Source organism: Salminus brasiliensis, chromosome 5, assembly GCF_030463535.1.
Source record: "Salminus brasiliensis chromosome 5, fSalBra1.hap2, whole genome shotgun sequence".
Taxonomy (NCBI): domain Eukaryota; kingdom Metazoa; phylum Chordata; class Actinopteri; order Characiformes; family Bryconidae; genus Salminus; species Salminus brasiliensis.
This window is the reverse complement of record NC_132882.1, coordinates 19,246,674-19,535,031: the sequence shown is the minus strand read 5'-3', so window position 1 is coordinate 19,535,031 and position 288,358 is coordinate 19,246,674. Positions and strand designations below refer to the sequence as shown.

General features: G+C 38.4%; 1 protein-coding gene across 1 annotated transcript; it reads right to left on the bottom strand.

The window, feature by feature from the left end:
* Positions 1 to 78,791: 78,791 nt before the first annotated feature.
* On the bottom strand, positions 78,792 to 200,308 carry grik3 (glutamate ionotropic receptor kainate type subunit 3). Its single transcript, XM_072679740.1, has 16 exons — positions 199,854 to 200,308; positions 135,960 to 136,133; positions 134,937 to 135,194; positions 134,486 to 134,667; positions 132,699 to 132,752; positions 125,715 to 125,885; positions 123,250 to 123,393; positions 121,139 to 121,246; positions 115,846 to 115,959; positions 110,421 to 110,624; positions 100,338 to 100,561; positions 95,105 to 95,223; positions 90,291 to 90,508; positions 87,413 to 87,638; positions 86,576 to 86,826; positions 78,792 to 84,204 (listed from the first exon to the last, which is right to left on the bottom strand). The coding sequence occupies exons 1-16, from the start codon at positions 199,966 to 199,968 to the stop codon at positions 83,776 to 83,778; spliced, it is 2,991 nt and encodes a 996-aa protein (XP_072535841.1). The 5' UTR covers positions 199,969 to 200,308; the 3' UTR covers positions 78,792 to 83,775.
* Between the last annotated feature and the right edge of the window lie 88,050 nt (positions 200,309 to 288,358).

Below are 288,358 nucleotides of genomic sequence, written 5' to 3'. Positions count from 1 at the left end.
TTATTTTCTTCATCACAGTTTGCTGAGACTTTATCTGCCTTCTTTTTCCTCAACACCCGATCCCAGGATGGTATTTTTCTGCTAGGCTATAGGATTAGAGTGAAAGCCAAGCAGCGTGCAGTCCCCATTCTTTCACATAGAAAAGGCATAGGGTTGGCTTTTATAGAACAAATCAGAATCTCATGTAATTTGAAATTTGTCATAAATCCATTCTACGCTACACAAAAGCTGGGATCTGTAATTTATGTACTGAATGGCATTACACCGAATACCATCACATTGATTAATGATGCTACGCACATTTGTTTACACTAACAAATCAAATGTCAGCAAAACAACATTTCAGTGCAGTGTGGCTAAATGAATGGTAAGCCAAATCCCTTGTAATGGTTTCACATATTTGCATTGCTGAGATATTATGGTATGTGTGGCAGTGAACACGAGAAGCTCAAGTGAGTCAAAATGTACTACACCTTTTCATCACTTGTATTTCCGAATTACCTTCTGGCTTATTTAATAGAGTCCATAGCTCTGCACTCAGGGACTGAATGTTGTGTCCTTGAAGGAAGATCCTTTCCTCCTCTGTGTACCTTTCCCCTGTTTTGTCACCCAATCCCCCCGATCGCAGTGGGCAGATTTTCTAATATCCATTACTTCCACTGAGGTCAGTGCAATCCCACTGGGTCTGCCAAAGACTTGGCAGGTGCCGATAAGGGCCTCGCTGCAGACACAGTAATAAGTTAACAAATCCCTTCATGACCCAGAATCCTCTGCTTTGCTGCTCTCCACCCATTTCCATAAAGCCATTAAAATACACCTGGTGTCCTATTGGGAGAGAGGAATGAGAGGTCGCAGTGCATGCTAAGCCATACCCGCCTCTGATCACTCATGGTGAAATTTAAACTAAAGATAGGGTGAACCATGGACAGAACAGTGGAGAACTGTGTGTAATTTTAACCGGCTTTTAGCATGAGATTTACCTCCACCTTTGCTCTTGCCATCATGTGTCGCTGATGATTTGTTGCAAATAAGTCTCTCAGGTTTTTTGCTTTCTGAATCACAGTAATCTTCTGTCCTTTTCTCTGACCCCCAAAGAAAAGTATCAGCAGCCCTGATTCACTGATTCCTGGGGATAATGTCACAGCTTCTCCCTTTTCCCAGGCTTAGCCTGTCAATCACGCTTTAGCTGCATTCAAGTGGCAATAGTGTTAATGATTCATCTCCCTTGTAATCCCTGCTCAGCCTGATAGCATATGATGGCTGCCGTTATTTGTGGATGTTTGCCATTGTTTGCAGTGCTAATGTAAGCCCAGACGTTCCAGCCACTGAGTCTCCCCGTGCATAGAAAAACCCACAGGCCGGGGGAAAACATGTGAGCGGCAGTATAATGCACGGACAGGCACTCTGATTACTGCAGGTGAGGAGGCCCACCATTTTTCTGAATTTACAGCGTGTACACACATGTGCCAGTCATTCCAACTTTAGTAGTGAAAGGTCCAGTTAAATGGAGTTATGCTATTACTGATAATTACTTTAATGCATCCATTAGCATGTATCAATGAATACATTCAAAGCCTTTTAATAACTGTGTTAAAATAGTCCACCGAGTATTTCTGAAATTCATAGTCTGAAAATATTTTGCAGCGCTATTTCATTTTGTATACCTGTGCCTAGTTGGGTATCTTACTTTGAAGTTTTTTCACTTTGACTCAGTCAGATTTATTGGGGTTTTAAGGAAGTTGTCATTGAGATTGTAACTCTTGCAGTTGCAGACTAGGAAAGAAAAACTGCACAGGAGTCTCTGGAGGAGTGGCACCGTTTTTGGTTCAACATATTTTCAAGGCGTCTATTTTAAAATTGAACTGATTAAGGTTTATTTAAGCTCATTCCACTCAGTGGCCTTTAGTTCTATGACATCAATAATATCAAGGCTTACCAAACTAACGGTTGAGATTTTAAGTACATGGTTATATAATGTCTAAAACTGGAGCTGAGGCAAAAGCAGTGTACTGTGAATGGACAGTCACAGATGGAACACTAATGGGACAAACTTGTGTTGCAGCTGGAAGAGGGTCAACTAGACGTCTGTTCTATTAACGTTTCATCAGTGATCATCAGAACACTGCTTCTGTCTCTTCTATTGCTAACTGAAAGAGATGAACTTTTTTGGGAAGTAAGTAATTACTTAGACTATTATATATTATCTATGTAATCTAATATGTAATATATCACATATTATATAGTTTATAAATTGTTGCACAGCCTTGAATTAGACGATTTTGCGTAAAATAATTTACACAAATCACCTACAAAATAAGGAGCAGCAACTGTTTCTGAACAATTATTCTGCCCAAAAGGCCAGCAAATTGATGCAACACAATTCAGTTTAGTTTTTTGCTGTTTGAACCTGATGATCTTTCCAACCAATATGCATCCACAATAAATATGACTCATGAAAAAGAGGTGACAGAAGTGCTAACTTCATTTTCGCCTACAAAAAAGGAAGAGATTATATCAGAACAGTAATGTTTAAATACATTTTTCATTTGCATGACATTGGCATTCAATTTTTATTTAATATGTGAATACAAATGTTTTCTTTTTATATAGGAGGAAGTCTCTCATATCTGAAGACAATTTGTCATTACCCACAGAAGATTTTGAGACTGAGAATTGTGCAGGGACACTATTTGCAACTAGACTCCTTTTAAGATTATTTCCCATCATGCTCCTGGTAGAAATTTGCCAGAAAACAAACTATAGAACAATGCAGCAGAAACAAATGCAGCTTTTGGCCACATCTGCTAAAATAGACACTTCAAAATGGGCTTTGCTGTTTTCTATTTGGTGCAGGAGAGAGCTGACCTACTCATTATTTACAGTCCACATCACAATTTGCATGAGCCTAGACCTAAGACTCAAGTAAATACAGCTATCCTGACCACCTCGCTCTCATTTACTGCATTTCTATTACAGGCATCCAGAGGGTGAGTAAAATCACAAGAATGAATTCTGTAATCAGTAATCAAACCACTTTAAAAAAAAAATTCTTTAGGGTGAATCTGAATTGAAAATATATGTCTAATTACAATAACAAAAATTCAAAAACAGTGTTGCTATGGGAATACAAAAAAACTGGCATGTTCATATTTTGCATATTTTACCTGAAACGGTGAGTTTCCACATTATACCTCATTTTTAGAAATCAGCCAGCCTGGTATATGATGGTGTTTTGATGAAGCGCTGCACATATATGATGCAATAGAATCTTCTGATGCAAAGCCTTGGCGTCCTCATAAAGACATCAGACAAAGTGGCACTGGAGGGTGATAGAGGTAATAACTTTCATGATGCTGTAAATCTGTCTAATCTAATGATTTGGTTCACTAGCAGTTGCAGTTTGATATGTCATGGTCCCTGCTCTGTCATTTCAAGGAGATGTAGCTAGAGCTCACATATCTTCTGGCCAGGAGGTCTGATTTACAATGCCTCTTACTTTCGCATGGCCGAAGGTTGAGATTTCATATAGAGGGGATTCATTGACGTCACATTCCCACTGGAACACACCCTCCTTTAGTCGGACCGAGTGGCAAAACATTCTGTAACATGGCTGCGTTTATTAGGGAAAACTGCCAATCCAGAAATGAAACACCACATTGTCTGCTCAAGTTAAAGGCAGTTAGAGTCAATAGCAATCCAACCTAATTACCACAGAACCAATGGTGCATGTAGATCAACATGTAGCCAGGAACATCCAGCTAACTGAGGCTCAAATCACACATGTTTAGAGGATAAAACCTTAGAAGTGTTGGCCTGTTTTCAGGTACATTTAGTAGACTGGTTCATTTGGGTTTTGCTTGCTTTTTAATCAAACTTTGCATGTTGCAAAATTCGTAACCAGTCTCAAAACAGCTCTTTCCCATTTTCTGTTTTAGCAGCATTCAGACTGTCAGACAGAGTCTTTTTGCCACTCAGTGGGCGTGGCTGCAGTGACTCCCGTCACCAGTGATGTCAAAAGCATGCCCTCTATTAGCATTGTACACTTTGGTTTGATTTCAGAACCAGTGGAGGAGCTTGGAAAGGCTGTAGTAGAGGGACTCTTTGTCTCACTTGACTGAATAAGTCGGTCGTAGAGTGTGGCTCTTCCAATTCTTCATTGGTCAGGAGCTTAATTCAAGAAGTTCTTGAAGGAATTTTTTGTTCAGCTGAGGTTCAAGGCACTCCGGCATCTAGTGACATTACAGAAATGCCACCCACTGGGAGAACTGCTTTCACCAGCAGTTTGTGGACTTCGACAGACAATGACTTGCTGAAACTGCATCAAAATTACACTCCAGGACATTACTTCAATTTGAAATGAGGGCAATAGAACATATGAAATATCTAATGTGCTCTTTTGATTCACTTAATTTAATGGCACTGCTTCATTAGTTTGAGTGAACAGAAGCATCGGTAACTGATAACAAATGACCACCTTACACACTGAACAATGGAGTTACTGATGGAGTGCGACAAACGCTTACTATCCACCACTGAAGGACACACCTCTCATTCAATGTTCTGCCATAAATGACTTCTTCATGCCACAGCACTGCACCACCATAAAAGACTGTAATTATGAGTGTGTGCCAAATTCCTGAAAGTCACCTCAGCTCCTTGCTGTTTGCAAGGTACAGAGTTATTAATAAACTCCCTCATAACTTTAATATGAAGCTGTGTACTGCAAGTCATATTCCTTGTTTGCTGTCTTTGACCTCCAGATCAAGCCACATAAACACAATGACACTCTGTAAACTCTAACTGAACCCATTGGGCATTTTACCACACATTGCACTCAAGCACTCATTCTAGTTACATTTAAATGATAAGCTTTTCAGGGTTGCACTGCAACTATGACTGATGCCACAGAGAACAGTATAACAGAAGAAAAGGCATAATTCTAAATTCATTTTTTTCTACTAGTATGTTCTTTTAGCTGGATGCTCACAAGATGTGATCTCAAAGCTGTTAATACTGCTTGCCCATTATCTTTTTTTCTTCACAAATTTCTTATCAGTTTTTTTGAGGGGGGTGGGGAATGGGGGCTCATTTCAATGGTCAAAGAAAGAGAAATAATTACTTTGCCTCTGTTCTTCTGACTTTAAAAGGAAAGCTGATGAATTGCGTTCAGTTCTTTTGACCAGAAACCATGTGAAATTTGTAATTAAAGACAGGCTTAAATAGTGTAATGCTTACAGTCTGGTTCTCTATGTTTTACCAATTAAAATGAACTGACAAAAGATTAGCCAGCTATGTTGACTAAATTATCAAATAAATCAAATGAACTAAATAGGGTAAATAATGGAGAAAATGTATTACAGAGAAAAAGAGGACATTTGCTATTTTTAAATGTCAGATGGTACCATATCATGCCACAACTTAACAAACTGAGTAGATAAATATTTTAGAGCGATCACTTAAAGAGTTGAGTAAAATAAAGCTTTGGGTGAACCTCTTTCAAAGGAATAGACTATGCAGTACTGGTCAACAGCAGCTAATGATGCTAACTATCTAACACAGGCAGTGACTAATAAACCCATTCAAGCTCAAGTGTTTATGAGTTTCACAGAAAAAAAGCCAAATGTCATAGTGGCCAAATGCCACTGATATACCAAGACGTTTGCAGAGTATGTGTTTAGCATGATTAGATCATTCTTAAAAAAGAGATTCGTGGAATGCTTTGTGTTCATGACCGGGAATAAAAAGTGGATCTAATATAGTAAAATGGCCCCAGTGTTGTTGTGTTCACCTACTTAACTGCTAAAGGTTGTGCTTCTTGAATCTTGACTAATAATTATTTAAAGGGGTAAAAAATGAATCAAGACTTTTTTTTATGTTTTTTTTTTTTTGCCATGTCACTAATTTAAGTTACATTAATAGAATGGTTTAATATATCCAAATCATCAATTCTGCTGTAAAACAATTCAACAGAGACCATTTATCCGAAACTGTGATCAGGATCCAAAAGAAAGTAAATAATATACCTACTTTACACAAATATCATATATAATGTAACAGGAAAATTGAGACGTTCATGAATAATTACGAGACAGGTACCACCAATACAGTATTTTGAGACCAACTATCTACAACATGGGCATACAAAATGTCTAATACTCTGCCATGACCTTAAAAAATAGCTTATTTCCTGCTGAGGTTCAGTGTCTACATACTACATGCTGTGTACTCTAAAAGTCAGGCAAAACAAGAGTCTATTTTGGTTGTATCTTTAATGTGAGCCTAGGGACATTTTCTGCAATTGGTCACGGTTAACATGACCTGAGATACCATGGCTGAGCCCTAGGCGAATTCTCATCAAGACCTACAAACTGCCCTCGCTATGGAAGTTCACCTCATAGTTGCATGCCTAGCCTCCCTGTCCTCTCCTCACAGTATGTGAGTCATGTTAAAACAAGATGAGATCTTGCTAATGTGGTATAGGTATCCTGCTTTACCTAATAGCAAAAAAAAAAAATAAAAAAAATCTAAAGATTTGGGTTCCACAGCAATGTGTAGTTGGAAAACAAAGGCTTTGTGCTTGCTTAATATCAGACTCACAAAAACACAAAGGGTATTTTTGCCTTATATTTACTTATGGGCCTACTGAGGTCTCTTATTGTCAAACTAGACCAACAAGAGGTCAGAGTTAAGGGCAAGCCTGCGGAAGGGAAGTCCACAATGCTTATCACGTCCTCTTTGTTCCTCGGCCTAGCCGCTGCTCTCTCTGGGCTGCCTGCATTCCCCTGCTTCTGCTCTCCTCTCTGAAGACGGTGCACGAATGTGCTGAACCCAGACCTGGCCACCGCTGATAAGAGCTTTCCTCTCAGCTCTAGGTCCTCAGGCTTAGCATGTAATGGGAACAAGCACAGTTAAAACCTTAGTCTGAGGAGAGACAGGAAACTTGCTTCTCAATGATTTGTGCCCTTCTCTGGAAGTGGCCTGTACTCACAGGGTCATGAGCAGGCCAGAACCCCATGCTATTGGTGGAGTGCACTGTCACTAGATTGCACTGTCAATTAAACTAATTTCTCCTGTCACTAAGAGCAAGAGGGGAATTGGGAGAGATTCTGAAATGTTAGTGTTACATTTACAATATGTTTGCAAATCTGGAAATCTGTTCTACTAAACAGAAGCATATAATATTTACTTATTGTGTTGACCAAAGATAATCATGAGTATTTTACCTTGTAAATTTGAAACTCTGTCATTTTGCAGAGCCAAACAGGGAATAAACATGGTGAAGTATCAGGGGGAGAAAAAAAGAGAGAGTGCACACATACTCACAGCCCTCACTCAGGTAATTTATTTTATCAGTTCCATCTTTGCAGGGTTACTTGTGTAAGCCATAAGCCCTCCGTAACGACACCTGCCAGTGTTGTAAGCTATGACGTCAGGTATCATGCTCAGATATCATCTGCCAGCTCCAGCTTCTGTTTAGCTCTTGAGGCTAAAACTTCACTCACTCTCTGTTAGCATTTATAATTGCACAAGTAGATAAGTCTCTCAGGGGGGAAATGGTGGATCTACACTTAGCACCTTTTTTGCATTTTTAATTAAACTGGGTGTTTTTGGGATTGGATCTTGCAAAGTATGTTATTTACATTAACCTTCTGTATATATATAAAAAAATGCCTCCACACATAGTAATCACTTTAAAACAACACTAAAAAAAAACACTGCTGGGTCCAAAGCTTAAAATACACTATATGACCAAATGTTTCAGAACCCCCCTTTATGTTGCACCCTTTGCTGCTTCCCAGCATTGAGCTGGAATGATGACGCTCCATCTAATATGTTTGGTATGAGTTGGAGAGGTTGGAATAAGGTGGGGTGGTAATCATCTAACATCCTGACCTCACTAACACTGAATGTCACTGAATGCAATCTGATCCTCACAGCAATGCTCCAAAATCTAGTAGAAAGCCTTTCCTGAATAATAAAGACTCCAACAAAAGCAGGATACACTGATGATCGCCAAGGAAACAATGAATTAGCCAGTGTCCCAATACTCTTGTCCATATGGTATATACTCATTAGATTCCATGTTATTAGATTCCAGAGTTATAATGATAATGGCAATTTCCCTATATGTTCTACATGATTTGCGTTGGTACAGTTACAGCTGATAGTATGTAGAATAATCTCATTTTTTGAACTCACTATAGCTGTCCCTTGCTTCCATTTTTTTTTTTAAAATGATACTTAAAATGCAGTGCTGAGAAATGACAAAAACTAAATAAATGCTTATTAACAGTGATTAGCATCAGGGATTTTGCATTTCGGACACATCATTAGCATTGAAAAAAAATCCCCTAAACAAAAATTAGACACATTTTCCAGGAGAGACTTACAACTGATCCCATTTGTCAGAGCAGAAAATAAACTCTTGATTGATGAACGTACATGAATTCATGTTTCTTCATAATAGTTTAGGCGTTTACAGTGAAGTTTCAGTTATTTAATCACTGTATAAAATTAAGAAACATGCAACATTAAATCAGTACATACAGTACATCCACCACATCCATATAAAGGCATTGCTTTTACTGTTGCTCAGCAGTCAAATCAAAATGCTTTTGACAAAGATGGTTTTTTCCTGCATGTTAAGTCTCTAAAGGCTGACAAAAATAGGACAGTTTTGACACTTAGAACCTTCGTCTTTGCAGTTGTACAACTGCGGAATTATGCATTATTTATGATTGAAAGAAAGTCTCATGAAAAATGCTTTATGATAAGCCTGAATCTTAAATATGTGCTATCTTGACTCTCCCAACAGAACCCGGCTGACATTGAGAAAGCTGTAAACAAAATCTTAAAGAGGGGAATTGCGTCAGGTTTATTGGAACGTTTCCAGGGAATATCTGGTTGACATTCTCTATATTATATAAGATAAGTCCTAAATCGCCTCCTCAGTGTCATACTAGATTAAACAACATACCTAACTATGTTTACATGCACACTTAGAAATCAACCTTATTTTGACCCGAGCCGATAGATTAACTAAGCTATGATCTTGTAAACAGCATGGATCTGTTCAAATCTGTCAGGCTTATCTTGGTTAAAATGTTATACTGGTTAGACTATTCAGGATAGATTTGGAAATGTAAACGCATAGATCACTTTACTGACTAGAGGTTTTGCAACATTTTGCAGCTTTTTCAAAGAACCACAAATCATGACTGCATCAAACACAAGGTGATCAAAATGGACACACTTGTGGATAGAAAGACACCAGTTACAAAAGATATGCTCATAACAATTTGTTTTTTGAAATGATAGAAAGTGCACATCTCTCAATTTGATCCAGTTTCTCAGACTGAAGCTATTAAATGCATGTAAAGCAAATTGTGGTGTTTTATAAGTATGAGATTTAATTTAAAGGACTGCTAATAAACATGATCCTGGCATGTCTTCTGAGGTATCTTCTGAGACCCCAGAAATAAAACATGATTTTAAATATTTTTTTCATACTTTAGGCATCTGGGACCCCAAACAATGAAGAACTGAAGGCAGACTCAATAAAACATGAGACTTAAATTGAACCCTGAACAGGGCATTCTTTTATTACATTCCCAATGTGATTGTCTCCTCAATGGTGGGGAAAAATTGCCATAGCATTGATATATTTAATTATTCTCATTCATACAATTTTGCAACACATTTTCCTCAATTACAAAATCTCTAATGACCCTAACTGAAAAAAACAACAACAAAGAAACACAATAACCACACCAATAAGGATGAGTTTGGAGGACAGATAACTGTGTATTCTGTTATGTATAACATCTCCAGACATCATAGTCATTGTTCAAAACATTGCTGAGAGAAGAGCCAGTAAGGGTCAATGCAGACATAATCCAGAAATAAGAGAAAAACTAGCTATGTCAAAATTACAGAAAACACAAGAATCAATATATATATATATTTTTTCAAGTAGGTTTGAAACAACACACAAATGTGAGTTGAATTCAGTTCCATGTGACTCTTTAACCATACACATTTTTTCTGCTCATATTAAATATATCAATACATTATTGCATCTACCAGTAATCAGCTACCTCAGAAATCTAGGAAACATGACTCTATTACAGTGACGAACATGCTAAAAGGGGCCTGTCTCATGCAGCACGATTTCTTAACATTTAACTTTACTCATTTAAACCCAGGATCATTTTTTTGGGGCAACATTATCATGGTAACTTGGGCTGTATACCTAAGTTCAGAAGTTCTGTTCAATTGGACCAATAAAGGCAAGTTCTAACCAATCAAAAAGTAATGTGTGTTAATCCTTTGGTAGAGACATTTGTGGTGTCAAACATTTAAAATATACTGCTTTTCAGTGAAGGAACCAAACTATGCTATTAGGATATCAAACAGCCACCCGTGTGACAGTGGCGATGTTGTGTACATGTTTTTTTGGCATGATTTTTTTCACCCTTATTGCAACAATAAGCTGATTTCTCCTCCTCATGTTTAGTGCTACTGACTGTTGCTCCCAAACATCAAAATATCATGCGCATCAGGATGAATCGTATCTATACTGGGGTTAATATATTAGATTAAAGAATATTGTTAGCTGTTGCCTCAAAATCAAGGGCTGATGGACTAACAAGACACAGGTGAACTCAACGAGTACAGGGTGTGGACAGAAACATAAAAATTAAATAAAAAAATTGTGTGTGTTAATTGTGATAGTTATATAGAATACATGCAACTAATATGAAGCCATTTTAATTCTATTTATATACGAAAATAGTTATATGTAGATTTAAAGGAACACTTTCTGCTTACAGTCGTGTGAGAAACTGAGTGAGGCCCAAAAAGAGAGCATAAACCAGAAAACAATCAATATAAAAAAGAATTATTTAACAGGATCAATCAATAGGGCATTAGTCCCTAACGATTTAAGACCAATGTATCCGGGAACTAAACAACTAGAGGTAAAGCAAATACTCTGACTCAGGAGAATTCCAGTTGCTCATTTCAGCTGGAACTGGTATTTTAGAGGTGCTACCCTCTGAAAGTGAAACAGTATCTTCTATTTAAGTGTAACAGATGAAGAACTCAGCAATTGAGACATGGTATCATGGGCCAAGAGACAAATATTATTTCATTAAAGATGAAACTTACAGCTCTCAGAATATACAATACTTTGCTGTATATTTTATACAGTATACTATATACTTTTTACAAGCTGTAAAAATGGAAGACAAAAATCAGTTGCAATGTTTTTAAGGTGTCCTTGATAAAATAATGTGAACCTAAGTTACTTTTTGTTTATCTTTTCTTTATATTTTTCTTTTCTGCAGACCATAGGCACAATAGATATGTGTGCCTCTATAGTTCAATGCTGCTCGATTGCAGGGTCACAGCTATCATAGCACTGAATAGCCCATTTAATTAATTTGCACCATTTGATGTTGACACATCAGTTATGGGGGTTTTGGGCCATTAGATAACGAGGAGATCACTCTCCTGCCTTCAAAAGATGTTCTATACTAACCGCTGACTCATCTGAAAGAGTAATCACATCATTCTCAGTTTGGCTCATCAGCAACGCTATGGCTTTCTCCAGCACCCTGACACAGTAGCCCTCTGGGACACATGTACAGCATTCTTCAGCGTCTACCTGATGTACTTGGATGCAGTCTCAGCAATGCCTTTTGTCAACTAGCTCCTTGCCTCTTGTTTAACTTCTTTATTTCTTACATTAGGTTGCATTAAGCATTATCTAACAACATCACCTTACAACATCTTCCCTTAAATATATTACTTTTTAATCAAGGTCGATAGTTATGTCTGTTACCAAGCAACCGATGATATATTTACCAACCATGGTCAAAAATGAATATTGCAGCAGTGTGCCCTCCAGTTTTAGATGAGGTCTTTGACCCAATTTCAGTTTCAGTTCAGACCAATGGTTCAAACTCAAATAGTCTACATGCGTTTAGATTTTTCCTAATAAACAGCCACATCAGTTCAATTCAGGCTTCTCATTATTCACTTCCATTGCAGCAGTATTTAATTTGCCTAATTTTCATCCACATTAACACATGCAGGTGAGGCACTACCATAGCATTTTGAAAAATGGCATATAAGGGTAGTTAGGACTAGTGAAGTGCTGCCTGTCACTGTTAGCTATTAATAATGATTTTATATTTACAGTGATTTAATCTGTGTCCACTATGAATTATTCAGTATCACCTAAGACAAATTCATTATTCAGTAATATGAATTATTACATGTCCATTACTAAGTATTTAGTAATTGTTATGAAACCACTGCTATGGTTATGGTATGGGCCTGCAAACAGACATTTAAAGTTTAAAGGGTTAATACTGTGGCTAACAGCAAACAGGGCACTGCTAAGAGTATTAAATGTATTAAATGAGTTCAAATGCTTTTGTATCTGATCACTTTTGTAGCTGAGTATTCAGGTGAAAACATATCTTATGCTCTTAAGATGAGTGGTTGCCCAGCTTAGCTCTGTTTTTTCATTTCGCTCAGCAGGGGACAGACTCAGAAAACTTGCTATATCTAATGCAAGACTTTTAAAGCAAGACTAAAAAAGCCAACAGTAGGAGTATGTATAGCAGTCGTAAAGAGTGGGTGCAAGGACAGATGTAGATGCACTGTAACAGAGCCAGAGCCAAAGTGAGATAAATAGTCCAGAAGCATAAGCAGATAAATAGTTCTAATATGCAGCCAGTCTGGAGGATCGATCCACCTCATGGAGGATGTCGACTTGTAGTTGACACTGGCTTTGGTGTAGCTCTGGGTAGGTTCTGATGTAACCTCTAAACAGTGTCTGCAAACTCCATGTTACACTGTGCTAGCATGTATAATTGCTGCTGAGTCATAGACTGACAACAGGAGCACATAGAACCATGCCAACCAAGCCAATAATCCTGAACAGGAGTGATTAGGGCCAGAATGGAGTCATTTAGATATTATTATCATGAAGATATTATTTCAAATATTACTTTATTGTTTTAGCTGCAGGCAAAATGTGTGGCTTAATTTTTTGTGAACAGGACACAGTTTAGCTGTGTGATATCTGATTTAAGCCTACTCCATTGATAGTTCTTTGAGCAATGTCACAAAAGACTTAGAACCATAAAATGGTTCTTTATTAGTTCCATAAAGAACCCGTTTTGAAATAGAGATAGTGAGTGTCAAGAATTTATAAGATATACTTATACTTGATGTACAATTCTTTACCATGACACATACTATTATAAACCTTTTTGGAAAGGGTAAGGCTAAGGTTAGGATTATGGTGAGGTGTAGGGTTACATTCCACAGACAGGCGAGCATCTACAAGGCATCTATACTGGACTATCCAAGTAAAGTTTTACCTCTTTTTCTACTAAAATAAAGGAGAAATCGGGATCTATTTTGAGATGTCTACAAGAAGACAGATAAAATACATAACGATTAACCTGCCATTTGCATCACTCCTACACTGCTGTATAGAAAAGAGGCAGGACCACGAAGAGGTTTGAGGCGACGAGTTCTTGATTTTCTTTCACATTATTGGTGTTGGAAATATTATTATTGATACCACATTTTCCATATTGATTACAATACAGGCCTTTGGCAAGGTATTTAGGGTATCACACACAAGTTTATTAAAACCCAGTGTCGAGTTAAATGGGGACATTTTGGGATGTTTTACAACTGAGGCTCTTTTCAATTTCTGTATTGCTAGTAGATTACTAGCAACCAAGAGAAGCATATTCTGTCATCAATGACAGATTTTCTTTAAGAAGTTAATCCTTGCTGAAAAAATTACAACACTCTAATTCTCGCCTGAACCTTTCTTCACATATGTGGGAGTGTTTCCCATCTCTCACTTTCTCCTCAAGACGCAGTGTTTACTTCTCCATCTCGCTTTCTGTTGCTCTCAAAATACCCAAAGTGATCTGTTATTGATGGTGTGATAATATCAGAATTATTTATATCCTGCCCAAGCCGTCTGTTTGAGAAGACTGCTCATTTCCACAGTCTTTTCAAACATGTAATGAATAGACTACTTTACCATATTAGTGGAATTAGCCTAGCTGTTCATCCAGTGTGGAGTCACTCAATTTTGTGGAAAAGTGTGTTCACCATGCTTGTTTTGACTGCACTTTATTTGTTTGCTGTGAGATATTTCTGTAAACATATGTTCTCAACACCAGCTTTTGGCAGTGCAGAAGGTACTGAAATGCATGAGCAATGACTGTAGAATAATCATTACAAACCCATTCAACAAGCCCCTCAGTGTTTTGCAAGATCAAAAAGTAGAAGTGCGTTTAGCAATTCATCAGAACTCCAGGGTCAATGCAATCCATGACAAGTACATCACTTCAGAGAAAACCTTGTTTTGAATAAGAACCTCAGCCAAACCTGTCAGAATAAACTAATTACTGTTATTAAGTCCTTTACCTCAAGTATGATGACCATGGATGAACGGAATAGATTTTGTTCCTCTATCAATTTCTAGAGAACTTATTGATTTTCACCCTTGGCAGTGTTTGAGTGTTTTATAAGGTTTGTATGGAGATGGAGAAAAGCAGAAGTTCCGAATTAAAAATAAAATATGCAGCTTTCTCTCTGTTTTGCTTTTAAGGACCACTGTTGGTAGGTACTGAACACTGTTGCTCTATCATTTGGTAGATGCTTAGAACCCAGTTTTCTGGAATTAATCATTTGGATCGGATCACATTTGGATGTCTTGTCATGACTTGTTCGCATGTAAAGCCAGGTGTAAACACTCTCAAGACGCACTGTTTTTGGACAGATCTCATACACCTTCAATACAAGCATAAACCTGATGCTTTTTCTGTGCTCAGATTCCATCAGGAAAGTGGAAATATGTCTCTGGAAAAATCTGTTACTATGAGTAATAATTACTGTGGATCTTGGCTTGTGGATGCTTGTGCTTATTTACCGGTAAATGAGAGCAGTATTATAGTCTGCTCCCTTGCTGTTTAATTTGTTCAGAGCATTTTCTGATAGAACCGTTATCGGAATGTGAGAAACATCTGTTGTTCCACTACACTGTAAAACCACCACTCTAAACTGTTCACAGTTTCTTAAAACAGAACCATTTTGTAAATACGAAAATTTTGTATGCCTACATCGTAAAAGCAGATCTCATCTGGTCACGTGGGGATGCATTGTAATTTTAGAGTAAACACAATCTGTATAAATCCATTACTCCATTAATCCAGTACTATTCAGATACTATTTATATGATTTGCCAGGTGTAAACAGGCCAGAAGTGACTCAGATCTTCATGCCAGACTATTTCTCCTGTCTGGATATATTGGATCAATTTTTGTATATGCTGATCATTATGGACTATTATCAGCAATACTATTCCTGCCACCTTATTTTTGAAACTATATAAAGTATAATGGCCACTCTTGATTATACTAATGGTCTTTTAATGGACATTCATTTTTGCATGGAACAATAATGAATGTTTATTTCCCTTATTTTTACCTCAGTGTGTGATCTCCCCATAGATACCTCAACACATCCACACACTAAAACAGAGGACCACTCTAGATGAAATACTGGCAAACCTTTATGCTACAATGAACATTATGTCTACTTAAAGGGTACTGTAAAACAGCTATTACATGCATCCTTTAGAGACGTTTTATTCAAGGCCAGTAATTTTTCTCACTAATGAATAATAAAGTACTTCTTATGCACACAAATCTGTCAGTGGTACCACAAAGAAGATTAATGCCCCCAATCACGGTTTGTGCCATTCATGCTTTTGCCATATTTTACTGAATGTATGATGTGGTGTAAAGTTATTTCTTTACAGGAACACTGAGTATACACAACTCACATGTGTATGTCCTTCCATATTGCTCCACAGCCTTATTCTATCATCACCAAATCCAACAGTATTATCTTCAAGTAATCAATCTGATTCTGAACCAATCTACTGAACCTTTCTTGTCTTGAAGCTAATTAAAGTCTTTTTCATGAAAGATGTTTCTGTTTATTAAATATTTACTGCTTTACTTTCTTATTTTTTCATCAAAGCTATATTTGTTAACTTAGTTAACTCTTCTCTGAAAGCCCTGATTACAGTACACTCACTGGTCCTCATTCACTAATTTCTTGCATAAACATAATCAGATAAAAAGACATATCACACACTCAGCACATCTGCATATGCAAATATGACCCCCAAACAAGGAAAAAAATAAAAGTACATGAAAGTATTGATACAGTAGGTATGTCCTTTTCTATACCTATCTAAAAGGTGCAGAAGCATATTTTATATGGCTAGTACTGGATGGTAATGGTGAACTGGCAATTAGCCAATCATGCCGGGTCATGGGTTGTTTGATGTACTCTATCAGGAAGATTCACAGTAAGTATATTTGCTCTCACTTATGTGCAAGCAGAGGTGTTTCCCACCATGATGTTTAATCTAATGCCTCTGTTTTGTTTGCTTTTTCCCTGACACAGTAAGAAGTTATTGAGGAATCCAACATTTTTTGGAAACAAAATATTTATTTAAAAATATTCTATGTATTTTGCATCAGAACACCTTTTAAAATGATTTTACATTAGTTTTTAAATACATAGGACTAAATCTCATAATTCCTGTGTCAGAGATGATACACCTCTAAACAACAGCATTTGGGTACTGTAGTGCATTGTACCTTGGCTGTTTTCTGTGCACAGTTACTAAATGATAAATGATAATATGCACAAAATGCACATTTTGGAGTTGAATGGGAACACTGCTCTCCATAAATCTGTGAACTCTGTCTTGGGAAATCATTTATTCCTAGAAGTGGAAGTAAATAATAAGGTATTGTGGCTAAAGAGGAAAAAAATGTTGATGCAGCATTTTTATAATGAACTCCTTGCAACATCTATACCGACCACAGTGTTTCTATAATGTATTGCATGCAGTTGGTATAGCACCTATAGAAAACATAATTTGGTTCATTCAAAGCAATGTTGAAATAGAAGCAAAGCCAAATGTTGTACAATAGAGTCATTAAGTGTCATGGCCTTGGATTGGAACGAGAATAATAATCATATAACTATGAATATATGTACGGAATTATGTCTTATTTTGGGGCACCATAATGCATGTTATATTCTGTGTTGTATGAGATTTATTTTGTACATCTTTTATAGGGGGTGGGGGGTGGTTTAAATGCTGGAACAGAAAAGCGAGGTGGCAAACAGATTGTTGTTATCTTTGCACAGACAGCATGGGGCAGTAAGGATGTGAACTGATGATTATAGTGGCTCCGCACTAATTGAAGGCTGGTAAATGAATGCAATTTCTTCTTCCGTCTCAGTGGGCAGCAACATCAGGTAGCGCTGTTATAAGTCTATTTACATAACCGGCTCTGGCAGAATGTTATAAGCTGATCATATGTGATTCCCAGGTAGACTGCACTTTAACCATGTGCACTAATCACACGCAGATTGAATTAAAAGCCTGTTAAGCCACGTGACCAGGGTACATAAACCCAGACATCAGATCATGTATTTTATTACACAGAGTAAGTATTTATTAACTTTTAAAGTTGACAACAGTATTTATAATGTGGAACGATCGCTGTTCTTCTTCATCTAAAAAGTGGAAGTATCATCACACACACACCAGAAACTTAAATTTGAGCCGCAGCTTTAAAGTCACCTCTCATTCTCTTGAAATACAAATTCTGTCTGCGGTTAGTGGCCTCATGGGAGGCATGCTCAGGAACCTTTTTTCTGCCAAGCATTTGAACATTTTTCAGGGTTTGCAGTCCCCTCCAGGATAGCAGGAGCAAGAAGCAGTAAATCAATAGGATCGCCACAAGGGCAAGTGACAACCCGTTTAGTTTGGCGGCCTACTTCGTTTCACAACATGTGGCCTGGCCTTCTAAACCAAAAGCTGGTTCTGGGAGAGAAAATATTTCCCTGCTCTAAATCAGATTTGGCAGCATGTGGTCTGGAGGCTTTAGAGAGAGGTGTTTGTACTCCTGCCATAAGTTGATGGAGGTTAGAAAGGGAAAGCATTATGATTATGGAAAAACAGTGCACAGGTAAAACTATTGAAAGCCATAGTTCATATTTATGTGCTTACAACTACTGAACCACTGTTGTAGCCTTCATGTGGCCAAATGCCATCTGTAATAAAATAAATAGTCTGGTAAATACCCTAATTCTGGCCTGTACAACTGTACAATAAATTATCATATATAATGTACCAAAGAACTTAATATGTTGGCTAATAAAGGGTAATATATACTGCCGGGCCAAAAAAGGTCACACACAAATATTTTGCTGGACCGCCTTTATCTTTGATAATGGTACGCATCACTGTGTCAGCTGCATCATTGTCCTTTCAGCTGCATCACTGTCTTTTCAGCTGCATGACTGTGTGGTACGGTGCTTGCACCGCATCCTGCTGCAAGATCCTCCAGTGCATCATGAGAGCAGCTGAAAAGATCATTAGCACCTCTTTCCCCTCTTGGATCTTCCCCTTCATGACTTACACAGCACTCGGAAAGCCCTCTGCATGACGGGGGATTCTACCCACCCACTACACAGCTTCTTCAGCCTGCTGCTATCAGGGAGGAGTCTCCAAGCAAGAACCAGCAGACTGAGGTACAGCTCCATCCACCAGGCAGTCATGATGCTCAACTCTCTTCATGTCCCACCTCCCCTTTCCCTTTCACCCCCTTCAAAATACAAACTTTGGATTCTGCACACAAAACACAGACCACTGGGGAAGTGGTGGCTCAGCGGTTAGAGCTCTGGGCTATTGATCACTGGGTTGTGGGTTTGAGACCCAGGCTTTGCAAACTGCCACCTTGAGCAAGACCCTTTACCCTCTCTGCTCCTCGGGAGCTGGAGTTGGCTGGCCACCGCTCAGGGTGTGTGTGCGCTCACTGCCCCTAGTTCACTAGTGTTTGTGTGTGTTCACTACCACAGTTGATGCAGAGGACACATTTCGGTGTACAGTGACAGATACTTGCACCTTTATCTTTTTTACAAACTCAATAATGAACTATACATTATCAAGACCTGGTCATGTCCATGTCACCAGTCTATAAGCTTAAAATTTGCACTACTGTTTGTATTTGCATTGATCATATCCACATTTTTAAATCTGCTGCATATACTTTAGATGTCAATGTCAGGTACCTCTATCTATTTATTTATACGAACACTTAAACTTACCATTTCTATGCTTCGTGTTATTTAATGTTTAATGTATATTTAAATGCTTAATGTTTATTGTTGCACTTGATCTGAGAGTAATGCAATTTCAATCCTGTGTATGTCCTGTACATATTACAGTTTTGACAATAAAGCTGACTTTTACTTGACATTCACTGTGGCTATATTTCCACAAATGTCACAACATTTATTTCTGTCCAGAGTTGCATGAATTGAAAAGAACATGAATTAGGGGAATACAAGTGATACCAAATTGAAGCAGTTTTTGCAGGTTAGCGTCACGGACAAGTGGTTGTCTTAAGGCTACACAGCTGTTTAGTCCCAATTCCTTGAGTTTCCTTCGCATTGTGCATGTAGAAATGCTTTATTTTCACTATTAAATGTATCCCTGAGTTATTCTGTTGTTTCTCTATGATTTGATTTCACCAAAAATTTAAGTGATCGCCAATCATCATTCAGGATTTTTTACAATCACACTCTTTCCTCAAAGATGACATTTCCCCACTGTTCTTCCACTTTTTAATAATGTGTTGGCCAGTTCTTAACTTGATTTTATATGTAGATGATGCATGCCAATAATTTGACCTTTCTGAAACAGATTAACGTCTTTTTCATGACCACAGAATGTGTCTTTTGACATGGTTGTTAAATGAGAAGCTACTCATTGCATCAGTTAGGGTTAAATAACTTGTTGCCAGCTGAAACACAGCTGAATACACAAACCATGCAGTAATTATCCAATGGGAGGCTCTTACCTTTTTGCTTAGTTAAATCTAGGTGGTGACCTTTTTGGCCAGACAGTGTATCTACTACATGTAGGGATAATGTACAGAAACAGAATTTTCATGTCCATTTCCCTTAGAAGGGGACCAGATTTACTGTCTTTTCAAATCAGGATTGGGCTAGATACTGCATTGTATGTGGTTGAAATGATCCGATTACAGAAAGTAAAGATTTTTTTTGTCACCCTAAATCACATTTTGATATTTTGACTGTACAACAAATGATGTGTACATTGTATATTGTAAATCTTAACTTTCTGTAATCATATCATTTCAGCCACATAAAATGTAGTATTTAGCCCAATCCTGATTGCACACATTGGACACATAATGGATCAACAGACCTCAATATGTTGGCTGAGAAAGGCTAACATATCTACTACATGGAGGTAAAATGGACAAGAAGCTAATAAAATGACCTTCAAACTATTCCAAACATGTTTTTAATCCACAACAGTTTGTCCAGAGCTGGAAAGTCACCCTAAAGACACCTTACCTCCTCCTTCCCAAAAAAGGCTAACTGGGAGATGAATAATGCATATGCAGTGAAACTCGATTATATAAATGTTATTTATCTGATTGACTGGAGCTGTGGCAGCGAGGTTCAATTTCCGTTCTCTCGCACATACTTCATAGCTTCTCACTCTGTGATCTATAATCTTTACATTTCAAAAAGTGCCTTTTCCCCTCTCACTCTGTATTCCTGTCTTCTCATTGCTTCAGGGCATGACTGGTAGTCTCCGGCAGCTGTCTCCAACACCCCAGTTTAATTTATCACATTAGAATGGTTTTCTTTGTAAAGCCTCTTTCTCAGCATTTTGTTACTGTCTTCTATTTCCTGCCCCTGAACGTGGTTCAAGCAATCTTCTTGTTACATTACCAAATAGTGTAAGGCCCAATTACCTATCCACATTCCTCTGAATTTTTATGTAAAAACCAACTTCTTTGAAAATATGGAATATCCAGTTTTCATGCCCTGGTGTTTTAGTCATTCTATGTATTTTGCTCTTATTCTAATCCAAGACCATTACATTTCACAGCTATACTCTATAACATATGTTAGGCCATCTGAACACGATTGTGATTTGGACATGGCTAAACATTTTTAAGAAAGCAAGTTAAATGACTAGACACAATTCTATACCTGGATGTAAATCCACAATAGTTTGTCTTAAGTTGTAAAGTGTCTGCAAAAACAACCCTAGTGAAACTTAGAAATTACAGTATCTGCAGGATTAATATTGCACATATTTTTGATAATTTACCACTAATCCTTCATGTTCAAGTAACATTGTCTTTTCACCTTCACAGCCCACGCTCTGACCTACTTAATAAATTGCACCAGATGCTCAGTGGCACTTTGAAGGGCTAAATGAAAAAGCAGAGCAAAGTAGGAGCTTAAAATAAAGGCTTACTAATTTGCTAACTTCAGATTTTTGCAAAGGCTTTTAACATTCTACCATCTAGGATTTTAATTTGTATTTTCCTATAAAATATGCCTTAAATATTTCTGTGTCCATTTCTGTTTTGTGTGGTGAAGACCAGTCTTATGAATTGAGGATTTGGCTACATACTGTATTTATGTGGTTACAATTATTTGATTAAGCAAATCCTTGTAAAAAAAAAAAAAAAAAGAAAATCTAGTTTTGATATTTTGACTATGTTTGCAAAGTCATTCCTCTGCAAGAACTGCCCATACACCTCTGCAGCTAATTTAAACAAAACCTATGTTACTTTTAATACCAGTGGACTTCTCAAAATATTTCACTTGACCATTTAGCTCTCCAACACAGGACATATTAATCTGGTGATGAAAGTGCTCTGCTATTTGACTAGACCAGTTGTCTCCAGCTTCTGGAGAACACTTTTCCTGCAGACTTGGGATCCAACCAAAGTCCACCCACAATTGATGGCAGCCTTTAGAAATTGATTGGCAGAATGTGGTGTGTTAGGTTTGGGTTGGAGTTGAAACCTGCAGGAAAGTAGTTCTCCAAGATGAACATTGTAGATGACTGGACAAAACTCTAATATTGGGGATGATGGATGTTGTCCATGATCAGTGGCAGTTTACCCAGCATACTCTCCCGAGCAACTAGTTTCAGGGATTCCAGTTTGGCTGCTCCAGGCGGTGAGAAGGAAACTTACTCCATAAACTTTCTCGCTTAGAACACCAAATACTTTTAGAAAAAGAAGGGGGGAAGCCTACAGTAAGGAAGCTAAACTTTTGTTTGTTTGTAAACAGACAACAAGCTTCACAAACTATGCATAGTAAGTTCAGAAGCACAGACAGATAAAGCAGATGGAACAAGTGTCATACATTTATAAATTACAGTCATTGCTGAGAATATATTGCATATTAAGCAAGTGAAGAACAGATCTGTTTATCTTTGAACCTTTCGCAAACTCTGCTGACCCTGATCACTCATTACATGCAGTCAGATACTGGAGGGCATACAGACAGAGCAGTATTATGGGATTTGAACTGGGATTTAATTTCTGAAACGAGCTGGAATACCCGCTGTTAGCTGATTCTCAGATTGGTGCATATCTAGTTTCATTGGGCCTCCTGTGCTGGTTCTATAGGTCCCATTGGGCCTATAGTGCTTGGACACGCAATTGCTGCTTGCAGGCATGTCATTAGTTTTTTCTTATAAGTAGCATCTCTAATTTTACACTCAAATGTATTTATTCAACCACGTTTTCACTTAGAAGTTTTCGATTGATGAATGTGTTCTCAATCTAATTTGGTTTCCTTCAGTAGAAACTGCCATATTGTTGCTGTGGCCATGGCTCTCATCTGTGAAGAGAGCACCACATTGTCAAATTACTTTTAAGAGCCCGCTGATGCCTGAACTATTGCTCACAAACATCCCAAGATTATTCAGTCTCACAGTCCTATTGCTGGCCTGCGATAAGATGGAGAATCCATGCAGCAGCGGCTTATCTTAAGTTACCATGCGCTCTCTGGAGTATGGGATTTCATTGCAGCCTCCTTCACAGTGCATCAGGTATGACCCAATTAGGCTGCCTTTTTTCTAAATGTGAAATCACATCAATAACTGATAAGAAGTTTCAGTCATTTTATATTGGACGGCAAGTTAAAAGTTTCTGAGGAGGTACATGCCTTCACTGGCCCACACATTTTCCACTGTGTGGAAAAACATTTGGCCTTTGAACAAATCGGTTGGCCTTTGAAGGATTCATTTCTAAGTGAATGCTTAAAACCTTGACTTGCCATGTAATTAGGTCATTTTAGAAAATGGGATTTGACACATGATAATTAAAAAAATAAGCCACAGTATTTTTTATGTAAAACTTATTACTTATTACTGCGTTATTACTGATTATAGTTTTGGGCTTATAACTTTACTGAATAAGCACTGTCTGAAATGGACTGCAACATTTTGTCATATCATGTCTAAACCACACAGGACCGATTAGGAAATGATGATGGGAAAAAAAAGTGTTTCTGAATCACAGTTATACTTGCCTCATGGATAGTGTAGTAGATAATGGATTTATGTGTAGTTTACATACATTCAATTACCCTTTATGAAAATTTACATAAACATTTATAACCATTTATAAAGGCTTATTTAAAAGTTAAGTGTTGGTTGTCCTACTTTTGTAAACATAGTCATAGTCATGTCAAGTTGAAATAACAACTGTGATAAGCGAAATGTATTGTTTTTGTCCTTTAAGTAAAATGAGTATTCTATTTTGGACATTAGCTAGGTTATCTTTAGCAAATATATGTGATACAACAGTGAGAGCAAATGTGTGATGTTATTTGTGAAGTAAATGTTATATTGTGTGAACGTCATTTTGTGGCGTACTGCGGTAATTTTTTATAGTGATGTGGTGCTGTTTTTAAGCCAAGTTGGAGTAATGAGACAATATTGCGGGTATACTGTATACTGCGGGTAAACTATGCTGGTGTCTTTTAAGTTTAAAGCAGTGGTCTTAAACCCTTCTCTCAGAGAGTTACCTTCCTGCAGGTTTTAATTCAACCCAAATCAAGCACACCCCATTCTGCCAATCAAGGACTTCTGAAGGCTGTAATTAGTTAGATCAGGTGGGTTGGATTAGGGCTGGATCCAAAGTCTGCGGGATGGTAGCTCTCTAGGAGTTGGGTTGGAGAACAGTGGTTTGAAGAAAAGCAGCTGTGGCAAGATTTTTTTTTAAACTGTAAAATGTGGTATAAAAAAACTTTGTAGAGTGACCAACATTTAAACTGGCTTAATTCACAAAATATTGCAATGAATAAGCTAGCATAGGAAGTATAATTTATACTATTTTTGTGGGGGGTTCTCTTTATCTCTGTTTTGTCTCTTTTAGCACACCAAAAACACTGTCAGCTATGCAGGACTAGATGGCTAGTCCAATAATGTACCTGATGTAATTAAAAGAGCAATATACACTGTATTCAAGTCAATATATCCTGGTAATCAATAAGAATTGCTCACTGATGTGCACTGATGTCCGTCAAATGTTCTGCATGCATTAAAAGGAATCGATTTATTTTGTAGTGGTGAAGCACCACAATGGCTTGATATGCCGACAAGACATTTTTAAATGGAGTACTGCTTATGAAGTAATGCAGTGGGTTGAGGATCAAAGACGTTAGTGATGTTCTGGTAAAACAATTACCAGATTTAAACTTAAAATTTGTGGGACTGCGTTGGAAAATGTTTGGAGAAAAATAATCCAACCACCCATGGACAGAAGTCAAGCACATGTGGGAAGTAGTTTGTAGTTTAAACACTGTTAAAATGGCAATGCTTTAAAAGAACCACTTTTGGTTCCTTAAGAACCATGTTTGAGATGTGTGAGTGTAAAGAACCTTAGAATTAGTAACAAACCTTTATATCAAGTTATTTGTGACTGACTATATCTTAATATGTGTCTTAATATGATCTGAAACACAGTCTGTCTGTTGTTTTCCTTTCTGAAATGTTAGGTTGTTGTTGTGACACCAGTGTCTTAATTCCCTTATTTTGTAGGAACAGTTGTTCTTGCTGTGTTTTAATGGAAGAACATGAGTGGATTCAAAAGAGCTCCTAACCTCAGAGAAAAGGTGCATGGATGGATGAACAGAAGGTATTATGTGATGGATACAAAAGAGGTGCACCAACAGACACTGCTAAAATAAATGAAGACTATAATGAAAGAAAATGACTGTATTTGAAATGTACCATTCTCATAATCACTCATCATTAATTTTCTCTTAATAATGATATTCTACCATTTTTCAAAATTATCACTATTGTACTGTTAGTGTTTTTAATTCAATAATTCAACGTTCAGCTACTACAACACAGATGGACGCTACATATGTGTTTATTAAAGATAATTAAAACAGGACATATGTGCTAATTACAAAATCAGCAGATACTTTATGAGGTTCAATGATGCTCGCTTAGTGTAGCTCATGTTACATATTAGAGTGGCAAAACATAAGCTGGCAAAAATACAGAGTGACAAAAACACAGTAGCTGCTGTTTAACTGATCTTGCAAATATCATATTGTCTCTTTTAGACAATAACCTTCCTCCATAGTCGTAACTTTACAGGAGAAGGAAACATTTGTAACTTTTAATGGATGTCAATGTAAATAGATGTGATTCCAAGTCATGTTGGCATATTTCAGTTAATGTATCATGAAGTTCTGACACAATGTAATGAACACTGCCAGATTCAAATGGTCAAAAAGTATATAAATTAACATTGGGCTCTCTGAGTGGTACAGCAGTCCATTGCACTGCCACTATGGCAAGAGGTTGTGAGTTCAAATCTCATGCCGCTTGTCTGAGAGAGCACAATTGGCCATGCTCTCTTCAGGTAGGTAAATGGCACTCTCTCCCCTCTCCTCTCCCTTCATCACTCTTAAGCGATGTTAGCCACTGCAGGTTTCTGTTAGCTGGTGTGGCTGAGCTGGGGACCCGCATGGTGGCTGGCTTTGCATGTATCGGAGGAGACATGCTGAGTCCTTTTCCTTCCTAGTGTCTGGAGCATTGCAAGTGCAAGGAGGAGCTATAAACGGATGGTTAGTTGGCAGTAACAAATGGGAAGAAAAAGGGAAAAAGTCAAACAAAAATGTGAAACGCATAGTGAAACGCAGGTAAAATGCAGATACAAGGTTTCTGCATGACAATAAACCTTTTATGACAAAAAAACACAATGTATAGAGGAAGAGAGTTTTAATAGAGCACAACTGGCAGTCAAAAATGAGTCTGGTTGCCAAGGGAAACTGTGCAAAAATCACTTGATTACGGAACCGCCCCCAGTTCCTCTCTCTCTCTCTCTCTCTCTCTCTCTCTCTCTCTCTCTCTCTTTCTCTCTCTCTCTGTAATTAAGAAGGTTAAAATATTGGCACTTCTACTGTTGCACCCTTATAGACCAATTTTTTAAAGTATCACAAATAGAGCTACTGCTTCTCTGCCTTTATTCTTCCTTACATTAGAAAGGCTAATGGGGTCAGAAGTGAGCACCTCTTTGCACCACTAGTGCTTCAGTGCACCATCTGCATGCCTTAATCATTATGTGACTCTTCTCAGTTTAAAGAATGCATGTCATACCAATGCTGAGGTCAGTGCAACTCCACATACTCTTTCAGAGCTACACTGAATCTCACAGACATATGTACAGTCTCAATCAATTGATTTATTAATTATTCAATGTGTTTGCATTATTAATAGATCATGACTGTAAATCTGGAGCAATAAAATAATAAAGTGAACGGACATCTGAGACTTTCCTTTTCTTTAGGAATATTTGATAGATTCCTCAGTGCAGTGCAATAAATAAGTAATTAAGTGATGAGTGTTGAAGGGTAAATCAGAATTCACATAAAAAAAAATCTTAGCACCTAAACCAAATCAGTCAGCAGAATCCAGGGAAAGCATGTTTTTTCTCACTGTAATATTTATTAAATTATTGTTGTTGATTGTTTATACAATAAATAAAAGTCAGTTAGTAGTGTACAGTAATTTCTGAATGATGTAGGCCTTTAATGACGAGGTTAATTGTATCAGTATATGTATACATGCAGTGTAACAGGTACCACAACTCAACACAAAAAGAGCAACTGAGACTAAAGACCAAGTGTATTTTTTACACTTTTTATTACATTGTGCAAAAAATATATATAAAAAAAGAAAATACAGCATGGAGAAAGAGAGAGCTCAAAGGATGAGGAATGAACAAAATCGAAGAGTGCGAACACCAAGTTCAAGCCAGAGGTAAGTTAAATGAAATGGTTGTGTTGCGACTGTGAGCAAAAGTATTTTGTTTGTTTGGTTGGTTGGTGGTAGGTGCTTGTAGGTGTACTAAAGTACATAAAAGTCATGGTTCAGATCACCCCACATATGTATCTCATGATTCGATATGAAATCAGTGCAACAGGAAAAACTACACAAACTCACAAAAGCATATGTTTAGGTGGGGGGCAATAGGGGGTGGGGAGATACAATACTCGTACATCTGCAACTATTCCCACATTACAATGCCAATCCAAACTTCACTTGCTAATGGCTTACAGCTTCTTAAAGTTTCCAGGTGGAACTTGCACTTGTAAAAAGCAAACTGCATTCATTATGTGTAGTCATTAAAATATATTTTTATGATTGATTATCATAAATGAGACTAACATGAGTGATTTGAAGCAATTGGCTGCTAAAACCATGGTTTAATTTTGCTATGGTGTTCTTAAAACTGCAGTACTCAATATTATCTTCTCCTATTCTGAAAAGTTCCAGATTTCCTTTCCAGAAGTCCCAGTATGTTTTGGAAGGTCAGAATGACATTGGAAATTACTCCTTGAACATGTCACCAACTCTTTGACCACTAGCAAATTAGAAAGCTCCAAACAGCATTCTTCATAAACACTCTTTGAAATAAAGGTGCCAAGAAGGGTTTATTTTAAGTAAAAGAAGAACTTTTTGCTTCTCTAACAAACCTTTCATCATTCATTAAATAACCATTTATGTAAATAAAATGTGTGGGAGTGAGGAACCTTTAAAGTTTAAAGAACCAACAGATACTGCAAAGCGTCTATATTCCCTCAGGGTTCTTCTGAGCCCAGAACCTTTTTAGGAGCCTTAATTTAAAAAAGTGCAAGTAACCAGTCAAACTCCCTTCAAAAGAGAGGGACTTATATAAATATTAGTCAGGACAGAAGCGATTTATGAGGAGCTAATTAAGTGTGCCACCCTTGGGCGGGATGGGTCAGCACGCCAACCTCTTCCTGTGTGAAAGACTTCACTGCTTTGCTAATGTGATGTGGCGCACTGTAAGAGCTTCCTCAGGGGGCGATGGGTGCCTGAGGCCCTCCCCAGGGATGCATGATCCTGCATCCACAGCCATAGCTTTCCAACCCAGGCACGACTGGAGCTTCTCCCCAGCAGTGAAGGCACTGAAGTGAACAAATGGAAGAGAAAGTCCCAGCTTTAAGTGAGTGGTCTGCCAGGCAGCAGGGTCAGCACCCTGCTCAAGGCACTTGTTCACAGGAAGAGTGCGGACCGATTCAGCAATGCTCAACAGACTTGACAGCACCCATTGGTTATGAGTCAGGGCTATGAAGGGAAGCAGCCTGGCAACTGCTTGTCAGATTGTCCTCTTTTGTTTTTCTACTGCAGTTCATGTGTCGTGTGTATGTGGGAGTGTGTGACCAATCTAGACACTACCCAAAATGTACAGGGTGGAAAAATGAGGTTAACATTTTATTTGGATAGCAAATGTTAAGGGCCCATATATAGGGTTAAGCCTCAGATCCTATTGGGAATATACAGAAGACAAGATAATACAAAAGTAGCGCTATTGTGACTAGGTGGAATCTTTTTAGGACAGCATTCCAGTTGTGACTCTCATGGAGGCTTTTTCTTAAGTTACTAACATCAACAATGCTGAAAATGTTGTTACAATATTGCTAGAATGTGATTATCACCATTCCATTTGTTTATGTAGGCCAATTATAATTTCTAATTAATAAGATATCCAGATGGGTGGTCAATTGGTTGGGTTGGCGATAAAACCTGCAGGAAGGTAGCTCTCCAAGAGAAGGGTTGGAGACCAGTAATGTAAGCTTACAGGTAATATACTGACTGTCTGAGAAGAGTAAAATACATAACTAAAAAGATCTGAGGTTATATATGATGAATCTATGAATGTAGGCTCACTTTTTGGCATGTAACATGGCCAGACTGCCTTTTCTATTTATATAACTGTTTGTTAATGTTATTACACACTAGGGCGTACTATTAAAAACAGGCACTTCTGTACAAACTAATTTCTTTGGTAATAAAAGTTTGTAATAACACTTTAGACCCGCTGATAGTCCATAGCCTTTTACATTGACATTAACAACACATTTAGAAAGCTTAGGAGCAAAGGAGATCAGTACCGTGGTGCCAAATGTTCTATAGGCCTCAGTCGGACATCGCTTAAAAATCCTTACTGTTAAGAGTGTTCATGAGAGATCATGCTTAACAAGGAAATGCAATGTGTGATACAAAGTGCTTAGAAAAATGAATAAGGTTACATGTTGGTCACATTGTGTTTATTCAGTAATTCTGCAATTTGAATGGACAAACAGGCAACTTTGTGATGATTCAGACTCATGTTCTATTCCTGGAAAACTGAATGTCTAAAAGACAAAGATAGATAATAAGCATAATTATGTTAATGCTGTGTTAGCTGTACTGTTATTCATATGAGACATATTGTCAACACTTTGTGACCACCTGGAGAGTAGTGAATCTACATGACATGCCTAACTAGCAGCAGGTTGCAATTAATTGAGACTGTAGCCTTATTATTTTGCTCGTTTGCCGAAACTGGTTGTCAGCTCATTGCTAATGAGCTGCCAAGGTCGTTGGCTGATGTTCCCTTACACCACTTAAATTCAAATACATGGGGAAAAGCCAAACTGTATTTTACAGCTTGTATATAAAATGTAATTATATGATTAGCCATTATCCATTATTATGTGTCATCGTCATCAGTATACACTATGTATACAAGTTAATGAGAGTCCTATAGAAGCATTTTTAAAATGTTAGAAAACAGCTGGAGTGCAGACCTTCAGTAGATTTCAGCCAAAGAACCCAGTTGGGAGGCAAACTCATTCTTGATTAGGATTAAGTGTATCATGCAAACAGCCTTGGGTTAAATGATCAGACTCAAGCTTGTACTTGACAGTGTGTGCAAAACAGTGATGATGATGATGATATCATGATGTGTGTAAGATGCTCATTTGTGAAATTTTTGGTAACCATCTGAGGAGCATTCCTCATGATGAGCAATGAAGAACCAGTGATTACATTCAATAACTAAACTAACAGGTTTAATCTTCACCTAGAGTGAACCTCAGCATCAAAGCTATTGCTTCCCAGTGATCCAACAATGCAATCCAGTAGATGTGGTCGTTTTAGATAATGGCCATCACACTAGAGTTTGAGATGAGAGCTGTGTAATGTTTGTACTCCTGCATGTTGTTTGGAAAAGTGTTTTCCTCTCTAGCCCATCAACAAGTACTGGTCTCATTATGATCAACCTGCCTGCCAGAGCCTAAGCTTCACTGATGCTTGAGAGTAAAGCAGCAGTCAGGACCAGAGCAGTAAGTGGGCTAATTTTCCCCGCTCTCATTGCCCTGTGCAGTCTAGATCTCTGTTTCAGCTGTCCTTTGTTTTGCTGCTTTTGATACGTTGCTGCAAGAAGAATTGGCCAAATGTCTTTATTATTGAAATCATGAGTTAGTACTAATAATGTGATGGAAGGGTTCACTTCTTACTGTACCAGAGTAGGCTACCTATTGAAATGCTCTGAGCTGCTGTCCACAAATCCTAATAAAAGCACTTTAAGTTGATGGATGTTAATGATCTGCACAGGACAATTAAGACAGATGCCTCACTCAGGTCATCCACTTAATGCCACTACTCTTAGCATCTATAGATCACTGTGGAACTCTTAGCTAAGAGATGTACAATCTGCTATTGTGTCTGAAACAAGAGCCTTTAGAAAACCCCAGTCCTTAAAAATGTCTTTAAACCAAGGTTATTTTTTCCACTGATTACCCCTCCACTTTTAGTTTCACATCTTCATTTAATCAGTTTTCAATGCATTATGCCTCTCTACAGCATGCCTGTTTTCATGATCATGTTAACTAAAAGTAATTATCTGAATGAAAAGCAGAAACAAGTCAGAGTGAGAAAGTTTAAAAACGAAGAGCAAAGACATGAACTGTAAAAAAACATTTATTTTTAAGTCTGCCTCTCATTTAGGTGAGTAATTCATTTCAAGTTGAGCCAACTCCAAAGCATTAGACGTAGGCTCATGAAAGGCTATAGTGTTAATGGAATGAAAATTTTGATCTCTTGCCAAGCAAGCAGTTAGACAGTTGCATCACTCTAGAGCTGTGAAGTATCTGTATTAATTTAACGTTATGCTGACTGACAATTCTTTTTCAATACTAAAATAAATATTTAGTTGAGCTAACATGAGAACATTTGTTGTAATAAGAACTAGTCTTGAACAAAGCTCTCTAAGTTTGACAGAAAATGTAGTTTATGTAACCATTACATTATTGCTTACTAAACAATGCTTTCTGAAGTTAAAAAATATATATTTATTGGAAATAAGAATACAATGAAAATTAATTTCATAATTAAACATAAAGAACATGGTTGGTGTGAAGTGTGAAAAACAGAAGATGCATATTTCTAAAAGAAAAGCTTGTTATATTAATCTCATGAGCACACTGCCAGGCAATTTCCCTTGCTCTGACACTGGCCAACAGTTAACTCAACAAAAGATGTTAATATGTGAGCTGCATTTTGAATGAATTCATTAGGTATTATTCATCAAACTTATCATCTTGATTTCATGAAATAAAAACATATATTGGTTCAAAAAACTGAATCTTTTATCAACCAACTTCATATAAAAAAGATTTTTTTAAGTAACTTTAACTGCCTGCTTATCAAGTGTAAGTAGATCATATGCTCAGCACTCAGCCCCCCACTCTGGCAACATCATGCAAAACCCATACAAAATATTTCCACAGCATCTCACAGCATTGCTAATGTTTTTGACTTGACCAAAGAGGCCCAGAACTAAAAAAGAAATGTGAGCTAGGAGTTGCCTTAACTCAAAAAATGCTGTAATTAGTTACTTTTGCGTTTTAAGTTGGGGTGCTTTAAATGTTTTTACAGTATGCTTTTTTTCCAGGGATAAAAAAAAAAACACAAATTGCCGGTCATTGACCAGAACACTTACTCAAAATAGATAAATTTTAAAAAATCACTCTAACCTCTTGGAACCAACATTAAAGAACTCCTGTTGGAATCCAATGAGTCCCTTCAGGAGTCAGATTTGGTGCCAAAGAAACCTAGGATGAGCTTTACACAGACAAAGGGAACTTTAAAATGACAGCAAGCCCACCACACACCCTCCTTGCAGCTCATACCTACCACTGAGAATGACAGCTGGTACTCTTCTAAGATTTGGTACTGAGAAAAAATGTGCAAAGACGTACACACATACAAACAACACATACACACACATGTTTATTTCTCTAAACATCGTGAGATGACAGGAAATAGCACTCCCATTGCAAACACCTTGTTGATAAAACAAGAAAATCTGCATTTTGGTCATCTAAAATCCTGCATGGCTTAAAAAGCACCTCATGCTGCGATTCAAGACTGTCAAACTACAAACAGCTAGGCACTTCAACAAAAACTCAGATCATAAAAGCCATGCTCTTGAAAGCTAATGGAGGGAAGTTCTCTTTGTTAAAAACTCCTGTCTGTCCTAATTCAGTGATTTTCAAAAGGGGAATTAAAAACAAAAAAAAAGAGTTATTTCAATAGCAATGCATGCCAAAAGGTTAATGGTTGCCATTTCTCTACAGTGTTTGTTCATTATCCAAATGCCAAACAGGCGAGGTTTAATCAACGCTCTCCGCCATGCATTGGAGTTACATTGCAAGATCCTGAATACGTTCATTAGATTCCTCATGTTTTATTTAAGCAATCAGCCCGCAATCTACTCCCATTCAAGTCGGTGAGTGGCCGCTTTGATCCAAAAACAAGAGCACAGAATGAAGTTTATGATGATGATGCCCTGGCGGTGTGAAGCCTCTCCCAGACGATGATGACTTATACAAGTGAAGATGGGTTATTTGCCATGGGTGAATTATTCAGATGAGATGAATTACAGTTTTGTCAGACTTCATTGGCTCTAAAACTGTGAGTTCTTTGTATTCAGAATCTTGCAGTGAAATAGAATGTGCCTTGATCATTTTTGTTTGTTTGGTGGAAGTTACTCAGACTGTTGATATGCTTGGAGCTATCTGCACTGTGGACTTGCACTCAATGGAGCAAAACAGCCTATATTAGTAGCCTTTCCAAACCATTTGAACTCTGTAGTCTCAAGTGTTCATTGGTGCTGCTGTCTTTTAATCTGCTGGATGTTTTTGACAAAGTCAAATAGCATCCTTTAGCTGTAAACATTGAACCTGATCTCGCATAGAGTCACAGGTTGTTACAAGTACCTTAATTTTATGCAAGACATGTTAGATTCTCCAAATGAGAATTTGAATTATGTTTAGCTTTACTAGTTTGATCATGCTTTAAGTCCAAAAATACGACCTATAGAAATTTTTTCATTCATCCACTGGTAGCACTGCTGAGCAAAATACTCAGAAATACTCACATAACCTGTCTGTCATGTACTTGAAAAAGAATTGGGGAACTGGGAATTGGAAAAAAAAAACACTGGGAGATAATGTTGGAGACAATCCTGCTGTTTTGAAGGAAATTAATGGAGAAACTTTAAGTTCATCATTTCACTATGGTTAAGGTAAAGAATAAGGGTTAAGATTGAGTTTAAATGTAAATATTAAGCTGTAGGTTTAGGTTAGGTTAAGATTAGGTGATCAGCACAGATCAGCACAGTGATTTATCAGTCTACTCATGCTTTAACAGCACCCAGTTACACTGAGATAAATAACTGATCAGCACAGTGATTTATCAGTCTACTCATGCTTAATTAGAGCTCAGTAACACTGAGATAAATAACTGATCAGCACAGTGATTTATCAGTCTACTCAGGCTTTAGTAGAGTTCAGTAACACTGAGATAAATAACTGATCAGCACAGTGATTTATGAGTCTACTCAGGCCTTAACAGAGCTCAGTAACACTGAGATAAATAACTGATCAGCACAGTGATTTATCAGTCTACTCAGGCCTTAACAGAGCTCAGTAACACTGAGATAAATAACTGATCAGCACAGTGATTTATCAGTCTACTCAGGCCTTAACAGAGCTCAGTAACACTGAGATAAATAACTGATCAGCACAGTGATTAATCAGTCTACTCAGGCCTTAGCAGAGCTCAGTAACACTGAGATAAATAACTGATCAGCACAGTGATTTATCAGTCTATGCATTCTTTAACAGAGCTCAGTAACACTGAGATAAATAACTGATCAGCACAGTGATTTATCAGTCTACTCAGTCCTTAGCAGAGCTCAGAAACACTGAGATAAATAATTGATTAGCACAGTGATTTATCAGTCTACTCAGTCCTTAGCAGAGCTCAGAAACACTGAGATAAATAATTGATTAGCACAGTGATTTGTCAGTCTACTCAGGCCTTAGCAGAGCTCAGAAACACTGAGATAAATAATTGATTAGCACAGTGATTTATCAGTCTACTCAGGCCTTAGCAGAGCTCAGTAACACTGAGATAAATAATTGATTAGCACAGTGACACTAATGCTTACTAATGCTACTAATGCACTAATGCTACTAATGCTTTAGCAAGAATTTCAGGGCTTTCTTTAAACAAATAATGCACTGAATTTGAAATAGGTAATTTCTTAATTACTTTGTTGTGAATGTTTTCCACAATATTTGTTTTCTATTACTTCCCAAACCAAAAAATGTATTGTAAAAGACAAATGTATTGTATTGTATTGTATTGTAAATGTATATATTGTATTGTAGTAATAATTATATACAAAATAATTTGTATATAAACAAATTATTTACAAATTGAAACATCAATATTTTTATAGCAAGATTATTTATTTTGTAAACAGAAACAAATGGGTTGTGTGGGATTTTGGAGAAATCAGTAAGTCAGCAAATTATGTCTGTAGAATATCAGACAATTTGAAAAGAGTGAAAACCTTTAAAATAATGTAATGAAAAGCAACATATTGAAAACAACAAAAAAGCTTGTAAAGTATGGTTAATCTTACAGCACAGTGTGCAAAAATGCGCCTGAGAGATAGACATTAAACTTTGCAAGGAAATACATTTTAAAAAGAATGTGGAAACAGAAAATGCCCCCTCCTACTAATGAATACCAGAGTGTGTGCGTCTGGCTCTGGAATAATAACTTCACCCTGCCGCATTATGTTAGCACACTTCTGATAAGATCGTCGGAAAATGGCAGCTGTTGGAAATAATGCAATTCATTCTGTATTGCTTCGGGACACTACCGGAGCCCAAATGAAGCATGTCTTCTATTAGACCCCTAAAGAAACAAACTAATAGCCTGCAAAGACTTGCCATTTGTAATGTGGCTATAATTCGTATGATTCATTAACCAGAAATGGAAAATGATAGTATATTCTGATTAAAAAATGTCCTTGGGGAAATTCGCACTGAATCTATTTCAAAATCTTTCACTGGCTAAGCACTTGCTCTTCCACAGCATGAATGGGATTTGCTGATCGGACTTTGTCATTTGCTTGGCCAGTCCATGTGAATAAATGTAAACAGATTCATTTGCTTGGTCTTTTTCAATCATGCTTGTCTATAACAGGTTATCTTTCATTTTCTGTAGTGCAGGCATTTTTGTCATATTGCTGAAAGTAAAGGCACTGTCAAAGTCAAAATCAAAGTATATATTCAGCTCAACTGTCACAGCCTTTAGTCTAAAGTCATATGCTTCGGAGTACATGATAGTAGAAGGATAAACAAGAGAAATAAAAAACCATCAGTCATAGGTATTCTCCAGTGACAGGGCACTAGACCTCGGTGGGACTAATTGTCAGACCTCCTGCTTCTTCTACCATTTGTCTGGAGGATAATTGCCCTCCTCTTTGCCATCTTTCACCTTGCAGCTGTACAACTCCCCATGCAGGCTGAGGTGCTGCGGCTGCAGTGTGTACGTGTGTATGTGTGTGCGTGTATGTGTCCATCTGTGTGGTGTAGGTTGTGGTCCATTCATCACAGCACATTAAGCAGGCTCCTCTGGTGGGCTTAGCTGTTGGGCCCTCTACAAGCTATACATCTACATCATGAAGCACTCTTTGTTAGCTGAAAGATCATTTGTTAATTACACAGCAAGGCTCATCTATGTAAACCATATATCACCAGTTTCTGTGGTAAACACCATAAGGTGGGATGCAGTAAAAGCTAACCTTTTGCCCATCTCCTCTTCAAGGACAAAGCCACTCAAGTCAATTACTCTTACCTTAAAATAGTACCTTGAAAGAAATGTTGAGATATTTTTATTTAGTTGTTTGTTTTAATTATAGCACTGTAATTATGTGTTATACCTGTACTGCTAATGACCTTAGTTTGCCCTGAGTTTGACCTTGACACATAAATTTGTCTAGCTGCTCTCCTCTTCTATAGATGTCTAAATCATTACATATTACAGTGGAGGGGCTTTTTATTTCTTTTTTTATCCATTTTTTATCTTTTTATTTATTGTTTTATTCAGGCTGTTTCATAGCAAATCTATTCTCAGCTTTTCTCAGTCAGAATTTAGATTTCGTGTTTCTGACTAATCCACTTCATGGCCCTTATTAGGTCTATAAATTCCTGAAACCAGGCTATGGTAGCTCATTCTACTGTACATATCAGGTGTGATAGTTCTAGCATCTCAGAGTCCGCTGACCTCTTGGGATTTTTATGCCCTGTAGTGTCATAAAAAAATACAAAAAACTCTATTATTTAAAAACTATTAAATACCAGTTATGTGAGCAAATACATCTGGTCAATGAAAAAGGTCAGAAAAGAGTGACCAGAGTCTTTCAACTGAACAGAAAGGCTGGATTATGAATCCACTGATCTATTCTGCAGCAGAGTGTGTAAAGATGTGACCAATGAAAAGCAAGGAGGCAGCAACTGGGACTCAAAAGGGCCAATTTAATGACTCAGGATAATGAAACAACATAGATATTATTTCTGTCCTTCAGAAATCTTCCATCAGGACTGAACAGAAAAGAACAAAATCTACCATCCATTTTACTCCTAAACATTTGACCCTTTTGGGCTACATGGGAACATATTTAGCACATTATTTTTGTTTTCCTTTTACAATAATTGTAATTTATTTCATTACTAACTCAGTAACGTTTCCAAAACACAATGTGAACACAAAATATATTTCTTGTTGAAATTATAGTTCCTATCTATTACAACGACATTATGTCAAGTTCCTACATTACCTAGAATTCTTAGTAAGACTAGAGAATTTTTGTCCTGTCCCAGAGTTTACAACTGTAGTGCTTTCTGGTAAGTAATCAAATGTGTCCTATTCCCCAAGCATGCAAAATTACAGTGTGCATGAGTACACGAAATGAACACCAAGCCCACACTTAGCCAAATGGCATTTAAAATGGCATGTAGTTTCGAAAATATCTGGGAGGATTGTTACCATCATGAGAACACCGGAAACTGCCAATCCCACAAAAATATGACCTGTCCACACACTTGCAGTCTCACTGAGCACTTGCACACTTGGACCCCACAATACATCAGCAACAGTCTCTTATCATAAGGTATTTTCTGTGTTATGTCACAAAGCATATCTCAAGATGATTTTACAAGCAAGACTATGACTTTAGATTACTCCACCTTCCTGTATTGTCACTAGGTCTTCATATGATCTTCGCGAGGAGGTGCTAACTATTGCTAAAATTTAAGACTGATCACCACTGTACCCACATTCCCACAGTGATATTGTGTAATATTATTTTGTTTATCAATATTGTTCTATTTTATGGATTTAATCTTTCGCTTTGTGATAGATGGTGAAAAATGGTCAAATGGTGAAAATGTGTGTATCCAAACCATTTAACCTCCTCAGACTCAGGCTTTACCAAGTAAAAGTAAAAAAATAACAACAAACCCCTTTGACAAATTTAGAGTGCCATCACCTTGGCCTATTACTACACAAGTGTGATAAAGTTTTATGGCACTGACAACTGACAGCTAAAATGGCTCACTTTCTCCCTCCCATGAGCATTTAAAGTCCTGTGAGATACCAGGTCTTTGTTGGATCTGTTTTTAGGGCTCTTCGATGAGCACTTCATACCCGCTGTGTGGCTTAGCATCTTTAGTTGACAATGCTGTCAAAGAAACCTGCCCCCTCACCCTCTTTTTTCCACCTCGGAAAAATACCCCAGGCTCCAATTTTAACAGCAGCCTTTGAGTGCCACTGCCTGGCTGCAGATCACAACTAGAGAAAAGAAGACACTGCCTGAAGACCCACCCCTGAAAGGCAAATTCTGTCACTTAAAACCCGACACATAGCCTAAGCACTAATTTCTTCTTTTATTTCATAATTAATGCTAATCTTTGCTTAAACGGTGCTTCTTGTTCATTACTATCATCACAACCACATATATTCTCTACAAATATAGATTCCAGCAATGTAGGATATGAAGAACAGTATTTGAGTGGAGATTCTGAGAAATCTTATAAAGTGTATTCTGTGTGTTAGGGCATAACTGCTGAAGTGAAGTGAAGTGTTGAGTGTGCCTTCTCCCTTTGTTAAGATCAAGGCAAATCTGGCCAAAGGCAAAGATGACTGGAGAGGACAACATGTTCCACAACATTAATTATCTGTGATCACTGGATAGATTCTGGAGGTCTGAGGCCATGAATGACAGGTGCCTCTCTGGACAATTACTCTTTTGTCCAGACCGATCATATCAAAGATGGCTCCTAACTAACAATTAGACTTTAGAAGCTTGAACATTGGTCCTGTAAGGATGAAGTTAAATTTAAAGCATTTAAAAAAACAAAGCTTGCTGTCACTGTTTCTTACTTGCTGTGCCTGATGGATATTTTTCTCCTTACCTCCAAATCAAGTTGATGTAGGTTAATTGAATGTGATTATTTGACATGCAGACCAAAGTTTGATGGAATTATAGATGTGAAAGTGCTACTACTAATTAACATCAGATACATATCTAGTGGTTATTTTAAATTCTTGATCAGAAATGGTCAGGCAATGCATACATTGTAAAGAATACACTGATCCCCAAGCATGGAGAACTTAATAATGTAGTTGAGGGATACCCAGGGCAACTATGACTAGGATTCATATTTTAATGTAAAGTCCTAGATAATGATATCACTGGAAGGACAGGGGAGCAAGATTTCTCCCTCTGCTATTGTTTTCCAATACAGAACACAGCTGCATGTCTGCTTGTAGTTAAACGCCTTCTTTTCTCCCTCAAGCCCATCAAGGTGCTTAAGCATACTGTAACAGGCAGTAGGGAGGCATTGACTGGCAGACTAGGTACATATCAGCAGAGATATGCATGTTCTGTCCTCCCTTTTGGTGGCCCTGATATGATGTATGAAAAGATCATATTACACCCGAGACTGCCTTCGATTAAATTGTAAGGAAATGTCTTATATCTGATCAGATGTTCCTAAAGGGTGCTAGGCAGGAGAACAAGGGGTGGCAACATTGATCATTTTCTCCAGAGGCCTTAAGGACGGAGCTGCCACATGCCAGTGTGACTGATCTGCATGAGGACTGAATGAGATCATTTTAGAAGCCTTCCTGTTCCATTTCCTCTGGCAGGTAGAGATGTGCTGTGACATTGTCTCTGCCCTTCAAAAGAGATGGGGTCCATGCACTGAGGCTATAGTAATACTACATGACACCTGACAGAGAAAATGAACCACTGGTCAGAGACTGAGTGCTCTCACAGAGAGAGTTCCAGTCTGGCAAACGTGGCGTGAGGTATCGAGGTTAGTCAGGTGGGCAAAATATCGAAAGGCATTCAATTATGATCCAAGGTTGGATGTGCCCTTGAGAAAAGCACTTAATTCTCATGACTTTGGCAATTAATCTTTGACAAATGTTTCAACTAATCAGGAAGGTAATCTATGTGGAAAGGGGGAGAAAAAAAGGAGTGGGGATGTGATTTATATAGCTATTTATTTCATAGGTCTATTCCCATATGGATTCTAAAGTTTTATATGCAAATTACATTTCAAATATAGCCTGTTAAAGACATTTCACACCCAAGGTCAGAAGCCTGCTGTTTTACATTATTTTGTCTAATCACCATATGCAATATATATATATATATATATATATATATATATATATATATATATATATATATATATATATATATATAACTCCCTGAACAGAACATTAGTCCACCATAAGGTGGTAGTAACTTGTGCAGTAAGAATAATAAGACTATAAATACCTGCAGGCTGTGCAACAAGATTCATAGGATGAGAAGAGGACAGTAGTACAGTGCACTAAATGTTTTGTTCAATATGTGGGTCGCAAATCAGATATTAATAATTTGGAATTGCATTTGGGCATGCCAAAGGCTATAGTGTTAAATAAGTAGCCAAATCTGCAGGTGTTTCGAAGCATACTGTCAAACGGGTCTACCAGCAGTGGCAAAAATCCCAGTCAACAGGAAATTCTGGTCTGAACTCCAAAAGACGAAACTGACAGACAGGAGTGGCCTGCGTCAAACAGGTAAGGTGACTAATGTTTTGTCTGAGGAGTTCATTTAGGAATATATATATATATATATATACACAAAATAATTAATATGTGGTTATTTGTTGTTTTTTACCATAGTACGTTAACTTTAGCTACATTCTGAAAATAAACAACAAAGGTGAAATGAATTTCATCCATATTCAAAGAATTACACAGGTTCATACAATCAACAAAATTGCAGCTAAAATTGCACAACGGGTGCATGTATTGTGCAGTCAAGTTAGAACTAGAGAAAAAGGCATAATTGTGACAAACACTGCGCCTTTTCAGGAACTGTAATTACACAAATTAGAAGGCAGTTTAAAAAGGCATCTTCAGCCCAGCTGCCTTCCGTTTTGATTGAATCTAACACTTCCTCCCCTCTCAAGTACCTTTAGTCTAATTAGCCAATTGTAACCGAGCTCCAAGATTTCTCACTAAAGCGAATGATCTGCAGTAGCCATGGAAACTATACGTTTTTAAAACCAAAGGATTCCCCTCCTTTTTCTGCGAGTAAATGAAGCATGATTCTTAAAGAGCCGCCCCCCAGGCCTTTACATCAGACATCACACTCTTCCATCATATCTGTGGGGGCTCTGAATCCTTCCTGTACTTTGAATCTGCTGCTTCATGCAGACGCCCAGTCTGAGCACAGTTTAACTAAATCTGAGTGGAGTGAACTCTGCGTGGACTGTGTGCGCTCTACAGAAAGGCTGTGACAGCCCAATGGCCGGAGTGTATGATGAGAAGACTACGTTCTCATCTGACCCCTATCCTCGAGCTTCTGCCTCACCTCCAGATATGGCCGCCACATTAAATGTTTGCCAGACCTTGAAACCTCGAGCGCTGCATTTCCATCCTAACTTAACCTAATATGACATGTATCCCTGAAGCAAAACAGATTTAAGCCTCACTAATCTTCCTCCACTGACTGTGGGATTTCAATATCCAGCCTGAAATTTGGTATATTTTCTTCTCTGAAAGAATGCCTGTATTTTTATTTTTTATAACTGACAATGCTAAAATTGAATTCCACGACTTCTTGTAGGCACGACAGCAGAGGTAAATGAAAACGAGTGAAAACTGCAAGAGGTGCATTTCTTATTCCATGTTCTGAATTAAATAGTTGTTCTATTTCTGTTCACCAAGCAAAAAAAAAAGAGGCACACTAGGCAACAAGGAACAGAATGTCAGTCTCCAAAGTTCAATGGAATAGTTCACAGTTGCAGGCAACCAGTTAATCTCTGGCATGAAATGTCTATTCCATTTACCATCTATGCTTTACATAATGCACATTTAGAGTCATACTGACACAATATCAGCACAATCACTGCATCCACTGCAAAATCTAATACTTCTTGTGCAGTCACTCAGTTTGTGAGGATGGTCTGCTCTAGGCAGATTTACACATGTGCAATATTCTTTCCATTTCTTAATGATGGATTCAACTGAACTCCAAGGGATGTTAAGAGATATGAAAAATCTTTTGTATTCTCTGACATATATGCTTAAATAACCTTAAATAGCTACATGGAGTGTTCTTTTGTCCTAGTGGCGAGTTTGTAGCCAGGAATACTATCTAACCAGTGACTGGACTTTCCAGACAGGTGTCTTTATACTACATTCACTTGAGACACATTTACTGCACTCCTGTGATCTCCATTTCACTATAAGTGAGACTACTACCACCATTTTCCTAAAACCTCTATTGAAGTCATATTAAAGAGGGTGATTATGCATACACTTATTTTACATTATATATATATATATATATATATATATATATATATATATATATATATATATTTGATTTAATTAACATGACTTTGTAGAAATCTCCTTTCACTTTGACATTAAAATAGTTTTTTTCAGACATTGTTTTAAAAAAAAATACCATGATTCCATTCATAAAAGCATTTGATGAGATTAGATAACTTGACTGAGATTAGATAACTATCAATATAATGTGACATGACAAGCCAAAAAGTATTGTTTGCCTAACAACATTTAACTAATATAAATCAGACAAATGAGGTAATGGAAGATGGTGATTACAAGGAAACAAAAAGTCTAGTTAATTTTCATGGATATAAACTGCTGGTGCATGTTTTCCTCTCTTTCATAAAGGTATCCACAATTATCCAAAATGATTACAATAACAAGATATTTACAAGACAAGGTACTTCAGCTTTATTAGTCAAGTCAAGTCAAGTCAGATTTATTTGTCTGCCAAGTCAGATAGCGCTTTTTACAACTGTTGTCGTCACAAAGCAGCTTTACATAAATAGTGATTAATAAAAGACAGAGACAAAGAAGAAAGAAGAAAATAACGTAAGACATGATGGATCAAAGACCCCCAGTGAGCAGCCAACGGTGACAGTGGCAAGGAAAAACTCCCTCAGAGCTGAAGGAAGAAACCTTGGGAGGAACCAAGACTCACAAGGGGGACCCATCCTTCTCTGGTCAGAACTATTTAAACATTAATGATATTTTTTTATTATTATTCTTTATTATTATTCTATCACAATAAACATCATTATAAAATAAGATAAATAAATAAATTTTATTTATTTTTAAAAGAAAAAAATACATTTTGGTACAGTAAACACTGGAACTGAAACATTGTTATAGGCTAATTAGAAAGACCTAATAAAAAAAACAGAAGGGATAGACTTGCACAGGCATACAAAGTGTGTGACTTGTTAGGAATTGATAGGCTTAGGCTTTATAAAGTGAGGTATTAAACTGGTCTAATAATGTGATTTTAAATACACAGTAATTAGATTCCATTACATTTCAGGTCACGGCTACTCAGTGTCTCCAAATCTATTTTCTATTTTAGAAATAAGAATTTATATTATATTTATATTCGACACAGAGCCCAATCAAGTGTTTAGAGTAAAGGGACTAATTAACTCTCATGTAATGTGTGTGGTTCTGTAGACCCCAGACGTCCTTAAAAGATCAAAATACATGTTTCATTATTCATTAGCAGTTTGATGCTTCAAAACATGTCCTCATTTTTGAGGACAGCTAATAAACATGATTTTGACTCAGTGACATGTTGCAGAACTCCTCTACAGAAAATTATACAGATCTTCTGAGGTATAAGAGACTATTCAGTGTAATAGAGTTTCGATATGCATACATTCTCTGGCTGGTGCTGAAGGCATTTTTTATGTTTAAGTAGTGATAAGCAAGTCAGAAATGTTTATGTAGAAACTTGTTGCTTTGAACGTTAAATTGTCTTTTTGAACTGTTACTTTAAAATACCTTTATTTACACACCTATTTTGGTCTGCTTTCAGATGCTGACATACTGTATTTAAATTGTATTTCCCTTCATCCTCCCTGCTGCCCCCAGTTTGGTTGGCTCTGTCCTTGCCTTCTCTTATGGCCGGGTCCAGATATTACAAGGCCTGGGTTGACAATGGGGGATACTTTAACTTACAAATTTTTTTTTTATCAATTTGTTTGTACTTTGTCATATTAAAGGTTTTCCTCTCATACGCTTGCCTCTGGAGTCTTCTAGTAAAATGGGAAACGTACTATTGGAACCGTATCCAAAAAAGAACATGTGTACACACTTCTTTACTTCTTCATCTTTTATTTCTGATTCATAAGTCATTGTGAATAATGACACAAATTCTATTCTTCCTTGTGAACCATGATATCAGGGAGGGTTTTCATTGTCTCGATGACAGATGGGGGTGGTAGGGGATGGAGATGAAGCATGCTATTAGTTGTTAACACTATCTTTTCTGGCCACTGGTGCTAGAAGACATCTAGAAGACATTTTGGAAAGGTGGATTAAAGGTGGAAAACAAGAATTCGACCTTTTGAATGGCATAATATGATAGATTGTTCATAATAAAAACGTTGAAATTGGCCATTTAAATTTTGTACTCTTATTTATTTAGAAATGCTCACAATAAAATAACTTCACAATAAAAATGACTAATCTATTTCATTGGTTGTGTAACTTTCAAGCATGTAATTTATTCATTTATTTAAAACCTGACTATTGTAATATATTGCCACATTTTTGTTTTCATATATGATGGGACTGATAGTATATATGATAGTGTATATCCAGTCAGTCCCATCTGATGTTTGTGTGTTTGTTTTTTTCACCCATACCAGTCCTATCTGTCTTTAGACTGCCTCGGTTAACTGTCTCGACTCCAACCCCCCATTATACACTTAATACTTCACCAACCACACCACCAATCACAACAAGTTTTAGAGACCATCATCATTTTAATTCTAACCAGTGTATAAAAGGTGCTTCTGTCTCAAACTGTACTCGTTACAGTTTTTATATATGATGGGACTGATTTGACATCCTTACTGTTACTACTGTTAGCATAGCTATGCATGACAATAGACTTATGTTAGACTTAGTTTTAAGGTGACCAGAGGAGGGTTCCTCCCAAGGTTTCTTCTTCCACCTTCAGTTTTTCCTTGCCGTTTTGTTGCTTGTCACTTGGGGTTACATGTTGTTTTGCTTAATTTCTTTTCTGCTTATTGACGGATTTCTTTAAAGCTGCTTTGCGAAAACATCAGGCTGTACAAATAAATTAGGCTTGACTTAAAAATTAATGTTAAGATTATCTGTAAGCGCACAAGTTCTTTCCATCAAATTATGTTAGTCCTTATGCTAAGCCTTATGTCTATTTGTTTGTTTAATGCCCTGATTCATTATTTAAAGCTGTTTTACAGGATAGAATGCTTGGATTGGACACAAATACAATGAGCCATAAAGATTGTGACTTTGCACTAGTGCCTTTTTTGCAACTTGTGAAGTCACTGTCCCACTTGAACTTACTTGGCATCAGCCTTTATTTATGCTGAGCAGTGAGTTATAGGAGTGGCTCATTCTTACCCATAAAAAAAGAAAACAAAAATGCATAGCTCATTAGCTCTGCTGAATGCATGGAGGAGAAGGCTTTTCTTGTGTGTGAGAGCCAAGAAGCCAAAATGGTTACTAGGGTGTTTTTTTTTTTTTGTAGTCAGTGCATATGGACCAAAGAAGAGAGGAACAGTTTGGTCTTTCATGTTGTTTTTTTGATATTTTAATTGGCCATTTTATGGACACTGAGCATGTGCGACAATTTACTTCCACTAATTTGTTCCATGCACAATTCTGAGGGCATTTGCTTACTTTCTCCAGATATCGTGATGATCATAGATAACAGTGTAAATCTGCTAAATACAAATAAAACAATACAGATTCATAAATAAACTCCTGCCAACAGCTTCATCCAGCATAATTTTTCTTATGCACTCACCCATTGCGTTAACGTAGGCTTGTTTTCCTTTGTCTGCTGTTCCTTTGTTCAAGCATGTTAGGTGAAAGGGCTTTAAAATGGAGCAGATGGTTGGGCAATTTAAAGCATTAAAACATAAGCAAATCTGAACTGGCAAATATTGTGAAAATGCTTCCTGTTCACGGTCACTTTTTATACCATCTGTTATGTTTGTCCTCAAGTTTGCCATTGCCCTCATCTGCTGTTCTCTTTCCATTAGACTGCTCTCACCAACGTACCTTTTATTTTAAATGCAAGCGTTTTTCTCAGTTCAAGCAACTGATCTTAATTTTCACTACATACACTCAACAAACGGACATCAATTGCTAATTTGAGTAAATGTTTGGTTTCAAGAACCATAATAAAGAATATAATAAAGAATCTGTAATAAAGAATATGTGAGTGTGAAGAACCTTTAATTGAGAACCTTTACATCTCGATCACAAACAGATAGGTAGAGTAGCCAAAAACTGAACTCAGTGTACTGTTACTTTAAAAGAATAATTACTCCAGCAGAAGTAGTCCTTTAACCTCTTCGCAGAAAGGCCTATTACACACTAATATGTATTACTCAGTAACTACCGGGACTTCTGTAATCTATGGCAATAAAAGTTAGTAATCCCACCTTCGGCCCCCCGATGGGCAACAGGTTTTTTAAAGGGTTAAACAACATAAGTAAAAGTATCCAGTAAAAAGACTGCTCAGATAGCGAGTTACTTCATTAGATGTCACCAAATTTGCTGCTTAATATTGAGCTAGCAGTGCCACAGCACATACAAAACCCAAATGAAATATACAAAAACTTCAACATTTCTTTTCAAATGAAATGTAATACTATCATTTCAATAGCCAGTCATAACTTTATAAGCCATTTACAAACTCAAATAAGGAATAGTTCCTGTGTTCTTCTAATGATGGCAAGCAACTATTGCTCAAAAAGTAAACATCACAAATCGCTAAATTATAAAATTTATAATCAGTGGTCACAGAAAAACAAACCTTTTTACTCTGTAGATACTCTCTAGTTAGACACAGTCCTGCCACTGTTAGCTGCTCACTCCATCACACCCCATTAGCCAAATCTACTTACTGCAACATGTTTTCTTAAGTTGAATGTTGAATTATTGAATGTAAAAGTGGTTTCTTTCATGGCACTGCTCAGATAACCATTTAAAGCACCTTTCTTTTCTTAACAGTTTGTTTGTTTTGTGAAATTTAGATGTTTAATACAAGCAGTATATTACAATCCTACTGATCTAGCTTTACAACTCCAACAAGATGTAGATTATAAATGCCAGACACAGAGGACTAGATTTCAGTCAATATAGACATATTTGTGAGACTGTATTCATATGTGTCATTTTAAAGCTCAAAATGCAGTTAGTCTGAATGGCATATTAAGCATATAATAGTATGAAAGCAAACCATTTCTTTCTCTCTGTCTACATGGCTAAAACACATTTTCCACCCTGCATACCTCGTTCTTTAATGGCTTAAACATAGGCCTATACCACTTACTGTAACATTAATACATGAGTGAATAATAAAGGGGCTTGAGTGACTGACACAAATAGCCAGCAGAGCTTAATCATTTAACACACTAATGACTAGTGGATTAAAATCAGAGCCTGTTTTACAAAAAGGTCTATGAATACATTTACCCCCTACCTTGTTCCACAGAGCTCTGTCAATAAGCCATCTCCCCAGTGCTGGCCTGGCTGCAGAGTGTGGATTAGCTCAGGCTCGTTGTAGGCATTAGCCAATGTTTGACGAATAAAGCACTAACGAGATAGTGATCAGAGGGGCACCAACACCAAAGACAGCCTGGCAGCGCTTGATAATCTGCTTCGCTCGTTTCACTCAGCTTCCTTTAATCTGACTTCACATAATCCCTCTGTGAGTGTTTTTTTTCTCCCTCCCAAAACTCCTGATCAAGTAAATGCCTAATTATGGCTAATGAATTCTGTCCAGAGCCTGACTAAACATGACTATCAAATGTGATTTGATCTCAGGAGTGAGACATAGAGTGGCTATACAGCTAAAACAGAAATGGTAATACATAAATAAAATAAATATTAAGGTAAATCTGGGGCAACCTTTGAGGAGAACTGTCCTTTTCACTCCCAGAAAGCTGCTAAAATCTATGAGCAGACTCTGGCATTTTCCTTCCTAATGCTGTTTCTGTTTGAAGGATGGTCCTCTGTAGAAATCTGCTCAAGTGTGCTATCAACTCAATGGGCTAAAAGCTAACAACAGCTGACTGGATGATGCACTGCTTGAAAAAGGGTAGTGTGGAGGGAGGACTAACCAGAAAAACTGCCAGGGGAGCTCTGCATTGCGCTTGAAGGCAGATGAAGCAAGCAGCTTTTAGACTAAAAGCTAACCCAACAGATGGGCCACAATCTCTTCAGCTAGCTAACTGCACGGTGTGCAAAACTTGGAAATAATTACATTTTACAGGTTTTTTTCTGAATTGTTACGATTATTACTGAATGAATAATTCTGTGGGAGCATACGAGTGACCACTGGCACCCAGCCAGCACAAAGTCACATTCAATAACACAAAAATGGTAACTTGCTCCTACAGCCTACAACACTGAGGCCAGGAAGTCAGCAATTACATAAAATGCAACTGAAAACCTAAGAGATGGTAGCCCCGGGGGATATGACAACACATTGGCAGTGAGTCTCGGTGACTGAAGAATTTGCATACAATTAAAAAAGTGCAGGAATGTCAATGTGTTTCATTCTGAGGTAAAATAACAGGGTTGTAAACATGTTTGTAAAGCTGCATCTTTGACTTTTCTGCCCTAACCATAGTCACTAACTTACTATTTATACATCAAAGAACTTAAAATACCCAATAAATGTATTTCTTTTGATCTTTAAATAAATATGACCTATCAAACATTGAAACCATATCGAACCTGTGAGAAATAAATGAACTCTATTGGCAGATTTCAGTCTTCAAAATGATCTAATGTTGTAATTGTAGATGATATTTAAGGTTTGGGGAGGAATTGTGTGGTCATAGCGCAGTCTTAGCCCATGTAGTCTTTAGTGAATATTACCTTATTGTTACAATTATATGCAGCATGTTGGTTTTTAGATTAGGCAAGTATGTCTTCTGGGCAATATGCTAAGTGCTGCATACAGGGCATAAATAGCTTTTAATTGTTTCAGTCATCATCACTCCTTTTCCATCAAATTATAAATGTTTTAAATTGACTCTACATTATAGAAACAAATGTAATCTATTAGCATGGAAAATTGGGAATTTCAAAACAAAGAAAGCTGTGACAAACTGATAATGCATATCAGTAAAATGGCCACATTACAGAAGTTACACAATGATTATTGTACAGTATGTATTCAGCATAAAATGCTGGGGGCACTAAAGGCTGCTGTAGGTTTTATCGCTGTTTATATACAACAAATTAGGAAACACATGGTCTTGTTTCTGGATTAAGAAATATTGCAACACAAAATTATGTTTTTGTACTTTTGTTATGTTTTCGTTAGGATGCTCTTATAAAAGTTAATATTTTTGAAATGGTTAAATCTGCTAGAGAAGCATTTACACAATCAACCGATATTACAGGAATCGAGGAGGGGGAATAAAGAGGGTACACTTGTTACCTTAGGCAGTTTTGAATAATAAGCAAGCCTTGCTTTTTACACTCAAGTGAGGGGGCTGAATCCTTTAAACAGGCTTTGGCATTAATAATCCTCTCGCTTCACTCTACACTCTTCTCCTAGCAGTCGTGCTACAGTAACACATACAAGGCGACCTAGGAATGTATCACTGCAAAATCTCTATTACAGTTTCACCCTGGAACGGAGTAGCATGAAGTGGTTCCAGGCAGAACTCATGGATAAAAAATGCTTCAGTAGCAGCGCTGTACTCCAGTACTCATCTATTCTGAGTGTTCTGACTCACACTTGGACAGTTTTGTTTGTCAGAAGCAACCAAACATCTTCTTGAAATTGACCTGTGTCCTTCCTGCGTGGTTCCTGGGTCAGCCACAATCGCTAACAGAAGATAAATGTTTTGCATGTGATGGTTTGAACTGGCTTCATTGTCCTTCATACTTTGGTCAGTTCCGCCACTGTGTTTCATGAAAATATAAAAATGTTCCTTATTTAAAAAAGGAAGATTTGAACCCACTGATAACGGATTCATGGTCAACTTTTAAAAAGAAGAATAATGCTAGTGCTAGTTTATAATGCTAGTACTGAAGTGAAGCTAAAGTGGTAAATATGTTTAGGTAAATTATACAATAATATCTTACAAAACCTGACATATTGGTCAAACACTTTATGAGTTTCAGTGTATCCTAGTTTTAATATATCACTCTTTCTGTGCCTGGACATAGAAATGACTACATGTAGTATTTTTAGTGGACAGCTTTGGTGTGCTGTACAAAGAAATCTAGCCAGTGATGTCCACTGTTGTTTTGCTGCAGGGAGTGGCTGCTGATCAGGAGAGAAGGCCCCATTCCTACTCTCTCCATCATTGTGTCAGCCTCGACTGTGAGCTCAGCCAACCAAACAGAAAGACACTGAATTTATATATCTTTCTCCTCATTCTCAGTGGTTTGGTTCAGCAAACCCTGGTTCAATGGGAAGTTTGATTTAATTTTAGCTCTATTTAATAAGCCACGTTTCTTGGCTGTCATTCATTCTTGTAAGGCCCACGTGTAGGCAAATTCTTTTTTGTAAGACAGATAAAAGCATTCTGACACAGTAGAATAAGTAGAATTAGCAGCATCAGTAGTACACATGATAAAACTAGTAGTGTTTGAATAGAGGAGGCATCTTGGTACCAGCAATGAATCCCAAAATGATCAACTTTAGTCAATTTCATAAAAAAATACTGACATTGGTATGTTCTGTCACTTCCAGAGTGCCATTATTTTGACATGCTCATTCATCTTCACGCATTTACTATGACCACAGGTCTAGGCCAGTGGCTGCTGTTTTTTAAGTGCAGATTCTGTTGAGAAGGTGGATAAAAAGGACAGATAACACATTTCTCCAGATCAACAATTTCTGTTTTCCTCAGACAAATAAAGCTGGTCTTAGCTGGTCTTGTTTGTGGACAATAGCTGCTTTCCAGGTCATGGCTGTGGATTAAGTCCCTATTGAACGACAAGGCAATCTATATTTATATAGCGCTTTATCTGCTGGAGGTCCGACCAATTCAATAGTGGCCACCTCACGGTTCACTGAAGTCAAGGTACTCCATCAGTTTACACACAACAACCTCATACAAATCCTCAGGATTATAGCAGTACTAGCAGCACCCAGTCACAGCAGTAAATATCTTAGTGATTCTAATGTCTAGGGGCAGCCAACCTCTCCTGTGATGGCTGATGAATTGCAGCAAACGCAACGTTTCAAACTGCTTGTTTCAAAAGAGCTCGGGTAGTAGTTGACCAAAGAGCAAGCTTAGGTTTAAAAAAGATCAAGAAACAGAACCCGAGAGCACATTTAAAAAGATAAACATGCCATAGTGAAGATGTCTGCTCTTACTGGATGGGAAATTTCTTGTCAGGCATTGAATCATTAAAACGAAAATGCAAGTAAATGAAATGTGTGTTGATGTAAAAAAAATCATGGGGGGAAATAGATGCAGAGACACGCTTTACAGTCAAGAATAGTTTCAGGAGTTATACCTCCAAAGCCTTGTGCAAAAACAATGCATGTGTTAGTTTTGCATACACACTCAATTCTAGCTAAAAGGGAACATCGTCATTAAAATTATATTATATATAAATTTATAAATAAAATGTATATATACATTTTACCAATGTAACATTTTACAGATTTGTAGAGGCTGTTCAAAAGTAGAAAATGCAATGAATTAATAATAAAAAAAACATGAATTACATTTTACACATAAACTATTTGTATACATAAAGTAAGGTGCAAATTCAGAACATATGGAACATATGGAATAGATCTTCAACATTTTGGAAATGTTGAATGCTTGGTTTTATTTGTAAGGGTCCCTAAGCAGTGCATTTATATTGCCTACATTATCATCAAAATGGTTCTACATATCACTACAAATAGTTATTCTTGTATAACATCATGTAGTGCTTTTATATTCTATGTACTCTTAAAAAGAATTAAACCATGCATTTCTTTGTCCCAGTCGTGCAATCAATCAATCAATCAATAAAAATACCATGCAATACCAAGAAACTACCAAACTCGTAAAATATTGTGATACACATTTTTATCATATCACTCAGGCAAATGTGTTTTGAGCTGTTATAGTTCTATATGGAACCACTGCCTTTACTAAACTCTTTTTAATGGTGTACCTCTATAGGCTGTGATAGAATCAAGCAATGTACTGCATGGACTCACACACTCAGACGACATGGTGTTGCAGTGCCCCGGAGGGGTGACTTATTTACACAATGGCAGCAAATGCAAGGGAGCAGTGCCCTTATATTCCCTACACACTGATCACAGGATGTTTGTTAAGGGAACAGCAGTTGATTAAATCTCTCTATTTAAAATGGTCTAGAAAATGTCATCAAATACCAGAGATATGCAGTGACTGAAAGAAAGAAGTCATTTCTCACCTTGATGGTTGCACCCATAAAATGTACTCTCACACTGATGGCAAATAAGGGTGTTGTTTGTTTTTGTTGTTGTGATTAAATTTGGAGAATTTCTGAAGGATTCTGAATTTACATCAAGTTTATGAATGTATAGCACATGCAGTAGTCACATTCTGCCTTGCCCCAACTTTATCTAGGTTTTAGCATTTGCATGTGCTTCATTTTTTGCTTTGTCTTGGCTCCGCCCTTGCCACAGCTGTTCATCAGTTGTTCTACAGGTGTGTCATTTGTAACCTTGTCCTCCTCAGGTGTTCCTTAGCTCAATCTGTGTATACCCCTTTGTTTCTCATGTCGCTTTGCCATGGCTTTGTTCTTCTGTCATGTGTTCTCGCTGGTTAGAAGGTACTTGTTTCTAGTTGTTGATTCTAACTTTTTTATATAATGATGCTACATAGGGTTTCTTGTGTAATGCCATAGACAAACCACTATTGCTTGCATAAAGAACAATATTTTGTAAAAGAGATGTGAGTGTAAAGAACTTTTTTAAAGATTACAATAACCTTCACTCGATAAAACAGTGCCCTGAAAGAGTTTCTGATATGGAATCAAATTGGAACCTTTTGTTAGCCTTTTATTTTTAAGAATGTAACACATCTTCCAGTGTCACGGTTGTTTTCTTTAGTATCATGTGGTACCTATTAATTTACAGTGTGTATGTTGTGGATATGTGGTCATATATTAAGGATTTTGTAGCAATTATTTCCAGTTCACAATGATTTGAGTTCTATTGGCCATTGGATTTCAGATGTTGCTGTGATAACATGGATAAAATGAAATTGCGATTGAGACTCATTCAAAACGTCATCTAAAAGGTTATAGCTAGAAAGATATTAGTGGGATTTCCTAACAAACAAAATCAAAGATCATGTATGGGTTCTAGCTGGATCTAAGGTCTTCCTGTGTTGAGTATTTCCCCTACAGCATCAGAGACACTTTGTTAGAACTCCATGTGGGAGGAGAATGTGAGATCTGAACATCTGTTGCTGACAGTGATAAAACATGTACTTAATGGGAGTCGACAAGCACCACATGTACAATCATTGTAATCTGAAGGTGTGAAACTGACTAATCATGGCAGTAATTTTGAGTGTCGATGGAAGAAGGGCAAATGCCATGATATGTCACAACTAATATGATGTGTTTATAAAACTGTCTTTGCTTTGAAACAGCTTAGATTGTTTGTCAATTTTTAATGGAGCTTTACTGACAAAGAAAACAAAGCCATCAGGATTTTAATTGGGAGTTTGCTTTCCAGCCTCTGGGAGAGTAACCTTTCATGTTTTTCTAGACACTCTGTTCAATCGATATAAAATATTTGCTTAAAATGAGAAGAGGGTAAGGAGAATTACCTGGCCTTTGCTCTGAACAGAAATAGACTTAGGAAATCTGTAGATATTAATCTGAAGTGAATCCAGGCCATGGCTGGAGCTGTTGTATTTGCTCTGGTCTGCATTGCTAGTGGCAGTGTTATTGAACTGTATTTGTACATGCCTGTGTCAGGTGGTGCTCTAAAATCTAATTCCCGAGTTGGAAAAATGTTGATTTGTCCTTCCCAAATTCATTTATTCTTTTGTGCTTTTTCCTGGTCAGGGTCACAGTGTGAAGACAGAAATACACTTGGTCATGGCACCAGTCCCTCAGAGTACCACACACACCCTTTTAACTCACATCCAGGAGGCAATTCAGCATGGCCAATTCCCTACCATGTTTTTTGGGGAGGTGGGATCAAACCAGAGACTTGAGAGGAAACCCACATGGACACCGGGTGCACACACCAAACTCCTCACAGGCTCAGAAGCTCAATCCCGGAACCTCTGCAGCACTACCTGCTGGCCCACCATCTCTATACAACTAAATGTTATCAAAGAAAAGTTGCCACAAAATCTTCAATAGCACAATACATGTGATTTTTTTTTTCTTTTTGGATGGTTGAAAAATCTTTTGTATAAAAAGGAAACAGCACCAAAATGTGCTCCTCTGCTCTCACTGACATTTATTGGATCTGACATTTATTGGATCAAGTGCTACAGCATAGCATGAATTAATTGACCGAATGGTGTTGCAAGGCCTTGGAGTTATGACTTATTTGCAAAATAGCAGGGATACAATGAATGCAATTAAGTGCATTTCTTGTGCCATTGGTTGGTGAGGTCAGAAGGGTGAAGCAGGTCTGTTGTCAAGGCTCTACAGTATTGTCTGGAGTATCTCTGAGGTAAAGCGAGGATGCAGGTTAGAGAGGTTCATTTGTTATAAAGTGTCTCTAGTAGCTTGCCTCCTGTTACTCTTGGTAAGGAGGCTTTTAAGCTCTCTTAAGTCAGCCAGAAATGGCTGCAGCTGAAGGTAATTAGTGGCAAGCAGCCCGGCATCATTCCAGAACTCTGCCCTTTAGTCATGTGCTCTGTGATGGGCCACAGCACTAATGCTGGACATGCTTATGGTACTGGCGAGATGGCTAGCTGGTCTTGAGTGGCATGTGAAGAATTGGTAATAATACACCCACTGTCAGTCCTGCAACATCATAGAGACCTGGGGCAAAATTTATTCAGCATTTCAAAATACGAACCATGGGTCTTATTCATTAAAGACTTCTCTGAAATTTGTTCTTAAGAACAGTACTAACAAAAAGTCTACATTAGGTTTGTGATGTGTTTTATAGCTCTTAATGATTTTACATTTGCAAGCATATGTTCAGTCATGCAAACGTAAAATATACAGCGTCTGTTCCAAAAGAAACAAAGTAAAAGGAAGCAAAACACAAATCTATGGAGGAGTATTCCTGCCAGGTAGAAATTTAACAATTTAATGACATATGGCAGAATTTTGATAGTCTAAATCTCAAGAAAATGGGCCATTATTTTTGACAAATTCAATCAAAAACATGGGAAAATACACCATTATTATGGCATATTCAGTGAGAATGTCAGGAACAGATGTCAAAAGGGATTGTTTCTTCTCTGTCTGGCGGGAACAGTCTTCCAGATGAACCTGCTCTGCCTTGTGTTTAGACTTGTGTGTTAATGTTTTAGATTAAAAAGCAGCCCAAAGTCATATGTTTTTAATGTTTAGTTGATGGATGAACAAAAATAAGAATTACAGTTACACTTGACTTGACTTGAAGTACCCATTTTACTCCACATAAAAAGTGGGCAGAGCAAAACCTCCCCCCTCTAATAAAAGTGGTGGTGCACATGCCCACACTTGCTCCTTATTGCTCAGGCGCCTCTGCTTTGAGTTTATACTGTGCTATCTAAAGATCTGGTTCCTACTTGTCTCCTTCCCAGGGCTGCATCCAGAAACTTTTGCTACTCCTCCTCTCCTCCTCCTTTCTTACTGCTCCTCTCCTACACCGGAAGAAGATATTCTCCTTGAGGAGAGTAGAGGACGCAGTATCTGGACGCAGCCCAGCTCTCCCACTTAAACCTGTGGCTAAAAACTTCCTCTTTAGCATCAGCTTTCTTGTCAGCTGCCAGATTCGTTAACAAAATATGGGCTGAACACAGGGGGTCACAAGTCCTCTCTCCTAATCATCAGTAAGCCTGAGGCTCTTCAGGCTGAGGACTAGCTCCTTTCCAGCAGGTGCTGCACCACCTGGTCCATTCATTTTCTTTATAGCAAAATTAAACAAAGAGAGTTAGAGTATTTCCTGTTCTATTCACTCCCACTCCAACACTGGGTTCATGCCTGCATTCTCCACTAGTGTGCTGTGATCAAGCATTGTATCTTGCTACAAGGACCTTGAGCGGGTCTTTATTTACACAATGCAGAGAACGTCTTCACCCTGTTTGTGTGCATTGCATGCAGAATAGCTATTCGCGGCTGTGCCCTGGTGAGCTGGTTGAACAGGTCCATCTTATGAATCTATGAGGAAAAGAGACATGTGGGTTAAAGGGGTTCATGTGCTGTAGAATGTCTCCAGTAGCCTCCCTCTCGTTACTTGGGGCAAGGCAGCTTCTATTCTGTCTTTAGTGAGCCTGAGTGGCTGCAGCTGGAGGCAATTAGGCAATGTTCCAGAACTTCTTCATCCAGTCATGTGCTCTGTGACGATGATGCAGATGTGGGCGTGCCAGCACCAGTCCACGGTTCTGGGTATAGCCGGCTGGTTGGTGTGTGACTATTGACGAGCAATAGTACTGGGTGTGTCTCAGCCTCACATGGCCTAAGGGGAAAAACAGCTGTGTACATTGACAATATCCCAACAAACACACACATGCCATCACGCCATCATTTATATTAACACGCAAAGCCCTACATTTTAGTTTTGTTGCATATTAACTATCTTTTCAGATTTTGTAGTGGCCTCTGAATGCTAATAACTAAATAGTTATTTTTTATGTAAGAGTGGTGATATACTAAATGGGGTGACTGCACAAAATGAAGCAATTTCAGCCATCACCATTCATTAAAACAGCATATGATTTATGCCTGGCCTTAAAAATGACATTAATTTATACCTGAGGGGAAATCTACTAATTATAAAATTGCAGTCACATATTTTCCTCATATTGAGCAAATGAAAGTGTATAGTTTATTTTAGTAGTATGTTTATGTAATTTTGCACTGAAATAACAGTGTATGAAGGCAGTATTAGTCATATAAGATTTACTCACATGTTCATTCTAACTAACCAGAACATAAAATATGGTTTACTTTGTAAAGCTCCAATTTAAGGCACGCATTCAGCAATGACCTTCAACTGCATGAGTGTCAGTGCAGCATACTGGGTTTCTGCTAACTTAATTAGAGCCATTACTGGGATTAATTGGACAGCTTTGCCTTTTATGAAATAAATTCAGTGCTCATTATACAGCCAAAAGAGGCTTAATGTGGTTCTTCACTATGTGGGCACAATTTCTTGTAGATTACGATCTACATAAACTGCACTGGGGGAGTTTTCATAGTGCATATACATCATATGGAATAAAAAATGTACATAAATCCAAATTGCGGTACTATTGCACGATTACCTATATTATCTTAAATGTTCATACTGTTTTCTTTTTATATATGGATTGTCATTAATGATTCTTTCCAGATATAGAGGCACCAATTACAAAAAAAGAACTGTGGACATAGTGTATTCTTAGTGAGAAAACAAAACAAAAAGGAAATGGAGGAAATAATCTTGTGTGATAAGCAAAAACTCTCTCTGTTATAAAGCAATGCAACCATTTGGTGTGGCCATTCAGTATAATTGTTCTGAGAAAATGGTAGTCATTTGGTTGGTCACATACAAATTACAACTCTTTTTAGATGAGCACCATGACTGACATTTTAATTCTATTTAAGTAAAACAAAAATCTACACTTTATATATATAAAGGTTCTACACAATTATATAGGCTTGTTTTAAGAATATGTTTAAAATGTTTTTCATCAATAATGTTGCATGAATCAATTGAATCAGCAATTACATAATAATGAAAATAACATAACCAATGACAACTGCACTGTCTGGGAGCAGACTATAACACAGTATGTTTTTTATCCTTTCAGACTAGGTGGTTGACTCTCAAATTATCTCTGTTCCCTGTGGGTTGTAATATTCTATTCAATCTGTGAAGAAAATAATATCATCCTCTATTTATTGAAAGAATTCAAAATAAGTGAAGAAATAAATAAAAAAAAACAACGTTGTTGAGGGGTATAAATCCAATTTGTCATTTTCACAGCCAAGATCTTATTTTCTTTCCAGGTGTTGAGAATTGGAGAAATTCCTGACAAACAACTGACATGTGAGTGAAGGACTGCAGGATATGAGGACTTACCAAAACCCATTTTGGGATCTGTCTGTCAAAATAGAGTACAGCATTGGCCTGTGCAGCGCATGGTCAATAAGTAAAAGCAATATTGCTAGATATGTCTTCAAAACTATAGAGGAGGCCTGCTGAAAAAATACTTCTAAACTTAGTACAATTAAATGGACAATTACATTATTTAAGTCCTATTTAGAGTGATGTTTAATTAACTGACTCGTTAAAAAAAAGGATAAATACATCTCTGGATAATGTTTCACTAAATAGTGTAATAAAGGAATTTTGGATCGATGGCAATGCAAGGTGTTTTTTTAGGATAGGTCAGATTACATTCAGATTGGTTGCTTAAGTTGCATTCCATGACTACTAGAAATGCACATATGGCAATGATAATGGCATGATGCTGAGATGATATGATACAATGTTTATTGTCATTGTCACACAAAAGTATTTCATCTCCAACAAAGAAAAAAGCTTTTGTAGTTAGCTTTTAATGGAAGTGTAAAAATAATAATCCAGTAAAAATATTTTAATCAGCATTTCTATTGGTCTCGTCATCATGAAATTTTGACACAATGTAAAGAACAACTGCCAGATTCACATTATGTCAAAAAGTGAAAAACGAGAGAACACTGAGTAGTGAAACTTTCAAGGCAAACATGTACGGTGGTAGAGGTAGAGTTTGCTCTTCATGCTACGGCTCACCTTGGGGACTGGCAGGAGTGCTGCTTTATGGAGCCGTAATTTTCCTCATGTACAACAACCAACTTAATAGAAGTCTTCATCCCTGACCAACCTCATCAGGATCTTACTGCCAAGGAAATTATGGGGCTAAAAATGGCTACATGGCAGGAGAGAAGCTAGACAGCGTTCACACAGGACAGAGGAATATCATTACAAGGTTAGATGAGATGAGGATATTACAAAAGCAACATGGAATTGAGAGATAAAAGAATTGGAAAAGACTGGGGAGAACATTTTCTTGTGCTTGTCATGATGTACCAATGAATTCATGATTGGTCATGTCATAAAGTCCTAGAGCAATGAGGTCTCCACAAATGATTAATATGAACCATTATCATATTAGGTCCTGGTATTGAATCAGTGTAATTTTGCAAGGATGTATTCAGCAGTAATCTGCTATGTTTTGGGGGAGAAAATCTAAAAAGTTTATTATGGTCAAGTGTACGCAATGGTGTTTTGTCTATAAAGCAGGCATAAATATATATTTAGATTTATATTTAGATATAAAGTTTAAAAATGTTTGTAGCTAAAAACATCACAAATCCTAACCTTAAAGCAACAGTTTGTAGCATTTTACCTTAAAATTGCTTGAGAATCATGTTGATGCTCCACTCATCTGTTGCTACTCTGGGTTTAGCAAGCCTGAAACTATACTATGTAACTTGGTAAAGCAGGTAACTATTGTGTTGTATATGCTGCGTTGTAATGCTGAGTCGTATTTATGTAAAATCCTGCAATGCCTTAGTCCACATGCTTCTTTCATTTTCATTGACAGTTCTGTTTCTCTCAGTGAATTACACTTCCCAGCTGTAGGGGGAGCCCAGAAGCAAGAAACATAAATTCTTGCATATTGCTGCTTTAACCTCAAAAACCTTCACCTAACCCTAATCTTTGTTCACAGAATCTCTGTAGATAATGTATAATGGCTATCCAAATAAGGTTGAACTGGATATAAAATAATCTGCTGAATTAATTAGAAAGTATTAGATGATTTGCTACTGCTACATTTTACATGTGATGTTGATATGTTCCTGTTTCATCAACAAAGGTCAAAATGTATCTAGTCTTTCATTCTTTTGTGACACAGCTTTTAAGGGTACTTTCAAATTCTGCTTAATTTTTTTGTCTCTCAGTTGGAGGATTTTTTAACAGTTGAAGAGATCATTTTATTCCAACTTGCAAAGTATTTTCACTGTACTGAGTGGAGCAGTACATCACACTTCGTTAGTTAGGATGACCTGGTTAAATCCACTTTACTTTGTCTCTGAGTAAAACCTAGTGCAAAGCCAGAAATAGTGTTAAAAAAGGTCAACTGGCCAGACCTCTCAGTCTCATCAATATTTCACATTTAAAAATCCAGCTGAAACCTGGCCAAGTGTTTTAATATGTGCCACAGCCGTTCACCCACATTATAGACTGAACTGCTTGCCAAGTTAATGCTTCCTCCTCTCAAAAAGACAGGATGAAAGGAAAAGTAAACCTTTGGTTTGTACCAGTAAAGTAAAGTGATGTTTGTTACAGTAGGGGGGTATTGGGGTGATGTTTTGAGTCAAGAATGTTTACAGGCATCAATTTAGCCAAAGGTTGAAAGTCTTGTACACAGGCTCAATGATTTGCCTGGCACTGTAGGTCTCCTGAACCCTGAGATAACAGTTATTAGAAATAATCTCTGCATTTTTTGTCTCTGGCATTTTACACATGAAGGCTGCTGATGCACTTAACAACCGATTCCCACCTCTTAACTACACTGATGGAAGAAACTGCCGAGCTGCAGCACATGTAAACAAGCAATATCAAAACTTGTACAAAAGGAATGTGCAGTTGCTCTTGTGTATAAAAAGGCTGTATTACAAGCTTACTTATGAGTCATGTAATGTGTATGATCTCATGATAACTACCTGTACCTGGAGCAGTGTTGTTTAGAACAACAGTGAATGCTCACTTTATCTCAGTATACACAATATATCCAATTTTTTTGTGAACACCCTTCCCAATGAATGCATTCAGCTACTTTAAATTGCACCCATTGTTGACACAGATGTGCAAATGCACACACACACAGCTAGTCTAGTCCCTGTAGAGAAGTATTGCCAGTAGGACTCTCTGCAGCATATAAACATGAAATATTGGCTCCATGCTTAATGCCAGGGATGGGCTAGAGGGGTACAAAGGATCATTGCATCATTGAGCTGTAGAGCAGTGGAACATCTGGAATGATGGTACTCCATCCAATGTTTTTTTTGGAAGAGTTTGGAAAAAGGTGGGGGGCTGATCATTAAACCTCCTCACTTTAATATTGCTCTTGTTGGTGAATGCAATCAAATCCTCAAGCAATGCTCCAAAATCTAGTAGAAAGCCTTCCCTGGAAAGTAGAGACAGTTACTCCAACAAAAGCTGGATAAACTAAACCTTTGATGTCGGAAGATGAATGAGCAAGTGTCCCAAGACTTTTGGGTTATTAATGTTGTGCCTCATGCTTGAGCGATGCTTTGCACTACTGAAGACAGAATATCTGCAAAGGCTGAAATTTAGAATAAAATTATAGAGTAAACGTACAATGAATTTCCCCAGTTGTGAACACAATTGTCAGAACATGGTCATTAGATTATCATTCAATATTTTGTTATAATAAAATATTAAATAGCAGAGATTAGACTGCATACAGTAGAAACATGGAAATGATCATACATGGAATGAATCATGGCATAATTTGTGTGCTGTATTAGAACATAACTTGGCAGCATTAAGCTTTGGAATTAAACAGAGAGTAACGTACTGAGAGGTTATGAACATTATTGAAAAAGATAGCGAGGCCTAATTACTGCAGAATGAAATTATTCAAATGATTCCTTTATTTAATTAATTCTCATCATTAATTCAACCATTTTCCATGCTTATGACATACTAAATCAAATCCATAACACAATACAGCTGTAGAGGCCTGAGAAAACCACAGAACCTTATTAGTCTTTTTTTTGTTTTTTTTTTATATGTTGTTTTCACTGTAGTATGCAGAAGCTTAAATATTAGCTTTGTTAATGTAAGCATCTAAGAGCATTTGTAACTGGAAGGTTTTATATAGGATAACCCATGTACCTGCTATGTTTTTGATGATGAAAAAATAATACAGCACCTTTTGTCATAATACAGCACCTATACTCTCTGAATATAAAAAAAATCCCTGAAGAACAGAGTTTTTCTTTGTGTTTTCACACTGATTCAGTGAAAAGACTGATCTGTCTCCACAGTGTGAAAACACCCATGCAAGGTGTCAGCTTGCTGCAGCAATTTCATCCTTCGGTCTTGATTTATTTTTTATTTATTTATGGACAAATCCAATACATTGCACTATAGGAAGTCTCATGCATATGGTAGTGGTAAGTATTATTATTATTATTATTAGTAGTAGTAGTAGTAGTAGTAGTAGTAGTAGTATTAGTATTATTATTAATTGCATTAAAAAAAGGTAATCAGAGTCTGTATGAAAGTACCTTAATAATAAAAATATATATTTTCCATTGAAAACGGCTGGCATTTTACATGCATTAATAAGTCCCTTCTACTCTTTATCACTAGCCTCCTGGAAAGCATATATGGTAGCTGTCAAATCTAAGATTCTGTATCTATGAGAAAGTAAAAGGCATCCAGGCAGCCAGAGGCATATTCTCCAGGGACATAGGGACATATGGTTTGGAAATGGACTGACTTGTTTTTTTCCTATGTAAGTAACCTCCTGGGACCAGTTAGGTGGTAATGGCAGTATCAAATAAATCGACAATACCAAGAGGAAGGGGAAATGTTCTAGATTTACTAGACCTGTCATGTTTTTTGTTGTCTGTGGCACTTTGTCTGCATATCACATGCCTTTTTTATTCTCAAATGCTTGGCCTATTCAGGAAGAATAACAGGATGTTCCCCTTATTCTCACTGGAGGAATGTACTTTGATACCAAAATGAACTTTGCCTTACTAATTACACAATTAAAGTAAACATTTTTGTGTCTTTTGATGACTATTGTGACCCAGCAACATACGGTATTTCAAGGCATAAAGTGAAAGAGCATAATGACCACCATGAAGAAGACAAATGTGTAAAAACATGACAACACCATACAGAATATTTTCAAATACAGTTGGACAAATAATAGTGACAAGCTCACCAAACCAGCAACCTTCTGGTCCCAAGCCCACTTCTCTCATCTTTAGGCCACAGTTGCCCCCAATGACTGATGTCATCAGAGTATATGCCCCACCAGATTTGTTTACTAATGCAAAATGAGCATTTCTCACCATGGTTTCCAAGTTGAAGCAGTGGCTCAAACCTCAGAACCTCCAAGCTTGTGCATTGTTTTCTTGCACCTGAAGAAGGAACTTAAAGCAGCATTGTGCTAAAATTTGTATTTCTTGCTCTAGGTGGTCTAGAAGTGGAATTCACACTTTAAGCCATGACTATAGGACATGCATTTCTAGACAAGATGATATATACAGAAATGTCACTAAAACATTTTTACACAAATATGATTCAGGTTACACAGGTTTCACGAGTGTTGCCTTACCTGCTTCAACTAGAGTTAAATAGTGCAGTTAGCAGTGTTCTGCATCAGGAGTAGCAAATATAGAGATCCTATTCTTTCTATTACATGTCAGTGCAGCATCACAGTGTTTTTTTACCTGTTAATTTAAGGTACAAATGCTACATAGTATTGCTTTAAATAAAACATAAATTTAAGTTAGCTCCCATAGTAAGAAGTTCCAGCTCTGTATTCTACAACAGTTCCAACAAAAATGCCATTTTGTTTGGTAAAATCTTGCACTCCCAGGGCTTTTAACTGGAAGATAGTATGTGTTAAAATGTAAATTTGTATTTTTGCAATATGATTACAGAGGTTTGTAATGATAAGAACTGTTTGAAGGAATCACACTTTAGGAACCAAATTATCTATGGAGGCAAATGCAGAAAACAAATGAGGAGATTTTCTACGGAATAGGCATGTTCGGAAGAGCTGCGGCAAAGAGAGTGAGCAACAGAGGCGCTTCTCTCGGTGCTTGGGTTTTATCATCAGCCTGCATCAGGCAGCTCCCTGCAGATATCAGCACATTATCACAGCTTTAGTACAGGCTCTTAATCACAACAGGCACAGAAATCCATTACTTTCTGTCAGTCTCACCCCCTCCCAAACTCAGGAAGGCTGATCTCTTATCTGCCATTAGAATTTTGTGCTCCCTCTCTTGCGCACACTATTTTTTCCCTCCTTTTCCTAGCACGGACCTTTACAAAACAGGGGGAAAAAGACATATCATATCCCATGTAAACTATCCTCTGCTTATCCTCATTTTAAGCTCCTGGGCTGAAATATCCCCTCTTTTTTCCCCTCATCACTTCACTAGCTTATCTGTCAAAGCCTTCAAACACATGTTGGGCCTCCTGTCAATGAGACACATGACAAGTGAAGTATTTCCCTTCAAGGTTTGACATTTGCTCAGGCAGCATTGCTTGCCATGGTAGCGTACAACTACAGCTGTAATTACACAATGATATTAATAAGCAGGTAAATGCATGCAGTTATGTTGTGTATCAGTCGTACCATATAATTTTATTTTAAGAAACTGATGCCCAAAGCAACTTGCACCAATCATGTAGGCGATCCTCCAAAAGCAACTTAAGGGTAAGAGTTTAGCTCAAGGGCACAATAGCAGGAGCATGGTCTTATCAGCTGGGATCGAACTTGTGATCCATGGCGTTCATGGCTGAACGCTCTGACTGCTGGGCCACAACCATTCCCAATGGTAAATCATGCTCTGTTCTGGTCACTGGCATACAACGCTCACAAGCCCATCTGGTGGTTGTAACACATCCTTGTCATTTCTCATGGTTATTCAACTCAGCATATACTGCTTTATAATTGGCCTCCAAATAACTATAGGGCACAATTTATTACCAAATATTAGGTTATGGATTTAACTTTATTGGACATACTAGGCACTATGCCTCTTCTTGTTTTTAGAGAAATGCAGCTTGTGCAAGCTGCATGGTAACGTAAATGGCAGCAAAACCATATTTAGTCTCTAATAAGATGCAAATACAAAAACACAACCTGATCCCCTAGTGAAAATGTTAACCTTAACCTTAACCTTATCCTACACCTTAGTCTACACCTTAATCTATACCTTAATCAACACCTTAATCAACACCTAACCTTAACCTACTCTTAACCTAGACCTTAATAAACACCTAAACCTAACCTTAACTGTAGTGAAATTAATAATCCTTACATTTTGTCCATTGATGACATTCCATTAATTTCTCCTTTATAAGCTCCAGAAAGTTCAGAAACATCAGGATCATCTGCAACATTATCTCTTATTACCAAATATGTATTTAGACTGGAACAATATATGGACGTTTCTTTGTGAGATTGTGTTAAAAAGACTATGCAATACTATGTAAAATGCTCTTCGTTAACAATCACATATTGCTAAACATTAGTTCTTGAATTAAAGTGGCTTTGTGTTTTTCATGAATTCTGGGAGTCTGTTCTTCACTGTAGAATTACAGAAGGTAACCTGGTAAATCTGCATTTCTCCTGAAATCAAAACAATGAATACGAGAAACAGACTCTACTCTTTTGTGATGTCTCTACACTAGACATTGGAATTTAGCTTTAAGGATTTACTGCCATTTGTCCACAAGAGCAGGTAACCCAGTTCCATTGTTCCATTCTGTTGCTCTTTCTTTCTTTCTTTCTTTCTTTCTTTCTTCAAACATGGCTACTGTAGATCGACGTCCAACTGCCTTTTCTAGTTGGATCTATCAGCACTAAGACACAGGTGCTGTTTCTCAGTAAGCACAACTCTGTTAGTTGCGAAAGAGCTGGTACATCAAAAATATCCCCTTCTACATCTCACATTTTACTGCCATTCAGTCTCCCCTCCCCTTGACAACATTTCATTTAATGACCAATTTAGTTTGTCATTTGAATGAGATCTGAAACATGCCTTTGCTCATGCAATGTTCTTACTGTGTCAGTTGGGGTGTATAAAATTACTAATAAGGATGAAATTGTCTGACTAATTATGGCATTTAGTCATTAGCCAATTGTGCCATTTGCTCTGTTCTAATGCCAAGTGGCTCCACATGCAGCGGCCTTGGGAAAAGAGAGTACTGCTACTGCTGGTGGTGAGAATGACCCACTGCTTCGGAACCATCTGTGGCACTTGTTACTTGGACAGATGCTCCTTGCACTTGTCTGTATGAATCGAAAAATCAGCTTGGAAGCATATTTTTAAAAAAGGTCTCTCTCATTCATGCTTTTAAATGGAGTTTGAGTATTTTCCAGTCACATTTTAATGTCATAAAGAAAAAGCGCTGGGCTGAAATGAATAACATTTAAGAAGCCAATATCTGTATAATGTTTGTTTTAATTGCAACCTTTCTTTGCCCTGGTAAATAAAATGGAAATCGGCTGAATAAGAGGGTGTCAAAACAGGTTGGTTTTGCAGTGCAGTTAGCATATACAGTCTCTATGGGCTTGGCAGTGAATGGTATACAAATATTACCAGTACTACCAGTACATATTATCAGTTTCTTCAGAAAATACAAAAAATTCACTTTTCCTTTAAGGTTGGTGTACAACGTGGCAATGTATGCCTTTTAATTCTCTTTTCTCTGACCATAACGCAATTTCTAAGTCCTTTTTTTCATTTATGTGATACGTACATAAAAAGTGATTTTAATTACTTTATAAGTAAATTGTCTCACCAACTTAATTTTCAAAGAAGCAAATGCACTAACAGTTTTATTATTACTGATCCAATATTGGCTCTGAATGAGCTCACACAAAAATACAGTGCATCCAATAAAGTTTTTCACCAAGTTTTAAGAGTGGATCACTGGTAAGATACTTGGTTTGATAGGGAAGAGTCTAAACATGAACATATGCCATTTGTTAGCTTTTGATGCTTCATGATAGACGTCACTGTGAATTTCTCTCACCCTTCTTTCTACTTAGAAAACATAAATCTAGTACAGCTGTGAAGTATGTGAGTGCATGATTGAGTGTTTTATGCATGTATTTGTGTTTCTGTATTTCTGCCTTGAGTTCTGTAGTGTATTTACATCAGTCCATCTCAGCTCTCGCATAGATGAGGAGTCAATCATGTTGATTGCATCTTTATTTATTTATTTACTTTATTTACTTTATGCTGGTCCCGGTTAATGGTGTAGTACCCTCACTGATGGAATCATCTTTGTATTCTCCATGTGTTCCTTCTAATTGCATCCAGTAATAAACACTCAGTTTTCATTGTAAATGCTTGTTTGTGAATATTAGGGCTATAAAGGATTTAATTATGAAATTAAGATGCATTCATCAGTTTGTTTGGGTGTGTTTGTGCTTTAACATGTGATGCATTTGTATTCAGTTCTGTTCAGTTATGTCAAAATTAAGTACCAACTCACAAAGTTATAGAGGTGATGTGCTCAGGCAAAAAATATAATATAAGGTATCAGATATTGCCTGACCTCCTCTGGCCGCCTGATAACTTCTGCAGTACTTAACATCATAATGCTGCTATTTACAGTGTCTGTTCAATAAGGCAATACCTCAAGATCGATTTTGCCTCTGCTCCTTTTCTTTTCACCATACCACCCCTCCCTATGCTCACTGGATTTGATAACTCAAGCATTATTGATTTTTCTATAAACAAAAATACTCTTCAGCAAAGCACAAATAGACAACAGCTGTGGTGACAAGTTGGTCCACTGAGGATCTGTGTCTTTCTTTTCTTCTATTTTTTTATCCACTTCTCATATTCACCTTTGTCATACCAATGGAGAAAGGACTGAATTTCTGCTTATCCAGTAGTTGTTCCAAGGACAAATACTTGCAATAACACAACCAGACAAGTGCTTTTTACTGCTTAGTTAGTTACATTCTGAAAATATGAATTATTTATTATTACAGCCTTTTTAATTGTTATTTAAAGGGCTGTGCTGGTGGTGCTACATTATGATATATGTAAATGCATTAATTTAATGACATTACAAAAAAACAATAATCAACAATCAATCAATGTTTTTGCTGCAATGTTTTTTGATGTAAACTGTATGGACTGGACAATGAATGGTACATTTCAGAGCTTTAAGGTTTGTATACCACAGTGCAATGCATAGTATTTTCCATTTTCCATGACATGGACTCATTAACATTACACAAGAGAAAACTAACAAACAGCAATTAAAACTGTTTAAGTCTTTCTGCATATGAGTCCAGTTACTGCTCTGCAAACACAAGACTGCTTGTTCTTCTTTAATATTCCTTGCCTGCCACTGCTATAGAAGGATAACATGCATGGTAAAGGAAGTACAGAAATGAAAAAGCAATTGGTGAAATAGGCCTAATGCCCATAACAAGTTTTCCGGGATGTATCAAATGCTCTCACTGATGACTGAACCACTCTAACCGAATTTAACCGACAACACTGGCAATGAATAAATGTTGAATTCAACAATTTAGTTGCCCTATTTTTTTCCTCAGGAAACTCTCCCTCATTGCATTTTCTCAACAGATGAGTCTCTCTTTCTGAGCAGCTGTTTGGGGTTATTGATGACCTCATTAGAATGCTGCCTGCAGCGTGCTGCGCGACACTGAAAGTCTTTCCATATGCAACGGCACTAACCGTCACCCTGGCCCATCTACCCGCTCCTCCAGCACACAGCGCTAGCTGGCATTTCGGCAGCTAGAGCCAGAGTCGCATTCTCATTCTGGTGGGAGAGAGATGAAGGAGAGGTTACTGGGGGTCATTCCTTCCAGAGACCCCACAAAGAAGCTCCCAGAGTTTTTATTATCTGCCCTAGTCCCTTGCCTGACATTTCACAAAGAGCTTTTGAATCTGGACAGTTTTAATAACTTCTGCTAGTTCAAAACTCTGTGACAGCAGGCAATTTGACTTAGGCAAGTTAATCACTGCTGATATTTTTCATCTTGTTAGAGAGGTTTGACATTTGTAGCCTATTTATCCAACCCAATGTTTGGTATTACTTTTGTGAGAGCTATAAATTTGAACTTTCTTAGAAAGCTATTGGTCCAGCCAGTTTATGGCCAGTTTAGGAAACAGAGATTATTTAATAATAAACCAATTTAATCAGGACATGGTGATGTGCAATTAAACACAATGCTTTGTTAGGCCATTCCAAAGATTCACTGCTGCGGTCAACAGAAGCATTTGTGAAATGCGCTCATAAAGGCATTCTGAAAATGGGATATAAATTTACATTTTGCAGCAACTTGTTACCAATAAAACTACCCAAGCTGCAAGGGGAGTTTGTTTTTGAGCTGCTATACATACCAATTAGCCACCACACAGTATTTAATAATGCATTTAACTGAAGTCATAAATATCACGTATGCATATGTGTGTATATATGTATGTATATATGTATGTGTGTGTTTAGCCAGCATTTGGTTTACTATGGATGTTCCCAATATGACAGCAGGAAATATTTAATATAAAGTATTAAATGTAAGGACAGAGTTTCTGAAATATTACACAGTTATATTGACTTAGTACCATATGCATAGGTAATGTTTTAAATGGTTTGTGTTTTAAGTCTATTTTGTTCTGTTGTTGACAACTCAATAAGTATTGCTAAATAACCAAAAGAGTAGAAACTAATAAACCTTATTTCTTATAATAATTGATGTTGGATGCATTTTACAATGAATTCCCATGAAGTTGGAATGATATGATGGAGAATATGACTTCTAAACGAGAGGCCTCTTTTCCCCCTCAATGACAAGATATATTATCAGGGCATTACATTTTAATTAGCACCAATAAAATGATCCGTGGGGTTAGTGAATAATAACGACAGTATAACTTTTCATTGTTAGATTATGGTCTTGAGATAAAACTCTAAAATAGCAGTGGAAATAGCAGCTCTCAGTTATTAGATATATCAGTATCTAAATCAGTATTGTAGCATTTTCAGTCTTGATAATAAGTGTATTATCATACTCTGATATAAAATATTAAATAAAAGTGTAATGTCACTGGTCAAATATAAGTAACTATCCTGCTTTCTCATACTAATTATAATATTATAATAATTTAATAAACATTATATATGTACCCAAATCAAACTGAAATATGTAGCCAATGATCAATAATTTAATATTTTGTGTGCTCTTCTACAGTGATTATAGAAACTCCATAGCATAGTCAACTGATGCAGGAAGCCTTCAAGGCTCTACAGCAGCGGTTTCTAAATACCACAATTTTCACTGAACCACTGGCAACCTCCCTAAGATGCCAGCTATTGCTGCCAAGACTCTCCAACTGTCACTTCCTTACTGAATATTGATGAGGGCTTCACATTACAAAATGCTAGTGTCGTTCTACTCCTCAGTCCTGTGAGGTTTTTACAGAACGCATGGCACACACACTCCACACAGTTTCTGTGTCATTTTCAATATTGAAAGGACTTATAGGAAGTGGAGGAAAAAGTGACTCAGCAGACAAGAGCTACGCTATCATACTGCTAAAATTGGCCTTCACACTCCATAAAGTTTCTCTGCAGGCAAGAGTCCTTCAAGTTCTCCTTCCACGTAGATGCCACAACTGAAGACTGTGCCATCCTCCATTTGTCTGAGTAAGGGAATGAAGTGTTGTAATGAAAAGGTAACTCCTACCATTGGCCTTCAGGGAATGCCTTTTTCATATTCCAGAGATCAAAACTGTTGTTTAGACACAGTCTGACATATCAGGTGCATGTGTCACCACAGCTGTCATATGCAGGGAGATTGAATAAGATTAAAGTTTGTTTGCCTCTGCTGCAAATAAATTAGTGCAGTTGCCTTTGGTAGGATTTCAATTTTACAAATTCATGTGGAATATTTAAAAATAGACTGTTGATTTTTCCCAATGTGTTTTGAAGTAAAAGGTCACCTGGAATTGTTTGCATCCAAGCAAAGATAGGACTAACTGCTACTGACTGTACAAATGAGAGATAATCTAATGGAACATCTGAATAAATGAGTGAAGAAACATAATAGGTGCAGATGCTTCCAGACAGGTGCACTGCATGGTATAATTAAACAGTAAACATCCTACCATGCTTTGTGGCATGTATGGAAATGAGCAGCCCAGTCAATCTTCATTTAGTTTCAAAATGGAGGGAAATATCTTAGGTTACATTCACACAGCAGGTAAAAGTGGCCCAAATCTGATCTTTTTCATCACATGTGACACAGACATTTTATCTGTGTGGCAGTGTGAACAGCAAAAAACAAATCTGGTCTTTTCAATTTTCATATGTGGCAGACAGATCAGAATTCATGCTTCCAACTTTCCAACTGTGAAGCATGGTGGTGGTGGTGTGGTGGTTTAAGGATGCATTGCTGCATCAGGACGTTTTGCAATCATGTATGAGTCTTAATTTATTCTGGTCTAAGTCAGATATTTCTTTAAGAGAATGTAAGGTTAGCCATCTTTAAGCTGAATCAGAATCACAGTTGGGTCATGCAACAAGATAAGGATCCAAAGCATACAAGCAAGTTTACCTTACAAACTTTTGGAATCACCTAATTAAAGTCTTAACCTAAATCCTACAGCATTTAATGTATTCTATGAAGCCTTCTATGTAGCACCAAAAAAGCAGGGTACTTAGGTCTTTAACTTGCAGTACAATAGCAAAACCATTTTTATGTTTTTTATATAACTTTTAACTTAGAACAGGTTTCCCTTCATAGAGAAAAAACACAATAACAAAATAATAATATATACATTCATTAAATTTAGTGTTTATGGTTCTATATAACCATTGTCTTTGCTAAAAAAATATATTTTAAAGGGAATTTTTGTGTTAGATGTGTTACACAGTGTCATCCACCACCATTGTCAAAACACTAATGGAGGCAATATCTTAAAGAAGAATAGTGTTCCATTTCTCCAGTGTAGTTCCAGAGACTTGTAAAATCTATGTCTGGAGGCGCGTTAACACACTTTATGTTGTTTTTCTCCTTTAATTTGTCATCTGTTGCTAGTTAGACACTGAATGAATTTATTTGAAAATCATTTAGTTTGTGTGTCTGACATTTACAATAAGTAATTTACTTTATTCCATCTTGTGATTCCAGTTGTGTCAAGAATGAGGTGATAATCATTCTATTTTTTGCTTCCACTGGAGTTGTAAACATAATCCTTGAAGCTTAACTCAGCTGTTGTTTACTATTCTCTGAGTAACAATACCAAATATTCACTTGCTGTGTTCATGCCTGCAGATTAGTTATGCACATAGTCATGCCGCCATCAATGAGTACACCCTAGTGTAAGCAATATTTTCTGGATTTATGCAGTCACTTTTATAGAATCAGTCCTCCAGCTTCAGGCATATCTGTCATTCTTCAAGCAAACCACAGCCACAAAAGATGTAATCAAATGTTATGTTATGTTTGGAAATCAGTAACAGGAAGCATAGGCATTGAAGTCAATCAATACCTCTGAAAGAGGACAGCTTCAAACTCTCAATTTCCAAATCCATAATAAGTGGGCAAAGTATATCTCTTGGCTGATGCTAATGATGCTTACTATGTGGACGTGTCAGGAGGACAAACTCTCAGGGCAGTCGTATAGACGAGAGACAGACTTTCTGGCCAATCAGAGTATGAAAGATATGAAAGGTATGAGTCTTCAAAGCAGTATCTGACTGGAAGCAACGAGTTGCAATGGTGTTCATGATACATGATCAATTGTCCATTGATCCATGGTACGTGCAAGCATGTAGGTTTTGCAATTGTGTCTCTCAAAAGTATTTCTTTTCTTTCTCTTGCTCTACCACACAAATCACATGAAGACTACTAACCAACACCTGGTCAGATAAATTAGAGGAGGAGTCTGTCCTTTTAATGCCGGAGCCACAATAGCTGAACAGAGAGACCTGCTAGCTCACACTATTTGCTCTGAGTTTAATATTGATTGGAAAGATTTTGTGTTGAACCTACTTTAGGTATTTCTTGTAAACATTTCCTGATGTTGTTTATAGGTATTTGATCTGCATATACTAACTTTATTGTTGGAGAATTTAGTATTTTGTTTTTATTTAGTTAGTTTTATTAAATGTAGTTTTATTTACTACCAATTTAGTTTCACAGGAGATTGTATTTCTTGTGTTGAGGGTGTACTTATGTCTGGTAGGTTTTGCAGCATACTCCAACTCTGTGTTACAGGATAGGCTTGAATGTTTGTGCCACCTGGGCTTTAAATGCACAAGAGCATCTCTCTTGCCTATTTAACACCATGTAGGACTCAAAGTAAAATGTTATGGTATCAGTGTTTAATTGTAACACCAGAAACACAGCATGCTGTATTTTTCACTAGTGAATATTTAACAGTGTATCAAAGTAATGTGTGTATTTATTTACTTATTTAGTTTCATTTATTAATGTATTAATTTATTTATTTTTTATCATAATCAAAAGACACTCAGCAGACTGTTCTGGATTATGTTTCAGACAGTGGAAAAAAGTCGTCATGCTGCTCCTTTAATTGCGGATGTTTCAATGGCATAATTTGCATACTCTGTAGAACGTCATTCACCCGAAAACCAAACCCTTTCCACACAAACAACCTCACATGCATGTTCTTTTTTGGAATTGAATTGCACACAGATGGCAACCAGTGTATCAGGTGCTATATAGGGAATATGGTTGTTTTAATGTCTTGTATAAAATAGTTTAGAATATATCAATATTTACAAAATATTGCCCATTGCTAGACAGTAGAATGCCACATATATGTTCAGTTATCTGGCAGGGAAGATTACAGTGAGTAGATTTTTCATTTTATTTTTTTCCTAACTAAGTACACTTAGACTCAGTAAGGAAATGAGGTTCTGGCCCAAACAAATATTGTTGATCTCACAGTACCCTAAACAGCACTCTCTTAAAAATAAAGCTGAGAGTTCTTTGAGTAATGCCATACAAGAACCACTTCTGATTCAATCAAGAATTATGTATGTAATCGAGATGTGTGAAGCCTGTGTGTGTGATGGCTAAAACCTTCACTTGATATTTTTTTTTTTTTACCATGTTACTCTCTCTGTACGCTTGCACATTGCACATTGCACATGTGGTTCTTTTGTGGTATTGCTCAAATAACCATTTGGAGCACCTTTATTTTTAGTAGTGTAGATTTGAAGGTGAGGTCATATGGTCATATGGTAAGTAGTAGTAAATGCCCCCCTACATCCAGATGTGAATGTCCTGCCTAAACATTTAGATTCATCTTGGAGTCCTCGCCAACCCGAATATACAAGGCATATGAAGCAATGTGGAACATTATTTCATGAAGGACACTCACTGTACACTAAATGTCATGCAAGAATATGGCTTTCTAAGCACAAGCGTTTTTCAGTTGACCTACATTTTAACCCTTCTTTTCAGGCCTGCTGACTCCCAAATTGCAGTTAGGTGAAATAATGCAGCAAGTATATGGTCTGTAAAGTATCTCAGTCTCCATTCTGAAAAGTAGATACTAGGTCAGGGCATGATACGGAATTGCAAATCGCATCTTTATGAACTTTTCCTCCCCACTGGAAATGGAGCTTGTCTAGGCTTGTGTGTACTTCAAAGATACTAGCTGTAGGCAGCAAGCAACCTTGGGATATAACACTGAGCTTTTCCTGAGGTAGAAATGAAGGGAAAGTGCAGACGTTGTTGTTTGATGAGGACAGCAACGTGCCATGCACAGATAATGGAAGCACCTATTGCATCCAGTCCCTTAGTGCTGCCATAGAATAATGTGGGCAATACAACATGCTGGTCCTCCTAAACAGGGCTATTTAATTTGTCTTAATTCTACATTAGAAGGAAGTCATGAGATGTTTGTAATGGGATGTTTTTAAGCACAATGTTTTACTATTCTATCATTTTCTTCCTAATGTGCATCATACTCATAAGCCTGCGCATTGTTTGCCAGAGATCCAGAGTATCCATCTATCCATATCTTGGTTAACTGTATGTTCTAACGCTACCATGTAACTGCTATAGCTTAAAGATCTCAGCACAGTTTATTAAATGTGCTCCTTACTGAAGCCAACATTGGGACAATAGTGAATAAGTGTAAAAGAGGCTGTTCCTGGTTCTGGCATATTTAACTGAATATTGTGAAAATGAAAACCATGAAATAATTGTTTGAATGTTGCTGCCATCTTTAGTGTTCTATCATTAGCAGTGTAGTGGTGTTTTGGTGTGGTGTTTTCTGACCCTTTGATAGAAGGTCTTAAAACATGTTAATCAATAGAAATACTGCAACAATTACATTGATGGACAATGGACAATTGTGTTGGCAATTAAAACAAATACTTGTATTATCACTTAAACTGCATCAGATTTTGAACTTTTGTGCCAGAATATGTTCTATAATATTTAATATAATATTTATACATATTATATATTCACATATATATTTATATGTTAAAGTTTACATGGACTATTGTTATTACCACTATTCACCATCATTACTTTTATTATTCTTACCATCTCTACTATGATTATATTATTTATACTATATTATGATTCTATTATGATCACACCTGAGCAGAAGAACAATTAGACTAGAGGAGGTTTGGTCCCTCGTGAGACTTGGTTCTAAAGATTTCTTCCTTTAGCTCTGAAGGAGTTTGTCCTTGCCACTATGACAATAACCTAAATCTAAACTTGTCATTATGTTCAATATGTTGTGTTATCAGTATGCTCTGCTAGTGTACATGTATTTGGTCAGGATGGAAAACGTGGACAGACAAACGTAGCTGTTTGAAGATGTGGACATCATGCAGTGAAGTTGTGCTTGTGCTACTTTTTACACGGTGACAGAACGTCCTGCCCTCAAAAACACTCCAATTCTTTAGAGTGTGTGGGTGATTCTGAGACAGCGGTATCTCTGCAGCAGTGAAAAAATACAATACAATGGGAGGTGTTTTTTCCTTTTTTTCTAGTCTTATAAATCGGGTTTTAAGTCTGTGTGAGAGATTGGATTAAGGAGGCCTGCTGTTTGAACACATTAGGAAAATCTTTGTTGTTCGAAAACGGGCTTCATCTTTAAGCTGCATTTAAGTCTATTTTGGCCGTTACACTTTTTGAGGAAGTGTGTTTTTTTGTGAGATATTAGCGCCCCATGCTGGGCCAGCATGATCATGCGAGCGTTTTAGAGTTGTTTTGCATTCTGTAGACGAAGAGATTTTCAGAAACTCTGCTGGAGCCAGAGAGAAAATCTTACATTTTCTGAAATGTTTAGATACATGTGGGCAGGGCCTCAGAGATTTCAAAGGGCCTTGTTCCCTCTAGTTGTGTAGGAAGGTGATGCTAGTTATAGTCTGTTAGCTGATGTGACCTGGCACATAATGTTCTCCTCCAAGGGTGTTGAGCTGTCTGATATTGTTGCAGGTGGCTGGTTTCATGTGTCTTGGAAGAAGCCCTTTCTAGCCTTCCAGAGGTGGAAAATTCAGGTCCAGAAAGTATAAATCCTGGGCAGCTCTAGTTAGCTCAGGCCAGCAGCAGAGCTGTCCAGACAGATAAAACAAAATCGTGGGGTGGTCACACCTGTAGCCTTCATCCTCCCCAGTGATCGAGGGAGTCCTACTACTGGGTGAAAATTGAAAAAGTCCTATAATACAGTTACAGGAAACGTTGTACCTCAAAATGATGAAAGATGACCAGTTATAATTTATGACTTTACACCTCTAGAACTTCAAGCATTTGTGTCTCATACACTTCAACAAAAAGACACACACATCTTGGCATTAAGAAATACATTGTGGTTCTGTTTCATCGTGGACAGACCACTGAGCCTGTTATTGTTCTTGAGGTGTGAGGGGCTCAGCCTTATTTCGGAGTGCTGCCCTGTGAGGTAAGCACCTGCGGCCCTGCTGGGAGCTTCGCTCTCTGCTCAGTCACTGCCGATGCCAAGGTCAGCACACGGTGCCTTCCTTCAGAGCAATCTCCCAGCTCTGCTCCAGTGGAAGCAGGCCTTTCACCCTGCGTGCTCCACAGAGATAGAGGAGCCAGGGTCTGCGCTGCTCAACTCAGCCCCAAACAGGTCGATGATACATGGCTTCTCAGTAGTGGCAACTCACTCTGGAGAATTGGGGGAACCACAGGCTCAGTCAAGGTCAAGGGGAAGTAGTGATGACCTTTGCTTAGTGTAGGAAGGCTTAAGTTGCCAAATCTCTGACTTTCCTCTTATGGAACAACTATGTTTAAGCAGTTTATTGAACAGATTTTTAATGACATTTGCTTTGCAGTCCAAATGGGATCTTGAGAGTGTACGCCATCATTGCAGAAAATGGTTTGGAGGGAAAAAAGGAGCACTAACACTGATCGATTTTCCGAAACACTGACATACAGCATTTTACCAATGCATTAGATGGCATTTCATAGAAAAATATTTATAATCCCTAGTCTGTTACCACAAAACAGGGCAAAAATAATTACACTGTTAAAACCATCAAAACAACATAATGTTCTTTCAGGGTGTAAAAGGGCTCTGACCCACTTTCTGCACGATTATCTCGATTAGTCTGCCCTTTGTAGTTTAAAAACAAGGGGTAATTTTGTCTAGGCCCCTTATGCTTGGAGCTGCCCATTTATATATATATATATATATATATATATATATATATTTGTACTTGGACACATCAAAGGTTTTTTTCATTTTACCTTCATTTTGGTTGTGTCTTGTTACTTCATTATCTCTTTAGTACCTCTTAACATTCTATTCTTGTGAGCTGGTGAACTGCACATTATCCTGTTGCTGTCCTGGCTTCTGGCCTTTGGCTGCCTGTAGGGATTAATTGATAGTGAGAGATAATAAATCTTCCTATTATGAGGAAGCTCCTACCCTTCACTCATTATTCACCCCTGCCTTCTGCACCACATGTCCCAGGGCACCTGAAATTTTTAGCAGTAGTGTCTGACTGTCAAGGTTAATTTCCCTCTCATTAGGTCTATCGGCTGGCCTATTGTAGACTACTGGTAGAACATTATAATGTATTCTATTGCCTTTATTTGATATTCAGATGGACGTTTTGCTTTTTAGTTATTTAACACTTTACAGTAAAATGTCCTGTATGTAGCCCACAATTCAGTTCAGCTCTCTTACAACACAATTTACATGGCTTCATAGCAGTTCCATAATCATTTGTACTAGTTTATAATCAATACAGCTTTAAATCAGCAATTAGAACATAAACCTGCAGTTTTAAAGGATACCAATTTATATTATGTAGCTATATTAATGTCAATGACTTTTTCACCTTGAAAATTTATATTACTCTACAAGCAAGTTATTGGAGTATGTTTATTAGTTCAGGTGGAATCCCTGACATTTTGTGTTTTCCTTTACTTTGGCAGTTTTGCATGTTACACAGCTATCTCACTTGATGATAGGCATTTTAGGATGGTACATGTTGTGTTGGTATTTTGTCTTTACGATACAGTGCTTACCTGCTTCGTCAGCCCATGCTGATTCAATTCAGGATACCATCACTAACAAAAATATTTAATATATTTTTATTCAAAATTTCAAAAGCATATAACCCATACAGCAATCTGTACAATTGAATTATTCACAGTGTGTCAAAAGAAAAAAATAATTCACTCACTCTCCTGTCTTCATAAGCCTCCCTTTTCGTCATTATCAGATATACTATTTATTTTCTCTCAACACATACTATTACTAATAAAAGAAAATACAAAACATTACAAAAAACTATATTCATAGAAATTTTTCATCTTCACAAATAAAACCCTGGGCGGCACCATGAGATCAGCTGTATGATATACATGTTTCCTAATTGTAGTGCAACACCCACCCCTGCACAAAAAAGTCAAATAAAGTGAACGTAACCGTCACCAAAGGAAAAATCTTAATGGAGCACACATTCTGTAAAAGTCTGTTTTATTTTCTTTTGTTTCATATAATTTTTGCAAAACAACAGTATTCACATTGCTTATTCATTTAGTTTTTTTTATAAAATAGAGGTTTATGCTCCATAAATAGGACTAATTCAAATACCCAAACTAAATGTTCTATGTTAAGTTGCAATCAATACAGAACAAATAAAAGAAAAGGTGATACTTTTATAATATTCGGTTCATAAAGTATAGAGAAATATATGGTCAACGTGGTCTTCACACTGGCAATGTACAGGGTACATTAAAATTATGAATTTAATTTCTCACAGTGTAAGGATAATTATGCTTATATCTTACAAAAATCGCAAAATGCTCATAGTACCACAATATCTGGTGATAATAAGTGTAAAGAAATGTTTAGTCTATTTATTTTTATTTTATTTTCAACAAATTTAGTTGAATTTATTTATATATGTTCAAATGTTGTTTGGTATCCATTCTGTTATTTGTAGACTTCAGTACAGGGATATCTTGGAATAAAGGCATTATCCCATATTGTAATCACATTAGTTTTCAACCAGAAACAGGTGAAGATCTGTGCAACATAAGTTAACGCTAATCCAAAGAGCCACAAATGGTGCTGAAGGAGAGTGAGAGAAATTATGATAAATCATACCTTCCTCTAAAGCAATCACAGCTACTGCTCTGAGAATCAAATACTATTCTTTATTTACATACACTTGATATGAATACATTAGTTTTCTTTTCTTTATTTATTTATGTATTTAAAAAAGGGGATACATACATCAAACTGTTTTCTTTGTTCACTTGATATTGGTATCTGGGTTGATATCACCCTGCTGTTAATGAATCGGTGTCTTGGGTAATAAGGTTTAGAGATAATATCATTGTCCTCTAAATCCACCTTAAGTATAGCCATAGAACAGATCCTATACTACAAAACGCATGTACAATTTCTGATACAGTATTTGTCAGATTATAAAGAGGAATGGTGCTGGGAAATAAAAGGAAGAGAAAAAAAATGTACAGGTAAAAATCAGTGTTTAGCAAAATACAGTAATTTTCCTTTTCATCTAATATATAGTCTACTTTGCAAGAGGGTGTTAAAATTACACTGAATTTAAATTACACTTACACAATGAGCTTTCACCGAGTCAACACCAAATCACATGAATTGGAGTTATTTTGATCAGTATGTTACCTCCAATAAAAAGAACGCAAAATGCTTTTGACACTGTCCTTTATATTTACCTCACAGAGGTATGCAGTCTTTTGTGCTACCTGAAAAGGCAGCAAGTGAAGACTCTTAGCACCTACATCTCATAATGCTAACACTGGTCATTTGTATGGTTTGTCACATCTACACAACAAACTAGGGGAACCTTTGACACTGAACCTAGCCTAATGCAGTCTATGGGAACTGCCGCTTATTCTGCTCATTATCTAAGGGAAATAAGCTGAAAAAAAGAGGGTCCTTCATCCATTTTTCTGTCCAATTACCTATTATAACATCCAATGGCTATTTCTGGGAAACCCAAAATAGCAAATCTCAAGGCTGCGCTGAATTCTCAAAACCGGACAGCAATGAGTCAGGTTCTTACTTTCAGTGGACATCCTGGCAGACTGGACTGCAGCACAGCCTCAGATACAGCAAGCTAAAAGCCTAGCTACTGCCACAAAGCTTTTAGCTCACACCTGCAAAATGAATAAGCTACAGGCTATGCAAGAGCCAAGGACATTTAGCAGAACAGAACTTGGCCAGATGAAATGCACTCAAACACTTACCTGCATGCATGCATGTACGCCCTCTCTTACACACATACATGCACAGGTGAAGGTAAGGACACTGTGTTCGTTGTGGGAATGCCTTAAGTAACTGGACAGCAACATAATATTTGCATCCAGCACTTTGTGTTTGATTGCTAAACCATGACTGTGAGGTTAAAGTGCAGAATGTTAGCTTTCATTCAAGGATGTTCACATCTATGTTCATGAAGCCGCATAGGAATCAAATCTCTTTTTTATACATAGACCACCCCCATTTTCGGACACAACTTAAGTGCTCAATTGTTTCTTAGCTGATCGTTGCATCATTAGCATCGAGTTGCATCATGTTCAAGAGAGCTAGCAAAAAGTCTACAGCTGATTCAATATCTGAAGTTTGTTGCTGTTGTCGCTCAACAAGCGGGCCAAAGAAGTGTCTGTGCAAGTAAAGCAGGCCATTATGAGCTGAAAAACTGCAGGAGATTATTCAGATTCCCATTAAATGTGCCGAAAGCACCATTTGATGTGCTGGATAATATGAGCAGAAACTGTTGAACAGATTTTAGAAACTGTTGACAGAATAGTGCAGCCCTATCCAGAGTGTAGACTCATCTGCCAGTTCAGTAAAGTGAAACCTTTTAAAACACTAGCTGATGCAAAGTTATGTTTTGCTAAAAAATAAAATCTAAAAAAGTCCTGGGACAGATTCTTTTGGACAGATGTGTAAAACGTGATGAAAAAAAGGCAAGTATGTAGGAAAAAGAAAGCTGTGAAGCATGGTGGCAGGTGCATGTATGGCTGACAGAATGCCATGGAACTGGCTCACTTGTCTTTACTGATAACAATGACAGCAGCACAATGAATTCTGAAGTATACAGATGCGTCCTGGATCCAAGTACATGCCTCAAAAAGCGAGTAGATGGTGCTTCACCTTGCAGCAAGACAGTAATGCAAAACATGCTGCTAAAGCAGTTGGAGACATTTTCAGGGGCAAGTAAATCATCCAACCTAAAATCCACTAAGCGAACTGGCTGCATTACAGAGCTGGCAGAGGAAAGAGAGACATCAGGGCAGATACCTGGCTTCTAGTAATGTCTATAGATCTTGGATTGTGAAGGATGTGAGCACTGAATTTGCCAATTTAAAGTTTTTGTTTAGGTGTCCAGTTACTTACGGCCCGCTGAAAAGGGGATTATGTAGGCCTACAGAAAGTATTAAAGCTGAAATTTTGTATTTTAACCTTTTTACCATTGTATCATTTCAAATCCAATGTGCTAGAGTACAAAAACAACGATAAAGGTGTCACTGTCTGATTATTTACAGGATGTAACTCACTGTGATCACCAAACCTTCTTTACGGCATCTATAAATACTGGCTGAAAATGTACACCAAAAGAAATCTTGAGGATTTAGAAAGTCATGAAAAAAAATTGGATTGAAGATGACATACATTTTCAGATATGTAGCATATTATGCTTTCCGGTTCTGAAATTGTACATCATGTAAATGATAACACAAGGACCACTTATCTCTTCTTTTTCATCCACTTTGCAAGTCTCTTCACTCAAGGACCCAGGCAACGAGTACAGAAATAGATGGAAGGAAACCGGAATGCAAGTAAAAGCATGGGTACATACTATGCTAATGTTATATTTGAAACACCACTATATCACCAGCATACCCAGGACATTCTGAATATACTCTGATAGCCTACATTATGAAAGTGTTGTGTATGTGTATAAATCTAGCCCCTATTTGAAAAGGAGGGGGGCAGATGTTTAAGGTAGAATGCAGCTCACTAAAATACATACAGTGTGTAACTGAAATGTCTGTCTCTATGCTTCCTGAAGTATGGTAAACCTGGTACACTGTATCATATTTATATAAGATAAGCAAAAGTAAGCAAAAAGCAAAAAGGATGCACTGCAGTAAAGTGAAGCATGTGGATTGGTATGCAAATATGCACAATAAGCGGGTTTGCCAAGCACAACTGCATCAGTCTTAGCCTTTGCTGTTTCAGAGTGGATGGTATATTCAGATATCTAACTCATTTTAGTGGACAGATCTTTGGCAATTATTGTGTTAATCAGTCATCTCATTATCATTTAATGTGTACAAAACATCTGGCGGCAACGTACGATGTAGAGCACAAACAAATTGAATTTAGTCTTGGCACTATGATAAGACATGGCACAACATACAGAACCGTTATTAATTTCAGGGAGAAAAAAAACAAGTCTGCTCATTTAAATGGCAATATGCTTTGTTAGCTTGAGTTATGTCAACCCTGTTTGTTTTGTGCATTCAATCTGCGAACCAGGGAGGAAACCACATTTCTCTGTTGTCTCCTTGGAACTTGCAGATCTAGAGCTGCGCATACTGTAACTAACTGCAGATATTACCACTAGCCAAGACTAGCAACCCAAATGAAACCAACTTTAAGGTCCAAAGCATGCCTGTAATGTCGCTCCCATAGAACTGTTCCCTTGCCAATAGTGCCAAAGGCCCTCAGCTTTTCGACAAAGTCCAATTTAAAAATAGTCAGAGCACTGAGTTTCCAAAATGAATTGAATGTGCTATAAATGATACTTTAGGGAAAAAAACTACACCCCTTGTCACTGTCTGTAGTTCATTTATTGCCATGCTTCAACGAAGCCTCTTTTCTCTCTTATTTCATTTGTTCCAATGAGATGCTTGTCTTTTTTTTCTCAGTATGGGGGACATGGGTGGGATGACTCCTTCGATTTCCAGAGAACAGATGGTGAACATGTGTTTGTGTTTCATACATAAACATCAGACGCAGGGCCGGACAGCTCTGGCTTCGTGGTTGGCGCTCCCTCACAGGAAGGACACGGACCGGCCTCCCTCCCTCAGTGGCATGGTGGGGTACATTGGTTTGAGGATGTGGTCGTTACCTGGGTTGCTGCTACTGCCGCCGTTCTGGTTGGCCGTCTGGTTGCGAATGTCTCTGCGGTTGATGGTGAATGCCGTGATCATCTCGGAGCCGTAGTCCCTGCTGTCGGGCGCGGCGCCGGGAACGTGCCGTAGGTGACCGTCCCCCAGGCAGGTCATGGAAACACGGGCGTCATCGCGGTGTTGCAGCTCATGTTGTCCTTTCCCGGCAGGCGACGGTCGTTGAAGGTGTGCATGTTGATCACGGCGTCCGTCTTCGCCATGGCTGGCGGCTGGTGGTGCCGCCTGTGCTTCACTCTTCTCTCGCACGTGAACGACAGTCTGATCTCTTCCACCACCGCACTGCAGAAAGACCTCTTGAGGGAAAAAAAGAGACATGGTGGGGTAGGGAGAAAGCAAAAGAGGAAGTAAGTACACCCATGTCCAATCAGTGTGACGGCCATACTGTCAATGCACTAACTGTGGGGAGTGGAAGAAACATTTATTGAGGTTAACTGGGCATGGCACCATGGCAAATGATTTTTCTAGTCATTTTTTAAGCTCTGCCCTATTACCTTTAAGGCCATGTCCGGTGCAACCTTTTGTCGTACGATAATTGGCAAATGCACTACTGCTCCCTGTTTCATCCTGACATATGCTATAACTAACCAGGGATTCATTTTCCATGCTACAATTAATAATAATCCACTTCAAGAAAAGAAACATTGGAATTACAGACTGCGGGTAATCACAAAATGTTGTTTTTAAGTGCTTCCCTTAAGATATAAGCTTTGACATGAGCAATAGCACCATGTGGACACCTTCTCTTGGTTCACAGAGCAGATGATATATCAAACTTGGATAATGACACAGGATATAATTCATTTTACTCATATTCACAAGTGTGATTTGTCAAAATGTAGAGAGACTAAAACTGAAAAAAAGAGAACATCATTCAAGTAGAGTGAGCCTCTGACCTCACACTACTCTTTAACTACTGGAAAAACCTTCTATCCTACTATCACTACATTTCTCATGATAATCGGTCATTGAAGGGTAAGTAAAGGGAAAGTTAAGGACTGGTATATCAAGGGTACAGAGACATTCTGTTTTTCAATTGCTAGAACAATTGGCAAATCTGATCAAAAGGCATGCTTCACGGTGAATACTACACTCTAACCGTTGAGTCTGTGGCTTAGATGCAGTTTAGAAATGGATAACATTAAAGAAACAAACAGCTGACTAGGAAAAATTAAGTGAGTAAGTCACTAATAAGTCAGTCAGTCAGTGAGTGTGTCAGTAAGTCAGTAGGCAGTAGGAATGTCCACATGTCCGTAGGTCAACACCAAAAAAGCACCCTTCAGTACACTTCAAATTAAGCCAAAATGCACTCACTCTGGTGCTTAACACATACACAACAATGGTAGCCAACCACTTACAGCAGTTCATTACTTACAATCACCATTTGTAGACATTTGTAGTAGACTGGACATACTGATGCATTAATAAACTGCAATGCAGTGCAATCCAAATATCACTGGATAACCTACCATATTTATTAGGAGATTGTCCATATTGATATGTAAACTAATGTTATCATCCATATTACTGAAATAAAAATAAAATCTCAGTATCTGTGTTGGTATGAGTAAATATATGAGAGTTACTGGCATTGGCCGATGACTGAAAAGTCTAAAATCACACAACAATACCCCATGTCATAGGATTATAATGCTTAGGCCTGCTAGTTCCAACATGAAAAGTGCAGAACAATCTTGCTCCAACAACACAGAATTACTGAACAGCTTGTCATATTGCTAATACAACAAAATACAATACAATCTACAATAAAAACAATTAATCATTTAATCATGAGGCTACAGGCAATATTCACACATTTTGATGGTGCACTTCAGTGATGTTTAGAGACGGCTGATACTTGAGCGGCCTGTCATTATAATTCATCAAATGTGAATAATAAAACACTTTATAAACATACAATTATGATGCACCACTGACTCTGACAATTTTCTGTCATAACTGTATATCTGAAGAACTTTTTTGTTGACACTGCCAGCATTGCCTGTTTCCAACTGTTAAACATGATGACATGACTGCAAGCATTATGAATTATTCAAAATCTGTTATCAAATTTTCCAACAAATACTGAAGCTATTGTGAAGACAAAAGGTAATCAAATTCACTTGGCCTTAGGAAAACCAACCTTTACATTATGTGGAAGCTTATTAAACTTTAAAGTGCCCATTTCCAAAATTTTCCTGTACTTTATATTTGTCCTTAAGATCCATATACAACTTGTATGCATCTTCATGTTAAAAAAATTATCATAATTTTATCATTTTCCAACCTCTCTTTATCTCTTAAATTAAACAAAAGTAAGACAGAAAAAAGGTAGCTGTGCTTTGTTCTGATTGGCTGCCTTATTCAAAAAGCTCTCAAAGCTGAAACACTTGTGTGGACTGCAGTACGAATGGGCGGGGCTAAATTGTGGTAGGCTAAATAGGAGGAGATATGTAAATTAGATGGTTCATGTGACATTATAGACTATTTAAAACAGGCTGTTTTTACATATTACTTCAAACTCCTTACCAGCTCTGCTTCTGAAGATCTACCCTCCTGCAGACTTCAGTAGGAGATTCTATTAGCAGGGCTTCCGTAGATCTCCAGAAGCAGAGCTGCTAAGTCACGAAAATTAGCCACAACCTTCCAATGAATCGTGACTCACCTGTTCACGCTCTGCTGTTTTCCGGAGCTTGTAGATGAACTCCCCTATAGCCACAAAGACGGAGAGCACCAGGCCTGAAGCCAGGACGATGAAGATGCCACCGAGGTTCTGGATGCCCATTGGGCCTGCTTCATAACGCTCATCTTCTTGACAGCTGCTTCCACTCCACCACTTCTCCTTCAGCATGTGCAGACGTCCGTCCTCCAGCAAACTCAAAATGGCTATGGTTACCTTGTCCCTGTATGGAGAGCCTGCAGGACAAAAGTACAGGGGCTAAATTATAAAGAATAAACATTGAGCATATTTAAATAAATACATAAGCAGAGAAATCCTGGAATATGCTGATATTAAACTTTCAATATTACAGTTGTGTTAATTAGGTACATTTTTGCTGTGTGTACTAATATAATAAACTTGCTAATACAGCATATAAATCAAATGTAATGAATTGTATAATATATTTTGTTGTCTTGTAAAAACCTTGCATTTTTCTGTCTTTATTTACTGACTTCAATTAAAATTCAAGAAAGATTTTCGCTCTTCTGTAAAGCTGCTTCTGTAAAGTTTTGGAGATATCTGATTTTTTTGTGTGACAATAATAAATACATAATTGCACTTAAATTATATAGCAGCACAACAGTAATATGTCTAGGCTTCTAAGTCTTTGTAAAGCGACCTTGGGTAAGAAATGGCAGTGTATAAATAATACGGACAAACAAACAAATAAATAAGGGTTAAAGGTGGGCTGCTTCTTATTTGAACATGAACATGTCACATCGGGCAGACCTACAGATCTGTACACAAAAAGTGTTGATGTGGTGTTATGTGCAGTGTTACCTTTGGGGGTACCAATGCCATAGCCCTTGCTGTCAATAATGCCTCCAACTTGGGTTAGGTTACAGTTCCTGCGAGTCACATACTCAATGGTGGTAGACTCCATTAGCAGGGCATAGTCAGACTTCAGGACCCTTTGGATGCCATCTTCAATGGACTTGACAAGTGATGTGCTCTGCTTGCTGCTCATGAAGGCCCACATCTTCTCAAATGTTGATACTCTGGATTTCTGGAGAAACGAAAAAGAAAAAAAGAAAAAAAAGGCAAATCATTTGGCATCATTTGGCATTTCAGCCTCTGAGGAAACTATTGGCCACTCTCCCATCTTCTCGTCTTCCCTGTCACTATGCAACCCGCTGTACCAGCTGTACCAGCTGTACCAGACATGCTGGAGTCTGCACAGCTGTGTGCTTGTTTAAGGCATTTAACAATACTGCTTGGCCAGAATTTGTTACAGATTCACACATATATGCTGGAGGAGGCAGGAGCCAGACGTTGCCCCAATGGATTGGAGTAACAAATGCAGGATTAAGGCAAGACCTTCTGAACTGAGTAATGAATGCACTTAAAATATGAAAAAAGGCTGTAAAAGACAAAGGAACTCCATAATGACTTGTGCAAGAAGCCAACAGCATCACTACTGGAACACTAACTCTATGAGCGAGGCCATTGGAGAACCATTTTTGGTTCCATAAAGAATCATTTTTGGATGGATGTGTGAGTGTGAAGAACATTTTACAGGCTTAAAGAACATTCTCTTAATATAAAGGTTCTTCACCAATTCAAAGACTTTTCACACTCACACATCTCTATGTGACACCCATGGTCCTTTATGGAACCAAAAATGGCATCTCTATGGCATCACTCAAAGAAACTTTAGAAGCACCTTTATTTCTAAGAATGTATCCTCTCATACACATTAGCAATAAGTGCAGACCTTCAGTAGGTAACTACAATGCGTGCAAGTAGACCGATAGACAGATAGACAGAGAGACAGACATACACACACAGTCACACAGATGACTCAAATGAGCATTTAGTTTCTCCTGGGCTTTGGCTCCATTACTGTGAGATTTTCCAACTCGGCACTACGCACTGCTGTTGTTGACATTGTTCTGTTAACCTTGAGCACCTGTTATTCTTTCCCTCCCTCAAATGCTGTTTTCCCTGGTGTCTCACAGGATAATTGAAAGTGGCTGGGAATTGGCTTGAGCCTTGGACTCCTTAAGAATGAATAAGCAACAGAACAACATCCCTGACACAGAGATTCAAACAGCTTCCTTTCTCTTTTCCTCTGTATTAATGCATTCATAATCTATTCTCACCCTTGCTTTGCTTGACTTCCTGCGCATAATGACATGGTGAAAGGTAGGTAAGCGGAAGAAAAAAGAAAAGAAAAGAAAATCATCTTTAATCTAGGAAAAAAGGCTACGCTGTGTTGGATTAATAGAGCCCTACTTGATTTGCAGGGAGTTTAAATGGCATTTCATGCTATTCTACAAGGAGGTCACGTTAGCTACCATAGCTAATCACAGATAATTACTGGCTCAATTCCATCAAGCATCTGAATTCACACAAGAGAATTACAGGATGTGAGCGCTCTTTGATTACACTCAATAAAATGTTAAATTAACATTCCATGTTTTAGGTTCACTGAGACGATCTTAAGTTTGGCTTTTAGAGACTTTCCGCGGCCAAAGTTTTTGACTACATCTCTTTAACTCATCTGCACCAGTCAAGCTCGTTACTCCTCTCGATGCTAATGAGGAGGAACTGACAGCAGTGATGGTTTAATTGCTAACACCTGTCTCTCTAATCTTCTTGTTTTTTGATACTGCAATCATGCACTGCACTCCAAGAATCGTAGCATTTTACTTGATCAGACTGAAAATAGAATGTGATAGAGTGGGAACAAATGGTGTGCACAGACATATAAAGCTCCATTTAAATCACCCACAGTCAGACATCCAATTTCCCTTGGAAAGGCGAGCTATGACTGGGGTACCTCTGTATTTTTAGATGTGCTCACTGTAGAAATCAGTCAGTTCCTTGACATAATTCACTTTAAAAATGCTGAGGTATGGTACAAAACAGGCTTATGGGGAAGCATGTGGAGGGGAAAGCATAAAACAAAAATGCAAATAATAAATAAAAACATATTGTCACTATCATGCAAAAACCTTGTATCTCCTTTTTTTGCAGTTTTTCTTTTTTTGACAATTAGAATTTTGACAGGTTTTTGACAAAGCTTTATGTCAATAGAAATTGACATAACTGACCAATAGAAATACGTTTTGGAGATACAAGGTTCTTGCGTGACAGTGTCAATTTATACATGTAGAATTAGCGCACCAAAAACCACAGAAAAATATCCTGCCTGAATTTATAAATATTTGATGATCAGTCTAAGGAAAACATACTTTATTTCTGTATCCTTCATTGTGAAATTTCTGGTTTGTCTGCAGAGGAAAAGAAAATAATTCATGTATAATCCTGTAGGGAAAATATGAAACTTTGCAACAAGGAAGAATTATTGAGGAATACTTCAGTGGGAATTATGATCCAACTAGAAATGGGTAAAAAAAAAGGCATGAAAAAAAGTCTGTATTGATTTTTTACTCAGCACAAGAAGAAAAAAGCTAGCGTTTTTGAAAAGTTGACTAAAGTTATGATTCAAAAAATCCTTTGATAACATCCTGCTGTTCTTCAACTCGGTGCCAGTGAAATGCAACCAATCAGCAAGCATCCATCAACATGTTATTATTGCCAGCGTGAAAACAAGCTTTGTACATTTTTATATCCCTTGACACATTAAAATTCACATCAAGTCTTTCTGTTTCACAAAGAAATGCCTTGCATTTACGTGAAGAAGACCTTGTACCTTGAAGAATGACATCGTAGCTCCATCTTTTACTACGCCATACTCAATCTTGGTCTGTTTGGCCAGGTCGTCAGCCGAGTCAACAGGCGAGTCCATTCTCTCCACGGTGAGGAAGGCGGCCAGGTTGGCTGTGTAGGAGGAGATGATGATGAGGGTGAAGAACCACCAGATGCCTCCTATGATTCGCGTGGAGAGTGCTTTGGGCATCAGCTCAGAACCTGAGGTGGAATCAATAGTTGATTATGATCTTGTGCACCAACTTTTAAGTGCAGCAATAACAGCAGCAGACCACAACCCTGATTTAACAGTGGTGTCAAGCATTGAAACACAGCCAGCATCAGGGCCCTAAATTAAGTGCCAGGAGATGGATGTTGCATATTTGTTTTAACTTGCTCATGCCAAAAAAAGAATGCAGGGAAAATCAATAGGACATATCGAAGAATCTGGCAAGAAGAAATAGTCTGAAGTGCAAATAAAATTTCATAAAATGCCTTTAACTGGATCTACGAGTAATAGAAGTTGTTTTTTTAACGCAGTACTGAGTGAAAGGAAGGTGAAAGAATGTGAGAAGACTACCAAACTGAAATGCAAATACAGAATGTCCATCTATATATATATCTGTTTTTGGAAAGATGCATCTTTAAGTACAGAAAAGCCTTCATAGTATAGAAAACTACCCGATACTGATCCAAAAAACAATGCTCCTAATGACTTTAGAAATTCTAACAGCAGCATAAACAATAATATTTGATTTTCCTATTAAACAGAATGCAGTATGTAATGTATTTTCATGCAACATTCATGTGCTCCAAAAGCTACCATGGAATGCCATCATTTCCATTAAAAGCTTCTGCCCTGTATTAGCAGAGAACATGCTGCACTCAAAGAGAGCCCTGTCCACTGCACCTAATGGCCTGCAGCATATTTATGCGCACCCTGCATGCCTGATGCATAAACTAGTGTCCTTCATGTTCTGATTTTACAAACATATAGCGCCTAACGTTTTGTGTATATATCCATGTACAACTAGGCTGGAGGAAAAAAAAACAAAAAACGCTGATGTATAAAGACACAATAGCACTGAACCGTCTGCCAGATTTACTGCTGTAATGCTGAATCTAAACATCTGCTCATTTCCATAAAAGAGTAGGGGCGGTAAGTTGCTAATCGGCACCCGGCTGGGAACTGCTCTCTGTGGGGCTGGGGGTGTGTGTGTGGGGGGGTGGTAGTAAGCGCAATGCCCTGTTTTTCTATCATTATCAGTTTTAGCGTAGCATTCCGAAAGCCCCACGAGAATCATCAGCTGCAGCCAACGCTTCCACAGAGTAGCGAAAGAGGAATATGATTGACAATTTCAACAAACTACACAAAAATAAATAAATAAAAACAAAAATAAAAACAGACCGAAAAAAAAGAACAAATGCAAATATTTACACATATGTAAATATTTCTGTATAACTGTGTATTAGAATTATATGTATATTAGTACAAACAGACACACACTCGCACATACATACATAAGCAAAAATATAAACAAAAAACAATAAACAAAAAACAATATAGCAAAAAATAGAACTATTATGCTCTTATGGCAATGACGCATGCAGCCAGTGTTCTTTACGAACTGATATGATGAGAAAAGCATACTATGATACTGTATCACAATAATCATAACACATTGTCATATACTCCACTCCTAGATGTCACACATTTAAACATTTGTATGATTTTTTTTTTTTTACATACAAAAGAAGTAATAAACAGACAGACAGACAGGTAGACAGATAGATAGGCAGGTAGATAGGTAGCATACTATGGTGCATCTATTAAAATCCTGATCCTTAAGTGATGCCATAAAAGGTTTCGTGTAGAACCATGTTTATAATAAAAAGGTTTGTCATGCTCATGCATCAATATTTTTCTATGATTCTTCTATTAAAAAACCCTCTAAAGCACCTTTATTTTTCAGTATGTATATATTGCCATTACCATGCAAAAAATGTATTTCCTTAATGACAAAAAGGAAAAAACTTAACTTTAGATTGAAATAAATGTAAAAAGATTTTATTCTATTTTAGAGCATTTCTATTGGTCTATTCAAAACATTCTGACACAATGTCAAGAACATCTGCCAGATTCACATTTAACCAGATTCAAACAGTAAAAATGTAGATACAAGTATTTGCATGAAAGCAATTTCATGTAAAAGAGCATTTGCTTTAGATTTAGTTATACACAGTTATCCTGGATAAATAAAGGAGGAGAACAGGTCTTCACCATCCGACACATGGTCGTCAACACTATAGCACTGCTGTGTATGAAAAATATACTTCAGTGTCTTTCCATGCTCTTAATCCTGATGTAGATATTTTTTTCTCTCTCTCTCCCATCAAGATGAAAGATTAGACACAAACTGACTGTCACACTCTATTCACAAACACCATTATTTGCATCTTTACAAAATTACACTGCTGCAAGTGAATGTACCCCTACTTGGAGGAAACATCCATGACAGTTAAAACAGAGCTGCTTTAAAAAAAGACTTTGGCTTCTTAGTAAAAAAAAACAACACTACGAAACTCTTGCCTCATTTCAGAGAGCAATCTCAGGTCTTTGTGAATTCAAGTTTAAAAGGAAGCGCTTAAATGGATCTCCTGTTAAAACATCGGAGAGGAGCAAGAGGAGCAGTGGCAGCAACAGCAAAAACAACAACAACAACAACAACAACAACAACAACAACAACAAGAAATCTGGGGAAAGATGTGGAACGAGAAGTGGGGAAGTGAGGCTCACTGGCTGCTAGGACCTAATAAACATGGTTGCCAGGGAGCAGGGAGAAATGTGAAACACGACGGGACTCCGAAATATCATGTGGGTGTTTCTTATTGACTTCGCCTCTATGCTTTCCATAAGCAGTGGCAATACTTTTGAACTACGTGTGTCTGTAAACAGTGGTAAATTGATAGGAATTCCAGGCATTTTAAGGGTACAGAAGTAAGGCACTCATAGTGAATTGCTTCCCACATTTGCGATCCTCACAGCCAGAGATTTACCACAGAGAAGTCTCCGTTCATCACTTTACATGAGCTTAAGCATTTCATTACTCGTTCTATCTCCCCTGCCTACTTTATTATGCCTGCTTCGTTTTGGGGGCATCATTTGCTAATGTGTGCCTGTGAGGGGTACGGGGAACAACAGCATCAGGCCTGTGTGCCTCTAATAGCTTCCCTCCTTCACTAATTTCATGAGGCTGAAACAAAGTGCAGAGGGAAAAGAAAAGAATTAAAATGGTATTCAGGCAAATATGTTTGGAGAGGCAGACAGTAATGATTACATACTGTGTTAAAAGAAAAGCTTTTTTTTTGTCAACCAAGTTTAATGTTGAAAACTTGGCTAAAATGATTTCCCCAAGAAACATGAAACAAATTGTACTAATCAAATATTATCATCATTAGCCCTTAGAAGTCACTGCTATCGCTGGCAACAACAAAGGCATTTTGCAAGTCGATATTAATTATTTCTTACTCATAGCTCATTAGAACAAGCAGAGCAATTCAGTCAGAACTGCAGGTTCCACACTTTCAATCCATACCATGGCGTGTACACAAGTGCAAGAGGGAATATTTTATTATAATTAAAAAAATGAATATGAATTCAATGAAAAGTTAGTACAGAACATATTGTATTGTTCATAAAGAAAGTCTCTATCAGCCTTCTGAAGAGTTGGTAGAGTATAACTGAATCGCTTTAACACTTAAAAATAAAAGTGCTGGCTTAGAGTGATTGCCTGGTTGGAATCCTGGGTAACGCTGCTTGCCATCAGCAGCCCAAGTCAGAGAGAGCACAATTGCCCTAGCTCTCTCAGGGGTGGGTTGATGGCATGTCCTCCTAGCGTGATGTTGGTCAGCACAGGAACTGAGGACCAGCGCTTCCCTTGTGATCTTCCTTGAGTGTGCTGGCTGCCTACCGATGCTGCCTTTACATGTGGTGGAGGAGATAAGCTAGTGTGTTTGGGGCATTGTTAGTGATAGGGGGAGTTCACATTACCAGGGATTGGACAATTAGCCTTACCAAACTGAGGGTAAAATTAGAAATAAAAATTTTCAAAAAATAATAATAATAATAAAAGTGCTACAAATGCCATAGAAGAACCACTTTAGGTTCCATAAATAACCATTTTTGGAATAGAGATGTGAAGTGTGAACTTCACTTTTTTTTTAAGGTTTAAACATGTTCACTTGATGTAAAGGTTCTTTATCCTCACATGCTGTATCTTTATTACAAAAATGGTTCTTTACTGAACCCAAAATGGTTCTTCTTTCTTTGACGTCGTTCAAATAACCATTTGAAGCACTTTTACTTTTTAAGAGTGCATGTCCTGATATTTTTCTGGGGTGTGTGGTAATCTAGATGGAGCAGATTTGAAAGGTTTCTCTGCAGTGTGTCAGCATAATACCAAAGCAGAGTCACAGTCTTTTGCGCAGTTTGATCCTAACCTCAGCTCCATGCCAACAACATGAAGATGGTCTCTGACGGAAGCTGAGCTTCATGGAAACAAAATATACTGATATCCGTCCAACCTGCCAGAGCATGTGACAGCTGTCTGACACCTTTCCTCCTCCCTGCACTGCCAAGGAGCATGACAACATCTTTCTTCTGTGATGGAAGCCTGAATTCCACATGCTCTTGATAAGAAGGGCTGTGCTGGAAGCAGCCACCAGCTCATACCGCTGTCAGCTAAAGTTCTGTTTGAAGGGGTGTTATAAGCACGCTTGGAGTGGCTGGAGAGATAGAGATGTATGGTAGTACTTTACCTTGCTGCATGAGGGAGCCCACGCCAAACCAGAAGCTGTTGAGCAGCGTGAAGTTGTTCTCCACCACATCAGAGCTGGGGTTACATGGGTGGGCGTCGTACCATTCGTACGGGCTGAATCTGCGGCAAAAGAACGCGCGGGCATTATCCCTGTGCAACAAAGCATAACCTCTTCTACTAATTTCATTTTATGACCAATTAGTCTAGTAGCATGAGACACTCCATCAATTTTAATGAAATGAATTTTCAAGCTATCTGATTTTGTTCGAATTAAATTCCTGCATTATCTTTGCATATTTTCACAGCGGCAGGTAGAGATTGCATCAGCAAGGGTAGGATAAAATGAGATCATTTAGTCAGATGATACAGAGTTTGATTCTGGTAGGTGATAGCTAAGCTGTCTCTTCCTGATCTCCCCAGACTGTGCATGTACAGCAGAATGTGATGGTTCGGTTTCCATATTTACACCCAATTGAACACATTTCAGACATCGACATCCCACTAATAAAACAGTATTGGCACAATTCCCACCAATGATACATGAATTATTCTACAGAATATATATGTCTAAAGAGACTTTGCAGTGCTGTAAAGTACAATATTGCTACAAATCCAAATCCTTTTTACACTACAAAACTTTTGCTTTCTAAGCCTCTATTATCACATACCCATCATTCAATATTTAGCCAAATTGCTTTTTAATAGAGTACATGCGTGTGTTAATTGATTTAATGAAGTGTTTTTTGTGTGTTTAAAGATTTAATCAAAGGCTACACTGTTTTTATTGGATAAGTGTCCTGAGGCTTTCACTAATGTTACATGGCTATTCGCTTCTGTTCACTGCTATTCACTTCTAGTCATGCTTGTTGTATTTAGATGTAAGTGGTTACCAACTAGTTTTTGTTCAGAATAAACCACAAATGAAATATACTTTGTTAGTAATTCCTGCTGCTGAATCAGAAATCTTTAGGGTTGTAACACTTACCACCCCCCACCCCCACAGTCATCCGTGGCAAGGAGTCCAAGACAGCACAATAGGCCTTAATCTCTGGGTGGGTAGGCCCGTCCTCTACCTCATCGCTAAAGGCAAGCTAACCCAGATGCTGATTAGCTGGTATAGCGTTCTCCTAGTAGTTGGCTGGCTTCATGTGCCATCAACAAGTAACACATGCTAGCCTTCACCCACCCAGCTTGGTAGCATCTTGTGATAAGAGGACGAGCTAGCCAGTCTGGAAAACACTACCTAACTAAAGCTACCAAGGCAAGCTTCATACAGCCAATTAAAGTGCGGAGCAGTTATTAATTCAGACCGCAGATACAATTTGAACTTGTGTGTGTAATCTTCCACTTTACATTCCCTGTAACTAAATCTAAATAAAACGAGGCAGCCGCAAAAAGATGAGAGACAACGTGTTGTGTCGAGGGACTTGGCTAAATGGAATGAGAGGAGACAAATAAGAACCCCGACAGTTGTAAACCTGTCATGGAAGATACACAGAGCATTACCGCCTGTATTTATCTTAAGGCTGCATGTCTCCCACATAAGGTGTGGATTATGGCTTAAAACGCCTGATGTTTTGTGCGTGTGTCTGTTTGAGGTGATCCACGAAGAAGAATTATTTCTGGGTTGCGGTACAGCTGTGGCACGTTGAGCATTCCAGTGGTGTGTAATAGAAAACTGGGGCTCATCGAATAGTCCTACCCCACGCAGCCCTCCAGTAGTGTCCTTGAATCGAAATACTTAACCTGAATCTGTCCTCCAGTCTCAGAAGACGTGTGTGTGTGTGTGATCCACACACAAAAAAAGACACCTGGCACCAGCACCGATTCACCAAGAAACCATATTGCTTCCTTGAGAGCAGAATATCTATTACATACAGTCAATTTTAACAGACTTTTCGACTTCTCCAGAGAAAGAGGGGCTTGATGAAACAAGTCCATGCTGTTACCTAGTCTGGGTTGCCACATGTAAGCACTGTCTGTGTTATGAACATGGCAAAAAAGCCAGAACAGCACTGAGAAGTGATGTGATCTCCTTCTCTCTCTCTTTCTCTCTCTCCTTTCCTCTAGTGCTTACTCAGGTCAGAGGGCATTAAAATGTCATCTGGTATAAACTGGAGACATAAAATGAATAGTGCCGCACATAAAGCTGTCTGCGCATCACATTTAAGGGAATTTTAATATGCAAAATACAAAGGCTTTCCAGTCCCGATACTTTAAACAGCTTCCCAATTAGTACAGAGTTTTATCTGCCCGTTATTATTGTTATTATCATCTATACATATTCTCATAGATAGAAATGAATATGAATATACTCGTTCATTCATATTCTTACTCACTTCTTTCTGGTTTGGGTTGCGGTGGGTCAGAGGCACACCTGGAATCACTGGAAGCAAGACAGGAATACCCCCTGGACAGGGCGCCATTTAATAGCAGGGCACCACACACATCCATTCCCTCACACCTTGGTAGAGGCAATTTAGCAAAGTCTATCATGTGTGTTTTTGAAAAAAAAAATATTATAATTATTATTATAATTACAATGTCCCATATTTAATATTTCTTACAAAAGTTTGGACATTCAATGTCAACCTGTTGTTTTGTCAGAAAAAAGTTAATAATTCAGATAAACTATAATAGTCTATGGTAACAATTAAAAAGAAAAAAAGGAGTCATTTGTCTTCCTCCTCGGTCTCTAAGCTCCAACACTACACCTGAAGCGTTAACTCCCAGAAAATTGAAACTTGGGCAATGTGCAGGTATTTGAGAAGATAAGGACAGTAGAAGCAGGGAGGGAGGACACGTCCATTATTACACAGTTGCTGGAGCGTAAGTGCTTATCCACACTGGTGAGGTATTGGAGTCTTAAATTTTAATCTATATTCCATTGGCCATTTTTTTATCTTTTTTTTTCAAATTCCAAATGTATATTTTCCAGAGCATGGGCAGTTTATTGAAGCATTGCTATGAGGGATCCCTACCACTCCTTAGTTACATCCTTAAAATGATTCTTGAATTTAAGAGCCCTGATAAGACCGCACTCAGGATGCTAGATTAGTTTTCACATTCAAGGCTCAGTTTGCTGCAATTTATTTCCATTTCATGGACTCCTGGGCATTTGAGGTAGTTTTATATACGTTTCACCAAGAACCACTGACCTCAAAATGTCAGCGTCAATAATGGTCATTTTGAGATAATCTTCATTTTTTCTGTGTCATGACTGCTGTAGAGAAACAGGGCGTCCTGACCCCAGGCTGTTTCGCACTCATGCTCAGACCCAGGAGCTCATTGCGTGGTGAGTGAAATCTACACAGTAAGCTTTGAAGATCTCTATGGGTGCTTCTTCAAAGCAGCAGGTGATAGATGAACATTTTTGGTTTGGACTAAATGTTAAAACAAGAACTGGAAGACTGGCTTCAGTATTATTATATATTCATTATAATGTTAATATATTGCACTGTAATATTAATATTTTTAAGCCTATACAAACATCAAGCAAAGCAAGTAAGCAATAATTACAAGAACTATTATGTAATCAGTGAAGCTGCCCACATTAAGTGACAGAGCGTGACAAGGTGCAACATGGAGCCATTTGTTATGGACACATCATTTCTATTTTTGACAAGTCACATTGCTCTGATGTTCCATGACAACAAAAACTGCACTGAAACCAGCCTCATAACGCAGAAAACTAGCCAGAAATGTATGAGGCAACCATGAGCTGGAGATGAGAGGGCTGTGTGACCCTTCCTCTAATTAAGCCCTAAACAGACTTTGCAATGCAATGTGATGAATCAATCAATCAATCAATCAATCAATCAATGTGTAAATTGGAATCCTTGCTTACAGTTAAGGAAGGAATTTGCGAAGAACTAAGATTTTTGCTCCTGGGCTTTCATTAAACTTAGGGAGTCAAATTCACCTTTACACCACTAAAATAAATACAAATTATGCTTTGAGCTCCCCTTGATGGACAGCTGTACACAGGGGCATGCCAGAAATTTTGGGACCCATGACCAGAAATTACACTGGGCCCCACTATTCGAACAATTTTTCCAAAATAATCAATTAATACATTTGTAAGACCCCTGTCAGTCACTAGCCCGTACAATCCTCCTAACCCATATAGCCCACACCCCCATGTGGTGCTCCTGGCTGTACACATGCATTTGTTGACAGTGCAATGTTTAAGATTTTTTAGGACTTTTTAAGCAGCATTACACAGTTCTTGTGAGAGGTCTCAAGCATGCTCCACCAAAGTTACATAGTGCAGCAGCTAGTGTACTGGAGTCTGGAGTGGCAATCGCAGATGTGGCATACAAGTCAGAGTACCTTGGTTTTGAAGCTGTTATTTTAAGGTAAAATTGCTGCAGAATGTCAGCAAGTCAGTACTGTATTTTTGTCCTAGTTCGTTCGGTGTGCCAATTCATGTCACTGTGGTCTGGGTTTGTGAGCACAGCAGCGGTTTCACAAATGTACTGTAAAGACTCTCACTTCACACCAGTCACCTATTCTTGATTGCACTGTGTCTTGCGTAAAACACCTGGATCCTGTAAAATGTCACTGTGGAGCCGAGTTGAGAATCTGATTGGTTCTGCACACCATGTGCTCCTGGAAAAAAATGGTTTAACTGACAGCATTACTTTCTGCCTCACCATGCCTCTGCAACTATTTTGATTCGCTTGAAGAAAATAACTGACTCCTATTTGAAGCACATTTCTGCTTCCTCAGAACGGAGTGGAAAGACTCCCAGTGTTGCCATATTGCATCATGTCCAGGCAGTATTACTGGCTGAGAATTGAGGCTACTGGCCACCTAACAGTCCAAGTAACGGCACTCCTGCAAAACTGCATTTTATGTGTTTTCGGTAGAGTATTGAAAGGGAACATGTCCAAAGACAAAAAAAAGGACCCAATGAGACCAGCTGCTACCTCTTGAAACTCACAGCCCAGCCAATCGCTCATTTCCTCCAAAATTAACTCAAGCACCACTCCTCACATGGGGCTCAATGTGTCAGCAACAATGGCTTCCCAAGGGAATAAGGTCCTGCGAGAGGCAGCCTTACGGCTCTTCTATTTCCTCAGCACTTCAGCACACAAGAACTGTGAGGATTCACACATCACTGTGCCTTTTGGTCTGTACGTTCGAATCTTCCTCACCAAGGCATTTCTAAGGATCAAGAGCGATGATGAATAAAGATCTTTTTTCCTGTGCTCACTTTTAATTTCACTCACCTGGCGATAACAAAAAGAACACAGCTCACACCCAGGTAAGCCAGCAGGATGTAGACCCAGATGTCAGGGGTCATGGGGTTGAGGAAAGAGAAGAAGCCACTGTTGGTGCTGTTGGGTCGGCGGTAGAGGATGCTGATCCCCGTGTTCATGAAGGGCTTGGAGAAGTCAATCACTCTCTCCCTTACGAAGGTGATGGTTAGGGGAGCTACAGCCAGATCTGCTCTCTGTTAGGAGAGAGGAAAAGACAGAAGGTAATATAGTTCAGATTCAATTTCCATTACCACTGGAAAAAGGAAAAGGAAAATGACAAGACTTGTCTGAAACAAGAAATGTATTTACCCTTTAGAACTAAAGAGCAGGGATGGGTGATATAGCAGAACTATCGAAAACATCAAAAGACAATATGTTGCAATATTTCTTTTTGAAATAGCCAGGGCTAATTAGGCTCTTTTTTGTAATTGAATTTGCAGTTGTACCAAGTGCTGATGATATCCATTACATACTCATATTTACATATGAAGTGAAGTGAAGTATTTTGTAATATATATTACCATTTTGTCCAGATCCAGTTGATGCATTATTAATACATGCAGATGTATTATTATAAATATTATAAAAATGAACATGATTACTCATTTTGCTATACTATTCAAATCAAATCAAATCAACCCAAAGTGCTTTGATAAGTGTCCGATCACATGAAACAACAATGGGCAAGATGAAAACAATGCATGAGATGTATATAAAATAATGATCAAAAGCAAAATAAAAAATACATATACAGAGATAATAAGACAGATAGGAATAACAATAAACACATACAACAGAAATCTGGAATTAAGTAAGCAGCTGGTGTGCAAGGTAATAAATGAGCATGGATGATGACAGAGTATAAAGTGTAAAAGGTAAAAGTGCAACACAATTCTGTGCAATGTGAACCAAACACCAATCTGCCATAACAAGGTCATCCTTGTGCAGCCACAACAGATCTGACTATTCTAGGAATTACACAACCTCACTAAGTCCAGTAGGTTGTGAGGTGCATTTACATTCTGGAGTGACTGATTTCAGGCTGCATTCATGTGTTGTATGTAAAAACTTGTACCATACACTGTAAACCATTTGAAAGTATTAAACTACAATGCTATGAAAACCATTTAGCAGATGTGTGTAAACCTCCAACCCATGGTCACAAGAGATACACATTAAAATATGCCTCCTCCCCAAAAGTAATGATATTACAATCCCTATATGTGTATTGTAATTTGCAGTATGTAATTTCAGAGCTGCCAGTTTGACCCTGCATTGTCTGTTAAAAAGAAAGGAGGACCACAGTCAAAGAGTAGTTGGAAGCTGTGTGTGTGTTTCTGAGTGTACAAACAGACGACTGGCCATGTCACGCTGCCCATGAACAAACCCCCAGCAAATCTGTGCCACAGGCACTCAAAGTCAGTTTTTTGCCAAGGTGATTCAACTGTTGACTCAAATGGCCTAGTTTTTTCACTGCAACTATTGCTTTTTTCTCCCCTCTGTCTATAAATTGCCGGCGAAGGGAAGTGTTCAGTGGCACGTGTCTGGCTGCATATTTAGAAGGTCACCATTTACATCGCCTCGCCCTGCTTCCCTCTCTCCAGGGTTGGACAGGAGGTTAATGAAACCAGCTGCTTGGCTCACGCATGGCTGCTTCCTTCCCCCTAACATGATGGAATCACAAAGGAGTTCAGAGCTCCTTCTCCTGCTGCATGGAGAAAGGGATGCAACACTTGCTCTTACAAAACATCCCAAAAACGAAACATTTTTATTACAATTGACTTCTTTTTGTTCCATCATGGCAACACTACTGCTGCCCTTTCTTGGTATTCTTTGACATTTCATTTCGCCAGGACGGCCTCTCACGGACACTGCAGAATGACTGTATTTCCTGTCACTGTCGCTAGTGATTGGCATTCTGCTTCTTTCCGGTAGCCCAGGTCAATTGGTGTGGAGTTCACCACTAAAAGATGCCTATTTCGGTTTATAAACAGCTCACCGTTCTAAATCAGACAAAGTCCGCCACAGTTGACCTGGGATTGACTGTTTTTGCCAATGTATAACTTCAATTTATCAATAATATCTTGCTCTATTTTCTAACGAGCAGAAAAATAGTAGGTTACAAAAACTACTCACATATGCAAATATGCAAATAGCAAGAGATTACATCATCATATCATGTTGCCTAGGCTACACACGAAATCACAAAGAATCAAACATGCCAACATTTTTGCCCCATTTAGCTCCAAAACTGTATGACATTCCAAACAACTCAATGTAGATAAGAAGTTTCACTGGATGCATTTTGATCCAGTTGCTTCGCATGATTAGCATTTTTCATGAAAGCATCATAGGATCTAACTTCAACAATAAAAGCCAAAAAAAATTAATGAGTCAGCACCCACTGTTTACCTAACAAAGCTGGCTCAACCAGCCAACTAGTCCTCTAACAACTTATCACTAGTCCAGGTTATCCAGGCTTTTGGCTCTATTCATGTGGACCACGAGTGCGGGATGAAGAGGCCCTATGGTGACTGGCAGGCGGGAAACGAATGGCGTAAAGCTGCATGCAGCAGTCTGGATTACCAAAGTCCACTTTTACCGCTGCGGTGGCTAAATACCTGACAACCAGCCAGAGAAAGTGACAGAACAAGAGACAAACACAGGAAGAGAGTGAGAGAGAAAAAGAGAGGGGAGAAAGACTGATAGATAAAATGCCAGTCTAACAGTGAGGCTGCTGAGATCTCATTAAATATTTAAATAAAGTTCACAAGGATTTCCCTTTCTTCCCCTCGGCCCACTGCGAAAATTCAACCAACCTGCCGTTCAAGCAGCTGACAGACCTGGCTGTCTCTGGTGAGCTTTTGACACTGGATTACTGTTACCACGATGTGTCCCATTACATATGATCAAATCAGTATGTCCACATTAGAAATGTTATTATATACATTTCGAGTGCAGACATGTTTACCCCAGTTCCCCTGCTGTTCCACAGTTCATTAGCAATACCATTATAACAATAATAATGCCAATACTATCATTAATAATCCTTAAGGAGAAGGTTTTAGCAAAATTTGACTAGATCAAGATGATAAGTGCATGGTTGGAAATTATAATTAACATGTTTTTTCATTAAAGCATATTCCAAAAGAGGACCAAGCGTCTATGTACAGAATATACCCTGGGACAATGAGATTATACTGGTGTGTAACCTTCCTGCACAAAGATTAATTGCCACAACAGTAACAAATGATGTGCTATGCCAGCTATTAATACTGGTATGGCGGCATGATTAATGGGATCATCTATTGTAACTAAATCAACTTTAACAAGGCCTGACGCTTCACTTAGTGCCTTGCCCACCATGCCCTTTGGCTTTGCAGTGGGCTTTGCAAAACAGGCTGGAGAAAAACATTACGACATGATACCACATGATAAACGAGCACTTTTGCATTAAAAGGCCTGAATCCTAGTGTTTTTTGGTCTGATGTCCACTTATGCTCATCGGCCACTTTATTGGAGACCTGTACACCTACTAATTCATGCAATTACCTAACTGACAAATCATTACATCAACCATCAGAATGGGGTAGAAGGTGATCTCAGTGATTTTGAGCATGGTGTGATTGTTGGTGCCAGATGGTGTAATAGAGTAAAAAAGACATTCAGTGAACAGAAGTTCTGCAGACAGAAATGCCTTGCTGAAGAGACGTCAAAGAAGAGTGGTTCAAGTTGATAGAATAGCTACAGTAACAGATAACCACTCTGTATAACTGTGGTAAGTAGAAAAACATCTCAGAATGCACAACACATCAAAATTAGAAGATCAGGTACAACTTCTATCAGCCAAGAACAGAAAACTGAGGCTGCAGAAAACACAGACTTAACAATACTGGAGAGTTAGTCTGGTCTAAAAAAACACACAGATGGTAGCGTCAGAATGTGGTGCCAGCAGTATGGCTCTTAAGAAGTCGTCAAAGAGAGGGTATGAGGGGTATGAGCATTCAAGCCACCTGAGAATTTAGAGCAGAATATGGACACAGTGTGAATAATACGTCCCCTCACCTGTATACGACACTGCTGCATAAACGGCAAATAACACAGTTGCCATGACATTGAGAGTTGCTGCTATTTTTGCTGTGGTGCTGCTAAAATGGATCAGTGGTCGGCACCAGAGAATCACTGCAACAGGTTAAACAGTGCTTTCCCCCAAATTTTACCTGAAAACCATCTAAATCTTGAATAAGAAAAGGAATGGGACACCCTACAGCCTTTTACATCTTGTGCACACACAAACATGGAGTGCAAGGAGGCAAGTGTGGGTCAGGGTCTATGAACTGATGGACTCAACCTGTCTTTTTCAACAGTCCAGGTTGGTGGAAGTGGTGTAATGATGTATGTAATGTTTTCTTGACACACCTTGAGTCTGTTAATACCAATCAATCATTACTTTAGTGCCACACCCTATTTGAGTGATGTGCATCCGACTACTTCCAGCACGCACCATGGCACAAAGCAAAAGTGTTTTTTAACTGGTTTCAGAAATTAAATTACAAAAAGAGTTCAGTGTTCTTCATTGGTCCTCCCAGACACCTCACTTGAATGCGATATAATGTGTTTGGGATGTGGTAGAACGAGAGATTAGCTGCATGGAAAGTGCTTCTGAAAGTGTTGGAGGAATTGCGAGATGCAATCATGCCAACATGGACCAGAATCTAAAACAATATGATACAATTTGTAAATGTGAATACTCAGGCTATGCACAAAATATTCCATTAAAAATGGGACTGAATTGTGAATGGCATGTTTTAAGGTTTTAAAACTTAAAAATGTTTGTGTACTACTGCAAACTGTAATTTGAAAAAACTACATGGAACATGGCCCCTTTAAATTGAGCACCCAACAGTCCTATATCCACCCCAACAAAATGACTTTCATAAAGAATTGTTTTAATGTTCTAAGCAATACTGATAAGGATGTAAACAAAGTGGTATAATATGAAACGCTTCACTGTAGAGACACATACATAATCAGATTTGTTTATGCATTCTAAGCTACCTTACAGTAAGTTAGTAAACAAAAAAATGCACATATTGCATGTATGTAAATACTACATGATGCCTGAGACATTGTTTTACAATAGTTTAAAGGTCTGCTTTTGACCTAAAACATATTTTTAAAATTCATCCATGCCATAGACATACATGCAGGTCATTGTAAGATAAAACTGTCCTAAAGGAAAACGTACATTTCCAAGATGTACTACTATTTTGCCAATATTAACATGTTACAGAAAACTGTAGGTTCACTGGTGGTTCTGGATGTTGCCATTGTAAACACTGTAAACCCTTGGTTTTTATATAAGTGACAGAATTAAGGGGAACTGCACTGTTTTTCAAGGAGAAAAAAATTACAGTGCATCCAACAATAAAGGAAGTCCATTGTTTTTTTCTACGCAAGTAATTATGACTAGTAAGAAATTATTACTGATTTATTTATTCAGAGTATAACATTAAACAGCAGAAATAGACACTGGTTTTGGCCTTTCTCCATAGCCAAACTCTCCACAGCCAAGTGGGATCTGCTTTGTCTGTGTGACATTTTTGCTTCTCTGCTTGACAGCACACGCTGACCTACAAAGTTGAGTAAAGATCTTTTGTCACATAAAGACTGTGATTCACACACACACACACACACACACACACACACATATATATATATATATATATATATATATATATATATATATATATATATACACACACACCATACTGCATTATATTAGTTATTAGTAATTAATATATATAAGTCTGAATGCACAGACCAACAAGTTAACGTCATTTTGACAGATAAAAATGACCTCAAACTGGATTGCTTTTTATTGTATTGTTCTGCTTCTATGTTTGCACATTTGCCCATTTGTTTTTGCCCATTGCACTTTATGTAGTCATGCGTACTGTTGTGTTGTGTTGTGTTGTGTTGCTCCATGTTGCGCCATGGTCCTGGAGGAATGTCATTTCGCTCCACTGTGTACTTGTATACAGATGAAACGACAATAAAAGTCTCTTGACCTGACATGACTTCATTTTCTTGTTGTCTCCATGAAATCCATACCTTAACATTCCCCTTAAGTATTTAGTAAGCATAACACACTGATTGTAGGAAAATATTGTATAGAGTTAATACACAATGACAAAGATAAATCAAGCTGCTAAATATCTTTGATAATGATCATTAATAAAGTCACAAGGACCCTCAAATCACTGGGCAGAACCACAGTTCAAGTGTATGGATGGATAGCTACTAGTCTGTTACTAAGTTAAGAGATAAGTTGAATGTGATGATGCCTCTGATTCAGGTGTTTTCAATGCCTTATCAATCCTTCTCAGAAGCTCTTCATAATAAACAAGGAAAGGAAATCTCCAAAAATCACACAAAGAACCTCAGAAACAGCCTGTTTAAAATGACTTCTTATGCTATGCAAGTCTCACACTGCTTCCAAAGGTTAAGGCTACTACGCATAATGAGAATCAGCAGAGAAATCACTTACACCATAAATTCCTCTTCAGAGATTTGAGATTCCCTCAGTTAACGCGCATGAAAACAGTCTATCTAGCCCAGCCTCTCGTGGCAATCTGAGGTCAGCTCTCTGAGCTTGTTCCCCAGTTTGCTTTTCAGCTCTGCTGATTCCAGATCAGCTTATCTATATAGACAGCAGCAAGAAAGGCACTCAGCCACAAAATAGAGCTCCTAAAAATACACACAGCACCTTCGATACCGCAGAAGCCATTTGATAAGGGCCAAGAATACCAGAGCCAAATCCATTGCAGAGATTACGAGGATGAAGTGATTTGAGAAATGGGAATACTGGAGATAGATGGATATTTACAGAAAATTAGTGTCAGTGAAACAAAGCGATCTTGGAAATTTGTTTTGTTGCTGAGACACTGAAAGCTTGAAAAAGCAATGTATGCACAGGAAGTATTTGGTTTGTCTAAAGATAATAGATGTAAAAAAAGGCACAAGACAAAAGCAAATGCTCTTATCTGTTTTTAGGGTTCTGTGTGTGTGTGAGGGAGAGAAGGGGGGGGGGGGTTATGGTTTATTTTATGCACAGTTTACAAATAAACAACTCTCTATAATTAATATGTTGCCAAGATCCCAATTGTAGGTATGGTAATGCTAGTTTTGCTAATATGCGTAGTATTTCAGAGTACCTTTGTCTTCTGTCCATGAAACTGAAGTAAGGTACACAATGCAATGCATTTCCAATTGGGTACAGTATATGGACAAAGGTTTTGGGACACACCTCTTAATCACTGAATGTAGGTGTTTCATCAGTCCCATTGCCACAGGTGTATAAAATCCAGCACCTATCCATGCAGTCTGCCTTTACACACATTTGTAAAATAATCAGTTTTATATTGAAAACCAGTGTGGTGCTGTAACAGGATGCCCCCACCAAGTCAGCTGGTAAAATGTTTTCCATCCTTGATATTCTCCCATCAGCTGTGAGTGGTATTATTAAGAAAGGGTGATTAAGAGCAATTCAACTCCAGTATGCTTAATGTGCAGGTGTCCCAATACTTTTGTCCATATTGTGTATATTTGTTTAGGTACCTGTCCTTTCTGTATCTTCATTTGAGAAACTACATCTTGCCTACTGTATATTTATGCTGAGGTGTAAATAAAACCTGATGTTTGACACAAACACACACCTCTCTTTGACTGCACCTGCCATAATCCCTTTGTTCTGCTCAAGGTGACTGTTATCGTAGCGGATCTGGCAAAAGCGCAGGGGAAGATTAAGTGCTGCTGCAGCAACTCACCTCTCGCAGCCCTTCCAGCACCTTGCCATTGACTCCCACCATATGACTCCATCCACTAAATGCCACTTAAGCTATTACAACTTCTCAGCCAGCCCCAACGCTGATCTGGGAGGGTGAAGGGAAGGGAAAGGGGAGTGGGATGAGAGCCACTTTGCAAATGCCAGCACAGCAGTGCCATGCCTGTGTCCTGTGCAGAGGCCCTCAGGTCTGCAACACAGGGACAGCGGGTGATCCTGGGGAAAAGGGAGCGGAGGTGACGGGGGGCTTGAGTCTCAACATTGCTTCTGCTGGCTTAGTTGAGCAGTATTTGCTGTGGCAGCACTGGCTGCTATCCTGCCCAAGAGTATCAAAGTGTCTGGGAGTGTTTCTTCACCTTTGCGACATACAGTTTCAGGAGTGGATACTGGACTGAAATAGACGGCACGAAAAGTTAACCCTTAGAAGGCGAGACTTGTTACTGTCATGTTGCTATACTGTTCTGTTAATCACATGAATTTCCATTCTGCATAAAACAGTTTGTGTTTGCAGTTCTGATGCTTACCTTTGATGTCAAGTAACAATAAATGTCAAAATAGTTTGAGGTGGATTTTTTTCCACTATATCAACAAAAGTATTGGGACATTTGCTCATTCATCATTTTTTCTAATATCCTGGGTATTAAAAAGAGTTTATCCTGCTTTTGTTCTGTAACTGTTTTTACTGGCTTTCTACTAGGTTGTGGAGCATCGTTTTGAGGATTAGTTAGTTAGGTCAGGATGTTGAATGATCACCATCCCACCTGTTCTTTAACTTATCCCAAAATTGGATGGAGCACCATCATTCCAGGGAACACAGTTCCACTAAGCTCCATAAGTCAATGCTTTATACCCCTCTAGTCCATGACTGGCAATAGGCATGGTGCCAATAGGTTTATGTTCATGCTCCAGAACGACCTATTCTATTGGCAATACCTCTTTACAGAAAAAAAAGTATTAGACAAGCTGTTTGTGTGTGCATTTGGACATCTGTGTCAGCAATACATTTATTCGAAGGGGTGTCCACAAACATTTGGACATATTATGTGTTTCTGTTATTAATATGGTATTGAATGAAAGATTTGTAAAAGGCAAAAAGTTACAGATTAAACAATTATTTTAATATTGTAAGCAAGAAAAAACCCAAACCAAAAGTTTGGGCACCCTGCTAGGTCTGTACAGCAACACCACCTTTGGGAAATATCACGGCTTGAAAATGCTTTTTGTAGAAGGTAAGATACTGTCACAAACTTGTTTGAAGAAGTTTCACACGTTCTACCTTGTAAAAGGTTTCTAATTATGTGGGATTCTTGGGCTGACTTGGGCATACGCTGCTATTTTGAGGTCTTTCCACAGATTTTCAGTGATGTTTAGGTTGGGGGACTGTGAGCAATGTGAAACTTTCAGCTTAAACCTCTTGAGGGATATTGAGATGTGTTTAGGATTATTTATCTGCTGCACAATCCATCCTCTTTCATCATCAACCTTTATACAGATGACACAATGTTTGTTTCGGAAATTACTAGCTAGCATTTAACTGAATTCCTTCTGCCTTTTACCACTACCACAGTTGGAGAGGTTCTTTTCGTGACAATTTGGCACCGTTTTTCTCATTGTGGCTAAAAATGTCCAACATACATCAAGCTTGCTTGGGTGTTCCTTTAAAATCTCCTGCTTTTTGTGGGTAGGCAGCAGGCAAGGTTGGGGTAAGGTTTGAGGAGTCAAAGTTTTAAAATTTGGATCATATGACCCTTCCTAACAATGGCTGGGAAAATAGCTCATAGCTAATTCATGTCTGAGACCTTGGAAAAAGGTATCTGACAGTGCCAATCCTCTGGGGTACCCAGACTTTTGCATGCCACTGAATGCTAAAGTCTGAATAAAACCCCACAGAATTGACAGGAAGCAGACACACAGCTCTGTTTAACTGTACATGCCATCATTTGTTTGTTCTGCTCATTGCTGACATTTATTGGCAATATCTGCAACTTCGAAGGGCTAATTCATATTCTTTTGCCAACTGTTGCAAGTTGTAGAAAACATAGAAAAAGTGATAAAGTAAATAAAGTAGAAGGTGATTACACGTGTCAGCAGCTGACATGAATTCACTGAACCATGTTGATCGTTGCAGGATGGGCTATTTTATTGCAGTGGCAGTGCATGGTGCTAAAGTGAGAAAGCTGGTGCAGTGATTGTCAACCTGTACTTACATGCTCCATAAGCTCCCTTATAATTCCATTCCACTGGCCCTTGTCATCCTGGAATCCGTACTTGCCATCAGGCACAAGGCGGATCTCGTAAGCAAAGCCCAGAATGCTGGCCAGCTCCTTCAGCAGGTCAATGCAGAAGCCCTCAAAGCGGTCGTTGCCAACAAGCGCCTTGTCAGACTTCTTAAGCATGACATATGGCTCCTCCTGCTCAGACACAAAACATCAAATGAAAAGCAGTGGTGAGGTCAGCTTTTCTGCTATTCCCCAGCACACACTCCTAATTGAGAGGAAGCGATTGTGGATCGCTACAGTGGAGTCTAAGCCAATATATATTTACATAGCCAGATTCAGTACAGTTCACTGCAGCTTTGTCAGGCTGATAATAATTAGTAGCTTGGTACATTTGCATTGTTTGTAAAAAAGCATTGCCAACTACTGCTATTCATTTAATACTGTTTATACTGAATGATGCTACACATACATCAGCATCTTTTCACTTGTTCAATAAAACTATTTATCTTGGCTGCCATGAAAAAAACTAATTTCACCAAAATAGCTTTACAGGAGAAGGAAAAAAACCTTCTTAACTTTAAGGGAAGTAAATGTAAAAAAATGTATTCCAAGCCATTTTGAAGAATTTCTATTGGTTAATTAATCATTACATTTCTATACAATATTAAATAACAACTAACAGTTTACAAATCTGTAAAAAAACAAACCAAAAAAAAACTCCCCTCACATATCTGAACCATAACTCAAGAAAGAGTGCTATGCTCTTTACAGGCTGGGCCCTGCTTTTTACAGCTGTGTACTACTCCTCCCCCCATGCCATGCATCATTTTTGCATTGCATTTTACACGGGCTATGCGATTTGTTGTAGTTGACGATGCACAGCCCACTACTGTTCAGAAACTCTTAGTGATCTGATCGATTCCAGTTTTTCTCTGGGTTTACTGTGACCACAATCTAGCTTTTATAGCATTTCACACTTGAACAGGAAAAAATCCAGATGTTGCCAAGCAGAAAGAGGACAGCTACACTCAGTCACCACAGAAGAGGAGCGATGCTTCAGACATGTGTAATGATGCTCAGGCTGAATTTCAAAATCGATTTCACTGCTGTTCTCCGTCCCGTCCAGTTGCCTTGATAATAAATGCCTTGGAGCTCTGCCATTTGCATGCTTCTATCAGTGGAACGACTGCCACTAATTCATCAGTGGCACACATACTGTATGAATATAAAAGAGACATACTGGCCCGAAGCACACAGTAAGCCATGATTTTATTTCCAGCTACAATTTACTCGCTGGCAGCACACAACACCTCTAAAGAACTATGTAAAACTGAAGAATTAAGTAAGCTATCAATGGCAGTTAAGTATATAACCATAACCATAACTAACTCTGAGTTGATTTTAATTTTTGTCAGTTTCTGATCATTAATGATGTGTTTCTAAGCAATACCATAAAAAATAATGGATATAAATGAATACACAATTTTTTTTTTCATTTTTCACTAATGGAATTCATTGAGTGACATTTGTTCTAGACAAAAGTATTGATTTATATGAGTAGCCTATTAAAAAATACTGTTAATACTGAATACTGTAAGTATTTCAATGTTTTATGACCATTACAGCATTTAACATGTTAAGGCTAATTAATTGTATGGGTTTGGTGAAAAAATAATAAATACAAAATATCAGAAACATAATATTTGTCAATGAACGTTTTTTCTTAAAGATTCCTGTAAAATTACTTTTAATTAAGTCAACAAAGAAGGGCTTCTTCAAGCCATTAATTCCTGCCCTGTGCCTAGAATGCATCTACACTGACCACTTCAGTGGCAGACTTTATGACAGGAGGAAAGGTACAGCATATGTCATCTTGCTGCATTTGCTTCCATTCAACAATGTCCCCAGTGCCCTTGGTTGTGTGCATGCACAGGCTGTTACAAAGGTTTAGATAATATTGGTTGCTTATGCAATTAATAAACAAACAGGGCTGGGTTTCTAAAAAGCAGCATTCTTAAATGTCTGAGCAAGCATCAAATTAAACCCTCTCTCTACCAGTTAAGATGATCTCAACACTAGTATGCTTTTGGGGAAATTGTGCAGGTCAGCTGCTTTAATCTCTGCTGTGATGATGCAGTGGATTAGGTGGGCATTAATTAATGTTGGTGACAGATCAGGACACTTTACCACTCATACATGTCATGTGGTGCCTCAAAGTGGGTTTCAGTGGGTTTAGTGCGGTTTTGAGATCACTTTCACACCTGTACTCAATGTTGTCCGCTCATGATCTGTCATTCAGGATTCCTTAATCTGGTATGAACTGGGCCAGAATCAAGTTGCAATGATAAATGTAAATGAGTTTATTTCATGGACTTTTAACACTGGCATTGAAAAAAGAAAAGAAAAATCTTTATGTGTCTTAGGCACTCAGGCTGTTGTTTGGCAACAGGCCAGTGACACGATTCCAATCCAGAACTTGTAATGATTAAAACTGACACACTGATAAATTAATCATAGCAAATGAATTCTTGATTATAAAGTAATTTATATTGAAAGTGAAACCAGTCAGCTCCAAGGAAAACTTTGTATAAGTTGTCCAATTATCTTGATCAAAAAGTTTGTGTGTTGCAGAAAAAAAAAGTCATTACCATCTGTTCCTAGTCTTCTAATATGTGAAATTCCCCAAGGTTTGGACTCATATCAAAGCTAAAAGCAGCTTCTCTCCCTCACTCTTTCTCTCTCTCTCTCTCTCTCTCTCTCTCTCTCTCTCTCTCTCTCTCTCTGCATGGGTGTACATAAGAGAAGGGGGAGTAGGGAAGAAGAGACTACAGAGAAACAGTTATAGGCAATGGAGTGAAAACAATGCATGCGGGTAAGTACATTAAATATCTTAATCTCTTTTCTGGGTGCCAGGTCTCGCAATACAAATACCAGGCGTCTTATTTGTGCACTGATGGGGATGCTTGCTACACTGTCATTATGAGGCTCCACAGGATCATGAGTCATCACTTGTCTCTGTTGGGCTTCGAAGATCACTTTTGTCACCACTCTGATCAGATCCTGACCATAGCTGACCAAAACTGAGCTGGAACACTGTCAATCAGTCGGACTCTGATGCCCAGTCTAGGCTTGGCTGAGAGTGCCTATTGAAACCAAACTGAGAGTGCCTATGGAAACCAAACAAGCCTAGCATTAGCCCAAATTGGGCAAGACGGAACTCGTAAATAATCGTTGAGAGCCTTTGCCACAATGTTACATTTGTGAAGCATTTAATAATTATGCTAGCTGTCAGAATCTCCACAAGCATGCTGTAGGTTTTGCTGCCAAATGTACAGCACAAAGGTAAATGACATGCCAAATCTCACAACGCCATGTCTGTGTGACGGATAACTCATTTATTTTTTTAATTTCTTGATGTAGCAGATCATGGCACTCCTGTGGTGGGCACCAGAAAAGCACTGATTACAGCCTTCTTTCCCAATCCATGCCTAATGACAGTCTTTATAGTTGTTGCTAACTCCTGTGCCTGTCCAAAATAAGCTCACAAAGGCAGTTCGATGTCAGCACCCCAATGACAACTCCACAAAGCCCCCTAACCTTCCAGCGACAAGAATAAATATAGGGCCTAAAGCATCACTGTAGCTGCTGCGCTGAGGGAAACGCCTGTTTATTTCAAATCGTGTCACTAATGGCCTTTCCTGCACTCCTCTTTGTGTAAATCTGCTGTTCAGTGGCCTAGCAACATCACCAGTGCTGGTGCTGCACTAGAATAATACTATTTATCCATGCTCTGTAAAAAGATTCAGATGGTTTAGATAAAAAGAATTTATGCTTAACCCTCAGGATAAAAAAGATCACCTATATTATTTTGCTATAGTTTTCAAATGAATCAGTAATATGCTATATTATTAGGCAAAATCATGTAATAATAAAACTGTAAACTGCAATGCAAACAATAAGAATAATGAACACAGTTCCACTAAGGCCTCTGAACACTGCCAAACCTTTTTTATGTCAAGTTGATTTTATTATTTTCATTATTTTCATACTTCTCTGTGTTCTGAAAACCACTTATGTATAAGTGGTTGTTTTTCACCCCCACAAGCCTGGATGACAAGAGTGGCCAATGTCCTATGGCAGTGCACTCATTTACTCCTATTGTGTGCATGGCAGATTGCAGCTCCATTTTCACATGCTGTTACCTAACAGCAACAAAGTGCAAAGATATGTTGCGTATAGACAGATCTGAGTCCTATATTATGCATATGACAGAAATAAGACCGAATGTACATCAATAACTCTTTATCGAATTCAAATCTTAATAAAATGTCTTATCTTTGTCTTATAAACACACATAAGGTATCCAAGAGATTTTCTCAACTTGTTCAAATGAAAATAATGAACTTATCCATACTCTGTTGTTAATGGGCCTCCATCTACTCCACTGTTAATTGACCTACCCATAACTTTACTGTTAATTGACCTACCCATACTTCACTGTTAACTGACCCACCCATACTTCACTGTTAACTGACCTACACTATTGTTAATTAACCTACCCACCACTTCACTGTTAAATGAATTACCCATACTCCACTGTTGATTAACCTACCCATACTCCACTGTTAGCTGACCTACTCCACTGTTAAATACCCCACTCTTCACTGACCCACCCAAAAGTGTTTCCTTTCTATTGTTGTGTGGTTTGGACACACAATTGTAACAAATTAATTATTGTCCATTTAATTTCATAAAAACAAACACTGAAGTGATGTCTGTCTGTGTAAAAGGTCACACTGGTAGAATAGATAGAGTATAGTTTTTGTTGTGTAATCTCAGTCTGCCTCAAAGCAACATAATCATCTGTGACTGAATCATCTCTTAGTTTTACGGGAACTTTTCATTGTAAACTAAAGAAGTCCTCTTTCTCTTTATTGATGTAGTTTGAGCAACAACCCATGCTTTTTTTTTCAGAGAATCGTCTGCTTAGCTTATCCATGTCCATGCTTAGCCAATTGTATGTTTATACTTCGATAATGTGACAAAAAAAAAAACATCTTTTTCAACTATGTGAACCTTCTAACACACACACACACACACACACACACACACACACACACACACATGCAATAAATATTACATACAATTAAGACTTTAACTCTAATTCCTCATTAGGTCCAACAGGATTTTGTGGCAACAAACTTGTCAAAGCTCGCAAAAGTTCCTATGAAAGAATGCAGAGCATGGATAGGTTAACTGGACCAGGTGTTTTGTATCTGGGGTGAAGCTGATCTTGGCAGGTTGGTAGATTAAGGGTTGATGGTCACCACTATGGTAAGAGAGTCAGATAAAGGAAGAGAAAAGGACAAAAAAGGAGGGATGACTTTCAAGTTAAGTGCTTGTGTGACCTTACCAGTATGGTGGTGATGACGAGTGAGCGGTTGGAGAGGGAGTCGGTGATGTTCATGCCGTTTCGCTTGGGGACCTCAGTGATGTTCAGCCCTCCTGAAGCACTCCACTTCCCCACCTGCGGAAGATGAAAATTGTGTATCCAGTGTGCTCTGTGCTTGCCTGAGTGATCCTTACCGTCCCTATAGCCCAACTCACTGCATTAGCAGACCCTGTGGAGCTCATCCACTGGCATTAGCTGATTGCCTATGTCACATATATACCAAAAGGTTCAGGGGATAGAAAGCTGTAAGGGGTGGGGGGGGTGGCACCATGAGGAGCCAGACTCTTGTGTACCCTGTGAACGCATTAAGATCAGAGGAAGGGCAATTCAACCAAAGGAAATTGCTTTTCAATTCAATTTCGGAAGAGAAAATGTTGAACAAAAGCAGAGGCGGAAATTACCATAGCATGCATTACAAATTGATAACACTGTTTGCTTATCATTATTAAAGACTTGGAAAAGATTGTACTGCAATTTTCTATCATACTGTTTTGATAATTGCAAAGAGGATAGACTTTTAGTTACTGTGCTTTTTACTTTACTACTATTAAATAATAATAATGGTAACAATAATAATAATAATAATAATAATAATAATATAAAAAAAGTATAGGTTTGAATGTAATTCTGTCTCACTGCAAAACTCAGCAATTCTAACTTTTCTGGGGCAGTATGCTTAAGGGGGCCTTGGGGGGCTTCTTTACACTTTCACTTTCAAAGGAACAAAAACAGAGTAGTAGATTTGGGCAATTATGCAGTTTCTGTTGTTGTTGCTGCTGTATGTGCTGCTTTTGTAAAGTTACCTTGCATGTAAAATAAAAAAAAAAAGAAACTCATTATTGTTATTGATAAAAAAAAAAGGTACACACCGTTGATATACACAGTCATATACACAGTGCTAATCTTTGCAACAGAGAGTCAAGTTTTTCCTAACTCATCTAATTCCACTGCTTTCCACAGAATTCCAGTAATATAGCTTATTCAGAATCAATGACTCTACATTCGAGTGTCTGAAGTGGTACTTGAAACGGAAAATGCTTCAGTGAAATGCATTTAATTAAAACACACAAAAATACGTAAATAGACATGAACAGTTTACTCTGCCTAAGAAGTTCTGCTATGAGTAATCCAACTAATATCAGTGCAAAGATCTGAACAAATAAGGCGAGTTCTCTCCACAATCTCTCCCCTCCAGCGACGGGAAGAAGCCCCGCATATTGTACAGACACTCCCCAACAAATCATTAGTGCAAATAGCCCTGTGGCTGTCAGCATCCATCTCTGTCTGCACGCGTGCTGCTGCAGCGTTGCCCTCCGCCTGCCTGCCTGCAGCACAGCTCACACACACACACAAACACACCGTCCCTGCCACTGCTCCTGTATTCATAAAGCCTGGAGTTGAGCTGTATATCCATTCAAAGTTACACAAGCACATCAACTGGTGCCATAAACGCCTGATAATACCGTCCGCCTGACTCAGCGCCCAACACATTCCGATTTGTCACGCACATTAGTTACAGCCTGTGTAGAATCAGACAAATTCCAGAGGGGTGCGCTTGTGAATTCCAGCATTTTATCCTTGCTAAAGTGGTAGCAATTAAGCTCCATTCATTAAACGTGATTATCCACTGAAGTTATACTTATTTACAAATGGCAGGAGAGTATCTCTGCTCTTCACGACTAATGCCAACATAAAGCAAATTTTCCACCGAAGAAAGTACTCCTAATTCCAGTACAAGATAAAACGTGGGCTAATATTCAATTAAAAGGGATTACGTCCCAAGTCTCTTTCTACAACAGCTCAAACAGTTAAGGCCTGGAAACACTAAGCTGATTTCGCTCTGACGAGACGGTTTGGCTTTGGTTTTGAGGGAAAGCTCATTGATGTCTCATACCTGAAAGACGTACAAAGACAGAGGCTTACAAGGTGTCTGCGATCAATTATTTGAAAGAGATCAACAAGAAAATGTTTGTCTGCTAATTATTTTTCCTATATTTTAATCAGAATAGGATTATGGCCTCAGGTCTATGTGGGGCTTAATACTGCCTCTTGTGTAGAAAAAAAACAAACAAAACAGTAAAACAGCTTCTTTCACTGAATTATGTGTGCAAAATTCAAAATCAAAAAGGAAAGATATTTTAAATGTTACAACTGTGTTGGATTTAAAATATCATATCATATTTCGTACATGCAGTATATAACTCATAAAATATAATTAAATACATTTCTTATTTAGCCTACATTTCCATTCTGCTCTCCTATTGCTTCTGGGACAATAGCAGTTAAAATGTCCTATGCTTAAGGAACAACTAATATGCTGTAAAGTGTACCTAAACAAAACTATGTGGCTGGCTAAGCTCAGCATTATTTATTGAATATTGATTTATTTATTTAAGTATTATTTATTTGTTGTGAAAATCTAGCACTTCCATTTCTGTTACTCATATCTATTGACTGTTATCTATAAGACTGTTCATGTGTAAATATATTAAGACAAATATCTACAAAATACTGCGATATTTACACACCTCATTGACACCAAAAGCATTTCAGACATCAGAATCCCTGCCTGTTGTTAACAAAGATTGTAATTAACAGTGCGGGATTCCATAATCCAATTTCCTTTATGATCCCCTAACTTATGCTGATAGCCCATTTGCTTCATGGCTGAGGGGTAACTTATTATGTCAGGGCACTGACTGCTGTTCTATTTGTCCTAATGGTTACCAATAGGATGAGGTAGTAAGGAAGGTTTAGTGTACCATAATATGGTCATTCAGATTGATATTTAACAAAACAACCACTCATGTACAATACTGTGCATTGAAGAGCATTGCTACACTGGATTGCAGACGTTTGGGCACCCCTGGCCAACATGTCTGTTTCAATAAATAGTCAGTAGAAGAAGAACTGCCCTCCAAAAGATCTCTGTAATGTTAAAGATGAAATATTCTGTTTGCTATTTAAACAGTTCACTAGTTCTTTTTTTGCACAATCTTAGAGCAAAAAAATATAAATAAGCACAATGAAAAGGTACCCTTGGGTACCCTGGAGGTCAGGTTGCAATCAGAAAGACCAAGTAAAGGTTCTGAAAGAGAACTGCGTGTAGGATTCCAATCAACACATGGCTGATGGCAAAAGACCTTCAGGAAGATTAAGCAGACTCCGTAAGAGATCTGCACAAATAGGACCTTCATGGAATCATCAGAATTTACTTCTAAATCTAAACCAGCCTGATGGTTGTGATGAAGTTCAAACAGAACTGTTTGGCAACAATGAGCAAAGACATGTTTGGAGAAAAAAATGTTGCAAACTTCACGAAAAGAGGGGTGGATTGATCATGCTTGGGACTTGTGTTGCAGCCAGTTGTTGGGGCAAACATCAGACCATCTAAAAAAAAAAACTAAAGAAACAAAGGATAATAATCCTAAATATATCTCAAAATTCACAATGGACTACCTCTATGGACTATGGACTAAGATTTGGCCATGGTCCTCATCAACCCTTAAGCATCAATGAAAATCTGTGTATAGATCTTCAAAAGAGCAGTGCGTGCCAGACAGCCCAAAAATCTCAGAGAACTTTAAGACTCTTTTTAAAGAAGAATGGGCAAAAATCCTAGAAACAAGATTGTAGACTCTTGCTATTTTGATACCCCCAAGTACTAATCATGCCTTTTCATTTTTGTTCATTGCAAACTGTAAACACTGCTAATGAAAAAAACTAATCTTGCATAAAATATTAAAGAAAGGTGTCATCGTGGAAATTAGGTAATATTTTGATAGATATTAGTATTTTCATAAACTTGCATGCCACTGAAAGCAGGAAAATACTATCCAAGATACTTTTGTCCTGATGACTGTGACAAGTATGGATACAATATACAGCAGGAGAGACTATAACTGCATAAGCAAATATGGTCCAATACATGCTCCAGCAATATCAGATAATGTGTAATTTATCATTTGCTTTACTTGAATACTTAAATAATATAAAGGTTGTTGTTATGTAAATAGTCCAGCAAAAAGAGAGGGGAATAACCCCTTTTGTTATTTTTTTTTTTCGTTAGCTAGTGTGACAGCATGACTTTTTATTATTATACCTAGTATGTTAGTTTGTCATGAGTGTGTAACATGTTTAGCAGTGACAGTCATAGTGCAATTTGACATTTCACTCAAACCAATTTCTTGGGTCTAGAGCTAAGTGATGTAATGTATGCACTGGTATAATGTAACTGGGGTCAGTCAAGAATAGTGTATTTTAGTTTAGCATTTATTGATAAAAATAATTGAAAAACCCGTCTGGACTGCCAACATCACACAAGTGAAAAGTAGCTTGTCCCTCTCTCCCTCTTCCTTCAGTAAATGTGTGTTGCCGCTGGGCAGAGTGTGCAACTAAATTATGTTTATGTTTTTTTTTTTTTTTTACTAAATTATTAGACGACAGCAAGTGCTAATGTTGCTTGAATGATTTGTCACCTGCCATGGCCACCAAGCAACATTATAATTAACTCTATTATAATGAATGGTTTGCTTGATTGGTCAAGTTCCAACTTGTCACGAACACTTACAGGCACACTTACTTACCACCTGCAGTTTACATTTACAGCATTTGGAATACCAATCACCATGGGTGCCACCTACAGGGGCACTTGGGTCATTGGCCCCTTAAAACTAAGGTTAAACAGGTAATTCGTTAAATCTGAACCTAAACTAATATGTGTCAAGTTCAGTGGGTAGCACGGTGTCTGTATAACTTATCAATACAACAAATAGTAATGTCACAAAGAGTAACACAAAACAGCGCTGTCATCCACATGGCAGACAAGGTTCAGTTCACTGCCTGGATACAAACACTATATGAAGTATCCTTGACTCCTAACACCTCATAAATTTGAAGTTGCTGTGAAATAAATGCAAACAAAATTAAATATATGAAAACATATGTAATCCATGTCTAATCTGGAAAAGATTAATCTTAATCTACTTTCACCCCATAATCCAATTTCTTTTACAGATTCCCACTTCTGCTAGAAAACAAAAGCAATCTGGGTAATGATGGCCGATTCATCACTGAGATAGCTTTAATAATTCCAAGCCCCTTTCTGAGTAGGAACAGACCAAATATATCTATAAAAATATGACATCTTATCTACACTGCCTAGCCCTAGTTGGTTGATGATTTTAAAAATGTAGGAACTGGTGTCTGTAAGTAATGGATGGTCGTTTTTGAGTAGTGGAAATCGAGGAATCACCTTTTCCAAGCCGTCCTCCTTCAAGTTGACTATGTCCAGGTCAAAGTCTGTTCGTAGGCCAGTGGTCCTATTGAAGGACAATCGTCCAGTGAGGCCATCCCAATGAGACTGCAGCGATACAAAAAGGAGGAGAAATGTCTTAAAATACACACGCTCGCATAAGCACACACACACACACACACACACACACACACACACAGGTATAATGCGCACATTCCCAAAGCATATACTTCCTTTTTAATTACATTTTACATCCCAATGCCTCAGTCATATATTCCCTAAAGACCTCAGTCTTAATTAACAACAATCTCTCTCGTGCCTCTCTCAGGAGAGAACAAGAAAAAAAATCCCACTGCACCCTTTAACCCCCTTCTCCAACATTTACACCACACACACAGCCTCCGATCAGTAGATAGGGCCCAACGGGGACACTTCTGCCCTTGTTTTGGGACGTCTACTCCAACTCTGATTCTACTCCCTCCCTCTATGCTGACTGTGGCCCTCTTTTTCTCTTCTTCTGTGCACAAAGATGTGTTCTACAACTCTAATCTGCCTATTATGAGTCACAATCACAGACTCTCTTGTGAGCTGAAATAGGAGCTGATTATGCCGTTCGTACTAGTGAGCTGAATGCACAGCAGCGAGTTCATGTGGAAAGTGGGACACGCAAGCACTGATGTACACACTGTGCGAGTTTAGCATTTGAAGGCGAGAAAAAAGTTTTGGTAGGGGGGAAAAGGTCATTAGTACTTGGATATCGGTATAACTGATATGAAATATGTATAATTGATCCTGAAACCAATTTTAAAGCATTCAAAAAGAGTTTTACCCAAAACGTGCTTTACTTGACTAGAATGACTGTGAGCTGTCAATCATTCTACATGATTGTCATTTCTTAATTATACAAACTCAAATAAGCAGGAGAATCTCAGATAAGCAACATTAAGATAAATACCAGCACCTAAGCAGATCTTCTTAAAATGATTTATTTTGTTGGTTTCAGTTAATTAATATTCTATAAGAATATGGTATTAATTAAATAATACTGTGAATCTAAGCTATTACAGGTTCTCCTCATTTTGAAAGTTAGGCATTAGAAGAAATAGAGTTCTACCAGTTCTACAGTTCTACCACATCAGGTGTTTGTTCATTATAACAAAAAACAATACAAATCTCACTTTTATCAATACCATTAAATATGTGGGACGTGAATATCAGCCAATAATAAAGTAATAAACTGACTAAGCCTTACTTGTCACAAGTTCAGGATATAAATAGTTATTTTTTCCAAAATAACACAGGGCATGGGTAAAAATAAGTTCAAATAAAAAAAAAATACTAATGATCAGACAAATATTCTTTCTTTGGTTGTTGGTTTAGTTTTAAATGTTTGTGTGTGTGTGTGTGTGTGTGTGTGTTGTGCGTGTGTGTGTGTGTGTGTATGTGCGTGTGTGCGGATTGGCCCCGGGATTCTGGTACTGAATGTAAATGTGTCCAAATTAGGTCCAGTTTGGGATTTTTGTTTGATACATTTGGATAGTCTTCCCATTTAAATATAATCCAGTATCATTAGATTTCCAGTTTATATTTATTTTTATGATTTTTATTTTTTTGAAGATGATGAATATTAGCATTATAAAAAATTAAGTGGTTAATCTTGTTGTATTGGTTACTTATATGTCTTCCAGAAGGGAAATGATGATGGTGAATAGAATTCCAAAATGTCATATATCAAGTTTTTACAATATTATTAAAAAAGAATACCAGCTGACAAATAATGCAAAATAATTAATGGTGATATTGTAATCACAGTATAGCAGAGATTGTCTTGTATGAGTAAAGCTCACTCCCATATTCCAGTCATGGAGGGAAAAAGCGAATAAAACCCTTCATATGGAGAAAGCAGTCACTTTCTGTGTGTAAAAAAAGGCCCCTGCTTCAGACTGTTTTAAACACTACAGCGATCTGATCCAGAGTCACACTGAGCAATTTCCTCTAAATTTCATCTACGTATCTTATCTCGGGTAGATATCTGAATGCAGATCCCAGCGGAACAGGGAGCGTACCGCAGCAGCGGCAGCAACAGCGTGGCCCCTGGCTGTACTCATTACCTCCTTAATGAAACTCATGAAGCGCCCGCCGAACCTCCAGGGCTTGTGGCGGTGGCACTGCAGCGAGTTGACTGTCATCTGCGGCGCATGCTGGTAGGAGACGGACACGATGTGGACTGCGTCATACGTCAGAGCAGCATCTGTCTGGAATAAAGGGGGACATTATTTCAGCTGACAGCAGCAGAGGCAGCAGCAGCCGCCGCGCAGGAGCGTGGGCCTCGGCAACAGCCACCCTGTCTGATGGGCAGCCAACCGGCCCTGCTTTTCTGCACCATTACCAGAGGTGCATTAAAAAGCATTCAAGGCAGGGGTAGAGGGAAAAAATAAATAAAATAAAATAAAATAAAATAAAATAATAAAATAATAAAATATATAAATAAATAAAAGGAGAGAACATGGTTCTGGGATGCACTGATATCTCAGCACAGCTGGGCCCTGTAGCTCCAAACACGTCAGCCGGTGTTTTTTTTTTTTTTTTATTCCCTCCGAAACAACATGGTTCAAGAAGTTGCTAAATTATTTACGCGGCTCCCTCCCGTGCACAGAGCTCTTTGTAAATATGGCTATGGAGCCATCCAGTTGAGCAAAAAGACATTAAAGACGTGCTACCTTGATGTTTCTAGTTAGAGAACTCATGCTTACAGTAGTTCCGGAGCAATTAAAGTGTGTATTCTGTGTGTGTAGTGTGTAGCACTACTTTCTTTAAAAAGTATTCCATTGAAGAAACAAACTGAAATATGTTTCCTAATTAGAAACAATTAGAAAGAGCATTTATATATATATATATATATATATATATATATATATATATATATATATATATATATATATATAAAGAAGAAGCCAAAGAGTAAGTTGCATTTACAAGCTGTCATCCCTTTTTTAAGCAGTTTACTTACTTTATCCCCTAGCAGATGTGGATATTGTTGGCTGGAAGATACAGCCCTGTTCAGGTCTTTCTCGGTTTTCCCTCCATATTCACCTGTCTTTATGTTTCTGGTCTTGTGTTTCTGTTTGTTTTGTTTTCTTGTCTCCTCCCACGTAGCTCCACCTTGGTGTTAGTGTTCCCACCTGTGTGTAGTTTGTTACCCATCATGTCCCTGGTGTTTCTCGTCTACACTTGTGCATAAGTAGTCCATTTGTTTTAAAGTTCTGTCTTGGTAACAATCTGCAAATATCTTAATATTTGCATATTAATCATGTTTAGCGTTTATAAATTTGATATAATTATCTTGTTTTGTTCATTATTTGTATGTGACCTCTTTGTTGTACTGTGTATGACTGCGTATGTGACAAATGTTGTTAGATTGTTTGAATATTACAGCTTAATAATATCAGATCTTTTATCTATAAGTCCATTTGTATTCTGGGCTTGCTTGACAATGAGGCAATCTTGTCACATAAGACAGATTTTTCATAATTGTATTAAGTTAAGTCATTAAAAGGCAAATTCAGTCCTATTTTTGTTTAGGTTAGTAGACAGATATAGACTAAATACTAAATTCAATCTAAAAAGTCACTGTTTATTTTGCAGAAAGATGATGTTTGTTGTGCCACATTTTTGTCAACTGAAACAAATAGTAAAAGTACAGAATATACACTGAATGCAAATTAATTTTATAATTTACTGTGTAACTGAATGTGTAATCATGTAATTACTAGTGCTGTCAAAGTTGTTAATAATGTGAACAATTATATTTATTGCACAAATGTTTTGAAAACGTTTTCTGGGTTTAATCTTTCCAACAATTCATAAGTTCAAGCTGAAGTCCAGCTGTTAATTTTTCTATGAATCTGTGATTGTAGCCTAGACTTATATGAAGAAGACTATATATAAATATGCATATTTATTGGTGCTGAACTGCTGAAAGCAAAAATATATTTTGATTAAGCTCATGTTTGTCCACTCATATTGCTATAACAAAACAAAACTCTTTGGATTACAAACTGAACAAATCAAATAAATAAAATGAATTGGCACTAAACAGTGTGATTAAATCTAATTCTTTTAATCACCCTAGTAATTGCTATTTTAACAGTATATCAATACAAAAGTAATACCTCTGGACGTTTAAAGGTCTGGTGATTTTAGTTTTGCATTGGATGTATTTACTGGATTTGAATTTTAGTGATCTGAACTCCCAAGTAATAAGGTCTGCTTAACACATTTAGAAGACAAGATTAGAAGTCTACATTTTTTGCAACTTGACATTGACAGTTACATCTTACATTACTAAAGTATATATTATTAGAGGAAACTAAACATTTCTCCAACATATTACTTTTCTTCTCAAAACAATCAAGAAGCAGTACAGTACAGTATATCTGTATATGTAAAGCCAAGATTTAGAACTGAACACAAGTTATGTATCTTCACCTTAACACATTCAGTTAATGTGATTTTGAAATTGGGAAGATACAGAATGTAAGAAAAAAAAAAACTACAGTGAGAAAATGAAGCATACCGTCATGATTCCTTCCAGGAGGCCGGAATCAGGTTTTGGAGGGATCTGCTTCTCTGTGGACCATTTCTCCACAATGGAGGCCACCTGAGGATTGTCCACATTCAGGATGCGAAAGCCAGTCATATTAACCCCACAGAAACGATATGGCTCTAGATTGATGGCCATCAGGTCCTACAGAGGAAAAGAAACAAAGGTAAAATATGATTAATTTTTCCTACTATATATATATATATATATATATATATATATATATATATATATATATATATACATACATACAATAAATAGTAGATGACAACACAGATTATGTGTGTAGTACCATTTAAAATAAACAGTAATGAAACAGAGAGATAAAGAAAGAAAGATCTTTTATATAAGCAGGCTTGAATTGAGCCACACTGGAGAGAGAGAGAGAGAGAGAGAGAGAGAGAGAGAGAGAGGTTATGTGTCTCTTTGTCTCATGATAAAAAGAGGAGATATAGGAAAGGTGAAAATGTTTTATATATATATATATATATATATATATATATATATACTGAGGGAAAATAAAGGAGAGAGGGGATAATGCTGTATTTTCAGGCTGACTGGGTACAGAGGATGAGGGATTGCAGGATGCACACACACACACCTCAGTGTGTGATTTCAGAGACAGCGAGCCAGCAGTCAGCCCTTCAATGGCCGATTGAAACGGTTATTTCCTCAATAATCCTGTGTTCACTGCAACCGTTCCACGCACCCAACCATAAGCGGACCACCTGATACTGAATACCGGCCCGTCACTGAAATGGATCACAGTGTCTACGGATTTCAATGCCTTTGTCACAGCATGAATAAAGGATCGGAAATTCACACAGCAAAGCAATGATGTGAGACTAAACCTTCGAAAATGAAAGCACCCGTGTGGAAAGAAAAGACTTATGATGAGGTGTTAATGATTCAGAATCCAATTCGGGAGGTCATAAGGTCAAATGTAAGACACGCAGCAATCTTGTATAAAGCTTGCATAGAGTCAGTGGCGAAGAAGACTCTTCACTGGGGAACGAAAAACAAGTCCATGGCTTCAATGTAGATTGATGTAATAAGATCCTCACTGACATGCAAAAACCTCTCCAACTTTATTGAAGAAAGAAAAACCTTCAATCAATGGTCAAAAGTCAGCGTACAATGATGTTATATATATATATATATATATATATATATATATATATATATATATATATATGACCTCCTGGGGATACTACAAAAGGCAAAACAATGTGATTTGGTCAATTATGCTGCTGACTCTTCATCTTGTAGCAAGACCCATATACATAGACGCGTGGGGCTTGAATAAGCCAAGGGGGGCACAGACATTCGGCAGGACATAAGACACAATTTCATTAACACCCTGTGGGTTTTGAACTGAGGGAACAAGAGCGTGCAAGACCCATGCTGGAAAAATGCCTGCCCCCCAGCAACAGCAAATTAAACTGCTCTTTATTATCCGCTACCTTGAAGATTTCTTCTTTAAAAAATGACACAATAAATTTCAGAATGGGAGATAAAAGGAAACGTCTGTCATTGCTGTTTTATTTCTTAAGCCTTAAATGCGTACCTCAGGTCATTAGCAGTTTGTAAACTCGCTCCCCCCCATCACATCTTGCCTTTCATTTTCTAAAAGTGACAAAATCTTTATTACTTTGCCATTGTCAATAAAATGTTTGGATGCTTCTGCAGTTGTAGATTCAGGTGTCATAGAATGCATTTTACAGTATTTTAAATTGGTCTTTGTTGTACAAATAGAGTGTGACAGACCGGGGCAGAAAGTATGTGACAGACCGGGGCAGAAAAAATGTCCAGATGTGCTTTTACAAGGTCATTAAATACCTTGTAATTTTATAGTGTTGCTATCCTCGCTAGCTGTGTACGATTCACAAGGCCTATTCACAATATGGTGCACTACTTTGGGGTTCTGTTATTTTGTATGGGTTTTCCAAGTTTGGCTTTTTGACCTGCAAAGCTTTCGAGTTCCTTTTCTGATGTGTGGTTAGTTCTACTCTGAGGTTGTCCATTAGGTTTTCGAGGGAGTTAATACTAGAGAGAAAAAGAGAGAGAGAGAAAGTCAGCTGGCTAGGAATAGCTGTTGTGTATGCTGTAGCCTAGCATAGATCCCCACACTCTTGCTTGGCTTTAACTTCCAAGTTTGAGTTCCCCCTATGCAGACACTGCATGGTCATAAGGCCTGGTTTGTGCAGCAACCCGTTTCTGATAACTAGTCTGGTGGTGATGTGTATGCTTGTTTCAGAAAACTCAGTAAAAGCATGAAAAACAAAGTGGTTGTTATGTTTTACTGTATTGCAGTAACTGTATTACTTTAGCAGTTTTACTAGTGGGCTGGGTGTAAATTTGGAGATGTAAATAAAATAAGTGTTACATAACAGTTTTTAAATTTATTTATTTATTTATTTATTTATTTTTTGGTTAGGCTAGCCTTTTCAGTGAAGAGGTTCACAGTCTTCCATGTACCAAAATCTCAACATTCAACAATGCAAAGATAAATAGATTTTTCAGTTTTGGCTCATTATGATCTAAGGAATATACAAACATTTGAATGAAATAGGAGTTTATGCATACAGCGGGTCAGATATATGGTTTATCTAAAATAATTATAAAACACTTGTAAAAGTGTTTAATTGTAACATGATTTTCTGCACATTAACGTGATAGTCACTCTATCATTGCAAATCCAGTGTGCAAATTAGCCAGAACAACTGGTAATTGTACCACTACTAGTTTTGGACTGCGCTGTACAATCTCTTGTTAAACAAGTGCATTAAATAAATAAAGAATCCTATTTACATTTACCCCCAAAGTTCAAATCCCATTGCCATTAGAGACAGAAGCTGCAACTCTCATCTCACCTCTAGCTGAAAAGATTTCTTGCGAGGTAGGGTGAAAAAGTTGGATCATTTTGAAGAAGAAAGAGAAGCTATTACCCCTGAACGCACAACTCTGTTGACTTTTCATGCTCTACTAAGTCAGAGACTCTCTCCTCTCAGATGACAAAATAGAAACATTAAAACCAAATTTCAGTGGAGTGCAACCGTGTTGCAATTGCAATGATAAACTCTTTCATCACCTTCTACAGTATCTATTTAGGAAATAAATTCTGGATGTGACTGAAATCATAAGTGAATGTAGAGTCAGATAGGTTCCTATATTTGTATGTGAATATACTCCGCCAGTGCTGTGTTTATTTTTTTTGTTACTTTTATTCCTGTTGTTTTTTTTTTATGCAGTGTTCTACATCCAGTCATCCTGGACATACAGCGATACTTACTTACTGAATAAAGTCACTCTGTTGTATTGACTAATAAAGTGAAACTGACCACAACTAATTTACTAAAAACATGTTCACACTAAACTTGCAAATGTAGGAACAGTTACCCAGTTCAACATAATACATATAATTGACATAACTGACTAACAACCAGCTAACTTATATCAGCCATATATTTAAAAGGTCATATCACTCGCCAGATTTACAGTGTAAAGAGGGTCCCTGTGTCAGGTCATCTAACACAAGCTAGTTCTATCTTGCTAGGTAACAGCTTGATTAGCTAAAATATTAGCTATATCTGTACTTGCACTAATAAATTCTAAAAGGATGTTAGACTATGGACAGTTAATGTAGAGCAGCTCATATGACAAACGGATTGAGACTAATTTCACTAGTTGGTCAAGGCAGGGAGATTTAGCAGTCTCCGGTTGCTCCAGTTTTTATCCCCCAATCCATTGTTACAAACAAGCTCTAATGTTACGACATAATAACATTATTAATCTGCAAAGTAATTCATAACTTAGATCAGTTCCACCCAATTAAGAAAAATGCTTCAGATGGAAATGTTGTAAAATACCCATTGCAATATACAGTACGTATGTTTACAGATATTTTAACAAATGGCAAACTATTGCTTAAGTGTATTTTTTATAGTGTACAGTTGAAAAGCTTTCACCCGCATTCATTATCAATAACATCTAATTGTATTTGTTCATTCTTTTCTGCATTAATTTACACATAATGTCAATACCAAAAGAACAAACAAAAAAATCATGTTCTGTGCTCAAACACAGGGCACTTGACAAAGTATTACAAGGCAGTGTTCCCGTGTTGTGGTGTATGAGTGATTTACTGCAGTAAACACAGACTCATACACAGCGGAACAATGCTATTGTCACGCCGCTGAGCTTGAGGGATGAAGTCGGTGTCCAAACCCGCACCCGCATTGTGGGGAGAGTGTTAGGTGATCCTTCTTCATGTCAGTGAATTTACTGTGCTAGGGCTTTGACAGACCCAGATTCTATGCTGTTATCTGGGCATACAGTATATCAATATGTGAAATGGTGCTCAGTGAAAAAAAGCTGCTGTTTTATACTGTGTAGGTTTTATACTGATGTAGAATCATCCAGCCCAACCTAAATCTTCTAGAAAAGCTTTTTTTATTGTTATCTAAAACACCTACTGTGAAGTCGCCAGTGCTAAAACAGCACTTGCAGAGTACATAAATGTAGCTGCACAGTGTCCACTGGAGAGCTGTTTCTGTAGTAGTTTTAACAGTGGAAATTTAGCTGAACCTATTTGCTGAATAGTATTCCTCCAGTTCTATAGATTTAATCTGGTCTTCCATTGTGCTTTCAGAATATTACTCACCCAGGCTCAGTTTCGCAAAAGCACAGCAAAATCAAGGCAATTTCTAAAATCAGAGAGTGCTCAAAGTAACACTTGCTTTATCATTTTACGTGGTCTTTGTAGTTCTACAGGACTTTTGAGAAACCCACACTAAATCAGTGTGAAGGTGGCTCAAGGCCTGATTCTTTTCTGTATTTTTATTTAATGTTCTCTTATGATATTTTTCCCCCGACTGGACAAATGGAAAGCAAAAAAAAAAAAAAAGGGCTGAAATGAAATTGGAGGATTGCAGATGTGTGTGTTTACATGTTCAGGTGTGTACAAGTTTCTTTTGAAAGGAGTAGTTTAGAGGCATCAGCACCAATCAGAAAATCAAAGCTCATGAAAACTAGAAATAATGCATCGCAAAACTCACAGTTAAGATAATTTTTCAATTTTTAAAATGCTGTTTATTCATTAGTTTTAGTGACTTGACAGTCTGTATGTGACGTCACATGTATGAGTGAAGTGAAAGCCCTTTTGCACGCTCAGTTTTTTTTCTTTCATTCCATTATGTATTAAAAACTTATGTATTAAAAGTTAATAGTGGAGTCCATGTAAAACTCCCATGCCTCACACTAATAGAACTCTGCTCTCCACTCACACGCCAAAGTGATGTCGGTGCAGATGTGTGGCCATACTCTATGTGTTGCCCTATGGCTGACACAGTGTTTACAAACTATACCGGTTTTATCCACAGACTCACTTAGAGCTGCTCAGTCTGTACGTTTTCACTGGAGCTTGAATTGTAAACGTTACTGTAAAAGTAACAGCACTACTAAAACTGTATTCCACACTGTTATGGTTAACTTTTGGCAATTAATCTGTGGATCATGTGCATTCCAAATTGTGTGTGGCAATTCAGACTAATGAAAACCGATAGCTGGTGTCTCTGAAACCTTCCATTAAGGACTTTAAAACCAGCTCAAATGTCACCAGGTAAAAAATTACAATTTGTTAACAACAAAAATGAACAAATGTTAATAGGTGCATCTGGCACCAATTTGCATTTCCCAGATGGTTCATCTTCTCAATGAAGAAATTATTTTATTTATGTGTTCATAAACTCGTTTAACGCATTAAAATGAACTGAGTGGAGAATGGCAGAACTCTAAAATGGCAGGACAACGAGTGCAATAAATCAAAGTGTAGTATCGTCTCTTCTAAATGCACAGCTTTTTCAGTACAAAGCATCAATTGTGTTCTGTATGGCCGTATTCAGAGAGTGACATTGACACTTGAACTTGATCGTCTCAGCTCTAAACCACTGCCATTATGTAAGTGTAATGCTACTTAAAAAAAGCTACATAAGACCAGGAAGAGTCAAGCAACAACTCATTACAGATACAATCAACAAACTCAACCAAGACAAGTATTTTATGATCAAACACAGAGAAACAGGGAAGTCTCAACAGAATGAAATATAACTTCATTCAGTATTTACTTGAGTAATCAGGTGGAAGTATCTACTGCCACCCACTTTTAGTAAACACTGACGTCTCACTCAATTTCCACACCAAAACTCTCTGTAATCTTACATTTCACAAGAATGACACAGTTTATGCCCAAGAAATAAACAATTATGACTGATTACAAATTACAGCTGATACAGATGAGAAAAGCAATTACACCAATTGTCCTTAAGCCACTGAGATCTAGTGCAAACCACTGCGAACTCACTGCTAAAAATGTAATAGTATAATACTCTATATTTTAGTATACAAATGCCAAGGTGATTTGTATTCAGACTGTGTTGGACAATAATCCAGCCTTAAGGAGGGTACGATAAGCTTCTGATAAGTATCCCTGCTTTGCGGTTTCATACATCAGAAGCATTAAAAGACCACTCAAAATGTGCACAGGAGAGGCAGAGCTGGCATTTAGAGATGTGAGTGTGAGTATCACTGTAAACAGTTGGGAGGGTTTTAAATTAAAGGTCATTCAAACACTAGGTTATTAGCTTAAGCGGTTCTACCTCAATTAAACCCTCTGGTGACACAATCAATTGACTATCTGTTGCCTTTGTAGAAGCTTTTCAAAGACTTTTGTGGACTGGAGCTGAAGGGGTGGGGTGGAGTGGTGTTTACACTGGGATATTGGAGAGTCCATTACACTGCTGTTTTGTCAAATGAAATTGATATTATGGAGCAGATCCAAAGCCTATTGGCAATTAAAAGCTATTCATCAAAACAAAAGGAACAAAAAAAAAAAAAAAAAACAGGAGCAGGATGAAAATAAATGAGATTCAATTTGCTTGAACAAGTGTGGTACATTACCAGAGTAGTGAAGATGTAGTGGTAGTACTCTGTCATCATTCCCATCATCTGGGCCTTGTAGCAGCATGTGGAGGGTAATGGAAAGGAGAGGGAGGAGGAGAGACGAGAGAGGGAGGGGAGAGGAGAAGCGAAATGCAAGACAATGAAAAAGGTCAGCATCTCAATTTACAATCAATATGACAGCCAACACAAAGTAATGCAAAAGAAAACACAGCATATTTACATGAATGACAAACAAGGAGAAGCTGCTGGACTGGCTACATTGACCAAACTTCTCTTCTCTATCTGATACCACACTCTGCCCATAGGGTATAGACATAGCCAGGTGAAATCCAACATGACTGAAGTCCACATCTCTGTCAGCCCTTTCAATAAATCACAACAGGAAATGTCATATGGCTACCTTTCCAACAGCGATAAGGTGCCTTAATCAAAGAGAGTGATCATTTTTTTCATCTTTCACATCCACTCCCCACTGCCTCACTCGCTCAATCTCCATTGAAATGCCTGCATTTCCCAGGGTGGCAATATTTCCTCTTTAATTATACCATCTGTTGTAAAAAAAAAACAAAAATCTCCAAGGTTAAGCAATCCACTGAAAACTTCATTTTCAGACCTGCCTGACTCTTTTCTACTCTACCAGTCAAAATAAAGTCTTTCCATTCTTACCTGCCACATTCAGAGACCACAAAGACATCACAAACCATCTACTCCATCTGAGTTTACCAGCTCCTGTAATATTTACTCATATGTGTCCCTTCCAATTCCTTCAGCCACCATGAACCCCCCACCCACCCCCCATACACATAAGTATTGCACAGCTTTTTAAAGCCATCTGGGATTTGGCCTGCAGACAACTTCAACAGACTTCCTGCCCTGTCACATTTCCCATTTCCTTGTCGCCTAAAGGGGAATGCATGTAGCGACAGAAGTTCAGAAGAAGCTGACAGAGAAAGGCAGGCTCAAGACAGGCTACAGACAGGTGACCGGAGGAACCAGTCTGTTTGGTGGACTGGGGCTAGAGAAACCACTTGTTCATAAGTTCAATAATGAAGTAATAAGGCCTTCATTTTGACCTAGAAAATAACTGCAGGGGGTTTAAACTCAGGAAAAATAATGGAAGAATGCTGTGAAGATACTTTGAAAACTTTGAGTGAAGTAGCAGCTTACAAGACAGTTGCACTGTTAAGCCTCTTACCTGGATCATCTTCTTATATAACCACAGGATAAAAAAACACTATATATATATATATATATATATATATATATATATATATATATATATATATATATATATATATATATATATATATATATATTAAACACACTTCACAGGAGAAGGAAAATACGCAATAACTTTCAATGGATGTCAATATAAAAAGATTTTAATCCATCATTTTGGACTGTTTCTATTGGTCTATTCATTGTGAAATTGAGAAATGAAATTGAGACAATGTAAAGAACAACTGGCAGTTTTAAATGATCTCAAAGAGTGAAAAACAGCACTTTTTTTAGATGCATGGTTATAAAATCTCTATATTCAGGATAACATATGTCAATCTAAGTGTCTGTCCAAAAAGTATACCTTTTTCAATAACTGCTAAATCTTAATCAGACTTCATTCCCAATCCTAACCAAACCTTAAACCTATCTACATTTCTGTGTTGAAATATATAATCAAAATCCTAATTATAATCCATGAACTTTAACCTTACTACATCTTACTAAGTAGTCCAATTTTTGTGTTGAAATATACATATAATAACATACTCAACATGGTAACTGACCTGTTTGAGTATCTGGGCAGCCATGGTGTGGCTGCAGTCGAAGATGATGCGGAACTCTCGGCTCCTCTTCATCTCCTTCAGCAGGGGACGGGTATCAGTGGTGTCCAGAGGGAGCTGGCGGATTTTCAGCCTGATGTTGTATCTGGATGGGGCCATGATCAACTCTTGCAGTCTAATCAGACCTGAACACAGCAGACAGAAATAAACCTAACATCAAACAAGCTAATCACACTGCAACTTGCAGCAATGCACATATCCGAAATGGAGAAATATTATAATTAGGGCATAATATATAAAAGTGAAAATACAGCCTGCTCAGATTTAGATGTATAAAAGCCATCTCAAAATCAGAGGTTGGTATTAAACTTCATATGAGTCCAAAAAGACTGTGGTAGCAATAGAGGTCTAGGTTAAACGGAATACATATTAGAAACAATGTATTATTTCTCACCAGTGCTGTCATCGTACACCACAGTGGCTGTTTTCCACTTCAGGAACTGTACTAGGTCCAGAATAGCGTAGCTCAGGGATGAGTAGTCCGGATACAAGTTGGCATAAAATGTGTCTCTGTTGTCCATGGGGTGATGTTTCCACCGCACCTGGATGTGTGGCACTTCCAACGCATTGCAGATCGACTGTACTGCATTTGATGAGGAGCTATGAGATGGCCCAAATATGGCCACTACACCTAAAGACAGCTGATCACAAGCTGGCAGGAGCAGAGGTTAGGTTAACATTTTGGGAAAACTAACTCTGGGAGTTACAGAGACGTTTTATAATTAACAAATTCAGAAAAAAATGAACTGAAAAACTGAACAAACTAGGGCTGGGTGAGATGGTAAAAATACTATATCACAATATTTAAATACTTTTTTCATGATACACAATATTTATCACAATACATATAATCACAGACTAAACACATCAGTAGTGACAGATTCCTGGAAACTACTATTCTGGTACTCTCCAGTAGATCAGTGTTCATAAAGCACCAACAGTATCCTCAATATGCTTAAAAAATCATATTGTTGTCACAATAATGAAATTTATCACGGTATGATAAAATATTGTCATATTGCCCAGTATAAAAATAAATTAATACATATATGAACAGTATTAACAAAGGAGTTTACACAGGTGAGTTAAATTGTTCTTAGAATGTCAGTTCAGTTTACAGATTTTATTTTTATTGCAGTACTAACAGATTACTAACAATTACTTAAGACCTTTTTTACTATTCTGTTTTTTTTAACTTATAAAAACCCATGATGACATATATCTCACAGACCATCTGAAAGATGTGAAGAGTGTCTTACAGAACTTAGGAGATCCCTAAGTGACATATACTGAACAATCTGGATGTGTCACAGGACAGTTTGTAAATGTATTTACAGAAAGCCTGTGCGCTTGCTTAGCGCTTAATACAAAACCAGCTTATTTTAAAAGTGCATTTTTACAAAAAGACATTACTCACCTTTCCTTGAGGCTTCAAAGCTGTCATAGATATTAATCCTCTGGATGTCATATGTTAATGTTGTGTTTGGCAATAATGTCCTGTTTCTGTTGATGTTATTAACAGCAAATTTAAAGGCCAGCTCTTCTGCACTGACAAGTGGGACTGGCCCCTCTGTTTGTTCAAAAATCCCTCCTGTAAACCATAGAAAAAGAAAGCCAAATCAGTCAGAATACCAAACCAGTCAGAACTGAATTTCAGAGCTACATCCAAACCTCTGGCTGTGCTTTGGACATGTAGAGTTTCTACTGAACTGAACTGTGTACCGTTAGGCACTGCATTTGATTTGCTCAGCAAATAGAGGGAACCTCTTTGCATTCGGAGCTATTGCTGTGAGTTTCAACTCCAGCTTTTAAAGTTCAGGGCCATAATGGAGATGAGGGGAGAGAAGAAGAATGGAAAAAAGAAAATAGGCCCATCAAAGGTTCCAAGCCATCTTTAGGCCTGCAGGTCTCTTTTCATACTGTAATAAAATGAAAATGGATTCTGTATATAGTGAGGTAGAAATGGGACTTTTGCAAACAAGTTTTTTTTTTCTCCCTCCTTTGGTCTGTTTATTTCATAATCTGTTGAGATTCCAGAAATGCATCAAATGTGCTTAAAGTAAATAAATACTGCAGCCAGAAGTGAAAACAAAGTTGATTGACTGAAACCACTATAAGGAATGGTCCACTGACTCCGTAAGATGATAACATCTGAAGTGTGGAGAATGATCCGCAGCCCTCTAGGCTTAATACTGTTAGACCTGCTTCACCTTCTCCGAGTAAATTAGCCATAACCCCTTTATCCAGGAATCCAGAGCTTTCTGAGATAGCTGAGGGAAAAATCCTTCTCTGTAGTTTGGGAATTGCCCTTTTAAAATAAGGATGTGCATTTACATGTTTGATACTCAAGAGCTAATGAACTTTCAGTTCAGTGCCAGGATAAAGAAAAGGCTGAAAGATAAAATAAGATAAAATAAAATGTATATAAGATAAAATAATATAAATTATTAGTAATAATATAATAAAATATAAAGACAAATCAAAGTTCTCACTCATAAAACATATCACTCATAATTATTGTCTGTATTGTGTTGTCTGTATTGTCTGTCTGCACTTGTACTGTGTTGCACTTGTGTTCTGTATGCACTGTGTCTATGTTGCACCATGGTCCTGGAGGAACGTTGTTTCGTTTCACTGTGTACTCTGTATGTAGTTGAAATGACAATAAAAACCCACTTGACTTGACTAAAACACCAAAATGTCAATGATAATTATAAATAAAACAATACAAAAACAAGAAAGCAGCATAAAACAATACAAAAATATTTAATTTATAATAATATATTAATAAACATAATTAACAATTCAAGGTCCAAGTTTGTGTTTAACATTAAATGGGTATATTAAGCAGCATTCCATTATAAACAATTTTCCAGTATTTCAAGTAAGAGCAATAAAGAAAAAATAAAGTTACTAAATATACTACAAGTTTTATTAAATATATTAAGTTTTTATCATTTTTTTGTCTAAACATGTGAATAAAAGCATACACATCCTTTTATGTATTCAGGGTAGCTATGGCTTTATGTTAGAGCTCAGTAACACAGAATCTCACTTGTGTTGTAAACCCTGTTTACTACCCTTTAAAAAACTGACCTCTACATAAATAAACAAATAAAACGCCTCCTTTTTATATTCTGTATTTGTATCTGTTTATTATGTGTCATCTGTTAATTCTGAATAATGTATTTGTATTTTGCTGCATCCCTAAAACAGCCAAAGGGAACATTTAATAGAGGCTGTCCCTTTAGATGAGCTAATGATCTAATACTAACAGAACGTTTAGTTTCACAGAATTTAGCTGACGCTCTTCTCCAGAGCACCCCACATTTGTCACACAGGTTGGAGAATGAAATGTTGAAGAGCTTGCTCGAGGACCCTTGTGGTGTGCTTGCTTTGCTAGGGAAAGGCGCTGTTGTTATCCACTATCCTACACCAGCTAAATGGTGGAGGAAGACGTGATGACTTGTGGGTTTCTACAAAAGCTCAGACCAATTGTTTTCTCCTCTATAACCAATGTTTTTGGTTAGAGCTAATGCTAGCTAGTGTTATTAGCCTAGTTATGGCCTCACAAACACACTCACATTACAGCAACCATGTTTCACAGTATCAAAGTGCAATGTAATGCAAAATGTAATATGAGCAAAAGTGGGGCTCTTTACAGAGCTGTTAAGACTCAACAGTGTTTCTCTGAATTGCTGGGCTGTATTATTAAAAACTTTGTTGTAGACCATCAAGTTTCCAAATTACAAATATATGAAACAGAATATTTAATTTTATCAAATGAATATAAAAACTGAATACATTTTTTACACACTGTCGTATCTGAGTGACAACCCAATACTTTTTCATTTGTGGTTAAAAAAATAGATTTTTTTACGACTAACGTTTCAATCAAAGCCATGGACTTTCATAGTATGCAGATCCCTAACGGCATGAACCAGTTTTAAAAAGCACACAACAACAAATCCATCAGCCTTAATGCGTTTCATCTGAATATCGGCTTCTCCCACTATAGCAGAGGTCATCAACCCCCTGAGCAGTGCTGCAATCCTCCCTGAGGAGCAGTCTCTACAGGACCCCAGTCCTCCACTTCAGGGCACGCAGCAGCAGCCACAGTGCGCTGCACACACTCCACTATTTATGACTCCAGCCCCGCTTGCTCTCCAGAGGGACGTGATGCATAAACTCCCTGGAAGGAGCCCGGCGCATTAAAATAAATGAATCCTGCCGTTTTGTGGGGAAATCTCATTAGAGTACATTAAGTAATTGCTGGAGTATATACTAATTTGACTGTTAAGAGGATAAAATGTACATTGCTCGGAAGCACTTTAACAAATTTAATAAACATGGGGGTACCAGCTCCTTGGGAGGAAGAAGGAATTCTGGGATCATTTGCATTGCCGTTTCTTTTCAGACAGCCTAGTCATAAGCATAATGCGAACGCTTAACACACAAGGACTTTTCTGTATCTGTCAAAAAGTGGAGCATGCTGGACTGAAGCACAAACAGAAAAAAAACAACAACACCAAGGTCTTAACACACAGCTGTAAGCGTTACGGCTCCAAGTACCAAATGGCAACTCTAAAAAGCCCAAAGCAAATTGAGCTGTAATGTTTGATCTGAGATTTCTCTCCTCCTTAACATCAGTCAATTTCGGTTGCGATTAACTTGTTTCCTATTCTTAGGCTGCATTACAAAAGGGCTTAATTAATCTCTTGGGCCGTAGCCCGGTGCAGAAAACATGTGCTCATTACAGCTGCTGCTTCTCATAATATGGCCCTCAGTGAGCTTACTTAGATTCTATTTTAAAGAGCCGCAGATATTCCACTGAAATGAAAAACAACCCAAATGGTAGTGCCACATGGCGCGGGTGCTACTCGGCTGTGCTAAATAGTGCCTTACAGAGTCCCTGTCATCAATGATAAAGCAAGAATTTAGTGCCAAACGACAAAGCTAGGAACAGCACTTCATAATAAATGAAGTCTCTAGATCCAAAAGTTCAAGTGTGCCTGTGTGCCTTATTTTACTGGTTTAAAATCTGGAAAAAACTAAAAACATAGAGAACAAACTTATTTTGGTTTTACTTATATAGAATAAATCACAGATATTATTATTCTAGCATAAAGGGTGCAGAACTTTTGTATAGCACCCTGTGCAAAGTGAGAAACACTCCTAAGCAAATGTCAGTGTACAGCATTAAAATGTCGACCAGCTTTAGTGGCTTGGAGTATTACTGTGAAGCATCACACCAAATGTTAAAGGATTTCATAAGCGCAAACATCTGTCTGTTGGATATCAACCTTACATTATCTTTACTATCTGACACAGGGGCGCAGCCAGGGATTTTGGGCCCCATGAAAAGATATTACACTGGGCCCCCACCACCCCACTGCCCCCAAAAATGTTCCAATGCATTTATGGCCTCTGTCAGTCACAGGCCTCTAGAATCGCCCCTAACTTTTCCCCCATAGCGCACCCCTAGTCTGACATGTCGAACCCAGGAATTTAACGAAAGACTTTTAGGACATTTTATGCAAAAATAGGGCTGGGCAATATATCAGAAATATCTATATTAGGCTTGCCGCGATAATTATGTTATCGACTTATCGACTTAATAGCCAATTGGTTTTCGCGCGAGTTTGTTTACATTAGAAAAAAACGCAGCAAGATTTCTGCAAGGCGCACGGTGCTGCTCTCTCGCCGGCTCCCTATCTAAGGTGAAGACATTTCTGGGCCAGACAGCGACATCTATCGGTTTGGAAAGGCAGAGGAGGCAGACGCAGGTGGAGGCGTGTTAGCTGGCGAACATATTCGAGGCTAATAGGAATTTGCAAAAAAAAGTTACACAGATCCAGAAAGAAAGTTTGGAGAAGTAATTCAAGATGGACTTGGTTTCAAAGCCACATTGCACTGCTCCAGTGTGGGAACACTTTGGCTTTGGAGCATGGAGGATGCAGAGGTATTAGAAGATGTCAAACATCAGCTTGTGCAAAAGCTACTCAACATGAAAGAAGAAGAAAGAAGTGAAGAAAGTGCCAGTGCTGAAAACGATGACGATGGATCTAAACCTGCAGCACCCAAGAAGAAAAGGCTAAGTGACCTTCTTCAGAAAAGAAGATATAAACTCACAAGTATTCAGGGCCAGGCTGTGTCAGAGCCAAAAAGAGTTTTGTTGCAGAGCTAACCAAGTTCATCCAGGAAGATGTCTTGGATACATCATCTGATCCCTTGATGTGGTGGCGTGATAATCACAGAAGATTTCCTCTGATAGCGAAGTTGGCACAAAAATATATGTGCATTTGCGCAACAAGCACCAGCTCAGAGAGAATGTTTAGCACAGCTGGAAATTTTGTTACCCCAGAGAGATCCTGTCTCAAGCCAAACAAGGTAAACATGTTGGTGTTCCTTGCTCGGAACTTATCAGATAATTAAAATACACATGTAGAAAGAGATATGTCTCCAAGTGCCTTTCGTTTGTTTACAAAATTGCATTGCAAGTATTAATCAGAAGAGTTTATTTAAGAGTGTGGATATAAATATTTATATTATTACATTAAATAATTAAATATTTTATATTGGAATGTTTGGAGTTCAACGTTTGAATGTTCTTATTCTTAATTAAATATTTATTTCATGTTAAAATGGTGTTATTGTATTGCTTTTATATTATTGTTTTGACACATGGCACAAAACAACACTATTGTGTAACACTGTGTAATGCTGCATAATCATTAGTCATTAGTGTGAAAAAACTGTAATATTTTTCTGAATTTATTAGCATATTTGTTTCTGTATATTTCAGCTCATTAGAAAATGTGTTCTTTAGTGGGTGCTCAAAACAGAAGTTGTACTGTAGGGGGAGCCCAGAAGCAAGAAAAAAATTATAGTACCTCTTTAAAATGACAATATTATCGTTTATCGCGATAATTTAGGAGACGATTAATTGTCCAGAAAATTTTGTTATCGTGACAGGCCTAATCTATATGATACTATATTGTTACTAAACTATTTAAAACAATACATAAAAATGACCATATTCATAATAGCACACCTGCTACACTGCTAATTCCAAAAAAGCGTTGTCCGTATGTGTGGAAAGCATTTGGTTTAAGGAGGGATGATACTCAACAGTGTTTTACAGACTATGCTATAGAAACATTGCAATTAAAGGAGCAACATGAGGACTCTATTTCACCATCTCAAACAACATAATCCAGTGCAGTCTGCTGAGTCAGTGAAATACCACAATTGTCTTACTATAAAAAAAATAAATAAAGATACACAGTTAGATATGAACTGTTTAAGTAGACATCATGCTGTGTATTTGGTGTTACAAATAAATACTAATATTATACCATTGTACTGTTAAGGTTTTCCTTATATCACATAGTATATTGTCATTTATTGTAAGCATATTGACATATGATTTTTTTGTCATTTTTTAGTGATGCTCTATGAACTCCAGCCACTGTATTTGTTCAGTTTCACCAACAGTTTAACTGCTTTGCTTTAATGAAGGATTGATTAAATTCACTAGGTTGTGTATAGTAACAAGAAAATACAGGCTTGGACAGGCTTAAGCTAACACACACACACACACACACACACACACATATACACACACACACACATCAAATAAAAATGCATTTTTAATGTGTTTAAATTTGCCTTTTTTAAAGAAATAAACTCTTATAGTTCATCTGAAAAGCTTTAAAGTCAATTTTCTAAGATGACTTTTACAGTATCTTTAACTTACGGAGGTATTCCAGCATTCTCTCTCGGCCCCACAGTTGCAGGCCTTTTTCAAAACTACAGTCCATTGAAGCCATTGCTATATCCTGTAATGATGTCATTTTACAAAAGCTACCATACATACGGTCAATATAAATACAGTAAATGCACTTCTCAATCTTCTCAGAAATGCAAAGATCAGCCAATTTCTAAAAGCATGGACTGTATTTAGAGATGCTAACAGCCTAATCAACTGGACACACAGTTCATATGTTCTACTGCTGTCTGGTGTCCAAATGTTCCTCGTTCAGACCTTGTTCTTTCACCCCACCCAGGCAGCTAGAGCTATGCCAGAGCCTGCACAATGAGACAATATCATTATCTTGCTGGATGAATGTATGCTAGCAGACTGAGTGATTTGAGAGCACTCTTTTGTACGGCTGCGCTTCTCTGGTAGGGTTCCCAGGCTGCCTGTGAATAGCTCCACTGCTCCCTGGAAGCACAAAGGAACTTTGCTGTACAATGGCTGAGGAGAATGGAGCAAACAATGGCGCGCGCTAAACAATTACGGCAAACTACCAGCATTGTGCACAACACTGACCAATTAAGGGGAACATTGTGTTCATCTGTTGTCCCATTCCATTTCCATATCCTCAAAAGCGGAAGCAGAGATGCTGTGTTGGACTGCACTGTGCTTACCTGCCAAGGGATATAATCCAGTCACATTGTTGTTCTTTGATATGACCCATTCATTCGACAAAACATGACACCATCTGATGTTGTATCTTCTTATGTGTCTAGATAGAGCGTTGCAAAGTGCAATGCTGGAAATACGCACACAAATTATCTCAGGTATCTTATTCAGGTGGGCAAAAGACTACTTTGAAACTTCTGAACTTCAATGACTGGTTACATCATGGTATGAGCATATTGCATTACTGGCTTATTTCGCAAAAACTAAACAGCACTGCTTCTGGATAGGACTTGCTATAATAAATCTATCAAATAAGCTATTCTTAAACTAATCGGAATTACTACACATTCAACAGCTCTAGTCCTGTGAAAAATCCCCTGTTCAATTAATGAGACACGTTTTCCTCTCCGTATAATACTGTTCATGAGACCTGACTTGTCTGTTATATATAAAAAATGACGTATCTCATAATAAGTATTTATTGAAGAGCCATTTTTTGGCTCCAATCTGATCCGAGTACATTATTGCTTGTGTTTTTATAGACCCAAGAGCAACACTATTTAAGAAAAATGTGCATTGTATAGTGTGTTTAATATCGTAAAATACTGAGCTCCCTGATCATTGAGTTCCCAGTTACTTTAAAACACAGTGAATTGGCTTGAGCTGTGTATAGTAGTATGCACTGACATACTTTTTGATGCAAAATAAAATTCATATAGGGAGACCATATTTTGGTTTTAAAAAAAAAAAGGGCCACTGGGCCACACATATCTATGGTATCATGATATCATGGTTAGGATGCTGCGGCTTGGGGACTTCAAGTAGGATTAAGTTGTAGAATAGTGGCAGTGTGTAAGTAGCTCTAAAATCATGTTAATCAACATTAATACATAATCTTTTACTAATTTACCAATATAATTTATACATAATCCTAATAATAACAACCTATATGGCCAACACTTCTCCTTTCATTTCATTTTGATTGTCTCACATGTAAAATAATAAAGAAAACCCGAAAAAGTTTGGATTTTACCACCTTTTACATTGTGTTTTTGTTTCCATGCAAATATTAGTAATATTAATAATAAAACTAGCAATAAAATAAAAAGCCAGGTATTTTTAAGCTGTGGCCAATTCTTTGTGATGGGAAGGAGCTTGACCAATGGTTGATGTAGACGCAGGTACGTGTAGAACAATAGCGGCAGTAACAAGACAAGACTTGAGCAGTTTGACCAATGGTTGATGGACAAATTCCATCCCGAAAAGAGGATATGTTCTGCAAAAAGAGAATTTCTGGTCATCCAATTTAATAGTATCACAAATGGTTTTCATGGTTTTCTAAAGTGTGTGTGTGTACATTAGCCTAATCCTCATGGTTTTAAATGTGCTCTTCAGTGCTGGTTTAAAGCCAAAGACAGGTGTGCAGTAAAGCAAGTGTTTCTGCCATGGTTTTGTTTCTAATCAGTCATAATTAAATAGTGACAGGAGTTTATTTCCCCATATGCTTTTGGTAGCATGGGTAAAAATGGCAGAAACAGACAAACATCTGGAGCAAAAGCATTAAGTTTTCATGTTCCACCATAAAACAGTTCTACAATGCAAGCTCTAAACTATTTTGCGACCTTCCTCACTGCTGTGGACTGTAAATACTGTCTCTCTCATCATCTATAATCTATAACAATGTCATCTAATTACACCTTGAAGAAACCAGAGGGTGTTCTGCAAGAACACAGTGGTAAAAACAAAGGATCGGCATATAGAAATAAATGGAAAATATAAAATACCACAGTCTAAATGAAACAACATTTAAACAATTACAAACAGAAGAAAAACAGACCTGATATACCAGACATACGCTGACCTAAAGCGATACATTTGACATAATATGTTCTGATTTAAAAACCCATATTGAGCTCATATCATATTCTCTGCAGAGCCGCTCCAGAGTTTAGGAGCTATAGATCCACCAACTGAGCTGCAAATGGCGCCGGTGTATAACGTTAATGTTCAGGATGTGTAATGAGAAGTCTAATTAAGTTATGCCCCGTTGTCGTAGTTTCCCTATTCAAAATGCATCTGATACCATCAAAGCAGCAAAACACTCTCACTCTTATTTATTTGATATGATTAGTAATCCACATAGAGGGTAGAATGCACCAATATCTCCTCTGTCAAATAACTGCCAGGTAACAACATATTTGTAAAATCTAATTTTATGCTCAAGTGGCTCTGCTCCTGCAATTTATCGCAGCTTTCACTCTCCCCTGCTCGTTCACTCACTTTCCTCCCCTCTCTCCAGCTTAGTGGGGTTTTTGATCACATTATCATTCAGAAACATTCATAGCGGATAATGTGACAGGGAAGAGCTGCTGTTTGAGCCCTGCATCACACTGTGTCCCCTCGCTGCCCTAGCCCAGGTCTAATTCTCTCTCGCTCTCTCTTTCTTTCTCCCGCTTAGTCACACACACACACACACACGCACACACACACACACACACACACCTGCAGCAGATTGAAATGTTTTTGTTGCTTTAAAAAAAAAAGCACAAAGCAAAGAGAAAGAAAAAGCACAAAAAGAGATCAAGGTTCATAGAGACACAAATACAGCCATCAGTATGATGGTACATGCAAAGCACACTGATCATGCTTTAAATCCACACAACAAGAAGCAAAATGAAGGTGGTTCAGGTCTTCCAGAATTAAAATGCACACCATAAACCAGAAACACCGGAAAAGCAAAAAATAAATAAATAAATAAATAGCCGTTTTTGGCTACCTAAAACACAATGCACAACCCATTCAGCCTTGGCTAGTGTAGCAGCACAGCACAATTCCTGTCTTATCTTTAGTGTAGCGTTACTATTATCATGAAATGCTCTGGTGCCAGCTTCCTGGCCAGAGACTAGCAGGTAAGCCCTGCCAAAGAGCAGAACAATGGGGATGCAGGCCAAAAGAATAATAGACCTAAAACAGCGAATCCCACCAAGCATGCACACACACACACGCATACACACAGAATCCAGTCATTGGCATCCATACACATGCAAAGACAAAGGAAAGGTAGCTCGGCAGGAAAAAAGCCAGTCTTTTTCATTAGCAGCAGCTGTGAGCGCTGCCCCTGGTGGCCATGGACCTAATGTCACCCAAGGCATGGCATTTCATGAACATGATTCTGTGATCTATCGTACCACAGAGAGCAAATGTCAGGTGATATCTTAGCAAAGTAACAGGAGTAGGGGGCAGAAAAGCCCTCTAAATGGCATGTAGGTGTGGGTGTTCTCCGACCCTGGTTTCTTTTCTACTCAGTGTTGAATTTGACAGGAGTGCAGTGGCTCAAAGGTCAGAGTGGTCATTGTGTAGCACCATTGACCAGTTCTCATGATAACTGAATGAACCTGATTATCTGTGATTTCATTATTTTAAAGCCTTTAATTAGTCAGGGCCTGTTGGTGAGTTCAGACTTCCGCTTTTCATTCCTGTAAAGAATTGAAGAAAATACATGTTTGGTGCCATTAGTTTTAAAATGGAGCCACGAGGCTAATAATGCTAGCGATCCCTAGAGGTCAATAGTCAACACACCTTTGCTGTAAATACAAGCTCGATAAAGTGACGCAGACCCTAAAACATAAAAGATAAGACTATGTTTTTTGATGTTTTTATTTATTCATCCTTTTTCTTTACAGGAAAAGCCAGAACAGCACCAAAGATCTTAAATATTTCTAAACCTGTGTGATGTAAAAGCATACAAAATTAAAGTGGATTCTGCAGTATATTTAGAATTAGGCACAGCACTTTTATCACTTACACTTGTTTAAAATAGCTGGTTCAGCTACACAATGATGCTTTGCTAATTCTAGTGCATTTATATAAAGGAAAAAGTGCACGTATTTGTCACTGTACAGCGAAATGTGTCCTCCGCATTTAACCCATCTGTGGTAGTGAACACACGCACACACTAGTGAACTAGGGGCAGTGAGTACACACACACACCCAGAGCGGTGGGCAGCCAACTCCAGCGCCCGGGGAGCAGAGAGGGTAAAAGGCCTTGCTCAAGGACAGTGGCAGCGTGCCAAGCCCGGGAATCGAACCCACAACCCTGTTATTGATACCCATGATACCCATAATGTATAATTTACATAGTCTATAGCTATAGTTATTGTGCCCTAAACAGCACTGACAAGTCTACAAGATCTTAATGGAGACCTGGATGCAGTTTGAGCAAGTTGAGAAAACTGAGAAAATACTTTTTGGGCAACTATTGATTTCTAGCGTTTATTAGAAACACCAGCCTCATTGACTAAAGATGCAAATTTTGGACACCAAACATGTCCTGGTTATAGTTTTTTGCACACCAGTTATCTAGATGAGCCTGAGTACAAATGTGTTTGTCTCAGAAAGAGGCCTGGAACTGTCTTCTGGTTGTTTGATGTGCTCTCCATATGGCCATTTGATCCTCCATTGATTAACTCGATACTGTGACAAACAACAGCTTAAAGGACATAAAAGTTGTGCAAATGGTGCTTGCTTAGGGATATTGGTTGGCAGCTTTCCACACCATCATGCATAGCTTTCCATAGTTCTCAAGTACATTATTTGACCTTTATTATTTTGCTATTATATATTGTCTGCTAAACAGTTTGGCTTTAAACTTTCTCAACTGCTTTTTGTACAAGCAAGAGTTCATTATGATGTATTATGAAGTATTATGGAAATCAATACCCAGCATAAATAATTAAATTATGCTGGGCAGACTTACCAGGTTAATACTGTTGTATTAATATGATTCCGTCAAATTTTAATTTGTTGAGCTAATTTTAGCTGAAGGTCTACCTCTTGTGGTGGGAAATCTAAGATAATTGTCTAACCAGAATAAGCACCCTGTTTTTGCAAGTTTACCCTTTACAACAAGATATACAGTCTTGTCCAAAGGTTTGGGCTTTCTTGGCCACACGACACATTACATATATACATATATATATATATATATATATATATATATATATATATATATATATATATATATATACTGAGAAGTGGTAAACAGTCAGAAAAGGTCTGAATACAATTCCCAAGCGTCTTCAAAAATTATACCAACAATCGGCAACCATGAGCTCATCTAGCAACTGTCAACAAAAGTAATCAATGCTCAAAAGGAAGGATTAAAAAGACAGGTCAATTTAATCATAAATAAATAGGTCACTTAACTATGACCTCATCACAAAGCTTCAAGTACACTACAGAACATCTAGAGGAACCAGAGGAGTTTAAGAAATACGTGATGAGGACTAATGAAGTCAAATAGAACTCTTTTGCTGCAATTAGCAAATATAAGCAGCATGAATAGAACATCTTATCAACTGTGAAGCATGATGGTGGAAATGTCACGCTTTGGGGTTGTATTGAGGTTGTGATTTAAAACATGACTCAAAATCCACTATTTACTACTTTTGACAAGACACAAACTACTGCTTCTGGATCATATCATAGATTAAAATTACATCATTGAAAAAGTTTGTGGATAGACTTTAAACAAGCTGTGCAGCAAGACAATCCCAGACTATCTCGGAACTAGGTGCTCTTTGCAAAAAACTGAAAGATATTTAGCTGCAAAAACACTTGTAATCTGTGATTTCTGATTCTGAATGTGGCACTGACTCTGTAAAATGCCCGAACTTTTGCACAGGCCACATTGATGATTTTAATGTTTAATGTATTCCATAATGAAAGACCTAGTTTATCTGAAAATATTGTGCTTGGTTAGCTGCAGAGGCTGTGTTTCCTACTTCTCAATTTAAAAAAATGAAAAATGATAAAAATGTGACTGCAAATCTTTAGAACACAGTCTCCATTTAATTTCATACATTTTGGAACTTATAGATTAAATCTATTTTCATGCATGTGATCTTTTCCAGTTTTAATATCTGTACTCTAGAAGGATAAGCCAGCTGGAACTGGAACTGCAATAGTTACAATGACAAATATCAGTCTTAAAGTGCAACCATTTAATTATTGCCTAAAAATCTGCCTTCGTCACTGATCAAGCAGTGCATTAGAACTGTTGCCATGGTATTGTCAATGCTGATGTGTTGTTACAATGGTGAGAAATTCTAAATCACTGCACAGCAAATGCCCTGAATTTGAAGTTAGAGAGGAAAATGCAGCAATGTTAATTAGCCAAATGCTCTTAAGCTCTTCAGAAAGATAAGCTGCACTGCTGCAATTACGGACACAAACGAAAGAAATGCAATCAATTAACAATGAATAATCAATGTAGCTGTTTTAAAATGTCTTTACATTAAACTACACTTATTTATGAATTAGTTATTAGTTAACAGGACACCACAAATGACAGCTGTATATATATAGATATATAGATATATGTAGTGATGAGGACAATATTTTATTTCTCATTTCTCATATTATACACATTACAGAGCTAGCTAAAGCATTTGGCCGACCCTGCATAACCAGCACACCACTCCGAGTTTCTGGGCTTGCCACAGTGCACGTATGAAGTGCAAGGATGAAGACTGAGCTCCATTAACAGCCCAGCAGGCAGCACACCCTGCCCCATGATTCTCTCCCTCTCTTTCTTTCTCTTTCTTTGTCTCTTTCTCTCTGTCTCTCTCTCTCTCTCTCTCTCTCTCTCTCTCTGTCTCTCTGTCTCTCTGTCTCTCTGTCTCTCTGTTTCTCGCTGCACATCATTGCATTCTCGTCTAAAAAAACAAAAGAAACAAATTCTGGCCATAAATCCATGGCTATGGATGAAGCAAACTGAAGGAAAGAAAGCAGCTGTGCATGAGGAGGGAAAAGCGCTCTGCGTTTGTAATTAATTTTAGGAATCTGTCACTTCAGCCTTTTTCTTCTTCTTCCTGTTCAAACATTCATCATTCCATCCATCTGGGTATCGACAAAAGCATTTGAGGCACACAACACTATTTCTGTAAGATAAAGACAGTAGGGAATTTTAACAACAGCCATCTGTGTGCCTATGTGTGCCTATGTGTGTGTGTGTGTGTGTGTGTGTGTATGAGAGAGAGAGAGAGAGAGAGAGAGAGAGAGAGAGAGAGAGAAAGAGAGAGAGAGAGAGTGTGTATTTATTATAACGTGCCTCTCTGTGGCTTGGGGGCATCATTTTCATTAAGGCGACATGAAGAGACCTTTTAATTCCCGAGCCAACAACAGCAGGCCAAATGTATCCTGAGGGTCAGAAACGCCTATGAAGAAAATGGATCTCCAAAATCCAGATCACAGGGTTAGATAAGCACTAAGAGCTGCCAGTACTAAGGGTAGTGTAATTGTCATTGATTTTACACTTTAGGAAGCAATTAATATCTAGCCTAGAGTTTAGCAAGTGGATAGTATTTCCAATTTTGTTAGATAATGGGGAGACATTGTTTATGGGCTGTGCTTGATTAGCTGTCTGTTTTGACCAGCATTACACCAATTTTGTTTGTGTCGTGTTGTGTGTTCTCGCTTGCTGAGGCTTCTTTGATGCTTAGAGGTTGTCATTTGTGTTTATTACTTGTCGTATTTCTGTTTACTTCACCTTCTTAATCTTACTTATCACTGCTGTTGGCTTTGTTTTGTTTTTTTTAACACTTCTGTTGTTTGTGTCCACTTTCTATCTCAAGGCTTTATGTGCAGTTACTTCTCTTCTTTTTATGTCTGTTGTTGTATTTTACTGTGGTTCTGTTTTATGTTGTTTTAATTCATATATAGCACCTTGGAAATTTAAAATGTGTGTTGACAATATTATTATTAGCGGTGAAACAAAACTCATGGTTCGGATCAGATCTTAGTTTTTTAGAGTCAGATAGTTTTGGAGTTGGGGATCGGATCATTTTACGGATCAGCAAAAAAATGGGAGATCAATGTGGGACAATAATCTTTATGTGGTACTCTACTTATTTTTACAGTCTGTTCATTTTTATTATTGACTTTTATTGTGACAGACTGTTCATTTGTATTAGTTACTTTTATTGTGGCAGGCTGTTCATTTGTATTAGTGACTTTTATTGTGGCAGGCTGTTCATTTGTATTAGTGACTTTTATTGTGACACAGACTGTTCATTTGTATTAGTGACTTTCATTGTGACAGGCTGTTCATTTGTATTAGTGACTTTTATTGTGACACAGACTGTTCATTTGTATTAGTTACTTTTATTTTGACACATGATTGCTCCTTTTTGCACTCAGCCCATGTCCATTTGCGATTCCCATGCCTCCCACTAATAGAACTCTGCTGTGCTCTATGTGACAGGCTGTTCATTTGTATTAGTGACTTTTATTGTGACAGACTGTTCATTTGTATTAGTGACTTTTATTGTGACAGACTATTCATTTGTATTAGTGACTTTTATTGTGGCAGGCTGTTCATTTGTATTAGTGACTTTTATTGTGGCAGGCTGTTCATTTGTATTAGTGACTTTTATTGTGACAGACTGTTCATTTGTATTAGTGACTTTTATTGTGACAGACTGTTCATTTGTATTAGTGACTTTTATTGTGACACAGACTGTTCATTTGTATTAGTAACTATTATTTTGTCCATATGCGATTCCCACGCCTCCCACTAATAGAACTTTGCTGTGCTCTATGTGTTGCATTATGGCTTTCGTGACACAGTGTTTACAAACCGTAACAGCTTTATCCACACGCTGCGTTTACATGACAGACAGCTGCTCAGTCTGTATCTCTTCACTGCTGTTGAGTGTCCAGCTTGAGGGAATATTTACTGTAAAAAGTAACAGCGGCAGTAAAACTCTATTTCACAATGAAACTTTAGCGATTAACTGTGGCAGGCGATCTGTATGGATCACAAATTCCACTTCTTCTTCTTCTTTTTCTTATGTTTATTTTTTTATTAATTTACTCATGAATAAATTATTTCATTCATTCATCTTCTTATTCACTTCTTTATTGCCAGGGTTGCGGTCAGGAGCCTATTCATCATTTGGAATCATTGGTTGTCATGAACACCCACTGTGTCAGTCCATCGCAGGGTACTACACACACCCAACAACTCACAAACTTACAAATATTACATAATAATACAAATATTAATATAACTCAATCATGCAATACATTTAAATATAAAGAAGACAAACAAGAGGTTCCTTCATTCATTTCTGTTTACAAAGAAAAAACACAATACAATTTAAATCAAACATCTCTACCTAATGTAGAAATATGCAATATAAACCAAAAGCAAAATAAAATAACAAAGCTAATTCTTACACATTACAATATGAATGTGCTCAACTACCAATCACCCAGGTTATAGAAGATTAGGTAACTCCACTTTCAAGGTGCAAGCGGACAAGACTAAATATAAAATTGGCCCACTTATTACTAAAGAGTCTGTTCCCATGCAAGCTTAATGCAGACAAATGGAGGGAGGTTCAGGGCATATCATTTGGGACACCCCTGGCTAATTTCTGGGACAGGAGCTACTGAAATGGAAATTGAGTAGGCCTTTCTTTGATCGTTTTTGCACCCCCTGGAACAAACTCAATAATGAGCGTCTGACATTGGGTCCACCTTTTTCCCCAGTCTCTTGATACTCTGATATAGTCAAGTATCTTGGGTTTTACATAGTGGTCAAACAGTGTTTAGTTAGATAGTTCTCAACCCAAAATTACACAGTTCTGAACTGATTCTCTCTCTCTCTCTCTCTCTCTCTCTCTCTCTCTCTCTTTTTTCTCTCTTTTTTTCACATTACGATGTTTCAATCTCAGTGTTCGGCAAAGAAATCAGCCATTTGCTTTTGTGTACTATGAGACCTTAATTATTTATATATGTTTCTCTGATCTTATACTATATAGACAAAATTATTGGGACACCTGCTCATGTATTGTTTCTTCCGAAATCAAGGGTATTTAAAAATGAGGATCTTATTATTAATTAAATAATAATAATAATAATAACAATTCTTCACAAACTACCATTTGTCACCTTTCGAAATAAATATAATAATAAAAATAATAATGTTTTGTGAAGAATATATGGCTTTAATTTCACATTCTGATTCTATAAATCACAATCATCCAAAACAAGCACATCTTATAACTTATTTTGGTGCCAATTACCAGCAACACGTTGTCTAATATATAATTAAACCGAGTCAACATTTATAGTTGATATAGGTCAGACTTTGCAATTACAACTGTATTTTCATAAGATGAACTATTATAAATATGAAACATGAATGCATTCTGCAGCGCTATGGAAGAACACAAGTGGTAGACCCATTCAGTACATTCTGTTTAATGCAAGCTATCATTTATCCTATTCACTCAATATGCGGTAGCAGGCTTTTCACTCACAAACCACAATCCAAGGCTTCTGAGAGACTAAATGTGCTCAGCTTCAGAGTAATGCAAATAATCAAACGCTGACAAGCATGGTTTTCTATGACTCACAACCATTCTTTAGCACTTTTGTGTGATTAGGAACAGACCAATATAACAATATTACTCAAGAATTTCACAAAATGCACAAGGAATATTCATTTGACTTGGCATGGTTCAATATATAAAGGCATTTAGAGTGGCATTCATACACACACAGTCTTTTAAGAGCCTTTTTGGTCTCTGCTTAGGTTCATTTAAACAAATGCACCACACACCTATTTGTTAATTAGAGGTACGGTCCCTCAGCCTTTACAATGAAAGCAGCTGAAAAGAAATACACAGATACCACAAAAATGCCATCTCGCCAATATCACATGAGACTATGAGAGTATTGCTAATGAGATCTCTGCCCTTGGTAGAAAATATAGCCCAGCATTAAATGTTTAAATTGCTCTTGCATTGCCTCCCAGTTTTGGATGACAACCAAGAACCCCATTAGTCCACTTTGAAAAGACAAATCCATTTAGTCTGAGTTTCACTACAAATATGTTAATAGACAAAATGTTTTTTTTTCCATAATTTGAAAATACTTTTATTTGTTTTCCTGCATAGATAGTGAGTAAGCTACGCCACTGTTTACATAAACCTGAGATCAAAATACAACTGCCAGGAATGCAAAAATAATTCAGTGTATTAATGCATGAAAAAAGCCAAAAACAACCAAAGATATGAATGGATAATACAGGTCACTGGTACATTTGTCGTTTAGCACTGGTAGCCATACTGCTAATTATCTATCAGGGATTTATCAACATTTATTAAATTTGATTCTGCTTTTGAGCTGGATTAAATCCTGAGATCTGTCCATTTCCTTGGCTGTTTCAAGGATTTAAACCAATCCAGATAACCTTTGAAAAGAGGGTCCCTGGAAATGGTGTACTTTTGTGTAAAATGTCATGACTAGTGTGTTCACATAAATTTTCCAGTCTGGGCCTGTGCTAGTCTCCAGTCATTGGTTTAGAAAATGTCTCTCACTGTCAGCAGTGTTTTCAAAAAGTGCTAGGAACTCATATTATGAGAAAAAGCAAACGTTACCTTTTGAGTTCATCTACACTGTACAGTTTCATCTAAAAGACAAGAACCAGAACCACTGACTCCAGCACTGGCCACGACGATTTGTCCTGAGGGTCTTTTAGTTTAGCTTATCTGCATCACTCTGTAGTAACATTGGGCAAAAATCTCTACTGGACATCATTAATGCATGAAGGCTTACATAAAAGGCTTACATCAATGCTTACATGAAGGCTTACATGAAGGCTGTTTGGGAACATGTCAATGATCAGCTAAACAGTGAAGTGATGGATAATGAGCACCCTGTTGTTGTGATTGAGGGTTAATGCGTGAAATGATACAGTACGTCAGCTCAAGATCCTTCCTTCTCCTCCCTGTCAGACAACTGTAGCACATGTGGGCAGCCAACACCATCCCTCATGTCAATTTTGCAAGCATTTCCTCCAAGTAGCAGTCACGCTAGTTGCACAGCATAAAGCATTCACTCTGTTCTCTCTGATCTCCAACATGCAACGGGCTACCACTTTGACAGTTGGGCTGGCTGATGCCTGACAAGCAGTAACGCTTTGTTGGCAGAGCAACATTAGGGGAATGCTCTCCTTCAATATCTCTCCACACCCACAACATGAACCTTTGTGAACCTGGGAATCAGCCGATAGCTAAGAGCATCTCCCTGACACACTTTCCTCATTTTCAGCTACATTCTCGCCAGACTCAGAGCAACCTAATGCATCCAATCCAGGTGAAAAATATGCTTTTGCATAAAGCTATTCATTGTTTCTCTAAATGCCTTGCTACAGAGAATTCATTTCCTGGTGCTGACCTAAGTGCTTTTATATTGTAATATCAATAGCGAGGCTGCTAGTAATTTCAAATTTTAAGAGTGAGAGTACTTATGGAAAAAACACACTCTAATGGTTCACAGCAATCTGGAGTGAGACAAGCTCATCATCTGCTGAGTCTGTCAGTATCAAGGATCTCAACCATGTTGGAAAAGATCTATATAAAAGGACAGAACTATTACTCATCATGAATCACCATTTAAAATCCCTTAGGCTTCAAACTATTACTTTGTTTTTGTTTTGCTATGATTTACTATGTTTTATCTTGCTTTACTATTTAAAAGTCATTTTAAGTTTTTAAATTGATTGATTGATTTAAATTGATTTTAAAAGTCAATTAAGTCCTTATTATGACTATGGCAGGACTATTTTAGGGAGATCACAAGCTCAGTCCCCACCAAGCAATGTCACAGACAGAAGTCCATCCATAGCAAGGACAGCAATTGGTCTTGCTCTCTCAGGTTGGGTAGTATGCCCCTGCCCTTCCACTATTACTCAGTGTGATGCTAGCCAGAAATAGTGTCTGTAAACTGAATTGTCAGATAGTGTTGAGTGTGTTGAGCTGTCCAATGACATCGCATCAGCAGACGCAGTTTATTTGTCTCTTGGAGGATGCATGTGCTAGTCTTCTCTTCTTGGTGTCCTTAAAGGATTAGTTTTGAATTGCACCATATTTTACTTATTAATGGTGACAAATTCTACAGATTAATGTAGATTCTTTTTATCTTGCTGGACTATTGCATGACAAGACTATACACAAAACAAAGACCAGTAACCAGTATTTATTCATGTGCTTCTTTTTCCTGATGCTTGTCCCCTACAACACTCACTCCTAAATCTATTTTTAAGGCCCTTGGTGTTTCTGCTCTATTTACGGTCTACCCAAAACCATTTAAGCTGATCAGGGAACAAACTTCGCCACCAAGTTATTTCCCCAACTGCTTCAGCAGCCAAACACTGAGCATCGAACCTCCTCAGCTTTTCAGCCTAACTCCCAGTTGTTCTGTTTTGAGTCTGGGACAGAGTGAGTTGAAAGATTGCCTCTACTTATGTTTGCTGTCCATGAGGTAGTACAGGAGTCCATTGGTTTCAATCCAGCACAGCTTGTGTTTGCACACACAGTGAGCAGTCCCTTAACACCCCTAAAAGATCAGTTGTTGAATGACAAGTGTCTACTAAAATTTATCAGACTATGTAAGCAGATCCTTTGAAAAGCTCTGCAAAGCATGTAAAGTTTCGCAGATGTCTCTCTCTTAGACAGAGGTACTAGTTTTGTTGACCATGTCTTGCATGTGAAATTCCCTGGTCCTTATGAAATCAGCAAGAAATTGTGAGATGTTAATTATGTTGTGTCCAGTTCTGAGCGAAACATCGTCAAAGCGTCTGTCATGTGAATAAGTTACCCATGAAGAGTAAATTTGCCCAAAAGATTAAGCCTGCTTTGGTTCTGCTGGTGTCTGAATCAAAAAGTGTAGCTATGGTTGATAGTGGGTTTAATCCGTCCTCTGGGTCTCTCTAGTCTACACACCTAAAAACTATTTTAAAGGTTAAACCAGATAAAACTTTATAACCAGTAATTCTGAGTAATTCTAATTCTGAAGTTTCTATTACAGGACTGATGCTGACAACAGCTCAAATTGTCACATAAAAAGATCACTACCCAACATCATAAATCTCCATCCAATTAACGGTTGGCAGCGTAGCATGCTAATTTTAGCAAAGTAAGACTGCTAACTAAGAGGAATTTACCGCTAACTATAAATTATTTCTCCATGACAAGCTACATTGTTACATATACAGATGGTGTTGGTAGGATATGTATGTCTGGTCTTACACATTGCTTGCGACTTTGCTGGACAACTTAAATGTGATGTACCTCAGACTAAACACGGAATTGTAAATCAGTGGACTCTTGTGCACCTCATAAAACAATTAAACAATGTTTTGGCATCCAGTGTCGCTCCCTACACCCTTAATATTTAAGACAGTGAAATAAGAAATAAACTGCAGTGACAATGATGGGAAAATAAAAATCATATTCATGCAGGCTAATCAACGCTTTACAGCTAATATACAGATCTAATTTTACTACATTAACACAATTAGAGTTGTTGTTAAAAGGCCTGTGCTACAGTTTGAAAAGATTAACTGCTTACTGACCTGTAAGCAGTGATTCCTTATTAGAACTTTAATACTATGTTCCTACATGTTGCAGTCTCAGCACATTAACAGAAAGCACACTGATTAACACATTATAGTAGATGTTGTTGAAATACACACACACATGCACATTATGTTGGTAGAGTTACTGATATGCTGGAGCTTGTTCCTACGGTAACATGCTGTAGAAAAAAAAAGGGTTCAAACTACCATCACAAAACCCCTGCAAATCATTTTTTTCCCCTACAAGCAGTGCTGTAGCCGCCACACATTAATCTAGCAGTTTAACATTTGAGGGAATACACAGTGGACCTGCTAACACCAAACAAAATTTGTTTTAAACAAGGGCCAATACAGTATCTTGGGTCTATTGGGAGTAAGCAGAAAATGTGTATCGTGTGAAACAAGAGGCCTGGTGGCATTTGAAGAATCAGTAGAGGGAATGGAGGCCAGGCACTATGCTGAATTGAATAATAACAGCAACATGAGATCTAGAATGCTACAGGGCTGACAAGTTCATTACCACTGGAAGCTGCCCTGCTGCAGGATTTCTGATGGCATACTATTAAACCTTTCCCCCCCCTTTCATTCCCAGTGAAATTGCACTGTCTGCAGCCATGCACAGGTCACACACACCATTGTATGCTAACATCTGATTACAAGAAGACTTCTCTTTGATTTTTTTTTGTTCGCTCTGTGAACGCTAGCTGCAGAATCTTTCCTATAAACAGTACAATTTAAACATTACATCAGTAAACCAGTGGGTTGCTAAACCAGTGGCTAAAACTTAATTAAAGTCAAACAAACAGCTGAAAAAGTATGATAATTGTACGAATATCAACAAATGTCCTAAACACACATTAAAGCAGCATTACGAGAGAATTGGCATGAGAATTGGCATGCTCATGAGCACTGCACTGCCCGTTTCACCAAAGTTACACAGTGCAGTTAGCAATGTGTGGAGCCCGGAATAGCAACAATAGACGGTGTTCTCCCTCTTGCAGGTCAGTGGAGCATCACAGTGATTTGAAAGCTATTATTTTAAGGTAAAAATACTACATAATGCTGCTTTAAACTCTGGATGTGATATTGATATTATAAAACAGAATGTCTGACTTTACATACACACATTCTTAAACGAAATTCCTTGCCAGGTTATCAGAAACATGCGTTATATTTCTTGGCAATCCAAACCTACTGTGAAAAAGCCACATTTATTAAAGGAAGCAGTGTTTATAACTATTAGGAATACAGAATAAATAATTGTATAAATTGAACACTTAAGATGTGTGCTTTTCAAAGTTACAGTAATGCATATTGCTTTATTAAGAGATTATAACAAGACGGACAACAAGATATCAGGATTTTTTAATTACTACTGCTGCAATTAATTAAAACAATAATCTGAGCATAAAAACAACTCATGGGTGCTTGATGTATGTTGGAATTAGTTATGTTTAACTTTTATAAACCTGTAGTAGCTGTGCACTTTCAGTTAATGCTGCATCGCACGCTTCTGGGGCATATTGCTCAAAGCAAGTAAAGGTGTAGACCAAGTTGTACGCTAGTTCTGTGATGTTTTGAATACATTTTCTTTTATTTCCCAATGATTATATCTTTGTTTAGGGTGGGTTCAATTATTTGAGTAATGAAGATTGATTTGTGTGCATTCATTACGGCTGTATCTGGCATATCACATGTCACTTAGCTTATTTGCATTAAGTTGGTCCATCAGTGGTTTGGATGGATTAAAAGTGCATTATTTTATAGCCCATCATGATACATTCTATTAGACATACATTGATCCAAAGAAGAAAAGAAATATCTCCATGAACACCTTTTCAGCACCCAGAACTCACAACACTTTCCCCATCCCTGGATAATGAGGCAATTCTGATCTTTTCATGTTCATCTTCACTGCATGCTCTGAACAACCCTACTATCATCACTTTGCATGAACACAGATAATAGAGAGCTGAGCAGCACCAAAAGGTTGAAACCGAATAGTTCAAATGTTCTCCCCTCTTTTCTAGGGTGAGGATTAAAAGGACAGTTAGGGATTCCACCCATGTTCCATTCACCTCCTCAGGACCTCCTGTAGTGGAGTACGCTCTGTTTGATGTGTGCTGGCCCTGGCCTCCATCAGCAGGACTCCCAGGCCTAATTGTTTTCCCTGCCGATCTGACACAGTTAAATGAAGGGTGTCTGGCAGGGGTGCATCTTTCAAACTGTATCCACAAGGCCAATCTCAAGGGTGCTCCTTGGATTCAACTGAAGTGTGAAGCACTGGCCAAAAGACTGGAGACATGAGGGAGGAAAGTGCTTCTCTGTGAAGCAGCTTTGATATCCCACTGATCTACAGTGCTGCGCAGCTTCAAAGTGGTCTGAAGTTCATTATTCAACAGTAGAAACCGCCTGAAAACCCCTCTATTGTGTCATAACAATCAGGGCCCCGTAATAGTCTTATGCAGCTTACGCCAGTACAGGTCGAAAAAATACAGAGAAAATGGGATAAGCTGCACAAAAGCAGGGGAAAAATCTATGTATGAATCACAGAAGATTAGCAAGCGCCATGCAATTGAAATTATGTGCCATTTAGATGCGTACAATTTTCCAGGTGACTGCAATTCTAAGCAGCGTGCGGAACACTTTTCTCTCTCCCTGCTCTTTGTTCCTCTCTGCTGCCGGCACCAAGCAACCTCTTTTCCTTCACTCCTACTTCACCTCATCACACATTCCTCACATCCCATCCTCGCCTGCCCTTTCTCACTCTCTCTCTCTCTCTTCAGCTCAGTCTCGCTGTTTGAAACATGCCAGTAAACGATCTTAGAGTTTGGGAAACAAAAGGGTTAATTTAGCTCAGTTCTTTCTGATTCACCGAGTCTGGATATAGATGCTTCACCTTCCTCATTTCTCCTAACCGATGATGCCTCACTGCAGCCCTCTGTTCCACAGCACAGATTTCACCTTGGCACATTCACAGCAGCAAAAAAAAATAAAAAAAAACTATGGACAAAAGTATTGGGACACCTATCCATTCATGGTTTCTTCTGAAGTCAAATTCAAAATCTGAAAAAGAGTTGTTTCTGCTTTTGCTGGAGGAACTGTCTCTACTGCACAGGGAAGAAGGTTTTCTACTACATTTTGGAGCACTGATGGGAGGATTTGATTGTATTCAGCAAAAGGGGGCATTAATAAGGTCAATATGTTGGATGATCACCACCCCACCTCATCTCAACTGTATTGGATGGAGCACCAATGCCCAATGCTGGGGAGAACACACCAAACTCCTCACGGACAGTGACCGGAGTAAGGATCCAACCCACAACCCTAGGCCCCTGGAGCTGTGTGACACACACTGCCTGTGATGTCAGCATGCCGCCTGTGTTGAATATTTAATGTGGATATTTGCAAATTGTTTTTCTTTTTTTAAGATACAAGTTTTTTTATATTAGGCAACTTAATGAACATCGCTGGAACATATGCTGGAAAGTAAGCTGGTTCAGTACCTTCAACTCTTTCACCATCTCATTCAATATCCCTTGCTGTACAAGGAGAACGCCATTCCTCCTGTCATTTAGAGGAAAGCAGACCTTAGCAATGAAGTCTAAATGGATTTTACTATATTTGAGCTTATTTTGCAGTAAATATTTGCCATTTAAAAAATAGCAAACATTTTTTTTTTACATACATTTTTTTATCAAATGATATGTGCCCTCTGCCAGTTCCTGACTTTCAGACCTGATGAACACTTGCTTTATCTGCCAAAAGATGGCGCCACATGCAGTTTGAATGCTAATTATAATTAAAGTCACAGAGTTTAATAGGCTACGTTATCCAATGTTAACCCCAAATACTTCTGCCTCATATATGAGTTAGGTCAAGAAAAGGTTAAAGTACAGACATGACCCACATATCACCACAACCAGCAGACTTTGGTCCAACTACAGAAGGTCCATCAAGCTGTCTCTAAGCCTCAACCAGTAATCCATCATGCAAAATTCACTATTTTATGAAGATTTTATACTCCTGATTTTATGCTTCATAACTCCAGATTGGTCAGACATCCACACATGATCTGTATATTAAAATAAAAAGCATTATTTATACTTTTCAACCAACCCAGTTTCATCACGACACAACCAGTAACCCATCATACAAAGTCACTCAAAATTCACTACTTTATGCTTGCATTTCAACTGACACCTGGATTGACAATACAGTCTTTGAAGCATGAGTTAATTCCATGTGCATCAGGGCACTCTGCCTGTGCAGGCAGTGGGCATCCTAACAAATTTCTCCACATTCCCTAGATTGCTACCCTATTGATATAAATCAATCTGGTCAAAGAACCTAATGACACATTGATCAAAATAAAATAAACTGGTAAATAATGTTCAACATTATGTTTTATTGATGAAACGCATCTGGATAAAGGAATGCATTAATAAAAAATACTACAATGAATTTTTTAAATAAAATAAAATACAAAATACATCTAGACATGCCTTGTTGGTAAATATGTTTTAGCAATGCTCTATCAGGACAGGAAATAAAAGAACAATATATTCTCACAATGAGCTAATAAGTAGCATCTATAGCAATAGTAATATCTGAGCTGATTACTTTATACTTTATAAATATATGTCTAGCTGTGTTCTAAGTTTATTTTTTATAAGAAAATGGCCAAATCATTGAAGTTATCATGATTCTGTTAGCAATAACATATGAAAATACACAATTGAGAGGCATAGGATCTGTTGAAAGAACAAAAACATGGCATGTGGGATTGTCTCATGTAATTGTAACTGTAATTGACTAAAATGTCAAAAACATGATTGGCCCAGGGTTCTATGGATAAGATAAAGCTATTACATTTCATGACAGCATCAAAGAGAAATCTTGAAACAAATCAAATACTATAAATAATACAAATTCTGAACCATTCTGCTCAGCCCTAGTTCTGTTCGTTCCAGAGGCCACTTCACTTGGATTTCTGACACTTTTTGACAAAAGAGATTCTACACCTGTATCCTGTTATACTGTGCATATCACATATCTAGAACCATGATTAAGTGTTAGTTATATCTCTGAATTCTATTCCAAAAAAAGACTGATTAATGGACCAATGACTTGCAGTTAGGGTTGCAGCAGTATAGCGGTTGTAGGTACACCATTGTATGAAAATTAAATTTGGTATTATTTGGTATTGGAAAAAATACATATTAATTCTTACTATTTGAACCAATCAATCAAATAATGGAGAAAATAATCAACAGATCAATCTACAGTGAATATTATCATTAGCTGGAAACAAAATAGTTCAAAATAGTTTCACCTCATGAGCAGCTTTCTTATTCATTTATTTTCAAAAGGGAGACATTTGACATACATTTATTAATAAATGTAACTATAGTAAGTATTTTGTTTTCAAAGTTTCAACGTTTGTTTTCATTACTCTAAGGGTCATGGTTATCATACTGTCAAAATCTCATTCTGTTGCAACCCTACTTGGCTATTTTTCTTCACCTGTAAAGTTGGTTTTGTACGTCAGTGATGACACGCTTGTGTACATGAGTGTCTACACATATACGGTATACACATTTGTGTAATATCTCAGCAACCCCCCAACTAGTGTGCCGTGTTCTGATTGAGTCAGAACTATGTAACTCATTCTCTTCACTTGGTGACTTGTACCCTCACACACATTGTCCTTGAGTGTCAGCAAGCTTAATTAACAGGGAGAAAGATGATGCAGTCATGACTGGGTCTACTGCGCAGGTGACATGTGCCTGACAAGTAGCACATTCAACAAAAAAAATCTCACACTGCGTAGTGCGTTAGCAAGAGAGCATGTTAAGTCCACTCCATCAATCCTCAAACTCATTTGGAATGAGCAACAAGCTGTTCAATAATTCATCTCTTAATATTTCCCTGCAAATTAATCCTCATTCTTTCTGACAAGGAGAATTAGGTGATAGCTTACCAGGTAATTTGACACATAATTATTTGCTTTCCTGAGTGGTTGTTATGATAGTCTCTTTCTGATGAACTCACTAGTCAGATTTCTTTGATCCCACATGCTTTTTAGAGTGTTTGTCTGTCTACACTAAAAACAGACAGTTTTAGGTTAAATAATGCAGAGATATAGAGATGTCATTTGGTGAGTGAGCATGCTGTTGATATTAGAAAAAAAACAACAGCTGTCAAATATTAGGGCTGTGTACTGGCATAACCTGGTGGTGCGATACAATGGGTGAAGATTCAGTATACTGTGATACATTATGATACTGTAAGCAAAGCGATATTCAAATTGTAAGTAAATTGTATGATAAACACACCATCATAACCATTAAATCTGAGTAAAAGAAAAGTTGACTTTTTATGCAGTCAGAACAGTGCAACACTGCTCTCTAGTGGTCAGCATTAAAAAACACAACACAAAATGAACCACTGTCCTCCACCGATCTTTGCATGTAAACTATTCATTAAAATCCATACTGTATCTTTGAGAATCGATACAGTATTGCAAAACACAAAAATGTGATACACTGATATACCGATATTTTCTTACACCCCTATTACATGTATTAAGACCATACCTTCTCTCATCTGAATAACGACAGTAAACATCTCTTGAACTAGGAGTATTATCTATATAAAATGCATTCTGCACTACAAAGACCAAACAGTGAAAAAAAATATAACCCCTTAAAGCAGAAAGGCCTATTACCCACTAAGGTATATTATTCAGTAACTACAGGGACTTATTGATGGGGTTATTCTTTGGTAACAGAATGCAATAACACTTTTGGACCGGCAACAGGCCCTAGGTTGCTTAAGGGGTTAATCCTGCTATAATAGAATTCCTCGTGTTTAATGTCAGGTAAGGTCATTGAGCTTCATGGCATATCTTCTAATAGCTAATTCAGCATGATAATGCACCATATCACAAAGCAACAGACTTCTCAAACTGGTTTCATGAACAGTGATCTCCAGTCACCTTAAGTCACCTTCATAGACCTTGCTTAGAAATGAATGCCACAGGAGCACTGTTGGCAATATTATGTCGGCAGACCTGTTGTTTACCTGTTTGTTCCAATCTAACATGCATCCACCACATTTATTCTTGTAGTACTTCTTGTCCTAGCACTTCACTAAAATGTTCAACATGGCCCCTCATCCTTTTTCACATGCTGTTGCTCTCTCATTCTACCACATTTTAAATACGCTCCACTGGATTCAGATCCAGTGACTGGGAAGGTCATTGAAGAACACAAAAATCATTAACTGTTATGTTTATGAAACCAGTTTGAGGTGACCGTTGCTTTGTGATATGGTGCATTATCATGCTGGGAGTAGCTGTTGGTAGATATGTCATGAAAGGATGCACATGGTCAATAACAATACACAAATAGTATTTTTCCCCATTCCGATGGTCGGTGTGAACATTACCCAAAGCTGCATGATATTATTATTATTTTTTTGCACAGCACGGCACAACCACATGATTGGTCGATTATGTATCTGAGTAGGTGTCCAGGTGTTTCTAATAAAGTCCTTGATGAGTGTATATTTTGATGGATTACTGCATGGTATTGCTACGTGTTAGGCTTTTTTCCTGTTTTGAGAACCTAGCAGCCTTATCTGTTTGTTCTTAAAGTTAACTTTAGCGCAGAGGCAATTGCTGAGGCAATTTCAGAGGCAATTAAGTTGTTTCAGCTAAATCAGCTTTTCCCTTTGCCCACACCCAATTATAGCAGAGGCTTGACATAAATTACCAAATTACATACTTCCCCAAAGTATCTGTGACAATGACTTTGTCTGGTGTTGGAGTCATTTTCTGAGAAGAAAAGAGGCAAATATTTGCATCAGCAATTTGTCAACATTCAACAAATCCAGTCCTAACTAGATATTGGAATCTAATTGGGTTGGAAAGGTGATTAATTAACAGGGAAATCTATCAGAAGCACTTTTATAAGGACTGCAATTCTGTAGCTTTTTATTCCACTGCCTTTCACCAAGAACTGCAAGAATAACTAATAAGTCTTTACTGAAATATCCTCAAGATAGGTTAAGCTGGAGGGTTCTAACAAGGTTGTTTGGGACTCTTGTTCATGTCATCAGTTGTTGTTGAAGAAATACACTTACAACCACTTACAATTAAGTTGGATGTTGATGAAATAAGGCACTTCTGCACTCCAAATAATACTGAGCATCTGCAATTCGCTCATCAGTTATTACCTTATATAAAATGTACAATCCTCGAAGCAAACTGTTCTCCAATGCTACATTTAAGAGCTTGCGTACTTGCTAAACAGAACACTCTGGCAAAGACATCTCTGTATCTTGTGCTTGTGCAGACCAAGGTTCACACTTGAAGGGAAGGAAATATATAAATGGGTTCCATTAGCAAAATGCCTGCTTCCATTGCTGGAATCCTAGGGTGGACAGCATGGCAAGCATGTGCGCACAGGGCTGAATTCACCAGTCAATCTGTTCTTCTGGCTTTTCTGCTGAAGAGAGGGGAAAACTAAAGGAACAGAAACTCACCATCTGTCAGAGCGACAAGCTCCCAGCGCTCACAAGACAATGGGCTCTCCTGTCATGCGGGTGAAAAGTGTTGGGCTTGTAATGGATGTTTTAAAGACAGACACCTCTACATCCATATTTGCCCTCTCCTGAGAGGAATCACTCGACAGGGAAAACAACTGATGAAATATCATCCACGGTTCATGGTTATTGTTTGCCTGTCGTGTTGTAATTCTCTATACGCCAGTACATCAAGGTACCACGGGGGCCAAAAACAAAAGGAGGCAAGCTATCGCGAGAGTTAGTTACATGCACTTTGAATTCAGGTGCTTGACCTATGAATACCAACAAAAGGGGGGGAATTTGTTGCCGTCATGCAAAAAAAAAAAAAAACATATCGTTACAATGGCAACTTCACAGGAGAAGACATTTCTTACTTTCAATGGAAGTCAATGTAAAATGATTCCATGCCTAGTAGGGCTGCAGAATATATAGTTTGAGCACGGCAATCAAACAGTCACACTGCAGGACGTGCAATGTCAAATGATATCAAACACATCATGCTACACATCATGCATCATGTCATTTTCCATAACATAATCGATATGTCTAAGAGTTTGTGGACACCTCATTTAATAAATGCATCCAGCTACTTCAAGTTGCACCCATTGCTGACACAGATGTGCAAATACACACACACGGCCTGTCTAGTTCCTGTACAGACTCCTTGGAGTAGATTTACATGAAACTATTGGCACCATGCCTTGCCTAGAGGGGTATAAAGCCGTGGAAGTGTGTTCTCTGAAATTATGGTGCACCGTTCAGTTCTTTTGGGATGATTTGGGGAGTTGGGGATAAGGTGTGGTGGTAATGACCTCACTAGCACTCTTGTTGCTGATTTCAATTATGGATGCACCAACTTTTTCTGTCCCGATACCGATACAGATACATAAACTCTGCGTGTCGGTTGATACCCGATACTGATCCGATACCATTGTTGAATAAAACTTATACTTCACTATGTGGAAGAGAATTAATGCATCAGGATTGTCCGAAATTCGAAGTCTGTGAGACTAGAAAACATGCTAGCAGATCCTTCCTGCTCAGTTCTCCTTATACAATAGACCAGCAGTGGCAGTGACATCATTACCTCTCCTCCTCGCTCTCGGCTGTCCTCCATTACAGGTGCAAAAGGCAGAAACAGCGAGGCTGAGCTATTAAAGACAGTGACAAGGGATTTAAATCTGGAATATTCTGATATTTACTGACAAAACCATGTAATCTTTTGATTTTGGACACTTTTGTTTGGCCGTGTCTGCCTGCCTGCATGTGTGCCTGTGTGTGTGAGAGATCCCCTCCTTGCCCCTCCTCCCTGTTCTGTTCGAGTAAACAGAGCAGACTGCTGAAGGCGATGTGGACACCGGCAGTGCGGGAAATGGGTTCAGTGAATGGATCGATTCCATGGAGCGGCCTAATGATCCGATACCCGATCCAGCTAATTTTGTTTAGCATTGGGACTGATATCCGATATCTAGTATCGGATCGGCACATCCCTAAATTCAATCAAACCCTTACAGCGATGCTCTAAAATCTAGTAGAAAGTCTTCCCTGGACATTAGAGACAGTTATTCCAACAAAGGCAAAATAAACAATTTTAATAGCCTTCATCTTGGAGGAACCAATGAAAAAGCAGGTGTCCTAAAACTTTTGTTTATATTGTGTAACTACCAGAGGCAGCTTATATCTTCCCATTATGGTTGTTTTTACTCCAGTCGTGGATGCACAGTGTATTATTAATATCATGCCAGGTTGGATCATTGACTTTTAGTGACTTCTGCTAAACAATTTTGGATTTTTTAATATTATAATAAATGCTATTAGGTTTTTGCATGACCGTGATATCACAGACTACATTATATGTATATTTATTACATGTATATTGTCGCTGTCCAAAATTATGGATCTCCAAAACAGCAACTTTACAGAACCCTTTTTTGACACAGTGTACAGGGCTGATACAGGGTTCAAAAATGGGGATACATGTTTTTCACTGGACAACAGCGATATAGGTGGTTAACAGGTGGTTAAATGAAAATATGTCTATAGTCTTGGGCACAGTTCTGTAGAAGGACTATGTATAAATAGAGCATAATTTCATATATGGATCATTCAATTTAGATATGAACACCCTTGAATTAAAGCAGACATATTCACAGCCAAAACAACACAAATTGTCCAATTACATACATACTGCACTCCACAGATAATGTTATCTGTCCTCTGAATTATTATCCTCTGTTATTACATCAAAAACAGGTACACGAGGAAAGCAAGCAGCACTTATTCCCTAAACGCTTCAGTCAAAATTAACACTGCCCTCCTCGCTTCCCTTTCTCAGAGTATTCGCATGTTTTCCATTCAGTATAAGGGGACGAAAAAAGAAGAACGCAGAATGGCAATGCGAGACGTCGATGTGTCTTTCATACATGAACTGTATGTGATAGAATCAGTGAAAAGAGCTTGCATTGGAGGCAATAGGTAAGACCAGAGATGCTGGAATTACTGAGCCCAGCCGGCTTCTCTCTGTCCATGGCTGAGTTTGAGGTGCTCTCTCATGTCTCTGTGGCCGAGCTGAGTTAATCTGTTTTCTGCATCGACGGCTCGCAACAAGTCCACTCTCTTTTTCATTAAGAGCCTGAGAGAGTCTGGAGGTTGAGCAGAGCTGCTGTCAGAGAGTCAGCCTGACCATCTCCCAGCTCAGCCCTGCACACAGAACGCGTGCACACACACACACACAATCATGCAACAGACAGAAAGCACCCATAAACGAAGCCCTACCAAATCATACTGACCAATACCCATGTGAATCCTCTCCGCCATTATGAACCAGAAACAAACCGCCCATGAACTAAAGGACCCCATGCAAAGCCCACACCACATGACTTCAGCAAGAGCGTTCTAGTTACTGCGGAAACAGCTCTTATTTAGAACTCTGCTAAAAAAGAGAGAGAGAGGCAGAGATAGAGAGAGAGCGAGCACAGGAGGGATGGGTATGGGCACCATCATCTCCTCTCTCCATCTGTCTGTGCACTCTTCCGGGGGCTAATTATCCTAATCCACGGAATCCAGGATGCGGGTTGGTGGCACGCGCGCCACGTCCCAGGACGCCACCGTTTTGCCTCCCGGTTAAACGTGGAAATTAATTACTGCCCGGCCTGCTGCCGAGGGGAGTATAACCACAACAGATGCACCGTTCCCACCCTGATGGGCATGCCAGGGTGACTGGAGCCACCTATTTCAGGTTCACAGGGTCAGTGATCTAGATTATAAGGGGTGAGAATCAACAGTCCTTTAAAAAGAGGCCACCACTGCCTGAGTAGAAAGCACCGCCTATAAATCTGCACTCTTAAAAATTAAGGTTCTTAAATATTTGTTGATATGGATTTATAGTTGTAAGGGGAAAAATAGCTTTAGTGATATAGCACCTTTGGATTATTTGGAGGTTCTTTAAACTTAATAAAAAATCATTAAAAATTATTCTTTTGAGAACTATTTAGTGAAAGGTTCTTCAAGAAACTAAAAGCGGTTCTTTTATGCTTCAAAGAACATTTATTTTTAACAAGTCCCTGAGACGGTGCCCTGAGACTGTTCTTGTCCAATGGCCTAGCTTCAGTGTAAATGGTAGCCTAGATTAATGAAATCATTAGCACTTAATTATACAGACGTGCTATAATAACATCTGAGGGCTGTGTCTCTTAAGGATTTTCATCTGAGATTTGAGAAATTACTGCACCTCCACGCGGCACCATTCGTTTAGGTTAGAATGTCTCCCATGTCTCTTCTATACCCAGGGCAGTCGCTTCTCTTTTAATTAAACAAGCGAAATAAGCGATAGAACCATTAAGTACATGCAGCATAATTGGCATTATCACTCGGTACTAACAGAAGATTTAGCCTTTAGTTCAATACATGCAATGAGAGAGAAAATCACTCTCAAAAATGGGTTTCTGTAATGCTCGCGCACGATAATAGCCACTTCCTTTTCTTACATTTCACAACAGCTCTGTAAATCAAAGTTGATATATGTGAAATTCCCTCCAAAGGGGAGTCTCTTTCTGTCTGGCTGACTTATAAAGCAGCTGATGCTCTCAGCGGGCTCCTTCTCGTCCTGTCTCCGATCTTGCCTCCGCAGCACACAGCGCGGCCTGTCACAAACCGCCTTTTCAACCACGCACCAAATCAGAGACGGCATTTTCCCCCAGTGGTGCAATTAACCCCAAGCTGGGGGTGAGTCTCCCCCCCTTTGGCAGCGCTGTCCAGAAACACGGCAGTGGGCTGCTAAAGAGGAAACCCCTCATACCATGCTATGCCCTCCATTTCACCACCGGCAAATACCCCAAATATCTGCACGGCATGTTACAAAGAGACAGGGAGGCTTATGACTGTCAAACAGGCCTTTTTACAAATGCTGTGGAGCTATTTTCTTTTTTTTTTACTTTACAACTTCAGTAACACTGCATGTATTCAAAGTTCTGTTCAGTATAAACGGCAAGCTGATCCTGCTACAACTGTGTAATAGCTCTGAAACTGATGTTTAAAATTTTTACTATTTTCCCAACACATTGCCTAACACATGGTTATTAAAGTGAGCTGGAAACTCTAATTATTAATCTAATTATTCATTATTAATAGCCATTTCCGTTTACCTGGACAATAACAGACTGAATATTGGAAGATATTTATCAAGTTATTACTTTCATTTGTCCTTTTCAGAGAATATTTACTGTTATGTCTAGTGCTGACTTAGTTTTGATCAGAGATGGGGAATAATAAGTTACACAATAGTTCCAACAGTTTGAACAGACACAAAATGAGTAATTTTGGGGAAACTGTCAATAATATCTATACATCTAAAATGTATGTATAAAATGTATTACTACATATATAAAAATATTATGTGAAAGAAAATTCTTATCGCTGCTGTCCATTTTTCTGATCTGTCCTGATCTCTAGTTTTTCTGTTTATAGATATATTTCTGTTGAACCCTGTAGCTGCTCTGTACACTGTGAAAGATAATTCTGGATGAATAGACCAATAGAAATGCTCAACATTAGTTGAAATATTTTACATTGACTTCCATTTAAAATTAAGAACCTTTTTGCCTTCTCCTGTAAAGTCACCAATTTAGACATGCATGTTTTTTAATGTGTTGTGACAATATCAACTATTAGGCTGTGAACAGCCTTTCCTGCTAACGTTTACATTTACAGCATTTGGCTAATCCTCTTACCCAGAGCAATTACATTTTAATCATGTTACACAAGATAGGTAAATGTAGTGTTAGGAGTCTTGCCCAAGAACTCTTATTGGTGTAGTGTAGGGAAGGCAGTGTTGTTATCCACTATGCTACACCAATATTTAAATTGTATATTTAAAGCAATTAGTTGACAACATATTAGTCAACTGTGCAGCTATTAATGCTAGAAACATAATTTTTCTTCACTTATTGACAAATAGGTTTTAAGTAGTATGTAAATATTGTTATAGTTTCAAAAATGTAAACCTCTCAGGTCATTTATGAAAACTATAAGCCTGTTTTAACGTCTCTAATTTCTCTAATGTCACCACAAACAACTCTGCTTTGTCACATCTCTGCCTAATTAGCATACCACAGTTTAGCCCTGTCCACTCATACTGCGGTTCTCGGAAGTGAATCAATCACTCAGAACAGATCTCATTTATCTGGTATCCTTCGCAAAAAGTCACAGTGACAAACCAGCCTGTTCAATTCTAATGGATAGAAAGAGGTTGGAAATGGTGATGTAAAAGACAATTATCCTCGCTTTTCAGACCTGCAAGGAAATACATAAAACACCAGAAGAATGAAGCGTATGGGCCCTTTAAACATTCCCGACATGTTGATTAGTGAGCATGCAGTAATGGACTACGGCTCATGCAGAGAGATGTGTCTGCATAAGCAGCTTTCACTGGAGCCTCTCTGGTAGAAATCAGATGTGAACCAGGCTGAGGTGATCAGCTGACAGCTGGCTGGGCTTCAGAGGAGCAGGTATGGAATGAGCTCATCTGTCATCAGGCCACTCTTAGCCTCAGGACTAATTCAACAGCCAGGGACAATGTTCTGTAAGTGATAGCGTCAGTCGAGCATACCTTACGTAGGCGCCCACAGCTTTATCTCATCTGTCTTATGAAGTGCGCTAAACAGAGTGGTTTTGAAGCCCACATTCAACCAGAATCCAGGGCTGATGAAAAGAAAACAAATGAACTCATAGATGAAGCAGCTAACTATGCACAGGATCGCTTGCCTGCGCGACTATGTGTCTGAGAATTCACCGAGCAGAAGATGTGCAGAAAATCAATGGAGGAGGCACCTATGACCTTGAGCTGCGACGCTGAACCATCTACGCCAAACAGGATTAGCATTCCCCATGAGTGCATCCATGCCGCGGTGGACTGGTAGAGGTGAGATCCCACCTCCAGATAGACCAATTAGTTTTTATTCATGATCATTAGGCACATAAGTGCCTTAATTGACGCCCATCTCACAGACAGATGACTTTCTGATTAGTATGCCGTTATCCTGCGCCAGCTAGCAGTTAAAGTGAGCTATTTGTTCTCACAGAGGTTCTCCTGAGGTGCCATTGTCTTACAGTGGCAAGGTCAGTTCAGGTTCTCATCACACCTTTACAGCTCGAATCAACTTTGTACTTTTTGTTAGCAGTTTGTTGCTTCATCACTGAGGTCAAGCTGACAGCGCTGCGGAGAGGAAGTGCTTCCGTAAGTGCTTCCTCAGTCCTCTCTGTCTATTCATCCTCTAGCTCACTAATGCACTTTATATAGTTATGTGTCCATATGTCTTGCACTCTCTCTACCCCTATCACTCTTAGTTCACCATCTCTCACTGTCTCTGTCTCTTGCCCTCCATTCCATTGCCTATTCATCTATCGACCTGTCTCACTACCACTGACCCTCCCTTCGCCAATCTCGCGCTGTACTCTCTCTATACGGAGACGGGGTTGGTGGTTAATGGCCCTAACAGACCATCTATTACTCCATGGACGAATAACCTCTAAACCTCAGTAACTTACAATCTGTGCACGGACCTAAGGGCTCCTCACTGAGGGAGAAAACAGCTCAATACAGGGCTGTCTTGGCACATCCTCCAATTGCACATAGTATAAGGTACTTGATGGACGCGTCAATGACACTGGCGAATAACTTGTGGGATCAAGCATGGACATACCCTTAAAGCTATAAAAACAAACAGTAAATATTCACATAAATACCCAAATGCTTTTGCCATCCTAGATGTCTAGCTAATATACAACATTCCCTGGTCAGAGTATCACTAACACGGCCTTAATTCACTATAATGGCTAGAGGACAATTGCAAACATACTACACTGTTCACAACCAAGGCTGTTTTTCTTAAGGCCCCTGAGTCTCTACATCCTAATTACATCTTAAAAGGCACCACATTTTAACATTTTACTCTTTGATCAGCATTTTGTGTCGATACTATGATGCTGTGTTTTAATGTACTAGTGGTAATTTATGATAGCTAGCTAGCCTCAATGACCCGAATAATTGTATTGCTTTCTTGTTAAAATTTACCAGCATTTTGTTCAAACTATCAATATATAAAATATAAAAATATTAACAATGCATAGAATATAATTCATTCATTCAGCAGGATGTTATTTAGGGCCCCCAAATATTCAAAAACGGCTGTGTTCATATGAATGTAAAAAGATTACTCCCTTCCAATGCATGGTTAATATATTTCGTACTGAATAAAATAAGCAGTGAATTCTAAGTTTAAGCAAAGTCCGAAGTCTAGTTTTTAAACAGTTTGCATACAGCAGTCACATCCCACATTAGTTAGATAAAGGTACCTGATTTCCCCCAGGGATACAATTCCCTATCAATTTATTTACAATGTTAATCATAGTCATTATATCATATTTAAATTTAGCTGTACATTTAGCTAAATTTCCCCTCAAAGCAATGCAATCAGCCATGAATGCAAACACATATGTTTTGAATGTGTTTGGGTGTTCAAAAAACACACTAATTAGCACACAGACACAATTTCTGCATCTGGATGCGAGCAAAGCAAGCTTCTGACTCCTAGGCACACCGACAGGCATATAATACACTAATGTATCCCATTACCCACCATTTGCCAGGCAGAGGATTTTCTTTGTTGAATCCCAACAGACTTCACATGGGCTCCACATAATGGCACAGACCTTCCTTTCCTCCATCCCTTTATGAAAGAATCAAGGGTAACCCTGCCGAGAGTCATTAGGACAGCATTTACAGTGGGCTTTTTTACCCACACATTGTCAGCTGTGGCTGCAGCGCTTTGAAGACACCATTGAGATGTGCTGGTTGTAGAAAGAGGCTTCAAGCCACTTAGGACAACGGGTCTCGCAAATGGCACACCGAAGGGCCATCCGGCTCCACGAGCATAGTCTGGAAACCCTGGCAAAATTGCCGCTAATGTTTTTAAAGAGGGTACGGGCTTTGAAATATCCCTTTGGGGGAGATGATGTTTGAAAAAAAAAGGGAAAAAAGGAAAAAAGAAAAAAGAAATCCCTGACAGCCCAGGGTTGGAGGATAAAAATGGTCGTTTGGCCTGCATTTGCAGAGCATGAAACATGAATTAGCACGCTGGGGACAGTATCAGGGTGGGGAAAATTGCAGCCCTTCTCTGAGCCTCTCCTTTCTGGCCCCTGCATTACCATTCTGTCTTCAAATTGAATCCGCGACTGATTTGAATTTCGCCACTGTATAACCCCTTATTTATTCATTGCTTTTCTCTCCCCTACATGCCATTAAATCTAATAATTCGCTTTCAGTGCGGCCACAGCAGCAACTGTGGGCATTCTGCCGATTTCATGTTTTCTGAGTTCTGACAGACAAAGAACAGAAATTAAAGGCTGACTTGTGGGTGGGAAGTGTTTAACATAAGACAAGAGGGTGATTAAAATTTAAACAGTACAACTGGTCAACCCCTTGATGCTGAGCCTGGTTAACTCTCTTTGCTGGGCATATGTGTTGCTCAGACAGTCCCTTATTCCTATGCCTAAATAAAGACGCGAGAACAGCCACAGGTCATTTTGTTTAGGCTGCCAACTCACAAGAACTCCTTCTTCTGCTGTTTGTGACGATTACACACGAGCGTTTTTAATTGCCATTTTATATTAAAATCATCACTCTCCCTCAGAAAGATTCTGTAAACTACTTTGCATTACAATAGTCTTTTGTACTCATGACTGACAGTGTCTTTGGTGTGTGTGGATGTGTGTGTGAATGTGTGTTCTAGTACTGTATCTGGAAATGAGGACAAAATATTGAATGCGTTGACTTAAAACACTCTCATTTCTCATTTATATTACACCTGACACAGCGTGCAGCTTATGTATGTGGAAAGACAACATCACATGAGAATTATGCATATTAATTCTATTAATACACTTAAGATACCTTTGAATGTCAGCGCTGTGACAATGCCTGACTTTCATTTACACAGAATTAAACATAAAAATAAACCAAGTCCAATTTTAGAAAGGTTATTTGCAAAAAGAGGCAGTGGGCCTACGTACGGCTGTACACTATCATTTTACTATATAAAATATACTGTAAGTAAAGAGGAATAGGACACATCTTCCACCCTTACGGTTTCGTTTTCCCGTAAGTGCATCACTTTCCGTGTGGCAGTCACCAATAGTTTAAAGTGTTAGGCTTTCACAAAGACTGTTTTAATCTCATTTGCATATAATATAAATAATACAAATAGTAGCGCATTATTTAACAGGAATGCTAATGTCTGTAATGTTAGTCTCCAGTGATTTAGCCTAGTTCTCTTCAGAGATGCTGCACAGAGCTGTCTCACACCATTGACAGTCAAGTCAAGCATCCATAGTGGATCACAAAGTTGTCGCCCAAAGAGAATTAGATAGAAAGTGCCGTGTCTCAGAGTAGCATCCCGCAGGTGGATTGTTTTTATAAAATACAAAAATCCTATTCCTAACTATTTTTTTTTTCTTAAAACCGAGAACTCTTGGTCAGGACACTAACCCACAAAACACTAACCTAGAAAACATCTGACACCATCCAGCTGAAATAAGAATATCCGCAGTCAACTGCAAACTAGGGCTGTGCTTGAGAGAACTGTTCATGATATCTGAAGGTGTGATATGCTGTGAACAGGATTCATTCTGCGATTATATTCACAACAAAAGACTCTTCACACTGTCACTCTTCAACAAATAATCAGCCAGATTTTCAAAAGAACATGAACCGACACACTGGCAGGAGGGAAGCGAGAGAGCGGTCCTGCTCAGGCGCCTTTGAAAATCGACCTGCATGTGTCAAACACTGCAGAAATGCTAAAACACACAATATGCATACAGAGGAAGAGCAGAGTAAGCAACATTTTTTTTAAATGAAAATAAATCCAGTGATGGGTAAATATTTCACATAAAATGCATAAAAGCAGCTCTGGCACGGAAAACCTCAGAAGAAAGACGAGTCCTCTGCCTGCCCAGAACACTGTATATGGTGCCCACTTCTTGTATATATTATAGAATCGGAAATATTATCTGTTAAATGAACAGTTTAATGTAACTTAAAATGGCAGGTACTTTAAATAATAAGAACCACACATTTCACGTTTTTAACAACATCCAGAGAGACAGAAAGAAAAAGTAAAGAATAGAAAAAGATGGGTTATGTGTGTGTATTCACATGAACAGACGTGTACAGATTAATTTGGGAGGAGCTGTTAGGAGCTAGATTATTTCAGCATATGGAAACTCATTGCATTTAATCATGCGTTATAGCTAACAAATATTCCAAATTATGTTATTTAGCATCATAAAGCAGTTCTAGACATATCAAACTGATAAAAATGTCTAAAGGCCACAGGATCCCAAGCATAACATGAAAATTATTAGCCTTACACAATGATGTTCAGAACACAAATAAATAAAGAACAAACTATAAATAAATCCCAAATTAGAAATGTTGTCAAATGGTAGAATCTTTAAAATGGATCAATGGGTTTTAAGAAGAATTTTTAAGAATTCTTAAGAATGGTTAGTGAATTAGGCCCATTGTGATTGGTTAGGCCCCTCATTTGTACATGCTGCAGTCTTCTGCCATATCAGTACTACAACAGCTATTATGTGATAATGATTACCAAAATATAGAACATGCAGCCCTAAATCATTTAGTGTTTCTATTAAACTCATTAATGAAGTCCTACGGCTGGGCAATTCAAAACCAAACGTTTCCCTGATGAAGAGTGTTTCTAAAACACCTACACAAACACACCTCTTCTGCTGAGGTGACATACTGCAAAGTACAATACAGTAATCATAACCACTGGCGCTACATTTTGTGTTCCAAGTCTTGCTAAACTTGCTAATGCTGGATTTCTGAAGGGTACTACTAGCACCACCAGATAGAAAAAAATGACTCATTTATAAGTCTGATATAGGCAATGAATGAGGCTTACATTAGTAGTCATATGCCACGGTGTGGCACAAAAGGCTGTCTGTACCCAATATAGCCCTGATAACAAATAGCTGTCCAATTCCTCCCTGACCTTCAGTAACACTACAAGCTTAATTACTACTCCTCCAGCCAGTAGATGTGGTAAAGTATTCGTATTGGCAAAGAAACAAATTATTCTGCTAAGTTTCAAAACATGCCATTCACTCCCTATTTCATACAGGATATATATGGAAACTGCGATGAAACTGGCCTTTAAGAACATTCAATTTATTTGCCTTAAGAAACTCTTGGGTGTGTTTGCGGTGTGTTTTGGGCCATTATCCATCTGAACGATAAAACACTTTCAGTTTTGTAGCATTTGAGTCTGAACAAAAGATTTACCCTATCTGGAGTATAAGTATAAAGCCACCTGTTCATTCATTGTTTTTTTCTGAAATTAAAGGTATTAAAAGCAGTTTGTATAGGAAGAAGCACCATCATTCCAAAGAACACAGTTCCACTGCTCTACAGCTCAACGCTGGGGGACCTTTAACCCTCTAGTCCACACCTGGTATTAGGCATGATGCAAGGAGGCTTCTGTTTATCTGCTCCAGAGAGTCCTATTCGATTGGCGATCCTTATCTACAGGGCCTAGACAATCTGTATGTGTGCATTTGCAAATCTCTGTCAGCAATGGGTGCAACTTAGAAGCAGCTGAATGCATTCATTAGAAGAGGTGTCCACAGACATTTGGACATGTAGTGCTGCTCTATTGACTGGGCATGATTCAAATTCCTCCTGCTAGTTTTGTCAGAAGTCACATCTTTAATAAATAACAGTTACCCAGTTCCACTGGCAACTATAAACATCTGTGCCATAAATGTGCCTCCACCATGTTTTACAGATGATCCGGTGTTTGAATCTCCTTCTCCATATTAGTGGGCCTTAGTTTCACCTGTTCAAACAATCTCGTTATAGCTAACAAATATTCCAAATCATGTTATTTAGCATCATAAAGCAGTTCTAGACATATCAAGCTGATAAAAATGTTTTTTGATCTTTTAGAGAATGTCTAAAGGCCATAGGATCCCAAGCATAACATGAAGATTAATAGCCTTACACAGTGATGTTCAGAACACAAAGAATTAAACAAATTATAAATAAATCCTAAATTAGAAATCGTGTCAAATGGTAGAATCTTTAAAATGGGACAAGAACGGTGAATGGTTAGTGAACTCCTGCTACTTTTGTCAGAATCAACATCTTCAATAAATAACAGTTACCCAGTTACACTGGCAACCATAAACATCCATGCTAAAACTGTGCCTCCACCATGTTTTACAGATGATGTGGTGTTTGAATCTCTTTCTCCATATTTAAGTTAACATTGGTTTCACCTGTTCAAACAGTTTTGTTCCGTAACGGGGCAGGCTTCTTCAGATCAAATCAAATCAGATCAGGTTTATTGTCACATCACACTAACACAGGTATAAAGGTGAGTGAAAAACACAGGGCCATAGTCTCTCACAGTAGCACACTATATATACACTCTATACTAGGGCTGGGTGATATGGAAAAAACACTATATCACAATATTTAAAGCCATTTTTCACTGTACACAATATTTATCACAATGCATGTAATTACGGACTAAATATATCAGTATCGTCAGATTCTTAAAAAATACTCATCAGATATTCTCCCGTGCTGAATACAGTGATTTTTATTCAACATCGCTTCACTTCATTTAATTAAACCAGTCTAATTACAAACTTGCAGTTGACCAGAAAAGCATATTGTGTATCACAATAACAAAATTTATCACAATATGATAAAATATCTTTATATTGCCCAGCTGTACTCTGTACTCTATTATTGTAATCACAGTATGTGCATGTGGACAGTCAGCCCCAGTGTAGCTTATATGTTGAGTTTTATTGTGAAGAAAATAATCCATTTTCATGCAACAAGAGCGCATGCACATCCGCTCTGTAACATGGTGTCAACTCAATTTGATGCCATCCTGTGAGTGGCCCACTGCGTAACTCCCCTATAGGGAAGGACACTAAAAATGCACAGGCGTTTTCTGAAGTGTATCATGTACTGTCAAAGTACAGCTCGAGCAGGCTTAGGGGGCTGCAGTGGGTAATGCTAACATCTTAAACAGCTGTATAGTCTATGAAATTTGATGGGAGGTGGACATACTAAACTGGACAGACTGCAGGCCTATGGCAAGGTCATTAACCTGAATCAGTGTGGTCTTCAGGCTGTGTTCAGCTGCACAAATGGATGACATTCGCATTTGTGAAAGTCACCATCATGCAGTGTGGGTCACCAGGCAAAACACATAATGGCACCAAAATGCACATTATTCATCATCCTTACATCACGTCTAATGCTGCTGAACGCTGTGAATGCAAAGGTCTAAAGATGATGTGACCTTGCCTTTAGTGTAAAGACATTAGAGGTGGCCTGGTCCTTGTGTACGAACAGCCAGCACTGTGCTGGTGTGTTTCTACAAATCATGTTTTCTTCTTTTTTTTTTCTTCACTGGTCAGCAGTATGGACTGAGTCACAGAATGGATTGGCCATGACCAGCTGAGTGGTCACATTCAGGCTGTGTCCTTATCGAATGTCTCCTATTTGCCCTACGCCTTGAACACAAACACTTGCAGTCGTACACACACACACACACACACACACACACACACACACACACACACACACACACAGTGTTTCAGGATATAGCTAATGCTGCAATTCTTTTTTTGTCCTCATTCTTTGTCATTGTTTTTTTCACTTCATTCGAAATGAAATCTTGTGTGCACCTTCCACACATTACAGCAGTTGAGTAAGGCTGCAGTTGGCCAGTTAAATGGTCAGTAGCTATTGTTTTCGTCAGAAAAAGCATCTATGGAAGTGTATGTAGTTTAACGTTGCAAGATTTTTTAGACTGTGTACATTTGGGAAAGACTGTTCAACCTAAAATAGCTACCATGTCCTTGTTTTTTTTACTTGTAAGACAACATTAGCTAGCAGATAGTTAGCTGTGCATAGTTTAAGGACTTTCTATGATACAAAATATACAATTATTATTGCAATAACTAGCATAGATCTCAGTCAGGAGACATACAGCTATATGCAGAAGATATTTTGTTGATTTTTTAAGTGAAAAGGATTTAACAGAACTAGGGCTGCACAATATATTACTGCAGTATCCACATTATAGTGTGTAAATGAGCAACAGTCACATAGCAGGACATGTAATTTGAATAAACATCAATTGATTGATACAAAAGAAAATTCTGCACTGTTCTCATTTTCCATTAGAGATCTACCAGAGGCAGATTATATCTGCCAAATATAATTTATTTCACTACAATATTGGATACAAAGAGGACATTATTAATATCATGCCATGTTGGACTACTAACGTCTGGAGCAATCTGGTGAAAAGTCCTGTATTTTTTAATATTGCTAAAGCAAACAAAATTTTGCAATGTCAGTTTTTTCTAATACTGTGCAGCCCCTAAACACAATCTTTACAGACAATCTAGTCAACAAAACATTTCCCTAATAATGCTAAAGCAAAAAAAAAAAGTAGCAACAGGACATTGTAGTGACACACACACTTCGGCAGGTATCACAGTTTGCACATTTTCTATTGTTGTTTTAGGAATTTTACTCCCGTTCTTTCTTATAGAAAACTTCTGCTATATGCAATATTCCTGAGGCTGCAAGTTAAATATCTTTGCACAGATTCTCAAGTCAGAGGACTGTGAGAGCACTTCCAGAAGCTTCAGTTTACGTTTCGTCACATAGTTCATGACAGACTATGTTTTGTCACCTTCTTCTCAGCAACAGTTAATAGACTAACTGTGTCACACCTACTTTAAGAATCTGCTGATATTTAGTGGAATCTGTGTTTTCTGGGCCAATGGCTGCCACACAATCACAAAAAACCATAATTACTCCAACTACATGTGTGACAGTTGGTAAGATGTTTTTCTAACGAAATGCTACTCCTTTATGACACTGACTTTTGTGATAAGGTTGCAAGCAAAGTTTCCTTTTGATGACTCTTTCAAGCAGATCAAGTTTAAGAGAGCACCACTGCACAGCACCCACCACCACTCCTTTGTTGGCTAATCTTTCTGCAGATCGTTTGACATATGAGGGCCTTTCTGACCAGCACACAATCAGTTCTACCTCTCAGTTTTTTGGCCTCCCAGGCCTTGCATTCTGGACAGTGAAAATGATGAACTGGAAGTACTTTGATATCTTTTTATAGCTTTCCCCAGTAGGCATCAGTTAGCTTTATTTTTTAGATCAGATATCCCCTATATAAATTTAGTTATTCACACACACAGCCATGGCACACTGGCATGGCATCTTGTGTAGTTGCAGTTATATTGTGAAGCTTTACTTGTGGCTTCTGTCTTCGGTGAAAAAAGTAATAATTAGACATCACTTTACTTGGATGGTCAATTGTAGACGCCTCATAGACGCTCAACTGACATTCAACTTTCAACATTTAATTGAATAAGTATTAAATGTAACTGCATGTAAATGACTATTCTCTCGAATGTCACCCCAAAACCTGTAAACCTAACCTTAACCGAAACCTCAACTATATAATCCCTAAACGTAACTTTAAAAGGGTAAGGTTAGGGTTAGGTGTAGGGTTACATTTAACAGACAATCACTGCAATTCTTAATGATCCATACGTGTACATCAAACAAAATGCTCATTTGTTTTCATATGGGTGGACAGTGAAGCTGGTCAATATGACAATATTTTATCATATTGTGAGACAATTTGTTATTGTGATACACAATATGCTTTTTTAAGCAAATCGAGGATATCATCAGTGCTTAAACAACACTGACCAACTGCTAATTTCATCAGAAACAGTGTAATTAGTCATGTTTAATTAGATAAAGTGCAGCAAATTATGAGTAAAATTCACTGTACTAATGATGGGAGAGTATTTAAATAGTAGTTTCTAAGAATCAGTTGCTATTGATGCATTTTGTCCGCAATCATGTATATCACAATAATAACTGTGTATTGTGAAAAGGTCTTTAAATATCGCTATATGATATTTTTACCATATCGCCCACCCCTAGTGGACAGTATGGTAAAATGTAATATTGCAATACTATATGAATTTATCACGGCGCAGAATATTACAATATTTAAACATTAAACATAAATGATTTTTATTTATTATTAAACATTAGTTACACAAGAAGCATTTACATTATACTCAGAAGAGTAAATTTTGACATTTTATTTTGATGCAATTTGTATCTTTCACGATGCAATTTAAGACAATCAGAGAGAGCCTATAAACAACAACATGATATATTCTTGTTTGTTGTGACACTTTTGTCTTGCTTGTGTATTTTTTCCATTCCAACTTTTTCCCAACTTTCAGGAAAATCAAATGTTATGCATCGTGTATCATGAGAATGTTACCAAATCCCAAGCAAATATTCCAAGTCATGTTTTGATTGTAATTTTACATACTGCATGTGTGCATCCATATCTACATGTCCTGGACCACAAGTAAACACTTGCATCTTTCCTCTTGTGCCTTGGTCACATTCCATGATCGTTACACTATGCTCACAATGAACAGCATGCATGAGAAAGGTAATCCAAAATAATGCTCCTTGGCAGATACATACTTTTAAGCATTGTTTCCAGTGAGTGAGCAACCTCATGTCTGTAATGATTAATGTAACACTTCCTCATGTTCAGTATTTTATGCAGTGCTTGACAGATTGCTATAAGCCTTCTACTGGCTTTTATGAGAAAGGGAAATGCCCCAAAACAAGCTAATGCTTTTCGCTCACACAAACACAAGCTTGCATAGCTGGTGCCTACCTCCATCATACGCTCTTAAGCTCTAAGAAACATTATGCACACAAAGACCCAGCTGCATAGCAACCGAGCGGTCAGTGCAGGACAAACCAATGTGTACCCCTGGCAGATCATTCAAAAGGGAATGGTCTACTGTTGTAATCATATTTGGAGAGAAAAAGCATATAGTATGTAATTGATACGCTGCACAGCTCTCTCTCTCTTACTCTCACTTTCGCTCTCTTGCTCTCTCACACAAATAAATACACAAAATCAAGCACTACTGTTAGCCAACCTACCATTTCCGTCTGATTACAACATTTTCATGAGCCTTTGACAAAACCAATATTTTCTTACCCACTCGCCCCCTCCCTCACCACAACACGCTCGCCCGGCCTTTGCAGAACAAACGTGTAATGTTACTGCAAGGCACTCTTCTGCAACAGACTTCCACTTCTTATGTAAATGCAGAGCAGAGTGTGATCAGGGATTTATTTTCTCTCCGTCTGTCCACTCTTCCAGCTGCATGGGTCTATCACCAACACAGACACAGTGCTGACTTCGCTAGCCTGTTTGATTATACAAATTCAGCATTGTCACATTGTAATCTTCTCGGAGAAGACATGTTGTAGAGGCCCAAGTTACAATAGGGTGGAATTCTTCCTCCAGGCTTGGGTAGAAAAAAAAAATTAATCTGCAACAAAAGCGCTTTCCACACAAACCTCCTACCAATAGAGAGCAAGAAAGAAAAAAATGTGGGAGAAGAATAAACAATAGAGTGAATAGAAAAAGCCCACCTCATCCTATGAAACGAGAGGTGGAGAATGTTCGAGAGTATGAAGCTGACAGAAACATTAGAGTACAGATCCATCGAGACACTCTGTTAGTGTTTATCTAAAGGGCAGCTCTGAGGACGTTCTCTTTTTTTTGGTGGGGGGTGCAGGGAGGGATGAAAATGTAGTGACTACATTTTCCACTGAAACAGGAATAAGCCTGTGGCTATAGTCACCACTTCATTTAGGCAAAAGAAATTTATGAAAGCTGGCAGCCGGTTAAATACAATTGCACACATCAAGGGACAGAGAGTAATTTTGAGAAAATCAAGGGCATTTTTGCAGTGGAGATCCTGCAAAAAAACCCAAAGATCTAGCTTATGTTTGCGTCCCGGGCCTTGCACAGATTTAGCCACGGCGAAGCATGCTAAACAGAATCCATTTCTGGAGTTATTCAGAGCAAGGGGGAGGGGCACGGTGCCAGTGGAATAGACAAGTACCTTCCATGTAGCTCCGTGAGAACTCAGAGAAAAGCCCCATTGACATTCTGTCTTTCTTTTTAATTAGTGCATTTTAAAACTACTGTCATAAATGCACCAATTAAAGGCCTTGCAGTAGTGTTTGCTGACACTTAAGACATGTTCCTCTATTTAGATACGTCATTCAGGTGCACAAGCAGCTGTGTACTGGACATATCCAAAATATTGATCACAATGCCATTCCGAGAGGTACAGAATATGCATAAGAATGTGCCTAAAATACAGTCACAAGCTCGGAGCAGTACCCCAATGAGTAAATTGCTATGGAGAATACAAACCCATCCACTGTCTTTGTTTGTTCGGTCCACCTTCAGAAAGTTCTCGTCTTAATGCATGGTAGATCAGAACTGAAAGCAAGAGATGTTACTGAAATGAAGCTCCAGTCACAAGTTCTCAGATGAGATAATATGCTAAAGAAAGAGACATCCAGCACTTCATATAGATGAACAAAAGAGCAAATGACTTTTGCTTCTTTCATTTCCACATTCAATCATGTCTCTCAACGAAATTATTGTGAATGCTATTACAGACATTCTATTAAACGTGCCTTAGTAAAAAAGTCATTACAGTGGCTCCATTTTCCACAGGCAGCTCTGCCAAAGTGAAAGAGACTGGCTTGTGTGACATCCATCGTTCAAATTCTGACACTCAGAAAGAGAACTAGCACTTATCTATTTCAGCCATACAGTCCCACAGTACTCCAACCCGACAGCACGGAAGATCTTTCAGAGACTTCATCTAGGTTGACCCCAGGCTAATGAGATTCTTGTCATATAAGGGAAAAAACGGACATTACACACTCAATTTCAGCTAAGCGCTGAAGTCAGAACAATACCGGTCGGTCTTAAACAGTATCTCCAGTTTACTCCACCTTTAGTAATACTAGCAGAGAACTGAGCAACAAAGGACAATGATGACCAGTAATGAAGATAGCATTCTATGTTTCTTCCACTATTTCTATGTTTCTTCACTCCATGGGATTAAATACTGAAGCGGTCTATTACAGCATGGGTGTAGATTGCTGATTCACTGTGCAGAATGATATATTGTAATCTAGGTTTGATTGGCAGAGTAGAATAAGTTCTCCAATCATGAGGGCTATTGTCAGGTGAACCGGAGGTGCTCAGTCAAGACGTCAGCCTGAACTGTCAGGGCCTCATAGCTAATCAAGCCTGAGGAAAGGGTTGCATCTGAGGGGAGAACACTCAGTGCTTCAGACCCACACAACGCAATCACCACCCCATTTCCCCCAGCTAACAAATCAAGCCCCTTAGACGACTGTGAAGCCACGGGGGAAGGTCTAAGGAATGAAGAATGGTGTATTCAGAAGTGATGAGGTATTGTGGGCCAAAGCGAGCGGCATCATTGTTTTTGAAGAGGCAATTATTTATTTTCTGGAAATTAACTCTGGAAATCTGCACTCATTTTCGATTTTTGACCCCGTGTCAAACGGCACTTGCTCTTTTCTGTATTCACGCGACGTTCTGCAGTCTGCATTAATCCTTAAATGGATACAGCACTCGGAAGAGATAGAATAGACACAAATGGCATTAATGCCTTTACATAAAGACCTGTAATTGGTTGTCATTATTGAAATACAAACAGTATAATCCAAAGAGATGAGGCAGGGGTTGGATGGGGAGGGAACAGCCCATTGTGTCCCAGTGGGGATTACTACAATGTGCACAGGCTGAATGGGATTAAATTTGCAATTTGACAGGATGAGGTCTGCTTCGTGGATGAAGCTTCCACAAAAGCCATGTTCTTTAACAAGGGTGAGAAGGGGGATGTTCAAGAGTTTCCAAAACTGATGAGAGGAGGGGTTTTTTGAAGCAGGAAGAAGGCAAAGAAGAAGCAAGCATGAAGGGATGGGAAAAGCCTTACTATATCATCTGTGGGTCTCAGAATAAAAGTCAGACTCGCTGACAGTATGAAAGTGCTTGGCCTTCCCGGTTTCACTCGATCACACTGGTCAGGGAGGCCCGTAATAGGAGGTAATATCTTCACGAGTTGTTCTTTTTAAAGTCTGACAGTGGCTGGAGTTCTTAGCTCTTGGCCTTTAATAGGCACCATCCAGCACACGCTCACTGCATGGTTCCAGTCATCTCTATAGAGCGGCAGCCACCAGCCCTTTTACCCAGGCGCTTGTGCTTATTTCTATGCGCGAGGCATCCTAAATGTCATTACCGGCTGGGAAAACGGCACAAAGACCCACTGATTGTCCTCTGGCCTTGACGCGCCTCTCGCTTTTCAATCACTGCTCCATTTCAAGTTGTTCAATCAGTGGGCTTCATTCATCTCTCTTTTTTTTTTTTTTTTTGCAGACCAAGACCTGTAGTGAAATAATGCCCAATGTCCCACAGAATTGCCGCTGAATGATTTAAGGTTCATCAATGTCATTTGTGCATAGTAATTTGCTACCAGTCATGTATATTTAAATTGCGAGCAGTCACATACAGGTGTAGATGAATATCAACTAAATGAGACACATGTTTAAAACAGTCTGGAGTATAAAAGCACAATATTTGTTCCCCATTTTAATTAAAAGTGATATGGACAGTGATAAATGTTGAAGATGTACAGAGTTCGCCATAGAGACTGAGTGATATATCAGATGTTATATTGACCTTTTTGTATAAATGCCTTAACCTGGTCAATGTCGCACAATTAAGCAAATTTTTGCCTTTATTTTATGTAGTCTTGTTTGTTTTCTGTATTTTGCTGCTTATTTTTCCATACATATGTGTTAGAAAGGTAAACGTTTTTTTCTAACCAACACTTACAGCCCTTTTTACCATATTTCTGTATAACTGCATTTATTCAAAAGTTAGTATTTTGCAAGCAACAAACTGTTACAGTGAGTGAAGCTTGAAGGCGGATGTAAACATAGGTTTTTAATAAAGATAAAACTAAACATAACAAATCGCAAGAGTATACAAAGATACAAACTGGGGAACAAACCAAACACTGAAACCAACAAAGGAAACAAACATGAATAGAACAAACATATCCACCATAACCCACCATAACCCCAAATCAACATGCTACCATAAATGACCAAACAAAGGAATGCTCAAACAAAGGGGTACTTATAAAGGGACTAACAAGGAACACCTGGGACTAACAAGGAGGCGTGGCTACAGAAGAGACACAGGTGAGAACACTAATGAACAGGCGGGGCTAGGACAGACAAGAAACAAACAGAGCCATGTGCTTGTGAGCACTTGTGAGACAAAACAGAGGTAGGCGTGACACAAACACACTTAGTCATTAGGTTTTTGAGTTTACTGAAGTTTCATAATTTGAGTTTAAGAACCAACAACCAGTCAGTAAAGCACTGTTTAAAAACACATGCTGCTATTATCAGAGATTCACACTTTTAGGCCAAAAAACATTTCATATCAGTCGAACCTTTGTTGGCCACCAACACGCACCCAACAAGCCTGTAGATGGTCTCATTCGTCAGATAAATCTTGTCTCAGACTTAAATGACTGTCTATGACATTTAAACAGATCAATTTAGGCATTTCAAAACATTGGCGTTTGTAAGCCTTATTGTCCTCTGGTCTTTACACGACGCCTTTTAAAGTCCAGACATCACATCATCGTTGAGGGTGACTGCGACAGCCCTTGTTTTCTGTGCTTATTGGGAATCTTTGCGTTGGGAGAATCAGAGTTCACCTTAAAGCTCTCAGCTCTAAGCTCAATGACTCAACATTACCTCTGACATTTTCTTCTCTTGCTTCTGGAGTACTGGTATGTTGTGCATCACCATTTAAGTGGCTTTTAAAGCAAGCTGAGATCTAATTCACATGGCCCTTAATCTGAGTACATACATTGTTTGGACAAGCAATGTTTAGCCTTGTAATCGTGAATTCCGCTGTCCACTCAAAATGTCAGTTGTCTTTAATCAGTGCTGTTGGACATGTTCAAACATATCCAGCCACATCCTCCACACGTTAATAACAACGATATCAGAATAAAGAGCCATTTGCATTAAAGATGAATGGTTTAGAGACATAAATAAACTCCTCTACTCTAAATTCACTGGGAAAGACAATTGCTTCCAGCCTCCCGTAGTACACAGTAGATTTCCTTTTTTAACTAAATCCCTGATTAACTGCGATTATGAATGCAAATTTCATGATCTCACGGTTGTGTTCGATGTCAAGCAATTAGCAGCAAGGTAATTAATTCAGCTAATTAATCTGTTTCAATATCACCCTCGCACCAATATGTTTTCAGCAGCATGTACTGTAATTTTAATATGAGGCGCACTTGTAACTAAAAGGCCTGAAATGGAAGCTTTTATTCACATGGTTGAATTGTCACGCTTGGTTGACTTATGTTTGGGTGAACTTTTAACCAGCAGTTATTTCTGTTCTTAGCTGGGCAAAACAGACCTGTGTACAAACAACTTCACCAAAATCTTGAACAGATAGGGACAGGCAAGAAAGCCTGATCAAAACCTAAGCTTTTCAAACAGCTTCATCTTAATAGGGGTTTAAGTTGTTTACGGAGTACGGAAAATAAACTTGCAGCGATTTGTCTCCCATGGTCATAACAATATATCAGCAGGCTGGTTCTCTGCCAGCAAGTGCACTGCGGTTCCCAGCTACTGCCATGTCTCACTACGAGATTTGGAAAGTAACATGCCTTCTCTTAGCAGAGCTTCCACAGCAGCTGTGGCACACATTATGTGTTTCACTTGTAAGGCTCATGTTCCTAATTGCTAAACATCTTTCTTGGTTTATTTCTGCACGTTCTCTCCCCGAGCTCCCCTTACTGTCTAAACCGCTACAGTACTACAGTCCAGTCGGCCTGGGCCTCACAGTATCCAGATGGATATTGATGTGACCCTGGACAGCCTGCCCTGTGAGTTAGCACTGCTCACTAACAGACAGTGAAGCTCTGGCCAACTCCTAGCCCTCTGCAGCCCTGTACTGATCTCTTAATACATGGAAAATACTGGGAGAACAATTAAATCTAATTGGATGCTGAGAAAAGCCTTGCCATTTTAATGCTGGACGATGAAATCAATGACACTGATTATGCAATGGAATAAAACTTCACAGCTTTTGTGAATGATCTGTGGTGAAATACATTGGTCTTCCCTTCTTATCAGTCTGACAGTACAACATTTTAAAGCCCACTTCTGGCTTTCCCTCTATAAATGAGAGGTCATACCGCAGACAGATTTCACAAGCGTCAATACCTTCTTACCTTAGAATGCAAAACAACAATACATGCTTCTCCCATCTGAGGCTTCTGATGCTTATTAGATATATATGCCATTTTGTTTATTAGAGATACTTGTAGCATTACAAGCAGAGAGTTCTTTTGTGTATACTGAAATGAACAGTGGTAATATTAAGCCTGGAGTGGATGCCATACAGACTGGCAAGTTTCCACGGCACTTATCGGGGTCTCGGAAAGGACAATGACGAGGAGCAGGGAGAAAAGCGCTGTTGATCCAGAGAATCTGAAGGCTGTTCTGAATGTGACTGTTGACCTTCAAAGTGCAATTGAACTGATGAGCATAATAACTTTCTGCTGCACGCGAGATCATTTTTAGGAGAATGGTTTCATGCATTTCAAATTTCCCTTACTTTTCAATCCAGTAGTCTTTTTTTTCCAAAACAAATACCAACAAGCGAATTAAATTAACAAATACATACGCAATATTAAAAGATACCAATGAAATAGACACCAGATAACCAAATCCAAATAAATGAATGGTCCAAACTGAAAATAGCACTACCTAATTATCATATAAGTACAGCATTCTTATTTGACTTCATTAATAGACCAAACTTGTTCATCTCGTCAGGCAAGCATTGTGACGTTAGTCTTGCACACCTTCATGATTGTCATTATGGCAAGGTGTAAAATCAAGGATGGCCGTCTGCAGGACTGTCAGTGTCTGGCTTGTCTGTGCGTTTCACACGCAGACACAGACAGTCCTGCAGACGTCCAAAACATGTTTAAATTGAAAGTGTGGATCTGGATTTTGCGGCTACACATATAGGCAAAGGGGGCAGTGGTGGCTCAGCGGTTAGAGCTCTGGGCTACTGATGACAGGGTTGTGGGTTCAATACCCAGGCTCGGCAAACTGCCACTGTTGGGCCCTTGAGCAAGGCCCTTCACCCTCAGCAATGGCTGCCCACCACTCTAGGCATGTGTGCTCACTGTCCACTGTGTGTTTCACTGGTGTGTATGTGTGTGTTCACTGCATTTGTGTGTGTTCACAAATTCCATCTGTGTCCGTCACAAATGATCAATATGGTTGTTTTGTCTTGTGCGTCAACCATACAACACGCTGCCCCGTTACTTCGCCAACACAGTGATAGCACAGAAGAGTTCGGCCATCCCTGATTTTACACTTCAAAGTCATGGCAATCATGAAGGTGTGCAGGACTAACATCACAAGCTGTTTGCTTGAGTGACCTGATGAACAAGTTTAGGTCTATTATTAAGCCAAATTTTTGCAGAGCTAAATGTTAGCAAGCTGTACATGAGCGGATAAGAGATATACCTCCCAGCTGCAGTCATTTTAAATATCTTCATTTTATTCAAATCACAACTCACTTTATTTGGTTTTATTTGGCTTTATTTGGTTCAAAACGCAATACGGTGACGGAGCAGCATCCAGAAAGAGGCTTTGGATCTCCATCTAAAAAGAAGACACACTAGGCGACCTTTCAGGCAATGCTTTTGTCAAACCCCAGCATGGCGGACACAGTGCAATAATAAATGAAATGGATATGTATGGGATAGGGAATGTGCTTTTTCTCAACAAAAATCCCCTGGAGTAGTGGAAAGACAACAGCAGGTAGACTCACAGGATCCTTTCTGTCTATTCCAGCCTTCATTTCAGCACCAAGTGCAGACAAGTGCATTCCACTGCTGGGGACATAGTCTGGCAAAAGGTCATAACTGCTTCCGGAAAATGTGCTCATTTTCTTGAAGAAGGTCTCATTTGTGATGCTACTGGAGTACTGCAGAATAATACATTTCAATGTATAAATGTAAGAGCTGACAAAAGCCACATTTAACAAAACTAAACAACAATTATTTAAATGCTGTAATTTTCAGCATGTGAAAAAAATGACCTAGCTATTCTACTGTCTGGTCACAGACTGCACGACCCTCGAAACAAAGGGCCAAACCTTGACCCCAGTACTGTGATGCGTATCATACTGCTACTCAAGTGTGTATCATTTTGTCCATCGTTGTGGCTGCTTCCTTGCTTTCCTTTTCAAGATAGCATGGTCCATGGAGCCACACAGAGCCTGCCATTTCCAGCCTGACACTGAAAAGGTCAGTACAAGCAGGTCACCCTCCACCTCGTGCACGCTCTCTGCTAAATTTGGACTGAACCGTGGCCAGAGAATCCTTTATACGAAGGCCTGATTAAGCAGGAGAAAAAGGTCTGCTATTGTACCACCAGTGAAACAAGCGAGCTATATCGTAACACTGGTTTCTGCAGATGCCGACCGTGTCTGGAGACGGATAAGGCACTCATCGCTGGGGGGTGAGGGGAGGAGGGTGTAGGCAGGGGGTGTAGTCCTTGAATGCCACACTATTTGAAAAGCTAGGGAAGAAAAAAAAAAGGCATCGCTTTATCTTGCTTGGGGCAACGCACAAAAGAGGCAAGCGCGGCAACGTGGCAGGTTTTCAAATTGGGATCAAAAGGTTCGAGCTAATTAACAAACTAAATAAGAGTCTCTGAAGCTTCGCCTGGCTAGAGTCTTCTCCTTTTCACAGCTTTTCAAAGGCCAAGCCACGGTGGATATTTAGTCGGTGGGTATATGTGTGGGTGCAAGTGTGTGTTTGTTTATGGCCAAGGCAATGTTGTTTTTGTTGCCTGTATTGCTGGGTAACAGTAAAGCAGTATATTCACCCATGTCCTTGTCACTGCCTGTTGTGCATGCGGGTGTAACCTGTGACCATAAAAGAAATCAGATGGTGGCGGTTTTCCCGTTTCGCTGCTTTAATTGTATTTGACTTTCCCAGCAGTGGCCGAGCAATGGCAGGGACTCGAGAGTCAGATGGGTGAGACAGGGGCTCGTAATAAAGACAAATGGGGAGAACATGAAATTTGATTCTGTCTGCTGGTGCAGCACCTACTACAAAAGGAGAGTGAGAGCGAGAGAGAGAGGGAGAGGGAGAGAGACCAAGTACATTGACAAGCCATGAATTTTCCTCGAGCTGTCAAATCTATAAGGGCACACATCTAGAAGTAATGGCATGCCATCTCCGGAGACAAGCACACGGAATAAAACAGGAACAGCACAATATTATCTGATTCCATCACACAGACACTTTGCCAGATTCCCCAACCACCACCCGCAAACCCCCCACCCAACCATGAATGAGACAAACAGGGCACCACGACCTCACGCCACTCCAAACGCAGGGTTTTCCGCCCTCGTTAATCCGACGCCATCCACCATTGTGTCAGCGTAAGGTTCGCCTGCATATTATTTATTTAATTACCAGGAGCATATGTTCCCCTCAGACCTTGTACTGTGGAGTACACACTTTGTAGTGTGATATGAAAACACCATCTGCTCTGACAACAGTTCAAGACTTGCAGCGCAGGGAAAGGCCTTCTGTGTCAGTGGATTATCTCCGTGTTTTCCAATCTCCATTTACCTTATCTCCTCTCCCTGTTGGCCATCACGCAACGATCCTTATAATCTATAATGGAGTCAATTATTCTTGCGCCAGGTAAGCCTATCCCCCAAATGATGTATAGTTTTTCGGTTTATCTGCATCAATCCACCTTGTTCGAAAAATACGCAGTGGCTCTGGCCAATCGGACGGAGTGATCACACACAGGAAGATGGTGAACCATTCCTTCTTCCTACTAAACAATATATCCACACACTCATACTTAACTATTAAGTTTGCTATTAAGTGTTTCAGATCAGTACGAAATTCATCATCTGCGCGTTCACGTGCTTTTAATTGCTCTTTACATAATGTATAGATTTTCGAATTAAGCTTCAAAGCCATTATGTGGAGAGGGTCCAAATTTGCTATTGCATTAAAAAGTAATCACACCATTGGACGTGATGTGCGTCTGCAAGTGAGACTTGGTTTGCATTTCATTATGCTGTTTTGTGTACACTACATGAGATGCAACAAACTGTGTGTGTGTGTGTGTGTGTGTGTGTGTGTGTGTGTGTGTGTGTGTGTGTGTGTGATGGCAGATAGCTTGCCAGTCTCATCAAGTCTCGCAGGAGCTCAGAGTGCCAGTATAGGCAGAATATCCCGCTGACATAAGAGAAGAGGCCACAGTGCATTTGATTCACACTTTCAAGAGAACAATACCAACATCTGCTGTCTCTCATTAACTACATTGAAGCTAATAGCAAGGCCACAAGTGTGCTGACTTTGGTAATGAAACGGATGTGCAGAACAACATTGGAAAAATCAGACAGCTGTGAACGCGCTGGCGCAATTGAGCGTGTGTTAGTCTGCGATGTATTTAGCCTGTTAAGATAGGGAAGAGTGATTTGCATGTGTGTAAAATTGCAGTTTGTCTGAATGGGGCATTTTCATGAATTACTGTACTGTGCATGGAGATCCGTGAGCTAAAAGTACGTTGTTACTGTACTCAAGTAAATGATTTAAGTATCTATTCTTTGCCTGAGTGTGTATAAGTTATAATCTCTCGCAATATTCCGAAAGAAATATCTGTACTTTTTTACAAAAATACGTGAAATAAGTCAATCTGAATTACATATTATTATTATAAGATTTTGTTTATATTTTTAATATTTATATTTAAAGTTATGTATTTTTTATACATAACTTATACATGTAGTTTCAGTATTAAACATTTAACAACAATTACACTTGGTTTTGTAGGTCTGTCACTCAAAATACATCTTGTTTCAAATATTTCATTTAAAGAAACACGTTTAGTATTTTTTTAATACATACTTGAAATACATTTAGATTTAGGTACACCTCCTTAAATACACATACTTTTATATTATAACTTGAGTAAACAATATATCTATATCATACTTCATTTTTTAAACAGAGTATTTGTATATTTACCTAAGCATGGGACTTGTGTACTTCTGCCGCCTGTGGTGGTAAGAGACTACCCAGCAAAACTAATAATAAGGGAGAACATGCATTTTTAACAAGGTGAAACACACAAACCCCCCCTCCCCCACCTCCACACAATCTGCAATTTAACCCACAAGCTAAAGCAGATAATAGCTGTGACTGCGCAAGTGTGTTTGTGTGTCAGTCTACTGTGCATTTAGTCTGATAAGAACCGGGGCTGGCTTGTGTGTAAAACTGCCTTTTCATGTTTGAACATGAATCGGTCAAAAGTGTAATAAAATAAAAAAATACGTTACCACTCTGCTGCGGTCAGAGCATTGCTCCCTGTCACAGTCCTGTGTAAGGTCCTGGTCCAGACACACACAACATAGACCTGGGCTGCCCACATCAAAGTGATCCCAGGGCTGGCCTGCGTTCAACACTGAACTGTCTCTAGACCCTGCTTCTGCTGGGTGCATTCACCACACACTCGCTTCTGTCAGCTTGCCGATTAAATTTACATGAAAATGAAATATTCATTTTCCGCTCAGCAATTGATGGCCATCTTAATTTGATGGAACTTATGATGTCGCACTTGTTGTTGTCAGCCTCTTTATAAATGTATGTCTTCCTTCCTGTTTTTTTTCCCTTCTTTTTTTTCCCTCTCCATAGTAAGTCACTGAGTGCCCTTGGAATGGACAGGGTTATGACTCAGACTCTCTGACTCAGTGATGCTCTCTCTGACTTATGTATTTATAAAAATGAAAGCATTTTCATAGAAAATATCTTGAGTATAGATTAGTACACACTCAAGACTAAGAAAAATCAAGTATGCATGCGATATGAATAAACCAGTGAAGCTGGTTCCTAGGCAAAGTGTTATACTTATATACTTACATATTTATGCAAAAAAATATTGACGTAACCATTTAGGAATTAAAGAAATTTGTTACATAGTCGCTCTGAGTCAAAAGTAGTTGGAAAAATAAACATGATAAAAATAAAACATAATATAAAAAGTATACTCAATACTTGGGTACATTAGATTTAAATAAACATGAACAGAACAGAACTCTGTACACATTTCAATTCATCTGGCTACTTCTCACTGTTTACTACAGTAAACACCAGGGACACAGTTCCATTATCAGCCATACATGCCAATGCCATAACAGTGCCTCTGCCATGTTTGACAGATGATGTGGGATTCTTTTGAATAATAAACTCCTTTTTGTTTTTCACCATTCTCATTTTGTTTTGGTTTTATTTGTACAAGGAATATTTGTCCTATGATTGAAAGGGCTTTTTAAAGATCTATCAGTGTAATCTGTGTTCTTGAGTGTTACCAGTAGTTTGCATTTTGAAGTAAACTCCCTGTATTTAAATTGCTGAGCTTGTCTGTGTTTTTCTTTATTTATTTTTTAAAGAATGAGCTGTTTTTGATTTGGCCACTCCTAAATTTCTGCTATCTCTCTGATATAACTGTTTGGGTTTTTAGGCTCTTCGGGGCTGCATATTTTCTATTTCATATTAGTTTACCTGAACAGCTAAACCAAATGCAAAAGCTACCAAATGCAAATTCAACACTTGAAATCAACTCCAGAACATGTCCTTAATTTGTCACAGAGTAACAAGGAAACTGGTCACGCTTGTCCATAAAAGTGCTTATTAGTTAATTTTCCAATTAAGTTTGGTCTTGAGAAAATGGCTGTAATTCCTGAAAGTCTACTCTTTAATCACATCTTTCAAATCCACTGAGGCGATGCATAGAGACGAAGTCACACAAACTGTGTCCCTGACAGCGATAACACTAAAATAACTGACGTAAAGTGAAGTCAATAAAATTAATTATCCTGTTTTAATGGCACCTGTCAAAGGGGTAGAATATATACTAGGCAGCCAGTAAACGGTCAATGCTGGGCTTCGATGCGCTGTGGAAGCAGGAAAAATGGGTAAGCATAAGGATTTGAGCGACTTTGAAAGGGATGAACAATAATGGCTACACAACTGAGCCAAACACGGCATCTCCAGCACAGCAGGTCTTGTGGGGTATTCCTAGTATGCAGTGGTCAATACCTACCAATAATGGTCCAAGGAAGGACAACCGCTGAACCAGCAACAGGGTCATGGGCGCTCAAGGCTTAATAATGCATGTGAGAAATGAAAGCTAACTGGTGTTGTCAGATCCCACAGAAGAGCAACTGTAGCACAAATTGCTTGGGTTGAGTGGGACACAATATTATGCAGGTAATATTATGCTGGAAAACTGGATATTATATATCAGTGCTTTGATATAAATGTACCTACTTTATCTAGCTCTGATTTAGTGACTTTGCTAAGCTTCCAGATGCTTCCTGATACCTTGCATACTGCATGCACTCAACAAAAGGAAAATGAGAGGAAAATTAATACATGGAGGCCAACTGTTGCTCTGAACAAAGGAGCAAGAGAAACAAAAGTGACATAAAATCATGAGCCAGATTGATTAACTGGCAATGATGAAGCACTTGAAGTATTAGGTAGATAAAGCAATTGATTATCCAATAAATCCTTGTCTGGCGCTGAATTCCCTCATTCAGAAATAGAAAAGGGGCCAGAGGCCATAAATTAGTTTCATCCATCGTCTGCCTGTACGGAAAATGAGACAACTGCAACTACGCAAGCTTATACAGCGTAGACACGGGACACAGGGTTTATGGATTCATGTGCTACATGTAAGTGTTGGCAATGTATTAACAAACAAGACAAATTTGATACATTTTTCAAATTTAAACATTCAGTGTCCCATTCAGTTCAGAGCTGGTCAGGCAGTGTGCTTTTTGTAACCTTTAACGACCTTAAAATAGTTCATGGCTTTTATGTAACAGAAAGGTCTTGTCGTTTCTGAGGAAGGCAATATGAATACAAGTCACTTCCACATCATAAATTCTGTGGTGGTCGAAAAATCTGTTCAGCGAGAAGCACAACCATTCTGCCAAACACGCCCTCATTACATCCATCATAATCAGCCGAGGAGCCTACGCAGAAACATAGTCCTTTTGAAAACAGATTCCGCTTTGCTTGAACACTGAGAGGGCAACACAGCAAACAGCACAGAGGCGCGGGAGAAAGCGTTCATCCCTAGACGTTTTATATTCTTGCAGAGTGAGTTTGATCGGCCATCTGGCCTCCAAGAGGCACATTGTAAAAACAGTGGAATCGATGGAGGCAAGTCCACGTTGGATGCCCACCATTACACAGATGGTGTAGAAGTGCTTAGGCTACCTCTTGGGGAGACACACGCCCCTCCCTCCTCCTCCTCTCTGGACAGCACCCACTTTAATGAATTTCACTGGTGTGGTTCCTATCCTATTTGTGGAGTAGTGGCGAAGCTGTGTCTACGCAGAGGTTCAAGGAGAGCCCTCTAGTGGTCTAGTACAGCGGGTAGCACTGACTATTTTGTGATAAACACTGTGTCTGCAACACAGTTCTATCCATGCACGGCCTGTGAGCATATGTATGTTAAAATTTAAAGGGAAACTAGAATGACGTACAATTACAAACACAAAAACACCCTCACACAAGCGAGGACCCTCAAACTGGTTAATGACGGAATACAGCAGACACACAGACCCAGACGCTACAATACACTGAGCGATGGTTGGCTATTGCCGCTGTAGTGTAGATGTATACATGAGTATGTGTGTGTGTTCTGTTTGCGATAGGGACACACACACACACACACACACACACACACACAGATCTGACTACAGCTGCAACATTACATCTCAAGGTAGCTTTACCTCATCTCAGTGTCATTTGAATCACAAAAGCTGTCACATTGTGTTTGAGGCGTCTTTTGAACGTGCTGCCAAAATACAAAAGCAGCTGCTAGTCAAACAGTAAAACACCTCAGTTTACACCTTTACCACACACACACACACACACACACTCTCACACACACAAAAAAGGAAATGCCACAGATCCACAAATCACAAATCTTCACCACAATGTCATAGAAGTCAATCCCAGAGCCATCAATCATCTGACATGACAATGTCCACAAATAAGAGAAACCGAGGTAAGACAGTGCCTCTTTTCCCAGAAATCGAGGCCTGTGGCTCCATGTGAAATTCATATGAAGGTGCAAATTCTTAATGTGCAAAAAATGCTTTAGTCAAACATTGAATCAAACATGTGTGTAATAGTTTGTATAAAAACTTGTATGAAAAAACAATTATTAATTTTAATATATTTTTAAATGTTAAATAATAAATGCAGTTTACCTGTCTGACTATATAATGTGGCCCTTGGAAGCAGGTTAAGAAGATGTTTAACCTGTGAACCTCTGTATGTGTGTGTGTGTGTGTATGTGTGTGTGTGTGTGTGTGTGTGTGTGTGTCATGTGCAGTGTTTGCTCTGGGTACAAGTGATGTGCCTTGAGCCAAAGCCCTATTGATCTTCACTCGAGCCCTGTAACGTTTTCACCACTTCTTCAGTTTCCAAATGAGAATATGTCTCCCATCTTCTCCTCACGACTCCCGCAACAACCAAAAATCAAAGTCAACTTGTCACCAAAACACACACAGCTTGTTGGAGAAGCTGAAAAGGACAGGGCTCGAAGTTCACCGGTGCGCAAAGCTCCAAACTTTGGAGAGCACAGAATTACCATGTTGTGAAGCAACATACATACACACACACACACACCACCTCACACGTCCTACAGCCCTCTCTAAAAGCGAGTGTTATTCCCATTCGACGTGACTAAAGTAAACGGACTGTTTACTTTTAGTGAAATGTGGCGCATTCGTTCCTGCACGCCAGTTTTAAATGGCAGCACCCAAACTTGGCTCGTCTCTACATCCCCACGCCTGGACGAATATTCAGCCTCTTACTGTCAACACACTGCCCTTCATTCCTCTACAGACACGCGTCTACTAAGCTGGCTAATTTAACAGGTCGATCCGCGAAACGTGCTGTTGGAATTTCAGTCCGGCTCATCAACAGAGCACACAACTGTTTAAGCCCGTCCGCTCCGACACGGAGCTCCGCGACGCAGCCTGTGTCTAAAACACGGAGCACAGCCGCTGCGCGCGAGCACGGAATGAACATGTGAAGTAAAGTGTGTCCGTGAGTCAGCCGTCAGTCTCCCTTCAGCCTTCTCTTCTTACCTATTCGTATGACATGAGGCATCCCACATGAGCACTGAATCCAAAACAGACACACCATGATCGTCGTCCAGTATTCCAAAGTCGCACTCCGGACCGACCACCAAGTATTTCTCATCTTTGTTACTGAGTGAGATCCACTTTCTTGCTTTTTTGTTTGTTTGTTTGTTTTTTTATTATTTAGGAATCCAAAGTCGTCTCACAAATGCGAGTCAAAATTGGCTTCGTGGGTGTCATATGAGGGTCTCTCTGCCTTGCAACGAGTTGTACGAGCACTCATTGTACCTGATAAAACATTTGTTTTTCTTTTCCAGCTTATTTTGATTTTCTCTCTCTCTCTTTTTGGACGCTGAAGTCCCGGTGCAGCTCTATCAGGTCTGATTTAACTCCAGCTCTTTACACGCAGGCGGATCGCTGCTGTACCTGCGGTCTCGGGCTCTTACTATCAGCCTGCAGGAGTCTCTCTATTCCCCTTCTACCGTAGGATTGTTTTTGTTTTCACACCCGTTTTCCGGAACGTCCCGCCCCCGTCTGGAATGATTGGCTCGCTGCTCGCCGTTTCCTGCGCCGTGATTGGCTGGTGATTTTTGCTTCCAGGCAGGTCGTCCACTAGGATGACGAGTGTAGGCACTGTTAGAGGACGTGAACTAGCAGCCAATTCTAGAGCTGGACGCGGCGTACCGCGAGCCAATCATAGCAACGTGGGCGGGACCTGTCTGAAAACGGGTGGGGAAACAAACTGACGCCCCACTCGTGCGGCGGAGATGTTTCGGTTAGTTCAGACATCGCAGTGAGGGAGCCGGATTTGCGTGGAAGGAAACGGGGAAGGGGATCGAGTATATGGTAGCTATTTTTGAGGGGGATTCTCTTGGTTTGAGGGTGTCAGCAATGCAAATGAAACGATCATTGCGATGAAGATTTCGTTAAATAAGTAAATCCCTGACGGAGATAGCAGCAGGGGGGTGATTTTGAGTCTAGGCTGTGCTACAGAAGTCAGATCTCGTCCAATTTCCCCCCAAAACCCCCATCTGTTTCAAAAGTATCTAGATCTCGACAGACGACGGTCTGCTGTTCACGTTTAGACAGTCATTTTATAAATGACTCCCACAGACCGAGTGGTCTTAAAAGCTCGGAGAAAGAACAGAGCAAACACGACCACGTACATTACACCACGTGTAACTTAGAGCAACTGATAGCCACCCCACTTAGTCCTTATATAGACGCCTGGTATCATATAAAGCCATTCAAGATTCACTGTTAAGCAAGACAGTGTCTTTTTTCCTGTCTTTGCTTGTGTCATATACACAGTTTGTTTATTTGTGTGTTTTTATTTATTAAATTATTTGTTTGTTTGTGTGGTGGGGAATACCCTGCTGTTATTATTTTGTTTCTTGCACTGTAAATGAAAGACTGAAGTGGATAAATCCAGTAAATCCCCCTAGGCCTCGTCTAGTATTAGTCAGAGTAGTAGGACAGGCAATCTCAAGTCTCTACGCCTTTCATTTTTTTTCTGTCCAGGTATTTGCAACTGTGTTTTAGCCCATGTTTAAACAGAAATGGCCGTTAGCAGTAGCTACACAGCCAGGCATTTAAACTCTATTATAGACAAATCAGCATGTTTCCAGGAACGAAGATTAACTCCAGATGACTGCGCTCAGAAACAAAGAAATAGGCCAAACTATTAGCATGACAGAGAACGAGTGCCCTGTTGTGAAGGACAGAGCTGTTGACAAAGCAGCGTGCTTATGGTCTTTAGTTGGGACACTCGATCTGTGTCAATGAGTACATTAGGCCCATATAACTGCTTATTGCCTATCTGTCTGTCCATTTCTCAAGCTTTATGTGAAGCCGTCAGCCCCACACGGTGGGTGAAACATGAGGGGCGATCACTTAGAGGGAGCGTGCCACCACTCCTCTCCTCAGCCCCCCTCTTCCTCCCTCCAAGCTGTGGAGCCAGCAGCTCCATCCGTGCAATGAAACAGAATGATAAGTGTATTTATTTTCATCCGTGACACATGCACTTTATTACTGTCATGATGCATTTCAAATAGCACTCGTAGTGTCGTTTGTAGTCCTCAGCCTTCATGTGGCCATCTGCTCGTGAGAGACAAGATTGATGATGGTAACAACAGTGGGCCTCCCATAACACAATAATCAGCAATAGAACAGGCACGCTTTGATGCAGAATTAGCTTTGCAGATTGTGCTGTCCACTTGGCACTATCGGGTACATGCTGTGATGCGATGTAAGGATCAAAGAATTGTGCCACTATGTGTCACTATGAAAATACTGCATTTTAATTTGTACATTTTATAAACCACCAGTGGTTTCCATATTAGGTTAAAGCTGGGCTTCATTCCATTAATGTATAATTTGTAGCCCTTAAATAAACAAACAAGTGCACATTAAAAAGAAAAAAAAAACTGGAGAAGGGCGAAAAAAGAAAGAGACCAAGAGGCTAAGAAATAAATTGTTTGAGCTGGCGACAAACGAAATGTTTGTGTCATTGGGCCTGTGTGTTCAGGCCACAGCAGTTGACAGCCAATGCATATTCATGTCTGCAGGTCTAGATTTACGGCCCCCTGGCACAATATAAGGGCTATCAATGTGAGTTATGTGCCCTGAGCTCCAGCATTATCAAGATTCATTGACTGCTGCTTTCAGAAATACAAAATGTACACTGCTTTGGCAAACAAGACGTTGTGGGACTGTGCGTGGTACCTCTGAGAAGTGGCCTTCAGCAGCGCTCACCATTAGCTGGAGCATTGAGTGGAATTGATCAATGGCTCTGATCAGCGACTATGGCAGGTGTTTGCCAGCCGACACAAGATGGGGGGACGATAGGAGAAACGTGCCATCATCATTACTCAGTTCCTCCACCAACGAAGCTCTCCTGTATTACTCTACCAGAGCAGATAATGCTAAACATATGCATTGTCACTTTGCTCTGTGATTACAGTGAGAGTAATGGGAGGAGAGAGACTGATGACTTTAATGCTCTGACAAAACTTGGAGCGCGAATGCAGGAGTGAGTTTTAAAGCTTTATCAGCTCCTGGGAGGTTTTAAAAAAAAGTTTGATAGCTCAGATATCCCAAGGATTGATTAACAGCTTAGAGGTTGGTCACCTCAAAGTAAGATTTTAGTAAAAGTAAAGTTATGGCTGTTATGCAACATATCTTTTGTTTATCTACCACACTGAGGGTGCTGGGAATCACTTCTCTTTAAAGCGCGAAACCTTGATTATCACTTATATTATGGGTGCTGGGACTGACTTTTTGCAGTAACTTTTAGTCAGGGCTGCTTTCCGATGGCTGAAAGCGGTAACTCTGTTGCTCTTCCTCACTTAGGGTGCTAAAATGTTATTTTAAGCTTTATCAACTCCTTAGAGGTTTTAAAATTATGCTAGCATAGATTTCCCAAAGTTTGATTTACAGCTTAGAAGCTTTCTCTTCCTCACTAAAGATATTAAATACTTTTTTAATGATTTCAATTCTTTGTTTTTTCCTGTATGTTAAGCATAGTCAAGTACGTGAATTCCCGCTGCATATTACTGTACTATAGAAATAAACTTGCCTTGCCTAACAAACACTCCCCATTGGCAGCATCCTCAAACTCTCCTGCTTGTTTCTTGACGCGTTATTAATAGAGATCAAAGGTAAATTTCATTACTATACCCACATAAATTCAGCTGTTTGCAAGCCTAGCACATTATGCATGTGCAAAATAAGTATTTATATTTACAAATTGTTACTTTATTGCAACTTTATTGTTACCAATAAAGTTACGAAGTAAAATCTCTGTGTCTCTGTTTTTTGAGGTTTCAACATTTACATTTGAGGTTCTTGATGTACAGTATATGTTGAGAACAGCAAGCATTGTAAAGCCATGAGTTACTGCATGTGTCTACTTGTTGCCTTTTGTGATGATTACCGATGCATTTACAAGCTAGCTGACACTGCCGATCAATGTCTTGTCTGGCAAGTCCGTCAGAGCTAATGGTTCTGAGACACAAAGCCCCTATTGTAAACCCTGAAACATTGACAAGTGTTGCTCTTAGTTGACTGGATTGATCAGTACACTTTTTATGCTTTTTTCTTCTCAAACTATAGCAGCTGAACAGAAAGGCACAATCAATTCTTGCTAGGTATCTTTAAATTTCTGCATGAAATCCCACTCTGTTATTGGCCAAGAGGAGCTGTGGCTTTGAAGTTGTTAGATTGTTCATAATTGTTTGGAGAAATTGCAGAGACTGTATTGAGCGCGGGGAAAAAAATGAACCATGTGAAACATTTTTTCCATTGATTTTCATTCGCTCCTTTAGAAGAATATAAAAGGCTTATCCAGTCAACTGAAGATAATGTTGGAATCGAACATCTCTGTGCAAGTAAGGGCAAAAAGGAACCAGCCTCTTATTTTAATGTGCCCATGAATTGAGTGTCATTTTTAGGCTCCCTTTTGAAAGAGATAATTGCTTTTATGGCATTGCACTAAAGGGGTTTGTGATTTATCCATTTTCTTAAACAATACACAAAACTTTTGTCCACTGTAGAGAAAAAGTCATTTAAACTCAGGCCTAGTAGCAAACTTCTGAGTTTTTCAGTTATCTGTATTAAGCCTGTGCTAAAAAGGAAAAAAGCCCACTGACAGTATAATGTAAGAATATGTGCCATTTATATAGACCCAAAATGTATAGTATTAGCCAATGGCCAAAATACCTGTTACCGAGAATATAGGATGACCTGATTTCCAAAATGCATAATGTTAAGGGTGAGGTATTTCCTTATTGAGCAAGATGGCTTTTTTATTAGATTTTTAATACCAACATTTTCAAAAAAGCAAAAATGGAAAAGGGACCAAACCAACTGAATGATCATGGGATTTTCTCCTATTCTCTCTTTTGCAAAAGACTAGTTCTTTGAGGTTCCTGTGCTTTCTTGTATGCACTGCTCTTTTGAGGTCTATCCACAGATTTTCAATAATCTGTTAGGGCCATAGGCTGCTGCACAAGTAATTGCATGATTGTTCATCCCCTGCATGTAACAGTTGGCCAAAAAGCTAAATTCAAACTAGTCTAGTCAAACTTGACCAAGGGTACTATATGCCCATGTGTGGATTATATGTTTTAATTTTGGAAACATCTATATGTGAAATTCCCAAGTGGCCATCTAGTTAAAACTTTACCACTGGAATCCAACTTTAAAAGGCCTTACCAATGGAATACAGGTTTGAAGCCATGCCACATAAATGGCTAGGGGTCCATTTGAATAAGTTGTAACATCACCAGGCAACCAACACACTCAAAGGAAAGCGCCATGTACCCAGCTCTGATGCATCGGCTAGCAGATTGCCTGTGCTGACCAGCATTGCACTGAAGTGATGTGGGGAGAAAGAGAAAGCCTTCTATCCACCCAGAGACAGAAAGGCCAATTGTGCTCCCTCAGACTCCAGATGCTGATGACAGGCCTTTCTTACTATTAAATGGAGTATGTGTTGGTCATACTTAAGCATTATTTGTAACTCATAGGAAATCACTGACTCAGAAGAATACTATCACATTAGTTGATCAAACAGGTTGCAAATAACTGTAATTGTACTGTTTATGGAAATGTGAATAATAAAAGAATCCCAACAATTTATTAAGCTTACATGTAAAATAACCAGCTCTTGGTTTTTGTAATTTGCATTTATCACAGTCATGAGTGATGAGAAAGGTTCCCACATAATCATGGGAGGTCTTCGATCGGTGTGTAGTTCACAATTTTGTCTGACACAGCTGAGATCTCTTTCGGGCTAATTTGTCAAGGTTTGGTACTTTTTAGGTTGTATTTTTTTTTTAACAAAGTTTAGTTTTTTTGGACCATGCTGTGAGGTCATCTGTTCACACTGTGTAGAAGCTGACCACTTTGCTAAATCCCATGCCTTATGACTCACTGAGTGAAGCCCTGTAATGAGTGTTGGCTGAGCAGATGCCCAAACACAGGTGCTTGTTTACACACAGCCACTCACTTCATGAAGCGATGTGAATTTAGACTGGTTTAGATATTAAATACAGACTAATGATTCTTCTCATTTTTTTTTTTGCTAAAGGGACACAAAATAAGGTATTTTTAGAGGTCAGTGGGAGTGGACAAGTCTGAATCTCATTATAGTATTCCTGACAGGACTGCCCAAGATAACTGAGAGGTCAACCATCTGAACTTAGCCTAGGCTTGGAAGTCTAAATATGCACACTGATGTCCCCTGCTACAGAAAAGACTCTCCTTTTATCCTCCGCCTACAACTGCATCTGTGCTTCTGTGCGCCACACACAGTACTACTGTGGCTTTCTGGCAGCTCTCTCATGCTGTCCTAACGTCCTTGCAACGTTAGCAGGCAGACAGATGATTAAGTGTCTATTTACTCACCTCTGCTTTACTAGAGCAATATTGCCACTTTACTCAGTGCTGACAGATTAGACGGCAGCAGTGGCCTCGCGGCCGAGGACTCAAGGCAACCTGCTGTCTACAGGCTAGCATATGAGGGATTGTCCCAATTCTCGCGTTGATCACAGTGTTAACCTTAGCACTGACCATTTCCAGCCAATTTAGTGCATTCAGGCATATGCCCGGTTCCAGATATTTGATGGGATGGCTCTAAAAAAAAAAAAAAAATAGGGAAGAATGAGAAAGGACTCCAGCTATCTCAGAGAAAGGTTAAGAGAATATGAAAGCATCAGCAGGCAAGGGTAAGGCTAATGATAATGAATGTAATGAGCTTTGACCTCTGATATTTTTTAATTGGTTTGGCTTGTGAGAGGAATCGAACAGTGCTGTTTCCAATATGCTGAAAGGGATGAATAAGCCTTACCAAGACTGAGATCTGACCCTGACCACACTACATGCTGATTCACAACCCCTACTTTGATCCCCATAATAATGCCAAACTGGACTCTTCTTATGTTTGGACTTTTGATTTAATACAGCTGGCTTGACAAACACTCCTTGCACATTTTTTTCTTTGAAATGTTCCTCCAGCTCTGGTCTGGTCTGGTTCTAGCTGCCATATTTTCTGACACAGAGTCAGAGTTTTTGGTAATAGCACTTCCACACTAACAACTACGTATTGGCAGTAATGTGTGATAATGTGCCTTTACTGTCATTATACTTAAGCACCTAAACAGTCCAACAAAATTCTTCTCTTTATATATCACAGCTTCTAAAGTCAGGGCCAGAGCGCAGACCCAGCAAAAAAGTTACTCAACCCTGGGTACCCACAATGCTGTGATCAATAACCCAGTAGTCTAACCACTGAACCAACCTCCTTGTTTGAGGATTGTGGCATTCAAACTTGCAGCACTTGTGAGCTCCGTTGTCTAATTGTACTTCTCTCTTACTTGTCTTTCACCCATCCACACCTGTGGTTGCAGTGGTTTATATTGCACCAATAATCTTGTAAAGGTAAAAGGTAAAGGTAAAGGTGCAAGTATTTGTCACTGTACTATGTACAGCGAAATGTGTCCTTCGCATTTGACCCATCTGTGGTAGTGAACACACACACACCCAGAGCAGTGGGCAGCCAACTCCAGTGCCCAGGGAGCAGAGAGGGTGAAGGGCCTTGCTCAAGGGCCCAACCCATGCCCCTCCCACATGGATTTTTAAATGAAGGCTGGTGTTTTCTGTGGCACCCATAGTGCCAAGGCTGTTTTGAACATATTATTCAGTATGGTAGTATGAGGAATAAGCCTGTGTGGTATAAAGGTAAGCAAATGTGTTCTTTTTCAAGTACAGTTACTTTTAAAAGCAATTAAATATGCATCCTTACTTGTCATGTCTTTATGCATCATTTGGCCTGCAGTGATTAAACAATAAGCTGTTTTCTCATGCCCCCCACCCCCTCATGTCCCTTTTTAGTCTTTTGCCAAGGCTGAAATCTGGCAACCCTGTTTCATAGTAATGTATGAGCCTCCGTTCGCACATACCCAAGAAAAGAAACTGTTGCAGCTAAAGCAGCTTTTGGCCACAACTGGCCTTGTGTGTGCACTAGTTAAATGGTTAACAAATGATCAGGGACAGCAAGGTGCTTCCTGTTTGGTGGTGGAGAGAGCTCACTTACTGAGTCACAATATCCATATTTTTTACATTGTGACATAAAACATTGTCTGCAACAGTGAAATTGCTTGAAGAGTTGTTTGGTTATTTCTAATTGACAGATAATAATAATAATAATAATAATAATAATACATTTTATTAATTGATAAGTTATTATTGATTAACTTCTAATAGATAAAAACATGTACCTAAAATGTTACATTTCAAATTCTAAATGGACTGTAAATATCATTTGACCCCGTATGAATGCATTTCTGACATATTTTGTCATTTATTTTGTCTAAACCAAATACAAAATGTTAATTGAATGTAACTGTAATTTATTTTCTAGCCATGTAACCATACAAATACATAGGTTTGTGTAACTGTTTATATAGCTGCTAATCATCCTAATATTACTTTGTACTGTATGCCCAAAGATTTGCAACTATACTAGAAGACTATTAGAATGACATCAGTTTGAAATTTTAGAGTTCCAGTTTCCCTTGAATTGTTTAGATAAAACTCGCCATACCTGAGCTGAATTTAATGGTGCTGTAGGAAGAGATGCAAATTAGGCATTATTATTGTTCAGTCAGCGACCGTTGCCCAACACTGATTTAGTGCAATGCCTGGCAAAGCAACATTAGGCTGCACTATGCAGTATGCTTCCATGTTCTTTTTTTACACAGTGACATTTTCAGACCCTCACACTCATTGATCTACTTGCTTTTAGAAGAATTGATCACCCTGTCCTCCTTATTTCTGCAAAAATAGCCCTGTCACTTACAAGCCAGTCTATTAAGTTATTTCCCTAATGACACCACTATGTTGTTACTGTTTTCAGACACTAAAAGGAAACTTATCCATTTTAAAATGGTCAGTCAAAGCTTATGCTAAGCTATGTGTCGGTTTCACTCTACTGAATGAACTGTAATGTATTTACAGTGTTTAACTCATTAAAAAGTAGTATAATGTATACTAGTAAGTGCCCAACTATACAAAATGCCCAAACATAATGAATATTATTTTTTCTTGTAGTAAGTGTGACTACTTCTTTACTATATAACATCTAGTCTTCTGTCCTGCTGTCCATCACCTACATTAGTCATATACGCTTTGTAGGTGTACACATCTGTTGCATATACAAATTGTTAGCCCATCTCCACCTTTTCCATCAGTAGAAAGGGACCACCATTGAACCACCTTATTTGACTTGCTCCAGTATTCATTCTGGTATTATTTATTTATTTATTCATTCTGCACCTGAAACTTTAAATACAAATTAGAGCTAAATCTCACCTCACTTTCTATCTCTAGACTTTATGCTTTTTATTGTATTTCTAAATGTCATTGTTTAGTCTATTTTTACAGGTTTCTTTTATTTAGATGCATATACTTTTCACATAATTCTTATTCTTAACATTTTCTTATTTGTTTGCACTTCATTTAAATTCAGTTTCTCATTTATTCTGATGCTTTATAGGTTTGGTCATAAAAGGGATGTTTCTTGCTCAGTAGAACATCTCTGTCGAATTAAAGGTTAGATGTAATTAAATTCTCTGTGCAGCACTGGCAACAACATGAAGCAGATATGTTCCTTGGTACAAGACACATCAGGCACATTAGTTATGCTGCTACAGATGTTCTACAGTCTGTTACATACATCCAAAAATGCACCAATACTGTACGAAATCTACATTTAATAAAATGAACAAAGGGTATAGATATAAGATAGATGCACCCAATTAGCAGCATACCTCTGCGTACCGCACCGTCATAATCAGGTTGTTACATATCAAGAAAACTGAATTCTTTAATTACTGTCGGAGTGCTGCACTAGCTGTAAATGGTGTGCAATAGTCAAACACAAAGACAGTTTTTGTCTGTGGATTTCCATGGTTGAATGTTATTCTAATGCTGGGCTATTCTGAGTTTTGTAATGGGGAATGATGGACATAAATGATGTCGAGAAGCATCCGATTAGCTACTTTTGTTTCCTAATATTTGTCAGACTGTTTAGCAGGCCCACATTTGTTTTTGTTTACACTTTATTTTCCCGTCATTAGGCTGTCACAACCTGGCACACTCTATTCATACTAATTAAACAGATATAAAGTGAAAGCAGCATGCCTGGACATATGCCAGCATTCTGAAGTAAGACTCAGTAAACCTGAATGACCTTACTCCGTTCAAACAATGACAATTAATAATATCCACTCTCAAGTAAAATGGAAATTCTCTTTTCTATAAATGGGCACTTTTACCATGTTTGTTATTTACTACTTGATAATAAATTGCATTAGGAAGAGCATTCTAACTAGCTGGCTGGCTCTTTCATCAATACACATGACTTTTGCTGACCTACCTTTCATCATAACCTCTGAATTTACTGAACTAGTTCTCAAACTAGTTACTTACTTGTAATAGGGAGAATGGCATCTCTATCATCACCATTCCAGTCCCAGAATGCTGCTCCTGTATGTAACTTTGGTGGAGTGTGTACAAGAGCTCTCTCAAAAATTTATTAATGTTTTTTTTTTTTTATGTAGAGTTTTTTTACTGCTGTAGAGTGGTGCAACTGTCTAACTGCCTGCTCATTAAGTGTGAGGAGATCATAAGTCCTTTAACTCTCTAGCAAAATAGATCCCATCCGTGGGATTTGCTGTGGCTGGCCCCTGGTTGATACGGCCCACTGTAAAAGTTTAGCTTTCTCTGCCATGTCTCTGATCTCTTCACTTAACCTCAGTACAACATTTCTGACATCAAATTCAGAATGTGGCAATGTATGACACTGTAAATGAACACAGACGCTCTTATGAGGCTGGAGTTATTTTCCAGCTTTATACTGGAACTTTTTATATCCAGCAAACATGAGTCATGAAGCAGCACTACTTTATAAAAATGGGCAAAAAAGGGCTACAAGAACAAATAAGGATCCCTGATTTTATACTGTCTTCACTATTACTGCCTATTGATTCCCCACATCGTTCTACAGATGATGTACAGTTGAGATGCTGAGTAACGCTCACATTCTAGTCACATTCTTCTGCACTGCACTAATGCCAAAAGAACTCACTCTGGGCAAACCGTCACGGACAGGTCTTCACTTAGCTTTAAGAAGAAGCTAGCTTGGTATGCCCAGTATGGACATCATGGAAGAGGCTGCAAAGACATTGTCAGAGGAAGTTAGAAAGAGAACATGAAGAGATCATGAGCTGAGTGAGCCTATTTCAACAGAGGTTAACTTGATAGATAATTTGTCAGTGCTAGTTGTAATAGGGCTAATTGACTAGCAAAGTTTTACCTTATTTTAGTGAAAGTTTTGTAAGGTGTTCTTTAAACATTAGCATCTCTGAGCTTTCCTGTAGTCAAATCTGAGCTACATATGTTCTCTGCTTCCGGTTTTGTTAGCTTGGCATGCTACGAGTCTGACTTGTGTGCGATGCTTGTGCAAACTTCTGCAAAGACAACACTGCTAGCCACGACTGCTAGAGAAACCACCGTTAATTAGAGGAACTTAAATTGCGATTTGCATTTATAGCAGTGGTGTGAAAGTGAATTTGCAACTGTAGGGGAAGTCCAGTACCAACTGTTGCATATTTTACTGAATTCTCCAGTGTAAATTCAGTTCAATTCAAATGTATTTCAATAGCGTTTTTACTACGAATGTTGTCACAAAGCAGTTTTACAGAGCAAGAGGGAGAAACCTTGAGAGGAACCTAGACTCAAAAGAGGAACCCATCTTCCTCTGGTCGACAGCGGATGAACCTACAACAGGTGAAGCTACTGTTTACTACTGGTCTATACAACACTACCTCATGCTCACTGTTAAAATGTGTGTTTGTCAACCATCAACCATAGGGGATCTCTTTTAGCAGATTTGTGTGGAAGTGTGTGTGGAAGCATGTATGTGTGCCAGACAGAGACAGTGTTTGATATGTTATAATATTAAATCATTGACCTTTTTTGACTGCAATTATTTTCTACATTATTTCAACAATAAGTGATTCTGACTGTATTTTTAATTAGATGTTTCTTTTTACAGTAACTGGTGCCTTATCTATTATTTCAGCCCTAATAAGGGAAAGTATGTGCTTTCTTTAGACATAATAGAGGCTTAAGTCTTGAACTAAGACTTCAAACTAGTCTGTATGGTTTATATAATGGCACTCTATTCGGTTTGAGTGACAGTTAAGTTTTTTAACTTTCAAAAACAAAAACAAATCCCTGCAAATATGAGAACAAAGAAGGAGAGCTAAATTGTCATGCCAGTCATAGGCTGTGTTTAGTTACAGCTTGTCTAAAAGCTGGAGCAGTTTACACAACAGTCAAGGGATATACTGTTTGTATTTATTTATTTATTTATTTTATTATTTCTTTAAACTGTAATTGGAATTTTCATGCGACTAAGTTGGATATTGGAGATTTCTCAGTTACTACTTTAAAATTGGGACCAATTCTGGACGTATAACTGTGTTTTCAATGATTTGCTGCTGCCACTGATTTGAGCCCCTGTCAGTGACAGGTGACTGGTTCTGTCATGTGAACTGAAGACTACTTGAGCTATCAAACTACAAGTTATGCCACTCACAGCTGATGCAAGTCAAGCCCTGCCAGTTCATGGATGAACATTCGGGAATGACAGCAGCCAGGTCATAATGATCACCTATCAGTCAGAATGTTTTTGGTTTTAACCCTGAAAAAAAGACACATACAATTACATTGTTAATGCAAATTAAAGGGCCCATGCCATGTAAGAATTTTTTTTTTGGTGTTCAGTGCCTAGTACGTTCATACAGTAGTCTTATGGCAACTAAAGTGCAATCTATCTGTTTTGAATGTATAAATTTATACAATTTATACATGAATTGATACATTATACATGTGATGTCACAACCATTAACACATTTAAATGACCACCTGTTCCACCTAAAGCAGGTTAGCCCACCCACTCATGTTGAAATGGAGTGTTGTAACCGCAGACGGTTTGTAGCAGATATAGGAGCAGCAGATGCGACTAGGAGGGAAACACGATTCAACATTATGCTGTTCCTGACTGTTGAGAAGAAAATGTTCCATTGCATAACCTTCTAAAGCAGAGGTCAATCATGTTCACAATGGGTCAGTGTGGCTGCAGGTTTTCAATGAGAATCAGCAGATGTAAGGTAACTGAGTTTGAGTTAACTCAACTTAGCTTAGTCATAACTCACATTTTTAGTTCAGCCATTCAGTTTAGAGAGGACTGCCCCATTTCTTGTGAGGAGGCCTTTTTCTTCTCAGACTCCACTGAGGGCTGTGTTTCTTGAAGAGAAGGAAGTTGTGAAGCTATGTAAATATTTGCGCCCATGAAGGAATGGAAAAGTAAATTTACTAAGAATCAATTGTATAAAGATGTATCTGTTTTCAGATGCAGAAGAGATACAGCAAAAATAAAAACTCCTGTTCTGAACAAAGGTAGTATATCCTCACTGTCCCAAAACTGGATCTCTTTTTTTGTTGATATACAGTGTATATATATATATATATATATATATATATATATATATATATATATATATATTTTATTTATTTATTTTTTTTTTATTTATTTATTTATTTATTTATTTATTTTGAATCAATGGAAATGCTCCAAAATGGTTTTGAATAAAATATTTTTACATTAATTTACATTGAAAGTTAAGAAACTGTTTTCCATCTCTTGTAAAGTTAATATTTTGGAGATACAAGGATACAAGACCTTTCATTTTTGGCCTTGAACTTGATAATAAACTTTGATCCACTTTATTAAATGAATCAGTTGGGAGAGTCAGCACCTAATATGTGAGCCTGATGGATTCTAACCTCATTTTATTCTCCAGCACTGTGTTCTGAATCCTCTGTCACTGGAACAAAAATCTGCTCTGTTCCACCTGACTAAGCTCAGTCTGAAGCACAGGGGCAATGGCTGTCAGTGCCTTACCACAGAAATGATCACTGTCAGAGATCTTGGAACTCAGGGAGCAAGATAAAGAGGTCATTCAGCGACTTGTTCCCTCAATCAGTGCGAATGGTGAGGCACAGGCTTAATCAAAGAACGTGTGCGTGGGTAATCACTACAAGGGATAGCTTGCCAGGCCGACATTTGCATGTATTGAGTTACAGGAGTCTCAGTCTCACATTGACTGTATTGGCTATATTTCAGGTGTTATGAGGAGCAGGGCAGCAGGAGGACAGAATAAAAATTAATTATGATTTTTAGGTTTATTAGGTTTTAAAATCCTGTTTATATCAAATCCTGCCTTCAAAACTGGAGCTTACATTGTGAGGAGAAACTGTCAATGAGCATGCAAAAAAAATTACATTCCAATTAATTATATTATATTATATTAATAAACTAATGTAAAATATAATATTTTAATAGTGAATGGGTGTTTTTATTAATATTTTGATGAATACAACTGGTGTAACCAGTACTCTTCAATACGGCATAGAAAGGCCTTTCTTGGAGACCAATGGGAAAGGGGTGGGGTTCTATATCCATATCTGGTTTATGCTCTGGAACCTTTTATTGCTTGTAGTTGACAGAACCATAACATTGCAGGCAAATGCATGTTGCAAGCTTGTTTTCTGATTGGTCTCTCACACATTTCCTTAGTAAAACCAGGAAGACTCTCTATCTCTCGCAGCACATCTTGAAGAATGTTCAACTCTTACCCAAAACAAGTGAACATATTAAAAATGCCTTCTGTTTCCCTGTCTCTGAGTCTGTATGTTGAAGCTCTGGGCAAAATTATGCAGCTGTCTCTCGCAACTGCTTAGGAGGCACTGAAGCTACAGCAACCCCCGGAAAAAAGAGGATTCAAATCAAGCCGGAGTCTTCCCACAGGAGCTCAGCCTAAGCCTTTGTTTCCCCCACTAAAGACAGTTCCCATTGCTCTTTCTGTCAGAGAAGACAGAAGCACACTCTGAAGTTTTGGGAGTTTAGCGTTAGTTGAAATCCCTCGAGGAGTGTCTTTATGAAATCTGTGTAACTCTCTGCGGCACTAATTAGCATGTGGCTCAATGTGGCATTCGGAACACTGCGGTTCAACCTGGACTCATGGGTGTATCATTACAAGACTTTATGCAGATGTTTGGCATCTTCCCTCAATTCCTGAAAACAAAATTGTGGAGGGGAAAAAAAAACTCATTGGCATAACATGAGCATTCATTAGACACTACAAAGAACTCCAAGCACATTTCTGAAAGCAATATTAACTCCTTGAGCAACAGTGTATCTCATAACACATTACACTGGGTTATAAAACTGGACATTGGGTGAAATTATGAAGAACTTGGGCATAGAATTAGAATTATTTCATGTAAAATAATGAACAGAATGCGTTCACTTGTATTCAGTTACATTTTGAAGGTACTGGAGCATGAACAGGAGGTGAAGGTGTCACATACAAGATGGAATAAGGTGATCAAAAGTGGTCTGCAGTGGTCAAAAATAAATGCCTGTCAGTCTCTAGGCCCTTGCCCTGGCTGCATTTTGAATGGTGCCAGAATCCGAAAGAAAATCAGGCTTATTTCTCAGCATTTATTTGAGGCAGCATTTGAGCGCTCCATGTTCTGATCACCCATTACCAAACTTTTCTCTAAAATACTGCATTAGAGGGAAAGTGAGCATTCTGCATATTTTCTCCATGCTTTCTTTGTTGAGCTAAGATTAGCCTATGCGTAGCGTTCTGTTGCAAGTTTCATGATCAGAGTTATGGTGGGTTGCCATGGTTACGGAGCAGACAGTTATTACCTTGTTTCTTGGATTGCTAAGATAAATGCACAAGCCCTGAGAGGTTCAACACTTTTTCAGCTATTCACTGCCCCACTGCCTTCAGGGTTTCTGCTTACAGAACAACCTGCACCTAAGTGGCTTGGCTAGACTGGATATTTTTTCCTAAACAATTTTATATTGGCTCTCAAACACACTGGGCAGAATGGGCCTTTATTCTTCTGGAAGTAAACTCACTCCTGCTCTAGTTTAACCATTTGAAACTGTGCAGATGATCTCCATGAATACCAATAAGCTTATTGAATTGTGAAATTCACATGCTGATCTTCAGTGAACCTTGTACTGTATGTCATGTGCTCTTCTTTTCTGGGTATGTGCTGAAGAAAGAATTTTGCAGTGTGACAGAGATGCAGTAGAGATTTATCACCAGAAAGAAAGAGGGTGGCTGCCAATAAAAATGGACAAGGAGCAAGAGCATTGTCAATGTCATGGAGTAAGTAAAAATTATTTTCATCATAAAGGTCACTCAATACATGCATTCTTTTGCTCAATCACACTGGAATCCACAATGGAGCAGTAGACCATTGCAACATAGTAATGATAATGTCTATTAGACGTCCGCAGCTCAAATATAAAATATCTAATTGTTCAAAATTTGTGATTCCCAGGACACCTTCCTTTTCCTTTGGTGTGTAAAGAGGGTAAATTGATACAAAAATTAAATCGCTTAATAATTAATTATTTTCTCCTCAATATAGCCAGGACAACTAACTCATCCCTTTATCATTTATCACAACAGGATAGTAAGGACAAGCACATGCCTCCTCGGAAACGTGAATAAGGCATCCACTGCCGTCAATGCAGCATCACTAGGCAGCCAATGTGCTTGAAGGCCAGCATCACAAATGGAAATGATGAGGGGACAGATGTGCCAGTTGTGCTCTCTTGGGCTCTGGCTGCTGATGGTGAAACATCATGACCTGGGATTCAAACTCGTGATCCTTTGGTCATAGTGTTAAGCATCTTAGTCTGCTGAGCCACTCTGAGCCCCAGATTAACACATGGTAGGACATGTGGAAGAACATTCAGTGAGGACACTACCTAACGTGTGAATAACACCACACAGCGTCTACAGTACATGATCCCTTTCTGAGAACTTATGGAAACATACATAAACATTTTAAAAGGCTGATTCCAACCAGTGTTAGCTTTCATTAAGGTTTTTTGTAAAACTTTAACTTGAGGTAGATGTAACACTGACAGCTTTTTGTTGACAAAAATGTATGCTCTGACACTTTATGGGTTGAAATGACGTTGCATCATGACAACTAATCTTTGTTTTGCAGTATATTACTGCTGTGCTAGAGTGATATAATGCTGATGAAATGACATAGCTTTCTGAATAGCTGGAAATGGAACAAACCTGAACACCTCAAAAGATGCTCTTCTGTATCTCAGGTGTTTGACACTTGGTGGTGAGACTGACATGGAGCTAACAAACAAACAAAAAACTACTGAATGACACAGTTACATAGTGAGGCCTTTGTCGTTGACATTCATGACACCATAATGACAGAAGTGTATATATTTGAATACGTTTCATTATGCCGTCTAAACAAATGCGTCATTTCTTGTAGCAATGTCTTGACATTTTTTCTGGCAGATAAATAAAGTATGTTTATATAATAGAGTAAATTGGAGCAGAAAGTATATAATTACTCTATCCAGTTGTAATGTTAAGTTAATGTTAATGCTAAATGTTCATGGTTTAGAAATCTCCAGGTGACAGCCAACCAAGCTATTAACCTCTTGAGAGCAATGCTATTTAATACAATGTTACATGTATGAAGTAGGGAGTATACTGTTCCACTCCTTAAAAAGTATACTATTGCTTGTTTTTTAGTTTTTCAGTTTTACATTTATCATTTAGCATTTTTGAAATGATCAAATCTGGCAGTTGTTGTTTACATTGTGTGAGAATTCCATGATAAATAGACCAATAGAAATGAACCAAAATTATATGGAATACAATCTTTTTATATTGGCTTCTATGGAAAGTTAGGAAGGTATATTTTCAAGTTGTTGTTTCGAGATATAGAGTTTTTTTATGATATTAACAATGTTGTACTGCCTGGGTAAAGAGCTCATTCTTTAATTGGTACACATTCACCTATACAAGACACAATTTCAATCAGCAGCTGGAGTCGGATCAGAACGGATCAGTTCAAAAAGTGCTGGTGTCTGGCTATGCATGTATCGGAGGGAAGATGTGTTGATTCCTTACCCTCCTAGCGCTGGAAGCACTGCTAGTGCTAGGGGGAGATACAATCAGGTGGGTTAATTTCAATTTCCTGGCTGGGCACGCACATCATGCTACACCAATAAGAGTACTTAGGCAAGTCTCCTAACTTGATTTAAATATCAGATGCATTTTTGCCATTTTATTCCTATGAAACAAATTTTAAATACAATAGCCTACATAACGATGTGATTAATTATGTAATTACAATTGAGTAGTGTAGCAAAATGTCAGGAACTGGAGTTTATTAATCAGGGATTAATATAAAGCAAGTTAACGAGCAAATATCTTAATATTCTAAAATATCTCAATGCCTTCAGTTTTTTACAGATGCTCATCTGAGAAGCAGAATGAAAGCTAGCCAGACACACGATGTGTGAGAGACATAGCCACAGCGCGTCTGCTTCTTAATCCAGCCACTCTGCTGCTCCTCCCTCATGTCATGAAACTCCCATTAATTATTGATCAGACTGCTTGTACAGTGAAACTTGAGGAAATGTGTGTGGTTCTGCCTCTGTTTCCTTGCTCGTTAAACATTAATGAAATCTGTCTGAGAGCCAAGAAAGCAGCACATGCTTGGAAAGTTAACCAAACGTAGGTCCACACTGAAAAATGACCAAAGACAAAGTGTTAAAGAAAAGTTAGGTCTGAGTAATTTTGACTTTGTCCTCTGAAGGAATGGCATGATTCTGTCATGGATTAAGATAAGATGCTTGCTAAGCACCTTCATGCCCATCATAAAAGGTAGGATGGGTTTTTGCCTTCTGCGACTGAACCTTTGCCACCTCTCTTTGCCATGCCAATCCTCCTAGACTCCCTTTTGAGCAGCTATGCTGGCAGCCTGCATCTGCCTGTCTCCTGGATGGAGCACCCCTCAACCTCCCTCTTACTGAAGCCCAATCCACCAGCCCACGCTTCTGCTGCGGATTAGGGGGAGCCCAGGCAATCGTGCCACAATAGGCCTCCAGATAAAGTAGGCAGCATTTCAGCCAATGAAAGTGGCTGCCCAGATTTACACTGTATTTGCCTAACTCTGACTCATCTCTGAGGTGGAGAGGGGGAAAAAAACACTTCTGCATGGTACATTGGAGATAACGGGTAGCAGAAGTGCTGCCATCTTCTTGTGGCATTATGATTTCATCACGAATGAGTTCTGACTCTGAGGAGAATTCAGAGCAGGTCATGACGCATGAGTTGGCAAGTGCCAGGAGGAAACATTAATATTAACATTTAACCTCATATTTTGCAAGCAATATGAGAGGATTCGGGGCAACTGCAAACAAGTGCAAACATGCCCCTCAAGCTTGTACTCGCCCAAAAAATGCATTTAAACATTGTAGGCTGGTAATATTCAGCATCCAAACCTTTATGTGGAGAGAAATAATGAGAGTGGCACTGACAATTCTCCAGCGCTCGCAGTTCATTCATGATTCATGATTGATTTGTTTAACTAAACCCTTTCTCTAACAGTATAATTTTCTCTCCTAAAACGCCTCCTGCGCTACAGCCAGAACTGGACTTTGTTATCAGGCTGATTTACATTCATATGCATGTAGAACGCACTCTGACAAGCATAAATTACATATATCTGCCAGACCTTTAGCTTGCCGATGGGAGCTGAGAGCAGTGCAGGGAAGCCTGTGTCCCCGTGTGATGTGATCCCAACATCTTCCGGATCAGCGCGCACACACAAAGCCTGCATCCAGGCCCCATCTTCAGTGAGCCTCCTTAGTCTTATCCCTCTCTGCCAGAGGAAACGATGCATGTATGCCTGGAGCAAACCACTGGTGAAGGAAAAACTGCAAAAAAAATCTGGATGAGCTTCGCAACTGTGCAAAACCAAATCACATACAGGAATCCAACAAGGGCCCAGTATGTGACAGCAAAACTGCGAACGACAGTGATACTTGATACTGAAATTGTGGTGCTGAATGAAAATCCACCCCCCCCCCTCTTAAAATTAATCATATTTCTCAGGATTACAACTGACACTTACGCAGATTGTTCCAGACTGGATTTTTATTGCAAATCAGCAAAGTACATTTTCAAAGTCAGAAAGGATTAGTTGTTAGCTAAATGCATAAGTATTTAACTCCTTTAGACTAATACTTAGTAGATCCATCTTTTGCTGCCATAACAGCTATACAATAGTAGATCTGTTAGAGTATGTTGTTGAGGAATGGACAGTGTTAGGTTTGCTACATTTTTCTCTTCTGACCCCAGAACTTTCTGGAAAACTCCAAACCTGCTTGAATGTAGTTTCTTTTCAGTAACTGCTTCTTTCTAGCCATCCACCCATACAGGTCAGTTGAATGCATAGCTCTTGATACTGGGGGATCATCACTCCTGTCTCAGCCACTGATCTCTGTGTTCCCTGAGTTTTGAAGCAGCTTCAATTTCCTCATGATTATACTCAACAGTGTATTGCTGGCCATGTGCTTGTCCACAAGATCTGTATCTCCTCATTGAGTCCCACCTTTTCCTTATTTTATCCAGGTTTCTTCCAGGCACTGAAGATGGGGTTCATTCAAAGTGCCATGCAACCTAGATCTGCCACAGTCTGCAACAAAATCTACAGATTTGAATCTGATCTGAAATTGCTGGCAATTGGAAGTAAATCTATTTGCTGCTTTTAAGGTTGATGTAACTTGGCTATACACACTGACAACTAATGGTCAGAGGTTTTATACTAATAGACCAGATGTAGGTGATGACGATCTAGGCACTGCCATTACCTGTGATGGTTGGTGGTCTATGAGTGGATGAAAGCAACATGATGGATGCCCTGTTTGAACTGAGGTGGCTAAAGTAAGGCGTAGTGACAGTGGATTGTGTCCAACAATCTCCAACCTCTGTGAAGTGCCCTCCAGAAAAAATTGCTGTAGTAGTTAGAGTTTCCATATTTTAATGTATGAACATCAGAATTGTAACCTGTGTTTCCAGCCCAAGTCCTAAACCATCAATGTTCACTCATGTATTTTATCATTTCCTTTGGTCCATTTGTTCTCAGAGCCTGCCCAAGCACAAATACTAAAGAATAAAAACATATATTTGATCATAGTGTCTAAAAGGTATAAAAAGAGAGTTTCACTTCTTTAAAGGTTCTTCACAATCACATGTCTCTATTACAAACCTGGTTCTTTATGGAACCAAAAGTAGTTCTTTTATGGCCTCTGAAGAACCTTCATTTTTAAGAGTGTAGGGAATATTTTTTAACTATTCAAATTTGATTAAATATTATACATGCAGGCTTGTTTTGCAGGGAGAAAACATGTGTTTGTCATGTCTTTACACTAATGACAAATGAAAAAAAAACAGGCAAATGACAGAATTCAATTGGAAATGTAGTTTGTTATGCAATGCTTTGTTATTTAAATGCTAATACATCATTCCATTTGAATAGGTCAATAGTACAACATTCAAATAATAGCTCTCGACTAGAGCTAACTCTCTACATTAAATTTGCAAGATGGTTTATGACAGCTGATCTCGTTAATCTCCTCCTAAGCAAAGCTATTACCACATATCCTACGTGTGGCTGTTTGAATTGTGCCTCTAGTGGCCATTGAGTACTGCATGTTGTTATTCCCCTCACCCTTTTTGGCTATGGAAATTCAGGCCACAAAAAATTAAATCCATTATTCCCCTGAGAAAGCAGGCAGCATTCTCATACCTGACCCCCATCTCTGTTTTCATGTGTTCAATGTTCAGACTCATCTCAAACATTAGCCATTAAGGAGGGTTATGGAGGGGTTATGATCTGCAGTGCTCTCATTACTTCCAAACCGTGAGGCATCTGCCGACTGCCCCAACACTAATTTAGAAACAGTTTGCTGTCAGAATATAGCGCAGCTCGCTGGAGTGCTTCATAAGTAGCTGCCGCCGTAGACGTGACAATAAAGCGGAGAAGAGTCATGACCAATAAGCCTTTTGAGTTTGATTCCGGCACCACACGCAGGCTTTGCCTTCTCCAGTGCTGTGGTTGTTGCCTCTTACTGCTATGATCGGATCTCACTGGTTAGGTACAGAGAAAAAAGCTGAATGGGATTATAAAACAAGAAACCTGTTTTGATACTAACCGATTTGGAGGGACATCAGAGGCATGTGCTCAAATGTGCTGTGTCAAAGCATCCGAAAAGCTCAAAGCTACGTATCACAGCCCCCACTTATGGAGGAGGAGTGAAGATGTGTGCCACAAGAAAGCCTAGCAGGGTATACTTTACTGGATAAAGTATTATGTTCTAATTCACCTTAACCCTTTAACAGGCATTGTAACCACACCGTAGACCTTTTCGTGAACAAATTGCTGTAAAAACAACTAAGCAAAACCCATCTTTAAATGTTTGACCTTATTCCATTCATTCAATAGAGAGTGTAAACTTTAATATATCTACTGGATGGCAATGCCGTAAAAGAATATCATTGTCTAAAACCAGAAAAAAAAAGATTGAGATGACGTGACTTCATTTGTGTGCTTTAAGGTACACAGAAACTTAAGATAAGACAATATCATGTTATACTCCTCCTATACTATATTTTTGTTAAATAGTAGAAATGTCACAATAAAATGTATATCTAGGAAACAAGTGTGACCACTCAGTGGAGATGTCCAGTTACGGTAAACAGAACTTGACGCTGGCATTAGTTCAGCATAAACATCGCACAAGATTACATCTGATCAATTGTTTTGGCATATTGGTTCTCACAGAATTAGACAGAAGTTGGTAGTACACATGATTTTTACCATAACCATCATAGCTGTACCCCACTGAATAGCTACAGCTACAGCTACCTAGATAAGTAGGTAGCTATTAACATCACTCTAACGTGTATGATTCTGTAATTAAAGGGATGGACATATTTGCATGTATGTTTAATTTAGCACAGTAAACTTGTTCATATTCTAGTTCTATCCTATTACAGTGATGGATCTGTAATACCTGTTAGTTCATGCCTAGAATTAACCTAACTGGGCAAGTCAACCAGCAGGTTGACCTGCATGTCCGCTTCCTGAATGGGTCAATTGAAAAAGAAAAAGCTACATGAGGATCCAAAAATACATTTTTTACCAAAAAATATTTTCTTTAAATGTGTATCTTAGTATCAGTCTCTAATTTCAGTGTCTAGATTATCATTAGCCTTTTAAATGATGGAGCTCACATATTTAGATTCACATACTCTGTAACTTCATTGAATGAGACTGTTGTGCAACTGGCATGGACCTCAACAAAACACTGCCAGTTTCTGTCTGTAGGAGGGCATCAAAAAGAGCTCTGATACAATCCCATTGTCTGCCTGCTGTGGGCCTTCAAATGAAGGCTGTGAGCTACATAATGTAAGATGAAGGAAAAGCATGTGGGTTCAAATAGGTATTTTTTAAGAAGCTCTCAAGCAAGGATACAAAAATGAGCCCTGAATTTCAACCCCAGGTTTGAAATTTTAGCAAACAAACAAGCCTGATACACACAAACAAACAAAAACAAGATTCCTAAAAAAATACATATATTATAGTTTCCCCAGCCAGGATCTGGCCTGGCTTATCTCCTCCACCAACCTGTCTTCTCCTTGTCTCCACTCTAGTCCCACCTTCCTATTCACTGTTGTCACCTGTGTCTTGTTAATGTGCTTGTATAAGTAACCTTTGTGTATCTTTTGTGTCAGATCCTGAGTGCCTCCATTGCTTACCCTAAACTTGTTTCTGTGGTCTTATAGAAGAAGTTTCTTCAGGAAGTTTCATCCTTTCTGATGAAAATCAGAAATACTACTACTACCACGAGAAAGAGAGAGAGAGAAAGGACGGGAGAGGGATACAGAGAGAATAAGAACTAGACAATTAAAACTAAATGACTCTAAATCTCCTTATACACACTACCTATATTCAATCTTGCTTAATCGTACCATCTCCCCTATTGATTTGAAAGTCAAGTTTACTCTCCATCCATTGTACAAAGCCTGCAAGCTCCTCACCTCATTTTTCCTCGCTCACCCTTGGTCTTATCTGCTCTCTCCTTCTGATCATTATCCCCAACCTTCTCTTTTGCTCCTCTTCTCTGCTCCTCTGCACTTTGTTTCACCAAGCTGGACAAGTCTAGCTCTGGACAAGCCTCAGCATCTTCAGACTACTGCAGCTGTGCTCCTGTCAATGCTACCAGTTTCTTTCGCCCCCTATTATTTCCCTCTATTTCAGTGTCTCTCTCTCTCTAAGTCTGGCTCTGTCTGTTCATATGACCTCATGATCCTTTCTCTCTTTGGCATCACCTGCTTGTCTTCCACCCCATTTTCCTTCACCTTCTCGTTTGCTGCATCGCTGTATTAACTCTCTCTCTCTGCCTCTCTCTGCCTCTGTCTCTGTCTCTCCCCCTCTCTCTGTCTTCTCTGACAAAAATGAGTCATGTGCTAGAATTTGTTAACAGGTTGAATGGAATTTGTGCCACAGTTAAGCTTGTCCAATCGTACAACAGTTGCTATGAAATAATGCATCTATGGACAGAGCATAGAAAGATTAATTGCAAATTGTATTTGAATTCACTTTGAATCTGAATAGTAAGGAAGGCCAGGGCACTATTTATTCAGTACATGTACAGTGGTGCTGGAAAGTTTGTAAACCCTTTAGCATTTTTAATATATCTGCATAAATTGGACATTTAACTTCATAAAATTTTCACACAAGTTCTACAAGTAGATAAGGAGAACCAAATTACATAAATGAGACAAAATATTAGACTTGGCCATTTATTTATTGAGAAAAAAAAAACAATCCAGTATTACAAGCTGCTGCTCTCCAAAAAGATCATTGCTGCCTGCAGTTTGCTAAATATCACATGGACAAGCCAGGTGGCTTGTGGACAGATGAGACCAAACAGACCCTTTTTGGTTTGAATGAGAAGCACTGTATTTGAATAAAGGGAAACACTGCATTCAAGCATAAAAACATTATCCCATCTGTAAAACACAGTGGTGGTACTATCATGGTTTGGGGCTGGTTTGCTGCATCTGGGCAGGACATCTGTCTGGAAGCTGAATCTCAAGAGATCATGAATTATGCAGCAAGATAATGACCCTAAACACTGGTTGTTGGTTAAAGATTGGTTAAAGACCTTAATCCAAAATAAATGTTGTGGAAGGACCTGATACAAGTGGTTTAAGGGAGGACACTTACCAACATAACAGAGCTGAAGCTGTTTCTTACAGAGGGATGGGCTAAAATTCCTTTAAGCAGATGTGCAGGACTAAGTAACAGCTACTGAAAATGTTTAGTTACAGTTATTGCTGCATAAGGGTCACACCAGATCCTAAAAGCAAAGTTCACATATTTTTGCCACTTAGCTTACAGATATGTAATATTGGATCATTGTCCTTTATGCAGAAATATAAGAAAATTCCACTGTATACCATTTTTGACATTTTCCACTTTTAGATATCATTTAAATCTGGCAGTTATTCTTCACATTTTTGGCAAACTTGATTAATGACCAATGGAAAAGCCCTAAAATGGCTTAAAATAAGATCTTTTTACCTTGACCTCCATTAAAGGTTAAGGTTTTCACCTTTTCCTGTAAAGATGCCATTTTCAAGAAACATTTCTTTTGCATATGTTGTTTGAACTGAAAAGCTTATATAATATATCTGATTTAAATAAATTAATAACTCAATTAATGAACATGATACAAAAATAAACAGGGAGACAGTATACTATAATGTGTTGTTATGTCAGCATCAAATCAACTAAGCTGTGACATGCACAAGGGTTCTCTTTTTGCCATGTGATATGATATGTGATAAGAAATGGGTCTATCAACTTACTTGCATTACTTATCACCAAACATAATTCATAATTTACCTAAATCGCAGCAGATAAGCTGTGTGTGTTTAACAGAACCTAATATTATGTTCAGCACATCAATTTCAGTGATAACTCTGTTAAGCTTAGACATGAAGCCAGCACTGAGATTAGGTAAACAAACAAAACATTGGCTGTCCCAGGCCCTTGCAGATAGATATTTCCTGCCTACACTTCTTCTCTGTATTCCTCTATTGATCCAGAGTGGTTGCTGGAGTAACTCCTCACCAATCCTGCTGTTACAGCATGCCGTACCATAGCCTGCTTTTATGTATTTAGATAAGATAATTTCCAAATTTCAGTTATTACTACCAACAGCTACACTGTCTGGCTGTAACTTTACTCCTAAAAGATCCACACAATCTCCTTTTGTGCAAGATTGTGAGCAAAATACACAAACCTCACAGTATGTTTCCTCCTGGAATTAAGGATGTTCGGCAGGAACTAACAAGAAAGAGCTCTGATAACTGTCGCTCCAGTTACTCAACTCTCTGATACTGATTAAGAATGTTTGTTCAAACTATGATTTTGGGAAACATTGGCTCATGTAATGATGGTTCACACCCCTTAAACAGGAGGTCTGTACTAACAGTCTGCTGTGCAGTTGGCATCCACTGTTGGCAAACGAGAGCATGTAAATCTGTGTTCTTCGTGGATTAGTTTGATAATTTGATTTGTTTTATAATTTCAACTACTATAGAAACAGCATGTCACTATATGAATAAATCTATGTAGACAGATTGAAGTAGCTTTTAAGTTAGGTCTAAAGCAGACTGTAGGATTGTTATTAGCTTAAAACAAACTCCAAGGTGATTTATCCTTGTACACACATTACTAAAAACTGCCACCCTTTCTCTAACAGTTAGCATGTACATTAATAATACTAGCATTGCAACTCATTTTATATATAAACTGAAAAAACTATTCCAATTCTGCTGCACTTAGTAGTCATGTACTGGCAACAAATAGCATCCCCTCAGATGAAATAGTGATAGTGACAGTAATGAAATATCCCTGTAAACTTTTCCAAGTAACAGAAAACCCAACTTTACAGGTGACAGGCAAAACCTTCCAAACTTTCAATGGAAGTCTGTGCAGAAACTTCATATTCCAAGCAATTTTGTTGGCATTTCTGTTGTTCTGTTGGTTCAATCTTCAGGAAATCTGATACTAATTTGAGCTAAACATCTAAACAAACAACTACCAAATGTCAAAAAAGTGAAAAATAGAAAAATGGTATGAATGTATTAAAATGGTCTTATTTAAAAATACCAATAATGCATTAGACATGTTTAGAAACTGTGTTTATGACATGGTTTGTGTTTATGGAGTAAGTAAAAAAAATCTAATATTCTCTATAGACTGCCTTGCAACTCTTTCATACTGGTTGTCAAACTATGGTTTTGAGTACCTTAGTCTTATCTAATAATGTTTCTTATCTCTAATGATGGTTCACTGTCACGCAAAAACCTACTTAACTTTCTAAGGCAATGTACAGACATTTATTCCAGGCCATTTTAGAGCAGCAGTAATAAAACTGACAAGTATCATTATATCAATAATTCTACTAGGAAAATGTTCCAACTGACAAACAACCCAAGCTTATACCCACAGTGCTCACTGCTGTGTTATTGTTGTGGCTATTAGGAAGAACCTTTGTTGATTATGTAAGATCCATGGTGTGTTTTATAATATATATGGCAGATGTCCATAAACATCCTGAATATCCAAACTATTCATTAATATTGTTACTCTTAAAGCATGCCGAACTGCACAAGCGGTACATCTTCATCTCTCATCGTAAATCACGTTCATTACAAAGCCTTGCTGAAAATGAAGTACATTGTAGTTCTACTTGGTGCTTCCCCCCTTATTTACTCTGACAGTAAAAGCAAATCATGTATGGGTGGTCACCACATTGTCACAGTCTTTTTTGTCATGAGAAGATCTTTGTCAAGATCAAACCCTGAAGCACACACAGCACTCTGTGCCCAAGTGAATAATGCGCCATCTTTCACGGCAAATCACTGCAATGGCCTCGTTGCCAATCTGTTACTGCACTGGGCAACTCTACTTTAAGCCTTGAGCCAAAATATGTTTATCATCTAGTTTATAATTGAATAATGACATAATGGCTGTTTACGTGGTCCAGGCTATTTGTCTGCCAGTGCATGCGTAGGCTGTCAAAGTAAAAGGCTATCCCTCAGTTACAACAGATTGCGGTTGTTGTTGTTGTTTTTTCCCTTTTTTTATACAGATGTAATATCCAAATAAGATAATTATCTTCTTGAATGATAATGTGGGTTATTAGTAGTATTAGTATATGGGTTATTTTGCATGCATGTGTGCATTCTATATTTTATTAGTAAGAAATCTATATTATGCATGTATTTAAAAATACATACAGACACACACACATGAATACCACACAAAGACCTTCAACTGACAAAAATTGCATACATATATATTTTAAAAATACATATATTTGTATTGGACAATCTACATAAAGCATGCATCTAACATTTTTAGGAACTGCGTAAAAAAGGCTATTATGCCTAATTAGAAATGAGTAGAATCAACATATTGTTGCTGTCATGCAAAAATCTCTAAAATGGAAAAATTACAGCAAAAATAAAGGAAAAAACTTTCAGTGGAGGTCAATGTAAATATGTATAGTAAGCGCTGTGAAAATAAGCTGCATGTTTCTAAATGCAATGTGCTTTACGTTCTTCATGTTGAAAACGGATGATAAATAATCTGTGATCTGAGCGCATCACCCCTCCTGCCCCCTACGATTTGGGATGCACATGAACCGAGGATTAATTGGCCAAGTTTTACCAGTGTGGAATACAGTTTTACTTTCTGGTGTGTGAGTGGAGAGCAGACTTCTGTTAGTTTGAGGTGTGGGAGTCTCATATGGACATGGGCTAAGTGTAAAAAAAAGAAATCTCCAAGTAAGTCAACCTCTGAAAAATGGAAAAATTGACTCCACTATGAACTTTTAATGTGTAATGGGATGCAAAAACCGAAGCATGAGAGAGAGGCTATAAGGCATGTTTGAGACAAACTGCACCTTGAGATCTTGCAGTGTTTTCATTCTTCATAGCTGATAAAGTGGATGACATAGAAATCCCTCTGCTATTGCATTAAATTAAATATGTTGAATGTGAAACAATGTTTATTTAAATCCTCTGTAGGTTAAACTAAACATTCTTGTTCATTTTTTCAGGTTTATCCAAACATTTGTTTTTCAACATTCAACATTTGTCTTGCAGAATGGTGGAAAAAGTTCAAACAAACTGTTGTCTGGGTTAATAAACTGCCTTAAAGATTACAAGCATTCAACAGAGTGCACCTGGCCCAGAGCTTTATGTATACACAGGAGTTCTTACTTGAATCTTTACTGCAATTTTCTTGGTATGCATGAAGTATTATTCTATTAGCTGATGTCCATGTTTTGATATTATGAGACATATATAACCTTATGTATAGCCTTTTAATAATTGTAATAAGCAGTTTGGCTGTTCATATACCTTTCATTTAATGCTAGTTGGGTTATTATTTGTACGGAAAGCTTAATATATACAGCAGTGAGTGAAACCATGCCGACTGACCCCACTGTCCCCTACATATAATGAAGTTCCACATTTTAATAGGCTATGCAGTGTTTTTAGTGCAGTGTCTGTGTTTACAGAAATGGGTTCTAAGATTGGCCTACATTTAGTTGCAAGAAAATTTGAGTCTGCATTATTTCTTTTTTTTTACTATAATAATAATAATAATAATAATAATACACTTTATTTTTTGGGCATTTTAAAGCAATGTTTACAAAGTTACAAAGAAATAAATCCAAATGCAATAGTAAGGTGTCAGTGGAACTTCTAGCCCGTAAAGATTAAGCTCTGTCGTCATCAAGCCGTCCCTCAGCCAGCGCCGTCCATGGGGAGCAACAGCAGCGATTGGCTCTAAGCTTGCAGCCATCTCACACTTGCAATACTATAAAGGGGTTTGTCATTGTGACGCAAGTTGGACAAAAACACTAACCGGCAAGAACCGAGTCAGACGGCGATCGCTTGAACAAGCCTAATGCACTCAAAAGCACTCAACTGCTACATCACACAGACCATATTAAAATAAAAGTCTCCAATACGTACAAACAGACCGTGTCAAAATATGTCATTTACATTTACATTTATGGCATTTAGCAGACGCTTTTAAAGTGCTTTGCTATTTACACAAGAAAACCTTAGCTAGTTAGAATAGACTAATAGTTCAAAGATACCTTTAAGCTTAGACATTACTAAGCACAAGACAATAAGGTGACCATAGTACTCTATTCGTACTCTCTGAAGAGGTGGGTCTTCAGTCTGTGTTTGAAGACAGCGAGCGACTCGGCCGTTCTGACACCCAGGGGAAGTTGATTCCACCACTTTGGTGTCAGGACAGAAAAAAGCCTGGGCGCTTGTCTTCCGCGGATTTTGAGGGATGGCGTGTCGAGCCAAGCAGGAACACAAAATACTTTGCTTGATCTAAAAGCTAAATGTACTGTCTCCCATGATCTTATCCATGACTCAAAAAATGTGATCTTGTCTAAACTGTGAGCTTTGTGATCCATTACAATGTATATGGTGATCAATTATCTAAAAGCACCCTGTTAGTTAAGTCTTGTATTCACATGTTTTCCTCAAGCACCAACAATGTATGAAATGAATGATCTCAAAGTTATTAAACTACAACTTTAATCTCCTAAAGCATTGACAGAGTGTTTAATTATATTACTCCTGTCTGTTCGTTTCATTGTAGAGATTTTGTCTGTGCAGTTCTTCGCAGAGGGCATGCAAGTCTTCAGTTAATTAGGCCCTTATAAATTCCATCATGGCAATGAGCAGAGGGGCAAAGCAAAGAGGTGCTGGAGAGCACGGAAGGAGATCCAGGGGTGAGGTGGCTAATTTTTGTGACGGGTATTGCCTTTGGCGTGCGCTGTGGCTGGATTCTGCTGCTGTGTCACCCTGTGTCTGGGTCTGCCTCCCTGGCCAATCTTTCCACCATTACACTACTCGCTACCATTACACTGGCGGATTTACGCTGCTGATTTAATTCCATCTACCAGACAAGGCACTTGATATATATATATATATATATATATATATATATATATATATATATATATATATATCCACATCAGGACCAAGGACTGCAACTTAGTTCTTGTTCTATCAGGGTTGAAAACAATGAAACAAATAACCTCTGAATGAAGCCTTCTCTCTCTCATTATATTAAGTGCACTCTACTCTGACAAACAGTCTGACAAATGTAGTACAGAAATGTCCATTTCCTCTATCTGAAGCTTACTATCTGTTGTGGGTCTAAGTAACTGAAGACATTTCTGGAGATAAGAATTTTTGCTTTTTACAATGTAAAAACACCAGCAGATTTATGCTGGTTACAATAAAACATTTAAATTATTATTATTATTATTATTAGTAGTAGTAGTAGTAGTAGTAGTATTTTTTTTTATTCTAACCCATACAATTTTGAATTTATACTTAGAGCATTGGTATTCAATAAACACCTCTCTCATGCGCCTAACCAGAAGCATTCCCATGAGTCTTTTCTGCCAGACCAAAAAGTTCTTCTGCTGAATTAATGGGTCTAATTTTTGGGCCATTTTGGCACCCAAGCACATACTGAACATTGGTATAATTTGCACAAGCTCATTAACATGACAATTTTGATTTTTATTGGCTGTTACCAAGGTCATGTGTAAAAAATATAATGGCAGAGCACCGAACTTAGCACCGGCACAGTGACTTTTTAGCATTCGCATCATTTATTTCTGAAAACAGCTTAGTTTCCATTCATTGCTTTTCTGGTTTTGCAAGAATCAACACATTTATCATACCTGGATGCTAAACCTACAGCATTGCAACTATGCCTATTCACACTGGCGTTACATGAGTTATAAGGATTGTTGGAACTTAAACTGCTTTCTGAGGAACAGCACAGGGCATCCAGTCAGAACATAGACCATTTACTTAATCTTCAAGACAGATTGCAAAAAGATTATATATAAAAATACTTATTGCTGTTTTTGGTACATAAACCTGCAGAAATGTCATAAAGAAACCTCATGGGGGGAAAAAATAAAATATGAGCCCATTAAGAATCACTTATTTGTTTTTATATAGAGATATTGAATGCTAACACGCACTGTGGGTGGATTGTGTTTTTTTTTTCTATTTTACTCCAAGGCACTGAGGCATTGCTGAAAGGCTTGTATAAAGTTGGAGTATGTGACTATGGGCTGTCACTGGCAGGAGAGAGTATGTGAGAAATAAGAGAAAACAGGTACATCTCCCACAGGTCTATAATTCAGAGATTACTGTTTGCTCTGGGGCTTTTCGCACTGCACTCCAGTCCACCTGTGCTTCACTTCTAATCTCCCTGGCCCCAGCTGCCTGCCAATTGATTTTAAGATTCTCTAAATCAATTACTCCTCTGTCCAAGGTCTCACTGCCAGCAGATCTCCACCAGTACATACTTGCAAACGTACATTCTCACACACACACACACACACACACACACACACACACACGCGCACACACTTACGCACTCACACTGTGAAAGAGAGAGTAAATGAGGGTGTATAACGTGGCGATAGAGAGCAAGTCAGGCTTTCCAGCAGTCTCAGTAGGCCTCTATCAGCCTGATATGATGGACTCTGAGTTTCATCAGTCTTCTTTTTCAGCTGTCCTGGGCACCTCTTGCCCTCCGCTCGGCCCTTCTGCTGCTTGCCCTGTCCACGGCAGACATGTCAGGTCATTATCCAGGACAAGCCTGGTTCAGCAGTCTGCTCTTTTCAGCAGCCTTGTGTGTTGGTGTCTTTTGCCATGATTTACCATGTTGTACAGAGAAGTCGGGTAAAATGGCCAACCACAACATGAGCGTGAGGAAGACAATCCATGTTTAGCACATAAAACTGTGTGAAACTTTGCATATGCAGTAATGCACTGCATTTATTTTATTCAAATACCTTGTGGATTAAATATATTACAGAAATGTAACTGTGCATTTAAATGTGTTTATTTAATGCATTTTGTTCATCTGAAGTTTTCACACAAGTCAACTTCACAGGAGAAGGGAAAAACCTTCTTATCTTTTAATAGACCTTAATGTATTTTACTGTATTTAGTCAACAGATTTTAATCCAAATTAATTAACATTTTGGAGAATTTCTATTGGTCTGTTCATCTAAGGGGCATATGTTCACATTATGAAAAACGTGGAGATAAAAGATTTCTGCAGAACATACTGTATAATTCTAAACATGTCTATTACTTTTTCAGTGTACATATCTCATGAAGAAAAAGTATATGTTTTAAAGCTGTTAGTTCAGTGAATCATTTAGATATGTGACAGCAGAATGAGTCAATATACATCAGTACAACTCCTGAAATGCTGTGGTCTTAGGCCGCTGTGAACTGGCCCTATAAGACAGGTCAGAGATGAATGAAGCCACTCGAGAGACAGACACTCTGCAGGGATCTGGTGACCTTTAGAAAGGATGAATTCTACTGCCTCAACGACTGATTGCATCTCTCCCGAAAGCTACGTGGGAAAAAAAAACACTAAGTACTTGATTTTGCTACATTCCTTGTTCGGAAGATGCTTGCGCTGTAGCTGTGCGATGCAATTTCCAGCTGCTGAAAATAATTGTCATTTATTGCCAATTAATCTAATGAGTTCCAAAATACCCCCAAGGACAGTGCCCAGCTTGACAAAACAGGAGATGTGAGGGAGCAGAGAGGACAGAGGGGGAGCGAGCGCATTGTTCCTGGCTGCTCCCATTAGAAGCGTTTCCAAAACGCCTCTCCCCAGCAGCGACAGCACTCCCCGGCTGCTGTGACTTTGGCCAGCATGTGCGTGTGGAGGGGGCACAAAGTTCTGTTTGACAGATGTCAACTGCAGGCCTGGCCAGCGGCGGTCTGCGAGGAGAATATCATTAATACTTGATCGTGCTTTACTAAACCTGGAAGGCAGATGCCCACAGACTGGGTCCTAGTTGTGCCTTCTTTTGAAGCCTGTGGTTATTTTTAGTATGCAGGGAGGTGCAACGTCAGGCCACAAAACAGTCACATTACATTTGAAAAGATTTAGTTAATATACAATATGCTAATTTAGGTGAGAGAAAATAAAATATGTTTTGTGTAATAATTTTGGTCCAGTATTGCAAAGATTAGTATTTTTTTTTTGTCTATGGAAACTATGGAATCTATTAACTAGGCATCTATGTGCATCCTGTTAAAGTAAAAGGCTTACACTAGGGTGACCATATTTTGTTTTTCAAAAAAGAGGACACTGGGGACACATGGGTGTCCGTGATAATTGGGATGTTGTGGCTGAGGGGCTTCAAGTAGGCCTAAGTTGTAGGACCATGCAATGTGTGAGGGTAGGAGGGAGTTAAACACCTCTATTAATGAACATTAAAACATAAAGATTTACACATCTACCAAAACAAATAAACAGCGTTAATGGCCAACATGGCAAAAATAATCTAACCTAATTTAATCAAATTTTATTTTATTTGTCATATCAAACTTTGACTACAAAATCCAGTATCACAATGAAACTGAAAATATTATCGCTGTCTTGCAAATGCCTTGTGTCTTCAAAACATTAACTTTACCGAAGAAAGAAAGGGGGTTATTGTAAAAGTATTTTATTTCCAGTCATTTTGGAGCATTTCTATTAGTCTATTCATAATGTAGTTCGGAGACAATGGAAACAACAGCTGCCAGCTTCATAGTCGGTTAAAAAGTGAAAAATGGCTAAAATGGAGATGCATGGTTTTTGCGTGATGGTGATATGTGTATTGTTACACCTCTACTACTCACATACTGATTCTGTGATAATTGCTCACTACTTCCCAAGCTGCACACCCTCCTGAAGTATAGGTAATCAAGCTGCAACAGAGCTTATTAGGCTATATTTAGGCGTCCATGCATCTTCTATGATGTCATATGTTGCCTGTAGTAGTAGTCTTTGTACAGTACAGACATAACACAGTTCTGTTGTGCCTTTGCTTCTTCCTACCCATAACCCATTCCTCAACAAGGACCAAGGCAAGCACAGCCAATGTAAGACCTACCTCAATTCAGAATGTTTTAGCGCATCTTACACCGAGCCAAAACCACAACAGCCCCAAGGTTATTAAGAAGCTCTGTCTGGCCTTCTGTTAGGCCTGCATGTGTGGTTGGCCTTTTTGTCCTTTTGAAGATGCAGTCGGCCTGGATTCCCAGAGCATAAAGTGATTTGAGATAAAAATGAAATCGACTATCAGCATGTCTGTCAACTATCGACAATACCATCTGCCTTTGCTGATAAGGTTGGCCTGCGCTGCAGTGCACTTGCAATTTTCAGCACGCATGAGCGAGTCGGAGCACCGCCTGAAAGGGGGAAATGCGATAAAATTAGAAATGGTCTCATTAAAGATTGAATCTGGTTAAATGTTTGGCTTAATAGAATTTCCAGTCACATAGTCATCTGAGGCAGGGCTACATGAACTGTCACTGCAGCTCAAACAAGAGCGAGGAGAGATATAAAGGCTCAGTTTAAAGAGGCTGTAAACTCCCCCCTCTCATTCAGTTGTTCTTTTGCAATCTTTCTTCAATTGCAAAAGGACACAGACACTACAACAAGTAGAGAACGGTGCTAATTATGATTAGAAATGAAATGGCACTGTTACACAACTCATAAACACAGTTGTTCAAAAGGTTTTAGAGGAGAGTGTGTGAGGAGCACCTGGAATTCATTGTCTCAGTTTACCGGCTTCTCGTTCTTGAGAGCAATGATCCTCTGGAGTCTCATGATATTACATAAACCTTGTTAGCCAGATAATTTCGATTCCAATATGAATTCTGAAGTGAAACAATTCACAGCCATTACATAACAACATGAATGTCAAAATATCTGTTTCAGTAAGCAAGCAGTACCCTCTCAAACATTCATAATTCGGCGTCATTGAGTGCAGACATTTCAAAAGGAATATGATCACATCAGATGGAAAAGACTATAAAAATAAAGACTAGATTAATCATTGATGCAGATGTCCCAGATTGGTTTTTCACATGAAACTTATACACATGCTAACAAAGGATTTTATTTCATTACACTGTGCTGTAATGACAAAAACCAGGGAATTGTCTCCTAAATCTTAAAATCTCATGCTCACATTTCTATATGGTTACTACATCCCTTTTAAAATGCTGAACAAGCAGTGCTTTGTTTGGCACTGGGCTTAGTGGGCAGACTGCTCCTATACTTTGCAGCTCAGCTTCCATCTGATGCACATTTGGAGATGAACTGATTTCTGGCACGTTTTCAGTCAACCTAGTCTCATGAAACCTATGTTAAATAGCGCCGACATTTACTTCATCTGTAATTGTTCTACTGAATGTTTGCTTTGGGTCTCTGCTTTATTATTCAGACAATTATTACTGTGATCTTCTAAGCACCAAGTAATAAATCCCTGGAGATAGGATGGCCAGAATCACACTGTAGGACTACAGTCAGGACAAAATGTGCTTCTGCTACACGCCCGGGCCCAAGAGTTTACATACTGTAATTCTGTTGGGTTTTTTAATCTTTGGTAGCCTTTTTTTTACAATCCATTCGCAAATGTATGACTGTTTTAAAAGTCTGAGAACAACCCACAAGAGAACAACTCGGCTGCTGCTAGTTTCTCACTGATCACAGGGTTGTGAGTTTAATACCTGTGGGCAAGGTCCTTGACCCTCTCTGCAACAGGGGAGCTGTAGCATGGCTTTTCAAGCTGTGTTATGCAAAGAGATCATTGTAATCTATTGTACAAATATAATGACAAAATACGTACTGAAAACAAAATGTAGTGATCAGTGCACTACAACACTACATGCGCACACACACTCTCTCTCTTCACATAGATGTTATAGGAGGACCCCTGTGTCACCATGTCTGCTAAAAAAAAAAAACATTATGCAGTACAGTATGCAGTCATTTACTGTCGTGGGTTTTATGACTTTTCAAGTAGAGATTTGATTTTGCCCTTCAGATGACTTAGTACACACTGATTGCAGCCTGGATTGCCAGTGCCAAAGTGGTGACCCAGATGCTAAAACCAGCGAAGGTGGTCCTTGGCTGTCACACTGAATTTAATGCTTGGTCAGAGCGATCACTGAGAGCCTGTTGATTTGTACAGCTTTGTAACACCACAGAATTTCCTGTTCATTATGTTAATTGTGAGCCACGCTAGGACCTTAGGAAAGGCAATTAATTGCCCTCATAACATTTTTTTTTTTATTTTAGGGCCCCTCAGGCTAAATTAGCTTCTTTTTTACTGCGCTGAATTGTTGTGCTAATGTGACTTGAGTTTGCAAGCAGTGATGATGATAATAATAATAATCAATAAAATGAAAAAGCACAGGGATGTTACTGGAGGGGACCATAGTGAATGAAAGAAAAACAGCTTATTATGCTCCACAGTGTTAAGACTTCCAAACTATTATTTCCAATAATTTAACTAGTGTTCAAATGCAATAATAATAATAATAATAATAATAATAATAATCCTTCTTTTTCATTCAGAAATCTCAAAGTTCTTCATATAGGAGGAACATACAATGATGTGGTATAAATAAAATAATAGGAGAAAGAATGCAGACAGTTCTCTGGCAAAGTTTCATTCCTTAGATGAAGAAGAACTGAGGTGAACTGACACGAAACTGATGGTCTCAGATAGTGCTTATGTTTTTAGCACTGTGTTTTTGTATCAAGTATCCATTACTTTATGCATTTATACATACAATTAGGTTACACCGTTCTCCTGTAAACTGTGTCAGCTGTGAACAGAGGCTGAAAATGGAGGTGATATTCTAAGGCTGGTTTAGGTGAACAGTAAACAGCTCCAACAGGTTACACTGTCCTGAAGTGGCTCAAACTGGCATGGCTGTGCCCTCATTGCCCCACACAATCACTCACACATCCACTTCGCACCAAGCACAGAGTGTCATTTGGCCAAAGCACCCTGCTAACTATGGAGAACTTTGTGTTGAGGTGGTGCAGGATGGAGGGGTTTGAAGAAACATGCTGACCGGCACTTTCCCCACTGTCAGAACCAATCAGTGTCTTTGAAGTTAATGGAGAACACAAAACCTATTTAAAAGCTACATTTACCACTTGGCTGATTCCATTACATTGTGTAATTTCCAGGTGTCACATTTCCCCTCCGCACGTCTGTCTTAATGCTCCCCCAAGCAGCTTCTGATTAGTCAGACTCTACTGGCTCCAAAAATCCACTCGCTCCCTAGTGGAAAGAGCACACCACCCGCCCCATCAGTGTGGTAGGAAGGATGGTGGGAATGTGTCTTCCTCACCTCCGGTGGTTTAAGGATGTGATACACTTCTACAACATGAAACATTTAGGACCTTTCCTGTTGCTATTCTACATTTCAGAAATGTCCTGTTTCAACATTGTTACAGTACATTTAAAAAGAACAGAGTACTCTAAGAACACTGACTGCCTGGACCAAGTGAACATGACTTTTAAAATGTCTGCATCGCTGTACTGCTCACAGTACATGACATTTATCATCTGTTACCTCTGTGGACGTAGTGGTGTGAATACTACACAAGCCATTGCAGAAGAGGTTCACACAGTGCACAGTCCTTTAACTGGAGATATGCATGGCAAAACACACCTGATCAAAACAACTGGTTGAGCTCTCTTCAAGTGGGTAGATGGGTTCGCTCTTTCCCCTCATCACTGGCCAGTACAGGTATCTGATGGCTGCTGCAGTGGAGCTGGGGGCCCAGCGCCTTCCTCCAAGTGTGTCGTCTGCCTAGCACTGCTGCATGAGTGTCAGTTTGAAAAGAGGCAGTGACTGGCAATTCATGTATCAAAGTGTGTATCCTTACCCTCTTAGTGTCAGGAGCATTGCTAGTACTAGAGGGGAGTTACACGTGGGCTGGTTAATTGGCAGTACCTAAAAAAAAGGAAAAGATCGCTAAGAAAAACCTGGAGCTCAGAAAATAGGTGGAGTTGTTGTTTCTGCACTTATTTGTGCAGAAAAAGTAGTGAACAAAAACTATCTTCCTTAAACAGGGATTCATGCTTCTGCCATGCTTCCTCCAGCCCTATAGCCTCAGCACAGGAGAGAAAGCCCACTCACAGGCTCTAAACCCAACCACAGCAGTGAGTGGCAGCCTTAGTCAATATTCACAAATCCTTTCTCCAAAACCCCCTTTTAACCCCCTCGCCATGTTTGTTATTGTTTTAGTTGCTTATGCTGCGCCCCCCTCAAGGGTTTTGTCTTGTTCTCTCATTGGCTGTTGCTCCTGCTGTGTGTCATTGTGAGCTCATACTACACGATTCATCACAGATAATTTCAAGCATGTTTGAAAATGCTGTGGCGAATACAACAACTCACAGACTGAGAAAATTGCATCGTTGAACTGTGCAAGCCACACAAGCAGTCGTCATGGGCACACACAGCGATTTGTCGCCAAAGCTGCTGGAACACCAGTGTCACTGTCTACAGTCAAGTGAGGTTTACATCGCCGTGGACTGAGAGGCTGCTGTCCAAGAAAGAAGACTCTACTCTGTAACCGACACCTTCAAGCTCGAGTAAAGTTCAGCTCTGACCACAAGAACAAAAACAAACCTTCTGAAGGAAAGATTTAAGGCCAGATGAGACAAAGACAAAGGGTTGTTTGGCCACAATGTCCGGATGTGAATACTTTTGGCAATATAGGGTATGTTTGGAGAAGTAGGTATGTCTCTAGAAAAACATCATGCTCTAGGGCTGTTTTGCCAGCAGTGGGCCTGGTACATTGTACAATCTGAGAATTCTTCAGCAGTTAAAACATACACACAATTGGGTGTTTTAACAGGACAAAGACTCCAACCAAGTAAAAAGTTGTAGTGGAATGGATTTGGTCATGACCACAACCCTATACAAATTATGTGTGCTGTGCCTAGAAGTCGGATCTGTGCCAGAAAACAAACTAATTGGAATTCTGCAGTTTTAAAATGTTCAACCAGAATTCTGACAAACACTGATGGCTACCAAAAGCTGCCTCACCACTTCTCTTTTTATTCATCTTTAGGTTCTTTAAGCAAACTCTTGAAACTCTTGAAAGAATGAATGCCTGTAATCCATTTAATACTTTAAACCATATTGTGTTGCAATTTTACTTCAAAATATTTGCTCCACTGTAATCTGTCGTTGCCACTCTGGAAAAACAAACAAACAAAAAAAATGACAGATATTACTTGTAAATTAACAACCCAACTGTTATTACTATATTATTCATCCAGCATTTTTCTGCTTCCTTAAATTACATCAGATTTTGTTAAGGGGTAAAAAGCTACACTGCTCTCTAGATTGAAACATTTGGCATGATGCACCTCCATGGCATGCAAATGCCATGCAAGAATGCATGCAAGAAAACACTGCAATAGTCTAAGCAGAAAGTAGTAGAAGTGAAATAATAAGTAAGTCCTTAAGAGCAGCGAAATGTTTGAAAGTTTCAGTAAGAGTTTCAGTAAGAGCAGTGCAGCAGAACGTTGTGTGTTATTTAGTGTGGGCAAGGCAAATGACAGTGAAGCAATAAACACTCTTTATTTTTTACTTAAAGCCTTGGCAGAAAAAGGCATATTACAAAATCTTAATGTTTTCTTGGTGTAAACACTCCTGGCCAGAACAAGTCGTATCAAGAAGCCAAAATGGCTCTCATGGCAATGTCCATAACATCCATTTTGTGCTTCTGCATTGCAACATAAGTGGGCTGGGGGATTCCAAAGAGATTAATGTCTTTGGTTGACTGCCTGGTCTCAGTGTTTTAGTCTGTAAAAGCAAGTTACCTTTTTCTGTGCTGCTGAGTGTGACTGTATGCTGGCTCTGTGCTATATTCTTCACTCTGGTTAAATAAAGCTTATGACTTCTGCAGAGCTCTTAGTGTTGTCACTATAATGAAAGTGTAACAATTCAGGGGAAATCTGTAAAATAACAGTATTTCTCTGCAGACCTTTTAGTGTTGTCACTTTATTTAAGGTGTTTGAGCTAAATAATTCAAAAAGAAACTGTAAAATAACAGCACTTCTCTGCAAACCCTTAAATAACTTTTTTAATTTATTATTTTAATTTAGCAGTTTTCACCATTTTTTACAAAACGTACGCAAGAGTCTTTTGTGTGAAATTCTGTAATAATGCTCAGTCACGTTAGTCCACAAAGTTCGTCCATGTCCACTTGTCAACAAAGGCACAGAAGTCCACCAGATGGAAGCTCAAAGTGCAATTTGTATTTACTGCAATAGAGTAAAAGTGTATTACATGCCACAACTGAAGCAAAACATATAAATTCCACATACCGCATACAGGTGCTTTAAACAGTAACAGTACTCTTACACCCCAAAGACCTGACTGATGTCTTATTTTCTCAGTCTTATTATTATTAGGCCTCCACACATCAACACAATACACACAAGCTTATAGTCAGCAGATATTTCTAAAAATAGCAATGCCATCACAGTGCAGTGGAATATTTCCAAGTAATCTATTAATAGCATTTCATTCTGCTATTGTTTGATTTTGTTCAATACACATAAACTACAGAGTTTACTTTAAGCTGGGACTTTTCTTTCACATCTCTGAGTAAATCTTTATTCAGTATTTCTAAAAATGTTTGTATGATGTTTTAAATCAAATATTAATTAGGTCATGAATGAATTAGCGCGAATGAAAGTCAGATAATGATGTGCCCTGGGAAGATGCACACTGTGGCATGAGCATGTGAAAACACATCTGTTGGGAGAATAATGCTGTTTATTTAGTGTGTTTGGTATGTGCATTATTTTAAATATGCCACTAAATAGAAATACACAAAGGAGAAAGTCGTCAAGGGCATTTTAGTTCCAGTGATGATGATGATGATGGATCTGATTTGGAAATTGGCCTTACTGCCATCCTCCTAGGCCTTTAAAAAGGACATTTAAGTGAAGTATTTCGACATTTTAACTTTGTATAATAGCTGTCAAGATCTCAAGATACACTGTTAATCTCCTTGTAGTGACCCCCTCTATGCCTAGATCTTGAGTTATTTAAGACTGAACATATAAAATAAATTTACTCTGAGACAATTAAAGTTATTTAGTGAAGTTAGGAATTAAAATCTAAACATATAAACAAAAGTATTGTTTATATAGTACATTAGTAGGCTAAATACAAATTAATGTACACTTCTAAGTAAAACTGTTCATCTACCATATATTTTGAATATCAACTAAAAAACCTTAGCTGCTTTTACATCAAAAGAAAGAAAGAAAATGTATCAGATCATATCAACGTGCTATATATCAGATACTCACAAATTCTATTCCAGCAGGTAAATCCTATCTAGCTCTTCCATGCCTTCTCAATTTCCTGTGTTTTATCTCTGTGTTACCTTGTGTTTTGTGACAGAGAAGTGAAGATTTAATCAAGGAAAGCCCACGACTTGTGGTTTTGGAATCAATTCTCTTAGAGGATGCAATCAAGTAGGTCATTTGATTTGTGACCTGAGGTACCAGAATCAGACCAGGTACGCTCAACGAAGGCAAAGAAAAACTGCCCATACATTTGTCCTATAGGCCAAGTCCTTTTAGCAAATGAGCCCTATTGATCACATGGCATCCTTCTGAGAAATGGAAGCAAACCAGAAATAGACTAAAGATTTGTTCAGGAATGCTAACACAGAATTAGAGAAACCAGTAAAGCCTCAGTGTAAGGAATGAGAACACTTTCAGACTTAATCTGATTCAATATATATATAATAAGTAATGTGCAATTATGTGCAATACAGTAAAAATGTAAGCTACATATTTAATATTACAATTATAAATTATAATTTCAACTATAGATAAGCAGAATAATATGTATAGAATATAGTATAGTATATAATTATAATATAGAATTGTATTTGTATAATATTTGTATTTGTATAATACTAGCCAGGGGCTAGAGTTCTTTAAAGACCACCAGAATTAAGCTGTTGAGCAGTGGAACTGGGTTCTCTGGAATGATGGTGCTTGAGTTGGGAATTGAAGATGAGGTGGGGTGATTATCATCCAGCATCCCGACCACACTAACACTAAATCTTGTTACTGAATGCAATCAAATCATCACAGCAATTTACCAACATCTAGTAGAAAGCCTTCCCTGGACAGTAGAGACAGTTACTGAAAAAAGCAGCATAAAGTCTTTTATACCCTTGATTTTGAAAGAAAATTGTATACAACATACAATATAAATAATACCATATCAATTTATTAACAAGAATATTTATACTTTAGATATTATTGGAGTGCCCACTGCTGTGTGGAACCTGTGTAACTGCTATAGTGATTAACACTGGAGTCTACTGTATTACTAATAATGATCTTACTACAGCGATGCACAGTATTTGCACTGTATTCCACAATAATCCCAAACACCTCATCAGCCCTGTGCCAAATAAATTCCCTGCTGAAACCGATGATAATTTTGACAGGTGTATATTGAGTGTTTGTAATCAGATTTGGAGTGTTAAGCAAGACTTAGATAAGACAAGTCATGTATCTGCTAACAGCTCTGCTTATTCCTTCTGTAGTAATCCCTGAACATGTAATAATCCTTAAACTCAACTCTCAACTCCCTCGTTTTTGTCAGAACAAGGTGGCACATTTACAGATCCCCACAGGAGGCTGATTTGCAATGAGCAGCGGAATTACTGCCTTAGAAAAGCAAGCGCCCCACGATAATAAAGGCCGGTTAATAAAAATAGAGTGGCAGGGAAACGCACCAGGGGTATGTGTGGTGGTTGAGGGGGGGGGGGCACTATGGCTTTTATTGCAGCTGATCTCCTCTGGTGCAAATTGCAGGTCAAGCAGGTTGATTTGCTGGTTGATCTCTCCTTCCCCAGCTGATGCTGAAAAGCTAACTGGCACTCGAGTATATTAAATGGGCCCAAAGGACCCTTTAATGATTCCTTTTTTTCCATCAAGATGCCACTGGCCTGAAAGTGTTCATCATGCCTTAATTAATCATAGAGACTAACAGCCAATTCACGTGAATGTTAAAGGAATTAAAGCATTCACTTTAAAATGTAACCATAGTGTGAGGGCTATAATTGTTAGTGTTATTGACAACTTAATACATGGGTGAAATAGTTGAAGGAGAGGCGTTAATGGGGCTTGAAAGCACTGTGTTGCTGTCTTTGTCTTCGTCTCTCCTCTTTTTGTGCTACGGTATGTTTACATCCAGGTGTGCTTCGTACAAAATTGATGTGGAAAGAGAAAGATAAATACTGCTTGTCTATAATCACTGATGCATGACTAGTATTTAAAACTGTGCTCTTGCCTTTGGCTGGATTGGACCAAAGCGCCCTTTGCTGCCCTAAGGTTTCGCTCAGAGGAAAATAGCTGCTGGCATTTCCCATTGGAAAAGCAACTGGACTTTATCCTAAAAGCTTGATACACACTGACAAATGTGAAAGTGTGAAATGAGAAGTAACTGATGTGCCATTCCAAATTTTAACAGGCGCATTTGAACAGAACCAGCCTGGTAATGGCATTTTGCGCTGTAATGGTTAAATCCTACTGGAGAACACATGCCCAGTGGGCCATATGAATATGCATGTGCATTTCTGAGTGTACAAATTCACTGAATGTGTAGCCTGGCATGTTCTCAGTCGCTATGAAATTAAATCAGTTAGCCTTAATATAGAATACTGAATATTTACAAGTGTTGTATAGAGTCCAGATGGAAAACCACATGTTCTAAATAAGACATAATGTGTATGTTAAAGTAATATACAAACATAGTACAGAACAATGGTAGCACCACAACAGTGAAGTAAGTGAATAAATAAGGACATGATCAATTTTACAGTATCAATACAAAACAACTTATTTCCAAAGAATTGAGAGTTTTTGTAAGGAGGCTTGAGGCTCTGAGATTTGGTTATTATTACTGACTAAGTCTCCCATAATTGCAGAATAAGAATGGGCTCATTCATCTTCTAAAACACTCTGAAAGTCCAGTGAGGGGAAATATGCTGGAGGAATATTTCATAGATTACTGAAACCAAGCATATTAATAAGGAGTTTGTCCCTGTTGTGCTGCGGTAACAGCCTTTACTTTTCTGGAAAGACTTTATACAAGATGTAAAAATGTGATGGCCTTCAGTCATAGGAGTATATGTGAGGTCATGTACATGTACAGCCTTTCAACTCATCCCAAGGGTTTGTCATTGGAGCTAAATCAGTTCAGAGAATACATTTTTACATTCTGTCACGGTCCAGTATTGGGGATCTTATACCCCTCTAGCCTGCTAGACACTTGCTATGGGGCATGGTCATTTTTCTCATGTGCTATCCCATTATATTAGCAATGCTTCTTTGAAGTGCACTTTAAATAAAGACACTGCATGTATATCTTCTTTTTATGCTTTGTCCTACTGCAGCTTTTGACTAAGGTTTTATTTTTACAATTGTAAAAAATAAATATTTTATATTTATGAATCCATTCTTCAATTCATTTATTTCTGATTACATTTCTCCAAATAACACTTCTGCTTCTTTTAAGGGCCCTGATTCTAACATTTTCAGTCCATTATGGCTCCCAAACAGTTGATCATTATTAGGCATGGGCACAATGTTACTGGAGCTAAAAAAAAAAAGACAGCAGCACACTGAGAATTGCCATTGAAACCTAATGATTAGGACTTAAATATCATGCTGCACATTTTACTGTAGTGTCTCTACCACTGGGTTCATGAATCTGGCTCATGGTGTATAAATGTGTATTTGACTAGGAGTAGACCTCAAAGAACAAAATACAACACAACTAGGAAGCTATGGGAATTATCTTACAGCCCGAATGCTGCTGGAGATAAGGCAACAATTCGACAGGCCTTCTTGCATTGTTCCCAATCAGAATGTCTTAACTGAAGGAGGTTTTCCATGACAGTCTGACTCCTCATATTTTATTCAAGACTGCATTGTCTCTTCATCAGTTAATCGTCCTGCCTAAATGGAGACACAATGTCCTGCCTATCATGGGAAAGAGACATGGTTGAAGCCTGATTCTCCATCTTCCTCTTCATATTTCAAATTGAGTTGCGCAGGATCGGCAGGCAGAGAGCCTCTCTGAAGTACATGCGCTGCTCGTCGCGCTTGCTGCAACATTATTTATGACATTCATCAAGCTAACGTGGCACAGGTGGTTAGGCAGGCAATTTCCATTTCCAAAGCCTCGTCTTTCTCCACGTGCTAAACACCCCTTCGCGAGGCGCGACTCTGCAGATGCAGCCTACATCATGTGTTCCTCCCACTGACAAGCGCCTCTTTCAACTCTCTGGCAGCCACTTTGAGCACTTTTCGCGAGACTGAGCCGCGCAGCCCTCGTCTGACATGTGGCTATGAAAACAGTCACAACCCTGTGTTCTAAACCACACGTAAGATGAAGATAGCAGCTATTTTTAGCCTCCTGGAGTGCTCACCGTCTTCCTTGAAACGCTTTTGAAGGCGACTCGCCCGGAGATGCTGCACAGGCTTTCACTAGTGATCATCAACCTGTCAGAATGCTGATTTAAAATCATTTTCCTTTGCTGCTGAAGACATTAGTGTTTGTTCCTCATACCCGACGAGAAATAAGAGAGCAGAGGCCTGCTTCGGTTCTGTCTGGAGTTTTAAATCTCAAGGAACTGTCCAAGGCCTTCTGGAACTGAAACGATTCAATCCTTGAGATTTTTATTGGAATTAATTATTCTTAAACCATAAAAAATACAAAACAAGTAGAATATGTTAGTGTCTCTTCTTTGACAAGGTGACTGATGCAAACAGAAAACGAACCCAGTAAAATGTACATACAAACATAAAAAATGTAATGCCTTATGGTTGAAGTGTGGTTGAAGACTTTTTTTGTTAGCCTCAAGAAATTTGAGCTCTCAGATAACTGAGAGCTTAGATAGCTTAAAGCTTAAAATGTCAGATGTTTAAAATTCTTTGCAGCATAATATTTCAATGTTTGGACATAACTCTTGTCTTTTGGTTTTGCCAGATCATTGAGTGACTGTCCTTAAGATATGAATATACGCTCTATGAACATAAGTATTGGCACGGCTGCTCATTCTGTTTCTTCTGAAGTCAAGGGTATTACAAAAGAGCTTTTGCTGGAGTAACTCTACTGCCTCTACTGTACAGGCTTTCTACTAGATCTTGAAACATTTGCTTACATTCAGTGACAAGAACTTTAGTGGGGTCAGGATGTTGGATGATCATTTGGTTGGTGCATCATCATTACAGTGGACACAGTTCCACTGCTCCAGTGCTCCAGTGCTCAGCGCTGGGTGGGGGGGCTTTACACATTAGGTTCCTGTTTATTTGCTCTTGAGAGTCCTATTATAGTCTCAGTACATCTCTACACAGACTAGACAGGCTGTGTGTTTATTTGCACATGTATGTCAGGTGTCCACAGTTTTACAGTTTTTCAAAAAATGGCACGTTATCATAGCAACCAACTGTCTGGCCACTTCGCTCAAAAAGATACTCTTCACTGATTTGATTAGATGAAAAGGCCTTCTTTGATGAAAATACACTGTGTGTGGTGCATTAATTCTAGGATTTTAAAAGGTGAGTCTGGTTTAACTGCAGATGTTGCTCTGCCTTTATGGTGGAACTTGCAGATGGACAGCATTGTAAATCTCTTCATCAGAAGACTTTGAATTTCCTTTGTAGTTCCACAAATCAGTCTGGCTTCTGAGTTTGTATAACTCTATAGTTCCTCTTCCTCAGCCTCCATTCTCTGTCTCTCTCAGAGCAAGTTGCAGGCTGCCTGTGATTGAACAGTGGCAACATCCTCTCATCTGCAGCTCTTGAGTTCAGGCAATCAGCAGTGGCCCTTACCTGTGTTCCCCTGCCCGTCACTATAGCAACCACCTTCGCTTGTTCAGGCATCTATGCATCGAGTGACTCTTCAATGACCACTTCATGGATCAGTGAAATTTGGCCTTCTGGCTGAAAAAAAACAGTAATTAAAAAAAATAGCAATAATAATGGCAATGATGTTCGTTTTGGGGGGGGGGTCCAGAAATCACTCGGCTCAAGCTGACTCTATGAGAAGAAAATCGATAGTGTAAAGCGCTGACTATTGACAAGACCAGGAAATTGAACTGTCCCTCGATTCCAGCAAATACCTAAAAGTTGACTGGAATGGCTGTTTGCCAGTGTGCTGAAAAAGAAAACAAACTAAATCCATAGTACTCTCTCTCTCTCTCTCTCTCTCTCTCTCTCTCTTTCTCTTTCTCTCTACAAGTGTGTATGCTTGATAATATACAAGACTATAAAAGCCATATACATGCATATGACACAGAAAGCAGCATAGAAGCTGCACAATAAAATCAATGCCTATTACTTACTATGCAATTCTTTTTAACACTTATGAAGGTTAAAGAACAAAAAGCAGCAACATTTTTGCAACCGCATTCATTTTTGCTTTATTTTATTGCCAGTGATCATTTTCCATAGCTGGAACTTGTCTTTGAGAGTTTGTCTTTGGAAAAGAAAGGATAGGGTTCATGAGAATGGTACCTTGTATTTTTCCATTGTCCCTTCTTAAGGAGGTCCACTGGCCTCGACCATTAAGATCAGCAACCATACAAATGAAAAGTTACTCTCTGTTAAGGTTACATTCTACAGCTTTTCCAGTGCCCTTCAATAACCTCACTTTTATTCATACTAATTCAGTTTTCTATGTGACTTCTCATTATCAGTGTATTAAAGCAGCATTATAGGAGAATTAATATTTTTTGCTCATGGGCTCCCCCTAAAGTCATCCATTTCCCTCAGATATTTAAAAGAGAAGCATTTCATCTAGCTAATGTTCTTCCTGTTCAAGTGCTTCATTTCATTAATAGGACTCATCAAATATGCACTCACTAAATAACAAACAACAAACACCTCTATCAGACCCTTTAAGGCTAAGCAAGCCATAGAACATGTACAAATTAATCAGTTCGCACATTAGCCCACTCATTTGTGTGCTCCACCCATTGTTTTTTTACTCCCACAGGAAAGCCCCAAATTGCATACTAATTAATGCACTCACACACATCTTAACAGCTCACAGTGATCACCTATTTAATGTTATCAAATATCTGCCTGCTAAGTTTAGTAAATCAGCTCCCATTTCCTTTTTAACTCTTCTATCTGCCACTGTTCTAATGCCTCTGGTTGTTCTAGTGATGGCGTTGGAGGTGTGAAGGTTGCATTTCTGTAAGTAGAATGATTGTTCTTTTGTTGGCTCATTGTTTCATGCGGTGTGCTGCTTGTCAGCACTGCTGGTGTCTGTGTGCGCATCTGGAAGCATAGCAATAATTCATGCCATCAGAAAGAACTGCCTGCTGTGCTAGAACTAGAATGAAGTGACCAATACATACAATGGAGGCTGCACTGAATCAAGCTAAATGTCTATTGTTTTTACAAACTATTTCCCACTATTTCTGATCTCTTGGAAAGCCTAGGTCAAAAGCTTATTATTTGTCACTGTCAGGTGTACATTAAAAGATTGACAGGACCTGCAACTCACAGGTCTCCAAGCTCATACATTACTGTACTCTAGAGCTTGTAGGAAGAACTACCTTTTTGGCTAGATTTCTTTCTGGATATGCTTTCCAAGTGCACTATATGTCTTGCAATGTTACATCAGGCTATAGTTATGCATCCTACCTGGTCCAGCACTGATACAAAACTAGCAAAACCTTGTGGGTGGGGCTGGGTTTGTGTCATTGTAGGACTGCATGGATGATCAAATTGGTAATTATGTTCAAATTGGACAAAAGAGGCAAAACATCACAGTAAGCTCAAACTCGACACCAAGCATTCACTAAAGCATACTGCCACAGCAAGCAAGTCTAAATGGACCAAATATGTATTAACTTTAATTGGTTAATGCACTGTAGTGGGCACTTTCTTACTATTACTAGCTTTTGTAGTAAAGCATTACATTTGCATGAAATCTGCATGAATTTGCTGATAACATTCTTTTTTTCAATTTTGGTTTTGAAAATGGGTAAAAAAAAAATGTACAAGACAAAATTTGTCTTTTTATTCACCAGATTCGACTTGGAAATTCCTGTCCAATCTTAACTGGTGCACCAGTTCAAAAACACTTAAGATGTTGTCAAATAAAAAGCCAACTTAACAGAAAATGACATTACTGGGGGTGGGATTTCACTTCTGCACACCCCCCATTAAATCCTTTGACCTGCTGCCGCTTGAACACTGGTGGAATTGAAACCCTGGTGCATTGATCGAGAACTAAAAGCTTGAAACTGTTGGATAGCAACAGTTGATGAACAGTGATGGGAGGGTTGGGGGAAATAAGACAGACCTTGGGATTGGTTGATAGGACTATAACTCTTTCACACATTCAGAAATGAAGCACAATGAAATCAAGTCCAAATCTTTTACAAAAATATATTTATATATTTATTTATTATTTATATTTATTATTATATTATTATTATTATCATCATTATTGTTATTATTATTATTATTATTATTATTATTATTATTTTATTTAACATGAACCTGCTGGTTTGGAGGTATGATTCTAGGATTAATTTTTAGTGTCTTAATACTCACACACCTCACTCACAGAACCATCCATCCAAAAGTTATTTAGTGGACCCAATTTGGTTCCTCTGTGAATTTTCAGTTTTAAAGAAACATTTTGGTGACTTTACTTGGGAATGTATTTTTGGTAGAACAGAATTAAGTGGAAAAGTTCTCCTTTGAGATATTTAAAGTACAAGCCATCCACTGTACCATAGCTTTTTGCTCTGTCTTGTACAGAAATGGTACCAGATCCTCATCACAGGAGTAGCCAGAGGCCCTGCGAGACCTCATAGGAAAGAGAGAGAGAGAGAGAGAGAGAGAGAGAGAGAGAGTTAAAGAGAGAGCAAGAGAGAGAGAGAGACCAGGCGAAGCCTGAAGGTTCATACAGGCATTTTCCTCAGCAGAGCAGGCTGTCAGAGGGCACTGAACCATCACTTCCACACTCAGGCTAGCAGCTGGTCGCGCCGCCGGCAGTGGCCCTGGCGACTGAGATTGAGAACGTCATACACTAACCTGACTGCTATGACACATTCATTACCTTCACAAATTGTGCTGCCAGGAAAATCCATAGTGTGTGTGATTGATCAATCATCACTTCATCTGTTTAGGTTTGGCTAAGGCAAGCTGGCTTTCAATGTGCTGGTAATATGTGTGCTGGGTGCAATTATAAATGTCTAGTGCTCTCCACATTCACATTCACATTATAACCTTTATTTGCTGAGAGCTTGTTGTGATGGAAATTGTTTCTGAAAACGATGGTGACATTTGTAGGGATATTTTCAAGGCTTTGTTTGTTTTCACACATTAACTATTCTGCTGAACAATGACTGAAATTGTATTATTATTATTGGCGTAAGTGGAGCAATTATTGCAATTTCCATTATTTACATACAAAGTACTTGTGCCATAAAGAGATATATCATAATAACATACCACAAAAACCTTTTTGTTGGATCATGTGAAATCAGTAACTGTGTAAAATGTTATGCCTGGTTATTTTATACCTGGTACAAAAATATGAGTGAGGTAATATCTTCAATGGGAACCTCTAAGATGCTGATTTTAGGAAAGAAATATTCCACTTGTCCATCTATGAGAGGGTTGTCTTCTTCTTTTTATCATTTCTAGCCACTATATACATTTCGTGACAGAACTTTCAAAATAGGTATACATATAAATTAGGTATGTCTTCAAATAACATGAATATTCTAAACATTCAAAGAGCTGAACATAAAGTATCTAAACCTCCAACTCATGCAGTCCATATATGCAAACTAAGCTGCAAAAACTATTTTGATTCATTGGTTTTGAAATGTGAGAATAGCCAATCAATATACATCAGTGATGAACCATGACTATTGCAGCTAGACCTGTGGTTCAGGTCAAAAAACATTAAAATACAATGATCTCAGGTTTAACCACTGGAATGCAAAATGTGCCTGCTTGATTATACTGACAATTCATACCTATACTGGAGGGTAACATTAAGGGTACTGACCATACTTCTACAGTTTAAATGCAGCAATCATGATGTTTCTACTGAATTAAAATGAAAAAAAGAAAAGGTGAAAGTGTGAATGTGTACAAATCAAGAGTTCTATATAGGAGGGTTGATGAGATGAGATGGAAATTAAGCTCAAAGTTCATAAAGCTATGTGTATGTGTTGTTAAAACTGAAGAATCGATGCACATTCAAAAAGGAGACAACTTGCGTTAATTTGCTAAAAAACTAAAAAAAAAAAAAAAAAGCTTGGGAGAAACGTTACTTTTCAGCAGGAGAGCAATCATATGCACAAGACAAAGCAATTAAAAGTGGTCAAGTGGTAAAAAAGGAGAATGGTCAATGGCCATTTTAAAGTCCAGATCTCAGTTTAATGGAGAATCTGTATTACTATTTGGAAATTGTGGTTCACAAGCATAATTCAACCAACCCAAACAACCTGAAGCAACCTAGAAGCATGGGAATAATCACTCCCAGTGTGATAGTACAGATGTACCGCAACAGACTTGAAGCTGAAAATGTAATTTATTAATTCATGTTTAAGATCTACTGACAAATACTACATTTTGAATTTGAACTTTAAGAACATATTAAATTGAAAAAAAAAATGTAATTCAGACTAATATAATGCCCGTAAATATTTTGCCATCAAAACTGTATTGATATTTTTTTTATAATAATTTTGGTGGAGGTAAAAAAAAACTGGCAAGGAAAAATAAATGTCCCTGCAGCCCAAGCCACAATATGTTTTGGTTCCAGTGTTGGTTTGATAGATTGCTAGTTTTAAAAGCAAGTTCCTTTCAATACTCACAGCAGCTCTACTGCAAGTGTCATATATGTGTAAGCCTTACAGGTTCCCAGATGTCAGCTCTCCCACAGCTGCATAGGTCCTGGCCACGTACAAAACCCCCAATGCAAACACACACAGACACTAGATACAACAATGAATCAGGGTTTAGGCTGCGGTGAGAACGGTGCTTTTGAAACAGCAGTAATACAGCATGACAGAACCTTCCCCATACATGCCCACAGGCTGCAGCATGGCTACACGTGTTTCTCTGCTGACCAACACTGCATCAGCCGATCGCGCTCCCTCCTACATTCTTCCATACTCGCTCCCCTTGTTCCTCCTAGGCAAGCTATCAATCCACCTCAACTGGTTCGTGAAGCCTGCGGTCAGGCCCCGAGTTGTTGGTGAACCGTGCACCCAATCCGTTCTGACCTCTCCAAACACCCATCCAGTGGTGGCCACCCAATCTTCCCTGACAGTGTAAAGACCTGAGAGGCTGTTTATGCATAAACAGGCTGTGACAGCACTGCAGACTAGCAGAACACATCTGCATGAGGTGTAGCTATTTTTATAAGACCCATATCATGAACCTTGTTTTTTACTAAATGCTGTAGTAAACATTCAAAGTACAGGCCATTTCATCCATATCTAGAAATTAAGCTGCAAAAATATTCATTTTAATGTAGTTATGTAACAAAACCCACATGTTTATATATAGTATATCTGACTATTCAGCACACAGACCAGCAATTCACATTTAAGTAATAAGGAATGTTTCAGACTGAACAGCTCAACGCAGGTCGACCAATCAGAACCGATGCCTTTTACATACAATATATCAATCTTAAAGGCACAATAAAAAAACAGCCTGGTGTCATGAGGAAACCATACATATGTGACTAAAAGACCACTTCAGGATTTATACAATGTGATGATGCATATGCATGAATCCCTGACCAAACCCAGACACAATGGTACAAAACAAGCAGTAAAATTTTATTACTCAAACCAACACCTGAACTTAAACCTAAACTACCATACCTAAACCCAATTCTACACATAACATAACCTAAATGTAACATAACCTACACCTACCGCCTCAATTTCACCTACTACACTTAAATCTAATTTTAACCCTGAGCTAGCCTAAAATCAACTTAACCCTTACCCTTACCCTAACCTTAAACATAACCTACATTTTTGCAGGGGTCACATGCAATTTGGAAGATCCTACTACCACCACTACTAAATTATGGCTTAAAGGGGTGTTCATGTTCATGTGGTGTTCATGTTCATGCTATGGGAAACCATATTTACGATAATTCCAATGGCATGTGAATGCAGCATTAACCTAACCATACCTTACCTTAACTACAGCCTAAACTTAACCAAAGTCTTCCCCTGAGCCTAAACATAATCATAGTAGAATTAGAAATTCTTACCATTTCTGCAGGAGTTTCTATCCAGTCATCCTTTTTATATAAGCTCCATAAGAATGCTGTGGCACCACTGTTTTCTCAGGTCTTCTTCGAGTACATGACAGGCTGGCTTGTGTGCATTTGGCAAAATAGCGCCACCAGTGGATGGGAGCATCTTGTGACTCATAAAACATGAATGTATGAATCTCTTTGTGCAAACATTACACATTTATTGGGGTGCAGATGAGATCTTGTTGACATAAAACCATTTACAAAATGTTTCCAACCAATGCAAAGAACCCTTTAACCCAGCAACTACTTTTTCACTATTTAAGTGTGTAAATAGTTATCGTTATACTAAGGAGAACCCTTGCCTTTACTAAATAACTCTTGAAGAACCATTTTTTAAAGCATGTGGGTAGTTAACGATTCTACAAAATACATCTTCCACTGAAATTGTAGCACAGCCGAGTTTGAGTCAAGCTCTGTGGTCCACCTTGGTTTGTCGTTGTGGTTGTCGCTTTTTAAAGCTATGTGCCCCTTGCTGTCATGGAAAGTTAATGAAAGGTGGCCTTCCACATTGAAGGCACCTAATGCAATTTAGTAGAGGATGCCAAAGAGGTTTTTAGAAAGGAACACTGTGTCATACGGCAGGGAACAACGAATGCAATCTCTTATGTTACTGTCAACAGACACCACTCTGGACAGTGGCCAACCTGAGTGCTGACATGGAGAAAAATAAAACTGAATAAGAAACGAACATGAGTACTAAGAGTAGCCAGTGCTATGAGACCACAGACTGTTCGTGCAAATGTTCTACACATTCCAATGACAGTTCTTTCCATTGAGATATAGATTTTTTATTTTTATGGAGAAATGACCCCCTTTAGTTATCCTGGCATGTTAAGGTTAACAAAAAAGGGTTTTGTAAGTTATATAGGAATGCTGAAATGAGAAAAGTAAGAAACCAACTAAAATGAGATGAAATAGTTTATGACTAAAAAAAGTGTATTCACGAGAAATAGGCCAATGCAAAAGAGCCAATGGATTAGGAAAATGACTTGTTTTCATCTTTTCACAGTTCATTATTTCAAAGAGAATAAGGCATTAGGACATTCTCTCACTGATAAACAGATTCTGATTAATTTCTCTGGTAAACAAAGCCTTACAGCCCTGTTCTCAAAGAGGTTATTTTGGAAATTCTATTCAATTGAACAAGGGTTAGTGATTAGTGATTTGCTTTCCAACTTCCAACAAAAACGAACATTCATCTATAAAAGAGCATCAGAAGAAGCGGAATCAAAAGCGGATGAAGCTTAATAGTTTAAAACCATGGGTTAAAGAAACAGAAAATATTTATTGTTTCAATTACAAATATAGTGAAAGTGTTAAAATAGATTCTGGTACAGTATAATCAATATAAATCACCACATTCTTTATTATTTAGTCTGACAAAAAAAGAATATAAAAAAAGCATATGTGGTCCAAGAACTGAGAGGGCCATGTCACATTCAAGGCAGATCACACAGGTAAGAAGAAGATGAAGCAGAATCAGTTCTTGATAAATTAATAGGAAAGAGGTCTGCATAAGTGTTCTCTGGCTAAAGGAACCCTTAAACATGCTCTGAATAAATCTATTTAATGCCATGTATTAGCATTTTATTCTGGAAGAAGGACTGAACAGTTTAGAAGTTGTATCATTTGAACAGATTTTCTTGAATAGTGAACTCCCCTTCTTTTTAAACTTACAACTCTTTGGATATCTTAAAACAATGTAGTATTTTGTGTTATTTACGCTAATGAACAAAGTGAGTTCACAGAAAAAGAGAAAGTTGTAGTAGGATTGCAGTAGTAGTGATAGTAGCCATAGCAGTAGTCGCAATAGTAACAGCAGCTAGGTTCTCGAGGTCAACATTAATTTATATTAACTTTTGCTTTGCATGTATGGAACTGCTAGCTAGCACTTAATCTGTCTACCAGAAATATGGCTGTAATATAAATTCCTATACTTCCAATCTAGCCAAAAGTAATGGAAACCATGATACGCTTATCTGGCTGTCCCAAAATACCAAAGGGTTTCACTGATTTAGTGCTGTCAAAAAAGTTAATGATTTCAAACCCTGGTAATGCCACTACCATCTGTGGTCGAGAGTCCCAGACAGCGTATTTGGCCTCACTCTCTTTGGGGGGGTTGGACGGCCCTTACTTAAAGATGTAATCGTGCTGGCTCCATGTGATTCAGAGGACACATACGCTAGCCTTTACCCAGCCCTTGTGGCATTGTGTGATAGAGGAAGTATTAAGGTGGGAAGTGCAAATGACTAAATTGGGGACAGAAATAAAAGTAATGACAAGGTTGTTGTTAGTAAGAGTCATTTAGGTTTTGTTTAGCAGCAAATAAAAGATTATACAAACAAACCAGATTACAGGTTTCTACGTTAGTAACAAGGTCGAGTGAGTCTATATTTAATTCCATTTCACAAAACATTTTAGGTTCTGCTCAGCTATTTCAGCTTTTCTTCCATTGCATTGACAGAGTGGTGTGTGCCAAAGTGACTTGCTCCATAGCATTGTTGCTAGAGGATCATCTTGTTTGGATTGATTAGTTTTCTTGGCTCATTTGATTTGAAACCATTATAGGTGTGGGAGAAATATTACAGTTGAACTCAATCTCCAAACTTGGCACCTGTGAACAGCAACATCATTATATATGAGCTCTCTCTATGCAGTCAATGACAGCATTGATATTATTTCGGCTAACAAATGGGTCAAATGCAGGCTATGGCACTATTTTCCGTATTCTATCAGCTCTGCAAATTAGATATCGCTGAGGTATCGATTTCAGTTGTCGCTGTCTCTCTAAATATTTCTAATTCAACCCACTGCCGCAATTTATTGCCTTTACTTTCTATATGGCAGCAATCCTCTGGATATCAACTTTACTTATTATGTTGTGCAGATTGAAATCTTTCTGAGGTTCCTTTATATGACAAAAAATAGCATTTGCTGGCTTGCAAAAAATGTTTTTTTGAGTTGGAATAGTGTCAGAATAGTGCCTGGTGTGTTGACTTCAAAAAATCCAAAATCCAGTGCAAAGAAATCCACACTGTAGTCTTTAAATATTTATTTTGTAACACAAAAAGCAATTGGCAAGCTAAAAAAAAAGAGTTGACTGTTTTGAGTGTTTCTGTTTATACATTTGAGGCACTTCACCCTCCCTTCCACAAGGGGCAACATACATTATATACAATCTGGCATTTTAATTTATTTTTGTTAAAAATAAATAATAATCCAAATCACCTCTCCATGTTTTCGTAATCACACAGCATAAGGTGGGATGAGGTTAGATAATTTGTAGATTTGAACCTCGCTCCAGGCATGTCCGTGAAGAATTAGTTCTCCTCAGGGTTTTCCGTTACACCTCCCAAAAACATGTTAAACTAGCTATGCAAAATGTATCTTATGTATGGGTGTGTGAGGTACCCTGCGAGGGACTGATGCCCTTTCCAAAGGATATTTGCCTCTTGCCAAGGCAGGCTCAGGACTTTGACTTGCTTTAAACAACATTCATTGCTAAGCATGATTAGCATTGCTGATCCCACAGCTTCAATTAATGTTTACAAATACTAAAAACCCTCAGTATCTGTTATGTTTGTCTACAAACTTTTGACATCTACAACAGATTTGACCATTTGAGACATGGACTCCACAAGCCCTCTAAAGGCGTCCTGTAGGATCTGGCAGCAGAGCCTTAAAGTCCTGTAAGTTGTGAGGTGTGGTTCGCATCAATGGATAGCATCAATAAGCCTTAGGTGCCTGTGACACCCTGTCACCAGTTTACTGGTTGTCCTTTCTCTGACCACTTTTGGTAGGTACTGACCACTGCATACCAGAAAAAACCCACAAGATCTGCCTGATGTTTTGGAGATACTCTGACCCAGTCATCTAGTCATCACAGTTTTGTCCTACTTTGTCAAAGTGACTCAGATCCTTGTGCTTTTTATCATCATTTTTCCTGCTTTTAACACAACTTCAAGAACTGATTGTTAATTTGCTGCCTAATATAGGCACCCCCTGACAGATGCAATTGTAGATAAAAAATTATGTTTTTCACTTCACCTACTAATGTTATGGCTGATCAGTGTATATATTATATGCTTATTACTGATAATTTGAGTATTTAAGCACACATAAATCAGCTTCACTTCTTGGCTCATCAGAACTCATTGCCATACAACCTTATAACCGATCCAGTGGAAATGGCAAATTCCTGTCTTACTGGTCCACAGCCTTGTTGACAGCAGTATCGCAGTGTGTCATCCTGAGCAGCGGGAGCAGACGCTGTCCTACCTAAACTCGTAGGACTGATGACACAGACTTGCAGGCAAAATTCCATCTGTGCTATTTTCTGCCATATCTGTGCATTGTGCTCATCCCCCACGGTTGCTGTGCGCTCCTTTGAAGAAGCCATGATGATCTCAACTAATGAGATAAGAGACTCAGTTACCACGGTGACAAATGCAGCCATTTGTGGCCGGGGGGTGGGGGGGGGTGTATAGGAGTGCAAGGGGAGATTATGTATGCAAGCAGCAGGTGACAGATACAGACCCATTGTGTCTTCTGGACAGATTCCCACCTCGTGGAGAATGCTGCCAAGCAGTACAGTAAATTCAGCAGCAAATTTTCAAATTGATTTGCCTTTGAACCCAAGCAGAGCATTACGCTTGGCAGCTGGGTAACATGGCCGGATTGCAGATGTGCACCCTAATGCAAATATGACTGAAATCTTTTTTAATGTGATTATGAAACTTTGCTTTGTTAGTATGACTTGGAGATTGATTAGGAAAAACTAGGGTCAATCTAGTTCAGAAATGTAATGTAAAACATACTCTGTTTTGCATTGTTTGTATTCAAAATATGATTAGAATGTAAAGGGAGAGTTATACATAATTTGTCACAATGTGGAAATGTTCAAATAAAATGAATAAGTGAAAATAAAATCATAAATATTAGTGAAGCCTTGTATCTTTGTAAAATAAAATAAATTGAATCTGACAGATGATCTTTACATTGTCATGTTCATTCATAATGAATGAACCTGCAGAAATGATCCAAAATGTCGTATACATTATTTTTACATTGACTTCATTTTTATTTTACATTGATTAATTTGAATTGATGTGACTTTCATTGAAATGTTCAGAAGATTATTTTACCTCCTCCTGTAAAGTTGACACACAGTATGTACACGATCAGGGAATCAAGCAAGCGTGAACAGGCAGCTAAATAAATTAAGGTTTGTGTAAAAGTGTGAGCACCATAATCTACAACTGCGGGAGATTTTATTTCATGTTCAGTCAGTTACATTTGTGCTGTGCTGTCATTGTAGTCTCTAAGAAGGGACATCTTTGGCCCTAAAGCTATAATAATGTATTTAATGTGATGTGGTACATGCTTCATTACACCATCATTTGTAATAATGTCTAGACAAACACACCAAATCAACATATCAACAAGTGAATATACATAAAGTATGCATATGCTAAAGAGTTTTATATATGGAGCAAAAGAGCTAGCTGTCTCCAGTCACCAGCAGTGTCCAGGATTATGTTTAACAGTGTTAGTTGAGAAGAATTGGTCTATTTTGTATATGGGTATGCACAGAATGCAGCAGAATGATGAAAGGAAAACTTTGGGTTTGGCCTAAACTGTAAGTTAATTAACATTGATTTTATTAAACAAAAGACATACACTATTTATTGACCCACAGATTATTTATTCATTTTATGAACTTAATCTAATTAGTCATAATTCAGTGGTTTAGTGACTCATTTTTAAGGAGAACAAATGTACCAAACAATAAATATACAATAAATACTGTAATAGATTAATTTCAGTCAGGCACAAATCTAGAAATATATGTAACATAAATAAAATCTACAATAAATCATATGTACATTACTAAATACTATACCATGTAAAAGTAAATAGACTATTACACACACATAAATCATATTGTTTGTACTGTATTTATTCTAATCCTGCACACAAACAAATGCTAGAATAGTCTTGCATATTATTTTCTCCTATATCCTAACACTATTGCAAAATCATGTGTTTTTACCTGTTAACTTGTTGTTCTTTGGTTCCCAAAAAAGGCCACGGGTCATTGCTACATTGCTTGTCAGCTTCCCTATGACTGTTCGGGCAGTGCATCATGGGTATGCATGCTAGTTTCTATGGACAGTGTTTGTGAACTTTAAGGGCTTAAAAGTCAAGGTTTTGAGTTTCATGCAAATTTGAGTTTGTGTATTGAATAAAAACATGCCTGCTGTCCTCTCACCCTCTGTCTCTCTATTGTCCTCCTTCCCCCAAGGGTGGCAAATGTTCCACACACATCAAGTGAACATTCTGAAAATATATGTAAATCAAGCTAATGACACACAAATCCATTATGAGATATACAAATGTATCCAAGTGAAGTCAAGGCAAATGTATTTCTATAGTGTTTTGCAAAGCATCTTCACATAAATCCAGAAATAAGACAAAAAAGGGAGCAAGACAAAAGTGACAGTGGTACAAAACTCTCTCAAAGGGAGGAACCAAAATTCACAAAGCAGCAGTAATATAGTTTAAAGGTGTGGAGTGTAGTAGATGTCTGGAATGCAGTCGTTAACTTGAGGGGAAAAAAAGAGTACAGAGATGGAATTAGTCCTGTTTGGATTTATGGAGTACAGAGAATATGAAAAATATCAAAGTGTGTAGTGAGTCACTCTAAAGGGATTCACTTTAAGGGGGCCATAAATAGTCAAACTGTATTTTCCTTGGCATAGTCCTCAAACACTGTTGTCTTTTGATAAAAAACAAAATCCAGCATAACCAAATGGATCAATTCCAAAATGGTAAAATATGATGGCAAATAGTGATACTGGAGAGACTTTGCTAGTTATGGTAATATGGGCTCCTATGTGAACCAGGTCTCATAACTTCATCTTTTCCTATACCAGTGTCCACAGACGGGGAGCTCAAAGTCGACAAAGCTTGGCTTGTGACAAAGCAAATGGAGCTCGCACAGCTGGCCCGCAGATCCAGATGCTGTTGGAGAGGCAGTCCAAGCTCCATCAATGGAGGACCCCGAGGATCATCGTCTCCACTACCGCACTGGAAAGGGCCTGAGAGTGCCATGGTGGCCAGGGAAAGCTGAGGTTTTCTACACCACCATATCCAGTTCCACACAACTGCTATACACTCCTTTGGGAGTGTCTGGTCCTCTACCACAGAGAGAAGCTTCACCTGAGCCAAGTGTCTTTCTCTCTGGGAACATCGAAAAGGTACGTCCTACCACTCAGGTAAGTAAATTGAATAGAGGGCAGGTATATGAGTCCAATCATTTGTCTGATTGTATTAAAAATAGTAATATGTCAGTATTACTCACTCATGTCATACTAACCCTGGAGTTTCAAGACTGTGTGTCTGTCTCTAGCATGGTTTGTAATCATAGATCAACAGAAAATCAGTTTTAACAACCTTATTTGAATTAAGACAAAGTATTCCGGTTTAAATTTGTACAAGCTTCATACTCCCGCATGAAATTTGAGCTGTTAAGTATATGATCTATTGCACCCAAAGCAGTCAATGTCAATTAAATTATTACTAATAACCATATTAGTTCACTATGTGAGAAAATTGGGCAAAACCTAATGAATTCATAGCACTGAAGGAATCGACTACTCTAGGTTTTAGCTACTACAGTTACCCATGCAAGTCTGGATGTGGCAGTGGTGTGGCCACAGTTTATGATTCGGTTATAGGCATAACCCAAAACTCAGGTTATGAAGCTAAATCTTTTACAGTACTCAAAGTGGCAGGCTCCTAATAACTGTTTTCTGCTTATTACAGTCTATCCTCTACTGATTTTCCTTGTAAGTTTGCTGCCTTTTTATAAGAAGAAGCACTTTCTACTGATGTGGGATTGATTGTTGGAGATTTCAATATTCACTTCGAATCACATCACATATCATCTAAAGATCTGTAAGAGACATGTAAGAGAAGATCTGTAGACTGTGCTCTGTTCTAACCTTGACAATGCTTGCCAATCAGGATCAAATAAATTAGGAAGAAAAAGCTAGCACTATGGTATAATGATCATACACATACTCTGAAACGGGTCATAGTGTAGTTTTGAATGTCAATGGTGATACACAAAATTTTAATTCCTCCAGCTTGAATGGCATCATAGTCATGCAGAATCCAAAAAAGCCAAATAGAAGCCAAATCATCATATAGCTCATCTCTAAAAGACAATTACAACCCCCCCCCAGATTCATTTTTAATACTGTGACCAAACCCACCAGCAGTCATGAACAAATGAAATTCGTAGTAATGATTTCATGACCTTGACCTAAAATATTCACCTATTTGTCCCTAACCACAGCTTTTTGTGTTGATGAATGGTGCACCAGCTCCAATGCATACCTGGAGCTCATCAAAGTCATTTATATTTGTACTGGATCCTGTTTCAACAGTTATTTAAACCAGTACTGGCCATAGCAAACTCATCCCTTAGCATTGGCTACATACCATGAGTTTGTTAAATGCATGTCGGTATCAAACCTCCCCTTCATAGCCAAGGTCTTAGATAAAGTAGATAGTAGGTAGTAGTTCAACAGCTATGCACCTACCTACACAACTATAGCATTCACAAGGTCTTTCTGCCTGGAGTTTACTTGGTTTAGATTCTATTTGACTGGCCACCGCCAATGTGTGAATAATGAATATTCTCATAACACAAATGTAAATTATGGTGTTTTAGATGGGTCAATCTAGGGTCCGTTACTATTTATATGCTGCCGCAAAAATCAGTAAGTGTTGTATTGACTTTTATTTTTATGCTAATGATACCCAGCTTATTTATCAGTGAAACCAAATTGTCTCAATAAAATAACAGGCTATCTCAAAGAGATTAAAAACTGAATGGCTTCTGTTTCTTTCCACTTTCTCTTACTTAATTCAGGCAAAAAAGAGGACTTTCAAGTCCCAATGTTGATAAGTGCAAAAATACTAATATTGAAAATAAAAACTAGATGTTGTTTCTGACTCTGTCCTCTCATTCTGTGCACACATGCTAAAACTGCCTTCTTCAATCTACCTAATTTGCCAAACTGCAAAACATACTATTTTTAAATGATACTGAGAAGAAGTTGCATGCATTTATAATCTCAATGCTAGAATGCTAGAGTGCGCACTATAACATTTGACCACATTAGTCCTATTCTCTTATCCCTGCACTGGTTACTAATTAGATTCCACAATGATTATAAAATACTCCTTCTGAATATTAACTCTCATAAGGCTTGGCCCCACAGTGTCTTGTAACTGTTATGCACCCTTTGATTGGCTTAGCTTGCTCAAGAAAGGCTCAGACCAAGATCTCTGTAAAGCTGCTTTGTGACTACATTCATGGCGAAAAGCACAATCTAAATTAATTTGAATTGAACTCAATTGAAAATAGGGACCAGTGTTAGGCTAAAAGCCAATGCTAGCTTTTTACCATCTGTTCTTTCCATCATCATTTCCTGTAAAACAAACTGGACTACCTCAGCCAACTACCAAACTGGAGCCAAACACAGTTAATAAGCAAAATAACTAGATTATGTTTTCTCAGTATGGCTCAAGAAAGCCAATCCCAGGAAAGCGTGTTAAGGCAAGGCTAAAAGCTAACCTGGCAAAAAAATATCAGCTTGCTAATTGCACATTGTGCAGGGAAGGCACGAAAGGGCAGCAATGGTAGGACTTGTAAAAACAAGATTTGTTACAGTGTTAAAACTATGGTATAATATATGGTTTTGATGCAGCAAACCAGACAAGACCTCTGAGGCAACAACAAAACTAAACAATCCATTCTTTGTTATTTAGAGTATAAATTGAAGGAAGGAAGCAAAAGGTTTCAGAAAGCTACAAAACACTTCTCTCAGAATCTTTTTTAGCCACCATCTGAAAAAGTATCATATGAAATAAATAGGAACATTTTATTTTTTTCTAGTGTGAGAAGAAAGAGTATTGTTTTCATTCCATGTTGAGTGTGTGACATAAGGCTAGCTTGGCACACAGTACAGCTCTGCAGAATATTATGCAAGCCAACAGCTGTGAGTGAGCAGCCACCCTAATCTGACTGATTCATTTTGCTCATAATCTATTAACTTTTACATGACTTTTGCTTTATTTTTAAAGTCTGCATTCCGCACCAATAAATATCCATTTCAATAAGGTGCTGTTAAGCAGGTACCACTTGGCTAATGCTTATCTTGTAGCGTGTAGTAATTGTCTGTCACCAGTAAAACGACAAGTGAAAGCCTGAGAGAAATCGTGAAGGAGAAACCTGAGGAGCTGCTCTGACATGATTAGATCTCATCTCATGGCCAATGAGTAATTCATCTGCTGTTAATGCGCTGCAGCTGCGCTGTAATGAGCTGAGTTCAGAGGAGAGGGTCGTCCGCCCTGTCTCACTCTGCATCCATCAGCCAGGACACTGCCTCCAAAGACCTCATCCTTAGGCGCTCTCACTCTGCTGGTCTGAGACTCATTGCACTGGGCTCAGATAGACTAATATCATTCTAATTCTCTCCACACCACACTGTCAGCTCACTAACAGTGCTGGACTCCCATCTCAAACCATCTGTGCACCTCTAGAATGTAGAGCATATGGTTAAATGTGGCACTGGTACATGATGTGCACAGATAATAATAGCTTCTGTAATTTAGTTATATATATAAAAAACGTAAAACTTTTTAAAATTTTTAATTCATACCAAGAATTTAGTTTCATATTATTGTGCTAAATAATACATGATTTTATTTAATAAAAAGCTGTGTACTGTCCAGTTATCTCTAAGTTGTCTAGAACAATTTAAATGGATCTAGATAGGTGGGTTTGGGATTGATTAGAATGGCTTGACAGTGTGTTGTGAAAGCTGTCCATGGTTCTGCTGCTACAACAACAGCACACAACAGCAGAAAGGTGACAAATGCTGATTTAGGTTTTAATGAAGGGCATATGGTATTATGCGATGGTTTGGCCAAAAATCCAACCTACACAGTTTCTCTCTTATCCCAACTGTAGTTAAGCAGCAAAGAGATATTTACTGTTTGGTGCTTGTTTTTGTTGTTCTGCATTTGAGCTGGAAATGCTTTACAAAAATCATAGATACATTCCAGGGTCCACAATTGCTGACACTTTATAACTGTTATAAAGTTACATTTTAATATATATTATGTGTATTAGTATTGAAAATGTACCTTTGCCAATTTTAAAGAGAACAGCAGTGCTTAAAGTAGGCCAGTACTCACTAGCATGCAGTCTTCTGCATTTTACTATTGGCCATACCAGGACTTTTTATATGCTGGGACGTCTCACAAGCTGCCAGTACTCTTTTCTATCCCGATATATTCATATCAGGTTCTGGGCAATGGTAATATTTTTTTTGTAAGAAGAACATTCTGTAAGTCATGCTTTCTCCCCACTTCTATATTGTTGAAGATGCACCTGCATCTACATCCAACCATTGGTGAAACCATTGAGTGAGAGAGAAAGAGAGAGAGAGAGAGAGAGAGAGAGAGAGAGAGAGAGCAATTTTAATTGTTTTTTCTGTCTAGAGAGCAAACAATTTCTGTACTGAAACATGTTCATTGTAGTATTTTAAATGGCATAATAAAAACAAAAAGCATGGGATCTGTAGGGTGTTTAGTGTTGAGTATAGTGGTAATTTAGAATTAATGGCATTAAATCTGCAGATTATTACTACCAATACAACAACATACAAAGCAAGAATTGCACATCTTCTTTGTTTACTGTGAGTAAAATTATGTACTATGTTTCTTCCATTATAAACCTTATATGTGCACTAAATATTTCTACTGTATTAAAAAGAGTTTATTCTTTTTTTGTTGGAGTAACAAGACAGGGAAGACTTTCTACTAGATTCTTAGTCAGTCACACTGATTTTTGAGAATTTTATTGCATTTAGTGATAAGAGCTTTAGTGAGGTCAGGATGTTGGATGATCGCCACCCCACTTCATCCCCAACTCGTCAACTCATCCCAGAAGTATTGGATGGAGCACCATCATTCCAGAGAACACAGTTCCACTGCTCCACAGCTCAATGCTGGGGGCTTTATACCCCTCTAACATATGCCTGACATTTCAGGTTTAGGTTTGGGTTTAAGCTTCAGAGAGAATATATATATATAACATGCTGGTGAGTTACAAAACCCATTTTAAATCTGTATAGTATACTGGTTGCATGTACTGAGGAGGATGTAAATAAATGATCTAACATTGTGTACTCAGTGCACTCTCACTCTCAAGTACTGTCATCCTGTCTCCAAAACAAGAAAGCATTAAGGTACCACAGATTTGTACTGGAGTATAAAAAGAAACTTTTACATTTGAATAAATGTTGCTGTACCTGCACTTTGTGACAAAGCTGATTGTACATACGATTGATAAATGAGTCAGTGAAGTAAAGCCCTCAGATGCACCTCTCCGTGCTCTAAACCTGTTAAATTACATCCCTGTACAAGTGCAAGTGGAATAATTACATCCGAGGCATCTGAAAACCTCTCTCTCGTTTCCCATCGGACCACCAGCACATGGAGCCAGCATATGGTGGCTTCTCTCTTTTGATGGGTATGATAATTTGAGAGATGCTTGCACATTTTAATAGAAACAATCTTTACAAGTCGAGGGCTCCGAACCCAGGCTCATTGTTATGCTAAGAGGAATGGATCAGGAGCCTAGTTTCTTCTTCAGATGTGCCAGTGATCATGAATGAAACGGGGGTGTGCAGAGAAACAATGAGCGAGAGCAGTAGCTCTGCCAGGGAGCAATGGGTCCTGCTACAGGCCCTCCAAGACGCATCTCATCCGACATGAAGCCCCACATAAAGCACCCACAGCACTGTCTGGAGACCCCTAATAAGAAGAGGCCTTATGAATTATTGATTCTGAAAGTACCCTCCCTCTCCGCTCTCTCCTTCTCCTTAAGATATATATTCCCTTTAAATCCGAGGGCTTTGCTCTTTGCCTCGGGTTTTTGAGCACAGTCCTCCAAGCAATCCACAGAGCAGCGAATGCCTGAGAAAGAGAGACCAATTAGAGGCTCTAAGGACGGCCCTCCACCCCCTCCCCCCTCCTCACCTCTTGATCCTCTAACTTCCCTTCGCTGAGGAGCGGTCAGTGTCAAATCTCTCCCCAAGCACTTCCACTCTCCTGACCAACGCTTAGAGCTGGAGGAGCTTTCTCTGCCTGCTTTACAAATACTGGCACTCCCTGTGTGCCGATTAGTCACACTTAGCTGGGGTAACGGCATAACATCAAATGGCGAGCGATTTCCAAGCCATCAGCTACACTACTAATCAACAGAGAAACTCAGGCACCATTTACAGTCTCAGCTCGCTGCAAGAGAGCTCTGAAAATTGCACAAAACGTGAATAATCATTAGTACCGTAGATTAACATCGATGATTCATTAAACAAATGCTTGGGTAATTTTCATGGAAAGTGATTGCACTGAACTAATTAGAGTTTGGTTTTGTTTAGGTACCTCTGCAGTGGGAGAAAAATAGGAGACTTGCTATTTTCGCTAGTAATATTAAGCATTCCTGAGCCGTACATACTACAAAAAAGCATGGGTTGTGTCTCACGATATATGTCTAGTGTCAGCTGAGAGATACTGACAGCTACCACCTGTAAGACGTTGACATATCAAAATGTCTCATTGTTGACATGCGAGGTCTCCTCGCTAAATATGGCTGCCTTTCCCACCGCATTTGATTTGTTGCATGATTTTATCTGCTGCTCACCGATTTGTCTTCCGTTTGTTTCGTTTTTTTCCCTGTTGTAAGCGGTGCAGACACTGGCAACTATATACCATTCATTCCTCAAACGAGCCCAAATCTGGAAACTCGGGTATGTTCAAGGTGTTAACAGATCATAGCATATTCAACGCAGCTATTTTGTCAGTGTCATAACCAAATCTTGTCTCTCTAAATGTGTAACATTACTAGAGGAGGAGAAGAAAAATACCCTTAACTTTAATCTCTTGAACACTGGGTCTACTCTCGAGTCGAGAATTTTTAGATCTGTTATAAAACGGATTTCCGGTCCTGAAATCTGAATGATTGAACTGCGTTTGAACTGGGTGTAAATTACACAATACAAGCACACCTATGATCCCCTTTAAAACATCTGGATTTCATGTTAATGCATCATTGTGTTAAACCCTTCCAGTTAGCAGGGGAATATTAAAAATATAAAAAAATAAACTTTTGATAGAAACAAATTAAAACTTTTTTCCTGAGTTAGGCTCCTAAGCCACCAGAGTTTACATTGGCTGACAGAGAAATGGTTATTTAAAATATAATATTATTTGCATATGTCATTCATTAGTTAAATATCGTTTTTCAAACAGTGTGACATCAGGAGAGAAATACAGTGCTCAGTTAGGCTAATGCTACTCAGTCAGCTTCTTGAGCTAAAGGCTAAAAACACAGCCCCAGGCTAGCCCTGTACTTCCTGCGACTTCTCTTTTAGAGTAAGAGTCCCTTCAGACAGAAGGTAAATCTATGCATTTCTACCCAACTAACTAAACCTAAATACACTTGAACATATTTTGTTTAGTGGAGCAGCTACGCCACATTATTATAGCTAAACCTTTGCCCTTGTGTTGCCTAGCTACAGTGCTCACTGTTAACGGACAACATTGTGTGGTGGAAGAATAATTTATTGTAAATGCTTTTGTCAATAAGTACATTTTTTAAATTGAACAGTGGTGTAATTTATCATATTTAATATTGACTGCCTTTTTATAAAAATAATAAGCCTCTTATTAATCAGCAGCTATTTAGTAAAAACTATAAATTAACATGTAAATAAATATGTCCATGCATCATTGCTACATTCCCTCCCCCCCAAAATTGTCCTTGGTGTTAGGCGTACTGTGGTGTAAAGAGTGCTTCTAGTGCATACTAGGTGAACTTTCTAGTTTCATTATTTAGAGAAAGGATGACTGTGGATTTGACCTGAAGTGTGCGTGTGTGTGAGAAAGTGTGCGAGAGAGAGAGTCTACTCCAAACAGAACGAAGGGTCAGCTTTATCTGACCAACATCATGCCTCATGAGAAAATACCGAGCAAGCGTGAGACAGAAAGAGAGAGGACTATTCTCTTCCAAAAAAAGACAAAACTTTGCTTTCACTTGTACTGTGCAGTGTTCCATCCTCACTGCTATTTGACTGGAATTCTGAATCAGCTATCAGTCCACAAATTTGAACGTGGTGAGATCGGGTATTCATGCTCCTGCTTGCCTCTGGGCAATCCTGATTTATACATCAGCCCACTATATCCATTCCATACTTCTCCCATCCCTTTCTCCAGCAGGGCACAGGGCTCCCAGATAAGCAGAGGTGTACTAAAATATTCAAAGGCAGTGTGCACCTAGACCAGCCTGTTAATGCTGGATCGAACTCTGCAGAACCAAGCAGAGGCTGCTGCTGATGATCATGAAGATGATGACGGTTGTGGTGGTGATGATGATGATGGTGGTGCTATTAGTGCAACATGAGGTTATGTTTATCCAATGCTGACATTGTTCTCTGACATGCAGAGCCCTCTCCTGGCAAATATGACGCTCTGCTTCACTCCACTATCTCTCTTGGAGCTCTGCCTGTGCAACACTGCACTCCATTGCAGCCAAGATAAGGCCAACTGATTACTATAGCATAGATTTCCACTGTATCTGTGGCAAGACTGGGATAGGAAAGCTAATGGCCCCCAGCTCAGGGATCACTCAGTGTGCTCTTAGTAATCATTATTATCTTGGGCCATTGGGTAATTAATGTATTAAATGGACAAGTGGTTCCCGAAGCCTTTTTTGTTTTTGAGCAGACGAGTTGGAAGTTGGGAATTAGCGAAAGTGTAAATACGTCTTCAGATCAATGCTGCTTCACTTTTTAACAGATACAATGCGAACCAGGAGACTGCTTCATAAAAAGTGCTTTTATATGATGCTGATGGCAAAGAGACATGCTGAAGGTCATTTTACCAGATGAAACTGCTGAATGCAAACCCCTGCCATTTTTAAAAGCGACAGTAAGGACTTTTTTTGAAGTGTCCTATTCACAGTTCTCCTTTGCTTGCTGGAAGATTACATTATGAGGAGCTCCCAAATGGACAGACAGCCTGTTCTTTTTATTTCCTGGAAATGCAGGACCCATTCTTTCTTCTAAGAAGAAGCTGCACTCTTAAAGATGTCTTATGGGCACACAGTGCAGCGGTATGCATTTGACATTAAAATAAGCATTTCTAAAAGAGCCAGCATGCATTTGAAGAAGCTGCGCCTCTTTTAACTCTCTGCGGCGATTGGGAAATAGTGATTCTTTGCTGCTTGATGGAGAACCCTCTGTTGTGCTTTTGCCAGCTCTCCAGCTTAAAGGCGAGCACACTTCACAGGCACCCGTTGAAGCAGTAACATCAACCGCACAGAGAGACAGAGGAGCAGAGAACCACCCTGGGAATTGCCTGTTTGGGGTATAATAAGCTGAGAGCAACTAGGTGGCTGAAGAGAAGTTTAATATATGAAATAGCTGTGCGCTGTTCCTTTGTGGCTTTTTTTTTTTTTTTTTTTTTTTTGCTGGGAGAAGGGACATTCCACATGGAGAGCATGCTGGATGAAGCAAATCGCTCTCAGAGGAAGGTCTGCTTTTTTAAGACTCCAGCTCAGAAGCGTGGCAGTGCGTGCTGAGAAACCTGCATCAGATGTACTCATTTTTTAACAAAAAAAAAAAGAAACACATCAGCAAAAAGTATTGGTCTATATCCATAATATCAGCTTCATAGGAAAAGCAAAAATATTTTTTTACTTAATAAATATTGCTATAAAAGGTATTTTCTGCTCATGAGCTCCTGCTACAGTAAAGAGTTAACTGAGGGAAAACAAATTGCAAGCAACAAGATCTAACACGAATATGACTCCTTACTTGGTTACACAGTGCTACACAGTTCTCGCAAGCAGTGTTATGCCTGCTTCACCAGGCTACATAGAGTAGTTAGCAGTGTGCTGAGCCTGGAGTAGCAACCATAGAGACAGTATTCTCTTTTTTACAAGTCAGTGGAGCATCAACATGATTCTGAAACTGTAAAATACATGATTTTGAAGATAAGATGGTACATAGTGTTGCTTTATTGCACATTAACGCAACAAGCTTTTGTGTAATTATGGCCTATTTCCGTTAGTCCATTCATCATTAAAGGAGCTGCTGGAATTGTAATATGGTGTTAACCCTTTCACAAATTAGTTCTGCCTGTCTTTGACGGTCTGCAAAGACAAAGTGAGGGCAAAGACAAAGTGAGTTATTTTGGCACAAGCGGAATGGGGGATTTCTCGAATGTGAGCATTTTCAGCATCTCAGCTGTACGTTGTCTGTAGAATGGTGTGGGGAATCAACAGGCAGTGCAGATAAGACCAGATCATGAATACTGTGATATTTATTCATTATTATAGCAGTTTTGTTTTCCACTCTTCTATAATGTAGTGACAATGACTTTGATTTGAGTGTTCATTGGATCTAAAATTATCATTTTAATTATCATACAGGCGGCACAGTTACATTGCTTCTGCATCATTTATGGTGGAATGTAAAATTCCAGTTAGAAGCTACGAAATAAGTTTTGTTTACAGTGTCATAAATCAGCACTGATTGCTTATGTCCAAAATGTTCTACCAAGGTCATGTGCTAGGGTGGTTAAATTATCAGAGGCAAAGCGAAACCTTTCCATGCTGTTTTAGTGAATAAGGAGGGAAACATGTTACATTTCAATCCCACTGGTGGGACCGTACCAACCAGGGACAAGCCACAGAAATCCCACATCTGGGACTGTACTTTCTGAGGTTGAAAATATGGTGGTTAGAGGTTTTAAAATGACAGTGAAATTAGACTCCTAACTGATTGCCTAGTGTAAGATAGAAAGTTTATGCTCTAGTAAACACAAATAACTCAAGTTGTTTTTAGGATTCTGAGACGAGTACGCCCTTGAAGAACACACCTGAATGATGAAATATTGATGTTTTTTTTTTTTTTGTAGTCCTGCCTCGGGTTTGCAGCCGTGTCTAGAGCTGAAGGTGAAGGCACTAGTGAGTCAGCGCTGGCCTGGGAGCTGCATGCAGAGGAGTCAGCGGGGTCAGCGAGCACAGGGAAACAGAGCAGAATGTCAAACCGAGGCAAAGATGCCGTAGTCTCCCAACGGCACCATTGCCGGGTTCCCAGAGAAGTTATTCTTTTCTTACGCTGAACCACAAGTTAAGTTTGCACTGCAATTGCATTTTTCTTTCTCTGTCAGCCATGGGAAAAAAGCTTCACATGCTATGCTGTCATGTCTTCTACATGCTGCTTGAACAGTAGCTGCACTAATCTAATTGTGCAATTATCAGTCAGTGGTCAGGGCATGCCGTTGGTGAAGGCGAGGTTTGTTATAATCATCAGCATGGAGTGTGCCTCCAGCGCCAGCTTTAACTGCTGATGGGGTTAATATGGAGCCGGAGAGAGGGAGAAGGACTCACAGCGGGAAGGCGCTGAATGGCTCTGCCTCGCTGAAAGAGAGCATCCTCTTATCAGCATCGCCCAAGGTGTTTATGTTCACTATCCGCTCGGGAGAGAGTGCACTTTAGCCTCTACATGTAGCCAAAGGCATCATCATACACTGCAATGCATTAGAATGAGTTTAGAGGAGGCTCTGCCCCATCTTCCCCTATTCTTTAAGGCAAGGGTTCTGACTGAGGGTTGTGACTGCATTTCTTGGCAGTTTAAGAAATAATGTCCACACTGTATTAATAACAATACAATTTTAATAGTTTTCAAATTTGTCACATCCACCCTTAGATTGCAGGTACATTTTTTAGTAGTATTCAATAAATTTGTGATTAATATGTTATTATGCAGCATTATTCAGCACAGTGCCGAGTCCCTCAGTCTCATCAATTTGACACAATTTCATGATTTTGTATAATTTCTGGAGAAACATGGCAACAGAAAGGTGCAGACGAATTTTAGCAACAGAAGTGCCATGTTGTGCCATTGATCCACAATGTCTTCTTTAGCAGCTAAGTCATAAAAAAAATAATGGAATGCTAAATATCATGAAAAAATATCCAATTTTACCATATCAAAGTTTGATTGTACCAATATGCCCATTTATATTTATGGGATCTCCCAATAACAGCACAATGTTGGCTAAGCAAAACATCACTAACTTTATCCATGGCAGCTGTGCATGTAAATACTGTGTTTCATTTAAAAATCCTGTTATTTGTCAAATTAATAACAATCTGAATTGTGTCGTTTTCAAAGTCTGTACCAGACAGATAATGGCTGAAACAACCTTATATACACATCTGATCAAGTCAATAAAACGATTCCACTTCCTTTGCCAAAATATAAGCAAGCTTCCACTACATAACATTATTTGAGTGTGACCTGCTGTTATGAGGATGTAGCTGTGTGCACACTACACAAGCAATCATAGACGAGGCTCACACAGTACGTGATCTTTCACCTCAAGAAATCCGTGACAAAGCATGCCTGAGCTCAAAATCCCACTGTCTCCAACTGGGAGTCTGGGATTTATGCAGCTCCTCCACCAAACGCTAGAGGGAAATGCATTAGCAATTTGAAAACCGTAAACAGAGGACCTTTTGTAACAGAGTTGTACAGACTTTCCAGCTTCCAAGATTGGTGGATTCTGTTATTCTGTTATTACAGCTAATAATTGTTTTGCTGTGAATCATTGTGTCACACATTCCTGTATTTCGGTATTTCTGAAAGTCACTGGTGTTAAATCTATTGGTTGTCAAATTATGTAAACAATATTGAAAAAATACAGAACATTTCAAACGTAATCTGTCCAAGAAAGTCTAAAATATATGCATAAGCTTGTCGTTGTATTCAGAAATGTACTAAATAAGTCATAAAACTATTATAACATAACTTAATTTGGGGAAATGGACCCTGTCCTAACTCCTCCTTCTCAGCCTTTCCTCTCTCATTTCACCTTTGTGTCAAACATCATCACACCCACCACCAACCCATCACCTCCCTCCTTCTGTGCTTCAGAGGCCCTGGCTGCATGCATCCACCAGAACTCCAGCCCACAGTCTCCTGAGTTGTCCCCCAATCTAGCTCTACGGGTGTTGTCCATACTTACATCATATAGTGCAATAATTGTTGGCGGGGTTGTGCAACCCAGTTAAATAGCTTTCTATTAAACATACACACTCTTGAGGTAAAGAAGCCACCATTCACAAGTTATATATTGTATTACATAGGGAGCTGGAAGGTTTTAGGATTCAGCCACAAGCTGATCAAAGTGCTACACTCACATTATCCTTGTAACCAGCATTGTTCAATATATCCATGCGTCAACCAGTAAGAGTTGCTGTGGGTTTGGGGTTTAGTGAATAACAGCTTTTAAACTAAATGGAAGTGAATCTGCTTTCAGGCTCACATCCAGAGCTCCACAATCCAGCTATACCATGCTACCATCATATGCTAAACAGTAGGAAATGTGCAGTAATTATTGTTTCTACACTTTTACAGAACAAAATATTTAATATAATGTATAAAGAGGATATGATCGGTCTTGTAGCCCCCTCTGTTTCCAAGGTCCATGCATTGTGAATGACCAACACAGAGAAGAATGATGGCATGAATATTTACTCAGGGACTCCAAACCCGACCACAGCGGCAGTGAGCGGCAGCTATGGTCAATATGCACTCATCTTTTCTCTAAAACCCTCTTTAACCCCATTTGCAATGTTTGTTATTGTTTTGCTTGCTCGCGCCACATTCCCTGAGGGTTTTCACTGTGTGTCATACAGAAGCAGTACTGGCTAACAGGTTTGGTATAAAGTGCTGTTAATTAGAGGTTATGGGAGTGAATATGCAGAGACTCAGCTGGAGTGTTATTCGTATACTGAAGAAGTCTGGCAGGACTGAAACTGGCTACTAAGTGTTGCTCAGATCTATGTATAATTAGCCTGTTAATCAACTGCTGTGTAACAAGGTGTGGGCAAACTAGTGCTAATATATTTAGATGTGGACAGGAGATGCTTTTGGGTATTGTTGCCTATTGGTTGAAATGTTGCAGATCTGTCAGGGGTGTCAATGACGTTTCACCTAGATACAGCATGCATGCAGATACAGAAATATATCATGGCAACCACTGTCATTCCTTTCAGTGCCCAAAAATTCAACTGCTAGCAAAGCCATCAATCTAGAGGCTAACCCATGGTGCTCGCTAGTATTAGTGGGAGTGCTTAACTCAGTTTTCCCAAAAAACATGCTTTTACTCATTAAGGAATGATTTATTTGAGCAGTGCCTGCACCATTGTACCATTTTGTGGAAAAACTATGAAAACTAAAAAAAAAAATGCTAAAGAAGATAGCTAGCACAGTGGGTTGCCATCACCCAGAGAGACTGGAAATGCAAGAAGGAATGCCACTGATGCTACATTCTCCTACTTTTCTTTTCTCTCTGAATAGAATAAGCTTTCCAAGTTCCCAGGGGAAAGGGTGATCAGTGACTATTCAAAAGACCTTTGCTTTGCCACAGAAAACTATTATGCATCATATTTACTATTGTGTAGCTGTGACTATTAGGAATCAGAATCAGAATCAGATTTATTGATCAAGTATGTTCACACACACAAGGAAATTAATGTCTCTCTAGTGTTAACAATATACAGCTACTCTACATATAATTTACAGACAATACACAATATACAGAGAACAACAGTACAATAGTATTCAACTTCTGCAAACTTTAGCAATTTATTAAAGGGTGAAACATGCTAAAACAAAACTTGTGGCCAAAAACCCCTGTAATGAAGGAACGAGTGGCCCAGTGTCACCCATACAAGCTAAACTGGATTTTCACTCAGCGCCAGTGATGTAGGTAACTCAGGGAGAAATTAAGAGATTTATAGCAAGATACATAGTCAAGGAAATACTACTACTGTCTACTCTAGAGTCGCCATCATTTACACAAATACTGAATAAGATACCAGTCACAGGCATAAGTGTACCGCCATGTACGGTTTGTACATTTGCAACATTTGCAAGCTATTTGGAGATGTTATGATAAGCTCTAATACACATTTGAGGGGTTACAGTATGTCTTTACCATTGCAGATACACTGTATGTCCAAATGGATAGCCTTTCTAATGAATGCATTCAGCTACTTTAGGTTGTACCCATTGCTGACACAGATGTGCAAATGCGCAAACACAGCTTGTCTAGTCCCTGTAGAGAAGTACTGCCAATAGGACAGGACAGCTAAACATGAACCTATTGACATCATGTCTAATGCCAGCTGCAGGCAAGAGAAGCATACAGTCCACCAGCATTGAGCTGTGGAGCAGTGGAACTGTGTTTTTTGGAATGATAGTGCTCCAGCCAATACTTTTGGGATGAGTGGGGAGTTGGGGATGAGTTGGGGTGGGGTGATGATCATCCAACGTCCTGACCTCACTAACACACGTTGTTGGATTTGATCAAATCCTCAGATCTGTAGTATTTTAAAATATAGTAGGAAGTCTTCCTTGGCAAGTAGAGACAGTTACTCCAACAAACGCAGGATACATTCTTAATATTTAATATCCTTCAGTTTGGAAGAAACAATGAATGAGCAGAAGTCCTGCTAAATAATGAATAATGGATTACCTTTATTAATAACTATTCCAAACACTATATACTACAGCTAACACTACTTTGAATGCTGATAGAGACTAGATGTTTTTATTAATCTTCAGTAATATTGCTATCTCCGCTTTATTATTGGCATCCTTAACAATAGGACAACACACCTACTAAGATGCATAATATATCATTTTTGCTTGAAAATATTAAAACATTGTTGAAACCTATGGGACATTATCAGAGACATACTCATTCTCATCTCATATTTTAAACAACTGCAAAATCCAGTGCATGTCACTTGAGGCTATTCATTCATTGTTGCCTTAGTGTTGATAACAACAACAGAAACCACTGCTGGTATCAGTACAAAAACTTAAGTATTGATCCAACACTACCGCATATAGCCTCTACCAGTCATGATTGGCCTTGTCCTGCTCCAGGTCCACCCAGGCACTCTATACTAATTACCACTCACACCTGTTGCTCACTTCTGGACTCATTAGGCTTGCTATATATATACTCACTCATTTGTCTGTTTAGTTTGTGAAGTCTTGCCAATACTCTGTGCAATTCCAGGAATAATCATGTTATTTTCTTCTGTCTCTGGTCTCTGCCGTGTCTTGCTTCTCCATAATGTCTGTTCTTTTATTTTGCAGTTATGATATGAATTTCCTAGTTTGTCTGTCTGTATGTCAGTTTTTTCTGCCATTTGACCTTTACTGCTTTGTTGATGATGATACCTGCATTAAAAGAAAGAGATCCTGCACATGAATCTGCTATACTGGCATCCTTTAGATGTTGTAAATATGTAAACAGGAGCAGGCTGCAGTGCCACAGTAGTCTTTAGATGGAATGTAGCTATGGGAGGCCTGGGGGGCCTAGGAAGCCAGGCCTTTCCAGAGTTCTGACTACTAAAAAGATTCTCAGATGACAACAAAAGTAATATACTATTGCAATGTGCAAAGGCTTCTTCTTGTGAGCCTTTGCATCTTCATTTTCTTGCATCTCCATTTTTTTCATCTTGAGTAAATAAGTGACTGGCAAAGCTCATCTCCATTTTTTGGGGGATGATATAACCATGGTAACATTTATGCAGTTGCTTGCTACCATCATTGATATACCCTGCTCAATCATTTTCTGACAGTGGGAACTTGAGTACAGAGCTGTGGAAGTTTTTAGTGGCCTCTTACCTAGCTGGCAAGACGTTCCATTATGAACAATGCAACCTTCAACCATTTCCCCAAGACTGGCTAATTGTCCTTTGCTCACCATGTTGTTCTGCCAGCTGTTACAGTAACCAGCATTAGGCAGTTCAGTACATATAATTAGCGTGTGTTGAGCTTAATGTGTCATTTTATTTATCAATTTAGAGACACTGTAAAACCTAACTGTACTTCTTAATGAAAATCTAGATAATACTAAAAAAAAAACTTAAATACCACAGAACATTGAGATAACATAAGCTGATTAAGCCTAACTAACTTAAAAATGAACAGCTGAGATACACAGTTAATTTCTGTAAGATATTATTTTTAGCATATTTTAAGTTAAGGTGAATTTATGCAATTGTTTTATATTCACTGTAGTTAACTGAGGTGTTTCAAAGAAATATGTTTGCTTTTAGAGTATGCAGTATTGATGAGTAAAACTCAAAAATTGATGAGTAAAACTCAGTAAAAGTCTTTCCCCCTCAGTCACCATCAGTGTGTAGTCATTCCCCCTGACTACCTACTATTGGGTGTGCATTTTGGTTGGCTGCATGGCCACAGTGTTTTAGGTTGCGGGTGCAAGTTACCATTTTCTGTACTGCTGAGTGTGACTATATGCTGGCTGCATTTAAAATGGTGACATTCCATTGAGAGGACACTTATGGTGATAAACACTACATTGCAAAAGAGAAAAACGTATCATTCATTACAATATAGGAAGCGGCATTGAATCCGGCAGTTGAGTGTGATAAAAATGCATTTCCTAAAGCCTTTTAAGAACTTTTACTGTATTTGAGTTCCAAACGTGACTGTAGCACTCTTAATGTTTCAGCTGTGTCTAGTATCTTGCTAGCTTTGTGCCCACAGTTAAATGATCTGCCTATTTACAGCACTGCCAAAGTCTGGTCTATCCAGCAGTGTCTCATAACCCTGTGTTTGTTCAGAATTGAATTTAATAATTAAAAGATGACAACATTGAGAGAACAGATGGGCTCCTTTCATTGCTCTTTCAATGGCAAATGCCTCTGGAGTGTAAAGCTTGACAGAATGGGGTGAATATGAAAAGTTCACAAAGGGCTGGGCTTGACAAAAGGTCACTTTTAGGGGTTATTCAAGATTAATGCAGAGTTGCAAAAATAAAAAAAACTAATTTGATAAGGGTTTAATGAACGAAGTCAAAAGGCAAACTGGAGCAGGGAGACATGGCATGAGAAGACCTACATTTTCCCCTCTATAACTGTTCTCTGCCTGCCTTCCCCTTTCCATCTAAATATAAAACTCTGTTCACAGGGCTGTCATCATCGTTTCTGTCCCCTGCTCTCTACATTGCACTCTCCCCCTTATCCTCACCTTGTGCTGATTGCTTGATATGCACACTTTGAGGACTTCTGCAATGCTCCTGTTGGATTTTCTTTTCTTTTTTTGCTGGGTGCGCTGTCGACTGCTCATTAGCGCCATTGATGGGATGATTAGCCGGTTGTGAAGTCCCTGAACATCTGACATTATGAGCATAACAATCACGTGCCATTTTTTATCTTCTGCCCTCTGCTCCCTGATCCGTCTGCAGAGATCCGCCAAAGAAAGAGCGCGGGAACTTAATCAGCTTAATTAAGCTCCATTAAAGTGTTGGAATCGACTACAAAAGACAGAAAACAGGCCTGCCCACAATGAAGAGGAAGAGACACAAAGCCTTTAATAAGAGTCAGGGGAGAAATAACATGAATAAAGGCCATAGAGTGGAAAGGTAGTTAAGAAAAAACGGTGAGTAGCAATGAATAGTGAGATAGAGCGGTTGGAAGGTGAAAAAGGCGTGTGAGGTAAAGGAACTGAAAAGACAGCGAGATAGAAAAAGTCCTGGGAAGAGAGCAGTGTTGAAGAAAAGAATAGAGCATAGAAAGATAAGCTTGGTTCGGGCAGACCTAAATGTCACGTCAGACAAAAATATTTCTTTCCACTTTCCGGCCACAAGCTTCTGGAAAAGTCCTCAAAGACTGTAATTAATCCAATACTGCTAGACCTCACGTCTGAGGAGCAGTAGACATAGCTTGCCCTTTCCTGTTGTTTCCTTCACCCATACACCCCATGCCACACACATGCATACACTCTCTCCAGTACCAATGAGCTGGCTTGTCATACCACCCATGCCTGCCTGTGTGCCAAACTCATGACCTAATGATCAGGTTTTAATGAGCATGCCATGACTGAGACTGGAACGGGAGAAAAGCGACTGCAAGTTGAAAATGCATATTTACCCATTCTGGGTAAGTCCATAAGTGTTGCAACTGGAAGGACAGTCACAAATGAGGGCTTCATCCTGCAAAAATGTTCTTTTACAGTATTACTTATGCAATACGACTTTAGTTCCTAATGAATAAGTGATTTGCTTTTCAACTGTTCCCATTCTGCCTGGCATAATGGAGCATTCCCTGCTAAAGTTTACGCCAATGGGATCTCAACAGAATGAAATGACTCTGCTCAAGGGCACAACAGCTGTCTCCCACCAGGCATTCAGAAAACCTCCAGTTTCAGAAGTCATCAGTCCAAATGAAGCTTTCCAACTTACTTTCACTGTCTTTTAACCAGTAGCATCCCTGGTATCTGAGTGTTTCTGAGAGTTGGTAAACACAGTAACTTTCAGCCTAACCGATGAGGATCGCTGGAAAGTACAGTCAGCAGCATCTGGCAATAACTCAAAGGTTTTAGGGTAATATGCCAATAACTATCACAACTGCATTCATCATGATTTCAACCATTTAAAGCCCATGCTTTAATTCCTTCAAACACTGTATCATTTTAGTTTCATAGCATTATTAATTAAGTTATTGTATATACTGAATTGTTTATAGTAGAAAATGAATCTGTAATTCCTAAATAGCTAAAGTAAGTAGTAACTGAATTATTCATGGTAAATGTGGTACTTACAAGTAGTACTACATCTATAGTAATTAATTTATAGTATATACTAAATCATTTATTATAGATACCTAATCATTTATTGCAGGTCTGGAATCATTTATAGCAGACACATAATCTATTGTAGTATATCCTAAATCATAAATAGTAGTTACTGAATCATTTACTTTATTTTATTGATTTACAATACATACTAAATCATTTATAATATATATTTAATTTTTATAGCAGGTCCTGAATCATTTATAGCTTACACAGAATCCTTTATAATATATACTAAATCGTTTATAGTAGGTAAATAATAGGACTCAAAAAAAAGTCTTTATTAACATGTACATACTTTTAAAATATATGTAATCCATGTAAATCCATAACATTTTATACACATTTCCTCCCAAGACAAGACTGTAGAGTAGTAACCATCCACAGGTTTCTGTTTCAGCTAAGCTTTAGGTTGAAGCATACTTCTCTTTCTTTGTAAGGCAGCAGAAAGGGGGGAGCAGATATAGAGATTCCACATACAGAGAAATGTAATGTATCTGTCAGTTTGAAAGATCATGAATGCAAGAAAGGTCTAAGATATATCTGAAAGTGAGCGTAGTTCCCCAGATGAGCAAAGTACTGATGCATATTTAATATTGACAATGTGACAATTTCAAAGGTGAAAAACAGACATATGAGCACAGCTTATACGCCCATAGCCATGTTAAATTGCCTTCACACCTGTCATCTTTGTAATTCATAAAACGAGTATCAAACCTGTTCCCCCTGCGGTGACATTTAGAAAGTTGGTTTATGGACCTCTTTGATATTTCAAACAGGGCCAGGTTAAAACACATCGGCTTTGAACATTCGAAGAGTTTATGCGGGATGTCAGAAATCAGACAGTTTAAAGGGAAAGGATACACTCCTCTTTTATTTATTTATATTTTACTCCTCTTAAAACCACCACATCACAAGGTTAGAAACCCCAGTATGTTCAAGTATTCAAAGTCGTATCTACAACATCTAGGATAGATACAGAGGGCTTACTTCAATGGGAAAACACTTCTCTCTGGAGGATGTACAGCATCTACATGATAATTGCCATGGCTCTGCCATTTCATTGCACTGGTCCATCCATCATGGTTTCAGGTCATGTAGATGCGGGGATGACAGCGCCATGTCCAGGGAGACATAGGGGAGGAGGTGGAATAAGATATCACCAGTACAGCTGGCAGCTTCTTACTAGTTCCACACACATGATGAAATATTAATCTGTGGTTTCCCACTAATGATAATACACTGTGAAGCATGAGCAGCTAGGAGCAAGCCAGACAGTCCCCACTCTCACACACAGCTGCTTTAAGAGGATAACCCTCCTATTACAGCGCACAAATGAGGATTGGATCTGCAAATCACAAAGTGAGAGAAACATGGATAATTAAATCTCGACATCCCAAAGTCCCACAGATACTTGCCCTGTAGACCTCTTGCTTTACATATGAACCAATTACAAGGTAAGATAGGTGGGAGAAGAGGCGATTTGACTGCCTCACTTGCTCTGTCTGTATCCTCTTCTCTATTTCTCTCTATTTACCCTTTCCTTGCACTTATCTACCTCAGTGGCATATCACCAACCTCTCTATCCATATCCCTAATAGCTTTCCAGATTTCCCCTTAGCACTACCTCCCTCTCCCTCTCCATTTGCATTCTGAGTCAGGCTCGGTCAGTTCACCTTGGCCAATGGTGAACATGGCAACACGGTCACCTTTGATAAGAGGAGACTGGAGGGGCTTCCATTTATTGCCTGAAATATTCAAAACAAACAAAAAAAAGTCACAAATAACATAGAAATGTTACTATGTGCCATAGTCTGATCTCCTGTTTGAAAATTAGACTGGCAGAGACTGGAATCTCAAAAAATCATTGAGGTTCAAAATAATAAATTGAAGTAGTTGAAGTTAGTTGAAGGTGAAGGTGTGTCTCCTAAAATAAAGTGCTGACTCAAAAGGAAGAAGAAGAAACCAAAAAGGTCCAGTATATAATACTGAAATTAAACTTGAAAGAGATTCAGAGACGCATTTTCCTTTTAACTTCACCTCAAACAGCCAGATGTCAGACCTGCAGTCCAAGAGGCCTCTGACTGAAAACTAATTACCAGCTGGGAAATAGAAACGTTTTGGTGGTTTAAGACACAGTAAAAACCTTAACCTCGCAGGAGATGGTATCTCAGCGAATGTAATGAAATCTAAGATCTAATCCAGGGAGGACCTTCTTGTCTGCAATGATTTAATACACAGTTATCCCAAAAAGCGCAATAATTGTATCTGCAGGCTATAGCCAGCGACCTTTGAGAGAAATCAAGAACTAACTTTCCCCTGGCGGGAAAAGACAGAATAGCCTGCTATGGTATTTGTTTCAAAGGTCTTAAATGGAGACAATTTTTGATATTTTGGTCCAGCATCAGTAGTTAGACCCATAATTTAACATACATTTAACATAATTCAAACATAATTAGTTATCCTGAATCACTGAATTTCAGATATCAGTATAAGATGCTAAATGTCAGGACAGATTTTAATGAAAGAAACCATGCAAGTGATAGTGTTTCAGAAAAATGTGTATGGACACCAAACAAACAAAGCCACAGCTATCTGGCAAATCCAGCTCTCATGGTTGATAGTCCAGTTTAGAAAGACACAATACTAAGCTTGCCAGCTTTCACAATACGAATGTCAGTGGGCAGGTTTTCACAGGGGCTACAAATGAATGCGGCCCAATAATACTCTCAAACAAAAAGTTTTGATGGAAGTGCAGGATGTTTCACACAACTGGTCTTTGCCGGCCAGGGTGTTCGGTAGCGCTCCAAGTGGATGTGCTGCCCTCCCCTTCTGAGCAGTCCATCTGTTGGCCCTCTGAGTCCTGACTGGGTGCAGCCCCATGCCAGCAGCCTGCTGGCTGCCACCACTGGCTCCAGAGCCCTGGGGACACACATTATGGGAAACAATGGGGTGGAAGCTGGGGACAGATTGAGTTCCGCAAGCACCACTGATGGTCTGGGCCAAAAGATGATGTTGCCATTAAGCTACAGCTCAGAGAAGCCTCACATTAAAGAGCAGCTGACCTAAAAGAAGATTTATAGCTAAGGTCACTCACAGTTAATGTATGAGCCCTTGTTTCTTTTTTTTTTTGCTATTGGAAATTCTAGCCAGTAGGGTGCGGTAATCTTGGCACATGACATAACCCTCAAGTGATACATTAGAGGCAGAAATTTTTTACATTAGAGATGACCAGTGGTGAACTGTGGATATAAAAAATAGTTTCAGATGTGAATCTGGTGTATTGTATGAGTGAAATGTGTTGGTTATTATTAAAGCAACATGGCCAGAGTTTCAGCTGGGGAACGAAATATTGCTCAACCAGTGAATGTCAAACAAATGCATATTCACAGTTTATGTTTTCATACTATATGAAATGTATCATCTGAAGTTGCAGCATTTCTTTTCTAGAACTAGAAGAGCTTTTTATATATTACAGATATTATAGATATATTTTTTACAGATTTCTACTAGATTCTGGAGCATTGCTGGGAGAATTTAAATGCATTTAGCGACAAGAGCATTAGGGAGGTCAGGATGTTGGATGATCCCTGATACCTTATTCCCAACTCCCCAACTCATCCAAAAAAGTATTGGATGGAGCTTTACCATCATTCCAGAGAACACAGTTCCACTGCCCCACAGCTCAATGCTGGGAAGCTTTATAACCCTATACCCCACACCTGGCATTGGACATGATGCCAATGTTCATGTCATGTTCATCTGCTCCAGAGAATCGTATTTTCTTGACAACACTAGACAAGCTGTGTGTGCGCATTTACACATCTGTGTCAGAAATGGGTGCAACCATTTATTAGAAGGGGTGTCCACAAACATCTGGACATATAGTGTACTTCAAAAGGAAAAGACCACTGAACTCTTTACTGATTACTATTTCTGTAAAGCTGCTTTGTGACAACACCAGTTGTAAAAAGCGCTATACAAATAAATTTGATTTTATCTCATTTGAACTATGCAATTGTTTTTTGCATGATATGTCTGGACAAATGAGTCCCAAAATGGGTCACATAAAATCAAACCCATGTAGAACAAAGTGATATGATGTGGTTAAACACAAAAGAACCTCTCAGTTACAAGCTTCTGAGTGTCTGAAAAAAGAAGCTTTAAAGATGCATTGTTTTTCAATGTAGGCACTGCATCTTGCTCTGAAAGGCTCATTGTTTTCACCATGCACAGAGCAGACAACTCCTCGCAAAAATGTATTTCCAGACATGCCCACGCATGGCACTGTGGATAGCCAGTGAAGATTCACATACAAAATCCTGATAGTTGTGGCCAGCTTAGTGTACAACAGATACCAGACAGTCTGTTTACCTCTGCAGGCAGAGCACCTGAGACTGAGCCTGTCTCTGATTTCAAGTGCAAGTTAGGCCGTATTTCTTCCTGAAGAAAAATGTCCAAGTATTTTCATTTTTTAATGACCCATTCCCACTTTTTAATTAAACTACTTTAAAGTAGCATTATGCAATAATTAGTATGTATTGCTCCTAGGCAACCCCTACAGATGGGGAGTGTAATTCACTTTTAAGTAAAAACAGCATTTTTTTCTATATACTCTTTTCCAATAAAAGTTCTATATACTGAACTGAATCACCCATAGGATGCTTGTGTCGTGCCTTCAGGTGGAAAACTCGTTTTTTCCAATAAAGCCACAAACATTTGAGTGGGAATACTGATTAAACCTGGCAACAGTCAGACACCTGGATTGTGCGTCTAATAATATGCTGAAACAGCTGTTCTAACATATAATAAAGCATGTGATGTGCAAGTAATTTCATGAGCCTTCAAATTTAGTTTACACAGAGAGCCGGATACAATCACATAATTAACATATGCCAGTCACATTTTCAGTGCATAGCAATGTTTAACACAGAAACCTTTTAATTCTTTTTAATTCTAATTTAAGATTTACTTTAAGATTTGAAATGTCATGTCAGTGCTAGTTATCAGCGGTGCACATGAATACTTTACAGCACCTTATTTGAAGGTAGCAAAAGACATTCAATATATTTCATTTAAAGCGTGTAGTTTGTATATCTCAGTTTTACAGTGAGTCCTTCAGGAAAGACATGTGAAAGCCTTGAAGGCCCATAGGATTTCTCTATCCTCTGTCCTGAGAAATGTATTTCAGGCTAACTGGGCATTTAGTTTTTATATTTACAATTTGCATCCATCCATGACAGTTTCCATCAACTTTTAAAGGGCAGCTAATGAAGTCACTCTATTAAATATCCTTGATCAGTTTTCCAGCCCTTTAAATAAACCTTCACATCAACAACAGTCAAGAAAATGTGCCATATGATTCTAGAACTATGAAGCTTGTTTTATTTGAGATGCTATAAGTTTGATCTTTCAGAGTTCATTTGTACAGTTAAGAGTTTCTGTGGGTGTGGATATCTAAGCACTGCACTGGCATCACCTCCCTTCCTCATATGCAGGAAAGATGTCTATCCTTTAAGAGAGAACAGTTGCTACTGCTTTTTAGAACTCCAAAATATGATGAAACATTTTTACTGTGAAACATGGACTAAGGATTGGACTTTTCAGAAGGTCATAAAGTTCAAGAACGATTTAAACCTTGTACTTGTTAACTGGCATCAAATCCAGACTGAATGGTTCAGACTTTTAAACCAGCATCAAATTCAGACAGACAGAAACCCTAAGCTGTGTGCAGTGGTATAAGTTTCAATAGCCATCACATGACGTGTTGTTTTTCATAAATACTTTAGCAGCATTCACATTATATCATTTACAGTTGCACACTACCCTGTACAGATGTACAACTGAAACACTCTAAAGTCTTGTCAAAACCTCAAACACGTTATACATAAAAACCTGAAATATAGACTACACTATCTTTTAAATGTTCCAAGGTAACAGAATTCCAGGAAATAGTATACTGTCATTATCTGTACATTTAAATATATTAGCTGTGTGGGGTCAAAGTTCAGCACATGTAATGCTTGCTGCTGCATATCGGACTGAGTGCTGTGTAGCTTCGAGCAGCTCTGCGCACTGTGCATTTTGCTGTGATGATTGAATGAACACTGCTTTAGCATAAAGAATATGTTACTAGGAATGGGCTGTTCAACATGCAAAACACTTTACCCTGAACACCTTAAATGACTAGAATTATATTTGCTACTATTTGTAAGTGGCTTCTTTGTTAACTTTAACTTGAGCTTCTTATATAAAACAGTCACCTTCCTCAGCAATGGTAACTCTACTATAGATAGCTACTATAAGTTGCACGCATTGCTGACACAGATAAACAAATACAGCCTGCCTACGCATGACTCTCTGGTGCAGGTAAACATGAACCTATTCGCACTGTGCTTAATTCCAGGTGTGGGTTAGAGGTATAAAGCCCCCATCATTGAGCTGTGGAGCAGTGGAACCATCCAATACTGTTGAGTGTAAGACGGTGTGGTGATCATCCAACATTCTGACCTCAGTAATGATGTTGTTGCTGAACGCAATCAAATTCTCACAGTAATCTCCAAAATCTAGTAGAAAGTCATGCCTGGACTTTTACAAAGACAATAACACCAACAAAAGCAGGACAAACTCTTGTTAATACCTTTGATTTCAGAAGAAACAATCAATGAGCAAGTATCTATTTTGCCCATATCGTTTATCCTTGCATGCATTGTATCATCATCATAATAATAAAGCCTTACATTTACCTAAACAATATAAGCTATTTCCCCTTTGTGGGCTTTCATGAAAAAACTGAAATATGAGGATGAAAATAATCTAGATCCCTCTAGCTGCTTGTTTACTTAAGTCTACCTAAGTCGCAATACACAGTGAAGGACCTTACTGACGTACACTCACACTGATGTTCAAAAACTATCATACCCAGATCTTGAATCTAAAACAGATCAGTGTACCACAGCCATACCATAATAGCACAGTATAACATTAAGTGTGCATGATTGTGAGAGTGTGTGTGGGTGTGTTAGTGAGACAGTGAGAGTGACAGTGAGAACAGTGTACTTATGTACTTGTGGCTCACCAAATATAACTGAAATACTCTGAGAGGAAATTAATTTTTTATTCATACATCCTCATTCAGACACGTTATTGCCAACAAGAGCTTCACAGAATATCAGACAGAACTACAAGGAATGCTGGGATGCCCCACTCCGGCTAGTACCTGGCCATCATCCCAATATTATACTGAACAATCAAATAGAAA

Excerpts from the sequence above, each read along its gene's own strand:
- grik3 (XM_072679740.1), bottom strand. The coding sequence starts at position 199,968 with ATGAGAAATACTTGGTGGTCGGTCCGGAGTGCGACTTTGGAATACTGG. Across the intron at positions 121,247-123,249 it reads TCATGAGTTTCATTAAGGAG|TCTCATTGGGATGGCCTCAC; the intron begins GTAATGAGTACA and ends GTATCGCTGCAG. Across the intron at positions 86,827-87,412 it reads TGGCATTGGTACCCCCAAAG|GCTCTCCATACAGGGACAAG; the intron begins GTAACACTGCAC and ends TTTGTCCTGCAG.